Below are 288,358 nucleotides of genomic sequence, written 5' to 3'. Positions count from 1 at the left end.
AAGTAGTAAGTACACCGGGTGCAATGCACTTGAAGTAACGTGTATAAATACATTTCAAGGTAAAGTGCAAGCACCTTTAGCACTACGTTGCATGGTGCCCTTTCATTCCCTATACGCTCCGTGCGGGCACTATAGGGGGCGCTTTGAGAAACGCGCGCAGCGCCACTAGCGGAGGAGCTGGCGTTCGACAGTGAGGCGCGTTCAGCAGCCTGCGGCGCATTTTCGCATCCCAAGGCATGTAGCTGTTCTCCACTTCTTATATATTGAGTTTGAGTCGTTATTAGGGGTAATGTTTCTTGATGCGGCCGAAAAAGGAGTTGGAGCAATTTTCCGAAAAGCAAGACGGCCGCCACCTTAATTGCTCTGAGTAGGAAATTTATTTCGCTCGTCGCTGTAAACGTAGAACTGCTGTAACGATGATATTTGGAGGCGAGTGAGATGTTCACTAAGTTTGTGCACGAAGAGTGCCAAGTTTCATTAAGACAGACGGTGTGAAAGTTGTTTCTAACGAATAAAGAAATAAAGCTGTATGAGATATCCATTATTGGACCCGAAGTGTTGTGTTATAGCGGGCTGTGCAAAGTGCAGACTTGGGGACACATTTGGGAGGTTTCGGACTCTCCAAACCATTTTCTACTCCCCCTCCCCTCCTTTCCTACGCCACGTGCTTCCCCCTCTTTGAAAATGTCACCTGATCTTCGAACATCTTATCTCCTTTGCGCAGGAATATTTGCTGATGGGCAAAACAACCCCTAAAATACGAAAGTAATTTGTAACTTGAGTAGAAGTTACTAAAAAAGTAATTAAAATAAGCTGCTAATTATCGAAATAAAAATTTAATTGAAAGTTACTAAACTACTCAGAAAAGTAGTTAAACTACAGTAACTTGAGTAGAGTAGTTGAACTACGTACAAGTATGTGGCAAACCGAGTCTCTCGGCGCATTTTTAACTCAGTGATGGCCTTCTTATTATACAAACGTCTGGGTCGACTCGTCTGTTTGGTTAACAATTAAAGCTTAGTGCTTAGGCCTATGTTCGTACATATACGTCACTGTATCATTCGCAGAGCACAAAGCTTCACCAATCAGAAATAAAATCAATATATATTTGAGAAATTATCTAAAAAAATATACACTACGAAATCTCACTGTAAAAGTTTTATTATTGTTTAAGTTCCTTTCTGAGGCTTACCAATCTGAAATAATACTGAAATTGTAAAACAAAAGTTACGTTCTTTTTTTTTAGTAACAGTAACATCGTTACCTCTCCAGGACTGTAACAAATCTCAGTATCTCATTAATGTTAACGCAGAACTGTTAATTTTCTGGCACCTAACCATCTCCAGTCGCCAACCAGGTTCGAAGTATACAGTGGTATAGCTCGCTTACGCTTACGTTTCAGAGTCATAGACGAACTTACGCTCCTCTTTGCCTCCGAGCCGGACGCAGACGCAGCTGTCCTGCGGCCTGCGTGTCCACCCACAACGGACGTCGACGGGCAGCTGTGGAGTGCCATGAAGACAACAGCGACGCTTTTGGCCGCGCACATCACTAATACCCAGCCGGCAAGCTGAGTCATAATCCGCTGCAGCACGAGCCTGGCGGTGCTTTAATTGAAATAGTAGGATGACTCACTCAGTGAAGTTAAACACATATGCGAATGCGTCTGCGCCCATAACATTGCACGGCTCAAGGGCACGTCATCAGTCGACGTGAACGTGACCCGCTGATCGGGTCACGTTCACGTGTTCTTTAGCGGCTCTTATAGGGAACTAAAATAGCGTCTGAGAACAAAGGGGGGTTTCAGGTATGCCTCTGTCAGGATATTTTATAATACATGCTAATATGTAGTAAACATCAAGTTTAGGACCAAACGAGCCCTGTGGCAGCAGCTGGCCGACACCGTCGTCGGAGAGTTCGGCGGTGTTGTCACAGCTGACCAGGCCGAGAACAAATGGAAGTCTTTAGAAAGAGCGTACAAGAACGCCAAATAAAAAAGACAACAAGTCAGGCCACTCTAGGGTGCATTTCAAATACGAGGAGTACGTACGTTCACTAATTCTTAATATAGGTCATCACTTGTAAACGTGCTGTTTCTGTGGCTTAATGAGCTTCGTGACATCCTCGAGAAGGAGCACCACATTGCACCAACCGTGTTGTTGGCGCCGGGAAGAGTCGTTGAGAAAGAAGGAGAGACCAAGTAAGTACTTAAAAGAAAAAAAAGAAAAAAAAAGTTTAATAAACGTAACATTAAAAAAAATGTTTCAGCACCGAGGTTGAAACCTGCCGAGGGACCAGAGGCAGGACCCTCCTCCCTTGCCTCAGGGCTGGCTCCGCCCTCCAACCAGCGTGCTCCGGCCGGCACACCGAGCGAGAAAAAGAGAAACCGCCATGGGCTCGCTGTTCAAGGTGTTCGCCGACGTGGAGGCCAGTCGCAAGCAGCGACACAAGGACCGGATGGCTCTTCACGAGCGCCTCGTGACTGCCATCGAAAAGAGCGCGCCGGCAGAGTAGACCTGGGGTGCTATGTTGCGCTTTTTGCACTCCCAGGAGACTTAGAAGAGGGAAGTGACGTCAACGACTAGAGCAAATGCAGATTGGATGTTGACAGAAGAAAACAAAATCAACATCCAATCTGCATTTGCTGCGTTGTTGACGTCACTTCCCTCTCCCTAGTCTTCTGGGAGTGCAAAAAGCGCAACATAGCCCCCCAGCTTCATGCACTTCACTGAACTTGACTACAGTTTGACTGTTTCGCAGGCTGTTTTATTTTTTAGTTTTAATATTTCGACATGTGCACACTTGTGCCGTACGAATAAATTCGTTGAAATTGTCTTCCTGATTTTGTTTGCCTCTCCTCTGTAGTTCCCTGATTCATTCTTAGTTCTTAAAATTATTTTCGAGTTTTCTAGGATGTATTTGTTTTACCGCCATATCTAGTTTGTTGTTTTGCTGATTGTTAGTTTTGATGATTGTTAGCCTGAAAATAGCTTGGGGAACAATGTAAGGTTAAGGAGTCAATGGCACTGACTACCTGAGCATGCCCACATATATGTCTTCTGCGATACGAATGTAGTAGGATATTGGATCAAAATAATGCTGTACGCAGAAATGAAGGAACGAAGTAACCCGTTACTTTGTTTAATCGTGTATTCGTGAAGTCAGTACGTTTGATTTTCCAAAGCTGAAGTACCATCTGCGTATGTTCATAGACACACACACATACACAAAAAAGACGAATACTATTTTTGGAAGAGCAGGTGTAGATGTCGCTTCCTGATATTGGGTCTTAGCAATGGCCTCTCGGATCCGCTCGGAGAGACTCCTTGTGGCGTCGTCCGGTTGGATCGCGTGGGCGTCATCGTTGGTGACTTGGTCAGGCGGGCGGGCGTTGTTCAGATCATCGAAAAAGTATCACTCTGCATTACAGAGGTTGTGGAGCACGCAGGCACCCATAACGACAACCCAGCACTGTCTGATGCTGGCACTGTCGACCAAGTACATTCTCGGAAATCGCTGCTTGAGCAGCCCGAAAGTGTTTACGATTGTCACTCTCTGTTGACAGTGCTTCATGTTATACGCAGCCTTCCAGGTCGGCAGGTCCGCTTTTGAAGACTTGAAGGGAATCGTGACGTATGGCAGCAGGGGATAAGCCGAATCCCCCAGCAGGTACCCACCCGCACACTTGGCTTCCGCGTCCTCCAAGACGGGGCTCTTCTTGAGGACGCGGGCGTCGTGCGCTGAACCGGGAAACTCGATGTAGACGTCGATGAATCGATTTTGATCATCGCAGATACCCTGCAGAACAATGGAATGAAGCTTGCTCCGATTGTATTAGGAGTTCGGAGACTCCGTTGGTCGCAGAATTTCTACATGGCAACCATCAATCGCCCCGATCGTTTTGTGGGGCCCTTTCCCCTTAGTCTTCCTCAGGAAGCCGGCTTGGCTCCTCTGGCGTGTTTCCTGGTCAGGCCAGGTGATTATTTGAGCGCTGATATCGTTCATAAAGTTCAGCACTCTTTCAATGCAGAGGTGAACGGACGACTCCGTTATGTCAAAGCGATCCGAAATCTGGTACATTGTGGCTCTCGTGCCTAAGTAACTAAGCACAATCAGCAACGTCTTCTCCGCCGAAATCTGCGGTAGTCGACCAACGGAATGCGGGTAAAACGCCGGAGCTTCATGTCGACCAGCCAACCCCGCGTGTGTCTCTCTCGAAAGCCTGAACAAGCGCATAAATTCGAAATCGAAGTAGATGTCGATCACCTTTTCGTAGTATAGGGGAACCCTGTTCCCGTCAGTCCGTGCCGAAACAATCGAGGCAAGGGCGATGATGTCGTCGAGCTCATCGTCGCTCTCGTATTCGATGAGCGCTACTGCAGCCGCCGGTAGCTTTTTGCGGGACATCGTCATCTTGATCTCGCGAACGTATCCAGGTGTACGTGGTCGATTAAATGTCTATGAAAGCGATCGCAGCACGAAATCAGACGATATACAAAGCAGACATGTCTCATTAGTTGCTGCACGCACTTTGTAATAGACCTTTCCAGAAAAGGGCTGCTGGCCGGTTTCATTTTCAGTGTTCGTGCGTATCGCGCGTGATTTGCTCGCTTTCCGAAGCGACGCACACGCGCGTGCTGAGCTGTGGAGATCGCACGCTGAGCTGTAGATTTGTAAACATTGGAAAGGTCTATACAATGTAAAAAAACATACATGTAAAATATTTTTGGAAAAGAAAGAAATATAAAAATAACGCAAATGGTCTTATCCAAGCGCTACAGACAAAATTCCCTGGCGACACAGCCAGGCGGCAAAAGCAGACGACGCCTTGCGCATCCCTTTTATCGGTACTCCGGAAGCAGTGCCGTTTATTGAGAAAGTTTGGCCATGCATTGGTTTGAATAGGCGGGCATCTCGGGGCCAATTACAGGCCGCGAAACAACCCCTAGCTGTGGTCGTGTGCTCTAAGTTTGTGACACGACTAATTTGAGCCGTTTTAGCGTCGCTAGAGTGAAAAGGTTTAGCTCTCGGTGACTGAAAACTTGGTGCATATGAGGTTTTAGTAACGCCAATATTCAAGTGTAGAGTAAACGAACGTGCGTTCCAAACCAGGGCCGACTTGCTAGAAACAGCGTCTCAGCCGAGGCTGGGAAAGAAAGCGCTGCCAAAGCCCGCGCACGAGCCGAGCGGGACTCCGCGTCTCACCACGTCTCACGACGCTGGCGCGCCCCACCACTGTTTTTTTTTTCTTCTTTCAGCCAGCCTCAGCTTAGACGCTGTTCTAGCAAGCCGGCCCAGAGCGAACTTTCACCTATATTCCATCTGCAAAAGCATCAGCAGTGCAGACAAAGGCATGGGCACGAGCGGGTGGCTTTGGAAAGTGCCTGCTCTGCACGAGTTCTAGTACAAACAAAAGCGTTTTGCTGAGCTAGGCTCGCGCGCCTGTGCCTTAGTCTTTACTGCAGACGTTTGTGAGATGGAGTAAAGAGGCCGAGATTGAACGCTTCTATTGCACGCTTTAAATGCCGTTTGCAATATTGTGACGTCGCGGGCTCCTGCTTGGTCGACGCTGTGTCACAAATTTAGTTTACCCTCTAAGCGCGGGGGGAATATTCGGCGCTGGCGGCGGTCTTTGCTCCGCCTATTGGCCAAAATCTCCCGATACACGGCTCTGTCCGGAAGTCGATCACAGCGTCAGTCGTAACGCAGTGGCTGCACTGGTTCTGCGCCGCCGCTGCACGACTCCTGCACTCCTCTGAACTCGGACAGAACTAGTTCAGAACTTTCTAGCCGAATCGAACAGACCTATTTATTATGATAAATTAGGAGAGAAACCGAAATTAACACCTATAGTAACAAGTGAAGTCCAAAATATAAGTTAGTTTCAGTTTCGTTCTTGAATTAAAGCGTGCCTCCTGGCGAACCTATTGCACCCTTTTTGTGTGTTGTTTTCAAGATAAAAAGATGACCTGCGCGCACTACACCCTAGCTTCCTTCTATAAGCGGGAATAATTTGTATCGCCGAGCGAAGCCAGCAGACAAGACAGACTCCGCAACTGGAACACCAGCGCGCATAATCGCCCTCACTATAACTGCCAAATTGTTAAACGAGCCGCGCCACTTATAGAGAGTTGGAGTCGCGAATACTTACGACCTCGTCACACCCGAGTACCACAGTGGCCGCCGACAAAAGTAGTACTGCTTTGCATTTATTTTAGGAGGTTGCGTTTGCTTCTGAACTCTTCCGTTAGAGAGTCTGTATTGGAGAGTTCATAACTGGTCCATCGGGGTAACATTGTTTATGGGCCGCCTTTGCAGTAGAAGCTGCGAGTTGGTGGCGAAAGCCTTGATGATCTGGAAACATCTCCGCCTTTCCTCCTGCTTTCCTCCTCGTCGCGCTAAAACGCAGTGCATGGTGCACTGGCGACAGATCGCAGCCAGTAGGTGCCTGCCTTCAAAGTGCAAGAGCTCCCACCGCTTCAGGTGATTACTCTGTACAATCTAAGCTCTCCATGTTCTGCTCATGGCTCAGGCCAAGCTGCGTTTCCGTGGAAGACAAAGAAGAAGTGAGAGAAGTACAAAGTCTCATACTTAGCTAAATATGTTGAACCATGCGGTGAAGGCGAACCATTCATAATCAATTTCCGACCGCGCCGGGCGTGTACATACATGCACATAGACCAAAGCCTTTCTGGCACGTCTTGAACAACTGACTAATGGCGCCGTCTATTGGGAAGGCGGGAAAATATATCAGCCGCATCGGGGAACAGCGCTCCTCGTACGCGCGCTCAATCTGGGGTAGAAAGAGCGCATTAGGCATGGCCTCTATCTAACCGCGATGCACAACCGGCCTTTCTTTGAAGTGTAATTGAAACAGTCATAAACGTGCCCTCGTCCGCCTGCGGGTCAAGAGATCTCTCCAATTTTTTCACGACTTCACTTCCGTATGAATCAAGGACGTCTGAGCTCCACGGTGTATATCTGGTAATGCACGGTCGAATTGCGCGAGCACCCAAAGCCGTTTCGAGTTTAATCATATTGTCGACGATTGGTTCAGCAATGCGAGTGACCAGCCACGAAGTCAATTAGCCTTTGAAATACACCGAAAGGGAGAAGCTGCCCGGGGGCCGGGACCCATGCTAGGACGACAAAGCGTCGACTTGTACAGGAGCGGACAGAGGCTTGCAAAGCACAAGATGTCGAATAGAACGTCGCAAGCATGGCGCCGTTGGCCACGATTATCCCAGATGTAATAGCATCTAATAAATCTGTAACTACGAGTGTTATGAAGCAGAATTCGGGACATAGCACCGAAAAAATCAGCGACACCTTCGACCCTCGAGGGCATACTTTGGAGCGACTGGAATTGTGCCTGATTCCTTAACGTAGAACGTGAATGTTACGATATTTGTGACTATTGGTAGATTAGAATCTCAAATAAAGCCCCCTTAAGAATTTTTCAGAGAGCATAAAAAAATAAATTTTATTGGCCCGGTAATTGCGCTCACTGTCCCCTGCTGCGAATACTGTCTTTACTAGTGTTGCAATGAGGAGGGTCAGTGCCTCTAGTATTATTTTTCTGCTGTACTAATCGCAAGTAATGAAGCGTTTAGATAAGCTGGGCGACGCCCTGCAGGCTATGTTTACCGGCTTCCCGGAAAACGAATGGAGACTGCGCGGGACACTTTCTCTGGGTGATTTTTTTTAAAGAGTGGTCGGTTTTGTGCAGTTTATAGTCGCGGGACCGATTGGAACCCACACTAATGGTTTCCATTTCAGATTTCTGGAATGCGCCGAAGCAACGCAACAAAGCCTCATGTGGTGACTAGTAAACACGCAAGGAGAACGTAGGCATGTCTCTCGAAATGTCGGATCACCAGCCATATTGATGCCTACCAAAACCTGTAGTGTTTGGGAACCGGTTCGATGCAGGCTTCTTGCGTTCCTCGATGACGGTACATCATAAAAAGGGTCCGAAATTCGTATAGAGCGTTCTCTGCAAGCAGGGTCTTTAGTTTGCTCCAATGCCCACTCCACCGTGTCCCTTTCACATCGAGGCTCTTCTGCCATTGAATATCTTGAGAGTCCCAAGATGCTAAGCAGCAGACGAAAGTGGCATCGTGGTCCGAGCGAATCCATTTGTTAAGGAATAAATTAAATTCTTGAGTTGATTCACTGGAGCAGATCGCCCCTGACATATAGATGGTGTTAGTCACGGCAAGCAGAGAGAGCATAAGATTGGAGCACCATATCGGCACCAGCATCACCTACATTTTACTGAGCTTGATACTAAATAACCATGAATTAGTTGTAATATATTGAGAATGCCCGCCAGCGCGCGGATTTTATACTGGGGTGTGCTTGCCTTCAACGCGGACCTTATTGATTCAACTCCTTGTTTTTGAACACACGAAAAACAAAATGCTGTTCCCGCAGAAAAATGCGGACGCAGGTTGTGTGTGCGAGTAGCTTCTGATGTGGCCCGTTGATATTGTAATCTGAAGAACCCGGAATCAGTTGGTTGATGCCAAATGACGTTATAGCGTGACATGCTTCAGTGTTTATCTTTCTGGCAGTCCGAAGTAATTTGTCCAAAAATATTAAGACACACTCATTGAGTGCACCCCAATCTTTTGGTAAATAATATTTTTATGCTCATTTCTAAGGCAAGATGAGAATGTATGATGTGGCACTTTACTTATTTTCTCTGCTGCTTTATAAAGAAGGCTCTAGTAGATTTCATACTTCAGCACACAGGTGAAAAAGATGCCGAAAATACAGTAAAGACGGCCGTGTTGCATTTTATATTAAATAAATGTAATGCTATAAGCCGTTACATTGAAAGGTTTTCCATAAGGTATGTGCTATGCTTAATGCATCCTTGTCAAAACGAACGCTTCGCATCGACTGGAAAAATGCGCGTGTCATTAAAATATTCTGGTCCGACAATATTTCCAGCGTGTCTATCCACCGAGCGATCTCCCGTCCATTAACAAGTTGCAAATGTTTAGAAGACGTGGCGTACCAAAGGGTAGGTTTTCTATATATAGGAACCTACTCTAGAGGCACCCACGACGAGACTGGAAGATTGATGGCGGAGTGAATATCACTTGAGAAAAAAGGAACTCGGTTCTCTAATAAATAATAATCAGTCAGTCAAGTGTTCGAAAATTCTAATTGCTTAAAGATTCGGTTGAATTCTGTTGAGCAAACTTTGCGAAACGTTTTGGCGAAGCCCAAGAATACTGCATCGATCTGTTTCTTGTTAGTTACTGCAATCGCAAAATCATGATACGTCGGAAGCAGAAGCGTTGACACACCGTGCAGAAAGCTGTGCTGTAGGTTTGACAATCTTTTTTTCTTATCAAAACTATGTGACACTTTTGCGCTCCACGTGTTTTAAACATTTGCAACTTATCAGTGGACGGGACATCGGTCGGTGGATAGACACGCGGGAAAAGATATCTGACTAGAATATTTTAATGACACGCGCTTTTCTCTAGTTGATGAGGCGCGTGCATTTTGACAATGATTCATTAAGTATAAGACATACTTAATTGGGAACATTTCAATGTAACGCCTTATTGCATGACATTTATATAATATATATTGCAACCCGGCCCTGTTTAGTGTAATTTTCGCATCTTCCCGCACCTGTGTGCTGAGGTCTGATATCTACTACAGCCTTCTTCATAAAACAGCAGAAAAAAATTATTAGAGAAGAGCCACATTATACATTGTAATCGTTCCTTAGAAATGAGCATAAAAATATTTTTTACCAAAAGATTGGGGTACGCTCAATGATTGTGACTCAATATTCTTGGACAAATTACATCGGTCAGCAACAACATCAACACAGAAATATATCACGCTAAAACATCATCTGGCATCAATAAACCGATTCCGGGTTCTTCTAATTTCCATACCAACGGGCCACATCAAAAGGTACTCGCACACACAACGTGCGTGTGATATTTTCTGCAGGGAACAGCATTTTGTTTTCTGTGCGTTCAAAAACAAGGAGTTGAATCAATAAGGTCCGCGTTGAAGGCAAGCACACCCCAGTGTAAAAGCCGCGCGCTGGCTGGCATTCTCAACATATAAAAGTTGGTTCATGATTATTTAGTATCAAGCTCAGCGAGAAGTAGATGACGCCAGTGCCGATATGGTGCTCCAATCTTTGAGAAGTATGCTCTGTCTGCTTGCCGTGTTTAAGGCCATCTATATGTCAGGGGCAATCTGCTCCAGCGAATCAACTGAAGAATTTAATTAATTTCTTCACAACAGGACTCGCTCGGACCAGGATGCCTCTTTCGTCTGCTGCGGCGGATCTTGGGAAGCTCAAGATATTCAATGGCAGAAGAGCCTAGATGGGAAAGGGACACGGTGGTGCGGACATTGGGACAAGCTAAGGACACTGATTGCAGAGAACGCTCTGTACGGGTTTCGGACCCTTCTTATGATGTACCGTCATCAAGGAACGGCAGAAGCCTGCATCGACCCGGTGCCCAAACACCAGAGGTTTTGGTATGCAGCGAAATGGCTGGTGATCGGACATTTCGAGACATGCCTACGTTCTCCTTACGAGTTTAGTAGTCACGAGATGAGGCTTTGTTGTTGCGTTGCTTCGGCGCAATTCCAGAAATCTGAAATGGTAACCATTGATACGGGTTTCAATCGGTCCCGCGACTATAAACTGCACGAAACCGATCACTCTTAAAAAAAATCACCTAGGGAGAAGTGTTCCACGTAGTCTCCATTCGTTTTCCGGGAAACCGGTAAGCATAGCCTGCACGGCGTCGCCCAGCATATCTAAACGCTTCACCACTTGCGATGCGTACAGCAACAAAATAATACTAGAGGCACTGACCCTCCTCAATGCAGCACTAGGAAGGACAGTATTCGCAGCAGGGGATAGTGAGCGCAATTACCGGGCCAAGAAATTTGATATTTTTATGCACTCTTAAAAAGTCTCTATGGGGTAAACATAGAAATAAAACAGCGCAAACGAACACAAGGACAAGTAGAAGAAGGGACACAGACACAACCCTGACTCACGACTTACTTTCTTTCTCATCTTTCTAAAACATATCAACATAAGAAAACAAGAGATGAAAAATAAAAGAAGAATCCAGCATGTAGGACATCCTCTCTGTCATATGCCATCTGAAGAATTTTTTACAGAAACTATACATTATATACCATTACAAAAAAAAAACAAATTAAAAAAGAAGGAAGTAAATAGTAGGAAAAGATATAACTATACATCATTCCACCTCAGGTCTGAGCAAAGCCAAAAACCACAGCGCGAGCCGTAATTCTCTGTGCGTACCTGTCTTGCACGCGGCCTCTTGGTATGTCGGCACCCTTTTCTGGTTGCATGTAGGCACGCCCCTGTGGTTATAGGGTCACTCCCATGGAAGCAGAAAGAAAGTATTGAACAAACGTGCCCAAACTCCGAAGAAACTCGAACTCTTCACTGTTTAACGTCACTGACTTTGAACTGACGGATAGATCGGGACCGTGTTGTCGAATGTAAAACGAATTTCCCTTGCCATTTTTTGTGAATGTTTAGCCAAAATTTCAATGTCACTTAACCGAGGGGAACAACCACACCTATCACAATGAATGGCTAGGTTACCCGAAGGTGAAGACCTCAAAGACAGATAATGCTCCCGAGCTCGAATATTAATACATCTGCCCGTCTGCCCAATATACACTTTAGCACTTGAAAAGGGTATTTTATAAACGACCCCCACAGCACAAGCTACATATTTGATGCGATGGTTTATTACACACCCTACACGCTGAAGTCCTGCTTTCTCAATGGACGCACACAAACGAGATATCTTGGAAGGTGCTGAAAAGTCTATGGGAACTTCGTATTTAACAGCCACTTTTTTGTTCCTGTGGGAAAAACTGTGCAAATATGGTATTACCACCGGTCGAGAGGCAGGCTTTTGTCTAACATTGTCAAGTATGTTAAGCGGAATCTTGAATAATTTTAAAAGTGATTCCGCTACCCCCACTATGACAAGTTTTGGGAAACCCGCTTTTAATAACCTATCGACTTGAGCCAGAAAGCTGTTGAAACTTCTGTGAACACAGGATTTCAATAAAGAAGCTCTCAAACATGATTTTTCAATAGCTCTTTTTACAACTTTTGAGTGCGTAAATTCATAGCTAAGGAGGGACTTTTTTGTTCTAGGCTCATGAGCCCAGCACAAGTGACTCGTTTCAAGACGAATGTTGAGGTCCAAAAATTGCAAAGCTTTTTTAGTTGGAACCTAAACCGCAGACCACCAGAGTACTCCCGAAAGGTGTCTAATAACTCTGAGACGAAGTCAGCACTTCGTGAGCCCTGCTTAGGTTTAAACACCACCAGGTAATCGTCAACATACCTGAAGACTTTCAAAAAACGATCATCTAACCTTTCTGCAATAGCACAATCACAACCTGCTAGGTAGATGTCACTCAATATGGGAGCAACACTGGACCCAATGCAGATCCCGGATTTTTGCAGAAACATGTTGCCCTCAAAAGAAATAAAAGTAGAATTTAAGTAAAAGCGGAGAAGATCCAAAAACTTTTCCACAGCAATACCAGTCGAATTCTGGAAGGCAACAGAACCGTTTAAGTCAATGCAAAGTTGAACCGCTTTAATGAGACCTCCATGAGGAATAGAGTAGAAAAGGTCTTCCACGTCAATCGAAACCAGATCACAAGTTCCAGGGTTGTCATTGCTTAGATAATCTACCAATTCTTCAGAGTTTCGAATTAAAAAAGGATCAGTTAACTTCAAAAAAGAAAGGTGATGCTAGAGATACTTCGAGACATGCAGCTGCCTTGACTCTCTCTGTGTAACGATCGCCCTGAACGGCACAGTGTCCTTATGAATCTTCACAGAGAAGAAAACCTCCAGATTGAGACCACGAGCCGCCTGGACAGACTTCCAGAGCCTTTCTAAACCAAGCGCCTTACAAAGTTGCTCAGCACGCGTCTTCACCTTGCCCAGGACCACATCTGGAACAGGTTAGAAATTTTCGACACGGCTTGTGTAGACTTTTCCTTAAATATATGTTCTGGCACAACTACAAATCCTCCCTCCTTATCTGAAACCAGCAGCTTTGACCTACAGTCTTTGAAAAGAGGAACAATAGGGCCGAAATGAAATCGATGTACAGATTAACTGGTGTCCCTACGTAAGCTTTCTACACAGTCTAGGATACACATGTCTTTTTTCTCAGCAACAGTCTTCTCAGCTAGCCGTCTCACAAGGGAGAGCATTTCCGGGGGCTTCACTAGGGGCTCAGTAGCATACTTTTGGCCCTTATTCAATATGTGTGTGATAGAAGCAGGTGCAGTTGCATCACCTAAAAACACAACGCTATTCCCTGCACGAGGCGGGTCTTTGTGTTTCTTACGGAATGTGGAACGTAGATGCAGCCATAATAACTCAGTAATACGTGAAGACTCCAATTGACACGCACGGAGTTTTCTCCTGGCGCTCTGTTCGTTAGTACACGTGTTATAACACCACACTTTTAAGCAGCGATGCAGAAGTCTGACTTGGCTCCGATGTTCCGAGCGGAAAATCTTGCATACGCGCTTGAAATGTCCAGATGACGGAGACGTCAATCCAAAAAGTCTTAATACCTCAGGGGGGTAATTGCCTTTCTTTGCAGCGTACCCATATAGCCTTGCTTTGCACGTAGAAACAGCGATGGCATTGACATAGAAGATGTCTTGATGTGGAAGATTGAAGGAACACATAAAAGGGCCCGATGTAAAAGAAAGGAACTGCAGTAATATTTGGAGGTGGGCTAGTCGGTGATGCATTGAAAACATAGAAATAAAACAGCGCAAACGAACAAAAGGACAAGTAGAAGAAGGGACACAGACACAGCGCTGACTCACGACTTACTTTCTTTCTCATCTTTTTAAAACATATCAACATAAGAAAACAAGAAATGAAAAATAAAAGAAGAATTCAGCATGTAGGACATCCTCTCTTTCATATGCCATCTGAGGAATTTTTTACAGAAACTATACATTATATACCATTACAAAAAAAAAAAATAAAAAAGAAGGAAGTAATTAGTAGGAAAAGATATAACTATACATCATTCCACCTCAGGTCTGAGCAAAGCCAAAAACCACAGCGCGAGCCCTAATGCTCTGTGCGTACCTGTCTTGCACGCGGCCTCTTGGTATGTCGGCACCCTTTTCTGGCTGCATGTAGGCACGCGCCTGTGGTTATACACTTAGAAAAAAGGGGCAGTATAGTCCCCCTAAAGGGAGGAACGCTCTTGGCACATATGATCCTTCAGAAAGGGAGAAACTTTCGTCCCTTAAGCAGGGGAGGAAAAGTTCCTCCGTCGACTGCATCTCATTATGGCGGCCACGAATCGAGCAAATTGAGCTCGATAAGGCTTAACGAGAACACTAAGTCTATTGTACGAAGCGAGAGGAGCAGCAAATAAAAACGTAACACGAGCTTTCCGCGAATTGTATTTATTTCCGAAGTTTCTTTACCCCTGCAGGTAAAGAAACTTACGTTTCGAAAGCATGCAGTCATTCAGTCTTCTCATTGTCAGCACTGCGATGTTGAACGGAGACAACCGGCACCCAGTTCGCGCACTTTATGTCTTACCTTTGCTATTCCTCGAGCCACAATTCCTTCGTCAACCGCACATCACGGAGGAGTGAAAATCAGTCAGTCAATCAGTCAGAAAACGTTTAATGCCATAGAAAAGGAAAAAAAAAAGGAAGAAAAGAGGGAAGGGGGTATGAGGGAGTGCGCCGGTGATATCAAGATCTGGACGCTGGCACTAAGGAAAGGTAACTAAATCTAAATGAATATGTCCAGCTTGGCCTCATAGATGAAATTCAGGAGACCTTTCAAGACTCTTCGTCTGTCACTTTCGGAGCCTGGTGGATGTGTCCACCCCTCCATAGATGCGATGTCTGTTGGTCGATGTCTTGCCCCTATGTCTTTGTACTCTGGACACTCCCACTGCAAGTGAAAAATGTCTACCTTGACGCCCATATTGCACTTGGAGCAAGTTCCGGATCTTTTTCCTTGGCTCCAAGATGCGATGCGCGCTGATGTTAGTGCGGTGTCCGTCCTCACTCGAGTCAGGAGAACTCTCGCCCGTCTTCCAAAACCCGTACAAGGGAGCGGATCTGGGTTTTTGGGGAGCTTCTCTTGGAGTTTTGTTAGATAGTCTTCTCTGATCTTGGCCCGAACCTCGCCTGGATCATATTCTTGTGGCTCCCAGTTGGCCTGTGCCCGATCGCGAGCGTGGCCGTACCCGTGGTCATGTTGTGATGCAGGTATGTTGTCCGAACCGCGGGGAAGAATAAGCGACGCGCGGGCCAGGCGATGTACCTGTTCGTTGCCGGGTATGCCCGCGTGACCGGGAACCCATGCAATTCTTGTGGTGGTGCCTCGTGAAGCTAGTTGAGATGCAAGTTTCTTTATCGAGCGGACTATCCGGCTTGGACTGTTCCTTGTTCTACATTCCTTCACCGCCTCTTGCGAATCTGTAAATATCCGGAGATTCGCTGTTAGCGGGTCGGGGAGTGCGAGGACCGTCTCGAGGGCGAGGCGGATTGCTGTGAGTTCTCCTCCTTTGGTCGAGGCGCCTTCGGGGAGCTGCTTGGTAACGCTGATTTTTAGGGCAGGGATGGCTGCAGCTGCTGTCTTCAGGGTGACGGGGCCGTCTAGCGATGCGGTATCCGTGTAGGCAGTCGTGATGCAACTCGGATCCCATGCTTCTACCATCTTAGTGTGCGCCTTGGCTTTACGTGTCAGCTGCTTGGTGTCCCCCTTGCGTGCACTAGGCTTGTTGTCGGTGAACTCCGCAAGGTCTTCCCATGGTGGAAGTTGCTCGGGTAGTTCTGGGAGGTTCTCCGTGGGTCTGTGGAGGAGCTTCATAATCTCTCTGCCTGGTCCAGTAAGCTTGAGGCGCTCACTGTGGGCAACCGTGCGGGCCGTCACTACGTCATGGAGTTTGTTGATACCGGCTTGTTCCCGCAGTTTGCCGAGGGGGGTAAACTTAGGAAGGCCGGTAATTACACGCATTGCTTGATTGTTTAAGGTTTCCAGTTTCTGCCACTGTCCCTTGTTAAGCCAGTAGTGGCGGGCTCCGTAGACTACGCGCGAGACTACGAGGGCTTTGACCATCCGTTTGGCTACGTTTTCAGTCGCGCCTCCTCTTGCGATGCATATACGCCTGATTGCGTTGAGCGCGGAGTTACAGTACTTGATTGTGCCTTGTAACCAGATGTCTCCCTTGTCCGTTTCTTCGATCATAATCCCTAGGATCCTGACTGAAGGGGAGGGTTTGATTCTTTTACCCGCGAGTACGAGATTAAATCGTTCTGCGATCTTGGCATTTCTGTGTTTTCTTGGTGCCACCACGGTGTAGTGGGTCTTTTCTGCAGATGCTTGCATTCCTACCCTGGCTAGGTGAGTGTCGATTGTGTCGAGGCCTGCTTGAAGTGTGTCTTGCTGCTTTGCAATCTCTTCTCCTTTCGTCCACATTGTGATGTCATCCGCATACACGGTAAAACCGAGTTCAGATATTTTGGCGAGCTCATGCGGCAGGGCTACCATTGCGAGGTTAAATAGTGTTGGTGAGAGGACGGAACCCTGAGGGACCCCAACTCGGTTCATCTTCGGGTCACTGTCGTGCGTGCCGCAGCGGACCGAAAACGTCCTTCCTTCTAGAAAGCTCTTGACGAAGTTCAGCGGCCTTCCAACTATGCCAAATTGTCTGGCTTCGCTGATGATTGAGGTGTGGGGTACAGAGTCGAACGCTTTTTTGATGTTTACCGCCACGACTGTTTTTATCGCCGCGCGGTTCAGTCCAATATTTCTTATGACTTCTGCCGAGATGAGGGCGAGGCTTTCCTGTGTTCCGAGGCAGGATCGGAAACCAGTCTGGGAGGGATGGAAGGTGCCAGAGGATTCTAGGTGCCAGTCAATTCGTGCCAATACCATCCGCTCCATGACCTTACAGGTACATGAAGTTAGCGAGATGGGTCTGTAGTTACTGAGTGATCCCTTGTCTTTTCCGGGTTTTGGAATGGGAACGACAAGTGAATGCTTCCACTGCTCAGGGAGCTTTCCGGTGACCCAGATGTGGTTCACCCATTCGAGGAGCTGTTCTTTTGTGTTTTCTGGAAGGGTCTTAAGCATGGTCATGGTGATTTTATCCGGCCCGGGCGACGATCGGGATTTTCCTTTGTGTAGCGCCCACTCGAGTTCTCCCCTCGTAAACGGTCGGTCCATGCCGTCGTCCGGGGCCAAGATTTCTACATCGTACAGAGAAGGGCAGTCGTTCACGTCTGGCTGTGGGAAAAAGAGATCCCCCGCCATTCCTGCGAGCTGTTCTTCCGTCTTATTCATCTTGAGAGCAAGCGTGAGCGTCGCTCCTTTTACCTTCTTTCCAAGCAGAGCCCGATTTGTAGCACATAGCTTCGTAATCGAGGTTTTGTCGGAGGGCGAAGAGCTGTAGTCTAGCCATCGGCGTGTATCTAATTGTTGGGCGTATTCCTTAGCCTCTACCGTAGCTCTTGTTATGGCGTGTCTGCCTTGCGGAGTTTTGCGACCCTTTCGGTACTTTAGTACCACCTGCAGCCGTTTAGCCCAGAGCCGTTAAAGGTGGAGGTCGGGATTTGGAGCGTCTTCATCGACGTTCGTATTAATCGTAGCTCCTTGCAGGGCACTGTTTAGGAGGCTCTCGAAACTGGACCCTTCAAAGTTACCTTCTTCCAGCGTTGCCCTGAACTTGTCCCAGTGAATGGTTTTAGCCGCTCTCCGCTTGGATTTGTCTTTGATCTTCTTTGTAGGCGAGAATTCAAAGAAGATTGGGAAGTGGTCGCTGTCCCAAGAGTCCGGAAGGCACTTCCACTTGTGGTGATATGTGTAGATGTTTGAGGTCCATGTAAGGTCTGGGGTGGTGTCCTTCTGCCTGGCGTCTCCCAGCCTTGTCTTGGTCCCGTGGTTATTGACTAGGTTGATTCTGAAGATCTGCATCTCACTAAGCAGCTCTTCCGCTCCTGTCGATACGAGGTTGTATCCCCGAGCATGATGTTGGAGGTTGAAGTCTCCACAATAGAACTTTTGTTCTCTTGGGTACAGATCGTGCAGATGAGCGATCCAACCGTGGTTTCTTTTTGGTGTCTTGCTTTTAAGAGGCCTGTAGTATGCGGATGTGAATACGATGTTCTGCTGCCGGACCGTGGCTCTCACTGCAACGATTTCTTGATTTTCATTACAATAGGGGGTTAGATCTACTTGGTGCTGGGGCCAGTCGCACCTTACATAGACGAGCGCTTTCCCTGGCGGGGAGGCAGATTGCCCCGGCCGTTTACTAGTTATGGACAGGCTTGAGTAGGTAGTGTAACCATTGAAGTCGATGCTTGTAGTATTAGTCTCTTGAAGCAGTAATACATCAGGACGCTCGTCAGGCTTGTCCAACAGACGTACTCGGAGCTCGGCCGCCCGCTTGCGGAGCGCCTGGCAGTTCCATTGGAGCACCCTTATCATTAGAGTTAAAAAATATTCGCTGTAAGTGCCCTCATCTGACTGAGGGTGGACTTGTGGTGGTTGTTCTCTTCTTGCTGGGCTTGGACAATGGACTTGAGCCTGTCCAGCTCGGCTTTGAAGTAGTTGCAGGTGTTGCGTAGTTCTTGGATCTCCGCCTGTGACGACGGTGATGGTGGTGGAGCGGCGATGCCATGTTTGACTCTGTCAGCCCACAAGGTGCCGCTGGAAGGGACCGGGGTCTTGACAGCCCCGGTCACAGTCTCCTGCTGCTGCTGCTGTTTTTGTTGCTTATGTTGTTCTCGGAATTTATTTACGTCTTCCCGCATTCGCTTGTTGGTCTCTTGCCATGTGGGGCATTTGCGGTCCGTTCCCAGGTGGCCCTTCTTTCTGCACCCTTGGCAGTAGGGTGTGGAGTCGGGGCATCCAGGTCCCTGGGCAGGATCCGTAGAGGCTGGATGTTGAGTTCCGCAGGTGGGGCACACGGCAGCATTTGGGCAGATGTCCGGTTTGTGTCCCAATCGGTGGCAGTTACCGCACGTAACCGCTTTCGGCTTGAACGGGAAGACCCGCATATATCTATTGCCGTACAAGACGGACCTCGGCGTCTTTTCTCCATCAAATGTGAGCATTGCCGTGTTAGACTTTCCCAGTCTACGAGCAGCGATCACCTGGATCTTCTCAGATTCCAATTCAAGGTTCAAGACGTTGTCTTGGGATCCTCTTCTCTTGAGTAAATGTCGTAGATGACCCCTTTGCAATAGGCGGTTCCGTACGTTCTAAAGACTTGTACAGAAACTGCTTGTCCGCCAATGTCAACCTCGGTTATCTTCTCGAGGGTTTCGGCCAGCTGTTTCGAGACCGTGCGGACTGAAATAGTGTTGGCCTTGTCTAGTGGATGCATTGTGAATGCTGTTGAAACGCTCGAGAGGTGCGTTTTCAGTCTTGGTAGTAGTGGTTTTATCGAGACTTGGGATCGTGTTAGGCGGATCTTGTACTCGAATTGCCAACGCCGGGAGGGCTTGGCCTTCTCATTATTTTATTGTGTCGGGTCCTCGCGAGCCCGTTTCCTTTTCTTCCTGCTCGTGACGGTGGTAAAGTCGTCCTCTTCCTCCGTTTGTTCTGTAGTAGGTAGCGCGGCGGCCGCAAGCTTTTGTTCCGGTAGTGTCTTAGCAGGCACTGAGCTGTCGCCCTGACTCCCTGCTGGTTGTGGCGTCTTGCCAGATATAGGTGCAGCACCGGCTGGCGCTGGCAGAATTGTTGTTGTGCTGCTTTTCAAGGCTTTCTTAGAACTCGCAGACTTGTTCTTCTTCTTCCCCTTGGTAGTTGGCACAATTTCGTGAGATTCTCCAATGACACTTTTGAAAATATCGATAAGGCTCTCTTTCGATAGGCTCGAAAGGAGAGCCCTTAAGACTAGCTCGACAGATTGGGCTGTGCTTGGAACTGTGGAGGGCTCACCAAACTGGAAGACTGTTGAGCACCCCATTGTCGATTTGTTTAGTATCGAGGCTGGAGCAGGTCCTGCTCCCATCGTGGTAGCGGCGGGACCGGCGTTACTCGCATTCCTCGTGTCCATGGCCTCTGGTTGACCGTGGCTGGTCGATGCGTTGCTCGAAGTCCTGGCCGCATCTTCCGGTTTTACCGAGGGGCAATCCCCCGAAGATCCAAAAGGGGGGCCCGAACTTGGCAGCTCGGGGCTGGGCTTAGCGCCGAGCATTTTCGAAAAAGTCGAGAGCTTAAGCAAACACGTCCGATCACATCGGTGGCTTCTTCTTTCTCGAGTGAAAATCATTCGCCCGCAAAACAAAAGCCGCTCTCAAAAAAAAAAAAGCAAATCCGAAGCAACCTCTTGGCTTATCTCAGCACGGTAACACGAAATTATGGCGTAGCCGCGTAGCTAAAATGATGTTTAATCGCTTGCCACCAGATGGCAGGGTCAAGCAGAGTAATCGCAAGTAGGTAGGCTAGGTGGCGCTAGGTACCACCCAATTCATGTTTTACAAAAAAAATATTTTTATTTTCTTACACCACAATTGCGTTTCTTTTTCTTCGGGAATCTCTAACACATGTTGACACGTTACGCACACTACAAGTACAGTGTTCTAGAGGGTGTAGTGGCAAGAGCGGCGCCCGCTTACAAAGAAGCGCGTGAAGACGGTCGACGTAGATACCGCGAGTGGCGCTTAAGTTTTTTGCCCTAGGAGAATTAATGGCACGTGTGCGATCAACGAAGAAGACGACGAGGGTGACGCGGTACGCTTCTCCAGAATGTAGCACCGTAGAACTTCTTTCGCAGCTATTAAGCCTGCAGCCCAAGTGATAGCGTTGCCGAACGATGCGTCAGTATTGGGAGGGGGGGGGGGGGAGTCGATATTGATTAAATAATCTCCCTCAAAACACGCCAATATCTCAAGTAGAGGATAGCACACACTCTAGAGGCATTAGCTGAAAGGCAGAACTACAATTTACTATACTTCGTTTCACCTTATGTTGTACCGCAGCGAAGGCTAGAAGCACGAGCTCATAGCGTTGGCAGCTGCTCTTAATTCACCAGAGCTTGTGCCGCCGAGATGTGTCCCAGAGAAAAGAGCTCGCGCTTGTAGCCTTTCCTGCGGTACATCATAAGGTGAAACAGAGTATACAGAACAACATTAGCAGTTGTTTCGCACCGCGAAAAGCTTCAGTCAAACCACAGTAGTAAGCGCCGAACAGCGCTGATGATGGGGCTGACGGGGGCGCGCTCCTAGGGCACAGAACAGCAGCGCCATGGTGTCGTCTACGCGCAAAATCTTCACAAAGCGGCCGCCGCTCTTGCCCCTAAAACTCCCTCTAGAACACTGTGCTACAAGCATCAGGTGAACATATATTGAGCGCATACACAGGCATCGCACATACAAACATCAATACAACAGCACACTCCCGAACCCTGCGTTTCCGTCTTTTATACTGGTCGTTTTGAACGTACGGAATTTTTCGGTGACTCCCTAAGCAATAAAAAATACTCCGAACATGTTCATTTTTTTCCAGCAATGTCATACATCTGAGACTATTTTTAATGGCTCAGGGGATGAATCTCTTATTAAAAAGAAAACGCTCGATCATGCCGTAATTATTTGAAAGCCAATAAATGGAGCCGCTCCAATGTGGTTCCAAGCCATAAGTTTGTTTTCCCGCACGGCCCTTCGTAGGCAGTATTTATACTGTAGTGTTTGTTTTTCTATTTGCGCTGTTCGCGCGCGGCTGCAATTGCCGTCTTGGATTAATCTTTGTAGAGCGGATATGCACACAGCTGGAAGTGATGCTTCACGGGCAGAGAAATCGCGTTTCCATCAACTTGAATGCAGTCAAAGCCGCGACTTGCGGCAACTGTTAAGTGTACGGAGCTACGCCGTTGCGAGCTTGGAGGGCAGTTTCTACAAGAACCGTAATATATTTAAACAGTAAAATCAAGGATAGCGTTTTTTTTCGATTTTACCTGTTTTTTTATGCTAAACTTCCATTGTAAATATACGTACTTTCCGTACGTACTTTCGTACTCTTCAGTCTTTCCTTCAGAGCGCAATCGCTCTCGGCGACCGACGGTCACATTGGCCACTGTACGATAGGAGCTTACCGTTCAAACCAGCGTTCCAACATGACTATCCACACGTCGATCGACTGCACCTAATCCCTCAAGTGGTTTTAAACTCTTTAATGTAAAGCGGTATGTCATCCTGCGACACCCCGCCCCCTCCGATCACGGCCCGACCAGCGGCGCCATTGCCCGACAGTTTACGTCATCATGTCGTATTACACCTGAGACTGCGGTGGAAGAAATCAGAACTTTCAGTAGAAGGAACAGACACAGAGAACGTTCTCTGTGTCTGTTCCCTCTACTGAAAGTTCTTCCGATTTCTTCCACCGCAGTCTCAGGTGTAATACGACATGATTAGCTACCACCAGCTCGCCTGCACTCTCACCGTCTTTTCACTAATAGTTTACGTCATCTCATCTTGTTGTTACACCACTGATACGCGAACACACGGTCACAACGGCGATAATTCCAGTCTTCTGTTCACAACCCACAACACTGCCATCGCGATGTCGCTGACACGCAGAAATACAGAATCACGTTGACGATGTTGCTGACAGGCAGAAATACGGAATCACGTTGAACGCCGGTTGGCACTCGGCATGGGACAACAGAACCGAACTCAGCACGGAAGGCACCCGGGCAGCCGGCAGGAAAACCTGCCTGCCTTGGACGCAGTTCCCGCGATTTCCATAACGTTGAAAACGTCGACACAGTTCCTCGTGGTTTCGCTACTGTAGTTCCGCGTGTGTCCCGCAAATCGGAGACGGCCGTCCACTCTTACCCAGTGTATGTAGCGCTGCTGGCACTGCTCCGGAACTTCGCTGTTTCTAGCTGCTTCGTTAGCTCGTTTATAAAATTAGTGGTAAAAACGTCAATGCAACCGAAATGTTCTGCACGTTTGGACTAGAAGACGGAATTACAGGCGGCCTTCGCTGCCGCTGAAGCTCAATCAACTCAACATTAATTTATTAAACAAAGTGCGCAATATGCTCGAAAACGAAACCGAAAGAAGATGAGTCGGGAGGGCGAAAGCTTTCTCCGGTTTGCCTGGAGGAGGAAAACGACTCGGTGAATAATAAGAACTTTAATATTCCTTTCATCGGTCTGGGTTTGTCTATGTGTGTTTTGATAAATAAAAAAATAAAAAACTTTACGAAAAAAAAAAAAAAAAAAAAAACCGCTCGTCCGGGGAGCGAACTTCTGATCACTTGGTCAGTAGCGCGATGGTTTACCCCTGCGCCAACTGAACAAGGAGGAACTCGCCATCCTCCTTTCATCTAAACTGCCGTTCCTCCCTTCTCTGGGCAACTTGTCCGCAACAAGGAGGAACAGTCGCTGTTGCTACCTTTCTCCTCCTTTTTTTTCTTAGAGTGTAGGATCACTCCCATGGAAGCATAAAGAAAGTATTAAACAAACGTGCCCAAACTCCGAAGAAATTCGAACTCTTCACTGTATAACGTCACTGACTCTGAACTGACGCATAGATTGGGACCGTGTTGTCGAATGTAAAACGCTTCATGAATTTCCCTTGCCATTTTTTGTGAATGTTTAGCCAAAATTTCAATGTCACTTAACCGAGGGGAGCAACCACACCTATCACAATGAATGGCTAGGTGACCCGAAGGTGATTGTTCCCCTCGTTTAAGTGACATTAAAATTTTGGCTAAACATTCACAAAAAAAAAAAAGGCAAGGGAAATTCATGAAGCGTTTTACATTCGACAACACGGTCCCGATCTATGCGTCAGTTCAGAGTCAGTGACGTCATACAGTGAAGAGTTCGAGTTTCTTCGGAGTTTTGGCACGTTTGTTTAATACTTCCTTTCTGCTTCCATGGGAGTGATCCTATAACCACAGGCGCGTGCCTACATGCAGCCAGAAAAGGGTGCCGACATACCAAGAGGCCGCGCGCAAGACAGGTACGCACAGAGCATTAGGGCTCGCGCTGTGGTTTTTGGCTTTGCTCAGACATGAGGTGGAATGATGTATACACCTTTGCAAGTGGGATCCCGGCTTAACCTCGAACCGCGCGCCAAGGTGAGATGGACCTACTCTCCAGCCAGGACGTCCGCTGGTTGTCGTACAATGTTGCCAAGCGTCTCTCGCCGAAGCATACACCACTGAGCGCAGAAAGAAATGGAAAAAATAACTGTAAAACGTACACGTGTCGTCTTCGACCGCGAAAGAGCACGGACAATTAAATAAAATGCCTTAACCGGTAACAAATCGAAAAATTTCAAAAATATCTAAAGTCTCAAGGCGCTCTTCAGAATGCGCCACAAGTCACATGGCCTTTGCATCAACGATGGCTGCGCTCGCGGCAGCTCTGGCTTCCACAACATGCAGGAACAGAGGCTGCGATCGTTATAGAGTCAGCTCCAACCCTTAAAGATGCCCCGTCCTACAATATGTGATGCTACGATTCTGTGTGGATACCTCCTCCCGCGTTCCGAGACAGTAAGTGTGCCGCTAACGTTAGCCATCGGCGATGCAGCAAACGGCACCATCTTGTCATCGCGCACCCCACTGACGTGCCCCTAGCGCGCCCCAGCATGGCGAAAACGGTACGGGGCGCCAGCATCGCTCAAAATGGCAGCGCACAGGAGCCTTTCTTGCAAAATTGTATAGTTATATCTTTTCCTACTTTTTGCTTCCTTCTTTTTTAAATTTTTTTTTAATGGTATATAATGTATAGTTTTTGTAAACAATTCCTCAGATGGCATATGACAAAGAGGATGTCCTACATGCTGGATTCTTCTTTTATTTTTCATCTCTTGTTTTCTTATGTTGATATGTTTTAAAATGATGAGAAAGAAAGTAAGTCGTGAGTCAGCGCTGTGTCTGTGTCCCTTCTTCTACTTGTCCTTGTGTTCGTTTGTGCTGTTTTATTTCTATGTTTACAATGCATCACCGACTAGCCCACCTCCAAACATTACTGCAGTTCCTTTCTTTTACATCGGGCCCTTTTATGTGTTCCTTCAATCTTCAACATCAAGACATCTTCTATGTCAATGCCATCGCTGTTTCTACGTGCAAAGCAAGGCAATATGAGTACGCTGCAAAGAAAGGCAATTACCCCCCTGAGGTATTAAGCCTTTTTGGATTGACGTCTCTGTCATCTGGACATGCCAAGCGCGTATGCAAGATTCTCCGCTCGGAACATTGGAGGCAAGTCAGACTTCTGCATGACTGCTTGAAAGTGTGGTGTTATAACACGTGTACTAACGAAGACAGCGCCAGGAGAAAACTCCGTGCGTGTCAATTGGAGTCTTCACGTATTACTGAGTTCTTATGGCTGCATCTACGTTCCACGTTCCCTAAGAAACACAAAGACCCGCCTCGTGCAGGGAATAGCGTTGTGTTCTTAGGTGATGCAACTGCGCCTGCTGCTATCACACACATATTGAGTAAGGGCCCAAAGTATGCTACTGAGCCCCTAGTGAAGCCCCCGGAAATGCTCTCCCTTGTGAGACGGCTAGCTGAGAAGACTTGCTGAGAAAAAAGACATGTGTATCCTAGACTGTGTAGAAAGCTTACGTAGGGACACCAGGAAATCTGTACATCGATTTCATTTCGGCCCTATTGTTTCTTTTTTCAAAGACTGTAGGTTAAAGCTGCTGGTTTCAGATAAGGAGGGAGGATTTGTAGTTGTGCCAGGACATATAGACCTTTCCAGAAAAGGGCTGCTGGCCGGTTTCATTTTCAGTGTTCGTGCGTATGGCGCGTGCTTTGCTCGCTTTCCGAAGCGACGCACACGCGCGTGCTGAGCTGTGGAGATCGCACGCTGAGCTGTGGATTTGTAAACATTGGAAAGGTCTATATTTAAGGAAAAGTCTACTCAAGCCGTGTCGAAAAATTTCTAACCTGTTCCAGATGTGGTTCTGGGCAAGGTGAAGACGCGTTCTGAGCAACTTTGTAAGCAGCTTGGTTTAGAAAGGCTCTGGAAGTCTGTCCAGGCGGCTCGTGGTCTCAATCTGGAGGTTTTCTTCTCTGTGAAGACCCATTAGGACGCTATGCCGTTCAGGGCGATCGTTACACAGAGAGAGTCATGGCAGCTGCATGTCTCGAAGTATCTCCAGCATCACCTATCTTCTTTGAAGTTAACTGATCCTTTTTTACTTCAAAACTCTGAAGAACTGGTAGATTATCTAAGCATTGACAACCCTGGAACTTGTGATCTGGTTTCGATTGACGTGGACGACCTTTTCTACTCTATTCCTCATGGAGGTCTCATTGAAGAGGTTCAGCTTTGCATTGACTTAAACGGTTCTGTAGCCTTCCAGAATTCGACTGGTATTGCTATGGAAAAGTTTTTGGATCTTCTCCGCTCTTACTTAAATTCTAATTTTATTTCTTTTGAGGGCAACACGTTTCTGCAAAAATCCGGGATCTGCATTGGGTCCAGTGTTGCTCCCATATTGAGTGACATCTACCTAGCAGGTTGTGATTGTGCTATTGCAGAAAGGTTAGATGATCGTTTTTTGAAAGTCTTCAGGTATGTTGACGATTACCTGGTGGTGTTTAAACCTAAGCAGGGCTCACGAAGTTTTGACTTGGTCTCAGAGTTATTAGACACCTTTCGGGAGTGCTCTGGAGGTCTGCGGTTTACGAATGAGGTTCCAATCAAAAAAGCTTTGCAATTTTTGGACCTCAACATTCGTCTTGAAACGAGTCACCTGTGCTGGGCTTATGAGCCTAGAACAAAAAAGTCCCTCCTTAGCTATGAATTTACGCACTCAAAAGTTGTAAAAAGAGCTATTGCAAAATCATGTTTGAGAGCTTCTTTATTGAAATCTTGTGTTCACAGAGGTTTCAACAGCTTTCTGGCTCAAGCCGATAGGTTAACAAAAGCGGGTTTCCCGAAACATGTCATAGTGGGGGTAGCGGAGTCACTTTTAAAATTATTCAGGAATCCCCTTAACATACTTGACAATGTTAGACAAAAGTCTGCCTCTCGACCGGTGGTAATACCATATTTGCACAGTTTTTCCCACAGGATCAAAAAAGTGGCTGTTAAATACGAAGTTCCCATAGTCTTTTCAGCACCTTCCAAGATATCTCGTTTGTGTGCGTCCATTGAGAAAGCAGGACTTCAGCGTGTAGGGTGTGTAATAAACCATCGCATCAAATATGTAGCTTGTGCTATGGGGGTCGTTTATAAAATACCCTTTTCAAGTGCTATAGTGTATATTGGGCAGACGGGCAGATGTATTAATATTCGAGCTCGGGAGCATTATCTGTCTTTGAGGTCTTCACCTTCGGGTAACCTAGCCATTCATTGTGATAGGTGTGGTTGTTCCCCTCGGTTAAGTGACATTGAAATTTTGGCTAAACATTCACAAAAAATGGCAAGGGAAATTCGTTTTACATTCGACAACACGGTCCCGATCTATCCGTCAGTTCAAAGTCAGTGACGTTAAACAGTGAAGAGTTCGAGTTTCTTCGGAGTTTGGGCACGTTTGTTCAATACTTTATTTCTGCTTCCATGGGAGTGATCCTATAACCACAGGGGCGTGCCTACATGCAGCCAGAAAAGGGTGCCGACATACCAAGAGGCCGCGTGCAAGACAGGTACGCACAGAGAATTACGGCTCGCGCTGTGGTTTTTGGCTTTGCTCAGACCTGAGGTGGAATGATGTATTCGCTCTTTCTCGCGTGAGTTGAGACGTGGGGGCGCCACCTGCTCCGGCAACCGGAAAGCGCCCTTTCGGACTTCCGGTACGGGTGGGCGTAGGCACTTCGGAAGGCTTGTTTGGCTGCCCTGTCGATCCCGTTCGCAGAGTTTTATCTTCGATTGCGTTGGTTTAAACGAATGTATGGGTGATCCAGAGCAACTACCGCGTCTGGGCCCCTGCTGTGTAGTTCCTGGATGCAGCAAGCGTTCAGGGGCGAACTTGCTGTCCGCAATTCGGTCTTTTCGGTTTCCGAAGGATCCTTCACGAAGAGCAGCTTGGGTACAGGCCGTTCGACGGGACAAGTGGCTGCCGAACGACAGGAGTGTAATATGTTCGACACATTTTATTAACGGTAAGGCACACGGATTTGTTGTACCTATGTTTAGGATATTAAAAACAAAATGCTGTCCCGATAACTCTCGAGGGTTGCGCAGACAGGCTGCCCCGAAAACTTTTGTGGGTTACGCGAGATATTAGGTCCGGTCGAAGCGGTGTTGGGCATTTTAGAACTGTTTCACGCGCCGATTGGTGTTTCTTTGAGGGTTTAGGTTTCATGTGTAGCGAGACGCGACAGTGAACGATGAAACGAAGCCGGTGGTCACGAAAATCGAACGTTGCGCGCGCGAGCTACAGATTGCCGGGCGATTGGCAAACCAGTCCCGCGTTCTACGATAGCACCTTGCTCTACTTTTTTTTAGGCAGTGTAATAAGAAAATTAAAAAGTAGAACTCCCTCATTCCTACATATATATCCGCCCAAAGCAAGTTCGCGGATATGACTCAATAAACAACTTGCAGCTGTCTGACCGTTAGAAAACTAGTAAGATCAGATTTCCCATTTCTAAAACAAGTGAGCCGGGTAATATTGAATGTGTCATTTTTATTTACCTACTGCATAGTGAAGTGTTGGCAGCTGCGAATTGACTCATGAAAGCATGTATTCATTTTTCATCATCTGACACTCAAAAACCACTGTTACACAGGTTTTGTTTTCTTCTATTGCAGGCTGTCCGTCTCAAGACCCAACACATCCCGACTATGTGCCCTCGATTTTCGCCTTCAAGGCTCAGACAGATGTGTCGAGGAAGATAGCTCGTCACGGTCGACTCCAGGAGCGAGTGAAACGACAAAATGAGCAAGCCCAGTCAAGAGACGACGCTGCTACTGCCAAGGGATTGGAACTTAGCCATGAGGAACTTCCCTGCACCGAAGATGCAGCAACAGCTGATGCAGGTGCCAACACCGAAATGACAGGAGGCCAAGTTGAGGTTCTGCTGCAAGAAAATGAGAGCCTCAAGAAGCAAGTGTGCGACCTTAAAAATGAGCTCGCGAAGACAACTGAAACATTGAGGGGCTTCAAAGCATCCAATGAGAACCTCAAAAGAAGCCTTGAGAGCAACACCCCCACGAAAGATGCTCTTAAAGATGACCTTCGTGTAAAGTTCTACACTGGTCTCATGTCGCGGAATATGTTCCATGCTCTTCTAAGCTTTATCTTATCGTTTTGGAAACCCGACACACAGACCTTCCTCGAGCCAGAGGAGCAACTTGTGATGGTTTTAATGAGGTTAAGACTTGGGCTGCTGACCGAGGACCTGGCATGCCGTTTCCGGATTTCAGCATCTAGTGTGAGTGTAATTTTTCACAGGTGGTTCGACGTGCTCGCGTGCAATTTGGGGAACCTCTTGATTTGGCCATCACGAAGAGCTATCCGCTGCAACCTTCCAGAGGTCTTCAGTGACCCCATTTTTAAGGACGTCAGGTGCACAGTGGACTGTTCAGAAAGCTTTATTCACAAGCCATCTTTCATGTCTGCCAGGAGCCAGACATTCTCCCAGTACAAGCACCATAACACTGTTAAGTTCTTAGTAGCTGTCTCTCCAGCAGGTTCCATAACGTTCATCTCAAAGGCTTGGGGTGGGCGTGTATCCGACAAGGAACTCACTTCAAAATGCGGACTTCTGGACAAGATTGAGGAGGGCGACGTCATCTTGGCTGACAGAGGCTTCAAGTGTGAGGAACTCTTCGCAGCCTAGGGTGCCTCAGTGCTGATGCCGTCTTTCACTAAGGGGAAGAAGCAGCTGTCGGGCGAGGAAGTGGCCCTGTCAAGGAAGCTTTCCCGGGCCCGCATTCATGTCGAACGTACCATTCAGAGACTGAAGACATTTCGCATCTTTCAAATGGTCCTCCCCATCTCGTACGTAAAGAAGGTTGGGGACGTAGGGCTGAGCACCATTGACAAGACCCTGATTGTGTGCTCCGCACTGGTGAACCTGCAAAGCCCCCTCATCGCAGGAGTGGGCCAGAATGACCGATAAATCTGGCATAACGTGGTTTGCAGTGGTGTGTATCGCATTTTCCGGGCTATAGTCCATGGAATATACGTGTTCAAAAGTTAAGGCTGTGCGGACTGTCTACGCCTCCAGACTACACAGGAATTTTGTTTTTCAAGATTGTTTATTATGATGAGACGCAACGGATTTTGTGAATGAGATTATGTTGATGATGTATGTATAATACAAGGTTGTTTGTGAGCTAAGAAAGGTTCGGGGTACACCTAAGCACTCCTTACGAGTTTTGAATGCGAAAGCGAGAGTGCCGTTCCTCCGCTCTTTTATTTCATGTACAGCATACTTGCGTCGACGGTTGAATGCGCACGCTTCGCTTGCCACGCTGACTTTGGGCGTGGAGCGGTGGAGGTGCTAATTGAAAGTGACGCGCGGCGGCTTTGTATCACTGCCATTTTGCGTGGTTTCAAAACTGGGATGCCTCAGATCGCGGCTTCGAGAATTTATCTGAAGTTTGGCGCGGCTGATGACGTCGGGTCGCTCCATGGGACAGTTATTGCTTTCGCATTAAAAGCAGACATCTGTCAGTGTGCGCCGTGTACGAGATGTTTGTGTCGACTAAGCACCAGGTGCGTATTATGCACGGCGTGCGGACTATCTAAGCAAAAACTTTTATTTTTGAACCCAAATTTGCCCCTTGTGTTATGTACTGTGGTCTGGAGCCTGAAGATAAAAGTCATGCAGCATATCTAGTAATTCCCGGTGTGTCTTGCATTGTTCAAATTTGGTATTTGCACACTGAAAGAGTATGGACGTGAATAATCATTCATAAAAAAACTAATTCATGTGATCAGGAAAACTACCTGTCATATGTTCCTACATTCCTGGCATGCAAACAAATCTTGATGCGCACACGGCTTTAGCAGCATGTGCCGAGTGGCTGAGAAATTTGTGCGCAAGCTGCTTTCGAGCGAGGAAAAAAAGCTTCGCTGTATTGTCTTGCGTAACATGCTGTAGTAAAAGATTTCTTAAAAGCATGGCATTTATCAGGTTTGCCATGCTTTTCTGTTACTGAAATGGTCCTGATTCATCGGTCCAGAGGACACTAGGAAGAAGAAATATTTGTAGCAGTGCACGAACAGCTGGAATAAGTGTGATGAGTCCCAAGGGACATAATTCGAAGGAGATTAGAGTTAAGATGCGAAATACAAGCTAATGGGTTTTTATTGCCCTCTGGTATGATATTAGACTATTATGACTTAGAACTAGCAATGAGTGCCAAGGCATTGAGTCAGGTTTCTGCAAGCATTTGTTTGTATTTTTTACTTCCTTGGCGATTGGTCTGCTTGTGCCTTGTAATCGGGTCGATCTACAGAACTGCTGGCGAAAAAGAAATCTCGTTTGGTCGGGTCAAGAGCACTCCCAATGTCACTATTCGCTTGTGCCGTATTCTTCAATATTTACAAAGATCAGATTTCAGATTGTAGTGAATGCTGGAAAGGCTAGTATTAGACAAAAGCAAACAAGATGGCATAATGTCATATGTGAAATGCGTAAATGAAAGGTTTACATATCATTGGGGTGAATAAAGCTCACAAACAAATGTTGCAAGGGGAAGGTCTCGGATCCTCCTTTATTACATTGAACAAATAAAGCATCACTGCAGTTTAGAGGTGTGGATTTAAATGACACACAGTTGGAATTGACTCTTTCACGCTTGAATTTCGCTTTAGTTAAAGATATCTATTGTAGCTTCGAAAAAAAAATTTAATGCAAAAATCCACAATTCAATATATTATCTTTTACAACAAACAAAAACAGCACAAGAACATTAAAACTGGCAAAGCAGCATTTTTAAGCATTCTGAAGTGTCCATGGTCATGTTAGAATGCTCCGGTACTACTACTTGCCAGGCCCTAGCCAACTTCATCCATGGGTTGTCTCGAACAGTCAAAATTCTTAAAACCTGCAGTTCACAATGTTTCTGTAATTTTTCATTTGAGGCGCGAGATGGTAGGTACCCCATGCTTGCAACAAGCACAGTCGTGGAGGCACTAAATAGCTCCACGCAAGTAGGCATTCATTTCTGAGGAGTGCCGTCTCCTGGCTTACTTTCGATTTACTGGTGATGCCAAAACTCGTCGTAAAGCAGACGGGGAGCCCACCAATGCAAACAAACTGCTGTTATCACCTGTGTCTTTGCCGCTGTTGTCTGAGCAAAGGGAAGAGGAGCATTTAGGAAAGAGTCAAGCTTGGAGGTCACTCGTGATAGGAGAGGATGGTAGAAATTATAATAGTTATGAGCCATTCTTACCATGCTTTGAAATATTGTATTGCTACATTCCTTTTTATACTTACTCTTTGTGACAAGGTCGCACATGATAACGGCAGTTTGTTTGCATTGATGGGCTCACTCTGTCTGCTTCACGTGGACGAGACCCGATGTCAGCACCAATTCAGATGTAAGCCACCAGTCAAGCACTCCTCAGAAAAGAAAGGCCGGCTGGCATGGAGCTGTCTAGTATCTGCATGACTGTGCATGTGTCTTTCAAAGGATCAAACATTTGCATTCTCATCCAACAGACAAGATAAGAAATCTTTAAATAAATTGTGACAAAGTGTGCACTAAATATAAACATTTTCGGGTAGGCTGCCAGCAGTCTAGGACAAAAAAAAAAAAAAAACATTCAGCGCATTACATCTTTTGGGCATAACAGTGAAAAGAGTTCACTTAAAATGAGGCGAGATTCAACAAGTGTTGCTTCATCGGTAGTGAAAATGTTAGCCTAAATACTTCATTCAAAATGAGATCACTGCAGTGTATAAAGATAAATCCCTAAACTTCCTCAATGCAGTCTTGACAATCTGAGCAGATCCAGATCTTGGGCCTCCGTTTCAGCCCCAGGCACTTTAAATGAGCTAATGCTCCACATGCACTGCACTGCACTACAGCGCCAGTTTTCGCTCCTTTGCAGATGCAGGACTTCTTGGCCCTTTCAAGTTTGTTTTGCAAGTCCCTGGAGCGAAACTCTAAAAACACATGGCTAAAAAAAAATAGCTCTGCCTTTCCAACTGCTGTATCCCAGAAAATATTGTTGAAATGTATCATCTCAACGCTAATGTCGACTCCGGTGTACACCACAAAAAAAAGCTCTCTCTACACCACTCAGCGCCATCTGCGCCTGCACCTGCGCATAATGGTCGTGAGTGGCTTCAAGCTGCAGATCCTTTGTCAAATAAGACGGCAGCTTAGTGTCAGGGTCTCGCAGCTTCTTGCCCTTGCACGTAGAGGGGCACTTGATCTCTAAGACTGCTTTAGTGCAGCACGAGCAGGTGACTAGACCGTCAGGCGAAGCTCCCAGGAACGGCTTCTCGGGACAGACAAAGAGGCCTGTGTTCTCAACTTTAAAGTCCCTGTGATTTCGTTCCTCGGATAAGACGAACGCCCTCCGAGCATCACCCTCACTCGCCTTTCGATGTCTTAGACTTGGTACATCGGGAGCCTTGACATACCCCATGATCTCGGACACAATACCTTCCTGTCCATTGCGGCACGAAAGAACCCTCCCAAGGATTGATGCAGTTATCCTTCCCTGCCTTTGCTCAAACCAGGTTCCAGAATGGGCCTGACCACGCGTGCCCACCTCGATTTGCCCACATTGCAGGGTAGTCAGTTTCAAACCCTGGGCTGCCACTTGATCATTAGGGGTGTACATCTGTACAACGGAGTCCGGAAACATGACACTGGGAGCTGCAAGGTCTTGTCCCTCCGAGTCGCTGCAAGTATCTGTATCCTCGCTGTCTGTCAGTGAAGAAAGCAGCAGGGTGCTAGGAGCTATTTCCTAAAAAAAGAAAAAAACATCCTTAATGCACACTGCTGGCCACTAGAAACATGATGAACACTAGTGGCGTAAAACAACAGCACCGGCCAGGGACCTCGGGACCGGGGGAAGGGGGGGGGGGGGGCAGTGGGGGCCATGCCCCCCCCCCCCCCCCCACTCCAAACTGTTCCGACCGCCCCCCCCCCCCTTTCTTGTCCCCTCCCACCACCCGTGAGGCTGTTGCATGTTGAAGCTGCACTCCATAGGCGACGAGGCCCCACAGACTAATCCAACATGAAAGACAAAACATGTGCCAACACCAGGCTAAACCGCGTTGGAGCATCTGCTGTGTTGCGACTACCGAAGCACTCCCTGTCGGCGCTCGTTAGTGTCATGATGCAGTACTTCGCCTCACCGCTCCTATATATGTATATATATATAAAGAAAGAGAGAGACAGAGATGCAGGGTAACGGTGGAAAACAAACCAGGATTTATTCAATGTTTCGACCTGGAAACGTCTTCGTCAGGAAAATGATGAAAATTTGCCTCAGGTCGAAACGTCGAATAAACCTTCCTGGTTTGTTTTCCACCGTTACCCTGCATCTCTGTCTTCTACGCCTTTGGCCTCCAAGTCAACATGCCCCTATATATATATATATGTATATACACAAAGAGAGAGAGAGGTGAACCACATGATGCGACATGAACCCCCACATGTCGCCTGCACACATCAGATATATTTCCAGAGCCCCTGGTACTGGCGTAAAATCACACCAGGAAGGTCACATAAGTGCTTGTTATGGCTGCGAGTGTCAATTATAAGCCTCAAGGATTCAAAAACGTGCTTAGATGGGCCAGTTGACACATTGCAAAGGGTATAAAGCGCAGAAAAGACATGGACCGAGACACGAAGACAACGACACAAGGCGCTATCTCATATGAAGTTTATTTGAGCACGCAGCTTCCACTAGGACGACACCGTCAGGGCGTCTCGTCGTTCATTTCAGCAGATTCCTTAGTACCTTCATCATTCAACAGCACAAAAGTTTTGGCAATATACAAAAACAAGGCGTCACACGGGCTACATGAGGCTTTTGAGATTAGGGCTAGGGGAAACAAGTGCGTCAGCGAAAGGTCACTGGCCCTATCTACGGACGAGTATGAGTACTTAAAGGAATAATGAAGCCAATTTCGGATATATTTTTGGCGATTGAACTGGGTTCCAGGCACGTCTCGGGCCACGTTGCCCAAATTTCAGCCGAAACCGGCGCTTGTGTGCCGCGCAAATCAACTAAACAGTCGAGGTAATAATCGTACCAGGATCGACTGCGGCGACGCCCCGAGAGTTGCGGGAGAAGCGAAGCTCACGTGACCGTTGCAGGGCAAAGAAGCACGACGTCACAAGAGACACGTCAGCGATTGGTCGAAACAAGAGACCTGCCTTCGGTCACGTTTTGGTTCGTGATTTTTATGGATACTGTTCTCATTTTTGCTTAAATAACCATGAAAAGTATAAATCGGCCGGAAATAATTACTGAACCGTAAATAAAACAGCATAATTGTTTTTCTCTTTGCTACGCTGGACGCGAAACGGGCAACGAGCAACTATGGGCAAAAACAAAAAAAGGAAACACGCGGGAGACGTTTGGTTTTGGTTTCAGATGTCGGTGTCGTGTTTACTTTGGGAACACGGTACACGAAGGATTCTGCAAAATGGTAGTCATGCCAAATTTGTGGGCTGTAGATGGGTGTTCTAACGGTCGACTAAAGACCAGTATTCTTTCAGGCGATGCTAGTTTTCATGAGTGGGTTGCTGATCGTGTTCTTTGACGACGAAAAGAGAGGACGTCCGACTTTGGTGAAAACCAAAAATGGTGCTGTTTATTTTCTCCTTCTTGGGGAGCGTCCCCCGCAGAGTAACCGGTTTCCAGAACGGCTGAGACGCTGCCGCTTTCCCCTCGGCATCTCCCCCGTGTCCCTACCCTTCGGCAACGCGCTGCTCTCATCTCGCCCGCACGAATGTTGCTCACTGCTTTCCTGCTCCAGAGCCTGTGGGCCGCTCGTTGCCGGCTGGGCGGTCTCCGTCGGGTGATGGTGGAGGCCGCCACACACAAACTCCCAATCCGTTGGTGTTAGGTTAGTAGAGGGAAGCCTGAACTCGCTCGCGAGAGCGGCAATGTCGTCCATGTTGACAGATTCGACGAATTGACTGCGCCACCGCGCTGCTATAACACAACCGCAGTAACCAGAGTCTCGATCTCCTAAATACTACCGATACCGACTATTCACACTTGACGTCACTCCCTACGTCACCTCCGTTTTCGGAGGCCCAGAAATGAGAACGGAGATAGTTCAGTTTCGGTTTCTTCAGTTCTTTCGTAGGCATAGAAATGCACGTCACAAATGTCTACAAAAAATTAGGCAGCGTGCTAGGTTCCCAAGAAGCCTAAAAACACCATTTAAAAAAATTAAAGAAAATTGTTTTCATTGTCTCTTTAAAACATGAGCTGGGCAGGGATTGATTGATGACTGTGCGTTCCCGTTGGGAATAATAGTGTGTACTTTTTCGAATAAACTTCAGTTGAGAGTGCGCTTTGTGTCGTTGTCTTCGTGTCTCGGACCATGTTTGTTCGACGCTTTATACCCTCCCCAAGGATTCATTCTATTGTAACCAGGATTTGGTTACAAGGGGCCCGCCCATGAGAAAATGCAATGGACGGGGCAGCAGTGGGGGAGGTCTCAGCAAAATTGAATATTTCAGGCATCGCTATATGCTTGCCCGGAATACTCTCGCTAACATTCTGCATGAGCTCTATTGTTGCTTTCGGTGCAATGCTGACCTCGACAGGCTACAAAATTGATGCCCTCTGACCAGCATGACTCGTGATCACTGAAAATCGTCATCAAATAAAAGCTTATTGCTACGAATGCTGTAAGGTTCCGGAACCCCTTTTGTTATCTTACTTTTTGCACGTCTAGAGGCCCTGCGCTAACAGTTTTGGGGGAGACATGTGGGTGTTCGCTCGGGCATGGAGTCGCAGATGACCCCCCGGCGAGGGGGCCATTGTATGTCGCGGATGGCAGTCTGTGCAACCACCCGAGAGCCGCTTTTCTTTGCTGGCCATGGCTGGAGCGTTGTGTTCGACGGTGGTAGCCCCTTGTTTTCTGTCGGTGAAAGTGTGTTGTTTTCTTTGTGCTGAAGTCGGACCTCCCCCATTGACGGGTTTGTTTTGCCCTCCCGTGAGTGTCGGGGTGACCGATGTTAACTGTATCCGCGCTTCCAATCAGTGTCAGGATGGCCTCTGTGAGTTAACGCAGCTGGGTGTGGCGTGCCAGGCCTGTGCGGGAAGGCAGAGAGAGGGTGACGCGCTGAAGCTGTAAGAGTACAGCCGAGACAAGGAGAGGGGTCTTCTGGTTTGGCGCCGCTGGAGAGAAAGGAACCGATCTCTAATGGCGGCCAAGTGCAGGGCTCGGGTTGCCAATGTTCATATTTGTATAACTCGTGAGCTAAATTGTCCTTTATTAAACTGTTGCAAAGAAATACCTGCGTAAACAGTTGTCTGGCCCGACCCGCTACACCACCGCCACCATCCAACGCAAAGCATGCTCCTCCCCACCATAGAGGAGGAACCACAGTTTACAACCTAGCAAGAACCTTATTAATTCCGTCATCCACAGCCCCTTCGTTTGTGGATTGGCAAAGGGGGCTGCAAATGGTGCCGTAACATGCAGAAGAAGTTTTTAATTGACAGCATAGGTCTCTTCGGTCTACATTGCTAAATGATGAAAGCTGCGATCGCTGATAGCCGACTAAATCACTGGAATGAGGCAAACATGATAATCCACCGTAGGAACGCCTGCCTCCTGTGGAGTGCGCCCACGAGTTTTGTTCAGTGGAATCCGAGCTTAAAGCGGCCGTACAGTTTGTTTGTTGCGAAGTTATGCCAAAACGAGTGGCGTATTCAGAGGGGGAAGATTAGAACGCTGAAGCCCCCCCCCCCCCCCCCCCATTTCCGCATCCCTAGTCATAGATATCCCAGCCCCCGCCCCCCCCCCCCCCCCCACCCGCCCCCCCGTTCTGCGACAAAAATTCCTGGCTACACCACTAACCTGATTCTGCTCCCAGTCAACCGAAACTTTGTGAATATGCCCTTTGCCTGAGAAAGTTTTGATATTGAAATGCATAATATGCAGACGTAGAAATATTGATCAGATGGCTAATTGAGCCAACTTTAAAACAACGGCGCTTCATTTCATACGACAAGTTATTCACACATGTCTGAAACACCCAATTTTTCTTTCTCTCTGCTTGTAAATCTTTGAGGAATGTTGATTTGTTTGATTACTAGCAGTGATAATAACATACAAATATACGGCCCTTTTGCTGCCTTTACTTTATCAAGTGTCGGTTTCAGCACACCAGTAAGCCGAAATATACATGTGTCAAGACAGCATACCTTCACTCTCTTCAGGAATGTTTGCACCTGGTCATCTGTTGCAATGGCCAGCTGACGCTGCTTTGGGGCTTCCGAGGCTGAATCCCCAGGACGCTTCTTTTTTCTCGCTGTCTCTGGCTTGACGAACCGAATGTCAACGACTTCAGCAGCCTGCATGAGAAATCCATAATTAAGTTATGCTTCCTTCTGGAATAACACCTTTCTAATACTTTTTTAAAGATAACGAGACAAGCAACTGGCCGTATCACTTCTGCGCGCGTTGCAACGTTTCTCTTTTTTTTCTTTTAACAGTAACATGGTAATGACCACGTCATACCTGTGCCGACGTGGACGGGGAAATCCACCGGCACTCCATTGAGGTGGACGATGGGTCGTTGAGTCCGTGTTTGACCTCCGCTTCCACGCGAAAGAGCAGCGCCGACACATGACTGCACGCCTCGCCTAGGCTGTAGCAAAACACACAGATTAGATCACGCACACAGCGCGTTAACTCAACTCCTGAATGCCAGTTGAGAAAAAACGCTTACCCGGCCATGCAAGTACAATGGGCGCTGACTATGGTGCCATCTTTTCCCACAAGAGTCCGGGGCTGGTGCACTTTCTTTACGGTCTGGCTGGCCTCAACGTCGGCAGCGACGAGCACTACCGCGCTATCTCCGACGACTGCACTGAAGCAGCGCAGTCGCCGAACCTTGCCGCTGATAAAACTATTGTATCCATCTGACAGTTTGAAGCTTTTAAACTGCTCTCTCGAGTAGAAACACGTACCTTCTACGAGGTACGCGTAAATGTCGCCGACGTGCACCAAAGGTAACCGCCTCGAGCCGGTTGAGCCTGTCACGAATGCGTGCTGGCGTAGCGACGGATCAAGTGGGTCCGGCAGCTCTTCCCCGCGGAAAGTCAATTTTTGTCGATACCGCTCTCTGGGTGTGACGTCCAACGCTCGGTAGTAGTCACTGCTCATGATTTAACTATCGTGCGGATAAATTTACGGCACAGCGACTTCGTAGAAACTTAACACGTCCACAGCAAACTCGGTCACTGCCCGCGGGAAAACCAGGAAAACCACAGAGGCGGGCGGACCGGAAGTACCAAACCGGAAGGCTGGTTGGGCTAACCAATCACAGCGCAGGACAAGTTTGTTGCCAAACAAAAAAGGGCGAATAGTTATATCTTTTCATACTATTTACTTTCTTCTTTTTTTAATTTGTTTTTTTTTTTTTGTAATGGTATATAATGTATAGTTTCTGTAAAAAATTCCTCAGATGGCATATGACAGAGAGGATGTCCTACATGCTGGATTGTTCTCCTTTTATTTTTGATCTCTTGTTTTCTAATGTTGATATATTTTAAAAAGATGAGAATGAAAGTAAGTCGTGAGTCAGCGCTGTGTCTGTGTCCCTTCTTCTACTTGTCCTTGTGTTCGTTTGCGCTGTTTTATTTCTATGTTTACAATGCATCACGGACTAGCCCACCTCCAAACATTACTGCAGTCTCTAGGGGGCTTGTTAGAGATTTTGATCTACCAATAGTCAACAATATCGTAACATTCACGTTCAACGTTAAGGAATCAAGCACAATCCCAGTCACTCCAGAGTATGTAATCGTAGGGTCGAAGCTGTCGCTGATTTGTTTGGTGCTATGTCTCGCACTCTGCTTCATCGCACTCGTTGTTAAAGATTTATTAGATGCTACTTAATCTCGGATAACCGTGGCCAACGATACCATGCTTTTTCTTGTTGCCACGATCTATTCGACATCTTGTGCTTTGCAAGCCTCTGCCCGCTTCTGTACAAGTCGTCGCTTTGTCGTCCTTGCATGGGTCCCGGGTGGCTTTTCTCTTTCGGTGTACTTCAAAGGCCAATTGACTTCCTGGCTGGTCGCTTGCATTCCAGAACCAATCGTGGACGATCTGATTAAACTCGAAACAGCTTTGGATAATAATAATAATAATCTTTATTTCATCTTTTCCACATACAATTTTACAGAGATTCATACCCCACATAAGCCTAAGCGGCTTGTGCGTAGGGCAGCGACAGAGCTCTAGTCACTTATAACAAACCCTTTTTTACACTTGTTCAGTTCCTTGCAAACAAAAAAAAAAAAAATGAGAACAAGACATATATACACGTTTACTCCATAATTCTCTACAAAATAACACACACAATACTACACAATTTAGATTCCAACCCCTGGTAGACTTCTCTTCTGCTTATTGCAGCTCTTTTCTGTTAATAAACCATTGTTTTAACTCACGTTTTAACTCGCTTATTTTTGTAATTTCTATTATTCTTGGTGGTAGCTTATTGAACACTCTAGGCACATATGATGCTCTGACTGCTTTTCCATATTTCGTCTTAACCTTTGGTTCTTGGAATAAATTTTTAGGCCTTAGGTTTCTTATCGGGATATACTTTCTTTTATATTTATCGCTGAACTGATGTTGAAATATAATATTTAATTCTAGTAAGTCACTAATGTTGATACATGTAATGTAAAGGTCTATTTTCATCTACATACAAGTTGTTTACTACTTTATTTAAGATAGAATTTATTTTATCTTGTAAATACTTTGCACAGTGCCCGTATATAGTAATTCCATATACTAAGACTGATTTTCCTAAGCTATGATATATCATCTTTAATATTGGTTGAGGTAAACACGATCTTAGGTGGTATAATTGGGCTGCAACTGATCTAAGTTGTTTACAGATATGTTCCACATGTTGGTTCCATTTGAGATGCTCGTCAATGTATAGTCCTAGGTATTTCACACTATGTATCTTTATATTCCCTTCCATTTGAGTTCGTCTTTGTGGACTTCTAAAACACATCAACTCTGTTTTCTTAGTGTTAATTATAATTTGATTTTCTTTGTACACTTAACCAATTTGTAAACATCCTCTTGAATTTTATTTTCGGCTGTCGTATAATCTTTATCTGCTTACAGAATAACGGTGTCATCTGCAAACTGAAACAACACGCTATTTAAATGAACATTCACAATATCGTTAATATATATATTAAACAATATAGGTCCCAATACAGTCCCTTGAGGTACTCCCTGTTTTACTAGTCTCTTTTCACTGAAGCTACTTGCTATCTTGACAACCTGAGTCCGACCAGAATGGTAGTTCTTGAACCAGTCTAATAGTTTGCCTCTCACACCTAAAGAGAATAGTCTGTCTATTATTGTTTCATGCCTTACTGTTTCAAATGCCCGAGAAAAATCTATAAACAATGCTAGCACATAATTCCCTTCGTCTAGTTTCTTATTTACGAAATCACTAAAGTCTTCTAGTAGAGTAATTGTACTTGAATTTGTCTTGAAACCATATTGCGTTTTTGTTAATAGTTTAAATTTATTAATGAAGCCATTTAACGCTTTATGGACATATTTTTCCATTATGTAATGAAGGACTGGAAGAATACAGACAGGCCTATAGTTAAGAAGAGTTTTTTTATCCCCTTTCTTGTGAATCGGTCTTACCACAGCTGTTTTTAAACCACTTGGTACCTTCCCGATGGCCAAGCTCTTATTATACAATGCTAGCAATACTGTCTTAATTATATTTACATTTTCTTTGATGTCGCGCGGTCTGATCGAGTCGATTCCAACTGCTTTGTTTGTTTTCATGTTACTTACTATTTCTACTAGATCTTCCTCGGTCATTTCAGGGAGATACATTGAGTTTCCAATTCTAGCTCTAGTTTCTGTTTCATTTTGGTATCCATGATTGCAAAGTAATTCTATTGATTGTATAAATTCGTTATTAAAATCATTTGCTATTTTCCCATCATTGCAGTATGTCCCAAAGTTATTTTTGATTGTTTGATCTATTGACGGTCTAGTGTTTCTACCCAGTACTTGGTTAATTACAGACCAACATTGAGATGGATCCTTGGTGTCTTCAAACTTTTTGCAGAAATAATTTCTTTTCTCCTTTTTTATTATTGATGTCACTTTATTTCTTATGGATCTGTACTCTTCCTTGCGTTGGCTGCTTTCTGGACTGCTTTTAAGTAGTCGCCACGCTTTGTTTTTTTTCCTGATTAGTTGATCTATTTCTTCTGTCACCCATTGGTTCCCTGTTTTCCTTTTCTTTACGGTGACCTGTTCAGACGACTTTTCATATATATCCGTAAACGCATTTTTTATTTTATTGTATATAATTTCGGGGTCTTCTTCATTGGCTATGCTTTCCCAGTTTATCTCTCTCACGTATTTATCTACTTTTGCGTTGTTGATATATGTAGTTACTTGGTCCCTTTCGCTTTCAGGAATACCCAATTCTGGAATCGCTATTCCCACAAAGTAGTGGTCGGCTAATTTTTCAGCAATGACGTGAGCTTTACAGTATTTTTTGCTCCTAATGCAAATATGGTCAATACATGATCTTGTCAATTGCAAACCCGAAATTTCTTTTCTCGTAATATCTTTAATCATTGATTGAAGTCCATGTTCAGCCAAACAATTTAGGTACTTGTCTACTAGATTACTGTGTTTAGTTATATCAATATTTATATCTCCAGTAATTATTAAATTTTTTGAATTCTCTACCTTTATCCAGTTATCAATATCGTCAATGAATTCTGCTATATTTCCTTGAGGTGCCCTATATACTGCCAGAATTGGTATCTGTTCCTTTTCATTCTCAATATCTATTTGTACTGCTTCTGCCCTCGAAAAAGTTATTTTTTTACTATTCTTTATATTCCACTTTTTATTGACCATAACCATGATTCCACCTCCTCGCTTGTTCTTCCTGTTATTTGTAATCGTTTCAAAACTTTTATTTTGTAATAATGCTTCGTCGCAGTCCTTTATGTTCGTTTCAGATATGACTAAGCAATCAATAGAGTTCATGAATGGATCAAGAAGTAGGTTCAATTCACTGTAGTGTTTCTTCAAGCTCCGTAAATTTACATGTAACAAAATGAAACTGGTTTCGTTTGCTCCTGGTGAAATCTCTTTCCACCATTCCTGGAGTGATGAAATCGTTTGTTTTCTTTCCATGTCACCCATCGACTGTAGCGGCTGCATTTACATTGCACTTCCTTTATTTTTACCTGGTCCCCTTCGTTCTCAATCCGGATAGTTGGTGCGCCTTCTTCTTTTCGCACATACGTACAACCTTCTTTGTGCCAAATAAACCTGTACCCCATGCTTTTTGCCTTCGCTCTTGCGTCAAAAAACGTCTTTCTGTTTTGTGCAGTCATGTTTTCTTGGATACAAATAGTGCCGGTATCATCGCCGCCCCTCAACTTGCTCTTGTTTCGTAGCCACACGTTCCTATCGTTACGATTGATAAATCGCACTATCACCATGGGCGTTTTGCTGCCTTTGTTTAGAACCCGGTGCACCGCTTCGACGCTATCAACTTTTAATCTAGGCACCTCTATTTTGTCAGCAATTTGATTCAGCTTTTCGAGCAAGTTTCCATCCTGGGTTTGCACTAACCCAAGTACTTCTAGATTGTTCATTCTTCCGTACTGCTCCAGCCTGTTTAAATCTTTCCTTAGTTGTGACGTTTCGTCAGTTGCCTTCTCCTTTTCGAGCACGGTGATTCTTTTCTTCAGCTCTTTAATTTCGGTGTCTTGTTCCGTCATTTTCTTTAACACCTCGTCGTACTTGTCCGACATAGTCTGCATAGATTTTTCAATGTCTAGCACTGTTTGTTTTACAGTCATCAACTCGTCTACTTGTTGTTTCAGCGGCGTGAGTACTGCCAACATCCTTGTCATTTCTGTCAGTTGTTTTTGTATGTTTGTGGTATCATCCGTAGTGCTCCTAGTTCTCACTTTCGCTCCCGACAAGCTTGACATTTCCAGGTTTCTTTACATCCCGTTTTTTTCCGCGAAAGGTGCGCGCCAAGGTGATAACAAAAGTGACACTCGCAACATTTTAACACACTCTCTTTCTCGTTATCTTCAATACTTTTTTTACAGCTTAAACACCTTTCATCAAGATCGTTTGCTCTAGCCATATTCGTGAACACTCGCAACGGTCAGTCGGGAGTAACTATGACTCTTGGGATGGGAGTATCTTGTGTGATCGGCTGAGTTTTGCTCGGACTCATAGTTGCTGGGGGGTCGGTGCGTGATTCTAAAATCCAGGCAGGAAAATTTTCCAGAATCATGGGAAACACTCCGATCCCTCACGGTTCGTGCGCCTCCTCGCGGCGCCCGCTGGAAACGTGTCGGCCTGGAACCGGCTAAGTCATGAACCGAATCGATCGTAATGGATCGCCAGTTGGTGAAAGCGAAAACACTAGCTGTGTCAACCCTGCTACCGCTGTGGCGGGGGGTCTGACTGGACAATGCCGCGGAGCAATGCCGCGGGTAACACACGGTCGAATTGCTCGCGCAATTCGACCGTGTGTTACCCGAAATACACCGTGGAACTCAGACGTCCTTAATTCACACGGAAGTGTAGTCCTTAAAAAATTCGAGAGATCTCTTGACCCGCAGGTGGACGAGGGCACGTTTTATGACTGCTTCGAATGCGCTTCAAAGAAAGTCCGGCTTTGCATCACGGTCAGACCGTTGCCCTGCTACATGCGCTCTTTCTACCCCAGATTGACTGAGTCAAAGGATTGCTGGCACTATTCTATGTGGGGGTACCTGCGCGGAAGCACTACCGTCTGTCGATGGCCTTTCGATCTCTCGTTCAAAGAGTCGACGAGACGGATTGGTTTCACATGACCATCATACGCTGCAGGGTATCTCAACCAAAAGAAAAAAATACAGTCGTCGCCGGAGTCGCTGAATATTGTTGGTGTGGCGCAGTTTGTATTGCCGTGTTTTGGTGTGTCGGTTTTCGTGTTCTTTTTTGAAACGCTCTTTGGACGCTATTTTGTTCTGCGTGCTGCGAGATCAACAAGAATACGGGCAGTGTAAGCATTATGTAACAAATGCGAGAACCGGCTCTTTGATTCGTTTTTCCAATTGAATTACAGCTGTACTTTTTTCTTTCCAACACCTTTCAGTTATTGCAGATAAAGAGTATTCGCTCAGCAGAAGCTCAACCGCGGATCAATGTTTTGTGCGCTGGAGCATTTATGCAAAATATGTAATTTGTTAAGGACAACACAGATGGGTGGTGCATTGAAAGTCCACATACAGATCGATATATAATATAAAGGCACTCAACACTGCGAATCGATTGATTCACTTCATCGTTGCAAGAAATTGTGTTTTTTGCATAGTTTGTGATTTAGCCTCAAGTATGGGGCCTCAAGTGGCCGTGTGAAGCACGCTTCGACATTCAGATTTTTATGTTGTTGTTTTGTTCGAATTCTAATAAACGAATTAGGAATTCATTGCGTCCTCTTTTTATATGCATGCTCATTGCTACAAGGTTTTATGGGTTGCTCCATATTCTGCATTTCTTTCATGTTCTAACCGGGAAAGTAAAAAAGGACGCTTTGTTAGAAGAAAAAGCTGAAAAAAAGGACTTCCGTAGTAGGCTTCAAATAAGCCCGTAAAATTTTGGCTTGAAGCGGTGGGGTCTCAATACCGCGACCCCGCCTATATTTGTGCCCGAGTCACCCGAAGCACGCGTAAGGGAAGCGCTGGTACCCGATGCGGCTCCAATAGATGGCGCGATTACTCAGTTGTTCAAGACGTGCTAGAAATGCCTTGGTTTATGTGCACGTACGCGGCCGGCGCGCTCCGAAATTGATTATGAATGGTTGGCCTTCCCCGCACTGTTCAACATATTTAGCTAAGTATGAGACTTTGTACTTCTCTCACTTCTTTGTCTTCCACGGAAATGCAGCTCGGCCTGAAGCATGAGCAAAACATGGAGAGCTTAGATCGTACAGAAGGTTCATCTCAAGCGGTGGGGAGCTTTTGCAATTTGAAGGCGGGCACCTACTGGCGGCGATCTGTCGCCAGTGCACCATGCACTGCGTTTTCGCACGGCGAGGAGGAAAGCAGGAGGAAAGGCGGAGAAGTTTGCAGATCATCAAGCCTTTCGTCACCTCCTCGCAGCTCCTCCTGCAAAGGCGGCTCATAAACGACGTTACCCCCGTTTGACCAGTTATAAACTCTCTAATGCAGGCTATCAAACGAAAGAGTTCAGAAGCAAACGCAACCTTGTAGAATAAATGCAAAACAATACTACCTTTGTCAGCGGCCACTATGGTACTCGAGTGTGACGAAGTCGTAAGCCTTCGCGACTCCAACTCTCTAAAGGTGGCGCCTCTCGTTTAATAAGATGGCAGTTATAGTGAGGGCGGATATGCGTGCTGGTGTTCCAGTTGCGGAGCCGATCTTGTCTGCTGGCTTCGCTCAGCGAAGCAAATGATTCCCGCTTATAGAAGGAAGCTAGGGTGTAGTGCCCGCTGGTCATCTCTTTATCCCGAAAACAACACACAAAAGGGTGTAATAGTTTCCCCAGGATCCAGGCATGTTTGAATTCAGGAACGAAACTGGAACTAACCTATATTTTGGTCCTCACTTGTTACTACAGGTGTTAATTTCGGTTTCTATCCTAACGCACGATGTCTCACAGCGTAAGTATTGAGCTGTATATATACGTATATATTTGGTGCTTTTTATTTTTCAAAGATTTGTTTGTTTTTCTAAAAGCATGAAAGCTATACTTATGCGGTTTGTGCCAGTTAGTTATGAGGTCAGAAGGACATTATGTGGGTGGCTACTTTTTCCGGTTAGTGGGATAATTAATTAAGCATCCATTATTATATTTTAATTAATACAATGGTGTTATGGTTCCAATTAGAAACTGGCTCAGCGTCATCGAAAACAACTTAATGAGTAATTTTATTAAAGAGTTTCTGCGCGTGAGAAGCGTAGCAGTGCACTAAAGTTACCACTCGTGGAACAGGCAGAAGGCTGGGACTAGACAAGAGTCGTAAAAATCAAGCTTGCGCCTTACCGCAGCCGCTAGCCTTGCACGTGCTCCAAGAGTGGAAACTTTAGTGCACTACTATCCTTCTCACGTGCTCAATGTCTTTCTGGAAATTACTGATTTAGTGGTTTTCGATGACGCTCAGCAAGTTTCTAACTGGAAGCATATATGCACTTTCACAAATTAAAAAGTATAGTAACAAATTCTAGTAATTAGCCGATTCATCGAAAAGATTAGTCACCTACATAATGTCCCCTTTGCGGTATAACTGACTCGAACGAAACACACAAGTATAGCCTTTAAGGTTCTTTTAAAAGCAAACCTGTTAAAAAACACTATATATATAATGGGCATGGTGGCGGGAGGCCGAAGGTGTGGGTATAAAACTGAGAAGAAAAAAACCCTTAGTGAAAAACAGCAACAACGGACGATTTAATCTTGACTGGAAGGAAGCGCCGAAAGACAGGGACACAAGAAGTAGGTAACGACGACACGTGGCGCACTCGCAACTGAAGGTTTATTGGAAAATACAAAGACTTAAATACTATAACAAACCACTTCATTTCCTGCCACCCCACTCTCTCTCTAAAAATAGAATCTCCTTATCTAACAATGCCACAGACGGCTCGCTGACGCACTTGTCAACGCCCCTTGTTTTGATAATGAATGCTTCGTGTACTTCCCTCGTGGTTTTATCGCTGTGTCGTCCCAGGATGGCGGTGTTAGTAAACAAAGGTGTGCACGGGCATCTAGCGCAATGTACTGCCAGATGCCCTGACGGCGTCTGTTTGACAGCTGACGCATGTTCTCTTGCACGTTCATTGACGCAGCGGCCAGTTTGTCCTACGTAGGAACGCCCACATGATAATGGAATGTCGTAAACGACACAGGATGAACATTCCAAAAACTTATTTTTGTGTTTTTTTGTGCATTCTTCCCTGTCCCTGTGTGGGTAGTTAATTCGCTTGCACAAAGACGAAAGTTTGCTAGGTGCCGTGAGAACCACCGGAACGTTGAAGCGCCCCGCCACTTTTTTCAGGTTGTGGGATACGGCATGAAGGTAGGGTATGATTGCTGGTCTACCTTTTGGTCGTTCATGAGCTTTCTGTGGAAGGCCTCTAAACTTCCTCTTCAATCCATCTGCTACATCGGCAAGTGTTTTTCCCGGGAAACCCGCAGCTAATAGGCGATCAACCTGCAACAGAAAACTCCTGCCCATTTCATGTTCACATGATTTCTTCAACGCTGCTTCAAGGCAGGACGTGGCGATACCTTTTTTTTATAAGTTTAGAATGGGCAGAGTCGTACCGTAGCACGTTTTTCTTAGACCGGGGCTCATAGGCTCAGCATGTGTGATCTTGAAGAGACGTGAGCTTAAGATCTAGAAACTGTAGATGCCCCCCCGATGTTCTCTCATGGGTAAACTTCAAGCCATGGGACCAGGCCGCAAAAACACCCAACAATTCTGCTACATCATTGTCAATGCACTCTTTCGGTTGGAGGACAATAACCAGGTAATCATCCACGTATCGGAAAATCCTAAAGCGGCCTTCATTTCCGAGTCTTTCAAGTATGGCTTGATCACAATGCGCTAAGAAAATGTCGCACAGTACTGGAGCTACTCTCGAACCTATACAGATGCCCTGCCTTTGAACGTACACTTCATCATTGAACGCTACGAAAGTATTTTCAAGATAGAAAGACAAAAGTTCTATAAAGCTTTCTACACTCATGCCACAGGCGCTCCGGAAGGCTGTTTCCCCACTGCTTTCGATACATTTTGTTACTGCACTAAAGAGAGGCTGGTGCGGAACAGAGTAAAAAAGGTCTTCGACATCAATTGAGAAGGCATCATAAAGGCGACTCTGGAAAAGGGACCCAAGTTCGCCGTCGAGCCTACGGAGTTCCTGTGGCGCCGGCAGCTGACGATGCTGCCAAAAAAGCGCTCTACCAGCAAGATGAAGCAAGGAGGGGTCACATTCCTCGGTGGAGCAACGTTGCCTGAAGACATCAAGGCGACTCTGGAAAAGGGACCCAAGTTCGCCGTCGAGCCTACGGAGTTCCTGTGGCGCCGGCAGCTGACGATGCTGCCAAAAAAGCGCTCTACCAGCAAGATGAAGCAAGGAGGGGTCACATTCCTCGGTGGAGCAACGTTGCCTGAAGACATCGAGGCGACTCTGGAATAGGGACCCAAGTTCGCCGTCGAGCCTAAGCTACTGCCCCCTGCAAAGCTGTCAATGGTCAGAGCCATGGCAGATAGGGCGCTCCCCCAGGACAGGGAAAAGTTCATTTCGGATGGAGTTGATGTGCTCTGCCGTACCGCCGGCCACCGCCCAAAAAGCCTGAAGATGGGAGCTGCTGTTGAGCACTTCAGAAACAACAGCCTCAAGCTACTGACGTCCGACAAGGAAGGGGGATTCGTCGTCCTGCCTCATGACTTGTACGCCGCAAAAGCAAGGGAGGCGGTCGCCAAGAACTTCAAGGTGGTGAAGCCGGGATCTCTGAATAAGGTGAAGTGTAAGGCCATGGAAATGTGCAGTGAAATGAACCTCTCTGTTCTGGCTAAGAAGGTGAACACAAGTAAGAAACTGTCTCTGGAAATCTTCTTCGCGGCCAAAACCCACAAAAAGGACGTTCCCTTTAGGGCGATTGTGACGGAAAGAGATTCGTGGCAATCCCAGATCTCTACTTTTCTTAAAACCCACCTGTCGTCACTAAAACTGCAGGATGCTTTTTTGGTTCGTAGCTCAGAGGAGGTTATAGAATGTTTGAAGAATGGGACGCGAAAAATTTATGATGCCTTCTCAATTGATGTCGAAGACCTTTTTTACTCTGTTCCGCACCAGCCTCTCTTTAGTGCAGTAACAAAATGTATCGAAAGCAGTGGGGAAACAGCCTTCCGGAGCGCCTGTGGCATGAGTGTAGAAAGCTTTATAGAACTTTTGTCTTTCTATCTTGAAAATACTTTCGTAGCGTTCAATGATGAAGTGTACGTTCAAAGGCAGGGCATCTGTATAGGTTCGAGAGTAGCTCCAGTACTGTGCGACATTTTCTTAGCGCATTGTGATCAAGCCATACTTGAAAGACTCGGAAATGAAGGCCGCTTGAGGATTTTCCGATACGTGGATGATTACCTGGTTATTGTCCTCCAACCGAAAGAGTGCATTGACAATGATGTAGCAGAATTGTTGGGTGTTTTTGCGGCCTGCTCCCATGGCTTGAAGTTTACCCATGAGAGAACATCGGGGGGGCATCTACAGTTTCTAGATCTTAAGCTCACGTCTCTTCAAGATCACACATGCTGGGCCTATGAGCCCCGGTCTAAGAAAAACGTGCTACGGTACAACTCTGCCCATTCTAAACTTATAAAAAAAGGTATCGCCACGTCCTGCCTTGAAGCAGCGTTGAAGAAATCATGTGAACATGAAATGGGCAGGAGTTTTCTGTTGCAGGTTGATCGCCTATTAGCTGCGGGTTTCCCGGGAAAAACACTTGCTGATGTAGCAGATGGATTGAAGAGGAAGTTTAGAGGCCTTCCACAGAAAGCTCATGAACGACCAAAAGGTAGACCAGCAATCATACCCTACCTTCATGCCGTATCCCACAACCTGAAAAAGTGGCGGGGCGCTTCAACGTTCCGGTGGTTCTCACGGCCCCTAGCAAACTTTCGTCTTTGTGCAAGCGAATTAACTACCCACACAGGGACAGGGAAGAATGCACAAAAAAAAACACAAAAATAAGTTTTTGGAATGTTCATCCTGTGTCGTTTACGACATTCCATTATCATGTGGGCGTTCCTACGTAGGACAAACTGGCCGCTGCGTCAATGAACGTGCAAGAGAACATGCGTCAGCTGTCAAACAGACGCCGTCAGGGCATCTGGCAGTACATTGCGCTAGATGCCCGTGCACACCTTTGTTTACTAACACCGCCATCCTGGGACGACACAGCGATAAAACCACAAGGGAAGTACACGAAGCATTCATTATCAAAAGAAGGGGCGTTGACAAGTGCGTCAGCGAGCCGTCTGTGGCATTGTTAGATAAGGAGATTCTATTTTTAGAGAGAGAGTGGGGTGGCAGGAAATGAAGTGGTTTGTTATAGTATTTAAGTCTTTGTATTTTCCAATAAACCTTCAGTTGCGAGTGCGCCACGTGTCGTCGTTACTTACTTCTTTTGTCCCTGTCTTTCGGCGCTTCCTTCCAGTCATGAACAACCAACTAGCACATTCTGTTACGATTTAATCTTCGACGTTTCGGCCGGAGTCCGGCCTTCGTCAGGAAGAACTTTTACAGATGAACGCGGGTGGCATTTATACAATGCTACGGTCGAGTCCAAATTTCGGAGGGGTGACGGTTGAAGCTTTCGAGAGAGGGAAGCGTAGGGCAGTTCTTATCCGGGTGAAGAAGCTTGACGTCGGTGCCAAGTTTCAAGGACGGCGGGATGACGGTTGTAGCTTCTTGAGAGGGGGCGCAGGGTGACTTTGTGTCCGGGCCGGCAGCGGTGATCTATATAGACGATAGCATACAATAGACAAAAGTTACACGCGCAAACTAAAGTGCTGTCTCAAAAAAAAAAAAAAAGGTCGGCACGGTCACTTGTGTGCATGCAGGCATGCATGAGTCAAACCTGGAAGGGAACAATGTTAAACCTAGAAGTAAAAAGAAATACAATGGATATCAGAACCTGGAAATAAAAGAAAAGTTGATGGTCCAGTTCCGGCCCCAAACACAGTACCACTGTTAACAACAAAATCTACAAAAAAAAAAAATTGTTTTTGGATTGCTTTTGTTCTTCGTCTGTTAGCATTTTAATCGATGCCAGAGTACCGGGGCTTTCATTTATTCCTTGTTTAATAGTGTTAAATCGGTAAATTAGGTAGGATTCACGCTGTTCACGTTCGCGATTTGATTTAAATCCAGATTCCCCGTATAATCGACGATGCAATCAGAAAAGCCAAACAACTGAACCGCGCAGACCTCATCAGCCCGCGCTTCACGCAAAGCGCCACACAACGCACAAATCTATGTCTAACTTATAGCATAAACCATCCTAATGTAAATTACTGATTAGGCGTCTTTATACTGGTTAGGCGTCTTTATACTGGTTCATGATTCCTTGAAAAGCTGCCAGCTAGACGTGCCAGGCAATACTGTCGAATCAGTGTGGTGTAGTGTTGGGCTGCCTGATAACAAGAAATTCACTGCTGGAGTGTTCTATAGACCCCCTAACTCTGACTCAGCTGTCATAGAGGTACTTCACGACCTAGTATCCAGTGTTTCGAATGACTGTGTAATGCTTGGAGGCGATTTTAATCTACCAGATATGATATGGGGCGAGGAATTTTGTGCATGTGGAACCATGGGCCAGTTGAATCTCGATCTCAAATGCATGGTAGACAGCTTAGCACTTAAACAACATGTTCTTGTACCTACACGGAATCAAAACACACTTGACTGGTTTCTCTGCAACTACCCTACCATTGTTAAGCAAACTGATGTCATACCCGGTATCAGCGACCACAGTGCTGTTGTCTCAACTCTTGACTTTCGGGTTTCGCGCAAAAAAGTGAGTACGGGTAGAAAGGTGCTGTTATATGAAAAAGGTGACTATGAAGGGATCAGTTCTGAACTTTCGAACAATTTCCTTTCCTTCGAATGCCTTGCTGAGGAGATGAGTGTTCATGACATATGGGTAGTCTTTAAACAAAGAATTATCAGTTTAACTGAAAAATACGTTCCAAGTATAGACTTGTCGAAGTTAAAAAAGAGAGAAAAACCATGGATTACCGGTTGCCTACTGCGGCTGATAAAGAGGCGCAAGCGTGTGTTTGCACGGTATAAAAAAAAAGAGCTCGGTGCGAAATCTAAATAAGCTAAAAGAACTTACGTCATTGTATAAAATAAAGGCGAAGGAAGCTAAAGAAAATTATCTGCAACGGCTGGAGGACGGGATGAAAGCAAACAACAAACAGTTCTGGAAGTACATGAGGCGCTGTGGTAATGATCAGATTGGGATAGGAGACGTGATGGTCAACAACGAAAACATTACCGATGACCGGCAAAAAGCTGAAGCCTTCAATCAATATTTTCAATCAGTTTTCTTGCCTCCTGAGAACATCGACTACGATAGATGCCAGGGCACGTTTAGTGCAATGCCACCAGTTGAACTTGCTATAGGAGGTGTGTTTGAACTTCTAAAGCATATAGATGAAGCTAAGGCAGTAGGCCCAGATGGGATCTCTCCGAGAATTTTAAAACGCTGTGCAGATGCGATCGCTCCATACCTTTTTGTAATATATAACAAATCGTTGAATGATGGTTCATTGCCAGACGACTGGAAAGTGGCACACGTGGTGCCTGTGCACAAAAAAAGGCCCAAAAAAGAAATTACGAATTACAGACCGATCTCACTGACATCTATATGTTGTAAATTACTGGAGCATGTTTTATATTGTCACATTATGAAGCATTTAAACTGTCATAATTTTTTCTTTGACTCGCAACATGGGTTCCGAAAGGCGTACTCATGTACTACACAACTAATTGAGCTTTATCATGATTTAATGACGAGGGTTGACGGAGGCGGACAGATTGATTGTGTTTTCTTAGATTATAAAAAAGCGTTCGATACGGTGTCACACGAACTATTATTATACAAATTGGAGCGCATAAATTTTGACACGACTATCCTAAATTGGATAAAAGCATATTTGTCATCACGTCTTCAGCGTGTTGTTTTAAATGGTAAAACTTCAAATACTGTTATGGTAACATCTGGTGTACCGCAGGGGTCCGTTTTGGGTCCATTGTTGTTTCTGATATTTGTTAATGATATTAATGACGGTGTTAATTCACAGGTACGATTGTTTGCCGATGATTGTGTTGTTTATACATGCATAACAGACGAGGGGAGTTCCACGCGGCTGCAGTGTGATCTGAATCGAATAGAGCAATGGTGTAAAAAGGGGAAGATGGAGTTAAACGTTAAAAAATGTGCCCATGTTAGTTTTACCCGAAAAACCAAAACAAAAGTTGAAACATGTTACCAACTGAATAATGAAACCGTAACAAAACAGCAAACAGTTGAATATCTTGGCGTCACTCTGTCAGCTGACTGCACCTGGAACTCACACATTAACGACGTTGTTATGAGGGCTGGCAGAACGCTTGGATTTTTAAAACGAAATTTAAGAAAATCAACTAAATCTATCAAAGAGCTCGCCTATCTATCTTATGTGCGCCCAGTGCTAGAGTACGCCTGCACCGTTTGGGATCCTTCTCAGCAAAACCACATTGTTGCTTTAGAAAGAATTCAGAGTTGTGCCGCTCGTTTCGATTTGGTGCGGTACGGCCGCTTTGAGAGTGTAACCGACACGATAAAAGAACTGGGAGGGTCTACATTGGCATTAAGACGAAGAAATTTGCGCTTGGAGTTGTTATACAACATTTATAACAATAAAACTGGCATTAATAGCTCATTTTACTTATTACCACCAAATTATATCTCAAAAAGAAAAGACCACATTCATAAAATTAGAGAATACCGCACCAGGACGGAATTGGGCAAAAATTCTTTTTTTGTTAAAACAATTAAGGAGTGGAATGCCTTGCCCAGTGCGATTGTGTGTGCCGCGAATTCAGAAATGTTTTTTCAGAGTTTATTCGCCCCCTGCGATAATGCCTGATGGCGCTGCAGGACAATGATGAATAAAGAATAAAGAATAATGTCTTGAGACGACATTATAACATTCTCGAACAAAGCGAGCGCCTTAAACGCGCGTTTCCATCCGCCCCGGGGGTAGTCCACAGACGATCGCGTAACCTCAAAGACGCGCTAGTAAACTCTCGGATAAATTCATCGCCACCACCTAACGAATGTAGGCCTTGCAGGCACCCAAGATGTCTAATCTGTAAACAGATGCAGCACACAAGCACGGCCAGCAGCACGCACTCGCAGTTCTCGATCAAAATTAAAGGGAACTTAAGATGTGCCTCGTCGAATGTCATTTACTTATTCGAATGTACGGTATGCAAAATGCAATACATAGGGCGGACTAGAACGGCATTTAGACTGCGCTTTAATCATCACAAATCTCACGCCATAAATCTTCCGGCACTGCCTTTATCCAAACATCTCGCTCTCCCAAAACATTCTTTTGATAAATTGTCAGTGACGCTCCTAGAATCTGGATTTAAATCAAATCGCGAACGTGAACAGCGTGAATCCTACCTAATTTACCGATTTAACACTATTAAACAAGGAATAAATGAAAGCCCCGGTACTCTGGCATCGATTAAAATGCTAACAGACGAATAGCAACAGCAATCCAAAAACAATTTTTTTTTTTAGATTTTGTTGTTAACAGTGGTACTGTGTTTGGGGCCGGAACTGGACCATCAACTTTTCTTTTATTTCCAGGTTCTGATATCCATTGTATTTCTTTTTACTTCTAGGTTTAACATTGTTCCCTTCCAGGTTTGACTCATGCATGCCTGCATGCACACAAGTGACCGTGCCGCCCTTTTTTTTTTGAGACAGCACTTTATTTTGCGCGTGTAACTTTTGTCTATTGTATGCTATCGTCTATATAGGTCACCGCTGCCGGCCCGGACACAAAGTCACCCTGCGCCCCCTCTCAAGAAGCTACAACCGTCATCCCGCCGTCCTTGAAACTTGGCACCGACCGTCAAGCTACTTCACGAAGAAAGGGTAAAAGCACAGGCGAGCTGGTGAAGAACTTCCATCGTAAACCGGAGACACGGAAAAATAAAAAAACGGACAAAACAACAACAAGTCTCAAACACAGCTTCTAGTTTATTTGAACACCTCCGCTCTTATATATACACCACAACCCTCCTCTCCAAAGGTCGACACACCTCCTCTCCACTCCATCAACGACATCTCAAACAGAACCAATGACACATGCTACCTCCCTTGCTTTCATACCAACCAAAAACTGACCCCTTTCCAATCCTTGAAACAGGCACTCAAACCCTGCTAACAATGAAAACACCCCCCCCCCCCCCCCCACAAAAAAAAAAAAAAAGATAGATTTTTTGGAACCGACCAGCCACAACTGATAACAGGCCTATCGAACAGACACGGTGTTAGCATTCAACCACCCCTCAAAAAAAAAAAAAAATTAAAGACATAGAAAGCGTTTCAGTTCACTTCCGAAACCCAAGGACGGTGTGCTGACACAATTGCCACGCTCCAAAATACATAAAGTCTCCCTCACTACTCTCCTACCATTTTCTTTCTCTTTATGCAATACCTGGGTATCCCCCCACACAGGCTGACAGTGATTGCAGTCTACAACATGTTTAGCTATTTCTGAATACTGCGCATTGTCTTTTACCGCCCTTTTATGTTCCAGCAACCTATCATTCAAACAGCGACCAGTTTGGCCTACATAAGACAATCCACACCGCAACGGGATGTCGTATACGACTCCTACTTGACAAGTTAAATCAGGGTTTTGGTGTTTTTTTAGGCAACCCTGACGACCACCCGAAAAGGGGGTTAAGCTTTCCAATTTATGTTGTGCCTTGAAAACTAAATTTACTCCGAACCTCTTGGCCACTGACTTCAAATTGTGAGATATTCCATGATAATAAGGCACACAGACCACATTTTTCACAACCGGAGCCGAACTGAACTTTCTTAACACCTTGAGCATAACGCTAGAAATCACATCCTGGTGATGGCCCGCTTCCACAAGACGCAACTTCTGCAACCCTATTGCCTCTCCAACGTGATGTACACATGACTTGTTACACGCGTTATCTACCACAGATGCGATTACACCCCTCTTGACTAACTTCGAGTGGCAGCTGTCAGCAGCCAACAAGGGTTTTGCCAATTCCTTACCAAACCTCCAACACAAGCCCTTTTGTGTGTGTAGTAGGAGGTCTAGATACTGAATCTTGCCCTGAAGAGTGCTTCCTTCCGTGAACGTCAAATCGTGGCACTTTTCTATTATACACTTCTTAACCGTCCCTGCTAACCCTTCCTCAAAAGAACAAATCAAAATGTCGTCTACATAGCGACGAACTACAACAGCTCCACTCGGCAAAGACCGCACAAACGCGTCGATATAAACATCCATTTCATTTAAAAAAATCTCTGATAACACTGGCGCAATTGAAGACCCAATACACACTCCCTCTTTTTGGATAAAAAGAGCACCTTCAAAGTCTATAACAGTGGACCCCAAATAAAACTCCAGAATGCTCATAAAGCTATCCACATCAATTCCAGAGGAAGACTGAAATTTTACTAGATGGTCATCACACCACCTCCTGACCCTCCTCAAAAGCTCCGACTTATTCATAGAATAATAAAGATCCTTGATGTCTAAAGTTATTATTTCGCAGCTTCTCCCGTGATGGGGATTCAGTATTTCTATTAATTGCTCAGAGTTTCTCAATGATAACGGGCTATCGACCTCCACTCCGGTTAGACACTTTTGTATAAAAACCGACAACACCCTCTGCCAAGCACCATTTTCGTTCACAACTACTCTCAACGGGAAGCCAGGCTTGTGGTCCTTCAACAAAAATTTCAGTCTTAAGGTAGCCTGTGAAACCTCCCCTAGCCTCTTTACCACCGTCTGAAAGTCACACTCCTTAAGGACAGCTACCACATTCCTTTTCGCTTTCTTGAGGTCCCCAACATACGGTTTAAAAAGTTTATCAACCGCTTCAGCTGCCTTTGCTCTAAACATGTCATTTCCTAAGACAGCAAACCTCCCTGATTTGTCCGTCTGAAGTTTTTCTTTTTTTTTTTTTTTTTTTTTGTGGGGGGGGGGGGGGGGTGTTTTCATTGTTAGCAGGGTTTGAGTGCCTGTTTCAAGGATTGGAAAGGGGTCAGTTTTTGGTTGGTATGAAAGGAAGGGAGGTAGCATGTGTCATTGGTTCTGTTTGAGATGTCGTTGATGGAGTGGAGAGGAGGTGTGTCGACCTTTGGAGAGGAGGGTTGTGGTGTATATATAAGAGCGGAGGTGTTCAAATAAACTAGAAGCTGTGTTTGAGACTTGTTGTTGTTTTGTCCGTTTTTTTATTTTTCCGTGTCTCCGGTTTACGATGGAAGCTACTTCACCCGGATAAGAACTGCCCTACGCTTCCCTCTCTCGAAAGCTTCAACCGTCACCCCTCCGAAATTTGGACAGGACCGTAGCATTGTATAAATGCCACCCGCGTTCATCTGTAAAAGTTCTTCCTGACGAAGGCCGGACTCCGGCCGAAACGTCGAAGATTAAATCGTCCGTTGTTGCTGTTTTTCACTAAGGGTTTTTTTCTTCTCAGTTTTATATATATATATATATATACATATTTATTCATTTATTACAAGCGTTGTTTACTCCGAATTTACTCCTAAAATGTTTTTTGCGGATGACTGTGTTTTGTACAACCTCGTAAAATAAGTAGCTGACCAAAAATAGATTGAATAATAACCTAAAAACACAGCTGGTGTAGGAACTGGAAAATGACTCTGAACATGAAAATGTTGTCTCTTCCGCAAAAGTGTAGTAATGAATAGATTTCCAAATCTTCATACTTTCTTATAGTGGAAGTTATTAAAAAACTATCGGCAGTTTGATATCCAAAGTTATAATCAGTGAAAACTTGTATATATTCAACACATAGATAACGTTTGTTCTAGAGCCTTTAAGGTCCTTAGGGGCATCTGACGTAAGCTTCCAAGAGCCTCGATTCGACTGAAGCTCGCAACTTGCAGGCCTTGGTCATAATTTGCCTAGAATGTGCACCTTGCCTAATGGACCCCCATATTCTCAATACCATATCTAACCTCGAAAACTTCTGGTGGAATACAGCTAAGCTCATTTGCAAACTGTATTAAAGAGAACTGATAGCGTGGCTGAAATCATAAGATTATTAGGTCTTGAAATGCTTCAAGCTAGGCGCTTTGAAAAGAGGCAAAATTTGTTGTGCCCAATACGAGGGTAGATTGAAAACTTTGCGGAATAAAAATGAGAACAATACATATCTGATTTAGGTTATGCTCTAAGTTTTTCGACATAATCCCCGCGAAGCTCGACACGCTTGGTCAGGCGTTTCTCTAGCCTTACTATCCCTTCCGGGAAGTGACGTTCTTTGAAATCCCCTAAATAACTGTTCACAGCTTTCTTCCCCTCTTCATTCGACAGACATCTCTTTCCATCCAGGAAGGTCTTGAGTTTCGTGGATATGCGGCAGTAAGAGGGAGGCAGATGAGGTGAATATAGTTTATTCGGAAGGGGTATGAACTTTAATCCTGTCAGTTTTTCCCGTGCGACTGCACTTAAATGGGCGGGCGCTTCTTCGTGGTGAAACAACATCTGTTTCTTCACCATTCCCGGGCGTTTTTCTTAAATTACTTGTTTCAGCTTGTCCCGAAGTGTTATGCAGTATTGGCCAGTAACAATTGTTTCCCTTTTCAAGATATTCAATTAGCAAAGTTTATTTGGCGTGCCAAGAAACTGATGCCATTACCTTGCCCGGCGACTGAATGGCCTTTGCATTCTTCGGAGCCGATCCACCGGGCCCAGTCTAATGTTCCCATTTACTTGTTGTTTCTGCCGTGTAATGGTGGGTAAGGTCTCGTCCATAGTTACAAATTGGCGGTATAAATTCGTTCAATCTGCTTAAAACACTTGCAAACTGTCGGCTGACGTTCGGATTCGAATGAGTTTTTGCTCCGAATTGAGCAAGTGAGGCATCCATCTTGCAAAAAAGTTTCTGTAATCCTAAATTATTGCGTACAATAAGAAAACCTCGTTCAGAAGAGATGCCCACCTCTTCCTTAATTTCACGGTTTTTCAAAAACAGTCATGGATTTTTTCGCAATTTCTGGTGTGGCAGCTGCTTTTGGACGTCCTTTTATATGGTTCATCTTGTGTGTCCGTACGACCACGGTTGAATTCGGAAACCCAAAAACCCATGGTGGAAAAACGAAGGTGATGAGTCACCAAGAACAGCATTCAACCTTGATTTAATTTCCGTCACAGTTATTCCCTCCAAATAAAAACATCTGATAACCACTCGAGTTTCCTTTTTATCTATCATTGAAAATGCCCATGGTTGTTCCACTACAATGCTTCTCAAAGCCAGAATGTTGTATATATAAATCTGGCATATGTGGTCATTTCATACCTAAGAGTGGCCAACCTAGCGACATAATACTATTTTAAAAAAATGGGGCCCTACCGGTGATTTCGGAACCTTTTCACTCTAACATCGCCTATCGAGCTTTAACTCAACTAAATCTCTCGTTTTGCATAAATTAATTGTCGCGAAAAAACACTCCTTCAAACAGCACAAAAATGGTCAAAGAGTGTCGCGCACAGAAGGATGCATTAAAATTTTTTTTTAGTTTTCCAGGTAAATTACTGCATGAAACAAGTTTCCCAAATTACTGTTGACAGTACACAAGTGTAAATATTCATTGCGAGTTTAGGATTTGCGCCAGTTAGAAAACATTTTGTAAATAATGACCTTGATCCCTTCTATGTTACATTTTGTTTTTTGCTTAGTTAAATTGCTGTTTCTAATAGCTTTCATTTGGCCTTTTGCACTGTACACTCTTTCTCAGGCTCCGAAGAGTCTGCAATACTCTACAGGAAGCAATAAAAAAATATCGTTAAATTCGAAATCTACGAATGGCTCCAAGGAATTTTGGAAAATAGCTTCAGGAGTTACAACTCGGTGTCACTAAGCTAAATGTTTATATTCATAGGCAGAAAACTGTTTGACATTTATCACGGGTTTTATAATATCGTACGAAAAATTCCACGACACGATAAAAAGTCCAACAAAGCAAAGTCTGAAGAGAGAGCTGAAACTTCGTTTCACAAACGAAGGTAGCGTAAAATATAATGTCAAGTAAAGGAACACACACACGGACAAGCGCTGATTCGCAACTGAGGTTTAATGAAAAAAAACAAACAAACAAAGAAAAATAAAGCAGAAGTTCAAGTAAGTATATAAAACTAAAACGCGGCTGAAAAAGGCGAAAACTGGGTTTGATTTAAAATTAGGAAACATGAAAATCGGTATGAAAATTAAGTTACACTTATATACGCATTTTCTACTTATCCTCGTATATGCGTTACCTTTATTTGTGTAATGTATAACCAACAAGCCCGTCATATGATCCTGGAAAAAAGTTATTGCCACTGAGCCATTTTTATATAAAACGGAATCACTTCCCTGGCCCTCCCCGTCACCAGAGCATACGCCCGTCAATCACAACATCTTCAAAGTGGAACAAATTTACCAGCTCTGCTAATATTAAGGTCGGTAGTTGAAGCATCTGATTATTAGGGAGGGGGAGGGGCGGTTAAAGTAAAGCGTGTTTTTCGGCATCGAAGGTGGCTGAAGCTTCCTGAAGATGTTACGCTGGCGTTCGGGGTGAAACAAAAAAGTTGGAGAACAGGATGTTTGCTAAAATAAAATAAGACAAAGAAAGTCAAAATTTATCTACGAGTCCACGTCTGCCAAAGCCAAATTTCGTCAGAACAACACCTGACGTTGTGGACGCATGTAGAATTTATATAAGCGAATAACACACTGCAGCTATAAAGAGACTAGGGATTTTTTTTCTGGCTGCAAACATTTAGACTGAAATGAATCGTGCTGCTGCCCGCAATACGCCCTATTTTTCGACAATATTAGGCTTAGGTTGATGTTGGCTCATACAGAAATTTGATGTTTCTCTGTTATGTCTTGACAAAGACAAATCGGCGCACTTTCTACACTCTACTGCAAGAGCCGGTGGATGAGCACGCAGAGAAAGATGGCCATCACGTTGTGCTTTCGGGGTTGCTTAAAGGGCCGCTCGGCTGGGAACCTCGGACTCACTAGGGCTTACGATGAAAGGAATCGTAGCAGCCGCAGAATAAACTAAAGATATCTGAGCAGTGCTCAACCCCTCAGATTGCAGACAGCGCAATCGGGCAGTCGATTAAATGGCAGTTATTTGCCTTAGTTACTTGCCTCCATCTCGCATCCCTAGGCAGTGCACACGTGGTCTTCTATACTCCGTTTCATACATAGCGTGCAACACTGGGAAAGGTACTGAAGTAATGCGCATGGAAGAACACAAAAAATACGTTACTCCGCGCGTTTCGTGGAGGAGCGGCACAAGGCGCTGCTCTGGGGATAACGACGTCTCGGTAGTGGTGGTTCGAATCCACCTAAAGCGCAAAGTTTTTTTTTTTTCACAGAAGTATTTTTTGTGCAAGATTGTCTGCATTGCGGAAGTGCATACTTCAATTCCTCTTGTTGTTTTTTTATTTATAAGTGGGTAGACCAGGGGCTGGTCCTCCTCTTGAACCTCGCGCCGGCCTCGTCAGAACGGAAAAACGGTCGAGATACAGGGCGTCTCTGCTTAATGCCGTTTATTTACATGGTAGCGTGAAAATCAGAGCGTACCTTAAGAGTGCGGTGGACGGTCTTTTATATAACGAATACTGGGATTAGGGCACCGCACTGCCATTGGTCAGACAGCTTGGCATTTCTTCGCGTGATGTGACTTCATGAAAGTTTCCTTCAGAGTCGGAATACTCGCCGGTGTGTGGAAGTCATCAAGACGGCAGTATCTCGCTGCTCTGGTGACGGCGCCCCTATGAATTGAGAGTGATTCACAATAGACGCGTGCACAACACACGGCGCTCGAGGTGAGGTTCGAGTGTTGTTTCCTTTTCGAGGAAAGCAGGGTCCTCGGAATACAGCCACGGGCATGTGCGCCGTCCACTTAGCCGACCAAGCTTAAGGTGCCTCAGGCAGACGGAGCCGACCAAGGTTGCGGTCCCCCAGGCAGAAGAACCCAGACGCGTCGGAATGCAGCTCCGGGCATCGTCCGCCTAGCCGACCAAGGTTAACGTCCCGCAAGCAGACGAAGCCGTAGACACGATTCATCACCGGCACGGTTGCTTCTTGAGGCTTGTTTCACTTCGAAGCCATAAGGCCCGATTTTAACATCAGACATAATAGAAGGCAGCTCACCAACACAGTCCGCATTCTCAAAACTTTTACGTTGCGAGGTCTTCGTTTTGGGCACGCCACACACTTAACTTTTTTACACCCTTTAGGGGTGCTGCAGGGGGTTTGCACCCTTCACTTAGCCGTCCAGCACCCTTTTTCTTGCAGGGTTAGCACCCCTCACGACGAGCGCGAGGGTGCTTGAGCGCGAGCACCCTTCCGATTTATTGTGAGGGGTGCTGAGTGCTGGAAGGGTGTTGGAAGGGTGCTCAGTTATTCGGTCAAGGGTGTTGTTTATTTTTAACAGCATAATTTAGAAAAAAAAAGAAGCGATGGATATCTGTATGTCGTCTTCAGTTTATATAACTGGGCTCAGCGTACATTAGATGAATTGATGAACCACAGCATATTTTTTATTCATTTTATTTTTATTTATGACTAATCAACCAAAATCTGTTACTCCAAAAACCCGATTGGCATCTGTTTCAAATTACGACCAGCACAAATAAAGCTCAATCAATCAATCAATCAATCAACTAGTATTTACTGCAGAGTTAAGGAAGAACCACTGAACCTCACGCTGGCATAGTTCAATAATAACAATAAAAATAAAATCATTTATTGTTTTTTGCAGTGCCCAGGGACATCCAATAGACCAATCCCACAGCTAGTTTGAGTACGCCACCGCTGCCGACATGCATCGTGGGAGCTGTAGTCTTTCTGCACACGCGACAACCCTGTAGAGGTCTGCGCGAGCAGAGCACGAGGCGGCATGAGCTATCTCGTGAATTGGCGTCTGCCTCCTACGAACTACAGCTATGGCGGCGTCACGCATGCGTGGAACGCTTGGTGAGGTCGGTCTATTGGTCTTCTTGCTAGCGTAGTTCAATATAATGCATCAACAGATATGCTTGCGCGCGCACACACACATACACGCGCGTACGCAAGTATGTACACGCGCAAACGCACGCAGACGCACGCACAAACAACCACGCGGACGTATCCACACACGCACACGAACACGGGCGCACGCACGCACACACGCACGCACGGAAATGAATACGACGAACGAAACGTGCTTGAGCTACAGTTTCGGTTTCGTGTTGAAAAAGAAAACCTAAAGTTTAGATAAAACCTGAGATAGACTAAATTTTTGTTCACTTTCTACAACATTATAATGACACTATTAATAGTAATATAATACTTATTTGCTTAATTTCGTTTTCAAAAAAGAAAAAAAAAAGAAGGGCCTTTTGAAGACTGCGCAAGGACCATCGCTATTGCAATCAGCTGCCGTTGGCAGTGACCGTTGGGGGTTACGCAGGCTTTGAGAATCGCTTCCTTTTTACGTTTTCGCCGTTTTCGCAGATATTTTAGATATCTTCCTTACGAATAACGTGTTCAAGAATAGCAAGCGATGACTGAGAGCTGGGAGGCGCTGCGTCTTACCAACGCAAGTTGCGGACAGTCCATCAACACTGCTGCGAACGCCGGTGAGCAATTTTGTTTCTGCGAACTGCGTCGCTGTTTCAAACTTTGTCGTGTACCATGGGCTTGCTAAGCTATGCTTGATTCTAACGATGCTTTTGGCCGGTGTTATTTCGTTATTTGAAAAGAACGTACGTTGTTCAAAACCTATGGCTCTCTTCGCAGGGTGAGAAAGATTCGTGTGCGGCGGAGCCGAGAGGCTGTTCTGGGCGCCGTTCTACGACGCTCGTCCGACGACGCTTTTGCGGAGCGTTCAAGTGCAGTCTGACGGCATTTCAAGCAATCACTGGACATGCTAGTTCTGCCGTGTGGTCTCAACAGCCGCTCGCCACCGATTCGCTTCGCAAAAGCGGGAGCGAAAAAAAAAAAAAAAAAAAAAACGTTACAAGAGCGAGCAGCATGATTTCTTGCCTATGCTTATGCCTGTGCCGCAGAGACGCGCGGTCTCTTCGCGTATGCCGAAGCGGCACGCTTTCAAAGTTTACGATTGTGCGATGTAAATAAAGTGAGTTTGGATGTCACGTTTTTACGGGGCAGCGAAAGCCTCTACAAAAAACAGAGCAGCTAGAAACAGCAAAAGAATAACCGACTCGCCCATTTATTTTTCCGTCAAAAATAATAGCCAATAGTAATAAATGAAATAAATGCCAACTTTTAATTGGTTATACATCATGTGTAATTCATGCAGTACAGCCTTCCCTGCTCTGTTGCTTTCATGATGTCCGGTAATGTGTAAATGTATAGGATAGTTCACAGGAACAATTTATGTCCGACCCATTATATTGTATGTTTTCTCTAAATGCTTGAAGTTATATAAAAATGCTCATCATAAATTAAGCCGCACCACTGAATGTGCAATAGCTTGTGACTTTTATGTATGTTCCCAGCAAAAGAAAAAGATGCATTCAAAAAGGGCCAATTATTGCGTTTTCTCTATGTTAAAGCTTTTTCAGTTACACTCAAAACGTGGGTGTATACGTCTAAAAGAGTGGAATTGACATTTCCCGCAGGGCTGGCAGGCCTGGCTCAGTTTGGCTGGCAGCTTGCAACCTATGGGAACCTGGAGAACTGCACCACAAGAGTGAGAGTGACGCCCATTCTGCACTTCCTTTACGATGGCACATAAGGAAGGGGGAGGTGCCCTCAAAGTGAATGCAATGGCAGGTGGGTCGTTACAGTGAACCCCCATACAGATGATACCAAACAGAAAATCATTAAAAGTGAATTATTATTAGAAACAAAGAATGGGAGTCGCACAGACAAGGAGGAGGAGGGGATGAAAACAGTGCTGTGTCATGTCCGTATGCTCTGTTCCCATATTCTTCACAATTTATTTTTAATAATTGTCTACCAACTGGTCCAATCATCAGCACTAGCCAACAAGGGTATGCTGCTATTTCTTACTCTGCATTAACACTGTGCTTACAGTTAAATCCTACAGTAATGAACAAACAAAAAAATGGGTGCAAGCCAGACACGTAGCCAAAATCTTGATTCGGCGGCGCCCATGACAAAATAATGCTGTATGAGGGGGATGGGGGAGAAGAGGCCCCAGCAAAATGGAAGATTTAGGGGGAAGGAGAGGGAGGAGAGAGCGGAGAGGGGGATGGGCTTTCGTTATCTTTTGAGTAGGACGGGCGCTGGCAATGCCTCTGTGCCACTGGGAAAGCTGAGGTTCATATCCTTCAAATTAATTGGATCCAGAAAGTTATAATATGTACTAGCGGCTGAGAAACTGCCCTGGCAGCGCCCCCGTGCCAGAAAAAGCACCAGACCAATTATGTAGCCTGCTGCAAAGAGTGCGTGTATTCGATTCCCATGTCCTGCGGTGCTAAATACATCGGACAGACGGGCCGATGCCTAAACGATCGGGTGAGGGAACATGCAAACGAGAACATGCAAACGAGATCAAGAAAGCCGCCTCCGACACTTCGGAGATTTGTTACCACCCGATTGCCAAACACACCTGTGAGTGCAGCGAACCCTGTTCGGACGATCTTCCCTCGACCACCAGGATTGGAGGTCACGCCTCAAGATACGGACGAGAAATCATGGAGGCCTTCGCCATGCACCACAGTCACAACAATTTCAGATCCCCGTCCATAGGCTTATCCAGGAGGGAGATAAACTTCCCGGGGCCAGAGCTGACGTCCCTCGTTTCAGCGGCTCCGAGCGATTAGATATCTACCCCACGGGATCGTCCCTCATTTCCCTGGCTCTACACCCTCTCCCATTGCTTTCCCACTTTCCAGTGTAGCGTCTTTCACCCTCCCCTCCTTCACCTATATATGCAAACTTCAGGTCAATAAATGTTGTTGCTAGTTGGAAGTCTTCGTTGTCCGTCCCCCTTTCTATGTATCTTCCTCGTGTCTAATTGCCCTGGAGGAGTGCAGGCAGAGGATAACAAAATTGAATGCACACACGACAGAACAATAATACAGAAAAACAAGACGGACAGAATAATCCACTACAGATGGAGTTGCCATGCAGTTGCTTTCATTTTGTGCGTTGTGAAGTCGTTGGGCTCCCTGAAGCAATTAGCTAGACATGTCAGTTTGTACTGGGCAAAAGACGATGAAGGAGCATTTGTTCTGTTGCATTTTATGACCTTCCATTTTAGCTTCTTCAGATAAAAGGAATCCTTAGAATCCCTGTATTAGTGGTTTGGGCAACCTAGGCAATAAGGAGAGAATTATGTTACTAGTGCATTATGTTTTAATTGCAGAAGGCAGAACCAGCTTGTGCTGCAGTGGCGTCACATAATGCCGAATGCATGTGACTTGCGACGCATTGGCGATGCCTCATGAAGCAACTACGATAGGTCAGTCCCGCTATGTCTTTTTTTAAAGCAAAATGAATGTTATAATCTGTGAGCTGCACCATTTATTTATTAAGGTACTTTTTATTTAATATTGCAGATAAACAAGGAACATCTGAAGTTATAATTATAAAGTATGGAATCATTAAGCAACAAAAACATCAAATCATCAACACACCCGCCATGAAACGGTGGAATAGGGGGCGCACCACAGTAGCTCTCAGCAGTAAAAGCAAACTTGAGCAGTTGTCACAGCTGTGCAGTGGCTGCAATTACACCTGTGTGATTGCAGGAAACTTTGCTTAGAACCAAGCTTCTTAATTTTGTGCAACAGGTGGTTATGGGACTAATGCAACAAATGCTCGCCAATCTGTGCTTTCGACTCGCCGGGCGCTGTAAGTAGGCATGCTCGGAACATTAGCGTGGTCTTGGTCGTCTTCTGCTGCCCATGATACCGGCTGGAGCCAAGTGTCTTCGCCAGTGCGCTTTAGACGCTTACAAGAAGTATGCTTGTACAGCACTACATCCAGCTCCACACTCCTTTTAGTACCCGAAGCTCCAACTTCGATGAACCTTGCAAATCATGTAGGCAAGTGCCGTGGAAGGAGAGCCCTCCACGGCGCCAAGGGCATGAAAACTGTAGAGAATTTCTACTAACCTTATACTGGAACGGTGCTACTATTTTTCAGACGTCTTGGCAGTAGCGGCTACGATGATCGTGGTTTACAATGTCAAGACCATGCCACTGTCACATCTGTTTGTTGGAGAGGAGGTAAGCTCTCAACTATCTTTTCTAGCATAAGTTGCAATATGTAACCTAGCGCTTTTATGAACTCCCTTGTGCACAATCTTTCTAAGCAAATGTTTAGGCAACATTGGGGCACATACGCAATTGTGAATGTATCCATCTTATTAAAGTTTCCATTTTATTTTTTTTAATGGCAGCCAAGCATGCGGTACATTACAAACTAGCACCTTTTTTGCACAACAGATAGAGCCATGTTCCATGCTTGTACCTAGTTTAGCCTTCATCTCGATCAGAGTTTAGCAAAGTTATGCAGTTGGAGGTGATGTTTAGGAGTCGCATGGTCTCAGGGGAGCCAATACGATGCTGATGGCAGTGCTTCATATGTTTGACTACAACTTCGACAAACAAGCTTTCTAATCATTGCACGGCACACTCTTCTAGAAAGGTACAAAAGATCCAGTGGCTGTCTTTCCTGACACACTGATGGTTGGAAATATCATGGCCAAAAGTAGTTTCCACAAGATTTCTAAACATCTAAAGCAAAATATTTTGGCCCAAATGTACATGGGAGGTGAAGTAATTGCAGATCAGGAGGTCACACAAGGAGAATGTGGGCTCCTGTTGACTGATTCAGGCTTTTTTGCAATGAGCAAGCTAAAGCAACGTTTACGTCTCTATGTGGAATCAGACTTCTGGCTAGCATTGCCAAAATTTTACTAATCGCAGAGATAATGCAGGTGTCCCTGTTGCACTGATGATCTTGCATATGTTTCAGTGCTGGGAAAGCATGATTTACCGCCACTTGTCTAAGTTGCATTCTGTACAAGTGTAATCAGGTCTGCAGGGGGGGGGGGGGGTATTACATATTTAACATAGATCAAGTAACTATAGCAAATAACACTGGACCAGCTCGCTGGTAGATAATGATATCTTAACTGTGATGATTTAGAGAAGACTATCACGCATGGTTCCTGCCTTACATTACATTGATTTTGTTTGCTAACACAGGAGCAAGACATACCGGCAATGCCGTGCGTCGTGTACTCTGGCAATGACGCCGAGGGGGCTGACTTTTTGTACCTCGCTGTCGATAGGCAGCGATTTTTGTCTGTGAAGAATGCAGAGGACAACATCGCTGCCATCATGGTGGCTTACTGGCTTTTTAATATGAGTACTCGAAAAGGGCAGCAAACACAGTTGCTGTACTAGAACGGTTGTTTGTCGGCCTCAGCAGCACTACTCCGAGGCCAGTTGTGATGAAATTTCTGAACAAGGTCGCTAGAGCGTAAAATCAGTGAGGCCGACAAACAACCGTTCTAGTACCAAAGGGATGCTGAACCGAGATTCGGATGGCACGAAACCAGGCAAGAGCACTAGGTGGGATGCTGCAAACCTTAGAACATAACTCATATGTCGGTATCTTGTACGGATGGCAGTACTTTTTGGAAAATATGAGCATGATTGAACAAAGCTTGCGACATCTGTATTCTCCTCTTCCCTTTCTCGAAAATATGCCCATCCAGTTGAGATACTACTGCATGAGTGATGTTTTGGGGTCTGTAGCATCCCACCGTGTGCTTCTGATGCCTTGTTTTGTGAAGTCAAATTTCAGTACAGCACCCATTTAACTTTTAACATTCTAACTCTAAACCAAAATAAATGTACCATGCTTTCCACACCCTAGTGCACAAACTATACATGTCTAAAAGTTGATATTTTACACCGTACAGTCTATCTACAGGTGTGGACTCTACAATTTTTGTTTTAAGATTGTTTATTATTACAAAACTGGTTAGGCCAGATTGCCGTGTTTTGGATATTTTACGCTGGGATAAAGTAATCAAGACAACCTTTTACCGTCAGTCTGTTTCCCAGGCTTTCGATACCTCTCATCTGACATGTTCGCTTGGGAGCCCGCAAGCAACCAACTTAGGTCAAGCTTAATCTTGAGGATCTCTGCGATTGGCTGACGAGCGGATCACAGAAAGCCCCTTGACATTCATCCGCAGATATCCCTTTTGTGGAGTTCTCCAGCCTGAAGTTTTCCCCGAGGACTATGCACCGAGTGCGGACTATCTAAGAAAATACTTTTTCTTTTTACCCAAAATTTACCCTTGCGCATTATACACCGGATTGTGGACTATAGTCTGGAAAATATGGTAGATTGTTTTAATGTTTTAAGCCCTGAACTAAAAGAAGTGTAGCTTGATTTTTATGCAACTTTAGGGTCCTAAATGGAAGTCGCATGTGCAGTGGAACAAAAAGTATACACTCGAAACGGAAGGCATCTAAATTGTTCTTCTGTTCTAGTCATTTTTATCAAGAACCATTGTGATGTACTGAGGTAATCTGTATTGATTTTTTTTTCTTATTTTTGCTAGCATCCTAAGCCTACGCTGTGATATTTAAAGAAAATATATTTGGTTATTTGTATAGAGTACATAGCTGGTTATTTTGTTGTGCTCACATAATAGTTCAATAAATGAGTATTCATTTAGTTTGGCTTTTATTGACTCAAACCACCCAATTTTGTCTCAATTTTTACTAGCATCTAGGCCTATATATGCTGTGATATTTGATAGAATGCCCCAAGTATTGCATTTTGATATGTGTGTGGAGGACATACCTCATTATTTGTTTTGCGGTCACATAATAGTTTAATAGTTTAGTTTTCCTTCCAGTTTTTTTTTCTCGTTTTATAACAAATTTTATTTACTTGCAGCTTAATCCCATGCTGTTTGTATGCAGCTGATGCCACTCGCCATGCCTTGGGCGAAAGTGTAAAGGTACTACGGCATACCAAGTATGACAACTCGTAACCACCTCATATGCAAGGCAAATGCCCGACGAGCCAGAGCAGGATGCAAGGACCAAGTATCGGGATTGAACAAGCTAAGCTCCTTGTTGTTTATATTTGTACCATACACTTTCTCACATTGCATAGTTTGCATGAGCAAGTGCTGATTGTGCATGTGATGCATATCACACTTCAGTGTTGGCAGTTTGACAATTGGACACTTCATGACACATTGAGATTGGTGGCAGACTCCTTCTTTAAAATGATGTTTGAGAATGTCTCCCACTGATCTATTCTAGTATACGAGTATTAAGACCATCGAGGAATTAATAAATTAAGAAGCTTTAGGCATGGAAAAAATTCTGTGGTATTTTCTTATTTTCCTTCCAAAATTTGTCGGAAGTAAGACTTAGATTACTCAAGATTTTCCTGTAACTTCCGTTTGCACATAAGCTTCACATTGAAATATTACCTTTTCTGCCATGCACATCTTGCCTTCATTATGGGACAGTGCATCTATGCACAGCTGCTTCAAGTAGCATGTGTGCCGATGCATTGCACACATATCAAATCAGGAATCCAGTTTTTGTAACAAGGTCCTGTGCTGGCACTGCACTTTTGCATCTCCTTATTTCTTCACTTATATGGTCTGCATACTTCGTGGTTTTCTGGTTGCCATGCCTGGTAGGCTGAACCGGGGTTGACAGGTGCTGAGTTACAGGGTGATTCATTCTCATCAGAACAGATTCTTGTAAAATAAAACTTTTGTTTTATGCAAATTATCTTTTTACATTTGAGTTATAGTTGTCCTGGCAGGCACTTTATACAGGCAAGATGACAGCTAAAAGTGGACTTATTGCATAAATTAGCTTTTTAGTTACTGGTTTGATGGCACCAGCACATATTGTCAAAATGGAGGCAGTCACCTTCTTAGACCAGCTTATTTTTTGTGAAATGAGCACAAACCTCAGAAGAAAAAAAAAAACGATTGAGAAAGATTGTTGCACACAAAACGGGTTGTGGGATACAATACTTTCTGGACCGCTACAATACCGCTGCCTTTGGTGAAATGATATTTTCTTTTTTTTTGGTCTATGTGCTCATTTCAGGATTTATAAAAAATTGACTGGTTTAAGGCGGTGATTGTCTTCAATTTCGTAACAGCTGTCGAACCAGTAATTGAAAAAGTTAATCAACTAATTTTAGATAATAGTCCACTTTTAGTGCCAGCCTGCCTGTACAAAGTGTCGGCTTGGCTAAGTGCTCATCTGTAACGATATCATCTGTGTAAATAAGAAAAGTTTTGTTTTACAAAAGTTTATTTCGATTGGAATGAATCATCCTCGAGCACCCATTAAAATCAGCATCAGCACCCTTGGATTGGGGTGCATTGCACCGTGCACCCTATACTTCTTCACACCCCTATATGGTGCTTTAGCACAGGGGTGCTCGTTTGCACCCTCAAAGGGTGCTCGTCCTGGGACAAGTGCTTTACACCCCTAAGGGATGTAAAACAGTTTAGTGTGCACCTTGCCAGATAGACACTGCGCTTTGTACTTCGCGACAGTTCGGGCCCACAGTCCGCCCAAGCAGCACATAATGAACGGCTCAAGCTTGAACCAGACTGGGCAGCCGGGGAAGTTTCACTGGGCCTAGAATGTTTTGCCCCATGGTGCTAGGCAGCCCCATCCTGGTATGCCAGTCTGGCGACCACCGGCAGTTCCCTGTATAGCCATGGAGTGGCTCACGGCTAGAATAATAACCTGGGCCAGGCAGGAAGCTCAGTGCTACCCCAAGCTTGGCTTTTTTATTGTATATACAGCATAGGCCAGGTTAGTGGCCGAGTGGTCAGCCAAGCTTGGATAGACGATAAAAATTCAACCCGGACCAGTACGGCAGTTACCGACCCTACTGGAAAAGTTTGATAATTGGGCCAGTTCAAACAGGATTATTCCCTCTGGTTTAATTGGTTGAACTGGACAAACTGAACCTGTGCATTCTGGTCTTACTATAACTCTGTGCATACCGGTCTTACTTTTAAAATGTGTATACTGGTAATACTGTACAACTCTGTGTACTGGTCCACTTCATGCAGTTAAACCAGTTTAACTGGTCATATTGACAACACAGGTTGCAAACTAATAAAATTTACTTTATTGCAAAAGAAAAAAATGCGTACTGTAGACCGGAAAAATTAACATAAAGACGTATTCACAATGCAAACAAAAAATTGTCATGATAATATTTATGTGTCCCAGCCGGTTGGCAATATTCTCCACATCTTCTGGAGTGTCGGGGTTCCGGTTGTGGCTAACATAGTAAGCCAAGGCATTTGAAATAAAATTAGATATCAGGTTTTAGAACCATGGCAGATTTATTTGCACACGTCTGTTCTAAATTAGTATTTAACTTATGCCACGAATAAAAAAAATATGCAGTATCATAAACGGTATGAGCGGGAATATGAAAGCATGCGCCAATCGTACATGTGGTGCCAGTCTACCGGCAATAAACGATAAACCGCACGTGAGCGACCTGTCGAGCGACGAGACAAGCGACGACGATCCGCTTCGCTGTCGTTCGGTCAGTCACGCGACGCGGCAAACCGCCTAAAAGTGACGGGAGCAAGCGACCAAGGCAAAGAGCGACGATTTCTAGAAATCCAAAAACTGAGCGACGCGACAAGCGAGTCGGAAATCTCCGCCGCTCGTCGGTGACTCCCGTCGTTCGCTGAATCGCTTACATGCGGTTCAGCCCTTATGTAAAGCAACGCCTAGGAATGAAAATATCCTGCTGTTGTTACCCCCTTCCTGCCTCCCCAGTTTGTCGTCAGCTATACAACTCGCAACCACTGTGGTAGAGGATCTCCGAAGCTGCATGTACGCTGGCGGTTGTATTACTAGCATAGCTGTTCCAAATCGGGTTGTAGAAAAGTTCTGTTTCACATGCACCTGCACTGTTAGAAAAAAGGGTCAGTATAGTTCACCTAAATGGAGGAACGCTCTTGACACATACGTTCCTTCAGAAAGGGAGAAACTTTCGTCCCTAAACCAGGGGAGCAAAAGTTCCTCCGTTTCCTGCATTTCATTATGGCAGCCACGACTCGAGCAAATCGAGCTCAATAAGGCTTAGCGAGAACACTAAGTCTATTGTACGGAGGGAGAAGAGCAGCAAATGAAAACGTAACACGAGCTTTCCGCGAACTGTATTTACTTCCGAAGCCGGCTTCCCCCTGGAGGTAAAGAAACTTGCGTTTCGAAAGCATGCAATCGCTCAGTCTTCTCATCGTCAGCACTGAGATATTAAACGGAGACAACCGGCACCCAGTTCGCGCACTTCATGTCTTACCTGTGCTATTCCTCGAGCCACAATTCCTTCGTCAACCGTTGCGTCAACCGCACATCACGGAGGAGTGGTAAACCATTCGCCCGCAAAACCAAAAGCCGCTTTCAAAAAAGCAAATCCGAAGCAGCCTCTTGGCTCATTTCAGCACGGTAACATAGAGTAATATACACAAGGTAAAGAGTGGACACTGCCATAGACCCCAGCGGCCCAGATAGACCAGTGACAGCTAGCGCTCCTAGCGGGCTTCATTAAACAGAGTCTGATTCCGGTTGCGGTCAGGTTAGTTTCGGTTTCGATTTGAGCGTTTCTGCTCCGGGTTCTCGGTACCCTTCACTCTCTCTTTCCTCCCCGCCTCGCTCCTCGCTCAACTCTCGGGAGCTCCTGGACCCTCAAAGCCGCTGTTTTTTTTTTTTTTTTTTTATTAAATATTGACGCACTTTTACTGTAATTTTTACGATAGAGTCCATGGAAAATGCTCGAACATGATTTTCACGTACTTCACAAAGCAGAGGTGTATTTCTTTTTGTTTTTTCATTGTAAAGCATTGAAGTTACACAATCGCCACACTGACTCCTGGCTGGTGGAGCATTTTGGGGTCAACAACAGTAAGTGGTTCGAAAACATTTTTTTGGACCACATTCACGTATACATGATTTACTTCAGAAGCTCTGTATGTTTTTTTACGAAACAGACACTCACAACAATAAACGAATATGAGGGAGTTCGGTATATCGTACACTTTCTAATAGATTCTTAGCGGAACCAAGTTAGCAAAGACTTTTTACAGAGAACCTGCTGAATAATCCCTTCCCTTTCACGCCGACTTCGCTACAGGAAATAAGTGTAGAAAGGAATAAGACATCGCTATCATTACCAGTAATAATAGTATATTAAGGGTGCGAATCGGACACATCGGATAGTACAAATTCCCGATTTCCGGCTAATTTAAAGAAACACCAACTCGCATAGCCTCAAAATCACTGCGGGCGACCCATTACCAAACAATAAGAACTCTATTCGAAATCTGACAAGATTCAACGTCCCGAAAGATTCCCCAAAATTGACCAGGGAAAAAGTATGGCTTAAAAAAAAAAAAAAAAACAACTATGAACAATGAGTACATTTTCTTTCGAGTATTTTTAGCCTCTATACACTATTTTTTATAGAAATTCTGTAGAAAGTGGATAAATATTTTTGTTAGGGAGCCATGATACACATTTGCTAGAAAAAGATGAAACAAGTGTTTGGAGAGCAAGCTGCACCGCCCAATTAATAAGCACTTCTTGTGTTTAGTTTGGCAACCGCCTCCGTTAATACACTATTAACAATTAAACCGGTCTAGTTGCTTACTAGCCACTGAAGAGTGCAACCGAACTTTGTCCGAATTCCGGTTAAGAAATCAAACATGCCAACACAAGCGTATTCTGCAAAACAATTTTAAAAACCTTTTGTGGCACTCCTCTGAGCAAAGGCTAAAACCGCCCAGACCTCAAAGTGTGCGATACAAGGTGACACACACTCCTGGAACATGCGCCACACTCTCTATTATAGGAAGAAAGTGATTTCCTAGCTACTGAATGAAATTAAAGGCAGCCTGTGATGGTACTACTAAGTTACCGAAGAGTTTTCTAGGCACGTGGTATGCTTTGAGAACAAGAAAGTACTGGTGAGGCTTGGTCAAGTTATTAGGCTCATCCGATAGCAGCTGAGAACAGCCACATCTGTAAGTTTTCTGTTAAAGCAAAAGCTTGATCAAATAGCCCCAAATGTAATAAGTGCACGAGTCATCAATTGTGTTAGACCTGATGTATGATGCCAGCTCAGAAATATCCTCTAGTGGCAGGAAGTGATCAATTGGAAGACATTCCACATTGCCTGAAAGTGAACTTTCATGGAGCAAAGATATTGGCCATTCCATGCGATAGTCAGCCTTGACATCCTCTACGTTTCCATTGTCCGACAGTTTGAACAGTTTCTTTATCCCTAGGTGTTTCAGTCCTGAGGTGAACTGATGCACATTTGGGTTTTGTGTCGCAGCACAGTATCTGCCGTATATAGCCCCAAAACGTTTTTCAATTGTGTCTTGATGCACGCGTTGTGTAAGTAAGAATTTGAAAGTCATGGCTGTTTGAAAGCTCATCCCAGAGCATGAGGACACTTTTTATAGTAACTTGCCATCCTATGATAGCTTGTGGCTGCCTCCTACTTTGGAACTGCCATCCTGAAAGCCATCCGAGTTGCTGGTAGAAGAAATCAAGTGTTTCAGATACTCCCTTCAGAATGGCATGACGCAACTTCTTCCCTGTCTTCTTGAATTTTGAGCTATTTAGACAATCAAAAAGTATATACATCCTATCACAGAAATAGGCTGTAGCAATGGTTGCCTCAGGAAGCTCTTTGGCATACACAAGGGATATGATTGCAAGAAAGAGTGAGGCACTCAGTACCGGTGCGGCACGATTTACTTCCATGTTACAGAAAGGTTTTTGAAAAATGAGTCTCTCAGTAAGTTAAGGAGTCAATAGCAAGCTCATATTAATTAGCTCATGGGTAGAACGATAAAGTTCAACAATATGGGACCACTCAATGACCTCTTTTCAAATGCAAAGTCTGTGGGCTTCGAGATTGCTCTTGGTTGGTTTGGAAAGGTGCGGAACATCAAATACACAGTAAACGTGTTCGTTGTCAACTTCAAAGAATGGCTTATCAACACACACACCAAGCTTACGTTTGAAGCCCCCTAATCACAGCATTTACTGTGAAACCAACAGTCTTAAGCTCCCGGATGAGAGATATTAGGAGACTGCGTTTAACAGAAGACGTTGTTGGAGTGTGCCCAATTCAGTGTATGCAATGGGCTAAACCCACCTCCTGGAAATTCCTGAGAGCACAACCAAGGCTCTATCTGCAACGTTAGAGGTTCGTTCAACACCGCCATCTGTAAATCCATAGACAATGTCGTGTGCAGTGTCGCAAGTTTAATTCGTTTTTACAAAAAATTCATCGAAAATCAACATACACACACGTTCAAGTGCAGCCAGACAACCGAGCGGAAACAACAGCGCGAACAGCTCAAACCAATCGGCTGCACAAATTCACGCCGAACGTGCGAACACGCGGGCGGTCATGCGTCACCTTGATTGATGCAAAGTCGACCGAACATGGTGCAGCAGAAAGCACAGACGGCCGGCACGCAGGGCAGAGACGAACGACGCATGGACGAGCAGAGGGCCGAGGCCATGCAGACCGATGCAGGAGGCGACGGCGTGCAGACAGGCAGGCCATGGCAGGCTCCATTTATCAAGTGGTTTTTGTGACGTATTATATTGAACTATTTAGTCGTTATAAATACTTTAAATATTTCTAAAGCATAACAACTTAAAAAAGAAATATCTCTGACAGAGAAAGTTCTAATTAATTTTCACCAAATTACAGAAAAGCGCAACGTAGCGGAGGGCATTAAACGCACTACCTGGGCCGCGAATCTGCTTCTGTGTCCTCTCTTTACGTTTACTATATTACTCTATGACGGTAACACGGAATTATGGTGTAGCCACGCAGAGTAAAAGGAGGTTAAATCGCTTGTCACCAGATGGCAGGGTCAAGCAGAGTAATCGTAAGTAGCTAGGCTAGGCGGCGCTAGGTACCGCCCAGTTCATGTTCTACAAAAAACATTTTTATTTTCTCAGGCCACCATTCCGCTTCGGGATCTTTGGGAACCTCTATTATGAACACATGTAGACACATTACGCATACTAAAAATATCAGTTTTACATGCATTGAGCGCATATACGCCTGCATCGCACAAACAAACATCAATACAACAGCACAATAACCCGATCACTACTCCCTAGCTCTGAATTTCCGTCTTTTATACCGGTCGTTTTAAACATACGGAATTTCTCGGTGACTCCATAGGCAATAAAAAATATTCCCAGCATGTAGATTTGTTTCCAGCAATGTCATACATCTGAGAGTAATTATATTGGCTCAGGGGATGAATCTCTTATTAAAACGAAAACGCTCGATCATGCCGTAATTATTTGAAAGCCAATAAATCGAGCCGCTCCAATGCGGTTCCAAGCCATGAGTTTGTTTCCCCGCACGGCACTTCGTGGCCAGCATTTCTATTGTAGTGTTTGTTTTTCTATTTGTGCTGTTCGCGCACGGTTGCAATTGCCGTCTTGAATTAATCTCTGTAGAGCGGATATTCACTCAGCTGGAAGTGATGCTTTAGGCGCAGAGAAATCGCTTTTCGATCAACTTGAATAAAGTCAAAGCCACGACTTGCGGCAGGCGTTAAAGGGGTTATGACACGCCAAAAATAAAATATGAGATTACTATACTGCTAGGGCCCATTGTATGTTCCTATAATCCATTTAAATTTGTTTTGAAAATGGCGCGATAGTTTTGTGGATAAATCGATCACTATGCGTGTCCCTCGGAGGGGCGGATCCGGGCGGAGCTGGAGGTTGGCTACGTAGTCAGCCTTCAGCGCGGTGTCTCCTTGCACGCACTCACAGACTTGGCTCTCTTGGCGTCTCGAGCCTCAGCTTCTTCGTTTACCTTCCACGTTGCGAGCATGCGGTCCGCGACGATTACGTCTACGGCATCGCTCGCATTGCCAAAGTGTTCGACATTGATCGCCGCAGCAATTAGAGTGATTGCTATCAAGAGATGTTGGAAGCTGTTCATTTTGACTGCGACCCGCTGGCGACCAGCTCCAGCGACGACGAGTTACGGACGAGCTCCTCGTGGTCACCGTCGTCCGGGAATATCTCGCAGGCGCATGCAGGGTGAAAGGTCAACGGGCCGGGGGTGAGAGCGAGGGTCGCGTTCGGGTTACCGAGTTCCGTGAGCCGTTTTGATCGTACCGCGGCGAGGAGAGCTTGGGCGATCATGAGGGCGCCTAGAATGAGAGAGCGCTCATGGTCACGTGGTTTATGGACACCATGGTGTGACTAACTTGGGCAGTGTTGCCTGGTCGCCAGATAAAAATGACAAAAATTCGTAAATAGAATATTGCAATTACCAGAGCTCTAAAAATTGCGTAACTTGGTGTATATACTAAGTAGCCTATGAGCATTCCATTTCAAGAATAATCTATCAGTTTAATTTTCGTGTCATAACCCATTTAAGTGTACGGATCTACGCCGTGGCGAGCTCGAAAACTTCTTGCGCTCATCCCAGCGCGCCACTTGGAGGGCAGTTTCTCCAGGAGCCGTAGTATATTTAAACAGCAGAATAAAGGATAGCTTCTTTTTCGATTTTACCTGTTTTTTTTTTAATGCTAAAATTACACTGTAAAAATACGTACTTTCCGTCATAATTTCGTACTGTTCAGTCTTTTCCCCAAAGCGCAATCGCTCTCGGGAACCGACAGTCACAGTGGCCACTGTACGATAGGAGCTTACCGTTCAGACCAGCGTTCCAACATGACTATCCGCACGTCGATCGACTGCACCTAATCCCTCAAGTAGTGTTAAACTCTTTAATGCAAAGCAGAATGGCAACCTGCGACACCCCGCCCACTCCGATTACGGCCCGACCAGCGGCATCAATGCCCGACTCTTTACGTCATCTCATCCTGTTCTTACACCACTGATACGCGAACACGCGGTCACATCGGCGATCATTCCAGTCTTCTGTTCACTACGCACAACACTGCCATAACGATGTTGCTGCTATGTTGCTGACACGCAGAAATACAGAACCACGTTAAACGCCGGTTGGCACTCGGCACGGGAAAACAGAACCGAACTCGGCACGGAAGGCACCCAGGCAGCCGGCAGGAAAACCTGCCTGCCTTGGACGCAGTTCCTGCGATTTCCGTAACATCGAAAACGTCGACACAGTTCCGCGTGGTTCTGTTACTGTAGTTCCGCGTGGGTCCCGCAATCCAGAGACGGCCGTCTTCCCCTGTGTACGTAGCGCTGCTGGCACTGCTCCGGAACTTCACTGTTTCTAGCGGCTTCGTTTGCTTGTTCGATAAAATTAGTGCTAAAAACGTCAATGCAACTGAAATGTTCTGCACGTTTGGACTAGAAGACGGAATTACAGACGGCCATCGCTGCCGCTGAAGCTCAGTCAACTCAACCACATTTATTTAACAACATGCGCGATGTGCTCGAAAAACGAAACCGAAAGAAGATGAGTCGGGAGGGCGAAAGCTTTCTCCCGTCTGCCTGGAGCAGGAGGAAAACATCTCGTTCCTCCCTTCTTCTCGTGCGAAATCATTGCGAGGTGGTTGTACCCACGGTGGAAGAAATACATTTAGGTGGTGACTCTGGCCACTCTCCCCGCGGGGAGCGAGCGACCAGATCGTGTTCGGAACTAGGAGTATACTGTGTTTCACCTTATGATGTCCCGCAGGAAAGGCTACAAGCGCGAGCTCCTGACTCTGGGGCACATCCCGGCGGCACAAGCTCTGGTGACTAAAGAGCAGCTGCCAACGCTATGCGCTCGCGCTTTTAGCCTTCGCTGCCGTACGACGTAGGGTGAAACGAAGTGTAGTTGTTCCGTGCCGCCGCGGAGGGCGCTGAGGTGTGATCACCGTGGGCATGAGGTCTCTCTTCGGCGGCCACGAAGTCGGGGGCGTAGCTTGCTCGTCTTTTTCGCGGTGTGGTGGTGGTGTGCGGTCAGTGGCTGACCTCATGTTTTGCTTTGGTGCTGTGTCAATCACCGGTGACACCATCATGCATGAAAATGAGCATTAACCCGAAGAAGAAGTTATGCTATAAGGATAGGAAAGACGCGCTTCGTTCCTCACTACAATTCGGGGTACCGGAACTGCGCAGAGCCAGTGTCCTTGTTTAAAGCTCCATCGAATGACGCTCGCCTGGAGCAGCGGCTTCGTACAACCCCGAGGGCCGATCGCGAGTTACTACCTATAGTCTCCTCATCTCGTTGACCAAGTGAAGACCGAGCTTGACAGTCTAATTTCTGTCGAAGACTGGGAATACGAAGATGTCTGGACAGAAACGGCTTATGAAAGCAAGGCTGTGGACTGCATGCTATATTATGTAACTGGGTTTTTGAGCGTGAAAATAAAAAAAAAGCTACACGCTGCCCTGCATGCCGATCCGCTTTCAGCATCGACAAGAACACTTCTACTGAAGCAGCACTGACAAACGTGAAGAACAGAGGAGGCCTTACACACCCCAACAAGAGCCTTTTCCAGCTACTGAAGAAAGCGGAACAGTTCTTCGTGCAAAATAAAAGCCACAAGACTGTCTACTGGAACACAATCGACAGTGTTCTTGGCACATGCACAATAACGTTTCCATGCGCTGAACACAAAGAAGAAACGCCTAGTCGCTCCACCACTACTTCAGCATGCGAATGTGACAACACTGTAAGCATATTACGATGGGGAGGAACAAACAAGTTTAAGAGATAAGAAATCACCAGGAACACAGGAGGCACGAGATGGCGCTCTATGGTAGTATGCAGTGAATTCAGCTTTTATGTACATTTTAAAGGGCCCATGAAACGATTTTTGGGTTGGGATAAATCATTTTAGATTGGGATTTTACTAATACCACATCATTCAGTGGACCAAAAGAAAAAAGGCAGAAAGTCAAAAGCCCGACTTTCAATGCGTAAATTTGAAAACAGAGCGGACTATTTCGTACCTCCTCCCCTTCGCAACCTCTCTGCCTTCTCACTGTGATACATCCGCGGTTCCAGAAGCGCGTCATCGGGTCCAAACTGACGTCACACGCAACCGGACCCCACTTATTCCCTTCACCCCTAAGCTGACATTGTGCTGGAAGCTACGCGCTTACCGGACCAATCAGCCGCCTCTCTTTCATCACCTGACTTCATTCTCTGCAGCCACATTTGCCACGCTCACGTGGCAAGTGTCGCTGGCCCAACGAGCACAAACCTTCAACAGCACTGTCAGCTTCGGGATGAACGGGGTGGGGAAAGCAACTTTTGTCTGAATTTTGAACGACGGGCTAATCTTCTAGGGGGACAATGGCTCTCTCCGGCTACACAAACCAGATTCCGAGCGAGAGGGGCCTTTCTTCTTTTCGTCGTCTTTAACTGTTTGGTGGAATGGGCGATTTATAAGTTGAGGAGGAAAGCTAAACAGGAAAAAGTTGGAAAAGCGTTTCGTGACCCCTTTAAAGCAAAAATATTTGTCAGCTATTTTTTTACCTGTAATACGGAATGACACCATATTGTGCCAGTATAGATGAAAAGTGATTTATGTCTTATAACCGCTAAAATTGTTTGACTTTCAGTCATTGTGTCATCATGTCAGGCAGTACGTCATCATAGTGTCATCGTTTCAGTCACTATGTCATCATGAATAGGAATTTTTTCTGCTCACAAGGTTTGTATGTTCCACAGTACAAATTGACATTGTATGTATAAACCATTTGTAATGCTAAAAACTTTATGCGCATTTAAAGAAATATTGAGGCCCAACTATGTAACATTAGTAGAATTTATCTGTTTTAATAGGGCAGGAGCAGGGTGGAAAAAATCACCCGACCTCACAGAGAGCCACGCATGTGTGAAAACAATTTATGGAACTGTTACCAAACATGTAGTTTGACAAAACATTCGAGCATGACCCAGGTGTTTACTCTAAATTACTCTAAATCATTGAAGGCCCAGTAGATTATGCCGAAAAGTTTTATATCTATACGAGTATTTTTGTCACGTTGAGTCATCATCAAAATGATCTCGCTTGGAAAAAATAAAAAAAACAAAAACCGCATGGGGGAAAAGGCAATCAGTGCTAGTGCGCCAACATAAATTCATCATTTCACAACACAGTACACAGGGACCGAGTAAAGAATGCATAATTTCCTTCACAAGCCCTATAAACAAGCCTTCACAAGCCCCTCTATACGTGGGCGCCATCTATCCCCGTGCGAGTGAAGCGCGCTCGGTGCGCCGAACATAATGTGGTCGCCGCGCGAGACAGAGAGTCATCACCTAAATGTATTTCTTCCACCGTGGTTGTACCTCACCGCCATAGGTTTTTCCCCAAAGCCGGGGTCACGCTGCTTGTACATCATACAAAAGACGGTCTGCAAAGAGATTCAAACTCGAGTCACCACGAGATCTGGGTCGCTAAACTCGTCAAACACAAAGTTGAGCACGAAGTTCGCAGAGCGTGCCGATGGGACTCTCGCGACGTTGGCGTCACGCGGGACGAGATGTCAATCATCCAAGCTCTCTCGGTGCTGAAATTCCAGCGAGAATGTTAGGCACAAAGCTGTAGCGAGCTTCATCGGAGCGCGCGCGAGCGACACAGTGAGGCCAGCCGATTGAACGGCCGCACTGATGACGTCGCGCCTGCGTGTCCCTACATCCCTACGCCGCGATAGAGTCAATGAAACGTAGATTGTCCCTAGGCGGGTTGTAAATACTCTGAACTTCCTCGTCGCAAGATCGTCTATGGTGGAAGTTATTGCTGACGACAAAGTGACGTTTCACAACTTTGGAAAGGAGTTCTTTGAGGCCAAAATCTTCGCTTCGGAATCGAGGCGAAGATTTAGCTTTGTGAGAGAGAGAGAGAGGGATATCCCCCTCATCTCTCGGGAGAGAGAGAGAGAGAGATGAGGGGGGGGGGGTGATAGTAGTGAAGAAGGGGGATATCGCTTCCCCCGAATTTTTAGAGCGCAACTCTTATGCGCCCGTTTCGAGCTTGAGCGTTGTCGCCGTGGGCGTAACCTCGCGCGCGTTGCATTATGGGACGTTTTTTTCGCTAAATTTAGCGGGGAAATTGACGCCACGTGATTTTAACACCAATTAGGTTTCCCCGCTAAATGAGAGGGGAGCAGGATAGGAGGAGGACGGGGTGAAGGGGCATACCCTCCCCTCCTCCTCCTTAAGAGCTGCGCCTTAATTTGACATTACAGAGAACTGTAAAGTCTGTCATTTTTTTTATTATAACGCTCTAAATAGCTATATAGTCCGAGGCTGGGGCGATATCCCCCCCCCCCCCTCCCCGCCCCTTACACCCTTATGCGCTTTGCGCCCCTTTTTTCGACGCCACTTGGGGGGGGGGGGGGGGGGGGGGGGGGGAGGTGAATCGCCCCCCTCCCCGTTCTTCTGTTTCGACGACCCTGCTGCAATTTTCGAAATCATGGTTCTAGAGATTCGGGAATTAAAACGGGGCGCGTTCCATGAACTTACGAGCGGCCATGACAGACTTTCAATCGAGAGGCTCGTGCCAGGGCTCGTTGTGTGCAGGCGCGTTCAGTGACGTCCTTTTATAGTTCATAACCTTGACTGTCAGGGTCAGGATGATCAGTTGTGAATGACAAACTTGATGGTGCGTGTTCGAGTCGACGGTGAAACGTTTGGTTGTGTACGATGAAATCTTGGTGTCCTCGCATTCTCGAAACATCACCGTCAATATTGACAAACTGACATTACTCTTGTTTCAGTTGATGAACGCAGGATTAATCCCAGTTTGACAAATCTTTGAAAGTCTATCATAAAATGATGTTATCTCCCGCTGATGGGGGACAACTGCTCGGAAGCGAAATACGTCCAAAGGTGGACAATGCTACTCGGCTGGTTCTGACCTAGCCACCTCGGGCTACACTCTGATCAAATTCAAAAGGCCGAGATAAATAAAAGGGACGACAGAGATGTTTTTTTAGTAAATTCTGCTTTATCGGCGGAAATAAGAACGATATCAGACTGTTAACTTTGAGTTTAGAAGGCAATTACCCAATCCTCCGCTGTGCTCTTTAGAGACCATCAAGGTCGCAGCTGATAATCTTCATCGTGACATTATACGTATACGAACCACGTTCGTCTCCGCGTGCTTTCTCGTGCTGCTCTATCTCGGCGCCTAGGGAGTAGTAGGGATTTTTCGCCCTTTCAATGAAAAACTTCAGGAAGATATACGGGTTTGTGAGAAAAGAAAACTTCGCTGCAATTTTTCGGCTCCTCCCCCTGCTATGTCATAACACAAAGAAAGTTGTGTCTGACGAGTTTAGCGGCCAAGAGCTTCGAATGCCGCAAGGCAACGAGTTCAAGGAGACACTTGGCACGCGGCATTTGAACTATGGATATCGTGGTGAATAATATCTTCAGACTGTCTTTTGTATAATGTATAAGCAGTGTGACCTCCGCTTAAAGGTACTTCTAGTTAAGCAAACACCGCAATACGACCCGCAAAAATTGCGTAATGAATATAAAAAATATTAAAAGAAGGACAACACGGACTTCACTATATAGTATCGAACCTCGTGCTCAGGCTGACAAAGCTACGCCAAACAACGTGCGAAGATAAAAAGAAGAAAAAAAAAATTGCAGCATGATTTTTTTTTGATTGAGGGAAATCCGAAGTTTCTATGTACGTAGCTAATTTGTTTCTGGATTTTATACGTGCTACAGATTGCAATCAAATATATCAAAAGGCGCGCTGGTAGCACTAGCCGCAACATATTCAGATGAATATCTCAAATTAAGTAATTAAATAAGCATCACCTATTGTCTATCTACATCCCCGAAGCAGCCGTTCACCGTCCTACCACTATACACAAAACTTTGTAAGTATAAGTTGCAGTAACTCGACGAAACAAGGCTTTTTCTTGAACTCTTCTGCCTCGCGCCATGCTGCCGATGACTGGGTAGGGAGCGTCTCCCCGCGGATATACACCGCCTCCTTCTCTTTTTCCCATTACGCCCTCTCCGCACGAATGGGACGGCCGGAGAAGCGTTCGTGCGCTTCGGGATCTCGGAGCGCGCTTGGGGGGTTAATTCAAGAAGAATATTTTTGAAGGAATTCAGCGTACTCACCGTAGTGTTGCTTAGTTGCCATTAATAATTGACTGTGGGCTCGTCAAGTTGCTACGCGCAGCTTTTTTTCCACAGCCCCTCCACCTGTATTTTTACAAGGTGGAAATACACACATTTGTATTTGTTCTGTATAATTTGTATAAGTGTAAATATCGGTGGTGATCTCGATTAGTGCAATAGGCTTATTTATGTGATAGGTTTATCGTGCTCTACTTTGGATACTAACTGAAGAAGCAAACACGCAGGGAAGAAGTTTACACTTAAACACCATTGGTAATATATTCACACCATACAGAATAATTACAATCCATTATATTTCATACATAATTACAATACATTACAATTAAGCATAATTACAATACGTGTAACGTATTTCAATATGCCGATGACACTCTTTTTTCTTGTCAACTGATAACGAACATGCTATCCTGGACCTGCAGAAAAATGTCATTACTGTTATGAATTGGTTTCGAAATAACATAATAAATATAAGCGCCTCTAAGACAAAGCTGGTATGTTGCCGCACCCCGTGGAAAAAAACGTCAAATCGTTTCCGCCTTTGTTTTTGCACAATTCCCATTGCGTATCATGTTGCTGCAACCCTGTTCAATATGTCTCTCCTGTCAAGTATGTAGGAATATACTTTGATTCTGACCTGTCTTGGACTACGCACCTCTCTTTTGTGTCAAAACGACCAAGAAGTGTATCTTGTCAGCTCTATAATCTTAAAGTGTTCCTTCCGTTTGCAAGTAAAAAAAATGCTCACAGACTCTTTGGCATATAGCGTCCTTAGGTACGGTGTCACTTTATGTTTTAACTGCTCTCGACAATGGCATGCCAGAATTGATAGCATTCTGAGGGGGATGTTAAAAGGCGTTGCTTATGGCCCAACACCTTCTTCAACTGATAACTTATTTAGTTTACTCAAATTAACTTGTTTCTACTCGTTGTTTATTCAAGTGGTCGTTTTTCGTCACTTTCGGTGCAGTGAATTTAAAACTGAGAGGGTGGTCCCACGTACATTTAGGAATACTACTCGCTATGAAATTCCTCGTACCTATACTCATTATGGAGAAAGCCTTAGGTCCTTTTACGTACCAAAGATTTTTAATTAGCTACCAGACAACTTATTCTTAACTAATTCTAACCATGGGCTCAAAAAGAACCTGAAAAAGTTATTTCATGATACCACCAAGTGATAGATCTACAGTTGACATATAGTGAGTGTTGTTGCCTACTTCGTTTTATTTTGTCGTGACCTGCTGTTTCTGTTAGAATTGGACTGTACTGCCAGGGTCATGCCACAGAAGACTTCCTTGGCTTAGGCAGGCCAGTATATGTATTTGCCTATTCCAATGAATGAAAGTTTATTATTAAATTATTCTTAATATTAGCCGTTTGTCCTTTCCAGTATTTTCTTACATCGTGTTCAAGTATAATCCTAAAGTTCAAGCTGATATATTTACAAGTTTGTACCAAGAAGCTCAACTCTTAACTGTTATTTAGTGGAGTACGCGGCTTCACTTTGATGTAATATTTCGGCTTTGATCATATTTTGTGCCACTAAAGCGATACCAGTCATATAGTTTGATTGCGTTTTCGGCCGCAGTTCCCTTTTAATTGAAATCGATTTGATATTCATAAAATGAACAATTAAATATATCCCATCTAAATAGAATAGATCGGAGTTATTTGATTACAAAAATAAACACTTTGTTTTCACCTCCTGGGATACGACAGAAGCGCTTGAAGCCATTCCTAGCCAGCCACGTCGGCTCGGAAGAATGTTTTTCCCATTATCAGAAGTCACGGCATCCTCGCGCTGCCCATGTGCACGCTGCCCAGTGGAAAGATGCTACAAGATAGATGCGTGCAGAGAAATCGTTTCTTCTTGTCAATACACGCCATGAATTGCGCCCACGTGAACAGAAGACGAGGCTAAACAACACCTCGAATTCTCGCAAACAAACAAACAATGACTATGAAAAGGCACGACAGCCAAGTGGGGTGGTCGTGCGAAAAGTAGTAGGAAAATAAGTCCCAAATATTTACCGTTAGGAGCATTGTCTGACCATTCTAAGGTTCTATTCGTATCGTACCAAAAAGCAAAAACAATGATTTTGTTTGTTGTTGCCGCCGCAAGTTGGTTTTATACGAATAGCAGTTGTCGACGTCGACGAAAACCCGCGACCGGACACTTAGGACGCTCATCATAACGTCAGTCGAAAGTAGAAAATCAGGGTTACGCGTAAGGGCGGGCATCTGTCAAGTGAGTAACATGAAATATCTCCGAGCGCGGACATATTTGAAGACAAAAACCGGTGCAAGCAGAAAAAAAAAAAACTTCCAGTAAAATTTGTATCCAAGCGAGCAAAAAAAAAAACGCGTTGAGTAAGTTAACTTTTTGCTTGAAAGCGTAAAAACGCGCGCTACCTCGTCGAAGGGAACACGCGAGCGATTCGCGCGATTGGCGATCGTGAAACGGGAAAGAACCAGGGACTCAAACCGAGCAATCAAACGTTTCGGTTACAGTTACGGTTACCATTTCGTGTTGATATGGCTTTCGTTTCGGTTATTTACGGTTTTAATTTTTACGGTTTCAACTACCGTTCCTAAAAACAATTTTTTTTGTATAGCGAAGTTGTTCAGGGCTAGTTTCTCCAGGATCGTGTCCCCAAGCAAACAAAAGATGGCATAAAACTCTGGACAGCTACCGCCATCTATGACCGACGGTGGCAACCTTTCCAGCCTTTTCACTTTGGCTTGCCGACTTGCGGCCGGCCATTACTTTCTTCTTCGTCCTCCTCTTTTTTTCGCGTCGTTTCCTACGTCCTTATCAGCTGCCGTTTGGAGTTGCGATGGGTCGGCCGCGTGCCCTTTCTTCGGAAAAAGAAGAGCGGGAGCGGAGGGAGCGGCGACGTGCGCAGCAGCGCGAATGCCTTTGCAACCACCGCGAAGCCGCTACCGCCTCAATTTCACTGCGTCGAGCGCTTCCCTTGCGAAAGAAGGGCAGATCGCTTGCCTGAAAAGCCACCCCAGAGAGCAGAAGCTACAAACCCGCTATTCTCCCTTCTTCACCAGTGTGGAATATTTTGTTCTATATAAATGTCAGGCAGCCGTTTTATAATAAACGGTTCAAAGTGGTAACAGATCTTCAAGAACGGGACATTCCCAATAACCAAGGCACTCAAAAACATCTTAGTTTTTCTAATTGGTCCAAAGTAGCACACGTTTTCTAAATCCAACGCTTGGTCCCATCACATCTATTTTCATTAAAGAGTTTGATACACAAGGATACATGTCACCCCCGCTACTCGACAATCATCGCATTCTATATAATAAAAATAAACACCGGTACTTTGTTGTTCAGCAGCGTTTGTAAACAACCCTCAAAAAGTTGCCACTGCGTGCTGGAAGAGCTGCTATTCGTAGCTTCTCGACGCTATAGTTTGTTGCAACCTAACATATGCAGAAGAGGTTTCGCCCATTCTGAAGGAAGAAGCAGAACTATAGTCGTCCTCTAGTAAAGTACTTCCAAGTTGAATAAAGGAATAAAATTAAGAACTGGGCTAGTTGACGAAAGTCAAACATAATGTAAATGAAATACCGCAAAACAAGAAAGAAAACGGAGAGAAACAAAAATATGTAAAAATATGTCCTGTTTTAGTTGGACGTGAGCGCGTTGGTGAAGTTAAATAAAAACAAAGAGTGGAGCATAGGGACGGACAAAACAGCACCCTATGTTTATTCTTTCTGTTTTTATATATGTCCTGCGTTGTTCATTCAATTTTCTAGTCTTCGTTGTTGTGCGCTGTTACACCTACCTCACGTTTTCTATTTCTAAGCAAATGCATGTGGTTATGGAAGCGCACGTTTCCCGCTGTTGGATTCTGTGACGCTAGAAAAAGGTACAGGTTCCCTCAAAGTAAAACGGAGCGCCGGAGCGGTGACCGAACTGCATCACCGCGCTATCTAGCAGCGCCGACTGCAACTGATAGGTGCCCTCTGCGCATGCGCGCGTGCTGTTCGCGCTGTCCTCCGTCGTTCTTATTTTTGATCCTCGCATTATCGGCGTCTCGAGCTGCCAAACGCTGTTCCGTTAAGCACCGCCAGGTGTTCGGCTCGCACGGGGAGATAACGCGAGGGAAAGTGGGAAAGAGCCGGTGTTGTCGATGAGCACCGCCCCCTGTGCTATCAGGCGTCGATTTTAGGAAGATCGTTGCGCAGCTCCAACCTCCGATAACGTGTGGGTTGGAACAAGGAAACGGAGGCCCCAGCGGAAGGAACGTTCGCATGGGCAGATGCAGCCTATCAGTTCCAGTTGGCGCTGCTAGATAGCGCGGCGATGCCGCTCGGTCGCCGCTCCGGTACTCCGTTTTACTTTGAGGGGACATGTACATTTTGTCTTGTCGTTTTGTTTAAAGTCGCGTCGACTTTTGAATTTTGATTAAAAAAATACATGTTTCGGCCGCATTCCGGAAATTACAAAGAGTGTAAACGGCAACCTTGGTGAATGTTTTTGTTTTCAAGTTATTGGCCATCGAAGCGGCCGAGGCTAAAACTGGCGTTTCTTTAGCCTGTCGGAATAGCACGTTTGACCACTCGTTATTTTGTTACTTATGAAACTACTGCACTAGGACTCTTTGGTGACACTTTCGAAGCAGTTTTTATTGAGCTAATGAAGTAGGATTTCTTTTATACTTTAGAAATTTAAAACAAAAATGCTAAACTGTCTATCTTTGATCATTTCTGGCAAAGTTTAACAATATTTTACGTATTACCTGTCCGCGATATTTTAAGCAAGTTGATATGATAAAAAGGCTCAAATTTATTTCTTTCGATTAAATACAACTTCGATATTATGTGTGAAAAAGACAATGTTCGACATATGTTTGAATTAACGGATGTTTCGAAATTCTTGTGAATTCGGGATCGGTTTTATTTAAAATACCAATTTTTAATTCCTTTCAAATTTATCATCAGTAAGTTATGACAGCGGTTTATTATTACTTACAAATAGCAAGTGTAGCATATTGCTTCTGTGTCCTCAATGAAAGTGTGGCGGTGCGTCTCTGTACGATCACCAGAGCCTACCAAGACACGATTTTCTGAAGTGGCTGCATGCTTCCAGAGGAAGAGACGGACGATGACGGACCCCAGCTCGAGGCGGCGCTGGGCGAGGATACAGAAGAACGACCGGCCTGACGGAGGAGAGACCGCACTGCGAGTTCCGGCTGACTGGCCCATGCCCAAGCTGCGGTTCCTTTCAGAGGAAAACATTTTACCCTGAAAGTAAAAACCCAAAATACAACACCCCGGCTGACGGCATCAAGCGCGGAGGCATTGCGAAGCTGCCCGAGTTTTTGTCGTAAAAGCACATTTTGGACTTAAAACGAACGCAACATAACTTGTCTCGTCGGTACTGCTATTAAAAATCAATACGCTATTATTTGTGCGCGATTCTTCGTGAAAAATCTAAACGTAAAACTAGAAGGTCGCGTGTCTAGTGGTCAAAAATGTGCCACACGGCGGCGACCCATTGGGGTTCTCGTTCCGCTGCCAGTTTATCGCTCTGAGGCCCTCTGCCTCGCTGGGTGTTATCGACACAAATCACGCTACACCATCCGGGTTCAAGTTCTTAGGTGTCTATCTAAGTTCGTGTTCAAGGGCGTTCTTGAGAGACCACAAATGGGGCAGAACGCAAGCGGTACAGTGCACGGGACTGGAGCTTCTCTCTAACACGAAAAGATGTGTAAAGAAACAATCAGAAACAGCAAAAATATTGATAGCAGATTATTAGAAGAAAGCGTGTTTTTAGATAGTAGTTCACTGCGATACTGAATTCACGTTCGCACTGGTCACTATTCAGGCCAATCACTGTTCAATACTTGAACGCAGCCGTCTCACTGTCGTGGGCCTAGTCCCAGAAGGGTAAAATGAATTCATTGTTCAAGCAAGCTTCTCGGTCCACTTTCTCGACCCAGCATGAGTCCTACTATTCTGGAGTTCTACAAACTTTTTCTAATATGACGGCATTGCCCCTTCGGTCTTTTGCTTTTCCCCACACGTGACAGGACTGATTGTGTTTTGACGCCTTAACCTTCTCCCAGCTCTTCTTGGAGTCCCGAAAACGGGATGTCCCCTCTCGGGCAGTTCAAACAAGCACTATATCCTTGATTCAATGGTTCAGTTTCTCAACGAAGGGTCGCGCATCGGTTATAGAAGTCAACTTTATGTTGTTTTTTTAATTATGTATTCATGTGTGGTGCTTGAGAACACCGCTTACTCCTTCGCAAGCCCTTTTTCCGCGCCCTGTCATCAGTGGCGTACCAACTTGTTCTTGAGTGGGGGGGCAAACGAGACCCCACTTCCCCCCCCCCCCCCCCTGTCGCATATTTTTACTAGTGATGGGACAAACGTTCAAAAAAAGGTTGATGTTTTTTTTTCTTAACTTTATTACAACATGTAGTGCCTATTGACACAGTTATGACTAGGGTGTGTATTTTCCGGTTTTAACCGAAAAACACCGATAAACATCCGTCGGTGACGAAAATACAAAATCGGCTAAAACCGAAAAACACTGGTGGTTAGATATTTTCGCCCTAGTTAAAACCGAAAAACACCGGTCGTTGCATGTTTCCGACTTAGCGAAACCCTTTCCCCGTAGAGGTTCGTCAAACGTGTTATCTCGTGGATCTTGCATTCTTCCAGTGTCTATACATGGCTTGCACGTGGCGTCAGTCCGCCCTCCTTTCTGGGGGTCAAAAGCGTCTAGTGAACGCAGTGGAAGCGAAGCTCTCATACGCTTTTCCCCCATTGTGTCGCCCATGGCCCCCTTTTGTGGAAAAATTAACGCAGTGGAGAGTACGCTCTCACGTGCCCTTTCCCCATTGTATCTGGCCAAGTAATGTCGGTACAAGCCATGTATTCAGAGGTTGCTGTGGTTCCTGGAAGACACTACCAACATCCGTGTCGTACAGGGCTACTGACCTTTCAGAACTGAGATGCATTCCTTGTTATCTGTTTAGTTTCCATGGGACTTTGGGGAGACGGAAAGAGGGTTTTGTTGGCGAGGGAGTTTTTCGCTCTATATAAAAGGACCGTTCTGTAAAAAAAATTGCAGACGTGTTTGAGAAGGCGCGTCCGTTCCGCGTCTGCGGATTTTCTCAACGTGAGACTTGCTTCCATTCGTCGTCACGCGGAGTAGAAGGCCACCAGGATGGGAAATAAGCGGAAAGCTCAGGATACGCTACAGATTTCATGAATGAATCGTCGTTCTGGTTCCGCGTGCCAATTGTTAATCCGTGCATAAACGTGGAGCCGCCAGAGGGATTTGTGCCTTATGAAAGTATCTATTGGCTGGTCCTCCAAGACGAGAGCTACCTGAGTGACCTAGAATCAGAGTTTCTTTGTTACCGCCAGTATGCTGTGACTAGCACCGTTGATCCAGTGTTATTTTGGAAACTTCATTTACCTGACTGGCCACTACTGTCCCAAGCCTCGCTGGACATTTTGGGATTTCCTGTGTCGGGCGCAAATGTGGAGCGTGCGTTTGCAAACTTGCGGGTTGTGAACCGCAAGGAACGTGCTGCCATGACAGATGCAAGCCTCTCGAAGTATGCTTATTGCATCTACTATAATAACCAAGTGTGAGAATTATATGCTTCCTCGAGAAGTGTATGAAATATGTGAATAAAATTGGGACTGTCTGTGATCCATCGCATTTTTTTTCCCGATAATCACCGATTTTAGCCTCGTCGTGAGACGTTCCACCGAAATACACCGGTGTTTTGAAAATAAATAAACACCGAAAAACATCCGCCGATTTTTATCACAAATAAACACCGTAAAGTACACACCCTAGTTATGACTAAGTAAGGTGATATTCTACAAGATAGTATCGATGTCCCTTTTTTGTGTGTACTGACAATTTTAGTGTTTGCTTGCAGAAAGTGGAGTGACAATGAGGTTGGGTAGTAGCCGCCGCAGTCACGAATCACACTACAAGAGTTTTGAGTTTGAGGCTTCATCAGCGCACGCCTGCAAGTTTGATTGCATTGTTAAAGTAAAGGCAATCCCTGCTGTTTTACTTTCTCTGGGAGTCACTGTTTCGTGCCCGAAAACGAATGCAACGGTTGCTTTGCCTTCACCAGAAGAGATAACAATATTGTAAATATGCATGTTTTTCGATTGGAGTAACTTGACGTCAGCTTAGCATGAAAGTATGCGTTCCATATTCGCAACGTGCCGTTTTTAATCTTTAAAATTCCAGTTTCTGGTGTTAGGACACACACGCACGTTTATGAAGTTGGGGAGAGTTAGGAATGTCTTATGTGCAACGTCGAGCATGATAGTTCTGTGTTTAGTTTTATGCAGATACATGGAAATCGCGAAATAACGCGAACTAAAAAGCAATATTATTCCCTTTTGGCACGAACTACTTGTGAGCTGAAAACAAGATTGTTATAATAATAGTAATAATAATAACAATAATCATAATAATAATTTAATTTCGCATGTTGGAAGGGGCCCATGTGGTGGTGTGCGGGGCTACTTTACTCAAGTTGCTGTAGTTTAACTACTTTTCTGGGTAGTTTAGTAACTTTCGATTACATTTTTATTTTGGTTATTAGTAGTTTATCTACTTTTCCGAGTGATTTCTACTCAAACTACAAATTACGTTCGAATTTCAGTGGTTGTTTTGCCTATCAACCGAGGTGAGATGTTGGAAGATCAGCTGATAGTTGTAGAGGGGGAAGCGTGTGGCGTAGGGGGGGAGGGGGGGAGGAAGAAAGTAATTTGGATAGTTCAAAACCCCCCAAAATTTTAACGAGCCCTCCACTGCAATAACACTGCTACGAGGCGCAGGGAGCGAACAGACACGACGCAAGAGAGGCCGAGTAACTGTGGGATTAGCGCCAAAGACTGGCGTTTTTCTGTGTCTCGAAGCTCAAGGAGACTTGACGCATTTGAAGAAAGGGCTTGTCCCCGCTTCTCCCCCATGTAGAAATGCTTGCCCACTACAGGAGGGAGGTATACACACTACATCCTCACTCAAAAGAGGTAACAAAGTGCAGCACCCGCTCTGAAGTTAATCTGGTGCTCCTGTATAACTTGTGCTGTCTTTCGAGACGTCATCTGGTCATTTCTCTGAGTGAAGTAATGGCGGCTATAAAACCGATACAAATAAGTGCTTTATAAGTTCATTGTGTTAAATGCTTCGGCAGCGAGAATAAAGCCATTACTCTATGGCGTATTAGTTGCCGCCATTTCCCCCAAAAAAAATAACTGGTGCATTTCTGATTTTGCCGTACTTTCGGAAAAAAACTGATGCACCTCCGATTTCCCCTAAAACAATGCATACCGGCCAACTAAAGCGTTGTATAGGGAATGAAGGGCCATTCTGAAAGAGTGTGTTAAAAAGTACTTCAACTTTGCCTTGGAAGTACATTGTATTTATAGTACTTCAAGTACATTGCACCGAGTGTACTTACTACTTTACTTGAAGTACATAACCTCTCTTTCACTTTGTACATCCAAGTAGTTTTAATTGTACTATACGCAACACTGTAAGCAATCAAACACTGACTGCCAAATCAAGCTCAGGCAGTGCTAAACCTCAAAGATGAAATGATACATCCGCAGTACATCCTTGACTAAAAAGAAGTACAGAACAATTAGGCATGCAGAAGCAGAACCAGCTATTAAAGAATTTATGTGAATACACAAGCCGCTTTATATATTCTGCTAGCAGAATTTCGCTCACGCATCAAAACCCTTGTAAGTACTTCCTTGTTAGCGTAGAAAAAATAAAAGTAACTTCAAAAGTGATTCGCTACTTTTTTACGGTATTTAGTAATTTACTCAATTACTTTCTATTTGAGGAATTTCTCCTCTACTCAAATTACTTTTGAGGCTAATACTCAGTACCTTAATTAATTACTTTTTAGGTAGCTTGTACGTGTCTGCTGTCAGCCCGCCACCACATATGACAAAAAACAAAACAGAGAAATAAATGTACAGAATATACACACTACAGAAAGTACGTAAAAAGGAAACAAAAGGAGGGAGACAACATGTATCATATTACGACGAGGATGCCAGCTGCATCCCATACAATCTGGCAAGCTCTCGTGACTCTGCCCCGTTTGACGGCAGTGGGATGTGCACACTGATCGTAATTGTCAGTTGTCAGTCAATGTTTCAACTACCTCGTTGCATCAATGGAAAGGTCAAATGAAAATCACGCTATTCAGAATGCACCGCATCATTTGTCACTTGCGCAGTGGACTGCGTAAATTACTGGTCGATCCTCTGTTCTTGAGGCAAAACGTATTGAAGAGAAGCACAGTGGAAAAAGCTCACAAACGCAAAGTTACCGTGTCGCCCACTCCACACCTCGCCGTAACCGCTTTTTGTACTAAACTGTGCGATGGTAACCGCGCGACTGCGTGGCGTCCATTTGCGATCCATGGCCCCGTCGCATTCGTGCGCGTGCGCAGACATTTGCCAAATTTTTGCCGAATCTTTGCCGAACTTTCTTTCAAAATTTCGGCATGTGCGGAACTTTTCTGAATCTCAACTTCGGCAGATTCGGTCCATCACTAGCGTTTACGGCGTGTGTGCGTGTAGGCGTTGTAAAAGAGGGGGGGGGGGGGGGAGAGGGCCAATTGTGTGTGCGCACTGGGCGCTTTGGTCACTGGCTCTTTTTATGGCGCAGGTGATAGACCCCTTAGCAACGACGCTCACGCCGGATTGGCTGCTCGGCCACGCGCGGGAACTTAAATTTCGGATTCGGACGGCGCGTGTGTCACTCGAAGCGCGTTAACCCGCGCGTTAACCCACTCCCGCCCCTGCGTTCACGCCGCTTCGCGGCGACAGTGTGCGGCTGCTAATTACAAAACGATTAACCCAGCCACCCCCAACCTTCCGTACACGCCGCTTTGCGGCGTCCAGCCGGCAACCCAAGGCCCGCTTTCCCCCATGCACATTCGTAAATAGAGTCCCATACGATTCAGTTCAGCGATGTTTCGTCAACAACGTTCGTTTTTTTTTTTTTTTTTTAGTGTTAATCGTAACTAAGAAATGTCGTAAATATCGCCAAATGCCTCGTCAAAATGAAATGTTCGAGGGAAAAACATGAAAGAAGTAAGCCCACACCATGGATAGAACCCGGGTCTGATACGTATGAGGCAGACATTTTACCATTAAGTTATGCTTGCGCTTCGGAGACTCGCATTGCAACCGCTGCCTATGTTGACCGCGTCAGCACCTATCTCCAGGAACCAGCCAATCCGGCGGGAGCACCGTTGCTAGGCTTTGTATCGCCTGCGCGTTAAAAATATGCCCCCGCGGGTCGGGGGCCGGTGTCCTTGGTATTCCTCGGGCGCCGCCGGCCAGTGTTAGCCCTGCCCAGTGGCGGCTGTTTCAGGGGGGGCAAAACACATGTCTTGCCCCCCCCCCCTCTGAGAACTGGGAGGGGGGGGGGGGGGGGCAAGCGCCCCCCCCCCGGTTGGTACGCCCCTGCCTGTCATTGAGTAGATTCACTTGGTGACATTCGACTTGATTTCGATTTCGTATAACTGGAAACGACACTTGAAGAGCAGAGTCGTGTCAAATGTCCTTACTCGCCACTCCGTTCCCTTCGTGGTCGTCACAATCATTTTTTTTCTTCAAGGAAACGTTGCGCGGCACCATGGATGAAAACACTCCACTTTTCGGAAACGTCGAGTGTAAGATCACGGCATGTGGCTCTCCATTCGCTTTTCCGGAGCAAATGGCACTTTGCTGAGCGTGTCTGATTTCGTCGTCCACTTATTGAACTTGTTAATTAAAGCTGTTGCCTCCAAATGTTTTCTTATTAACTCCTTACCAGGCTCCCACGATGCCCACTCTATCGCATCTTCAGGTTCAATGATTCATTTTTCAAAAATGATACTTTATCTTTTCAAACCTGGCTCACATGTTAACAGTGTGCAGTGTTTTGAAGGATTGTTACAAATAAGAAAAAATCCTGAAAATTTTCAAATGTCCTGGTCTTCTTCTCTGTGGAACTTGACAGAAATGTGAGGGAAAGGGAGAAGTTGGCATAGTAAACTCCTACACATCATTCGTGAAGTGGGCGTTGTTTAGCGCACTTAAATAGGAAAGAGAGTTAACTTTCCTTAGACCTATTTTTGATTCGGTATGGGACACTGATTTTTTTGTAGGCCTCCCTAATTGATCTTGTCATGAACCTCTTCATGACGTAGACTTCCTTTTCGTCAACGGAAGGTTGCACGGCATCTTTCTTATTCGGGCTTTTTCTTGAGCAGACCGTTACGTCTGACGCGCAATTGGCTAGAGCAAGAGCCGCATCATTTTTGCCAATTGGATTTCCTACGCGTGGGTCATCTGTCGCCCAGATCTCCATTTCTCTTCCGAGTCTTTTTGACCTGTCCAGCGTGCTTTGTGGCTTCAATGATTGCTTTCAACATATCTTTTTTTTTAGATCGGGGGACAAAAATGTTAACAAGCGGAAAGCGTTCTGTTTGCGACGTGCTTTTGCGATAGGCCACAGGCAAATAGCTGGTACACTCTGCGGATGAGGAACATGAACCTCAATTGTACATATCTACTGGTGCTCCGTACACATGGATCAGTTTGCAACCAATTTTCTTTTGAGTTTTCTTGGTCACTTTGGATCGTTTCCGTTTGATATAGCTGGCACACATGCGCGGATTTACGCTAGAAGCGGTGTCGCACTTCGACAACGTGGATTGCTTCCGCCATCCCTTGAACCTAAATTTCCTCGTCGACAAATGATGTGTCCGCTGGCGCCAGAGATGGTGACCATGAGCTCGATGGCGATGCTTTCTGCAGTCGCTGCTGTTTTTCGATCTGACTGCAGAACATTGTCTAGCAGTTCTTCCACACGGCACCATTGGGGTTTGCGTGCTCGGCGTCCTCGACCGGGGGAATTTGATTAATGAGACTGAGGGCAGGCTCCAGAACTTTACGGAAATGACGACCGTAATAAACGATTGACTAGTGCCTTCTTGAGTAACCAACGCTCGCTTGTCAGTATGCACCGAACCCGCAAGCCACAGCACACATAAACGCTCCTGGCTTTCCAGAAACCAGAGTGCACTTTTCAAGTGCATCAAACCTAGAACGGCGATAGAGTAAACACCAGCGCTTCAAGATTTCTTCCCCTTTTTATGTAGAGCGTGTTAGAGAGGGTGCAAGGGAGGAGCAGGAAGGGGAAAGGAGGAGCGATGACATCAGAGGTGACCTCCAAATGCCCAGTTTTGCGATAATCAGTGTGTGCCGGCTCCCAAATTTGATCCCTTCGAAACTCGCTGGATGCACTGACGGCAGACGGGCGCAGGTTTGATAGCGTGATCCACCCCGTGGCAATCATAAATTATAGCATCTGTATCTCAGAGATTAAAGACTGAAGGATTGTGGTGTCTACTTCCAAGGAAATGATCCACGAGTTATACAGGAATATGAAGTGTAGCGCGGGCAAACTTACAAATACCGCATTTTTTTACTCCACATTCTGCACAAATCTCCTTATTTATACGCTACGTGTTAAAGCGAGTAATAATGTTAGGTCAGTAATCATGTCCATGCCAGAATATTGTCCAGAGGGCACGGAGGAACAACCACGATGTGCCACACTTACCCGTTCCTTCTTCTCGTTCAGTGTCTGCGGCTGAAATGCGGAAACCTGAGCCAGCCAGCTACCAGGGATCAAGCTCAGCGAAACCCCTTATTGCTTAACGTTATCGGCAACCCCACAAGGGCCAGCGGTGGTGACCATGTGACTTTTCTGGAAAACTTTCTTGTGATCGACGCCCCCATCGGCCACCGTATGCAAGGAACCGTGACGTCACCATGAGTCTGCAAAAGGCGCCGGGTGGCTACAGTCTATCAGAGGACACGGCGGAACAGCCACAATGAGCCATACTTACCCGTTCCTCCTTCTCGCAGAGGTTAGTAAGCGACCATGTTATGCTGTTAAAAGTAGCGATGTGTGTCTCATAATTCTTCCATGCCCCAGTGCTTGCATGCAATCATTTCGCTGTTTACTGATGTTGTTGAGTGGAGACATAGCGATAACCCAGGTCCCATGACAGCTCAACAAGAAGAATTCTTAGCAAGTCTAAACGATGTGGTGAAGAATCTGTCAACTGGCACGAAAAAACTTAACGCAGGCCAGGCAAAAGTGCTAAGAGACATCAAAGAGTTAAAATGAAAAGAACAACAAACTGACTCGGCGATCTCGTCGCTTGAGCAACGCCTACTAGACTTGGAAGGGAAAACAGAAATCACTGACGCAGCTGGACCATCTAAAATAAATGGGCAGTTGTCAGAGATAACTGAAAAAAAAAAATATCTGCTTTGGAATTTAGCTGTGCTGACTCGGAAACACGATCACGTAGGTCTTATTTCCTTTTCTTTGGCATTAAAAATAATGATAGAGAGACGTGCGTGGATTCCGAGCAGCATATTATTAAACTATGCGCTGATTTGCTCCATATGAGTATTGAGCCGACTCAAATTGAGCAAGCACATCGCATGGGCTTTTTGAAACAAGAAACAAAACCGTCCTGTTATTGTTATATATTGTTCTTTAAAAAAAATAAGACGCCGTGATGTCATCTGCGTATAAGCTGAAAGGTTCCCCACAAGCTCATAGTGAAAACTTCGCGCCATAAATTCGGCTTGCTCGCACAAAGCTGTTAGACTTTGGTAAAACTCAGGGGGGTTCTTTTAAACTAGGTAGGATAAGCTGTGCATTGGTGTCCGTACATTCATTTACGACCAAGCCTCGCAATAGGTAAAACAGAAGAGCTGGGACCAAGCACGTTCCTCTGCTGAGAGTACTGCAGAATGAAGTAAGGCATCTGCGCCAGCAGCTAAGAAAGTAAATAACCGTGAAAGGCGAATCTGAATTCTCATTGTAAACTGCTGAATCGTTAAAAATAAAGTCTCTGAATTATGTGGCCTCACTTAAGCAACTGACCCCTCAATCGTTGTGGGAACGGAATCATGGATCGATGATTCTGTGAAAGATTGAGAAATATGCCCCCGTGGATGCGCAGTATATCGCTGTGACCGTCACAGTCACGGCGGAAGTGTATTCTTGTTGATTGGTGATGAGTTGCACAACACTCGGTTTCAAATTCAAGACAGTTGTGTTGAACTTCTTTGGTCTCGCATAAAGTAAACGACTGAATTTTTGCGAGGACCTAATTTGCGCGAATTTCACGAATCGCCACCAATTCACGAAAAACACGTCCTGGGAACAATTCGGGCAATATGTGAACGCTGCAGAAGCTACACTCGATTCGTGAAGAACCCGCGAATAATTTCACATTTTCAGCTTTGGCCCGATTCACGAAAATTTGAGCCCGCGAAAATTAAGTATTTTACAGTGTACATAAAAGGGAAAATAATTTCCGTGTGTTATGTTTATAGACCTCCTGTATCAGATCCCGAAGGAATGACTGGTCTCCAAGAAATTATTAACAATATGACAAATGAGTGTGTTGTTAAAGGTAGTGATCAACCTCCAAAAATAATAATAGACAATAGAAATATTAGCGTGCCAAATACGACCTTATACAATGAATTCGAATACCTTGTAATACATTCGGTTTTAAACAAAATGAATCCAAGCCTACAAAAAAACAGAAAAACATTCTTGACTTGGTAATGTTTAACCTCACGGATTGCATTGAAAACACAACAGTAATCCCTGAAATAAGTGATCACGATGCCGTTACTGCTGAAATATATCTTGTCAGGCCACCCATAATAAAAGGAAAGTGCATTTATATAACAAAGTAAAATATACTGCACTCTCGCAGGACCTACAGTCGTTATAAGCGGTGTTTAATCACAGAGCAGGCTTTACAGACGTTGAAACATCATGGAACATATTCAACGAAAAACTGCACTTACTCATGAACAAACACATATTTTGTGTTTGTTCACTGTTTTATTGTCTATATAATAATAAAACTTGCATCAATAAACCAAATAACATCCGATGTACTTTCTCCGTGTCAGGAACAGTGGACAATCAATACAAAGTTGCAGCTCTAAACTCTTGTTTTAAATCATTTTTTATTCGAACAGCATTAGAATGGAACATGCTTAATAAAAATGTCTTTCCTTCTGTATTTTCGTCTGAAATTTCTTTTGATAACCTCTCTCTGTAATAGCGCCTCCAAGGCGATGAAGGCAATCTCAATAAATAAATAAATAAGTTAATAAAGAAATAACAGCACCATTGCAAAGGCGCATCAGCGACGCTCATTTCACGAGATTCAAGTTTTAATTGCGGACATACAGAACAATATGCACCACTATATGCAATAAACCACCATCGTACTTTTGAAAAATAGGAAATTAAAAATGGGATTTTAAGAAAATTGATTCCGTTTTCGCAAGATACTATTTTTGTTGTTCGGTTAATATCGGTTAATATCGGTTACCGGTAAATAATTAACGGCTACGGTTACGGTTACGGTTTTAATGAATCTCAAATAACGGTTTCATTCCGGTTCCGGTGACTCAAAATCTTTCGTTCCTAAATGGCTTTCGGTTACGGTTATAGTTTGGGTCCCTGGAAAGAACACAAAGTGACGTCACCAGAACGCGTGGCTTACGTCATCTGGGGCAACCCATGACGCGCACACAGGTGGCCCTCTCCAAGGTCGAATCCGCGTTCGGGGCGGGTTAAATGCACGGCGCCTGCCCCCGTCCTCCGAGGGAAAAAAAGAGAAAAAAAAAAAAGTTAACCGGACGCGAACCCGCCGGCCGTGGCGTTACCCGAGGCGCGACGTTTTGATCCCACTTCACGTTAACACGATCCACGCAGCGTACGATTAGATATGTAGCTAAGAAAACAAACACCCCGTTCGAGGGATCAAAGACCGACGGTCCTACAAGCTGCAGCAGACGACGCGAATAAAAAGCGCTAGCAGCGCTTCTCATTCATTCCGCACTTGTTCCGTCGAGCGGGATTGAGGACCGCAGCCACCGTCGCCAAAATTCCAGGGATATTGAAAAGAAAACCCGCACGGCGGCGACGAGGCGGCCTCCATCTTCAGCTATTTCGGACCCAGCACGAGGGAACTACCACGGAACACCGGAAGACGACCAAGTACAGGTGAGCGTGCAAAGAAGCAATCGCTGGGCTGCATCACCGACATTACCTGCGCCCGGCTCTTGCGAGATCGTGGACAAATTAGGAACAAGATAGACGCCGTGACAATCAAAATACAGGATAAAACATACAAGAACAAAACAAACCAGGAGTATTTCTAAAAAAAAAAAAAATTGGTAACTGCTCTAGACAACCAGTCTCTGCAAGTATTTTTCGTCGCTAAAACGCATAAGCCGGACGTCCCTCTCCGCACAATAGTATCTGAAAGAAAATGTTGGCAGAAACACCTAGCCACGTTTCTCCAGAAACAACTTTCCAGCGGACATTCATTAAAGTTTTTTGCATGAAAAACTCTCACGAGCTTATCATTGCTCTAGAACCGTTTCATACTGGTGCTCTTAGCATATTTTCGCTAGATTAGAAGATAAGCATTATGTAACCTGGGCATTTCAATTCTTCTCGAATCCGTAGAAGAAGCCGTCATCGAACAAGGAATCTGAAGCTTCCAAAACTAATCCGGAGTGTAACTTCCCGGCTTCCTCGAGCTTCTACAAATCTACCTAAAATCAACAATGATTGAGCACGAAGAAGAAATCTGGATACAGAAATCCGGGGTTTGTAAAAGATCTGGGCTTGCGCCCATATTATGTAGAATCTACCTTTCTTATGTCGATAGAACCATGCAGGTAAAGCTCAAGAACACTAGCCCGGAATGTACTGTAGTCGGCTACGTTGATGACTACTTGATTATTCACCCTCTAGCCAATAAAGTCGAGGTGATTGTAGCCTCGCTCGAAAGCTCAGGCGGCCAACTAAAATTGAAAAAAAAGAGATATATCCTTAGAAGGGCTATAATTTCTAGACCTGCGATTGAAAAAAAAAAAAAAAAAAAAGAACGAAGGCGTTTGCTGGGCATTCTGGCAGCGTTAAAAAAACCCAGCGCTCCCTTTTGAGAGTGCTGATTAAAAGTCAGTCAAAATCGGTATCATCAAGACGTCAATCACTTCGGCTAAAAGGGAATCCTGTCAGCATTCGGCAGCAGATAGCATGAAGGGCCAAGCTCAACAAACCCTTAGTTCCGTATATCCGGTGGAAAGCCTTGTGTCCGTTTTCCACTACCTTATTTACCCCAAACTAACTAGTAAAACGCCTTTCAGTCGAAGGATAGCCAGCATCATATAAATTCATATTGCGTCCCATCGTTTTCGAGCCATTGCTTCACGCTATCACACAAAAGTTGTCTTCTCCAGTAGATTTAGACTGACAAGCATGTGTAACATGATCAACCGAAAAATATACCAAGACAGCTTGCGAAAAAAAGGACGCCACGCTTTTTCCAGCTTGCTGCGCAGAAAAAGTGTACTCCATCCCCCTGACATGTGGAGCTGAGTACATTGGACAAACCGGCTGATGTATAAACGACCGCTAACGTAAACACGAAATTGGAGTCACTTTAAGAACTGATAACCCGATTCATCCGATCCCAGTTCACGCCAACGAATGCATGGGATGCGCGCCTTACTCCGCGGGAGCTAAAACAAAGGGAGAACACCGCAATCGCTACCGACGTGAGATCATCGAATCCTTCCTCATTCAGAACGCAGAAAACAACGTTGCATCGGCCTCAGTTGCCTTATCAAGACGGGAAATAGAACTCACCAGTCCTGAACTTGAAAACTATGGCAACTCTTCGGTGAGGTTTCCGAGGGCATGAAAGCGCTAAAAGCAACAACAAATAAAAAAAATTGAAAAAAAAACGAACAACACAGAGCGCTACTTGCACCTGAAGTTTATTTTTGGAAAAGATATATATATATATATATATATATATATATATATATATACACACCGTGAACTCACGATATGTACGTCAGAAATGCTACATCGTCCAATCAGTGCTTGTCTATATGCTTCCTACTTTACGAAAACTTTTGAAAACGCGACCTCAGAGCCAAACAGGGCTCTCCATGGAGCGCTAACACACGTGCCTTCAACGCACTCCGTTATAAAGAACGCCTTGGATATCTATCTCCCTTGTCGTTATGTTTCTGTTTCTGGCTAAGATAAGGGTGTTGTGAAACTTCGGGACACACACACACACATCTGTCACAGCACAGTCAGATTTCCCGAGGGTGACAATCTAACTGACAGCGCATGCTCTCTGAGCCTATCATTTATAAAACGTCCCGATTGGCCTATGCATACTTTGCCACATGATAAATGAATCTTGTAAACCACGCCCTCGGTACCCTCCATGAAAAACACCAGGTAATCGTCTACATACCTAAACACGAAGGACTTCTTCATCCAATCGGATTTTTAGGTATGTAGACGATCACCTGCCGTTTTTTCGTTCGTAGAAGGGTCCTGAAAGAGGGTTTTTTTTCCCCAAGAATCTTAGCAGTGTTTAGAAACAGGGTTCAGTTTCACAAGTGAAAGTCCCGGGGTTGATAGCGTACATTTTTTGGGTCTTAATATTTTATTTCGGCATTCACATGCCTCTTGGTTTAAAGTGAGGCAGAACATGGGGTTTTTGTATTACCCTCAGCTCCTCAAAAATTGAGCAGACTTTGTGGATAAGTTGGACGAAGGGAGCCAGGCGTCGGTGTCTGTGAGAAGAAACATAGGACCAGGTATGTGGAGTGTACCGAGGGTTTGGTTTACACGATCTGTTTATCATGTGGTAAAGTACACATTGGCCAATCGAGACATTTTTTAAATGCTAGGCTCAGGGAGCATGCAATCTCAGTCAGATCGTCACCCTCGGGAAATCTGGCTATTCACAGCAGACTTGGACGTAGTTCAACTACTCTACTCAAAGTACTGTAGTTTAACTACTTTTTCGAGTATTTTGGTAACTTCCAATTACAACTTTATTTGGGTAATTAGTAGTTTAATTTAACTACTTTTTTCAGGTAACTTCTACTCAAATTACTAACTACTTTCGAAATTATATAGTGCTAATTTTGCCCATCACGAAAGTTTGAGCGCAGAAATGAATAAGACGCCGGCAGATGAAGTGGCATTCCCGAACAAGGGGCCCACTTGTTCGGGAAGGCGTCCTTGGGCCAAGGTGGCGACGAGCAGCCAAAACATAACACCGGCACGCACGAACGCAGGAAGAGATTCTTAACAAGCCTTGGTCGGGTATTGACTTAATCCTGTAATGCACGCAGGCGCCGCGTTTCCAGCTGCAACCGTGAAAGACGGGGACACTCCGAGAGTTGTTGTTGTTTTCGTGTTGTCTGTCTTTAGTGAGTTCTGACTCAAGCGGTAGGTTCCACGGGAGGCGCCACTGGAATGACCTCGCAGCTGGGCGCCTGTTCCCATGGTCGCCTTGTCGTCAGCGCATACGCCTTTGCAAAGCCGGACTATCCCGCGCACAAACCCTGGCACGGATAATCCGCTCATGGGAGCACGTTCCCGATTCCAGCTCCAACTGTATACGAGCGCCGATGCTTGTTCACGTAATCCTTCGCGTCCTTCCGACCATCCATGCCTGGGAGACCTCCTCTTTGTTAAAAACGATTTACTTGCCAGGCATGTCAGGCGCGTCAGAATATTGTAGTCGCCGGCGAGGATTGGGAGTTACCCTTGGGAGATATTTTTGTTGGACCCGGCGTCAGCGGCGAAGTATACTTCGGTTCATCTTCTGTTAAACAAAAACAATTTTGTTTTTCAGGAGCGTAGCACTAGCACTATAACGGGACGCGCAGTCGTCCGGATGATCTCATCGTCGTGGCGCGAGACATGAACCCTTGACGGTCTGGTGCACTCGCTCAGCGTACTCTCAGAACGACGCCGGAATAAAGGGTCATAACAATCTCAACTTGACGAAGAAAAAAGAAAAAAGGAGGAAAGTTTGTTATAAAAGACGCTCTGCCCGAGGCAAACCTTACATGTTTCTTCATGGATACCTAAGATGCCGACACTCGCTTACCCGACCCTGCACAGCCTGTTTCTCAAATTCAATGCTGCCGTTCAATGAAGACCGTCGGTGGAACATCTTTTTAGCTTGGCTGGGGACGTCTTTAGAAGGAAAAAGGGAAAACTCTCCTATCAAGAACTTTGAAAGTCAATTGCTTCTGCGAGCGAATAAACTATTTTGGCGACAACGCAAGCCATAAATAGACTGCATTAATTTTAGGCTCGCAGGGTTTTTCATTGATCAAAACTGCTTTTAATTTTGCTACCGCAAAAATATAAAAAAGTAACTTCGAAAGTAACTTCAGAGTAACTCGCTAGTTTTTGCTGTAGTTAGTAGTTAATGTTGTAGATTACGGGAATTCAACTACCAGAAGAAGAAAGAGACGACAGGACAATGCACGAGACCACGAACGGCAGGATCGGGGCACGAGAGAATAAAACGGCCACCAACGAAACGGACGCGCTCGGGTTCTTTCCTCAACATAATTTGGTGCCGAAACCCCTTGAGAAGCCATGGACCGCCTCCGCAGAACCCGTGGCGTTGTCCGCTCCGCCGTCTCTCGCACTCTCGCCCAAATCAACGCTCTCCTGGAGAACCCGGATTCCACTGAAGTCCAACTGCGAATCCCACTTGAGTACCTCACGCAAAAGCAAGCCGCACTCAAAGACCTCGACAGCGACATCCTCGCGGCCATCACGGACGACGCTTTGGAGGACGAAGTGGAGGGTGCAGAAGAATACCGGCTACGCATCAGCACCTCTCTCACGCGTCTCCACTACACCCTTGACACTTTCGCCACCAACCCTCAACCTCGGCTCCCGGAGGCACCTCCCGTCAACCCTCCATCAACCGCAACAATAGTAAGGAGCCACCGGACCGTCGCCCTTCCAAAACTGCAAGTCCCCATGTTTGCCGGTAACCTCCGCGATTGGCAGGGATTTTGGGACCATTTTAATGTTACCATCCACGCAAACCCTGATCTCCCACCAATAGAAAAATTCAAATATCTCATGACGTATCTAACAGACCACGCTAAACGCGCCGTCGAGGGAATTCGACTCTCCGACCAAAACTACGAACTCGCAGTACGAACACTTCAGGACCGGTTTGGACGACGTGACATTCTAATCGACGATCACATTGATCAGCTTTTGAACTTACCTGTGATTAACACCTCCAGCGACGTGGCAAAACTTCGTCAGCTTCACGACGCAATACGTTTCCGCACAACATCACTTGAAGGGTTGGAGGTTCCACCTAGCAGCTACGCAGTCGTTCTCCATCGAGTTCTCATGCGCTGCCTTCCCGCTGACCTGGCTATCCTTTACCGTCAGAAGCTGAGAGAATCCACACCATCATCTTCAACGAGTACACCGGACCTGGCTCCAGAAGACCAAGTCAATATTATTATGAAGTTTTTGAGGGTACAAGTCGAAATCAGAGAAGATGGCCAAATAGATCGAGCAAGTTACCATTTTCGACGAGGGCTATCGCCAACGACACATCAAGAATCAGTTTCGGCAAATCACCCTTCAACTCTCGCGCTATCGACGAAATCGGAAGGCTACCGATCAATTGCGTGCCCCTTCTGTGGTTCCCCGGAGCACGAACTCCAAAACTGCCAGGTCCCACTTTCAACACAAGATAAGCGAACCAAGCTTGCACGAGCGCGCTGTTGCTTTAAATGTGGGAAGCGAAATCACATCGCTCGTGTTTGCCGTTCAGGCAGAAGCTTGTCGTGTTCCACATGTGGGGGTCATCACTTGACCATCCTTTGTGAACTATCACGTCCCCTGCCAGCCCCATCGTACACTCCGCAACCTGAAGAGCCCCCTGAACACGCCACATCCATTGTTAGCGCGCCAGCTAGCAACTCCTGTTCTTCTCCTGTCCTCCTCCAAACAGCAAGAGCGTGGGCATCAGGGACACCAAGAAATGTTCTCGTAAGACTCTTGCTAGATACTGGCAGCCAGCGCACGTTTATCAGACGGGATGTTTCTGAAGAACTCGGCTGCGAAGTTGTAGGCCGGGAAGATCTAACCATCTACACATTCGGCAATACAGCTACCAAACACTCCTGTCGGCGCGTGGCTGTGACCCTTCAGGGCCATCGCAGCAATCAGAAGGTGACATTTGAAGCACTGGAAATCCCCGAGCTGCGCACGTTATCGCACCAGCAACTTGATGATCATCTGTTGACGCAACTTCATTCAAACGGATTTCAGGCCGCAGACATTCCTCCAGATTCTGACACAAGAGTGGACAATAACATAAGCGTCCTAATAGGTTCAGATGTCTACTGGCAAGTGGTCAAGGGAAGGATCCAACGCATGAGTCAAACCTTAACCGCCGTTGAAACCATTTTTGGCTGGGTGGTTCAAGGGACCTACTCTGGGAGTATCGGTCACCCTTCAGCCAGAGCGTCGGCCCTTTTTCTCACCTGCCAGCCCACCGACCCTTGCCGCAACGCTTTTGATCCGTCAGAAATGTGGCGTTTGGACGCCATTGGCATCTCGGAATGTACTGGGACGAGTTTCCTTGAACACCCAACGATGTTGGAATTTGAGAACGAGATCATTAAGGTTAACAACCGCTATGAAGTCCCCTTGATGATAAAGTCCCCTGGCCTTGGAACAGACAATGACAACCGATCCATTGCAGAGAATCGACTCTTCGTGCAGCTGCGTCGGTTCCGTACCCACCCAGAAATGCTTGAACAATACGATCGCACCATTCGGGAGTATTTTGATGAAGGTCATGCGGAGAAAGTTGTACCCTCAAAGGAGCAACCAAAAAACGTTTACTATCTGCCACATCATGCCGTCATTCGCAAGGATGCTGTAACAACGAAAATCCGTGTTGTGTTTGATGCATCATCGCATCTGAGCAACAAACCTTCGCTCAACGAAGTGCTTGACAAGGGACCCAACATTGAAAACGACTTGCTTTAGATGCTTCTCAAGTTTCGTTGTAGCCCCGTGGTCCTGATCGCTGACATCCGCAAGGCTTTCTTGCAGATTGGCATTCGACCCTCCGATCGTGATGCACTTCGTTTCCTATGGGTAGACCAACTCCCATGCAAGACAATCAACACGCCCAATGTTGTGGAATGGCGCATGACACGTGTCCCTTTCGGAGCATCCTCAAGCCCGTTCCTGCTTGCAGCAACGTTACGCCATCACATTATGTCCATGAGAGGACGTTATCCTGACATGGCGGATCGGTTGACGCAATCCTTTCATGTTGACGATCTCGTGCTGGGTTGCTCGTCGGAGGACGACGCCTTACAGGCCTACCAGCAGACACGGTCCATAATAACAGAGGCAGGAATGGACCTACGAAAATGGTCGTCCAATCTGTCCTCTTTACAAAACCAGTTCATGCGTGATGAAATTTCGTATGAAAATGCCACTGAAGGTGTGACTGATCAGCTGAAAGTGCTCGGAGTTATGTGGGACCGCACTAAAGACGAGATCATTCTCAGTACACAAAATGTGACGACTTACTTGACAACGCAATCAGCCACAAAGCGAACCATTCTTCAGGCGTTCGCCCGGATCTTCGACCCATTTGGTTACTTGGTACCGTTTACGACTCAAGCCAAGCTCTTGTTTCAAGCACTCTGGGTACGAAAGTGCTCCTGGGACGAAAGCCTTTCCGCTGAAAAGCTTGCGGTATGGAATTCTTGGTGTTCGGATCTAGTTTCACTTTCATCGCTCCGAATTCCTCGGTACGTGATTCCTCCTGAAGCTGATGCAGACCCTTCGATTCAGCTGCATGTGTTTACAGACGCCAGCCCACGTGCCTATGGAACAGCGATATACCTGCGGGCCGTACTTTCGAATGGGTCGTTCACAACACAGATCCTGATCGCTAAAGGTCGAGTTGCCCCTCTGAAACCGCATTCACTACCGCGACTCGAACTCATTGCCTGCCTTCTAGGAGCACGACTACTCAACTATGTGCGCAAAGTTTCTGGACTCGAACACGTTCAAGCGTACTTCTGGACAGACTCTGAGATTGCGCTCCATTGGATTGCCGGCCACCCAAGTCGATGGCAGCCTTTCATCAGCAACAGGATAGTAGAGATCAGGCGTCTAACGGACAGCTTCCAGTGGTATCACTGTCCCAGCCAGGACAATCCAGCGGACCTGTTGACTTGTGCCGTCCCAGCACCGATACTACAACGTAGCGCCTTATGGTGGAATGGGCCTCATTGGCTCGCACAAGGCGAGGGAACGTGGCCCTCCAAACAATTAAAGCGAGATCCAAAAGGTCTCCCTATGGAAGAGTCAAGGCGCCCGACAACCACTTGTCCCGTGGTTACACCGGACCACACCTCACTACTCGACCTAATGAAACACAGTAACCTGACGCGTGTTCTGCGCATTACTGCATGGGTACGAAGATTTCTGCATAACGCCTCACCGCTTCCACCACTATCAGGCCCATTGACAGCTACAGAATTGGTTCAAGCGGAGGTCTACTGGACACGAACGGTACAAACAATGGAATTTCCAGTCGAAGTTGCAGCACTACTGTCGGGAGGAAGGGTGCCTTTCACTTCTAGTATTGCAAGCCTCCATCCATTCCTCGACGACCATGGACTGATACGTGTTGGAGGTCGCTTGCAGCAACTGGACGTTCCGGAGGAGGTTAAACACCCGATTTTACTCCCGAGTGACCACAGATTCACAGAGCTTCTTGTACTGGCCACACATGTCCGACTACTTCACGGAGGAGTCCAAGACACACTCACGGAACTACGACAGAGGTACTGGATTTTAAGAGGGCGCCAGACAGTGAAGAGAGTGCAGCACACCTGTCTCCCATGTCGACGTAGGCGACTCCAACCAGAGGAAGCACCTATGGCTTCCCTACCACGAGAACGCATAACAGAAACGAGCCCTTTTAATGTCGTCGGTATCGACTTCTGTGGACCTCTGTACGTGCGTGCTGCACCGTCAGAAAAGGCTTACATTGTTATTTTTTCTTGTGCTGTAACACGCGCCGTACACCTAGAACTTGCCTCTAACATGTCCGCAGATAGATTTCTTCTCGCCTTACGTCGCTTCGTGTCTCGACGCGGAGTACCATCTGTTGTTTACTCGGACAACGCGCAAACTTTCCATCACGCAGCCAGAGTCTTAAAGATGCTTCACACAGATGGTGTACAGGACTACTCCAGCGGACTCCGTATTCAGTGGCGATTCAATGTGGAGCGAGCACCCTGGTTGGGCGGATGGTGGGAAAGGATAATTCGTACCGTAAAAAACGTGCTGAAGAGAACTCTTGGACGCAGCAGCTTAGCCTTTGAAGAACTTACCACCGTACTTCATGAAGTAGAAGCCACCGTAAACTGCCGTCCACTTACCCACATCAGTAATGATCCGGAAGAACTAGAGCCCTTGACACCATCACATTTTCTCGTAGCCAAGCGACTCCTACGTATATCGCATGGAGCAGAAATCGGACTGCCAACATCGACTGCCGCTGAACTAAGGCGTCGTGCTCTGTATCGCCAGCGGTTAATAATGCAATTCTGGAAACGCTGGAAACACGAGTACATACTGCTTCTGGACTCCGCACATAAGAGTCAGCCACGGTTATTACCACGGGTCACTCCAGGAGATGTTGTCCTCGTAGAGGACAACTCGCCGCCCCTTACATGGAAACTCGGGCGTGTAACAGACACCGTCTCCGGGAGAGATGGAATACCAAGAGCATGCACACTGCGCCTTGCGAACGGGCAAGAAATACACCGTCCCATTCAAGGACTTTACCTCCTTGAAGCAAACTCGCCAAGAGAAGGATCGAAGCCCGCCAATTCGACATAACAGCAAGTTGTGTTCCAAAACAAACGAGACGGAACTCTATTTTCATGAATTGCGATAACGTTTCTTTTCGTTCTGCTTGTGTGTTAACGGCTTCTTTTGATCCCGCCCCTTTTTCTTTTGTGATTTTGTTTTCACATTACTGACACTGACCCCTCGTGTATTGTCTTGTCTCTCTTTTCTTCGGCCGCCGCGGGAAGTTGTAGATTACGGGAATTCAACTACCAGAAGAAGAAAGAGACGACAGGACAATGCACGAGACCACGAACGGCAGGATCGGGGCACGAGAGAATAAAACGGCCACCAACGAAACGGACGCGCTCGGGTTCTTTCCTCAACAGTTAACTCAATTACTATAACAAATGCGTAATTTCTACTCTACTCTAATTACTTTTGGCGTCGATACTCAGTAACTTAACTTAACTACCTTTTTTGAGTAATTTGTACATGTCTGATTCTCAGTGACAGATGTGAGTGTGTCCCGAAGTTTTACAACACCATTATGTCAGCCCGAAACCGAAACAAAATGACAAGGGAGATATCCGAAACGTTTTTCATAACAGAGTGCGTTGAAGGAACGTGTGTACGCGCTCCATGGATAGCCCTGTTTGGCTTTGAGGTGGCGTTTTTAAATTATTTTATAAAGTAGATAGCAGATAGACAAGCACTCATTGGACGATGTCGCATTTCGGTTGTACATGTCGTGATTTCACGGTATATATGTATATATATATATATAGTTTTTCCGTGAATAAACTTTAGTTGCAAGTAGCCGTCTGTGATGTTCGTTTCGTTTACTTGTCCGTTCTTTTTAGCGCTTTCACCCTCAGAAATATGAATCACCAACTAGCGCAAGTGCATACCCTTCCCCGTGAAATAGCCACATCATCACTGTAGTTCTGTCTAGGGATGCCGCGAACTTTTTTCGAATCGAAAGTTCGATGATCGAATCAAGCGGTTCGAAAGGTTGGAAAGATTTCGTATTTTCGAACTTTCTATATCAAGAATTTCGACGGTAGTCGAATTTTCGAACTTGCTAAAGTAAGAAGTTCGACGCTTTTCGAAATTTCGAACATTACGCTGGAAACTTCGATGATTGTCGAACTTTCGACCTTGATAGACTAAAAAATTCGATGATTTTCGAACTTTCGAATTTCTTGCACTAAAAAGTTCGAAGCTTTTCGAACTTTCGACCTTCCTACGCTAAGAAATTCGATAATTTTCCAACTTTCGAACTTATTAATCTAAAGAATTCGAAAATTGTCGAACTTCCGATTTCTGAAAAGTCAAAAGTTCGACGACCTTCGAATTTTCAGGATAAAAGGTCGAAGTCCGTCGAACTTCGAAAGACGGGCGGGCGGTTTCATTTGGATTCAAGCTGTGAGGTACATTCATACTTTTTTTAGAGCGCAGCTCTTAGGGGCCCGTTCCCGGCTTGAGCGGCTACGGCGTCGCCGTCGGCGTCGACGTCGGCGTCGGCGTAACCAAGGTCATCCCAAGGTCACCCCAAGGTCCCCCCAAGGTCACGTGACACCCAAAGTCACGTGACCCCCCTGAAGTCACGTGACCCCCCGAGGTCACGTGACCCCTCTAAGTCACGTGACACCCCCAGGTCACGTGACCACCCCCAGGTCACGTGACCACCCCCAGGGTCACGTGACCTGGGGGTGTCACGTGACCCTGGGGGTGGTCACGTGACCTCCCCCAGGGTCACGTGACCCCCGCGAGGTCACGTGACCTCCCCGATGACGTCATCGATGTCACCGGCATCCGCATCGTCATCGTCACTGATGACGTCATCAGTGACGTCACTGATTACATCATCGGCATGGTCACGTGACTCCCCAAGGTCACGTGACCCCCCCAGGTCCCTTCACCCCCAGTACCCTTCCCTCTTCCTCCTCAAGAGCTGCGTTTTAATTCGGTGTTACAGGGAGTTGTAAACGGCTTTCACTTTTTTCTCGCATTTTTACATGTGGCGCCGGATTACTTGCGAAAGACAATGCCGGTTATTTCAATCGTCTGGCATGCTTGGTTTAAAAAAAAATAGATTCCCGAAGGAGCGAGGGAGGACGACGGGTTTTTGACAATTGTCGTTTCTGCCATATTTGAAGCGCGCTATAGCCGAATATATTTGTGGTAGAGATGTTAAACTTTTTATGAATGATCTATGTATAGCCTAAGTAAGTGTAGTCTTAAGATATGATTACTATTCTGCAAGACGAGTTTCTAAGAGATATCCAAACATGTATCTATGGGCAATTATGCCCTAAGCTTGGTATTTCTTTTCGTCGAAATTGTTTGAGGTATCACATTTAAATTAACACCACGGACAGTACATATCATTAATATGTGCAGAATACAAATTAATGTATATATTGTTATTTTCATGTTGAAAAATAAATTAACTAAGGGAAAAAGATTTCTAATATTGTGCAAACTCGGCACGTCATAAATATATATATATATATATATATATATATATGCGTGTTATTTTTTAATTTTTTTCATTTCACGTTTTGGGGACATGTTTCTTTTAGCCTGTACACATTTTGGTAGAATAAACTCATTTCGTAGTTCTGGGCCTGTGAATATGCGAGAATGCAACACTTCCGGTGGATTCTTGAGTTTTTTTTTCTCCAGCTTTTTATTGTTTGCATTTAACGTTATGTTTATTTATTTATTAGCTTTTACCAATGGCACAGTTATTTAGGTCGAAAAGACATCCCTACTGAAAAAAACCATTTGGCGCCTATATGAAAATAAACGGGTCCATACCGGTAACAGTTTAACCATACTGGTCACCAGTTTGTCAAAGGGGTCGCCCGTATGGCTCAAAGGGGTCCCCCGTATGAGCCATAACGGTCACCTATTTGGACAAACAGGTCACTCCTTTGGCAAACGGGTCGCTCGTCTGGGCAAATGGGCGACTCGTTTGGGCAAATGGGCGACTCGCTTGGGCAAATGGGCGACTCGTTTGGGCAAACTTGTCGCACGTTTGCTCAAACCGGTGACCATGTTGCAAACTGTACCGGTTTAATCAAACGGCTCTCCAAAGCCCGTTTGATATTGAACGTACAGATAAGCGGCGTGGGCACGCCTAGAGTTTCAGCCGTGGCAGCCAATGTTTCCGGAAGGCTGGGAACGCCGGTTCATTGATTTCAGATCGTCCGCGTAATGCAAGTAATTATATTTATATTTCAAATGCGCTGATTTTCGATTATACTGCAACTCAAACTAACACCTTTTTTTTTTTTTTTACGTAAACGCGCGACGTTGGTGAGCCGATATTTTTGACAGAACTTCAAAACTTTGTCTATCTTTGTTGCCTCAGTTTACTTATTCAGCTCGAATCTCTCTCGCAGTAGACGCGACCGTGTGAAAGAATGTACGTCTAGACTCCGATTCACTTTAAGTCAAGACGCTGCGAAGGTAGCACGCGTACACGCGGCTACAAAAACATCGAGCATTGCGAGAGCACGCCCGCCGTTGCAGCACTCAAACTACGAGCTCGTGCTGGGTACTTTCTTCGCTCGGGCGCAAGCCGAGCTTCTGGCCGCCCCGCCGCCATTTCCAAGGTTCAAACGTGCTAAAATGCGCGCGCGCGCGCGCGTTTGTTTTTTCGAGGCTACAAAAACGCATCTCACTGGAATGCCTGGGGAGAGGGAGAGGGGCTGTCCGGTCGTCCCAGCGCCTTGACCTCGCCCCCTCCCTCCTCTCTTGTCACCCCTGTCACGTGACCCACAGCAGCACGCGAGCTACACGCCATAGAGTTATTATAATGTACGCTAGAGGTTCAACTGGCGCTAGTGTCTATGCGACTTCCGGGAGGCAAATTGAAGCAGACAGCAACCAGTCTACTTTTGCGGTGCTCCTGTGCATTCCTATGGGAAAACGCGCGTGAATTTTGTCTCTTCGCCGGAAAATAACATGAATAACTTTTATTACTTCGGTTGTACCGGATAGTATGTACATTTATTAATATTGTAAAAGTGTAATTGCTTTAATTACAGCATTTTTCTTTACTATTGAACGATGTTACGCTTTGCTATATTTCAGGCCCAAACCTCTGTTCCATGGCAGGTATGTAAAAACAAGCTACGCTTCTGAGCTAAATAACGATCGAAAGGAATGTAGAGTGTGTTCAAGGTTCGCTAGCATTCCGGTGGCGCTTATATATTGCTAATATGCCCGTCCTGTCATTCTATGAATATGACTCCGTCGTGCATCTTTACGATCGGTTAAAGACCATGCATTCGAATGTAAAAAATAAAGTACGTGGGCTACGAAAGGTGTGTCTTTTTATTATTTCATATCTCAGGCAGTTTTTATCGGGCACCTGTTCTCTGACTTCTCCCTACTTGTAAAGATTTGAAGCGTGCGGTTGATGATTTGAACCCAGAACGATGCATCTTCGCACATTATCACGAGCAGAAAGAATAACTTATTTATTGCAAATCGAACTATATTACGTGGTTTTCAATTTATTTTTATCGCCTGCATGCACGAGGAGTTACTTATCCAGTGTTACTGCGTAGTTTTTGCCGTCTCTCTTGGTTTTCCACATGTCCTTCGTTCGTTTGACACGTATATCCCCCTTGGGGGAAAGCGCCGACGCCGTGTTCGCGCTAGCAGTGTCCGACAGTGCACACAAATACATGTACGAAACTGTTTTAGCACCGTTTTTCATTCCACGAATTTCAAATAAAAACGCCGTAACTGACTAATTATTTCATCTGTGTGACTGAGAAATGTTCCAATGTGCCTAGTACGTACGGAATATTTGTGATATTTGCTCTTGTAATCGAGCGCAGCGAGAAAATGCACTCGCTTTTTTCCATAGAAAAGCATTACCGGAAGTCAATTTCCGACTGGTTGCTGTCTGCTTCAATTTGCAGCAGCACACTAGCGCCAGTTGAACCTCTAGCGTGCATTATAATAACTCTATGCTACACGCTGATAAGCATCGAGATCCGGAAGGGCGCGCCTTGCAGCCGTTTTTTTCTTTGTCTGCTTGTTGTCAGTTGCTGCTCGAAGTTCGCTCGACCTACCTGCTTCAATCTGTCGCCTAACCCTGCGGTCTTATTAGGATGTCTCTCGACAACGTATTGGATGTGCACCAAAGCTATCAGTGTTCGAAAAGTCCCACGTGTATATCGGCAACGAGCGATTCTTCAAAGAAGTCGCAAATTCTCGCGGTTTGGTTGGGTTCGGCAAATGACAGCTTGTGCGCCGCATCGTGCTGAAACTTCCAAGGAGCCGTTCCCTCTCGTTTGTGTTTCTGTGGTTGTCCTGCTTTGACCGTGTCGACAAATATCACGAATTACATCTTTCAAGTCCGCTATTGTTATGGTAAGTGCACTGCAACCTACGTGTTGGCAGCGATTGACCGTTCTTCTACGCGTACCCTTCCAGATTATCCATAGAAGTATGCAGCGCCTATTCGAGCGGCAGCCGGGAGAATAATTTCCCCGAAAGTCTACCTGTATAGTCTTCACAGATCGCTTGCACGTTTGTACTTGTCTACAGAAGAGGTAATAAACTTCGAGGAGAATCGGAAGCAATCTTTTGTGTCGGTTTTCTGTCCATTTACAAGCACCTAGGTGAGCGCATTTGTTCTACGTGTTTTCTCTATGTTATAAATACGTTTATGAGTTTCGGGACGTCTTAAATATGTTTAAGATAACCAACCTCCCAGACGATACCCATTTAGGGCTAGCGCATAATTTGCCAATTCGAATGGCACGTTCAAACGTGTGGTCACGTGCCAGGTCGAACGGGTACGCGTATCATACGGGCGCCCGTATCAAACGGGTACCATTTCGAACGGGTGCCGTTTCAAACGGGTACCCGTATCCCATAATCACGTTTGATCCAAACGGATCGACAAGTTTGATTCAAACGGGCGACCAGTATGCCACCCGTTTGAATTTCAAATGGTTATTTTCAGTAGGGATGGCTTTGAACTTCCGAACCACCGAGCATATGACGAGTAGCGCCTTCTGACAACGCGTTTCTAACAATGACCATCTACGCGACCTTCTATGCAGTGAAGAGCGACAGTAGCTATACATATGCATAAATAATTTCAGACTAAAATAAGCTCGACCATGCCCTTTTCCCCCGTATTGTTTTCTTTAACAGTCCGAAATATCTGGGGGGAGGGGGGGGGAGGGAGAGAGGCTGGAGCCCCCCCCCCCCCCCCCCCCCACGTCCTTCCCCCCGTTTTTCCTTTACCAACGCTACTGGTGTGGTAGAACGCTCCTCGACCTCAAGTTGTGTCAGCTTCTGTGCTTTTTGCTCGATGTTTCTTCCCTCTCGGAAAATAAACCTCCAAAGCAATCACAAACTAAAGAATTGTCAAGGTGCAGGCGAGCTGGTGTATGTTGATCATGATGCAAACTCCCTCGCAGGCGAGCTGGTGTATGTTGATCATGATGCAAAATCCCGAGACTGGGAATGAAATTCAAAAGAAATAGTCTAAGAAGAAAGAGAAAAGGGGAGAGGACAACGTCTCAAACTCAGCTGAGTTGAGTTTGAGACGCTGTCCTGAGCCGAGTTTTCAGCTGAGTTGAGTTTGAGAGGTTGTCGTGAGCTGAGCTTGAGACGTTGTCCTGTCCCCTTTTTTCTGTCTTCTTACACTTTTTCTTTCAAATTTCATTTCCAGTATCAGGATTTTGAATCATGTACAAACTAAACTTACTATATGCCAGCATCACTCGGGCGGCGTTCGAGCGGATTACTACCGGCGTGCGAGGGGGGGGGGGGGGGGGGGGGGGGGGGTGATGGCAGGGAGGCAGCTTGCCAGATCGCTTCAAGGTTTTTCTGAGCCTGAACCACCTGCCTGCCCCTGGCCATTTCGAACTGATGAGTATACCGTTAAACAGTGCGTTCGTGTGATCACTACTGCGTGGTGCACGTTAACCTCCCCCCCGGGCTGGCGGTCACAATTACTGATCTGCACATGTCACTCTGCACTGGCAAATAATCCAGCACATCCGGGACACTCGTCGTCCCCTTTAATTGCCTGACCAACTTCGCGCAGTCTAAATATCACACCCGAACATTTCTAAACCTCATTTTGTGAAAACCAGTGAGGCGTGAAAACGTTAAGCGCCGTTCACACTCTTGGGACCGAGTAAAACCGAGAGAGAATAGACCGGTTTTTAAGCCTTTGACGATTTCTTGGGATTGGATGCGCTGCAGCGGAGCTGGTCCTATGAGATCGCAAGAGGCTTAAAAACCGGTCTGGTCTCTCTCTGGGTCTTACCAGGTCGCAAGAGTGTGAACGGGTCTTTATTTGAAATTGAAACTGTGGCGGAACATGAAAACCGGACTTCGAACTTTGCTCACTTGGACTCGAAAGAAATTCGAAACCTAAGTTGTTGTTTTTTTTTCATTTTTTTTTCGAATTTAGCGCTAAAAGAGAATCGAAACCTTCGAACTTTTCGAACTTTATGTAGAAAGAAATTTGAAATCTTCGAATTTACCGAACTTTATGTCTATAAGAATTCGAATTTTAGATCCAAAGAAAATCGAAACATTCGTATCTACCGAATTTTAAGTTAGTGAAAGTTCGAAATCTTCGATTTTCTTGAACCTCGAGTTAAAAAATATTCGAAATAATCGAACCCGAACTTTTAGAAACCGTGAAGGCTTCGAACTTTTCGAATTCGAAACTCCACAATTTTTGAAAGTTGCGAATTTTTCGAATTAGAATCTCCGTACGGTCGAAAATATCGAAACCTTTCGAATTCGAACATCAGTTCGGTTCGAAAATATTGAAACCTTTCGAAATCGAACCTCGGATAGAGTTATTATATTATACGCTAAAGGTTCAACTGGCGCTAGTGTGCTGTTGCAAATTGAAGCAGACAGCAAACAGTCCAAAATCGACTTCCGGTAATGCATTTCTACGGAAGAAAGCGAGTCATTTCCTCTCTGCGCTCGATTATAAGAGCAAATATCACGAATAATTCGTACCTACTAGGCACATTGGAACATTTCCCAGACACGCAGATGAAATCATTGGTCAGTTACGGCGTTTTTATATTAAAATCGTGACATGAAAAACGGTGCTAAAACCGCTTCGCACATGTATTTATGTGCACTGTCGGACACTGTTAACGCGAACACGGCGTCGGCGCTTTCCGGCATGGGGGTATACGTGCCAAACGAACGAAGGACATGTGGAAAACCAAGGGAGACGGCAAGAACTATGCAGTAACAGTGGATAAGTAACTCCTTGTGCTTGCAGACCATCAAGATAAAGTGAAAGTCACGTAATATAGTCCGATTTCCAATAAATAAGTACCGCTTTATTCTTTCTGCTCATGAATATATGAGAAGATGCTTGTTCTGTTTTCAAATCATCACCCGCACGCTCCAAATCTTTGCAAATGGGGGGAAGCCAGGGAACAGGTGCGCGATAAAAATTGCCCAAGATAGGAAATAATAAGAAAACTCACCTTTCGTAGCCCACATACTTTATTCTTTACGTTTCGAACGTTTTTTTTAACCACTCGTAAAGATGCACGACGGGGTCATTTTCATATAGTGAGAGGACAGGCATATTAGCAATATATAAGCACCAACGGAATGCTGGCGAACTTTGAACACACTCTACATTCCTTTCGATCGTTATTTTGCTTAGAATCGTCGCTTGTTTCTACATACCTGCCATGGAACAGAAGTTTGGGCCTGAAATAGAGCGAAGTTTATCATCGTTCAGCGGTAAAGGAAAAATGCTGTAACTAAAGCAATTACACTTCCACAATATTAATAAAGGTACATTCTATCCGGTACAACCGAAATAACAAAAGTTATTAATGTTATCTTCCGGCGACGAGACAAAATACACGCGCGTTTTTCCATAGGAATACACAGGAAGACTGGAAAAGTAGACTGCATGCTGTCTGCTTCAATTTGCAACCGGAAGTCCAGTAGACACTAGCGCCAGCTGAGCCTCTAGCGTTTCTTATAATAACTCTATGGTCGGGATCTCGTTCAGGGTCCATTGTTCCTGCCCAAAACAAACGTTGTTGCCGAATGAAAGAAAATGGTTGTCCTGTGCTTGTCCTCCGCGTTGTATTCTTTCGTTGTTAAGAATTTTTGTGATTCGGAAAGTATACTTAGTTGGGGCAGCTAAAAAAAAATCGCCAAAGTATCCCTCTAAAAGAGTATAGCTTGCCTTAAAACTTAGGTTTGGGCTAGTTAGTTCATTACTGAATAAAAGGTTAAAAAATCGCGAACAAATGGGGACAATGAAGAAACACGAACGACAGGACCGGCACTCCAGGAAAAGGGACTCGCAGGAATAGATAAGAACGCCAAAGAAGTTAAGTTTGGACCAATATCTCAAGAGAAGCGCCTGCCCTGTCGTCCGTGTTTCTTCACTGTTCCCGTTTGTTCGCGCTCTTTTGTCCTTTTATTCTCTAACTTGCCGCTGTTTAAAAAACAACAACGTCACTTTAATAGCCCGGCATCGGAGGCGTTCAAGATGTGGCCCTGCGCCGAGCGCGGTTCAACCAGCCCAACTTTGCGACCCCGCACTGCGCAGCTCGTTTCTGCCTGAGATGCCGATAGAGCGCCGCGAGTCGGTAGAGGCGTGTCGCCAGGGCCGGTTAAGAAATTCGGGGGCCCTGGGCTAAGGCTGTTCATGAGGCCCCTAATGATGATGATAATGCTGACTATGATGACGATGGTGGTGGTGGTAACAACAATGACGGCAATATGTATACACACCGACTCATGTTTACAAACAAACCGGAGCGCCCCAGCGGACGCCACCGGCGCCACGCATGCGCGATGGAATGTGGGCGAGAAGCTCGCGGACGCCCATAAACAAACCATTAAAATGCGGAGTTGTCGGCGTCAGTGTGAGTCCCCCCGCCACTTTTTGCGTTCGAATTGTTCATGCTGCGTCTTCTTGCAACGTCTGACTACTTGAGCGGCCTCAGCGATATTACCGAGGCTCGTTACACCGCAAAACTTCGCGTGAATAACGTGACTTGCTAAAGCCTGATTCGCGTGATGAGGTTTTGCTCGCACTGTTCAGTCGCGACGTTGCTCGGGCTGCAAGAGCGTGAACCGTAGCTGAGATTTCAACTTGAACATGCTTCTAGACACTCCAAGCAAAAGGCAGATGGATTTGTTAATTAATATTAGTGGTTGTACAAATGTCATAAAATCACCCCCAAGAATTACGGTTGACTCTTCAACACTCCTCGATCTGTTTATTACAAATGTTGACTTAAAGTTCATAAAATCGGGGATATTAAGCACAGATCTAAGTGACCATCTGGCCGTGTTCATTTGCATAAAAAAAGAAATAACTAAAACTATAAAGAAGCGGTTAGGTGCACTTTTTCAAAATATTACATCGAATAGCCTTTCTGAATTCAGAAATAAACTTTTGGAGATGGACTGGAGCCAAGTTTATGAGGAAGTAGAGGCGAACGAAGCATAACGTGTTCTTGAACGTATAACGTGTTCTTGAACAATTTTAAGGAAATTTACAAAACGTGCTTTCCATATAAATCAATTAAATTGTCGAAAAGAAATCGTAAACCATGGAGAACCCCAGAACTTTTGTTTAAAATAAATAGGAAAAATGTTTTGTACAAGATATTCGTAAACACTAAGGACTCTGAACATCTTAAAGCATTTAAATCATACCGTAACATACAAGGGAATTAAGAAATGCTAGAGCAAGGTACTTTAATAACTACTTTGTGTCCACAGCAATGCAGACAGACGTCACGTGGAAAAAGCTTAACAATGTTCTGAATCGTTCGCACGAAATGAAGCTAATTGAGAAAATCCTCCTGTATAATATAGAACTTACAGAAACATTGCTAGCAAATGCTTTTAATGACCACTTTGTAAATTCGGCAAAAGGTAATCCAGGCGAAACCGCTTGCGCGTATATTGAACGCAAAAATGGAAGTACGATCTTTCTTGAGCCAGTTTTGATTATAGAGGTGATGCACTCATTTTTATCTTTTAAAAATAGTACATGCTGTGACGCTGATGATATGCAGATAGGTCCGATAAGACATGTAATAGATATCATATCACCCTGTCTAACATTCATTTTTAATCTCTGCTTGCAGCTGGGGGCGTTTCCAAAAAATACGCAGATAGCTAAGGTCAGTGTACTGTATAAAAAGGGTGACAAGAACGACATGGCAAACTACAGGCCTATTTCTATCTCACCGGTGTTTTCGAAAGCCTTTGAAAAATTATTGCTTTCACGCGTGGTGAAGTTTTCAGACAAGCACATTATAATCAATCCTTCGCAGTTTGGTTTCCGTAACGGCCGGTCTACAGAGCTCGCTGTTTTACAGCAAAAATAATATATTCTGGGCAACTTTGAGCAGAAAAAATTACCCTTGGAATATTTATTGATTTTAGTAAAGCGTTCGATCATCTAAATCATAACCCGTTAATAAAAAAACTAGAAAGATATGGTTTTCGTGGACAGTTATCAGCTTTAATTGCGTCATATCTTTCACATCGTAAGCAATACGTCCATACAAATGGCTATTCTTCTAATATAAAACCAATTTAATCTCGAGTTCCCCAAGAAAGTGTTCTAGGTCCTTTTTTGTTTAAGTCAATGATATCGTGAACTTAAACAAAAATATCAAATATGTAATTTACGCGGACGATACTAGTTTACTATTGCAGGTAATAACTGTAATAAACTAGTAAATAGCGCAAAGGAAACTTCTAAAGACCTTTTTAAGGGGTGTATCTCTAATGTTCTAAAAATCAATGGAAATAAACCAAAAGCGGTTGTATTTCACCCAAAAAACAAGAATGTTCATTTTACTTGTGATATCGTTTTAAATTCGACTAAAATTGAAGTGCTCACTAGATTTAACACTCTTGGTGTTGTATTCACGGATCAAATGCGATGGGACGATCATGTTAGTTATATTTTGCTTAAATTATCGCGTGTTGTTCGCTTGATGTATCGACACCGCCATCCTTTGCCAAGAAGTGTGATACTTTTAATTTATAACTCCTAACTTTTCTCTTATATAAACTACTGCCACCTAGTTTGGGGTAATAGTACAAGTACAAACTTAAATAAACTACTTCTGTTGCGGAAAAAAGATGCTAAGAAACATTTCCAATGTCCCATGCGACCACCCTAGTGAACACGTATTTAAAAGTTTGAAATTGATTAATGTTAATAGTATATATAAATATCGTTTGTGTGTGTGTTATAAATATGAGGTACCAAAAAATCATGTTAATCTGATTGACCTGGCTTTTCTTGCTCCAAAAGTACCAACTTACCCCACTCGAAGTTTGCAAAACTGGAAGTTACCCCATATTAAAACGATCTATGCTAAGCAAACGTTATCTTATACGCTTCCAAGCCTACTTAATTTTCTTAGCTCCGAAATTATTGATCCCATTAATCATCGAGAAAAGATGTTCGAGAATTTTTTTCCAGTGTGTTTTTTTAGTAGTCCTTTCTAGAGCTTTGTGATGTATAATACTTTGTGTTTTCTGTGTATATATCTAAATGTATTCATATATGCAATTTTCATGATACTACGAAATGCGTTAATTATGCCGCCCGATTACTTTTTGAATAAAATTGTGTCTTGTCTATTTTTTCAATGCCACTGCTGTTTGTGTCAGAGGGGGGCCGGGGACTCGTCAAGCTGCATGATTCAGCTTTATTTCCTAGGCCTCCCTCCATCATTTGTTTGATGGAAAAATAAACATTATTATTATTATTAGAGATGGTCGACGTCGATAATGAAAATCGCAAGCAAAATCGAACCTGGTGAACCAGGGAGCACCGAGCTGGTTCACTTGGCCACTTTTACCGTAAATTTTTAATTTATTGGTAAACTGTATATATATATTTATTTATCTATTTATGTGTGTCCATCGTGCACAAAAAAACAAGTCGCGCCTATTTTTTCATTTAAAATTGTAATGTGGGTTATACGGCGTAAAGCATAGTATCTCCAAACTCGCATTGTTTTGGGTCACTTCCGGACTGGACAGCTTCTTTGGAAGTTGAAAAGCTGGACTTCATAGAGCTGTCCTGTTCACTCGGTAATGACAGCAGGGTAGACGCTATGCATGTTTTATGCCAATCGTGTCTCCGGTAAGAATCACGTAACTATAGTCTAGAAGCTGGTGATAGGGCAGAACACGGCACCTGCCTGGAGCCCAAGGCCACACACAGCATTCACTGCACTATAAACCTTGGGTACAAGTGACCAATTCGCTCGTTGTGGTCAAAGATGCCCCAGACGATAAGCCTTTTTTGTGTGCAATTCCGTTTTGGCCTTTGCTTCTCTTCTTTTTTCTCTCTCCCTAAACTGAACGCGTGGTAGAAGATGATTACTTGCCGAACCAATCAGCCGTATACTTTTTATCGCTTGACTCCGCTCTCTGTGGGCAGGGAATGGCAGAAGCGTGGTCACGTGGTGTGACTGATTTCGCATTAGTCGTTGGCAATCTCGCTGCTTGCAGATGCGGACCTAGTTTGGCGTATGGCGCGCCCTGCGTGGCTGCTGTGGAATCTGCTTGTGTAGCACATGGTATATCTCGTAGACAACAAGCGATTTCTTCAAAGAAGCCCAAGAAATTTTTGTGATGTGTTTAGTGTTGGGTTCTACAAATGACAGGTTGTGCTGCATCGTGTTCCATCTACACGGATACCTTCCTTCTCGTTATTGTGTTTGAGTGGATCTACCGTTCCCGTATCGACATCTATCTCGGATTCCACCTTTCAAGTCAGGCATCGTCAACATAAGTGCGCTGCCACCTGCTTCGCGACAGTTAATCGTCTTCCTACAGGTACTCTTCCAGATTACCTATAGAATTAGGCCGCGTTGATCTCCTGGCAGCGGGAAGAATAATTTCCTCGAAATTCTGCCAGCAGTCACCAGCCATTGGCCGACTGAAATCATGTCACAACTTCAGGTAGAATACAGATTTTTTTTATTCTCCCTGCGTTTCGTGATAACACGTTCCGCCGCTACCTTCTCGTGGATACACGTTTTATGGACACAGGTTTCGTCGACATTAATGTTTCATCAACATTCGTTACGCGAATGTCGATAATCCTGCTTTCCCTGGGAAACAAGTTGACCCAAATCAGGAGTGGAGTAAAGTGCAGCTCATGTAAAAATTAATAAAAGTTGGTACATTCTCAATATCCAATTGGTATTTTTCTTATACAGATGAGCAGTCCCTTTTGGTAGATTTTTGTAGAAGTTAACAGTATATATAAATGTTGCCTTATTCGATTGGGACATATCTGAGTTTTATAGGGGAAGCAGATAGGGGGGAGGGCCCGATTTGGCAGACCCAGATCTGGATATATAAAACATTGCGCATATGGCCGGGTACGTCTTATATAAACTGATATCCTTTATAAGACCAGATATGCCCAATTCTTTTTATAACCATATTTGTTTTTTGTATAAGTCCAGATATGCCATTTTTCGAAAGGACGAAAGGCTAAAAAACTTTTTCAGGACCAAATAAGCTTCTCAGCCTGTGCAGGGAAGTCAATGGGTCGACACACCGGGAAGTTGGTTGTGAAAAAAAGCACTAAAAGAGCTTTGTAAACTGCACTGAATGAGCCTTGTATTCTATCTCAATCTCATGTTATAGGCAGTATGTAGGCGAGAGTGGCGGGTGTTTGAATGATCGTTTAAGGGGGAATTTTTATAACACCCACCGAGTCGTCGCTGCACATTTGGGAATCCAGTGTGGGGATTTGGTTGTGTAGCACATTTTGAAAAACTGTTCCGTAATAAGTAGGAGTTGAGACCCACTGACAAGAGAAATAATGGAAGCGCTAAAAATAAAGCATCTGAAGGACAAGTGTGTAAATAGTCCTTCTATACCGCTGTTGACCAAAGAGGTCCCATTTCTATCTAAATGAGAGCGGTGAGGGAAAATAATAACTTGTAAAAAATGGTTTTTTATTTGTTTAATATTTTTTATATTATATTTTTCGCCTTTTTTTCCTCGTATTTTGGGCTGTTTCTGCTGCTTATCACGTCCTGAAAAGTCAATCCAGACGTTGAAGAGAAGAACGAAGTAGTCGAACATACAAAAGTTGTAAGTTCAGCGCGTGTGCTTGTATTTTTGATTATCTGGTGTGTGATTATTTCTCTGCGCTCTCAGCGTACAATACGTCGCACGAGCGTGACTTTTCAATTTTTTGGCTGCTAAGATACTGTAGAATAAGTTACCGCCAATAACAGACAATCTTGAAAACGCCTTTAGTGCAGCTTAAGATGGTGTTGCTTCGTTATATTGTAAACTTATGTTACGACACTCCAAAGTCGTATAAAAATGACACTATTTGAATAGAAAGTAGAATATTTGAGCGCACTAATTAAGGAAGAAACATAAGTAGGAAGCCACACGAGTTCTTCATCTATTTATTAAAAAATAAAAGCGCGACTAGGATGCATCACAAGTCTGAAAACTTGGAATGTGTAGAGCCACGCCTTTGAAAATATAAAAACTTGCGCTTTTTGTCTTGTTATTGTGCGTTAAGTTGTTTTTATAAACGTACGTTACATTCTGTGCTAAGACACTGATGATTAATTAGCTATTTATTGGCAAAAAAGAAGAAAATACGTGGCAGACGCAAAGACGCGACTTTTGCACCGCAAACAGGAGCGGTAGCACCGCTGCCACCGGTATTAAGGTTGGGCCCTACGCGGGACCGCCGCCTTAACTACATGAGCCGGTATAGTACACTCCTACCGGTGTGTGAGTATGATGGCTGATGTTGCCGTGCGCATATACGTGCGCAAAACGTCTTTTGCCGTGCATGTAGGGTCGCTATGCAGCCCGGCAATTTGGTTGGTGGAGCGAACAACCGAATAAGCATTCGCGAGCATTCTGACGTGTCGCAGGGAGCAACGTGGTTGCAGCTGATTGCTCGCAGAAACAATGGCCTACTTTTTCTCTTCTATTTACGCGCAGTTTTTGTCCCCATTCCTTCCGGTAGCTGCACCGGTTTGGAAATTTCGCGAAGGCTTAGGGACGAAGGATGACATTTTTAAAAAAAATATTGCGGATGCGGCATTTTTTATTTAAAGCGAAATGCCGAACTAATCTTTATCAGAACCTCGATAATTTATTAACGAAGGTAAATAAAGAAGAAGAATTTCGTCCCTTTTGTTTTTTTGCTGAACGTTGGACATTTAATTGATCAGAATAGGTGATTGGGCAAGTGCGTAAGTAAGTATCCACAATGAAGGCGGTGCGACTCGACACAGACGAGGCGAGAAACTGAGGCCCGTATTTGAACACTTGGCGAAAACATTGGCGAGAAATCTGTCGCCACACTTCACCTCGGCGACGGCCAATCACACGCAGCTGCCGGATTTCTTGTCGACTTCTTCACCAAGTGAACAGATTAGGGCCCCTTTGGACGAGACGATCGGATTTGATAGATACTCGCACCGCAGCCGACCCTCCGCGGAGCCAGAAAAGCCAAAAGCCTATGGTCACGGCGCTCTTGTGCCTTTGCTCTCACCGACGAGACCAGCCATTCAAAGTGAATGCACCGCCATCCTGCGCTTTTGTCTGTGCCTCATTGACTTAGCAGATGGTAGGAAAGGCTCAAGAGCGACGAGCGTCGCTACCATGCTCGATTGGCACCATCGGAGCGCCACTCGCGGTCGGAGTTGACGTGAAACGGAGTACGGTACAACCACTATTAAGGCGAAAGCCTGATATGATGTTCATCGTTCAGTCGACCTTCAAAGCCCTGGAACGAAAACACGTCGGCGACACGAAGGGTGCCAAAACGTCTACGTGACCACTCAGGCGAGTTCGAGGCAATGAAATTACGGAGGGTGACAAAGCGAATTTAGAGAAATCAAAGTAAAGTAAAAGGAATTATATTGAATTAAGAGTAATTGAAGAGAAGTAAGAGTAATCAATGGGAATTCAGAAGGACTATAAAGCGAATTAAGAGGAATCAAGGTGAATGAAGAGGATTCAAAGAGAATTAAGAGGAATTACAGTCAATTAAGAGGAATTAAAGAGAAGTGAGTGTAATCGAGGCTAATTAAGAAGGACGACAAAGTTAATTAAGAGGAATGAAAGTGAATTAAGTTTAATTAAAGTGCAGTAGGAGTAATTAAAATGAGATAAGAGGACAACTAAACGAATTAAGTGGATGACAATGCAAATTACGATGATGACTTAGCACATTGAGAAGGATGACTCAGCAGATTAAGAGGGATGACTCAACGAATGAAGCTGGCTAATTAAAGTGCCTATGTGAAGAAAGGGAACTTGAAACGAAGTAAATCATATCTCTGTCTTTAATGCGTTGACGCTTGGGCTTTCGGCTTCAAGTCGTCTTAGGGTTAACATAACAGACCCTGTGAATTTTTTCCACCCTTTGGGAACTGCTCGAGACGCGTAGGAAATGTCGCAAACACCCGAGCAGGTAAAACCCTTTTCGTCTTCACCACGCGCTCGAAGTATTCTCTCGATGTTCGGGATCATCGCAGGTGCTGACTGCTTGGTCTTGCATTCGGTCTAAAGCAGGGGTCCACATCAACGGCCCGCGGGCCGCATGCGGCCCGCGACTCGCCGGGACGCGGCTTGCCGGCAACCGGCGTCGCGTCCCGGTTTCAATGTCTCGTGCGCCAGAAGTGGCATGCGCCTTCGTGATCTCATCTCGCCGATTAATTTTCACTCGAAAAATTGCTCCGCTCTTTTAACGTATTCACAAAGTATTCACAAAGTTTTTACCTTTAGGTAATGTACAATATTTCCGATACAAAACTACAAGCGCCAGTTGTTTGTTGAAGGATGTATCTCGCCTGCGCGAAGTCTGAATCAGCTGCATGGAGCACCGGCCGAAGAAAAAGCGACAAGCTCGGGATTCTCGCCTTTAAAAAAAATAACACCATCAAAAGACAAGTTTGGGTGTTGTCATAAAATCGTCACAAAAGCAAGAATTGTCACATAATTGATTGTTGTTTAGAGACATGTTGATTTTTGTTAATTTCTGAGTGAATTGAGCAAAAAGAACGACAGTGTACTTGCTCTTTCGTTCTATCAAAAGTGTGAGCAGTTTGGCGGGGCGGCTTTATTTTTATTATTCTTATCCCATCAGGTCAGGGCCAAAAGAGTGCTATAAACAAATCTAATCTAAAGATGTTACTTTAAAAACGGAGTTCACAATGAAAAAACACTGAGTGCGCAGGCGAGCTGGTGGATGTTCATCATGATGTAGAATACCCGAGACTGTAGTAAAAGCTGGGAAATTTGGTCGAAGAAAAAGGACAGGGGAAAATAACGTCTCAACGTTCTTTTCCCCTGTCTTTTTCCTTCGACCAAGTTTCCCACCTTTTACCACAGTCTCAGGTATTCTACATCATGAGTTCACAAAATGCATAAAGCATGAGGTCTCTTCTCTTTTAAATCTTTCAAATCCCCCCCCCCCCCCCTGTCTAATGTTGGCCCTCGGCCTTCCCAGTATCAGCTATCTGGCCCCCCCCACTCAAATGAGTTTGTGACCACTGGTCTAGAGGCTGGTTCACACGTTCGGGTTCTCTCGTGACCGCACATAAGCAAACGGACGTCATCTGTTGGCGAGGAATACTTCTGTCAACCCTCGGTAAAGTGGAAGCTTCTCCCACCTCTTTAAGCGTTAGCAGAGCGAATACTGCAAAGAAGGCCCGACCCCTCTTCAGCGTTTTTTCTGCCAAAGTGGAAAGGGGTAGGGGAGTTTCCCTCCCGAATCGTGCATATATCCCGAACTATAACATGTAACCAAACTGAAGGGTTTCTCGTTGTTTTCGAGATATCTTCGCACTATCTATGAGAATTAGTCGCTCGCTATGTAATTATTTCGAGCCCACGGCAAACGAATGATACGTAGAAAGCCATATCTACACAGGCTGAAATTGTTCCGAGGATGGCCGATAGATGGCGCCACTGTATTAAGCTGTTACGCTACTGTGTGAAGCGGCCTGCGGCCGTCATGCCGGGAACGATGCGCGAGTTCGTCAGCCCTTCGCGCACCTCTTGCGTTTGTTTACCATACAAATGCGGCCACGTGCTTTTCTTTTCCGCGATCTCGAGTAATAAAAGCGAGCACAGGGCTGCTTCGTCATCGTGCGTCGCGCTCTCCGTGTCGGTTGGCGTGTCCCTCCTTGCCTTCTGACGCGCTTAGGACGAGAGGTTTGGGCCACTTGCTCTCCATGTGGTCTGCTCACTGGTGGGTCTTTCCTCTTTGCAGAACACAATGGCGGACGAAGACGTGGTGATCACGGGCTTCTCGGCCTACTTTCCCCAGGCCAACCACCTGGCCGAGTTTCGGAAGAAGCTCTACGATGGCGTCGACATGGTCACCGACGACGAGGCCCGCTGGCCCAGAGGTACGTCGCGACGAACTAACCACCCGTTCTCCGTGCTCATCTCTGAACAGTGTCTCCCTGGCAAAACTGCTTCAAGGGCCACTGCCAGGCGTCAACGGCATGATAGCGCCAATGCATAAATTGGTGAAAACTAATCCGTACTTATTCTGAGAAGAAAAAAAAAAACTGCTACGCAATATACTTGTGCGATTGAAAAATTATTCGAGCTCTGCCTGTATGATTTATTTTGATCAAAATCTTTACAAACTTAAACATCTCGCAAATTATTGACACCTCGGCCGATTTTCAAACCTAAAATCCACTGCCACTCGTCTATGAGACAGAATCATGCACGATCAACGTCAGCATTATTCGTGAACGCGAACGGCGTCCTTCTTTGTGACTGATATTGCGCGTCCTTCCTTCCGTAATCATTTAAACACATCTGTGCTTTTTTGCGACAAAACATTTTTTTTTGTGCTGTGCACAACCTCTTCGATAAATATTGGCACCAAAGACACGCTCAGACCTGAAGAAACAGTGGCTTGCGCAGGTCTTGTGCTCTGTTGCCAATCGCAAGCGGGGCAGCTATTCGCAATCATCAGCGCGACACTCACACCGCGGTGGTACCGCGGTGTCAGAATCGCGCTTCCTAGCTCCTGGATAATCGGCTTCAGAATAAAACTGCTTGCCTATGCCTTCCCAACATGAAAAACTAAAAGCTCTAATACTGCTCTTATGCAGCAAAACAAGATTTGCATACGGGTCGCAGATCCAGTCTCGCACTGCTGTTCTGCGACGATCATCCAGATCTGGCCCCCACGTTCAAATGAGTCTGAGACCGCTGGTTTAGAGGCTGGTTCACGCATTCGGGTTCTGTCGTGACTGCACAGAAGCACACAGAAGCCATCTCTCGCGAAGGAATCTCCGAACTTTTTGTCTTTGGGGGCCAAATGGGGGATCTTTGTGCAAATCTGTGCAGACGCTGAGCCGCAGCATGCCGAACCATTCGTTCGTTTTCATCAATGTCACGCTGCAGTCGAATGCTCAAATGCGTATATAACCACGTTCCATACCACACATTCTCTTTCTGACATGGATGAAAACAAACGAAAGGCTCGGCATGCTGCGGCTCACCGTCTACGCAGACAAGCACAACCCGAGTTTCGCCCCAATCAACATCATTCACCACGTGGAGATGCGGCTTTTTTTTGCCCTACACTTCCACAGGAGCACGTGCTCACACGCTCATGAGCACGTGAGCGCGTGAGCTCACAAGCAGGAGCACGTGCACCTGACAACGGACGGACATATGGACATGGCTAGCCCCAAAGGAGCTTCGATCGCCCTTAAAAAAATACCCTCACGAAAGTTTTGTACATTTCCCTGTAGACGGGGGTTCCCTGAAGTCAGTTTTTCTGGCGATTGAAGCGTAACACGACCACTGTTCGTTTCTTCGGGTGAGGCGAGGGTGGTAAAACTTCAGAATATCCTTACAATAAAGGACTATAACAACGAAAGGATAGCTTCAATCACGTGAAGGGACGTTGACGCCGTTGGGATCGTTTTCAATATTTGAAGAAGAGCGGTGAATACCAGTGGTATTATGGTTTTTAATAAAGATATAGTACCTGTTCCCCCAGCCTGGTTTGGTGCAGAGGTACGGGAATCGGAAGGCGTTCGTGCAGTGACGTCTTTGATGATTTGTTTTTCCCTAAAAGATAGTTTTGGTGATTCTTTAAGTGCAGCTGTTGTAGCACTCACTGCGGCTCCAGGATCGTCACTTTTGTTCTCTAGGTTCTTAAGAGAAGGGTAGTCCTGAGCATATAGTGCCGGCACAGTATTGGTGGTGATTCTGCACGTTGCTTTGCCACCTTCAGCCGTTTTGTTTTTTGCGTGATGTTTTGCGTGAACGGCATATGTAGCCTCGCGAAAAGTGGCGTTGTGTTCTAGCCGATACCTTGTAAATTCAGTCTCTCTTACCCTGACTAAGCACTCGGCTAAGTTGGAAGCGTGTTGTCCTTGACAGTTAACACAGCAAGGATTGGCTTCACACTTGCCTTCGTGACGCAGTCCACATCGATAACATAATCAAAACTATGATCTGCACGCAGCTGCAATATGGCCGACCTTGTTACATTTGTAGCACTGCAAGGAGCGTGCTCGGTAAGGAATCACCTCACTTCTTACAAGCCCCACTTTGACGTGTTGAGGAGATACCTTCCCTGTGAAGGCGACTCGCACTACGGGTGAGGTCTTCCCAAGTCGCTTCACCTCTGCTACGCCAACGGAGGACTGCAGATGAGTTTTAATGCCGTCTTCTGTGCAGTCAGGGTCAATTTCTCCCAGAACGTCAAAAGAGTTTGAGCGATCTCTCGGCAGAAAAGCTCTGACCGGTACTGTGCAGAGCTTAGACAACTTGAGAAGCTCTCCTTTAAGGAGAGGTCGTTTCATATCAACTGCGACAACGTTCCGAGCTTTGTTAATCCGGACCACACTCACCATGCCTGTAGCAACGTTGTTCAGGCAGTCAGTAAGCTTGAGTTTGCTGAGCGACTCACCCTTGTGATCCTCAGTCGAGATGTACAATACAGTGCACCCAACTTGTAGGTTGCCTTCACCTGTGAGAGATGAAGCATGACACCGTGAGTCCGTTTTACGCCTCTTCTTTCCCTGAGCAGTCTCGAAATCATCGTCGTCGGGCAGCATGTCGTCGTCATCGCAGGCAGACACGATCGTAGAGGAAATGCAAGTTATTGCATCCGTGGTTCGTTCTTTGGGCGGAATTTTATAGCCGTCTGTGAAAGGCGTCCCCGAATCTGCTATGTCTTGCAGGGCGGCGAGCATCAGTTGGTTCGTTGATTCAGTGTTAATTTTTGCAGGAAACTTGGCATCCCTGGAGGAGGCCCTTCTCATAGAAAGGTCCGATACTTCTCTGCTGTTGCGTAATCGGGGGATACGGAGTGCAGGCTCGCTATTTAGCAAATATTTGGTTATATCTCAGGAGACACAGATAGAATCACCAAACGTAGTGTCGTCGTCGTCGTCTTTTTCGCATACAGATACACGGCACAACAAACATGAACGCAACATCACACCCGATAACAACCTCTGAGTTGTGCGTTTCTGCCTTTTATACAGGTCGCATATATTATATTTTCTCAGTGAAAGCCCATGCAATAAATAATATTCCCAGCATGTTAATGTTTTGTCAGTAATGTCGTACTTCTGAGAGTATTTTGAACGGCTCAGAGGATAAATATCTTAATAAAAAGTAAACGCGCATGAGATAATTATTTGGATAAGCATGGCTAGTTGGGCTAGTTCAGGGGTGGCCAGGGTGACCTGGCCTAAGAGCCGCAAACAAAACCTGTGGGGATTGTGATCCCTCAACATTCTGTCGCGTCAGCGTTTTGGCGCGCCGTGGCGGCCGCGCTGGCGTAGCGAGAGGTGGCGCTGCTTACCACTGTGAGTGGCTTCCTCCTCTCCCCCCTTGGGGCGATTTCCGTAACAGACCCCCGCACAAAGGAGATCGACGTGTCGCTCCTTGATTGGCCACTCCGCCCCCGCCGTTATCTTAAAACCAGCGGACAGCAGTCTCGCTGGTCTCTTCTTCCTGGGATTCGGCGGCGGCGACAACGGGGACCCTTCCGGCGCACCGGTGAGCGTTTACCCCGTACTTTGTACCTTTGTGGACGACCGTTCGGCCGTGGGCGATCTCCACACCGACGGCGTTCACCAGCTTATAGCCGCTGTGTTGTTGTTATTTTGTTTCATTGTAAATAAACAGTTTATCACCGTTACCAACGTGACTGGTGTCTGTTTGCGCTCAACGAGCAGCATGCCACGCGAGTACGAACCCGCTTTGTGGTAGAGCGTCTCGCCGCGAACGTGGTACTCCCAAAGGCAGTGGCCCTAAGGAGAACCACAATTTGGCTCCCAACAAAAGGGCTGACGACCAGAACCCTGGTACGTCTGTGTGTGGCGACTGCTGCCGAGTGACGAGTCCTCGCGCAACCAGCGCTTACCGTGACGATGCAGACCGACTTCTCGGATTTGCTCACGCTGGCGACCGCGGCCCCCACTTCAACGGGAAGCCGAAATGCCAACCCTCCAACGAGAAGCGTCCTACGGCGCACCCCTGGAGCCGAGCGTGGTTCCGACGCCATTGCGGACGGGCGCCATCGCTCCCGGATCTTCCCTGAACGCACGTGCTCCGCTGCCGGCACAAAGCGAAGCCTACCGGTCTCCCAACGGAGAAACCGCTGCGGCGCCTCATCACACCTTGCTCGAAAACGCGGCACGTGTGATTGAGAGTCTGACAGGTGCGTTGCGAACGACAACACTCGCACCACAGGCCCAACGACCTCCGGTCCGAATTCCCGTCCCGACTTATCGGGGTTACGCAGACAGAGCGAGCGCTACGGACTTCCTTGACGATTTACGGAAGTACCAACGCGCGATGGGAATGTCCGATCGTGAAATACTTGAGCGCATTCTGCCAATCGCGCTCGTCGACGAAGCCGCACGCTGGTTCCGACTTGTCGGTGACCGACCCGGAACGCTCGATCAGTTCCGAGAGGCGTTCCGCCGCGAATTCCTTCCCGCCGACTACGAGAGAAGGATGCGGCGGGAGCTCGAACAACGAACCCAGCATCCGGACCAGTCCCTGCTGGAGTTCGTACGAGCCATGAAAGAGCTCTTCGAGCTCGCAGAACCCTCAGCTCCCAATGCAGAGCGAGTGGAACGCGTCATACGCCAAAGCCACCCGACTTTCGCTGCGTATCTTCGAGGCAGCCGTTTCCGCGACCTGAACGAGCTCGCCTCCGAGGCCCGGCGCCTTCAGGGAGACATTCTCGCTGCCCGTGCGTACCGGCCTCCGCCTCCAGCGTCAGCGGCCCTCGAACCGCGCTGCGCGTGGAGCGGTGACACGCCATCTCGAACACCGAGGCGCTACGATTCCGCAAACTATGCGGAAGATCGGGGCCGAGACACGTACGCAATCTCAGATCGTGCGCTCGACCCGTACTCCTACGGTAGACGAACAAGCCGGCCGACGCCGCAGTTCAGAACCACCGACTCGCGCCCCAACGAGGCAGCGAGGCAGGAGCAAACGAGGCTCCCTCAAGGTCAGCGAGCCGATGCACGCTACGACAGAGCCGGCGAAAACCGAAATGCACGGCGGAACCCCCAGCGAGGCGACGACAGAAGATGTTTTCGGTGCAATCGCCCCGGTCATCTCGCTCGCCAGTGCCCGGAGCGGCCGAACACGGAATCGCACCGTGCGGGAAACGAGCAAAGCCACCGGTAAACGGCCCTTGGACGGACGGACCGGTGGCTAACAAAGAATCGGAGGGTCCCATGGCCACTCTTTTGCCGACCGCCTACAGAATAGGCTTCCCAGCCGGCACCGTTCATTTCTGTAACGATCGCCGGCAAGCCATTCAAGGCACTCCTCGACACCGGAGCAAGCGCTTCGATGTTCGGCGACGAAGTGTTGACTCACCTCCGACAGAATTCTGTCCGACTCCGAGAATGCAACACTGCCTTTCGCCTAGCCTGCGGAACCGCCCTTTCGGCTGGTACCGCGCGGCTGGTCGCGAGATGGGAGAATCGAGTAAGACGACAACGCTTCGTTCATCTCCCTGGCCTATCGGTGCCCATTATTTTGGGCAGAGACTTCCTTGCCAAAACAGGCATTGTAATCGACGTCAGCAGCGCAGGCTATCGGGAGGGCACGTTTGCACCCCTGAAACCCTTCTGCGAACCCCCGGCCGTACCGCCAACGCCACCATTGGCGCACGCGACGAGCCGTCGAGAGGAAGCGAGGGACTCCCTAAACCGGGTCATTGACCCCAAGACACCGAGTCCAGCGCCGATGGCAGCGAGCGCCGCCCCCATCGGGGAAATGACGCACCCACTGCTCACGCAATCATGCAGCGTGTCAGGGCGAGAAAAAGCCCGACTGTCGTCGTTGTTGCGCCGCTATGACGCAATGTTCACGGACCGACCGGGCTGCACAAACGAAGTGCGACATCGCATTGACACGGGCGACGAACTGCCAAGAAGGCAGAACGCGCGACCCGTAAGCTTGGCTAAACGAAAAGCCATCGACCGTGCCCTGGACGAAAGGATCGACACCGGAGTTGTCAGGCGATCTAACAGCCCCTGGGCATTCCCCGTGGTGTTGGTCCCGAAGAAAGACGGCAGCTCACGTCTTTGCGTGGACTACCGCCGTCTGAACGACGTCACACGAAAGGACGCCTACCCGCTACCGAGCATCGACTCGATTCTGTCCAATTTGGGCAGTGCGCGGTACTTCACCACCCTGGACGCTAGCCGAGGCTACCTCCAGGTTCGGATGGAGCCAGGTGACGAGGCAAAAACAGCCTTCTGTTGTCACCGCGGGCTTTTCGAATTCACACGAATGCCCTTCGGTCTGTGCGGAGCGCCAATGACGTTCCAGCGATTGATCGACCGAGTACTGGGAGAAGCCAAATGGAAACACGCAATGGCCTATCTCGACGACATTGTCGTCTACTCCAACACCTACGAAGATCACTTACGTCATCTCGAGGACGTACTCGACCGGCTAAAAGCCGCGGGAATGACCCTGAACCCCGAAAAGGCTCAAATACCCGCATCGCCTTGCTCGGGTTCGAACTGGATCGCGGGCGCCTTGCGCCACATCCCGACAAACTACAGGCAATCCTGGAGTTTCCTGCGCCAACCGACGTGAGCTCTCTCCGTCGCTACCTGGGAATGGTGAACTTCTATCGCCAATTCATCCCAAACTGCGCGATGCTTCAATCACCACTGACACGCCTATTGCGAAAGTCCGTGAGTTGGAGCTGGGGTCCCGAGCAGGAAGCGGCCTTTCGCCGCACCTACCGAGCGCTCGCGGACACAGCTGAACTCAAGCTACCCGACTTGAACAAGCCCTTTCTGATCCAAACAGATGCCAGCAATCTTGGCTTGGGCGCGGTCCTGCTCCAACAGCACGAAGGTGTGCTCCGACCGGTGGCCTTCGCCAGCCGCTCGTTGACGCCAGCTGAAAGGAACTACAGCACATGCGAACAAGAGTGCTTGGCCATCGTCTTTGCACTCCGGCGTTTCGACATTTATGTCGACGGGACCACTTTCGTGATCGAAACAGATCACCAAAGCCTAATATGGCTCTCCCGACTTCGCGAACCCGCTGGTCGCTTGGCAAGATGGGCTTTGATGCTGCAAAAATACGACTACGTCGTGCGGTACCGGAAAGGCAGCACAAACGTGGTGGCGGACACATTGTCACGAGCCCCCGTAGACTGCACACAGATTTCCGCAAAGACCCAGGTCGAGCCAACGACACTCACAGTGTCAGGCGAAGCCGTGACTCAGTCCCAAATGGAGGCAGCAGATCTGACCACCCCGGACGAGACGATCAACCACCTAGACGCAGTGAGCGCAGTGGGAATCGTGTTCAGCAAAGAAGAGCTTCTGAAAGCCCAGCAGAATGATCCGTTTTGTCGAAAGGTGATCGACGGACTCGCGGAAGAGTCGGACGCCGTGGAGGCGGGCGGTGCGACCGCCGGGCGCAACACTACTGGTATTGTAGTAGGCGCCGAGTGCCGGGACGTATCTGGTATTGGTGCGGGCACCGAGGATTCATATCTGCTGAGCAAGGACGGGCTCTTGCTGAGGTACATACCCTCCGAGAACGACTCCGACGAGGCGTTCAAGGTAGTGGTACCCCGCAGTCTGAGAAACGGAATTTTGCGCTACTATCACGACTCGCACTTGGCCGGACACGCGAGCGGCTCCAAGACTTACTCAAAGTTATGTCGCATCGCCACCTGGCCGGGCATGAAACGGGACGTTTTCCCTTATGCCCGCACCTGCCACTCTTGCCAAAGCTTCAAACCAAGAGGCGGCAAACCGCCGGGCCTAATGCAACCGATTCCGAGCCAGCAATCATGGTCTCTGGCAGCCTGCGACGTGGTCGGCCCCCTACCGAGGAGCCCTAAAGGACACCAGTATTTGCTGGTTGTAACTGACCACTTCAGCAAATGGACGGAACTTTTTCCACTCCGCAAGCTGACAGCCCGAGCGATCACGGAGAAGCTCATGGAGGTTTTCACCCGTTTTGGGTTCCCCGAAGCTCTTTTGACTGATCGAGCGAGCTACTTCGTCGGGAAGGTATTCGTGGACGCGTGCAAGGCCCTTGGCATAAAGCACAAAACAACCACGCCGTACCACCCGCAGTCGAACATCACGGAGCGATGTAACAGAAACATCAAACCAATGCTGGCCGCCTTCGCGGAAAGGCACCGTGACTGGGACGCATATATCCCCGAGATCGGGTTCGCACTTCGGACCACACTCAACCGTTCGACGGGTTTCACCCCCGCTTTCCTCACATTCGGGAGAGAGCTTCCGAACCCCATGGACCGTGTCCTAGGGGGGAGCGCCGGGGTGGACAACGCGCAGCCGACGCAAACGGACCACGCGCGGCAGCTACAAACTCGGATGACGGAAGCCTTCTCGGAGGCGCGTCGCAATCTCGGGGTAGCGCGAGCGAAACAAAAAGCTCAGTACGACCGCTCGCATCGAGATCTCCGCTACAAAGTGGGCGATCTCGTCCTCAGACGCAACCATGTTCTGAGTGATGCCAGCAAAGGCTTCTCGGCCGCTTTGGCTCCGAAGTGGTGCGGCCCGTACCGAGTGCAGGAACTTCTCTCCCCACTCGTGTACAAGCTGACAAACTTGCAATAAAAAAAAGTCGGTGGGCCGGTACATGTGTGCGATCTGAAACCCTACCATGAGAGGGAAAACGGGGCCAACGAGCAAACTCAGCCCCCGCAGAAACATGCACACGCAGCGCGAGACGACGCCAGCAGCGAACAACAGTCGTCTCGCTACAATCTGCGGAGACGGAGGAACTATTATCCGAAGTTTTCGTAGAGGCAGCCCCTGTAAGTGGCGAAATGTCACATTAAGGGAAGTGCAACACACAATTCACCTGCTGCCTTCGCGAACGCGCCAGACACCATTGTTTACTGGCAAGCAGTGACCTAGATACGTCACCTCAGCGTTCGCTCCCGGATGAACCCGTAGGGGAATCCCCCAAACACGGCTTCCGAGGGAAAGGGTACGCGTAACCGCCATTGGTCAGTTATTGCCACCTACGCTCACGTGGGCCACATGTCAACGCAAGAGCGCGGTGCGAGCGTCGTCACAAGCGGTCGGAGACCAAGTGGTCATTCTACCGCAGTACGTTCCGCACCTACGAAGAGGACCTCCAGCCTTTGCTTCGCGTCGTTCGGGAGCTGCTGTCTCCTGGCTACGGCAGTTCAGCGGTGTCCAGGGACCACGGCTGGGCGTGACTCGTCAGGCAGCCCCTCTACCCCAGCCGGCCGCGGGCCAAACCAGTAACCCGTCGTTTTCGTGGGCCGTCGGGATCGTCATCCGGTCAGGGACTGCCGGCTCATCATCTTCGGGACCCGCGCCGCGGTCGGAAAGCTCGCCAGCCAGGGACCAGCTGTTCCCGTTCGTCCCGTGACAAGTCCAAGGGCCCCAGGGGCCTGGCACAGTTCGCCCAGCAGGGCTCGTAGGGCACGCACTACTTCGGCAGCCGAGGAACAATCTACCGGGACCTGGCCGTCCGGAACGTGCTCGTCGATGAACACGGCTGCTACAAGGTCGCCGACTTCGGCCTCTCCAGGAGCACTATGGACCCCGAGACGGACGTGTACCACCAGAAATCCAAGGGCGACCTCCCAGTGCGGTGGATGGCTCCGGAGTGCTCGCATCTTCAGGTGTTCCCTTTCAAGTCCGACGTCTGGGCTGTCGGAATGGTGCTGTGGGACAATCGTCACCTTGGGCTCGACGCCCTACCCCGGCCTGTGCGCTCAGGAGGTGATCCGCCACGTGCGCGACGGTCAAGGGTTGACGCAGCCGACCGACTGCCGCTGGGAGCTGTCCCGCCTGATGAGGGCCTGCGGGACGACTTCTTGAACCATGGACGTATGAGCCGGGCTGTTTTTCCCGTGTAGTTGCAGCCGCTGGCGGCCTTTTTTTTATTTTAGTCTTGTTGTGTGTTTGTGTTGGTCCACCCGTTTGCGGGTGACTGTTGGCTAAGGAGGGGGGAGTGTGGGGATTGTGATCCCTCAACATTCTGTCGCGTCAGCGTTTTGGCGCGCCGTGGCGGCCGCGCTGGCGTAGCGAGAGGGGGCGCTGCTTACCACTGTGAGTGGCTTCCTCCTCTCCCTCCTTGGGGCGATTTCCGTAACGGACCCCCGCACAAAGGAGATCGACGTGTCGCTCCTTGATTGGCCACTCCGCCCCCGCCGTTATCTTAAAACCAGCGGACAGCAGTCTCGCTGGTCTCTTCTTCCTGGGATTCGGCGGCGGCGACAACGGGGACCCTTCCGGCGCACCGGTGAGCGTTTACCCCGTACTTTGTACCTTTGTGGACGACCGTTCGGCCGTGGGCGATCTCCACACCGACGGCGTTCACCAGCTTTAGTCGCTGTTTTGTTGTTATTTTGTTTCATTGTAAATAAACAGTTTATCACCGTTACCAACGTGACTGGTGTCTGTTTGCGCTCAACGAGCAGCATGCCACGCGAGTACGAACCCGCTTTGCGGTAGAGCGTCTCGCCGCGAACGTGGTACTCCCAAAGGCAGTGGCCCTAAGGAGAACCACAAACCACGAAACCTCTTACATCCGCCCGGGGGGGGGGGGGGGGGGGGAAGGAAGGGAGGGAGGGAGGGGGAGGGGGGCACAGTTGTCTAGAGAAGTAAACGTAACTCGAACTTCTCTCAATCTATCCGAGTCAAAAACAGTCCAACTGTACGTAAGGTAGTAGTAGCACAAGACTACCAAACCGCAACCTGACTTTCAATTTAAAACCCGTTCCATTTCTCTTTTTGGAGAAGTGCTCGTGTGACCGGGAGCGTGCCGGGTAGAGGGAGGGGGGGGGGGGTGTAGGGGAGGGAGCCGCGAGTCACACTTTAACACGCGGAGAGCCGCATGCGGCTCGCGAGCCGCAGCTTGGCCACCTCTGGGCTAGTTGGTTCTTCGTTTTTCGTTCTGTTGTTTTGGCTTATTGCACCATGATAATTATTTGAAAGCCAATAAATCAAGCCTCTCCACTGTAGTTCCAAGCCTCGTGTTTGCTTTCCCGCGCGGCACCCCCGTCGCACACAGAAAAAACAAATTATATGAATTTATTCCAGATATGTTCATTGGACGCGTTTTCATATCAGTTGGCATATGTTGCATATCAGTTCTTATATGTTGCATATAAGTTTTTAGGGTATTTCATATCAGATTCATATATCGAATATAATTTTTTAAATATTTCATACCAGTTTCAAATGTCCCAATAAAAGCTTTTTGATATTTCATATCAGTTCTTATATAGATTCATATTTTTTTTTTATTTAGTAGGGTTGATACGTATACATAACCAAATTAAGGAACAGCGTTGAATCTATTCACTTCTTCCCTCAATTCTGAGCGAGATTGCGTATAAGAATCGATGTGAAACTTAACTGCATTGTTTAGTACACTGCAGTTACTGATGTTACTCACTGTTTAACTTAATTTGTTGTATGACGCTTCCCCGTTTACGTGCGTTCGGAATGGTCGCTGTGCCGATGCAAGACCTGTGATGAAAAGTCTTTAAGTGACCGTAATTAGTTCGTTTCAGTACTGCACTTTACGTTATATAGTCCGTAACCGACGAATAGTCCGTAAAAGCGAATTTCATCTCAAAATTTGTTTTCTTGGATAGTCTGCGCTCTGTGCATAGTCCTCGCCTGGTGGGGACTATGCAAAATTACTTACAGAACACTTTGAAATAATCCTACTTGTATAAAGCACACAGAAAATTATCATTAAAAATCATCACTCAGAAACTCTGTCAAATTTCATCATAATGAACGATGTTCAAAAACGAAATGATTGTATAGTCTGCACTTGCTCCACGTGAAAATCCAGCTCTACGTAAAAATCCCACTTTTAGGCATGCACAGTCCACACCCGCTGCATTATTATTTGAGGGGCTACGGTGGAATTTCGTTAAATTCATTTGTAACTCGCATGTTGGAAGTACGTTCAGTTAGTTACCTGTATTTGTTCAAATAGTGATGACGAATGCGCAAAGGTGCGTATGCATTTCGTCTCACCACCGATATCTCAAGTTGTCACCACCTCAAACATTCTTCTCGTGAGCAGATCAATCAAAGCTTTTAATCGTGTCGTTCAGATCTATCGAAACTGTGTCAATATCTTTTCCGCGTTTGCAAAGGACCTGTCTTTAAGAATTCACAACTTCTGTCCTTATCTGGCTAAATAAAAATATAAAAAATGACGCATTTTAGTTATTTTGTAAAATAGTAGAAAACTGGTTATACAGCGAATATAAGTGCGCGCACGAGCTGGTGTGAGTTGAACATAACGTAAACCCTGATACTGCAAATAAAAAAAACTAAAAACGTCATATAGACTGAAAGATTTCGAGACCTTCCAGTGAATGCGTCGTTTTTTTCTTTACCTGCAGTCTCGGGGTTTATGTGTGTTGATTAGACTCGCCTGCAGAAACGTAGCTGTGTTTTTAGCTGCTCAGAATATACATTCTCCGCGTTTCTTTCAGTGATTTAAGCGACTACTTGTACTAAATATTGCGTAGATTTTATCGCAAAAATACAGCCAGACTTCCACTCTAGTTACACACAGTTTGGAGGCGTGCCAGAACTACACGCCAGTGTGTCTTGTAGTTCTGTGCCGTATGGATGGATGCATGAATGGTTGTTAATTGTTATACCTTTTGTAACGGGCGGTAACTTGCGCCACCTAGCCTATGTCTAAAAAAAAGAAACATATCAGTCTTCCCGCCCTTCTAAGTCACTTTTTTCGCCCTAGTTATCGCAAGGCAGTGTGAGATATCACCAGGATGACCTTTAAGGGATCGCGCAAAAAAAAGTAAAATAAAAAAACATGACCACCCGCCTCTTCTTCCCGGCGTTATAGTCGCCTATTTTTTTCTGGTCAAACCTTGTTGGTGTTACCCCGGCATCGGACCCACTGAGGGACAGGGTTTAGGGACATTGGGCAGGAGCCACGCAAGAGGGAGTCTGAATTTTCCTGCGTCCCGCCTGTTTCCAGCTGTGCTAGCTTGTTGTGCTTCATTCAATTTTCCCTACATATTTTCCACCAATCTTCTAATCGCCTCTTTGTAACTGTAGTCCTTTTCTCTTTCGTCCTTCCATCGTCGCCAGCAAAACCCCAGGGCCTCCGTCAAATCTGTACCCCTTCAGGGAAGTCAGGGCAAAGCCCCGTGCGCTTCAAAACTAAGTGGTCTAGTGTCTCGTTTTTATTACGGCAGGTAGCACATAATGGGTGTCCGTCTCCTGAAATTTAGCCCTATACGTCCCCGTTCTCAAATCTCCCTTTCTCGTTCTGTTTTGAATCCTGTAGATTGTTAGAGCTGATTTTTCCTGCATTCTTATTTCCCGCATCTACTTTACTGCCTCTTTGACTCCCTGTTCCACTAAAGTAGTCTGCTCAGCCCCATCACCAGTGCGTATGTATTTAAATGTAGCTTTCGGGTTCGGTTTGTTCATTTTGTGTTGAAACTTTTCATGTATAAATACCTAGATACCTTCCGTGCCCACCGTGTATCATCCAGTTTGGTCAACCTTTAGGTCAATGTTTCAACTTAATAACATGCCTCCCTGCTTTCAAAAGACGACCTGCCGTGTCTCCTTGTACTCCCTCATTTAGTGTCCTTCCACGTGTTCGCGGTGTCAATCTGGTGCCAATTTGCTCATGCTTTTTTGTCAAATCTCTTATCCTGATTGAATCTCTGATTTCATGCACGGTACTTCAATGCCAAAAGACAGCCCTGGTACTATCACTCATTCCCATTTACCTTTGACCAATTCAAATCTATTATAATTTCATAGTGGCTTGAGCTTTATAACAGATGAATTTATTTTACCTTTTCTAATTATATTGTTCTCCTCTTCTTCTAGATATTACCTTCCGTCATTGAGCCAGACTCCCAGATATTTGTACTTTCCTAGATGATCTACTACAATATCTTGTATTCTCAAGGGCTTCCTCTTTTCGTCGTTAAACACAATTACTCCAGACTTTACACCACTAGAACTCATGCCCAAGATGTACCCTTCCTCTGTACATGTTCTAACTAATACTTATAACGTAGCCTGGTCAACCGCCATAAGTACTAAGTCGCATAGAACCTAGATCAGTGTTGCCGATAATCGGGTCACGTGGTACATGTACGCAATACAAGTTGCGAGGAGGTGGTAGTCTGCGAGGGCCTGCTTTTCTTTTCGCCACTCGACAGCGGGACACATGCGCACTTGTGATTAGCAGGAGGCGTCCGCCATTGATTTGCCAACTCTCTCCACGATTTCCGTTGGTTCCGCTCTTAGATCTATGTTCTAGCTGTTGACGAGGGACCACAATCAAACGCGCTTTATCTTCCAGCTGGCCGAGAAGGATTAGCCACGTGTCTTTGCAAGCGGAAGTCGCATCGAAGATAAATAGAAGACAAGCGGAAGTCGCATCGAAGACGACGAGAATAAAGCTTGCCAGCTTTATTCTCGTCGTCCGATTCCTCCTCGTCGCTTGCCAAGTTTCACATGATCCGTCAACGGATGCGCCTACACTCTAAGAAAAAAGGGAGCGCGACTTAGTCCCTCGGGGGACCAAATGCGCTGCCTCCACCATTAGTCCCCTAGGGGAGCAACTGTAACGGGAGCGACTGTTGTGCCCCGTCAGTTAGTCCCTCGCACTAGCACCGTTGGGACTAACTGTTGCACCCTTTCAGTTACACCTCGAAGACTATACTTCGTTTCAGCTTCCGTCCGAGCGCAGACAAAGCTACGTGTGGCCGGAGCCGATCAGACGCCGGCAATAGGCCACGCGATCTCGCCTGCACCTTTGTATCACTCCGCTGCGCCGCCCGCGCTTGCCGAGTATTTCGTCTGCTACGGGTGTATCAACGGTATCGTCTGCTACGGGTGTATCAACGGTATCGTCTGCTACAGGTTTAAAAAATGCCCTTTCGCGTTCTGAAATTTAGTCACGGGGGATTTCAATAAGTAGGCTGGCCGCTGCCGTCTGTGCCCGAGCTTTCCATCTGTCGGCATAGTTTCGTTATGTAAGTACACGTTGCAAGGTGCCCGATGACCCGGCCGTTGGTGTTTTCTTGTATTGTCTAAATATACCAGGGCTCGAGGCGCAGTCATTTTCACCAGCTTTTCGGCGTTCAATGTGATCGGCAGGTAAAGGAGTGCCCTGAGTTCGCCGCGTATCAGTGAATTGGAGTGGCCCTTACGCTTTTCTTGTTTACAACGCATTCGCGATACGACGCGGCCGGAGTCTCCTGCCGAATTTCAAAGCAGGCAGTCATCACGACCTCTCGTGCCTGACGCCCAAACGTGCCTTTGCGAAAGGACGTTTTGAACCGACTCGAAGAGGAAAGCAGCAAGCACATGATTCGGCCATTACGGGAACGAAATCCCACAGAAAAACTGAGCGCAACAGCCGTGTTGCCAGCGGATGTACTTGTTTTCACCAAACCACATGCATTCACTTATATTAATAAAACCATAAACTTCATATATTTAATTCCTTTAGTTGCAAATTATTCTCAGCAATACATATCGATATATTGTGCAATGTTTACGCACAAAAGTTATTTAAAAGAAAAATACTTTTGCGGACTACTTTGTGGTGCGTAGCACTGCTCTTCTCGAAGTTGCGAGCCGTCCCTCAGCCTTTGGCTGCACTCGGACGGAAGCTGAAACGAAGTATAGCTGTTAGGCCCTTACACTTGGTCCTTTGGGACCAACTGTTACACCGTTTCAATTGAACCTCGAAGACGAACTGTTAGACCCTTGCGCTTGGAACCCTGGGACTAACTGTTACACCGTTTCAAATAAACCCCGAGGACTAACTGTTAGGCCCTTGCACTTGGACCCCTGGGTCTAAACGTTGCGCCCTTAAATTTAAGCTTCTGGGACTAAAGGTTTATCCTTTACATTTGGTCCCGAGCCAAAAATCTCCGAAACGAAATTGTGGAGTTCATGTTAAACGTAGTTTATTGCCTCCTAGATACACATCGTATTCAAGGATGACTGAAGTCGAAGTTCCTGGGCGGTAGAATTGATAAGGCCCAATTCCGAAGAGTGCACTTGCGTCGACGATGGCTTGGACACTGGGACGTCTGTCCAAGCCGATCGTGGTCCCAGCACCGTTTATTGGGGCACCGGCAGCTTCTTGCCTGTTTGCGAGGAATTTGGATTATTACACACTAAACTTTTTACACCCCTTAGGGGTGTAAAGCACTTGTCCCAGGACGAGCACCCTTTGAGGGTGCAAACGAGCACCCCTGTGCCAAAGCAGCCTATAGGGGTGTGGAGTAGCATAGGGTGCACGGTGCAATGCACCCCAATCCAAGGGTGCTGATGCTGATTTTAATGCGTGCTCGAGGATGATTCATTCTAATCGAAATAGGCTCTTATAAAACAAAACTTATCTTATTTACACAGATGATCTCGTTACAGTGAGCACTTAGCCAAGCCGAACTTTGTACAGGCAGGCTGGCACCAAAAGTGGGCTATTATCTAAAATTAGTTGATTGACTTTTTCAATTGGTGGTTCGACAGTTGTTGCGATTTGAAGACAATCACCTCCTTAAACCAGTCAAATTTAATAAATCTTGAAATGAGCACACAGACCCAAAAAAAGGAGAAAATAAAATTTCACCAAAGGCAGCGGTATTGCAGCGATCCAGAAAGTATTGTATCCCACAACCCGTTTTGTGTGCACAAATCTTTCTCAAACGTTTTTTCTTAGGTTAGTGCTCATTTCACGAAAAATAAGCTGGTCTAAGAAGGTGACTGCCTCCATTTTCACAATATGTGCGGGTGCCATCAAACCAGTAAATAAAAAGCTAATTCATGGCTTTTAAACAATAAGGCCACTTTTAGCTGCCATCTTGCCTGCATAAAGTGTCTGCCTGGACAACTATAACTCAACTATAAAAAGATAATTTGCATAAAACAGAAGTTTTATTTTACAAGAATCTGTTCCGATGAGAATGAATCACACCGGTATCTCAGCGCTTGTCAAAGCGGGTTCAGTATACCAGGTATGGCAACCAGAAAACCACGAAGTATGCAGACCAATTAAGTGAAGAGATAAGGAGATGCAAAAGTAAAGTACCAGCATAGGACCTCGTTACAGAAACTGGATTCATTATTTGATATGTGTGCAATGCATCGGCACACATGCTACTTGAAGCAGCTGTGCATAGATGCATCGTCCGATAATGAAGGCAAGATGTGCCTGGCAGAAAAGGTAATATTTCAATGTGAAGCTTAACTTGTGTGCAAGCAGAAGTTACAGAAAAATCTTGCGTGATTTAAGTTTTACTTCCCACAAAATTTGGAAGGAAAAGAAAAAAATATCACAGAATTTGTTCCATGCCTAAAGCTTCTGAATCTATTAATTGCTTGATGGTCTTAATACTCGTATACTAGAATAGATCAGTGGGAGACATTCTCAAACATCATTTTAAAGAAGAAGTCTGCCACCACTCTCAATGTGTCATTAAAAGTGTCCAATTGTCAAACTACCAACACTGAAGTGTGATATGCATCACATGCATAATGAGCACTTGCTTATGCAAACTATGCAATGTGAGAAAGTGTATGGTACAAAGATAAACAACGAGGAGCTTAGCTTGTTCAATCCCGATACTTGGTCCTTGCATCCTGCTCTGGCTCGTCGGTCATTTGCCTTGCATATGAAGTGGTTACGAGTCGTCATACTTGGTATGCCGTAGTACCTTTACACTTTGGCCCAAGGCGTGGCGAGTGGCATCAGCTGCATACAAACAGCATGTGATTGAGCTGCAAGTAAATAAAAGTTGTTATAAAATTAGAAAAAAAACTGAAAGGAAAACTAAATAACTATTCATTGAGCTATTATGTGACCACCCCTCCCCCACCCTCTTCCCGCCCATCTCGACGCGGCCCTAAGAAACCTACTATTTGCGGTTAAAACAGAATTTTAGAAAATGGATTCGAGGTATTTTATTGCTTTTTATCCATTTAAACCGAAAACGCTGAACCTAAAAACTGATTTTTTCGGTTTAAACGGAATTTCCGAATATGAATTCAGCGTACTTTTATCGGTTTAAACCGAAAACTCCGATCCCTAAATACAAGTACTCATCATTCGAGCTTTCATTGGTCCACAGTAAACCGACGTGGACAAAACCACCTAAAATCACATAATAAAAAAAAAACACTAACATAGGCAACTATAATGTAAGTTAATGCAGCGTAATGAGTATATATCACTTCTTATGAGCGTTTAAATAGCTCAGAATGTAGTTTACAACGTTAAATTATCGCTGTTTATTTTGCTGAGAGTTTTCAGTCTTTGCAATTACCTACCGTTGCGACTGTTGTTCTTCAGCTGGCAACATTGGTTTCTTTTTCTCGTGTTCTGTTTCGCTACCTTTCACTCGGGACTCGAGGATTTGCCACTCCTTCTCAGCCACCGTTTCCCTTGGGGAGAACAAATGGAGATCGACAGAACATAGCTGATTAAAAAACAAACGCAAAGTTCACACTTTTTAAAACTAGTCTGTCGTGAAGTTGGTAAAGCACTAAACAGTTTACCAAAGATTTCATTATATTGGATGCATGTGAAAATTTTCAGAAGGCAATTTTTAAGGCAATGTCGTTTGAAGCAGACAATTTTTTTACGCAGCGGAGATGGACTTTTCGGGTTGGCCGGAGCGGGTCATGTGAACTTTGTGACGTCACCGCATTGTCTGCTGTATGATGCCGTTCGGGCAATTTTTTTAAATATTTACGTTCCTATGTGGCACATATTTAATGCAAATTAATGTAAAATGTTCCTTTATTACGTCAAAAACTATTGTCGTACCATACATCTCCAAAATATTGAAGAAAAACGATTTTCTGACATTCCCTAGACATTTGTGATCGGAGTTGGACCCTCCGGCCATTCGTCCCTAGTCGCCGAGAGATGGCATTCTAGATTGCGCTACTCCAGAGACGTATATGGGGAGTGTTTAATCAGTCTATGATCTCGCCGCCGTAACGCTCTCCTCCCGAGCGAGCCAATCAGCACGCGGCCCAGAGCGAGAGGCATGAGCGCATGCGCGTGAACTCCCGGCTGCTCGCAGCTGAGTGGGGAGGGCCGCCATTTTCGTTCATTCTCCCGGCGGAATGCATGGGATCGGCATCTAAATCTCGATTATTTCCTTTTATATCGCTGGCTCTGACAAGAGAAGGATATACTGTTATTCCTCGGTGGGTTAAAAAGCTAATAAATGAAGTTTTCACGACGTATGGCCACAAACTTTTATTTAGGCGAAAAAGAAGTCGGCCTGTAGCAGACGACGCGTAGCCTCAGCAGTGCTCTTCTCCGACCAGTCTCCGACAGCGTTGCGAAAAAATGGCGGTCGTCTCCTCTCTGCTCCCTTCTTTCTCTTTCGCTCCTTCGGCGCTCTCCTCCCTTTCATTTACCTTTCTCCTCTCCGGCGCCTTCGTCGCCACACCCCATAGAGATCATACATACTAACTCTAGAGGAAAAGGTCCGCCATTTTCCCATACATTCTGGCTGCCGCAAGCAGCGGATCATGCAGGCAGACCTTCTGGGTCCCAAACACGGTTACATCATCAGAGCACTTTCGTGAACTTCAACAATTCACGAACTTACCGATGGAAAGATATTCACGTTCCTTTCGAAGCTTTCTTTTTGAAAAGCGCGCAGATGTACGGCCTCGCGTTAACGCTAAACTAAACCATATACCCGGCTTCGCCAGTGGGGCGCGGCTGGGCGCGGTTGAGGAATACGAAACTGCGCAACCACCAGATTTCCGAGATTTCGACAGAAGGGAAGTTAATGCAGCGTAATGAGTTTATTGCTTTTTATAAGCGTTAGAATAGCTCATAATTTAGTTTACAACATTAAATTATCACTGTTTATATTGCTAAGAGTTTTCACTCTTCGCGTTACCATGGCAACGTTGCTTTCTTTCTCTCGTGTTCTGTCGCTCTCTTTTGCGTTCGTTCACTCGGGACCCAGGATGTCGGCGCACGGTATTTGCCACTCCTCCTCACCCACCTTTACCCCCCTGCCACACCCACTGGCCAAACTCTCCCAATATACGGCTCTGCGCTACTCCAGAGCCGTGAATTGGGAGAGTTTGGCCATACATTGGTTTGAATAGGCGAGCATCTCGGGGCCAACCACACGCCGAGAAACAGCCCCTAGCGGTGATCATGAGGTCTAAAAATGTGACTCGACTAATTTAAGCCGCTTTAGCGACGCTCGAGTAAAGATGTAGAACTCTTGTTGACTCAAAACTTGGCGCATCTGAGGTTTTCGTCACGTCCATATTGAACAGTAGAATAAACGAACGTGCGCTCCTAACCAGGCCCGACTTGCTACACTCTAAAAAAAAAGCGTGCCAACTAGCACCTTTTAGGGTTCTTTCGCTTGTCCCATGGGCGGCACCCTTAAAGGTGCAGAAAAGAACCCACAAAAAGGGTTCTTTCTAATGAACCCTATTTCGGGGTTCTTTTCAGATCGTTTATTGGTTCTTCTTAATGAACCCTATTTTTGGTTCTTTTCAGAACGCTTCTAGGTTCTATTTAACGAACCCTATTTAGGGGTTCTTCTAGGATCTTTTTTTGGTTCTTCCTAATCAACCCTATTTCGGGTTCTTTCCCGAACCCTTTTTGGTGCTCTTGATGAACCCCATTTCGGGTTCTTTCCAGAACCCTTTCTGGTGCTCTTAATGAACCCTATTTCAGGTTCGTTCCAGAACCCTTTTTGGTGCTTTCAATATACCCTATTTCAGGGTTCTTTCCGTATCCTTTATTGGTTCTTCTTAATGAACCCCATTTGGGTTCTTTCCAGAACCCTTCTTCGTGCTTTTAATGAACCTTATTTCGAGGTTCTTTACGAATCCTTCTTTGGTTTTTCTTTATGAACCCTATTTCATGTTTTATTCGGAATCCTCCTTGGTTCTTTCAATAAATCCCGAGTTCTTTAGATTATGTTGGCGTTATTTTAGTAAACCATATTTTGTACTTCTAACCCTCTTTTATGACAAATGAGTTTTGTTTACATTCCTAGTTAGTTTTTAGCAAATCGTATTTTGTATTTCTTGCTCCACAAGGTGCATTTTTTTCTACCAGCCAAAGTGTCTTTAGATTGTTCATTAATCGCTAGCACTGGGCCTTTTCGACAGGTTGACAAACATCAGTCTGGCCAGAGTCAACACACTTCATTCATGTACGTAATTAACTAGGTGACAGGCAGAACAGTAAACATCATGTCCAATCATATACTTTATTGGAGTAGCAAAAATTGATTCTTCTGTTCGCAGTAAAAAAGCTAACGAAATTCGAAACAGTTTCAAGACGAGACGGGTATCACTGCCAGCAATGTGCACACAGCTTCTACTGTCGTTCTGATGTCGCTCACTGTCAGGACACCGTCCAAAAAGATGTCAAATTCATTTTCCTGGAGATGGATGAGTGGCATCAGTGTCCGGACTTCCTACAACAAGAAAGCAAGAATATGAACACGTATTTTCCTCTGTATTATTATGCTGCGAGTTGCTCATTCGCCGCGCTTTCAGACAATTATAATTGTATAGGTTTCACTGAGCATTTTATTTCTCGTTTAGCCTTACGCTCTAAAACATACCCACAGATATGATTTCCTTCAAAACATTTAGTGGGTCAATCAGTGCGATCTAGAGAGCGCGACCAGCGGATGACAAAGCGTCCCCTTCGAAGCCCCCAAAGCGAAAAATGGTACGCAGCATCAAGCGTTCCCTTTCCATCCAAGAAGTAGTAAAGGAAGAAAATCGGAAGTCAGTGAATTACAATATATGTGCAGTACACACGTAAAACAATGCCCAACGTGCCACAGCATTTTCTCTGCTTTTAAAAATGCCCGTGCGTCCACTTCCCTTGAGAATACTCGAGGGGCCGATCAATGCAATCTACGAAGAAAACTCGGCCAATGGAGAAGCTGAAAATATGTTCGACTTAAAAATGAAGTCTGTAACGTGACACTGAGCATGAAGTCAGTACGTGAACCGTCATGCTCAGTGACATCTCTCGCTTCATTAATATGTCTAAACATGCTTTGGCCTTTTTATTCGCCGAGCTCTCTTCGTGGATTGGTGTGATTGGCTTCTCGAGTGTTCTGCGGGAAGTAGATGCACAGGAATTTTAAGCATGTTTCAAGAAACGTTGGTTCTACCCATATTTAATCCTTCTTGCCCTACAGTCAGTAACAGGTTAAGAAAAAATCTACGAGCTGGAGAGGAGGAAGCGGACAGAAGCTTGTAGGGGAGAGGAGAAACCTTCTCTCCATTTCAAGCGTCCATCGGCTTTCTTCTTTTAGATTTTTCTTAACCTGTCATTGACTTTAGTCGCTTATATTTCCTCTATATTATTTTTAGAAAATAAAGCAAGGATATGTTTTATATTACTAGCTCGTATATTGAAGATATAACCCTGACAAGTTTGCATTACCATCTGTGACGATGCACTATACTCGGGGGTGACTTGGGCAACTTTTTTGGCAATGTAGTCGAAGTTAAAAACGCCCGCGCATCTTAAGCGCCAATCAAGGCTACGCACACGCACTCTTCACTCCAGAAACGCCACAGAAAGTTGTTTCTGAGTATAAGTTAACCCTGTCTTAAACGAATGGCCCCGATAAGCGGTCATCAGTTCGTAATGAGGTAGTAAGTTAACCCAGCATATTTATGGTGGACGAAGGTAAACCTCTGCGTCGTCGCAGTCTGAAACGTGTGATAGATTACAAAAACACCAACTAAAGTATACCTTCAAGCAGCTCTTCGAGGTTCAGAGTGACGTTCTTTTCCTTTGAGGAACACCTGTGTAGAAGCTGTAAATGCCTCAATCTTGGCTCCCATGTCCTCCGGATGTCTTTGCCGAACGGCAGTTTAACGTCTTGTAGTAACTGAAAAATAAACAATGAATGGACAGTGTTGCTGGTTTACAAAAGTACATTTATGCGCTATGAATTTGTACACACGGATTGTTTACACACACACACACACACACACACACACACATATATATATATATATATACATATATTAACTAAATGACCACTTACTGTCACTATAGTGGAGTAGGGCTTGGCGTCAATTAAAATAATTTCGATTTACGTTTTCTCTTATATTGACTAGTTAATCAATTTATAGGTCGCGCTGATCTCGAGGCAAGATATTGTGTCCAGAAAAGGCCTAGAACAACCGATTTTTTCTTTGACAAGTTTTTACTACGTCTTATAAGGCTTAGTACATAACAACTTGTCATTGTGACTCATACAGAAGTAAGGCATGGCTAGCATTTAAAATAAAATATATGTACATATTTGTACAATTACAAGTTCAAATATCAACTTGCCGTTGTGCTCATACACAAGAAAAGCATGGAAAACATTTAAAATAAAATATTTGTACGTTATTATTTAAACTTCAAAACCACTCTAGATAATAATCATATAAAACACTTAAGTAGCCATGAGAGACAATTGTGTTATAAACACACAAAAAGAATTAAATGAATATTCTTTTTACTTTTTTGTTTATAAGACTTTTCGTAACTCTAAATCCAACCAATATGCCAGTTAAACTCACTTGATTCAGAGTAAAACAATAGTTAATTAATCGGAATGCTAACTAATTGATTGCCTAGCCTTATTACGAGGTAAAATTATTTAATTTAGCACGTATCAAAAGCCCCTATCTCATTCACAGGCGATAAAACGGGTAGTAAGAAACTTTTGAAGTCCTGATGACCTGTAGAAATCTCGAAACTTTAAGACTAAATATAAAGAAGATAATATTGAGTTACCATTCCGGGAATCGTCATTGCCGGAAATTCCTCAAGGACTGTGAGGGCTCCAGCATCGCTGAGGATCCATTCTTGGCAAGACTGAAACGTCCGCATCATGCGGTCTTGTATCAAGTCGACGTTCAGGGGCGCTTTAGTTATCTCTTCGTTCATGAGCAAAACATGACGGCGAGCACTCACGGCGTCTTCACATTTGTGAGTATCAACGAATCCCTAAAACAAAAACAATTTGTTACGTTGATGCGCCGTTTACGCATGTAAGCTGTTTACATAATAGTTGCAGCACTGAATATAGGACCAAGTAAAACAGTTATTTTTATCAAACGTACATCCACATTTGTGCAAACACAAAATGCACAAAAAGTTCGCGCCTGTCGATTTCCGCACAACACTTCGAGAGCCAATCGTTGCAACCTGCATGCGAAGTCCGCTCAGCGAATGACGACGCGGAACATACGTTTAGACCAAGAAATGCAATCTGCGCTGTTACATTAAGCAAAGCAAGCGGGACGTTTTGCATTCCCTGATGTCGCAGACAGCATCTTTGGGTCTAACCATATGTTCGGCATCCTCATTAGTTGAGCGGTGCCGTAAATTGCAGTGATTGACTCTCAGAGTACCATGTCCCTGGCCGGTCAAAAAACAAAAACGTTTCCAGCACCTATTCGCTCACGTTTATTGGGGCCATAAATACGGATACATTAGCTAATTAAAGCCCGGTAACATACGTTTTTACATTTACGAAGAGATATCATTGCTCATTTCATTCGCGCTGTAAATTCGAAGTTCTGTTCTTGAGATCTTTCTGGCGGAAAGCTTGAACTCAGTATTTTGTCATATTATATATAGTCAGTATTGTAGTAATGAAATCAGTGTTCGCATCAAAAACGTTTTTTCTTGTGTAGTTCAACATACAAGACTAAAATAATGTTTTTTTTTGGTTTTTTTTTGCAACGTGCTTGTTTGGACAACTCCAAGTTAAAATAGCATAAAAACAAATTTCAAACGACAAGTAGCTTAATTAATAAGAAGCCGCCCCCTGTCCTACTTATTCTGCCTATGCATCAAACAATTTCCGGCCATATTGAGCACTACTGTACTTATAGCAATTTTCAAGATAAATTATAAATATTGCCTGATTAGAAGAAGTTTTACCTTGAAATGATGAACAGGCCGATTGCAGTTCGTTTTCAAAAAGCCACCAGCAGACGTCTCCAATCGTCCATCTGCTCACGTCCGCTGACATGTTGCAAGTGATGGCTAAGAAGGAAAGGGAGGAAGGTACTTCCTTCTAGAGCTTCAAACCCAAAGGGAGAGGAGGTCAAACATTGTTCCGATCCGCCACTCGTACGAGCGAGTGTGGCACTCCCTCGAGCAACGAAACTAGATCCTGTTGGCTCTAGTGACCTTCAGCGACCCATTCCTGTTCACCGCTAAGCTGACAGCGCGGTGGAAGCTACGTGCTTGCCGGACCAATTAGTCGCCTGGTTTTTATCACCTGACACCTTTCTCTGCGGTTGTGATCACATGGTGCAAGGCAGAAGGTTCACTGGTCAAACGAGCATGACGTTCCCAACGAACTGTCAGCCTAGTGGTGAGCAGATTAGCCCCCGAAACGTCGCTTTTGAACACATTACGGCTTATCTTCTGGTGTGCCGTTGAGCTGCCTGAACCATGGTTCGCTGGCGAAGATAATATGCAGATGTCATCGCTTTTCCGTCCTTGTCTGCCAGGAAACACGGCGATCACGTCACCAAGCATGTCCGTCAGCCGCCGGTAAAATTGTTGGCAGTTCACTCTCTTGCCAAAAATAAACACAAAATAAACAAGAGCGAAATTCTCGATTCGGCGTGACACCTTCCGGCAACGGAAACAATCAACACACTGTGTTGAGCAACGCGTGTTGGCCTATTTGGTGGCTGAGCGACTTTTGTGCCGGCAGTACGACAACGCACCTAGATTCGATGATTCAGTGTCCGGTCAGTGACGTGTTTTTGATAGGAATTTATCAAAATAGAGGGCCTGGAAACAAGATTGAATGATAATCGAGCCTATTTTGGAACTCGAAGGAGAAGTGATAATAAATCAATCAGAGAGAGAGCGAATTGATGTCGTTGACAAAGAATTTTTCTTCCAATCGGAGCCACCTCCGAACCGTCGATTGCCATTTCTGAACAAATATTAGCTCAGTTAAGCGCCACGTCACGCAAATGCTGGGCGTGCAGGCGGCGCTTATCCCTTTTACACTAGAAATGGGAATCGAAAACATAGAACCAGCCCAAAAACCGGAAAAATGGCCCCGGACAAAATTGTTCGAATAGTAAACTGGGACAAAATGGTTCAAATAAATTTTTTTCGTATTTTTTCTTGCTCCTTATTTTTATTAGCTTTAATTGGTACAATCCCAACATATAAAAAGATAAATATTCGTATAATGCAATACATTTTTTTGTGAAATAAACATTTCATTACACAAAGAAACTAGAAAGAAACTAGTTGTAAATGTGTGCTACGTTTGGCTTCACTCAAAACGTCTTCTTGTAGCTCTGTTCAACAGAGCTACAAGAGGGAACTCCTTTAAAGTAAAACATTAAGCTCACAAAATGTAACTGTACCGCATCAATTTAAAGCTTCGAGCGGGAGATCGGAAAGAGTTGTATCAAGCAGTAAAATAGATTGTTGGGTTAGTTGGTTGATCGGCATAATGAAAAAGAGTGCAAAATAAACGGTACAAAGTCGAAGAAAAACACACATGAGACAGGTGCCTGCCCTGTGTGTGTTTCTCCAACATTGTCGCGTCTATATTGAGCTTCTTTTTTTTTTTTTATAGTCTCTACAAAAGTTGCATTATAAGAGCATTGAATATACTTAACAGAACTTCAGAGTAGCACCTTATTAAAAGATGAGTGTCTAAAAATCACTTGGGACCATTCTCTCCGGGATTGCACTTTTGACCATTTTGTCCGGGGCCGTTTCGTCCAGGACCATTTCGTCCGAGGCCATTTGTTCTGCATCCTATCATGCCATATTGCTCGCGAAAACTACGAGAACAGCAACGACCACGTTTCTGTGTTGTTTTTTTTTTTTCTCATGCCATACCATTCTCCTAACTCTTGGTGGGCGACCTCAAAGTAGCGAGCGGGGATCAACGGCGGATGGAGCACTAATTTCTTGCACTGCACATAAATTTGAACGCACAACATATCGAAGTTTAGTTTCGCTTCACTCAAAACGCACTTATAGAATATGCCTATGGGATTATTTCGGGGTATCCTTCTAGACATAACTGCTCCTTGAAATCGAAAAACCACCATTTACAGACTGATTTATTTTTGAAGATAAAGATAACTGCAACACATCACTTGAACCTTCCGCGCAGCAGGATTTTTGATGCCCCTCGCGGATGGGTCCCAACTCTATTTTTGCGGCTTGACGCGTGCCGCGAAACAATAGGGAATTGTAGTAGACCGTTTTTCTCCTCCGCTACGGTATCCCCGAAGAAAACGACGCAGCTGCGCATGCGCGCCCCCAGCCTTGTCTGCATAGTTCAAGGTCTTGTGGCGGATTACGGAGCGCTATCCGGGTACTTAGCGGGCTGCGGAAACGGTCTACTACAATTCCCCAATCAGAGGCGCCGTATTGGGAGACGGGTGGTGTCATGACTCATGACCACAAGCTAGGACAACTGCATTCTATACTAAAACAAAAAAACAAAAAACGTTCCTCTGTTCTATTTTCTTTTCATTCATACGCGCAGTTATGCGTATATTGTTTAAACACGAAAGCAAGTTAAAAAATACCATTTCGTCGTTTACCCTGAGACTGGGTTTTTTTTTGAAGAGCAGAAGTAACAGAAAAAATAGACAGGTCTCAATTCTCGTTAAAAAATAGCTTTTGTTACTAAAAAAACACGACGCCGCTTAATCACCGTATCACTCATTCATCGCAACATGCACTTTTTTGTGTGTGTTGCTCATTCATCGAAGTCTTGCACCTTTGAAAATTTGTATGCATTTTTTGGGGGTTGGGGGGAAATAAACTACACAATCGATTTCCGGAGGTACAGATTTCTTCAAATAAACTTTAATTCAATGACCCGTTTGGTTTATACAAATGAGTACCTAAGAGTAGCTTTATACTAACATTTCTTACTAAATAAAACACGGCGAGCAGTTACGCTTGCAAACGAACGCCAGTGTTCAAACCGCTGAAGCAGGTGGCCCGGGAGTCAAAGGCATCGAAGCCTGTTTCATCTGTGGTCCGAGGCGAAGATTATCTCGGTTTGGTAAATAACACAACGCGACTTGGTAAATAACTACGACATTCCACCTCTCTAAGCTTTCAAGGACTTGACAGCTCGCACGGGCAGCTTTGTTTCCACAGAATGGCGCACCCAATTTCTCGCGTGCAAAGCCTTTCGAGCCTGGTCATTGTGTCCCTCTATCCGGTAGAAGACTTAAGTGACCTCCTTTTTCCAAATCGCTTTATCTCTTTCCTGGCTGCAACAAGAACCCTTTTCGCTCTCTCCAGGCCGGAAACTAGCTCTGCATTTCTTTTTTTATTTTGCGAGGGGTGTTTTTGGTTGAGAAAGCACGCTTCTAAAGGATCTTCCCCGAAATCGGTTCTTGTTTAGCGAAAAGAACCCTTTTTTGCTCATTTGGCTCCTTTTTTTCTGAGAGTGTAGAAACAGCGTCTCAGCTGAGTCTGGGGGAAAGAAAGCACTGCCAAAGCCAGCGCACGAGCCGAGCGGGACTCAATCAAGATGCTAGTGCGTCCCACCCTTTGCACTGTTTTCTTTCAGCCGGTCTCAGCTGAGACGCTGTTCTAGCAAGTGGGCCCAGAGCAAACTGTCACCGAGACGCCGAGATTGAACGCTTCTATTTCATGCTTTAAATGTCGTTTCCAATATTGTGACGTCGCGGTCTGCTGTTTGGTCGACGCTGTGTCGCACATTTAGTTTATGCCCTAACCACGGGGGGAGTATTCGGCGCTGGCGGTGGCCTTTGCTCCGCCCATTGGCCAAACTCTCCCAATATACGGCTCTGCGCTACTCTATGTTTACAAACAAACCGGAGCGCACCCAGCGGACGCCACCGGCGCGCCATTGCGCGATGGGGGTGTGGGCAAGAAGCTCGTCGTCGCCCATAAACAAGCCATTGAAATGCGATGTTGTCGGCGTCGCTGTGAGTCCCCCTGCCCTTCTTTGCGTTCGAATTGTTAATTCTACGTCTTCCTGGCTTTGTCTGACTACCTTGAGTGGCGTCAGCGAAATTACCAAGGCTCGTTACACCGCAAAACATCGCGTGAATAATGTGACATGCGGAGATTCATTCCGCGTGGACGCCGCAGTATGTACGCTAAAGCCTGATTCGCATGATGCAATTTCGCTCGCAATTTTCAGTCGCGACGCCACTCGGGCTGCAAAAGCGTGAACCGTAGCTGAGATAGTCGACGTCGATACTCAAAGTCGCACGCAGAATCGGACCAAGTGAATTAGGGATAACAAGTCGGTGATGGCCACTGGTAACAATGATCAACATCTTTTTGTATCTACTGTTTTCATCGAGCCTGCTTACCAACCTTCGAATTTAAGTATTTTAAGGCCTGCACTTACTTCTTATCACAAGCACCGGGCCAACAATTGGTCTACGGGCCGGCGTCGTTTAAGAGAGCAGACGTCAAGCAGAAACGTTTGAAAGAGCAGACGACAGTTCGAACGATCAGGCGGCCGTTTGAACTTGAAGGCGCACTGAACGTAGTCCACAGGTGGTCCGCACAACTTGACGGTTTTCTCGAATTCATGTTGAAAGAAGACAAATAAATCTGATGACCACAAGTATCCGTGAATTCAACCCAAGGTGCTTCCCACCCAAGCAATCGTTGTCCGACGGTGTCTGCTTTTCCCTTTTCACGGCACATATCAAGATTCTCGGAAGAAGCGAGCACGTGAAAACTGACCTTCAAACCTTTCTCGACACTATGGTTCGGCCCCAGTCGCGGCGTGGTGACGAGAAGGCAGGTTTTTGTCTGTTTACTTTCAAAACAACGCAGGAATACACGTCTGGCATAGGGACCTCTGCCCACAGCCCCAGACGGAAGTGCGACCGACGCGCCACCACCGCGCCGTGACGTAACCAACGAGGTAGAGGGGCTTAGAGCGATAAACCGGGGTTCCGGTCTGCACTCGAAAGTGACCCCCATAAGGCGGCTGCCATTGTACGCAAATTTGACTACACGTCACATGACCAAACCAAATACTTGACCTCACAGGAAAGCTGGCAGCGCCCATGCAGCGGCTGGCCCCAGCTGGGCCGGAGCTTGTCGGATGCTTTGTTGATTGTCGTTCGCCTCGGCGAGTTGATTTCACACGCGGAAGCCGTCATATGAGGGCCTGAGGCCGGTCGAAAGCGAGTTCAGAGTTCAGCGTGGTGTCTGACGTAGGTATAACGTGAAAATACGGAGGAACGGTGTGCATTTCGCTGGTGACCGACCGGGATATTGCCACGGAAGAGACAATCTGACCTACGTTGCTCGGACCTCGGATTGATTCGGATACCGCTAGGATAAAATTTAAGGCGACGTTTCTGTGCTCTCGTTGACCATCGGAATCTTCGAGGTTTGCAGTGAAGCGTGTGCAATATATTTGGATACACAGTTTAGCGACGGAAATTGCGTGAGTCGTGCTTGGCGGTGTGCAATCGCGGTGCAGCTTCGATCAAATGACCGAGGGCTCACTTCGGTTGTGCGGCGCACCGGAAGGCTGCCTTGAAGCTGGTAGTTCCCGTGCCGTGCTGAATGGTGCTGTGCTGCTTACAAAATGTTCCGGCGTAGAAGTGCACTTTCACGGAGCACAGGAGTGCGGCGCACCGAAGAGCTGCCTTCAAGCTGGTAGTTCCTGTGCCATGCTTTAGGGGATGCTGTGCTGCTTCCGAAATTGTTCCGGCGTAGACGTGCACTTTCACGGAGCACAGGTGTTGCAGTTGGTATTGATCCCGCTGGTCTGTCGCACGTTTCGTCAACACAAACGTTTCATCCACACTCGTTACGCGAATTGCAAGCTGTCCGGACATTTCATCGAGCGTGTTACGTACCCAGCTCACGCCGCTTTGTGGCAACAGTCTGCAGTGGCTCATTACCAGAAAAGTGGTCCCACATCCATTTCAGTTCAGTTTGTCCACGGCAGTCGACAAACCCCGAAGGAGAGGATTTATTCGGACAGAATGCCACTAAAGCAATGCAGCTTCTTTAGTGGTCAGGATAGATTCCCCTCTGCGAGTTTTGTTATACTGTCACGGATCCTTGTTCCAGTCCTATCTTCTATCAATATTCACTATTCTGGGACACTGCAGGTCATGCTCAGCTGTAATCGTATGTTCAGGTGGAGGTGCTGGGCACTTTACCCATAGCCCTTCACTCTGTGTGAACCCGGCGGCTCTTCAGCCGAGTTACCCGATAATGGGACACGGCTGGCGGACTATCCTGCGTCTTATACCCCTGTCGAGCCGTAAGCAAAGTCCTGACCCGAGCCTGGCAGAACAACCGCAAGACGACCGAGTAACCTCGGAAATACACCACGAAGCACCTGAAATCCGAGCCAGTTGCTGCTACCAGGAAAAACCACCGGAGTTCGGTCTCCTGTCAGAAAATCTGAAGCTGACTAAGCCAACAATGACAAACCTGTAGCAGCAAACCGTGTCCCCTTCCAACATTGTTTGCATGCCCGTCGCAAGTCACACTCCGACGCTTTTTCAAGCAAGCTGTATGAAGACCTCAAGGACTGGATTGAACAATATGAGAGTGTCGTCCGCCACATTGGGTTTACAGACAACCAGCTCCTGCAGAACCTATACTTCTCGTGGAAGAAACTGCCGGCGCTGGTCTGAGAACCATGGATCCTCCTTAACGTCATGGGAAGTTTGCAAGATCGAGCTGAAGCGCGCATTCGTCAGCCAACATCAACGAGAGAGAGCCGCATTCTTGATTCTGTCCAGGACACTGCCCCAACGAGAGCGCCACCGCACTCGTGGAGGATGTTTTGCGCTTGATCGAACGCCCACGCCGACCTTGATGCTACAGAAGACAAGAACCTAAGAATCCCATGCCCCTCACGTGAGGGACAACACCTTCGGCAGCCTTGTCTGCAACCCCAACAACAGTCGAAGTGTTCATATCACCGAGGCTTCCAACGTGGAATGTGCACTGCATGCCCCAGCCTGCCACTATGAACAACTTCCCGCGTCTCGACACTCGAGTTGTCCAGCTACTACTTCGACGCCAGCCTCCCAGGCATCCACGACATTGTCTGGGAGGAGATCAGGAAGCTACTTCCTGCCATCAGTTGCGCGGCTTTTATTTTGATTGCCGAGATTGTTTCGGAACAAGTTTGACAGGTATTTCAACCGAGACTTCTGCGAGCGAAGCGGCATCTGACAAACCAAGGGCAACTTACGCCACAGTGGCACGACGACCGCCACCGGCTGCCCCTTAGTATTCAATGAATATTCAATGAGACACTCTAACGTCGAAGCATTCCCGACATCGTGTGTAGGTCTGTGCTCAACAAAGTACACCGAGGAAAGCGTAGGTGATGCGAATGTGCGACCGAAAACCACTTTGCTACCACTGCATGAAGCCGACCATGTCTACCAAAGCAGCTTGTACCAATGAATTGGTCTGCGAGAGTTCGTGCCAAACGACCCTCGATTACGTCTCGAGGAGCGACCACGGGAGATTAAGGATTACCTTCGGCAACCTTTGTCTCTGATGCCGAAGGTGCTGAATCGAAGATTCTGAATCCCTGATTACCCCGAAGCTCCTCATGTCCATCACCTCAACAAGAGTCAAGCACGACTAAGCAGGTGAGCGGCGATGCAGTGACAGTGGATTTGGTGTCAGTTGTCGTCCAAGGACAATACCTAAAAATTTGCTGACACCAATTTTCTGTGTCCACTCCACGAAGCACACAATTTCCAACTTTGAGGGAGAATGCCCCTGAGTGACTTGAAGGAATAGAATGGTTGGTTGCTCTCAGAAGTGAACTGCAAGCATCACCAGACTTGAATAGCAAACAAAAATTGTTGCCAGCTATAAAGTCAACGGTACAGCAAAAGGCACAGCCACGTAAGCAATACATGCCCGAGCTTGCTGCATTGATGCCGAAAACTACCAGGTAAATTTTCAGATTAGAAGACAGCCCTGCAGCTTCAGTGCATCAGATGTCAGTAACCACACATGACGTACGATTACAAGACAGCATCAGTCGGTCAAAGTTGCCACTCGACCAAACTGAACACCGACGTGCCAGGAGCGTCATCCGACAAGAAGGTCTACAGGTACTACGACTGAACGCCTGACTCGAGACTGTCACAGAAAGAACTCGTTATGGAACTATTTACTAAGAATCAATAATTATGTAATCAAGTGGAAATAAACATATTTGATACACTAACCAGATAAACATATTTCCGCTTGCCTTCACGCCTTGAGAGTCTATACACCAAAAATTCTGCTCACTGCACGCTCTGGACCTTACGAGGACACTCCCATCTCTGACCCTTCAATATTAATTAAGGGGTCATACCAGACTGGCAGACTTCTTGCAAGGGGCTGCACTCGTTCAATCTTTCCTGAACATGTGGTGCATCCGAAAACCAACTCCAGTGATGTGAAAATGTTATTAATTTATTCCTTCCAGGGGCCTTCGTAGGCATTGCAGAGAGGATACTTAAAACTACACACATGATAATAGCATTAAAGCACACTGCTGTAACTTGTTAATTGGAAAAACAAACACACTTCTGAGCATATAGTTTAATAATATGTGTTGATGCATTGTTATATAGCATGACACTTCCTATATGTATGACAAAATAGACCCTTTGCAGAACCTTATCAAGCAACAGAACTGTCACCATTTTTTTTCGGCGTAAAGCACACGAATGGGCCCCAGTTCACGTCGAACGCTAATGCAGCATTCGAGTCCAGTAGGTGCTGAGCCGAATTCACAGGGATGGCGGACATAACATTCTTGTCGAACAAATGCCCAAAGTCTGAAAGCCTGGGGTAATTACAGTAGTAGCTACTGTAATTGGTTTCATCAGAATTTGGCAGACGGCAAAGGCTACGGTCTCGGTGAGTCAATACACACATTGGAGAGAGGCACATGACAACATATCACCAGAGTGCTCGTCTGCACGGATTTGTCACACACCTTCGCTCTGTCTCTCTGATTGGCTCGAGGGGGCTGTGGCGGTTGGCCTTTTCCAAGTTACGATGATGCGAAGTATAGACAGCCCACACTTTTAAAAAGAGTATATTGAAGAGACCGAAAGGAATGGTAGTCAACATTTTTCAACAAGACTGCTCTCCAGGCAAGGGATGAACACAAATATGAATCATCTTATCCAGGTAATTAGAACAATTAAATAATTGACCGTCTAATACAATGCACTCTTGATGGAAAAGAGTATAGCTGCAATAAATCCTACTAAACAGAAAAAAATGCGCAGTTAATCTATGCATGCACCAAAACAGTTGTTCTTATAGCAAGTCGAATAGCTTTGAAGCAGGTGGCTGCAACGATTTATTCTTCCCCATACTCAATAAAACGCCATCCTCGTAGCTGAAAATAAGGGTGCACTTCGCACTCACACACACACACACACAAAAAAGGAAGAAAAGCGATCGAATGTAGAATCGTGGATTAGCACAAAAGAATCGCAGGAGCTTCCTCGCTAAAAGTTGCTATGGTTGTTCGGTGACGGAGGGCTGAAACAACTTCCCTTAGGCCCTAACGCGACGTATACATTTCGCGTAGATTCTCAGATATTTCAACGTTGAAACAAAGCTAAGAGAATGCGAAAATTTCATGTTAAAAGCAGTCAAAGTTCTATCGGTCCTCGGACTCATCCCGGAATCCGAGCACCGGTACGGCGATGCAGAGCTGATGCTGTCTCACAGGCGTTAATATCCAAATGATCCAGAGCGATCTTGCGAAAAAACGGTATAAAGTCTCATTCCTTCATATTTTCACATTATACCTGCGTCAGCGAGCACGAAGAAGCCCGAAGTCGTCGGAAAGCAGCTGCACATCAGGGCTACCGCGCACCGAACAAACTCGCATCCGCCAGCTCTGGGCGCTGCCATCTTACCTGTGACGTCACCGCTTTTGGGAGGTCACGTGACGAGTGGTCACATTTGCGTAAAATATGGCGGCAACCGGGGGGGTGCCACTTCCGAACTTCCGGTTTATCACTCTAAGCCCCTCTACCTCGTTGGGCCAACGGTAGCTGATTTCAATAGCGAGGGTCCTTGCGCAGTCTTCAAAAGGCTCTTCCTTTTTTGTTTTTGAAAACAAAACTAAGCAAATTAGTATTATATTACTACTAATAGTGTCACTATAATGTTGTAGAAAGTTGACAAAAATTTAGTCTATCTTAGATGTTATCTAAACTTTAGGTTTTCTTTTTCAATACGAAACCGAAACTATAGCTCAAGCACGTTTCGTTCGTCGTATTCGTTTCCGTGCGTGCGTGCGTGTAGGCGCCCTGTTCGTATGCGCGTGTGGATACGTCCGTGTGGTTGTTTATGCGTGCATCTGCGTCTGCGTGCGTTTTCGCGTGTGCATGCTTGCGTGCGCGCGTGTATGTGCGTGTCTGCGCGCGCGCAAGCATATCTGTTTATGCGTTCTATTGAACTACTCCAGCGAGAAAGCCAATTGGATGTCCCTGGACACTGTAAAAAACACTAAATGATTTTATTATTATTGTTATTGTTGTAATATGCCAACGTGAAGTCCAGTGTTTCTTCCTTAACTCTGCGGTAAACACTAGTTGATTGATTGATTGAGCTTTATTTTTGCTGGTTGTAATTTGAGACAGATGCCAATCGGCCACTTCCGCGAATGGGGCGAACATCCGTGGCCCTTCTAAATATCGCGCTTTGAACGTACCTCGAGGAGTCCGACGCCTTGATTGTCGCCATTTCAGCAGTTCTATAAACCACTTCTATAATCCTAAATAATACTAATGGCGCGCCTAAATTACACTTAATTATGCTTAGAGCGTACTTCGAGTAGGCTAGTAGTTACACAATCTAAACATACTTGGCAATTATACTTGGATCATGGAACGGCTCCCGCATGCCACATACTACTACTCTACTTTTTGTAATATTCTATTACACTCCCTGCCATACAGTGCACTACAAGTGTATGTCGAGTATACTTTTATTCCGCCCTTTTTCACTAGGGGATGACGGTTAGACAGAAAACGACTACGTCACATACGTATATCAGCACAACATCAGACGCTCCAGTTTTTGAATTGTGATGGAAAGGACGATGGCTATTTCAAAACTTGTTGCATTTTCACGCATTGTTTCAAATGAATTAGACTTTAAGAATGGCTTCATTTGAAGCTGCAATTGCAATATCGGCCATTAAACTAATAAAAAATATCAAATTTTGGTTAATTAGTCATAAATAAAAATAAAATAAAATAAAAATAAACTAAATAAAAAATATACTGTGGCGTTTATCAATTCATCTGATGTACGCTGACCCCACTTATATACACTGAAGACGACATACAGATATCTATCGCTTCCCTTTTTTCCAAGTTATTCTGTTAAAAATAAAGATCTTCACTCTTGTCCGAATAATTGAGCACCCTTCCAATACCCTTCCAGCACTCAGCACCCCTCACAATGTATCGGAAGGGTGCTCGCGCCCAAGCACCCTCGCGCTCGTCATGAGGGGTGCTAACCCTACGAAAAAAAGGGTGCTGGACGGCTAAGTGAAGGGTGCAAACCCCTTGCAGCACCCCTAAAGGGTGCTGTAGCACCCTTAAAGGGTGTAAAAAAGCAAAGTGTGTAGTAACAGGGCAGCGTAAATACCCAATCGCTTGACAAATATATGAGATATAAGTTATAACACACGCATAATAAATTAACAAATAGGCTGCATAACTGATACAATGGTTCGCATCCAACATGCGATCTGTGGACAACAGACCAGCACAATATTAGACTTTAGTAGACCGTTCGCTGCGAATTACAAACTCAGCGCGTGCGTGCTCAAACTGTGCTTCAAAGTGACGGCACGATCTCCCGCCATCAACGCGAAAGTCTAGTGTACAATCGAATAAATGTCTCCACTAATGCCGGTTCTCACACGCAGCGAAGCGCTGATGTAGCGCTGCTCACGTGTCATGAGGTACTTTTCGTCTGCCATGAGCAAGAGTTTTGTCGGTGCGATACAAAGTTGGTGACCGATCCCATCAGCACGCGCTTAGCTCAAGGTCAGCGCTATGCCCGTAGCGCTCCCCTGCATCTGTGGACAGGCGTTCATGGTCAAGCGATCCTGCCAGCGTCTGCAAAACAAACACACAAAAAAAATAAGCCATAGGTAGAAATGGCGTTTCGCTCGATACGATTGAATATGAGGTCCCTGTGCTGCATAACAAAATCAGCAACCATGGTGCCAAAAAGAATAGAACATGGCGCGCGCTTTGCAAGCTAGAGAACGCGCTCAAAATAAAACACTTTCTCAAGCCGCAGTTAATAAATACACCATAAACAGAAGCACTTCGACATACCTTAATCGAGTTCCCTTGACTTGTGACTTCAGAACAGATCAAGTGCAGTCCTTCAGTACCGCGAATCCAAACCGGATTCCGCCATGATCGGAGACGACACAAGGCGACCAGCCACCGACGAAGGCTGTATTTCGACTTTCAAGTTACTAAAAACAGGTTCTTTTCAAACAAAGACACTTCCCATTTTCCCGACGGACCCCATCTGCCCAACCAACGCCCAACCCCCCGCGTGAACAAGGAGCAAAGAATGCGGGGTAGGGGATTGGGGGGAGGGGGCAGTGCGCGCATAAGTTAATCTCTTTTCCCGCTCCCACTACACACGACACAAAGACACCGAAGAGCTCCAAGGACGGGAGAAGGTCGCCACTTTCAACACGACGGTCGAGTGACGTACAAGCAAACACTTTTTTTTTCTTTCTTTTCTCTCTCTCTCTCTCTTGAGCATTTTCAGCTTTCTCGAGTGGCTTTTTTTTTTTTTTAGTTTGCATTTGTTTTGTATTAGTAGGGTGATGCCAGGTGTGACGTTCCGGACGTGGTTCGTTCTTCGTTGTTTATCTGGATTGTTTTGGAAACAGCGACGACGATGGCATGAAGGCGTCTGGTTACTGCCCCTGAATGTGCTCTTTAAGTGGAACGTGCCGTGCATCAAGTACATCAAGTGTGTCGTTGCGGATTTTGAGGTCGACATTGGACTACCCAGAAAGGTTTGTCACGCAGAGACGGAAACGCGTTCCCACCGGCGATGCGATCTAGTCGCGCGATAACTTCCATCGCAAAAGCGACCATCGCGGGCAAAAAGCGACGCGATTTGAGCAGTCGCTTCTCGACCCGACTTTTTTGCGATGCGATCTAGTCGCGGAGCGGCTGAGCCAATCAACGGTGTTCGCAGCGAGAGTTTTCGAGAAACCACTCGCCAACGAAGGCGTTGGACTCGCTTATCGCACACGCCGGTGTGACCATCTAATTTTTTTTTTTTTTTGCGATGCGATCTAGACGCATTGCGCGACTGCTTATGTTGCCGGTGGGAATGCTCAGTTTTAGCGATTGAAGTGACCATTTATTCTGACTGCGAGACTCCGGAGTTAAAAGCGTGGCTTCTAGGAACTGTTAAGTTTAATTTTAAAAAGAAAAAAAGTGTTAGTATTTGGAGGTGTTGCGTTTGGATAAATGCAAATTTTTTGCGCGAAGGCTAATACGAAAATGGAACTTGTGGAATGTCAACAGATCATTTTTGACGAGATAGTTCGGTGAAGTCGAGTCAACACATTCGTTCACTCGCATTCACACAACGTGTGAAGCTCTACCATGTAATGTCTTAACGTTCGTGGCACATTAAACGAATTCGCCAGTTTCGTCCGAGTTTTGTCAAAACCTTTAGCCGTGCTGGGTTGAGTCTTACGATCCCCAAGACAAGCGAAATAGCATCCGTCCTCCTGGCGAACAATCCGTTTGCCTTCGGGGACTAAATCATACAGATGCACCCTCTCTGAGGGGGACTAATGGATGCTTTTGCTCGCGCACGCCTATCGGTTGGTCCCAGTCGAGCGCAGTTAGTCCCTAGCTTGAGCGAGATGGTCCTTTCGGGGAGCAACTGGGAGTTCAGAGGACCAAATGCTGCCGTTAGTCCCTTGAGAACAACGTTACTAAAACACTCAGTTGGGAAACTCCCATAGAGACAGCTTTGAAAAAGTGGCCCCAATCTGTCTCCGAGCACCGAGTTAATGACGAACACAACGCCACCATTTCTCCCGCAGCGCCCGCTCGAGGAACTGCACGTGAATTCTATTTTGGCTTTAAGAACAGATACAGCGGAAGAGGTTACAGGGGTGCCACCCCTACCTCCCCGGCGGGCGCGCCGCGTCTAACGACCGAAGTTAAAATGCGCCTAGGTCGGGACGCGCTACCTCAAAGGACCGCTAAGGCATGGTTGTATAAAAACAATATTAATTGTGCCGCAAAATCCTGCAAACTAAAGATTTTAAAAACATAACGCGACCCTCTTTTTGTACTAAACTCCAATAAATTTCATACAAAAAGAGTCTTTTGCGTTTGTTTTTACGCAAAAACATGCTTTCTAAAAGCTCAAGGTGACCACAGTACAGACAAATGATAAAGAGTGGCGCTGTTGTCGTATTTAGCTCGGTCTCGGTGGACGCAAGCGGCCCAGGTTTCGACGGCGAGTTTCCCAACTGAGTGTTTTAGTAACGTTGCTTGAGGCCAAATTTTTTCTTAGGGTGCAGATTCGTCGCGCCTGCTTTCGCTCCACAGCGATGTCACCGATACGCCACGATGGCCGGCTTCTCCAGGCGCTAATTGATGGGCACTTTTCATACTTTTTTTGTTCTAACCATGCCGCATAATAGTGAGTTTTAGTATGGCGTATACCATCGAACGCAAGCACTCTGCGTTTGCGTGTATCACACCGCGCCTGCGCGGAGGCCCGGCGACCTCGTTTCTTTTGGGGCAATACACGTTTCCGGAAAGTTCCACAAGGCCCCTTGCCGACCCTGCTCCACGGGCAGATTCACGTGCTTCTGTAGAAGCTTGTTCATGATGGCATACTATTTGTTGGCAATTAGTCAATAAAAAAGACCAGTTCTATATGGCAAGACGTCCTAGTACACTCTAAGCAATCAAAAAACAAGGGCACTATGTTCTGTTGGGGAAGAGGTGCGAGGACGGCCGGGGCATCCTCGGGCATTTGTCCAATACAAACCGCTAATTTCGTGGACATTTAGAACATCAGTATTGGTTGTCTTTATTGTCTCCTTGATCATTATATGTTGGCAAACCGTAAATCTTTGGGTGTATAAGACGTAATACGACGATTATTTTTTGAAAATGCCATCTGACGGCACACCCGGCCTAGTGTCTGCTTTAGGTTGCGGAAAGAGGAGCGTGTCCTCATTTTTAATTATCGCCCACTTTGAGGAAGAAATGTTTAGCTTTTGGTGACATGGAGAATATTAGGTCAATCAGACAGATTCGGAAGATTGTGGAGCCATTCGAATGTAAACTTTGCGTACACTTCGGAAGTGGCTCCATTCCTTCTGTCTTGCCACTCCGAGTTTGAACACGAAAGAAACATAGCGAACATATCACAGCGTACCCCGTTTTGCTATCGTCTTGCATTCTTTGCCTTCTGAAACCCCCAGACGCAAAAAAAAAAAACATGAATAGCTCCTAATTATGAACACTTCTTCCCGGGCCGCTCATAGGAGTGCCATAGTGCGTGGAAAGGGCGATGATACGCCGCTGTTTTTTTCCAGAATAAATGATTAGGTTGGACTAGCTTGCATTGGCCTATATACACATTAGCCTGTGCTCGCACTGGGCTATGCTCACGTTAATTTGTGTTCATATTTGTCTGTAGGCACATTTGGCTGTACTCACATTGGGCTATGCTCATATGTTCGCATTGTGCACAAAATCATCAGAAAATCCGGACGGTTACTTTGCTGATCCTTTATAAACTCACTAATCACCTACAAAGTGGATATTCACAATTAAACTAAAACATAACGCACGATATAACCAACCAGGTGATTGACCTGGAGAGTGCCAAAACACGTTCGAAAACAGCTACGGGCAAAGCTTGCTCTTTCTTCCCTCTTAAGGTACCGAGCGTCGAGAGAAGAAATGCGCTGACCCTTTTGGTATAACGAGCTGTTCCATAGCATTATAGGGCCAGCCTCAAGAAAGTTTGTGTCCCTGGCATGTATCTTCAGTGACGTCACATGACACTGTGACGTCACATGACACTGTGGCGTCACGTGACTCCATAGCGTCCAGTGACAGATACATAATCCTCTCAGTGCTTCCTCTGTCGCAAAAGAGAGCAGCGCGAAGAGGGTTGCGCTACACTTCGAAGCCCTTTGGGAAAGAAACATACATTTTTTTTCTTTCTTCTTGCAGGGCTGCTGGGCCTTCCCGAACGGTCCGGCAAGATCCGGGACCTGTCCCAGTTCGACGCGCAGTTCTTTGGCGTGCAGACAAAGCAAGCGCACGTCATGGACCCGCAGCTGCGAATGCTCCTCGAGACGTCATACGAGGCGATCGTGGACGCCGGCTACGACCCGGGCACGCTGCGGGGACGCAAGATAGGCGTCTTCATGGGCTGCAGCGATTCCGAGACCTACGAGGCCTTCATCGAGGACACAGACAAGATCGACGGCCACGCCCTGGTTGGCTGCAGCCGGGCCATGTTCTCCAACCGCGTCTCCTACTGCCTCGACTTCAACGGTGAGCGATTTCCTTATGGACTGGAACCACGCTCGAATCCCCGGCTGTAGTTGGCTTATTTGAATGTCCCGCTAATTATTGCCCTATCGGATGGACGCCAAGATTGAGGGTGGGTCCCTCGGCTGCCTTTCGAGCCAATAGAAGTTTCTCAAGGTCGAAAAGCTTAACTATTATGGCCTTTCGTCAAGCACAAAGTTGGTGGTGAAGTCCAACCGGCGGGCTCCGTTAACGTTCGGCTTCAACGAGTCTAGAGAGACTCCGTAGATTTGCGGTCTCCCGCGTGGAAGGAGGCTTGACAGGTGGCGTTCTCTGCATGATTTCCCAGGGCCATGCTTCACTGTGGACACGGGCAGTTCGTCGGCCATGATAGCGCTCAACCAGGCCATGCTGGCGTTGCGCTCGGGACAGTGCGAGGCGGCCCTGGTCGGGGGCTGCGCGCTTGCGCTTAAGCCCGCCAGGGCACTCAACTTTTACCGTCTCGGCACGCTGTCACCAGATGGCAAGTGCAAGGCATTCGACGCCGACGGTGAGACCACTTTCTCTCGGGACTTGCCTTCGGAAGCCCGTTCTTCCTCTGCCGCTCTTTGGAGGCGAACGGCGTGTCTTTCGAACAGCCGGCCCCCAATGCACGTGCTCTGGCTGCACGTGCGCGATCGAGATGCGCGATACGCGCCGTAGCCTTGTCGAAGGTCGCGCTAGAAAGCAGTGAAAGCTACACTAATGCGGTCAGTGGAAATGAGTGGTACGACCAGGGGAACACAATACAGGTGGATAATTGTCACGATAACTCAAATATTTAACCAAATGTCGTATTAGTGAAAATAGACAAAATAGAATTTAGTTGAAAACAAGTAAATTGACAATTTCTATAAAAACGTGGCACGCGTGGGAAGCGCAGCAGTGCACTAAAGTTACCACCCGTGCAACAGGCGCGAAGCGAGGGTGAAAAAAATGCGGATAAGAGACGAAAATACTGAGCGTGTAGATTATCACGTCGGTCGCCCTGCTCCTGCTTCACGAGTGGTAACTTTAGCGCTCCTCCGTGCCTCTCCCCTATGCTCCTCAATCTTTCTAAAATTGACTGACTTGGTTTTTGGCAGTGTTGGCGGTAACGCGTTACAAGTAACGGCGTTACCGGTAACGCGTTACTTTTTTTGGTAACGTAGTAACGTACTCGTTACTTATTGAAAGAAGTAACGGGTAACGTACTTACGTTACTTATTTTGAGTAACGTGTAACGAAATTACGTTACGTTACTTTACGTCCTAAAACTTGAAAAAAAAAATAATTATTTTTTTGTGTTTTTAAGTGCCCAGTCATAAATTCCTTAGTCAAAAAATGCCACTGTCCTTCACAATTCTTTGACGTCGGTGCTCGTCAGATTTGACGTCACAGGCCATCTGCCACTGGTTTTCTCCCGCGGCTCGTTGACCTCGCTACCGCCGTCGCCTCGGCTGGAAGGCCAAGGAGGTCCGGCTTCGGGTGGATCTGGGAGATTCCTGCGTCGAAGCCTGCGTTTCGCTTCCCGCTGGGAAAGAGAATGACACCTGCGTGTCATTCTCTTTCCCGTTTTCGGGACTTCAAAAAAGGAGGAGGCCTTGAGCAATTGACCGACAGCCAACAGAGCGTGTGAGTGGCTCCCCGGACCCACGTGATGAGCAGATCAAGGCCGCCGTGGAGGGCCCGGGCACAGAAGGAACTTTCCCCCGGCAAAAAAAGAAAATAACAATACGCCCGGAAGCAGAGCACCGAACGATTCGTCGAAGTCTTGTTGCCTGACGATTCTTGTAGTGTCCTGTTTGGACAGGCAAACATTCCTGCTTTGCGGAAACCCCAACGCCACGCACATCGACCCGCTTCGACGAACGCTGTCGCGGGCAGTGGCAGGCACAATGATAGAAGTCCTCCGAGGCCCACTTCTAATCGTCCGAGGAGAGAGGGTTCAGTTTTTTCTACTATCCTAATCTAACCCTTCGTGGAATCCCAGTGGCTATTCTTTGTGCGAGAGAGAACCCGCAATCCTACTGCGCTAGAAAGACGCTTCCCGGCGATTTCTCCTGAACCGTGCTGGACGCGGATCTTCAAGGTCGCGCACCGGTTGTCAGAGCTGAAGACGATAAAACCCCCACGAAAGCAATTCGCAAGCAGTTGTCGTCACCTGTAGGATGGCTACGGCAAGCGCAGCTTCATCGCCTTGGCCAGGACTCAATAAATATTTCGAACTGACAGAAACTAAAGATGACAATTTAATTTTTAAGTGCCTTTTGTGTCAGCCACAGCTGAAACTCTTAAGTTGTGCCAAGTCCTCAAGCTCCAACCTGAAGAAGCATGTAAAGAGAGGGTAATTAAGTTTCCGCATAGACATATTTTAGCTGTGGAGCTTATGCACTTATCAGACGTCGAAACAGCAAATGTTATAGTTAGTGAATACTAAGTAACGCAACAGTAACGTGCGTTACTTTTTATCAGTAACGGTAACGGTAACGCGTTCCTTTTATTTTGAGGTAACGTAGCTCGGTAACGCGTTACTTTTATTTGCAAGTAACGAGTAACGTATTTAGTTACTTTTTTTCGGTAACGCATACAACACTGGTTTTTGGTGACGCTCGGCAAGTCTCTAATTTTAACCATGCGTTTTTCAATCATTGAACTAGTAATTGGCATATTTTAGTGTACTGATCCTGACGCCGCCTACACTATTTCGCCCTGGCCGATTGACTCGACCGCATGAACCGCATTAGTGGTGGGATAACTAAAGATCCTCCCTGTCGTTCTCAAATTTCACCTTGTCAGTGATCGGTTGGGAGCTCTTGCCTCTACGCTGTGTTCGTAATGGACCGTTCTTCACTAACTACTGCTTCGATTATCCGATCGATTATCCGACTATATTTGGAGCGTGGACTTTGAGCCTGCATTGGTTTCACGAGCGATGCCGCAGGCGCTCGGCGTCAGCTCGGACCCAATCGCACGCTTCACGCAGGTAGCCATGCCCCGAAAAATATGGCGGCCGTCGGTGTTCCCAACTTTCGGTAAGGGTTGATACAGAGAGACATCTGAGCATAAAGGTAGACCTAGAGGGGGAGACATTAGAGAGCTTGCGAGAGTTTAAAACATTTTCACCAGATTCGATATAGTTGTCGCTCAGTTGTGGACCTCTTAATAATACTAATAATAAAACTAATAATAAATAGCTTTAATTTTCGTGGAGTATGATGGTGGGCTCAAGGAAAGAAGCTGTAGTGTACAGTTTGACAATCCGTGGACCCCTACAAAGGTCAACAGCGATCGGAGAAAACGCAGAAACAGCCACTTACGCACTAGAACGAGCTAAAGTTAAAAAAAAAATCTGAATCATACCCCAAGAAAAATGTACAAACGTTAGCAAGATCGGATGCCTCGAAAACAAAATTTACGCAAAAGCAACAGTAGAGATCACCTCCCTAAAAGTAAGCTTGTTTTGTCCCGGTCCTTCCAAGAAGGTGTAGGTCAGGGCCGGGCAAACGTGAGCTGCCGCGCTGGGTTTTCCCTTCGATGCTCGTTGGTGGTGGCGGAGCCTCAAGGAAAAACGCTCAAAGTCAAGAGCACGATCGATAAAAATAAATATAATGAAACGACGACAGCAAACTTGGTGACAAGACTCTTCGGTTCGCTCATGGCAGTAGTAAAACGAAAAACGCGCCTTTGCGCAAAGTGCCCACATCGCACGGTAAGGCTCAAAGTAACTGCTTGCCGCTCGCGTCAAAGTTACACGGACCGACGGACCGCGGCAGATAACTTGCACCGCGCGCGGGCTTGTTCAAACTCAACGCGCCAGCGCGGTGGAGAAAGCTCCCCGCTGACACAGGACCTGTTCAATCAGAACAATTACACAATTCTATCGACCGCAGTTCCAGCGGGTCCTCCCCCAATCACAGGGAAGCCACGGAACTTGTTCTTTCTCTTTCCTACAAAACAAAAAACGCTGGACCCCTTCGGGAACTATCCCATCTGGGCGATACTTTAAGGGGAAATCACTCCCACCTCGCGACGTCAAAGCTAATGGGCGCCTTGTCCTTCGTAGCCAGCCAGTGAAGCAACATCGAGTCAAAGCGGACTCAGACCGGCGGCTCGCATCACCAAAACCTCATTGTAGCAGTCTCCCAGCTGGACAAGCCGTCCCTGAGAACGTGTCGGGACGACAAAGCCGGAGAGGACGCCGCCATCTCGCGACGGCAAAGGAGAATGTCTCTGTCTCCATCCCGGGTCAAATACTAAAGGGGCTTAAGCTGCTATCCCCCTATACTCAGGGCGAGCGTTCGGGGCTCCCCCATTCGAACGGTTAAAGGTTGACCACACCGTTCTCCAGGAAACGATAAACTCCTTAACGTTAAGTCTTTAAGTGTTTATACTGTCCAGAACCACACTTTTTATCCGGAGACTATTGATTAAATGCTGTGGAACTTTGCATTTGCTTTTCATGGCTTTCCGAGTGTTTAGCGGGACTCTAAACGGCCCTTTGGGAAGCGAGAGGAAACCTTTCGGTAGATGTTCAGCCGAGCCTCGGAAGAGTCGTGTTGGAGCCCCTTGCGTCGTGTTCTCCTCCCAGGCAAAGGCTACGTGAGGAGCGAGGCCGTGGGCATGTTCTTCCTCCAGCGGGTCTCGGAGGCACGCCGCATCTACGCCAAGCTCGTGCACCTCAAGGCCAACGCCGACGGCTTCAAGCCCGAAGGTGAGCGCGGACCCCGAAGGGACTCTGGTTGTGTTGAAGACCCACTGGCCACTACTTCATGTCGGTCGTGTACTCGGCTAATACCGCCCAGAAGACGCTGTCCCCCTCAAACGTCGTCATATCCACGCTGCGCTGTCCAGCTTGCGTCGGCGTCGCCTTTCAACGAGTCTCGGTGGACCGAGCGCGACTTTAGCCCTCGACCGAGGCCAATGTGGACGCGCGTGCCGCTTTGCGGCGATTCTCATCGCGGTTCGGCGTGCTTGCCGCTTAGGGCAAGTCCACTAACAGTGACGTCATGCACGGGCCTTTTCTTACAGCTGGTGTTGACTCCCAGCTTGCTCCAACACCCGACTGCATGCGCTCCCTACCATGTGTGGTGCTTGTGTAGGCGAGTGGACGAAGATGTCCAGGAGACATCTTCTTTCAGACATCGCGGGTGCTCCTTCACCTGTAACAGGTGAAGTAGCCTCTAACAAGATGGGCCATTTAAGATATTAACAAAACTTTTTTTTTCTGCAACAATCAATTGGGCATCGCCGAACGCTTGTTCTCCGCCCAAATGTAGCACTAGCGATTTGAACGAGGTGGAAACGTTTCAGAACAAACTGCTGTCTCGTTACTAAATTGTGATTCTCTGAATATTTTTTTCATAGGAATATCGCGCTCGTTTTTGCTAATTATTAGTAACTGACATTGTGCGGCTTGCATTCAAGAGTTTCATCCGTCGGTCGCCCACTCTTCTTTGTGAAATAAAGAAAATCGCCGTTGAATAAGATAACTTTTTGGTTGTAAAACTTCGCCATCTGGTCCGGGCCGCTAGAGCTACATTTGGGTAGAGAAGTACTTGAGGCTCCTTCACGCGCTCGCCACTGCGTACGAACGAGTGCGTTACATCTTGTGATCTCTTACGATGAAAGAAAACCCTGACTCCATCTATCGAATAGCCGTGGAAAACTCGTGATTACCGTATATTTCTGTATTTTTTTCGCGGATCGTTCTCTCGCTGTCGGCACGTTAAAACTTTACACAATAAATGACCATTTCTCATAGGCAGTACGTATATTTGACCTCGCCAATGCGGCGAAACCCTCGCTCTGTAGGAATGCAGTTCAAGGGCCGCCCCCTGACAAGAACTATGATAACGATGATTATGGACTCGGACCTTGACTACGTCAGGTCAGCGAACCTGGCATAACACGCGATGTCACACCACCACCCGATTTTACCTCCCATCTTCCCTCCACGTTAGGTGACTCAATAGTGGAGCTATTTTGGTGTTTATTTCCTCTTAATAAACATATTCTACTACTACTACATATCAGAAAATATCGTAAAAGAATCGGTCGCCGGCAGTCGCGTGAACCAGCCTTGAGCGTTTGGCAATGCGTAATTTGTTTTTGGAGTGGAAATAAAAGGAAAGCTGTCTACAAGATTGAATATGCTTTCAAAAACTGGTAAGCACAGAATATGATAAACCACCCATCGGCTGAGAGGCCACTGATGAAAACTTTTTCTTCTACTTTCGTTGCCGTCTCTTGCGTTCCAGATAAGCTCGCATACGCCCTGCGGCATTCTGATTTTTAGGACGGCCACCGTGTCAGAAGAGGTACCCGAAGGCGCCTCTCACCACGGAGCAAGTGTGTCTAAGATTCGGTCTTAATTTTGACATACGCCCTGAGACGGCGCACCACTACAGGAGCTGGAGGAACCGTTGTTACTCGCCAAGGTGTTGGCTTTCGCGTGCGAGAGGAAGTGCCGTCTTGTTGTACCTCAACCAAATCTGTTGTTGACGTATTTTTATGCTGCGACGGTTGTGTTTTCTGCTGAAGAAATTATCGTGCAATAAAACGAAAAAGGCTTTCGGTAGTTTCAAATCCTGCCGGAGATTTCTTTCGGGTCTATTCTATAGTTAGGTTAAGGCGTAGTAGCGCCTTTGGGAGTCAGGTTTTTGTTAAGGTCCGTTCACACATTTGCAACGAAGTAGGATTGACTGAGACAAGAATGGTTTTTAAGCCTCTTGCGACGACTTAGGACCGGATGTGTGACTGCTGGGAAGGCCGAAAGCCGTCGCAAGAGGCTTAAAACCGGTCTTGTCTCAGCCGGTCCTACTTGGTTTCAAGTGTGTGAACGGGCCTTTGCAATCAAAAGTTACAAAGTTCCATGGAAATCGGCCGATAAAGCAGATTTCGTGTCAAAGCTAGAGACAGTAAGTGCGCGGGCGAGCTGGTGGAAAGTGATCATGATGTAGAATACCCGAGACTTGGCTGAAAGCTGGGAAACTTGGTCGAAGAAAAAGGACAGGGGAAAAAAACGTCTCAAACTCAGCTACTGCGTTTATTTCCTCAGAGCCTTATATACCCACAACCTAACCACCGACCACCGACGTCACAAGGTCAACTTTTGTTACATATACAATCCTACTCCCACTGGCCTTCACCTCAACCGTAAACGGTGATCTCAATCCCAAACTGAAAACCTGTGACCTTGAACAAAACAAGCACAACAAAACAAACACCCGGGCCCAATTCCTTTCCAGCAGAAGTCTGAAAGTGCTGTACTTTATCTAAGCGAGAACTGATATGTCCTCTTCTGAACCCTTGCCCGCAAAATGACCAATTGCAGTTGAGGACACTACAGTTCTCGTTTAGATAAAGCACAGCCCTTTCAGACTCCGGCTGGAAAGGAAGTGGGTCGGTGTGTTTGTTTTGTTGTGTTTGTTTTGTTCAAGGTCACATGTTTTCAGTTTAGGATTGAGGTCACCATTTACGGTTGACCTGAAGGCCAGTGTGGGTAGGATTTTATAACAAAGATTGACTTTGTGACGTCGGTGGTCGGTGATTAGGTTGTGGGTAGACAACTCTCTGAGGAAATGAACGCAGTAGCTGAGTTTGAGACGTTCCTTTCCCCTGTCCTTTTTCTTCGACCAAGTTCTCTAGCTTTTACCACAGTCTCAGGTATTGTGCATCAAGATAAAAAAGAGCTGTTCTTTTGTTTTTTTTTTGGTGGGAAGGGGGGGACGCTTTGTACTCGGGGTGCAGTGCGGGGATCCTTCCCGTGTTGCAGGCGTCACCTTTCCCTCGGCCCGTGCCCAAGAGGCGCTCATGCGGGACGTGTACGAGGAGGCCCGGGTGGACCCCCGCTCGGTGTCGTACGTCGAGGCGCACGGCACGGGCACCAAGGTGGGCGACCCCCAGGAGTTGAGTGCCATCAGCAACGTCTACTGCGGCGAGGGACGCAAGGAGCCGCTCCTCATTGGCTCCGCCAAGTCCAACATGGGCCACTCCGAGGCCGCCTCCAGTGAGCACCCCTCCCGCCCCTGGACGGGCTGTCCGACCGGGAACAAAGTTTTTAGATCAGTTGACAAGCTGCACGGAAAAGTGGCGTTCGCAAACGGTGATTCTATGTCGCCTGCATGCGAGCAGATACGGGCGTACAGTGATCCCATCGCTACCGCTCCTACGGGTGAATACCGGAAAAGAACGTTTTTCATGCGACCCTCAATTTGCGTAAAATATGTTCGTCACAAAAAAAAAAACAGGCAAATTGTATTAGCCTGTGTTTTTTGTGCATTTAACGCTGCACCGCTTCCGTTATGCGTCTGTCTATGTTCTGTTGCTGATAGCTCAGCGAGAGCCGAGCGCAAGCGCCACAAAAAGGCGCCCGGCTGTCCAGGGAGCTTGCCAAATGACCGTGATCTGCTAACGTTGACCTGGAACGCGTCTTCGACTGCCGTCTTTAGCGACCTACCTCGGTCGTAGAATGAAAGCGATCCCAAAGTGGCTGCAAGTGACGTTACAGGACCTGGTGTGTCATGTTGGTGGAAGTAGCGATCCTGACGGCTGGTGCTGGAGGTCCAGGCGAAAAGTACGAGCGAACGCGAGTGTCACTGCCGTCACGGGGTCCCTGAGGTCCCTCCTCCTGGCTCAAGCTTCCGTGAACTTTTGTCTACCGTGTAGTTCAGATCATAGAACTGGTCAGCTTCTTGCCATCGGCAGGAGTGGATGACAATGATTTCAAGTAATTTTAGAGCGCAGCCATTAGCCGCCCGTTTCCGTGCTCAGCGGCGTCTCCGTCCGCGCCGGAGTGACCGCACTATATTTAGCGGGATTATTGTCCTCACGTGACTTTCAACACCAATTTAGTTTTTCAGCCAAATTTAGCGAGCAAATCGGCGTCACATGACTTGGTGTCACGTCACCTATGAACAAATTCAGTTTTTCTGCCATGTTTAGCGGAAAAATTGACGTAACCTGAGCTTAACACCAATTCGCCCTTAAAATTTAACGGGCAAACTGACGTCACGTGACCTCTACACCAATTCAGTTTCCCAGCTAAATTTAGCGGGGATAATAACGTCACAAGACTCGGTGCCGCGTCACCTACGAACATATTTAGTTGCTTTTCTAGATTTGGCGGGAAAATTGATGTCACGTGACCTCAACAACAGTTTGATTCCACGCTAAATTTAGCGGAACAATAGACGTCACGTGACCTCTACACCAATTCAGCTTCCAAGCTGAACACACCCTTCAAATTCCACCGAATTAATGAATGGATAGCCACAAGTACGCCCACTTTTATGTCCTCTCTTGTCATTTTTTTTACGTTTTCTTTAAAAGGCACATCGCGCTTGGAGCTCGTAGAGTGCTATTAACGTCATCCTGAGTTTACACCCAAACCCCTCCTTTGTATGGAGCTAGAGGGGTTCTGTCGGCGGAAAAGTTTGACGCCAATGACCAATGGACTATTTCTGGAAATCGCCGGTTCAGAAAGTTGTGGTATGAAAATGCGCGAGCATGTTTTCAAGCGACATTTTTTATCAGTTTCTTATATCTATTTATCTAATCCTGTATTGTTCTTGTAAGTACTTATAAGGTACTTGTATATTCCTTTATGATCTTATTTGATTATATGCGTATAATGGCCAAAGAATTGTTTTATACATATAAGATTTTTCATATCGTGAGAGGATACTCATTCTTTGTTGCTGATCAGCGACAGAGGCTGCTGTCCTCGAGTCAACCCAAGCAGCACGGATTTTGGCCAAGCACTGGCCAAGGCTGGCAATGATCTTTTGGCCAATGGCGGAAGAGTAGCCATTCATCGGCCAATGGTTCACCGATGGCTGACGGCAGTGGCCAATGGCCAGAGAAAGGCCAGTCATCAACCAATGGCTAGCCACTATCTGGCCACTGGCTAAAGGACCATTTCCGGCCATTGGCCAAAGATTGACCAAATCTCTACTGCTATGATATGTTTCTCTTGAGCAGTGTTGCCAGGTGGAAAACATCGAAGTCAGTAGATGGACCCCCACTGACCTCTATGTCTATTTGCTGGATCGTGTTTGACCAGCTCCGCCTATGGAGGAGAATGCGGCCACGGTCGGCCATATTTTTGGTAGAGTTATAATATTTCTAGCGATGATAGTAATTTGGCGGACAGCGCTATGGCGGCAGGCTGCCATTAAAATAGCCACGGGTCTAGTACACTGTACCGTCTGTGACATTTCGAGCTTGACTGGAGTCGTTCGACGAAGCAGATTCTTGAAACCCAGCGTGAACGGTACCCCTTTCTGTGAGGACCCGGCGAGAGCTCTACGAAAGTGCAGCACTGGGAGGAAAGTAGTGCAGCTCGCATCGAAAGCAAACTCCATACCGGCGTCCACTTTCGATGCTTCTTTCGATGCGACTTTTGATGCGTGCTGTGCTGCTATACGCCGATGCTGCAAAGGAGGAACAAGAAGTGCCTAAAATTGACGACATAAAAGTTTCGTTCCGTCAATTCGACAGCCATTTCGGTAGCCTATAGCCTGCTGTGACCTTCAAAGAACAACCATAAGAAGCTTCAGAACTACCGGCGACGTCCGAGCAGTCGCCAGTGAGAAGCCACTTGAAAGGGTGGTCTTTTTTAGACCCCAACCATGATGCCCGGCTCCACGTTCGAACTTCCACAGCAGAGCATTTAAAGCGCCGCCACGAGCGTTACACCTTCAGTATGGACGGACCACATCACTCCTGGGCAACACTGCTTGCCGAATGACTCAACGCGCGATGCTCAGGACACCGCGTCAAAATTCTGGACGTCTGAGTCAGTATACGAACTCGTCCGAGACCGGGGTCGAAATAATGGATGAAAGCAACATCAACAACGAACGGTGGAGCAAGGCACAATCACGTAAGCGATCACACAAAATACTACCTGATTCTGCTTCGAGTTCGGGAACAGTTCCCAAACACCCGAACGTCTGTGAATGACTCGCAGTAATCTTTGACGCTACAAAGCCTCACCAAAAGCTGGTAACTTTAAGCAGCTTGAGGCTTTCCAACGCCTTAGAGAAGCCCTGTCCAGAGTGCATCCTTCGGATCCGTTCCAACGAGCGCCTCAAAGTCGTCACCGTTGATGTGCGCAACGGACAAACAGGGACTCTGCTGAGATGTCCTGAACTTACTGATGTCTCTGTCAGGGCCTACCAATCCCTCGAAGGGCCCACATTGATTGGTGTCATAAAAAATGTCGATGCTGAACTGTCAGATCCTGAAATTCTAGAAGACCTACGATCGGATGGCCCCATAGCCAGAGTACGTCGTCTTGGGGTGACAGGTGTCGTAAAGTTCACATTCAACAGTTCACTTTTACCAAGTTTCACGCTGCTAGGACGAGTACGACACCAAGTGACGGAATTCAAGCCTCGTCCAATACAGTGTCGCAACTGTGGTGGTTTTGGACACTTTGCAGTCTCATGCACACGTTCTTCCGCATGCTCTCGTTGTGCAGAGCCGCATCCTAGAACTAACACCACGAGCAACACCAAGTGTAAATCCCCTGTGATTAAGTGCATGAACTGTGGAGAAGTTCATGAAGCTACATCTCTAGCCTGTTCAAAATGGAGAAAAGAGCGAGATGTCGTCACGCACACAAAGAGAAACGCCGTTGACTACCGCTCTGCAAGAATGATTGTAAGGCAGGATTCGGGAGCTATACCAGAACCCATTCACAATGTGGCGGCCAACAGCACCTCCAAGAAAAGTGGAGAAGCCTCACTGCAGGACACACAACCCCCAGCCCTTGACGATAAGGGCTTAAGCTATGTCGCAGCACTCAAGACCCATCCTCAAAAAGATATCGAAAGACCACCTAATAATTTTGCAACAACATCCAATAAGCCAAAACTTGGTGTCACCATTCCGATGGGCACTGAAATTCGACGTGCGACGGAGCATCTATCAAAGAATCGGAACACTCGATGGGAGTCAACATTATTGAACAAACATCAACGGCTGACTCTTCAAAACCATTACCCCGAGAAGCTCTGGAGACACCTACGGCGAACTGGATAAAATTATTGAGAATAGCAGCAGAAATTGCGCGCGCTTAACTCGATGGCATTGATGCCTCGTGGACACACATCCTATGCGTTTCATTCAGGCAGTACTCCCACTGAAGAATATAGCATAATGCTACAACCTAAGGTGCCTTCATGTGCGCTTCGCTTAGGGTGGTCGCATTTGGCCATTTTGTTCCTCGCGTTTATTTTTTTTTCTTTACAGAAGCTCGTGAAAGAGCGTGTTCCTGCTCACGTTTGAGGCGCTGACTGCTATGCCGATATTTTGTTTTCGCGGATTTCGTTGTATTTTTCCCGTGCGCGCGTGCTGTCGGCTTTGGGTCGCGGTGTAAGATACACTTTTTAGGTGAGGACACGGGGGGGGCTAAATGCGCGACGCGAGAAATCAGATAGTGTTCGTTCGACGTGCATCCGAAAGGCTGCATTATTCCGCTGGCACCCTGCCCACGGCTGACAATGTCGCCGGCGGCCAAGCGGTGAAACTGTATGAGAGCGAAAAAAATATCTCGTTGCCATGACACTCCCATACACTGTTGTCTTTCTGCACGTGCCACAACCTCGCTGGAGCTCTGCACGGGTGGTACATGAGGCAGCAGGAGCCGTCTTGTGCACAGCTGCCTGCCTCCTGCATCTTACAGCGTGTCCACGGGTCGACAAGTTATCTGCCGGCGCAGCTTGAAATCATAGTAAGAGCGAGAAAGAGAGAGAGAGAGAGTGAAAAGCGAACTTTATCGACACGTCGCGAGGAGCGCCCTGTCCTCACCTGAAGAGTATTCCCTAGTGAAAAATACACCAGCCCGAGGGCTGGTGTCACTTGATGTTACACCAGACTTTTTCACAGATGTGATTTGGGACATTTCCACACCAGAAATCTGGTGTTCTGGTGTAACACCAGAAATATAGTGTGCTGGTGTGACACCAGCAATCTGGTGTTCTGGTGTGACGTCAGGTTTGGTTGTAGTGCGATAACAGAGCACGCGTTGAATGGGTGTTGCTTTACTCACAAAGACGAGTACAATGATAAGTTTGACGATAGCACTGATGTCATAATTACTTTATTCAAAAAGCAAAAAAGGACAACCGTAAACATTCGGAAGCTTTACTCATGTAGGGAGTTGTCCCTGATCAACTGGAGCTTGTTCGGAGCCAGTGCCCTGCGTCGAAGAACCGGAGAGCCCTGTTGTTCCGCAATTCTTGGCCTTTCAGCTTGCGGTTCGGTCGTGTCTTAGTTACGCTGACCCGTTCCACGTACCCCTCCGCGCCAGTTATCTCCTCTTCTAAAACATCATATTCCACATATTGCTCAATTTCCTTGTCCAGCTCTTTCGGGAAAGCCTTATTAAATAGAAGAATATCAAATCTTCGAGCTCACCGATGTCGGTTGGATCCGTGGCCAGCAGCACGCCAATCTCGTCGATGATCATTGTTGTGGCGCCTCGCAGGGTAATCCTCCTTCGCTTTAGGAGGTCGACGCCCTCCTGGCTCGTAGTAGGCATGATCTGCCTGCTAATTCCCGGCTTTCAGTACCAAAAACTGGAATTATTACTAGCTTTCTTGTTGTTTTGCTACGAGACCACGTCTCGTAGCAAAACCTTTAGCTCGTCGGAAGTCAGGAAAGTGCACCAACACACATCTTTTCGACTTCGACTTACAATGAAGACTTCTTTATTTTCTCAAACTTCCACAAGAGTGCTGGCAGAGGGGAAAGGGAACCTTCCGAAGAGGCGAGTACCCCAAGCTGCTCAAGGCCGCCCGGGAAAGTGCTGGGGACGAGGGGGACATTTCTTGAGCACAAAGGAGCCCGCCGCGTGGTCTCCGGCGACCACCAGGACGGGAGGAAACGATGCACCATGTCGGGGGAAGGGGCATCACAAAAACTTATCAAAAACACGCTCGCGGACGGGAGAAAAGTCAATGAAAATACAACAGTGTAGTGGTGTCACATCAAACCGCGTGGTGTGCACACCAGGTTGCCTGTTGGGCACATGAGCCAGTGTGGTGTGACACCAGCCTCTCTGGTGTGCCCATCAGGCTGGTATGTAGGTACACCAGCATTTCTGGTGGGCACACCAGGCTGGTGTGCTAGATATTCCAGCATTGCTGGTGTGCCCACCAGGCTGGTGTGCTCGATACACCACAATTGCTGGTGGGCACACCAGATCTGGTGTCACAAAAGGATTCTCTGATATCACACCAAAATTGCCTGGTCTATTTTTCATTACGGTTATTTTACACCGTGCATTGGGTACCACAAAGGGTGGCATCACCAAAAACAGAAGGACATTGAGGCACCCTACTACAACCCAACATCCACCGAAAGAGACGCACCCGAAATATTGCATGTCCTACAGTGCTTCAATGGAATACTAACGGCATAGAACAACGCCTCTCTGGTCTACGCCTACATTTAAGACCAACCAATAGGACGTCCTAGCCCTTCAAAATCTCGTGTAAAATACGGCAAATTCAGACTTTCTCCATACGTTGTTTATCAAACCTAATGCCAGTCAATGGAAACACAAAAAACGAAGTGCCGAAAGCCACGGTACTTGTCCAAAGAGAACTGGATCAGGATCAAATAGATTTGACAGACTTTTGTGACGATGCTGCTGAGTTTACCGCTGCAACTATACGTAAAGAGGACTGCGACAGCACTATAGTTTCTGTGTACGTCCGCCCGGTAACCGAATGGGCCCCTACGATTATTACGAAAATTATGCGGCGCTGCTCAGCAAACATACTATTTCTGAGAGACTTTTCTAGTGAAAAATACACCAGGGTGAGGGCTGGTGTGGCTTGATGTTACACCAGACATTTTCACAGATATGGTTTGGTACATTTTCACACCAGCAATCTGGTGTTCTGTTGTGACACCAGAAATCTGGTGTGTTGCTGTGACACCAGCAATCAGGTGTTCTGGTGTGACACCAGCAATCTGGTGTTCTGGTGCGACATCAGGTTTTGTTTTGGTGTGATACCAGAGCACCTGTTGACTGGGTGCTGCTTTACTCACACAAAGGGTAAAATGATAAGTTTGACAACAACGCTGCTGTCATAATTACTTTATTCAAAAAAGCAAAAAAACACCATAGTAAAGCCTCGGAAGCTTTACTGTTGTAGAAAGTTGGCCGTGATCAACTGGAGCTTGTCCGGAGCCACTACCCTGCGTCGAAGAAGCGGATGCTCTGGAGTTCCTCAGTTCTTGGCCTTTTAACTTGCGGTTAACTCATGTCTTAGTTTCGTTGATCCGTCCCGCATACACCTCTGCGCCAGTTATCTCCTCTTTTAAGGCATCATATTCTAGAGATGGCCGAATTTCCTTGTCCAGTATTTTCAGGGAAGCCTCCTTAAAGGCCGACTACCAGACTGGAGATTCTGCAAGGCAGATCCTCCTCACCATGGGGGAGGAGGAAACAGGCAACGGTGGACAGTCTAGAAGGGGGGAGGAGGAAGCGGGGGAAAGTGGAAAGCGCGAAGTGTACGTCGGCCTTTAAGCAGAAGAATTTTAAATCTTTCTTTGAGCTCACCGATGTCGTTGGATTTGTGGCCGGCAGGACGCCAATCTCGTTGATGATTGTTTTGTGGAGGCTCGGAGGAGTCCTCGTTCGGCTCAGGTGGTTGACGCCCTCCTGGGTCGTAGTAGGCATGATCCGGCCGTTAATTCCCAGGTTTTGGTACCAAAAGCTGTAATAATTACTAGCTTTATTGTTTTCCTAACAGATCAAACTCGTCGGAAGTCAGGAAAGCGCACCAACACACACCATTTCGGCTTGGACTCGCACAGAAGATTCCTTTATTTTTTCAAACTTCAAGAAGAATACTGGCGGAAAGATAAAGAGAAACCCCCAAAGAGGCGAGCGCCACAAGCTGCTTAATGCCCCCCGGGAAAGGGCGGGATGTGGGGGACACTTCTTGAGCATAAAGGAGCCTGCCACGGGATCTCCGGAGACCACCAAGACAGAAGGAAACGAGACACCGCGTCGGGGGAAGGGGCGTCACACAGATTAATCAAAAACACGATCGCGGACGGCGGGAAAGTCAACAAAAACACAACACTGGCGTCACATCAAACTGCGTGGTGTGCACATCAGGCTGCCTGATGGGCACATTAGCCCGTGTGGTGTGACACCATACTCACTTTGTATGCCCACAGGCTGGTGTGCGGATACACCAGCATTTTTTTATGGGCACACCAGGCTGGTGTAATCGATACACTAGCATTGCCGGTGGGCACACCAGGCTGGTGTGCTCGATACACTAGCATTGCTGATGGGCACTTCAGATCTTCTGGTGTCACACCAGAATTTTTTGATGCCACACCAGGATTACCTGGTCTATTTTACATTAGAGTGTAACGCCGATAATCGCACCCGGGGAGATTCGCATACAACGACATCGGATCTGCTCTTGAGGCCACAATAGATTCGCTAGGGCTTGTTTTACTGAATGATGTAACAGCAGCATTTGTCAGACCGGGGGTCGCCAAGAGTGTCCTGGACATCCCCTAATGAAAAATACACCAGGCAATCCTGGCTTGACATCAGAGAATTATTTTGTGACAGCAGAATATCTGGTGTGCCCACCAGCTATGCTGGTGTATCGAGCACACCAGCCTGGTGTGCCTACCAGCTATGCTGGTGTATCGAGCAGACCAGCCTGGTGTGGCTACCAGAGATGCTAGCGTACCAGCCTGATGGGTACACCAAGAGAGTCTGGTGTCACACCACAAAAGCTCATGTGCCAACCAGGCAGCCTGGTGTGCACACCATGCAGTTTGATGTGACAGCAAAGTTGTGTTTTTGTTGACTTTTCCCCCCGGTCTGCGAGCGTATTCTCTATCAGTTCGTGTACCGCCCCGTCCCCCGCCGTGGTGCCTTGTTTCCTCCCGTCTTGGTGGTCGCCAGGGACCACGCAGTGGGCTGCTTTGTGCTCAAGAAGTGTACCCCTCGTCCCGAGCACTTTCCGGGGCGGCCTTCAGCAGCTTGGGGCACTCTGCAAATCGCCTCTTAGGGGGTTTCGCTTTACGCCAGTATTGTTGTTCAAATTTGAGAAAATAAAGGAGTCTTTATGATTCGAACCCGAAAAGATGTGTGTTGGTGTGCTTTCCTGACTTCCGACGAGCTTGGTCTGGTAGCAAAACAGCAAAGAAACCTTGAAATTATTACTCTTTCTGGTGCCAAAAACCGGGAATTAACGGCTAGATTATGCCGACTACGAGTGAGGAGGGCGTCGACCTCCTGAAGCGAAAAATGACTACCTTGCGAGCCGCCACAGCAAAGATCATCAACGAGATTGGCATCCTGCTGGCCACGGATTCAACTGACATCGGAGAGTTCGAAGAAACATTTGATATTCTTCTACTTAAAGATGCTTCCCTGAAAGAGCTGGACAAGGAAATTGAGCCATCTCTCGAATATGATGCGCTTGAAGAACGGGTCAGCGTAACTAAAACACGAGTCAACCGCAAGGCCAAGAATTGCGGAACGACAGGGCCTCCGGTTCTTCAACGCTGGGCAGTGGCTCCGGGCAGACTCCAGTTGATCATAGCCAACTCCCTACAACAGTAAAGCTTCCGAACCTTTGTTATTGTGCTTTGCTTTCTTGAATAAAGTAATTATGACAGCAGCGTTGTTGTCAAACTTATTATTGTACACTTTTTGTGAGTAAGGCAACACTCAGTCAACAGGTGCTCTGTTATCAAACCACAACAAAACTTGATGTCTCACCAGAACACCAGATTGCTGGTGTCACATCAGAACACCAGCATTCTGGTGTCACACCAACACACCAGGTTTCTGGTGTCACACCAGATTGCTGGTGTGGAAATGTACGAAATCATATCTGTGAAAATGTCTGGTGTAATATCAAGTCACGCCATCCCTCGGCCTGGTGTATTTTTCACAAGGGTCAGCTTCGCCACACCACAACTCAGCACACCATGGCAATCTCAACATGACAGCTAGTGTAGTGATCATAACCCCATCATTATCTCCTTTCCAAGCTCTAGAAGCGCTACACATAGGACCTGCAGAATCTTCGATTGGGACCAATATCGCTTGCACCTCCAAGACCATCTCTCAGAAGGAAGCGTCGATCTCACAACGGCTATTTCACAGGCCCTACACAACGCCACGAGGCTGGTCCACGTTTCGATCTCCCGTCCGAATCCTGACCTCTTCTACCTCAAGCTGAGGACCTACCGACGACAAGCTCAAAATCATTCGCTACGTTCAAGAAGAATGAAGGATATTCAGCGCTGTAGGAGAATCTACGCAGCGTTCCGCCGCCATATTAACCGACTTCAGTGAAAATTAGGGATGCCGCGAACTTTTTTGAATCGAAGTTTCGATGATCGAATCAAGCGGTTCCAAAGGTTCGAAAGATTTCGAATTTTCGAACTTTCAAAATCGAGAAAATCGACGGGTCGAATTTTTGAACTTATTAACTTAAGAAGTTCGACGCTTTTCGAATTTTCGAACTTATTACGCTGCAAAATTCGATGTTCGTCGAACTTTCGAACTTAATAAACTACAAAAATAGTTGATTTTCGAACTTTCGAACTTCTTGCACTAAAAAGTTCGAAGCTTTTCGAACTTTCGACCTTCCTACGCTAAGAAATTCGATAATTTTCGAAGTTTCGAACTTATGAATCTAAAAAAATCGAAAATTGTCCAACTCTCGATTCCTGAAACGTGAAAAGTTCGACGAACTTTGAAGTTTTAGGGTAAAAGTTCGAAGTCGTCGAACTTCGAAAGACCGGCGGGCGGTTTCATTTGGATTCAAGCAGTGAGGTACACTCGTAATTTTTTTTTTGTCGCAATTTTACATGGGGTGCCGGATTCCTTGCGAAAGACAATGCCGTTTATTTCAATCATTTGGCTTGCTTGGTTTTAGAAAAATAGATTCCCGAATTAGCAAGGAAGGACGGTGGGTTTTTAACAATTGTCGTTTGTGCCATATTTGAAGCGCTCTATAACCGAAGCTATTCATGGTACAGATGTTAAACTTTTTAAGCATTACCTATATATAGCCTAGGTGAGTGTCGTCTTAAGATATCATTATTGTTGCTCAAAACGAGTTTCGAATAAATATCCGAACATGTACCTACAGACAATTATGCCCTAAACTTAGTAATTTTTTTCGCTTACATTGTTTGGGTGTCGCATTTAAATTAACACCAGAGACAGTACATATCATTACCATCTGCAGAATACAAAATAATGTATTCATTGTTTTTTTCACGTTGAGGAATAAATTAACTCATAAAGGAAGATTTCTAAAATTGTTCAAATTCTGCGCGTCATTAAAAAAATTTTGTTTTCTTATTTTACGTTTTTGGGACGTGTTTCTTTTGGCCTGTACACATTTTGATAGGAGAAACTTGTTTCATAGTTCTGGGCCTCTGAATATGCAAGAGTACAACAGTTCCGGCGGGTCCTAGATATATTTTTTTCTCTCCAGCTATTTATTTTTGCATTTATTGTTATGTTTATTTATTGAATATTTTTTACCCATGGCACAGTTATTTAGGTCGAAAAGACATAGCTTTTAACTTTCGAGCCACCGAGCATGTGACGAGTAGAGTAGTGCCTCCTGGCAACGAGTTTCTAAAGGCTTGTTCACCCTAGTTCACACATGCAGCGTAACGCTACAAGCATAGCGCTGACCTCGTGCTAAGCACGTGCTGACGGGGGCGTTCACCAGCTTTGCATCGCACTGCCAAAACTGTTGCTTACGGCATACGATAAGTACCTGACGCCACGTGAGCAGCATTACGTCAGCGCTTCGCTGCATGTGAGAACCGGCCTTAACAATCACCATCCACGCGATCTTTTATGCAGTGAAGAGCGCCAGTCTATACATATGCATAAATAATTTCAGATTAAAATAAGCTCTTTCCCCGTATTGTTTTTTTAAAAGTCCGAAATATCTGGGAGGAGGGGCAGGGGAGAGAGTGGAGCTCCCTCCCCCCTCTCCGCTTTTCCTCTTCCGACGCTACTGGTATGGTAGAACGCTCCTCGACCTCAAGTTGTGTCAGCTTCTGTGCTTTTTGCTCGACGTTTCTTCCGCCCCAGAAAATAAATTTCCAAAGCAATTACAAACAAAAAGATTGTCAAGGTGCAGGCGAGTTGGTGTATGTTGATCATGATGCAAAATCCCGAGACTGGGAATGAAATTCGAAAGAAATAGTGTAAGAAGAAAGAAAAAAGGGGACAGGACAAAGTCTCAAACTCAGTTGAGTTAAGTTTGAGACGTTATTCCTGAGCTGAGTTATCACCTGAGTTGAGTTTGAGATGTTGTCCTGAGCTGAGTTTGAGACGTTGTCCGGTCCCCTATTTTCTGTCTTCTTACACTTTTTCTGTCAAATTTCATTCCCAGTCTCAGGATTTTGCATCATGTACAAACTAAACTTAATATATACCAGCATCACTTGGGCGACGTTCGATCGGATTACTACCAGCGTGCAAGGGGGTAGGGGGGCAGTTTGCCAGATCACTTCAAGGTTTTCCTGAACCTCAACCACTTGCCTGCCCCTTGCCGTTTCGAACTGGATGAGTATCGTTAAACAGTGCGTTCGTAGGATCACTATTTCGTAATGCACGTTAATGACCACCCCTGGCTGGCGGTCACAATCACTGATCTATGGTCACAAGTCATTCTTCACTGGCAAATATTTCAGCACATCCGGGGCACTCGTCGTCTCATTTAATTGCCTGACCAACTTTGCGCAGTCTAAGTATCACACCCGAACTTTTCTAAGCCTGAGTTCGTGAAAACCAGTGAGGCGTGAAAACGTTATTTGAAACTGAAACTCTGGCGGAACATGAAACCTGAACTTCGAACATTGCGCACTTGGACATAAAAAAAATCGAAAACCTTCGAAGTTTTATTTTTTTTCCGAATTTAGCATTAAAAGAGAATCGAAACCTTCGAACTTTTCAAACTTTATGTAGAAAGAAATTCAAAATCTTCGAATTTATCGAACTGTATGTTTTTAAAAATTCGAAACGTTCGAAGTTTTCGAATTTGAGATCCAAGGAAATTCGAAACTTTCGATTCTCTCGAATTCGAAATTAGGGAAGTTCGAAATCTTCGAATTTATCAAACCTCAAGTAAACAAATATTCGAAATATTCGAACCCAAACTTTTAGAAACCGTGAAAGTTTCGAACTTCTCGAATTCGGAACCCCACGATTTGGGAAGGTTGCGAATTTTTCGAATTCGAACCTCCCTCAGGTCGAAAATATAGAAACTTTTCGAAATCGAACATGAGTTCGGTTCGAAAATATCGAAACCTTTCGAATTCGAACCTAGGGTGGTTTGCGGCATCCCTAGTGAAAATAGTGGCGACAAAAATGTGCATCTCTTGGTGCTCCCGGTGGCGCAAGACAGGCTTGGAGGATGGCACGTGCTCTCGCATTAGAGGTAGTTCTTCGGCTTCAGATCTCGGCATTTGCTATATCGCAAAATATTACATTAGCAAGAACTGCCGAGCATTTGGTCGATGAATTCTCTCGTCCAAACTCTCCCCTTCAGACTTTCAAATTAGCTCATGAGTAACCCTCCTTCAACAACTGCTCAACATAGTCTCCAACTTCACGCTTAAAGAACTTCAGGACGCACTTGGAATATCCACCTATCGTATAAGCACTTCAGGGCGAGACATGATAACGTATCAGGCTTTAAACACAATAGACCCCATCATGCTGCCTAAACTGTTGGAGGAGCTAAACTCAGTCTGGAGCACGGCGGCACTGCCGGATGCTTGGTTCAACTTCGAAGTTATACCAACCCATCAACCAGGCAAATCGGAAGAAGATTTGTCATCATACAGACCAATCTCACTCACCTCCTGCCTTGGAAAGGTTTTTGAACGCATGATACTTAGAAGACTATACTGGGCACTTGAAACAGTTGGCGCGATCCCTGAACAACTCTCTGGTTTCCGCCGTCGACGTTGCACGGCAGATGCTATTGGGGATATAGTCTCAGGGTTGGAGCAGGCCAAACAAGCTAATCATGGTTACGCCGTCATTTTCTTTGATATTAGCAAAGCATTTGATGCGATTCCTCACGCTTCTGTTATCAACCAGCATCAAGGCCTTGGCGTCACGGAAAGTACTTCGGCACTTTTCAAGGCCTTGTTCACGGACCGGACTGTGAGAGTTCGCATCGCAAATGATTTCAGCGCGATCAGACACACCACTCAAGGAGTTTCCAAGGAAGCGTACTAAGCCCACTTCTTTTTAATGTTGCGATGGCCGCTCATCCCCGAACTCTCACTCCTGATGACCAATCTCTAAGAATTCAAATTTACGCGGATGATGTGACCCTTTGGGCAACGTCACCAACAGCCATTCATGCCAAAATGCAACGTCTTCTACAACTGATTTTTGACGGTATTTCGAAGGAAATAACTCGGCTGGGTTTCACTATCTCGCCATCTAAATCCGCAGTACTTGCTCACCATCCTCGTGGCCTTAAGGCCAGTTCTTTCACGTACTCTGTAAACGTTACTCCCATAACAAGGCTGCGCAACCACATGTACCTAGGACTGGTTATTGATGACTGCCTTTCCTGGCGTCCAGCAGTGAAACAAACAATATCTCGTTGCGCCCTGCACCTCAACGTACTTCGCAGGATCCGAGGGCGAACGTGGGGAACCTCGCAGTCTATGGCTCTGCAACTGTACAGGGGCTGATACAAACAAGGTTACTTTATGCGCTCCCATTTGTACTCGTACGGGACGCTCAGGCGACGAAGATGGAGATCATTCAAAGGAAATCCATCAGAATCTGCCTCGGTCTTCCCCCGTCCGCGCCGAATGTTCCTATTTTGGTCGAAGCTAGACAAAACACAAGAGCGAATATAGCGTTATTGTAGACACAACGATATCTCGCCTGGCAGACCCTCACAAGGTCTACCTCAAGCCTCTTGCAACGCTTCGATACACGTCCCAGTTTCCGCCCAGAAAAAGTCTACGCAGAGTTTAAGGAGTCGGTCGGTACATTGGATGACGACCCTCCTCCACCACCCCCTCATGCAACAGTGTCTCTCAACATATCGGAAGAAATTCCGATATATTGAATTCTCATACAGCAAAAAGTTCGTCTCGGATGTGTTTTCCCGTAATCTTGAGGAAGAACACCTTGACAGCTTTTTTGAGGGTTGGATAAAAGTTTTCACCGATGGCTCAGTCTGTCATCAAAAGAAATTTTCAACTGCTGCTGTAATTATCCCTGAACTCGCCATTATCAAGTCCGGTCACCTCAAATTCCCCACATCATCCACCATCGCAGAATTAAAAGCACTAGAACTTGCTCTCGGTACCCTCTACGACCTTCAGAGCCCAGAAAAGACGGCTTTGCTCACATATTCCAGAGCGGAACTACAAATGCTCAGCAAACTGGAAGACGCACATCCGATCGCTCTCATCATCGCTTTCAGTCGAATCCTTAGAAAAGAAATGCTGGACTATAGCATTCCAGTGGCTGCCATCTCATTGTGCGATCGACGACAACGAAAGGGCCGACCGACTCGCGGCTGAGGCGCAAGAACTCACCAACAGCACCCTCCACGAGCTGAAGATCAACGAGGCCAAGCTTCTTCATTGCACGTTAGACGCAAAAAAAGACACCCGCACCTAGGCGTAGCTGGAGGAGCCCCACCACCACCGGTTCCCACCAAACTCGACCGCCCAGAAGCAGCCCTTCCTCACCGACTCAGAAGACGTTCGGCTTTTACGACCTCTTAGCTTTACCGCATCAAATGCGTGGACAGCCCAGACTGTCAGACATGCCGAATTCCCGAGGATATAGAATATCTGCCTTGCGAGCGCCAAATCTTCAACGTTCAGCGTTCTAAGCTCCATGTTAGCTTCGTCAAACAGGCGCAGCAAGGCAGAGCTGCTTTTTCCTCCAGGTCCCAGGAGCATCGCTACGAAAACATTCGCGCTACTCCTGACATTCCTGGGAGACATCGGCCTGGCTGACCATCTTTAATGCTTGGTGTTCCTTCTAGTTTCCAGTACGGCGGGCCCGGCTTGGCGCAAGGCCTGTGACTGTGACAGGTAGCATGGACTTCCGCCACTGAGGTGGCAAAACAGACTGCTGGACTAGACAACGGTTAATATCTTTTGATCAGTGTGTGTCTTGTTTGAAACTTCTTCTCTTTCTTCCTTCTCTTGCTCTCTTTTTCTTTCATTGCTCAGACCGCGACTGACACGCTTCAATTACAAGGAATGGCCCACACTATTCCGGTTTTCCTCCCCCTCCCCTTCTTGGTTTTAAATTCAAAGCTTACACGCACACACTCCCCGGTGCTACGATTTCGTGAAACTTTCACCGGGTTTCAAAAATATGTTTCGTCGAACAATTTTGAACAGGCACGAAAAATGACCCACGCTATTTCGATGGCAGCCTGCCACCACAACTGCCACAACGGTGTCTGCCATGGATGGACGATAGTGGCTTCACCAGCTTTACATTGGCTAGAGGTAATTTAACTCTACCAAAAAGATGGCCGGCAGTGGCCGCATTCGCGGAGCGGGAGAACGCGGTCCAGCAATTGAGAGATTAAGTCAGTAGATCACCCAAACAATCAGTAGATACTAAAAAATAACCTTTTTGTATTCCTTACCGCTCTTAATACGTAATCTAACATAAACATTATACTAATAAGCACACATAGAAATTATTTGCGTTTTTTGCTTGCTGTATGTCTTTTTTTTTTTTAATGCGAAAGAGTTCACTGTCTTATGGAGGGAGCTGACGTCATCAATTTGAAGCGCGAGAGCGGCTCCTGGTTTCCGGCGCCTTCGGTTCCAGTGGCTGGCGCGCGTCGATGGGGGTCCGATTGGCTGCTGCGCCATGGCCTCCAAGATCCCGAGGCGCGCGCCCGCTAGTACGCAGCAGATGACTAAGGGAGCGGGCGAGCGGTTTGCATACTTTCGCATTCACAGCTCATAAGAAATGCTGAGGTACACCTCGAGCTTTTTATTTTCTAATTCGCATTTTCCAGTGGCCAGGTGTGCGTTACATCTCTTTGCAAAAAGCAAAATGATTACCCTTGCTACTTTCCGATGCGCTGTTATACTTTCGTATATACTTTTTTTTCCTTTTAGAGGTGCCGGAGTGGTACGGTTGCCGCTATCTGGCTGACAGGGGCATTAGCGTACGGGCTCTCGCCTTTCTGTCTTTGCCTCGCAAGCCACTCGAGGCAGCATTACTCTAGCAAATAAAAATTATTATTTTAATTACTGTATTCGCCGTTCATTATCGTACGTGGGTAAAACCAGGCAAAACCAGACTCTTGATTTTATAAGTTCGCACGTACGCGGCTGCATCGGCTGTGTACAGATTTGGGCGGTTAGCTGAATGAATCGAGGGATACGTGGACGGCATATCTATATTTCGTTTCTAATAATTTTACATGCGTTTGGTGGATAGTATGAGACCAGCGCTTCAAGCTGCGTATTGCTATGCCCTTAAAATGGTTTTTGAATCTGTTGAAAAAAATTCAGTCGATTTTTTTTTATCAGGGATTCAGCAGACAGCGTGAAATATCGGTAGATCCACCGAGAAATCGGTAGACCTGGCAACACTGCTCTTGAGCGTGCACGTTTGTTGTTCGCTAGCGTACTCATCTACACGTCTGACTGTCGATCAACTTATAGTTTGGTTGTTAAACATATACAGGGTCGTCGAAATGAATCCGGAGAATATTTACCATATTCCAGAGATAACAAACAGGCAGAGATCAACTCAACATTGACCGTTTCCTGAGCTTTGCTCGGTCTGCCGTAACGTCTTCCTGGCTGACAGATTTTGCGATCATCTTGGTAATGCCCCTAAATCCGTGTCTTCTTCTAGCCATGCAACACCATCATTTGCTAAAGTGGCTTTCCGGCTTGAAGCGATTCGAGTATCGCTGCCTGCCAGTCATATTTCGTGCTCAATGTTTGAGCAAGTTGCGAATTGTTGATCATGCGATGGTCCGCTATCGAATTACGTGGCCGAAGAAGCGCAATACGGCAGGGTAGCTTTACGGTATTGTTGAGAGATGTAATCTGGAAGAAATCCGTGTTTATCTCAACGGAAGCACGCATTTATCCCTGTGCAATGCCGCACTACGTGTGGAATCTCCCAAAACACGGCGAGGTATATTATGGAACTTACTGCGGAATGCGTCGTGTCATGTCTACAATATGTGAGTCCCTTTTGTTTCTCAAATCTTTCTGCACCCCTTATATTGCATATCCCGAATTATTTGAAAGTAAACTTAGATTTCAGCAGCTAAGGCACTTCATGAAATGCATAAATATCGCAAGAAATTGTGATTTTTAGCGAGGTCATCCCAAGTAGAGCATCCTCTTTTGCCTTCATATTCTAATATCTCTAGCTTTCAACATACTTGCCAAGTATCTTCGTATGTCTCCATGTATTTGCACTCTACTCAATATGGTTTGTAGGGAAAGTAACTTCAATAAAAGATTTTAAAATTAATATTCAGTATGGTATCTTAAGTAACTTTTCATTATTTTGCACAAGCTCACGATTAATTTAAAAAGTCCATTGAGGAGAAGCTAAAACAGGATGACTGGAAAAGACTACTTCTCCCTCGTGTCTTCGTAGTCCTGTTTTCTCTGGCACGTCAGGAGCACCCCTTCCTTTCCCCGCCAAAAAGAGAAGAAAAGTGCTCCAACATTTGGTTTATATAGGTAGGCAACACCTACAGTATTTTAAATTTAGGGAAAGTCAGATATTCAAAAATGCACGTATAATATTTGGCTGTAACATGGATGTGGTGAACTGAGATTGGCAAGTAATAACCGAAACTGTGACCAAGTGGTTACCAAGATTCTTTGCGCGGCACTACGCGGTTAGTATATCGCTTCGATTTCGCGAGAGATTTATTTACCGCAAGCCCCATCTGAGGAGAAAGGCTGTTGTCTTATTTCGACGTGACCTATCTATGGTCTAACTAAAATAATCAGTACTCTTCGCCTAGAGATCGAACAGAGAAGCCACCGTGCGGCCGATGTTGGAAACATTACGAGTGTGGCGTCCAAGATCCCGAAAGGGTGCACGTTGAAGCATGGATCCTCACTACGATGAAGGCTTGTTTTCGGTTAAACTGGGCTATTTACGTTGTAAATGCTTCTTTCTTCGAAAATATTGTATCGTCCCACGATCGTGGAAACACGCGAAGGCAAGGAATGCCAAGCCAGATACTTACATAACGCTGCGACTGGGGTTGGTGTAGTTATGCAGTTCGTTGTTTCAGTTTCAGTGCCATTGCGTACTAGTACATTGCCCCCGGAAGTCGGTGCCTTGTCGAAGGCGAACAACGTGTGAATGCCGGGCACAATATTGAGTGCAGCGCTGTAGCCCCAACGACCAAGTCGACGAGCGTACACGTACGGAGTTTTGTGCTGCGGTCGTCGCCTCTGCGCAGAGTACCCCCCAATGTGGATCTGAAACTCATAAAAGGTGACGCGATTGCTGAACTTTCGTGCGCTTGCCCTGCCGGATACCTATTGTTTGTAACTCAACCCGCCGGAAACGATGTTAGAGGTCAGGTAGACACATCTGGTCAAGCGGTGTGAGCGAAGGGGAACATGAGGGAAGAAAAAAAAGTCGCACACTCTCCGAACTTCTTTTTGCAATGGCACTAGAACAGTGTAATTACCCTCCTCGTCTCCTAAGCACTTCTGACACCACTAATGTGGTCAATTACCACAGAGGCCTTGACGTTACATCACTTAACCTAACTTATCTCTTGCAAACACTCATTGCATGTGACTGGAATGACTGGTCAAATAATCTCTTCAATTGATGCGGTACCTTTTATGCTTCTTGCATGTGGTGCTGTGGCGCTTGCTTTCTTTATATTTCAACACACACTGGTAAAAGAAAGGGGATCGATTCCCTCAAGTCAACGACTGACTGAACGTTTTAAAAGCCGAGATGTAATCATGCCGTCTGCATGTACCGGGTTTTTTTTGTTGAAAATTTGTTTTTACGAGTCCAGTGGCACGGAACCTTCGCCACAGGGAGGGTAAGCAAATTTCATGGGGCGCGAACAAGCGATTGGTTGGGTTCAATAGTCCGTCTTGCTCCTTCGGTAAATTGACGAGTTGCCATCAGTCCTATTTGCCGCGTATTTCCAGCCTAACTTCAAGAAAATAGATCAGGTGCGTCCGACGCACACCCAGGCACTGAGCGAGCCGCTTCCGCTCAGTGTTGAAAGTAACGCGTTAAAAGTAACGGCGTTACCGCTAGCGTGTTAGTTTTTGGTAACGTAATAACCTACTTTTTCAAGACTAAGAAATAACGTAAGACGTTCTCCTGTGAGACACAACTCATTTCATTTACATATGAAGTTTTTGCTGCTTTAGATAATGCATCTCATGTTGACTGCATATTTCTGGACTTTTCTAAAGCTTTCGACCTCGTATCTCATCAGCTACTCTGTTTGAAATTAAGCAAATTAAATATTGACCCTAACATTCTCGCATGGATTGAAAGTTTCTTGTCTAACAGAACCCAATTTGTAGTTGCTAACGACTTCAAATCATCCTCGTCCCCCGTCACTTCAGGTGTGCCGCAAGGGTCTGTGCTTAGCCCTCTTCTCTTTCTCATCTACATTAATGACCTTCCTAACTCTATCAACTCCTCCATCAAGTTGTTTGCTGACGACTGCGTTATTTTTCGAGTCATTTCTACTAGTTCCGATTCCTATGTGCTTCAGTCTGACCTTAACAAAATCTCTAATTGGTGTGATATCTGGAAAATGCGTCTAAATACTAACAAGTGCAAAGTAATGAAGATTACGCGACAGACCGTTTGTGGCAACATTTACGATTATCAACTTTCAGGCGGTGCACTTGAACAAGTAGCGTCATACAAATACCTAGGGGTTCACATAACAGCTAATCTGTCTTGGCAAATGCATGTTAAACATATAGCTAATAACGCTAACCGCATGCTTGGATATTTGCGTCGTAATTTTTCTATGGCACCATCATCTTTAAAACTTCTCTACAAAACTCTCGTCCACTCTAAACTGGAGTACGCATCTTCGGTGTGGGACCCAGGCCTGGAATTTCTTACTAATAACTTAGAATCGATACAGAATCGCAGCGCGCGTTTTGTCTTGTCGAACTACTCCCGTTCATCTAGTGTATCCTCTATGAAGGCAACCTTGAACCTTCCGAACCTCTCTCTGCGCAGAAAAATATCGCAACTCACGCTATTTCATAAAATATATCATTATAACCCCCACCTCAAAACTGAACTTTTTTCACAGCCATCATACGTCTCATCTCGTTCGGACCACCATAACAAAGTAGACGTGCCACTTTGTCGCACTAACTTGTTTTTCGATTCATTTATCCCAAGGAATAGTAACGAATGGAACCACCTGCCCGCCTCCATCGCAATGATTAACGACGATTTCACTTTCAGATCCGCCATTGAGTGTTTGTACTTTCTTAATAACCGGCGTTGTCTGCATTTTTCATTCTCTGTTTCAATTTCTGCATTTACTACCTGTTGTTTGTTTTTATGTTTTCCACCACTCCCTTCTGTAACGCCCCCTGGGCATTGAAGGTACTGAAATAAATAAATAAATAAAACGTGCTTACGTTACTCGGTACTTCTTATCCCAAAAGAGTTAAAAAATTACTTAACTTGTTTTTTTATGTTTTTATGCGCCAATTCGTCTGAATGTTTGCGTTTTCTCTATTTGTTTGCGTTTTTCTTGTGAGTATTTAGCTGTTATAGTAAAAGGATAAAGTTGTTGAGCTTATGCATGAGCATAATGTTTCTCAAATATGGCGCTTACGTATAGATGTACAGTGAAAACAGTAATACGCCTTAATTTATAGTTTAAAAAAATGTAACACAAAATTAACTTGCGTTGATTTCTATCGCTAACGGCGACGGTAACGCGTTCCTCTTATTCTGACGTAACGTAGGTTGGTAACGCGTTTCTTTTATTTACAAGTAACGAGGAACGTATTTCGTTACTATACTTTTTTTTTCGATAACGCCTACAACACTGCTGCCGCTTTAGTCGATGCCACTTTTACTGTATCATAGTGTAGGTGGGTTCGTAGGACTGACACCTCTGCAACATTTCAAAAGTCGGATTCTCGTGCAGTAATATGTTTGTGGCATTCGCCTCCTCTTCAAAAACACACTGCCGAGCAGGGAGCATCAACCCACACGCTTTACCCGTACTCTATTTTGGTTCACTCATTACACTTATGTAAACCGTTTCCTTTTCCACTTACTTCGGTTGTTGTGCATCGTTGAGTTGAAGCCTTCGGCGGTTAAATGTTTAGGGCAAGTCACCCCGTGAATCGGCGGCTCCTTCGTAAATCTTAACTGCGAAAGCCACTCTTTCTCTAGCGCGCCGGCCGCCGGATATCGGTTAACTGACCCCCACCTTTGTGCACCAGGTATTGCACTGAGGCACAGAACAGTATCGGACCATTTTTCGTTAAAATTGCTTTCACATTGGTACCGTGCGAGGAAATAAACGCGATATTCTGCAGGTTCTTGGTCGCAACCACAGATAGCCTATAAGGCAGCCGTCTTCCTATCCACATATTGGTGATGATGGTAGCGCGAGAGTAGCCCCACCTGTAGTTTGATCTCGAGGCGTTACGGTCGTGGCGGTATTCTTCGCGAGGAAGAGACGGAAAACATACATCGCTTCCATCAGTTATAAGCGGGTACAAATAAGGGTCTCGCTGGTTAGTGTTACGTATTAGCGGGTGGTTGGACATGCCATGATGGTAACACTGGCGTCCCCTCGCAGGCATCTGCTCGTTGGCCAAGGTGATCCTTTCCATGGAGACCGGCACCATTCCGGGCAACCTGCACTTCAACGAACCAAACCCGGGCATCCCGTCGCTGAACGACGGCAGCATTCGGGTGGTGGACCGCCACACACCCTTCCCGGGGGGCCTGGTTGGGATCAACTGCGTCGGCCTTGGAGGCGCCAACGTGCACACCATCCTGGAGGCAAACCCGGGCCCCCACGTGGACTCCCTCCCCCGGGAGAAGCCCCAGCTGCCCCGGCTGGTGCTGCTCGCAGGCAGGACCCAGGAGTCGCTCATGGTGAGGTTTTCCGGAGCTTTCTCTTTGGGGGAGAAATTTGGTGACCGTCTTGGGCTGGGACGCGGGGTGTCCACCGATGTGAGTAACCTGGGAAAATTGAAATCAGAGGCGTTGCCAGGGAGTGTTTTCGGCGCCGCCTCGACCGCCTCGGCCAGGGGACTAAGGACGAGAACAGAATACGGCAAGCCGTAAGCAATGATATTGGTAAACCCAACAGAGAATGAGAAAGAGAGCGGAATAAAAACTAAGAAAGAACTTTGAAAGAAAGCTTGAGACTGGAACAGACAAAAGAAGCAGCTGAGTTTATGCACAGGATCACGCAAATAAATACCTGTCCCCACTAAATTAAATCAGGAAGAAAGAAAGGAGGAAAGAAGCATCCCCCACAGACCAAGACAGACAGGCAGCATCATTACGCCGCCGCCCGAAAACAGCACCGGCTGCCAAGGGCCTGAACGATAAGTTTCCTCAGGACCGCGCGAGCCAGCCCACATATGAAATAAGCCTTCACCCTTCCCTCGCTCGCCGGAAACCCCCAAAGTACCGAAACAACAACTAAGCAACACAAAATCACCAAAGCAAGAAAAAGCCTTTGACCCGTTCTCCCAGCACCAAAGACGGTTGACGCACACAGTTACCGTGGTCACCTATACTGAAGTTCTTTTGTTTTTCTAATAATTTTATACGTGTCTCTTTAAACAAAAGTGAGACCTCTTTCCTCAAGGGGGAATACAAACTACAATCACCAATGTGTTTAGCCAGTTCTGAATTTGGGCACTTATTTCTCACATTTCTCGTATGTTCAAGCAGACGGTCGTTTATGCAGGCATGTCTGGCCCACATAGCACAAACCACTTTCATAGGAGATTTTGTGCGCAACCTCCTTTTTACAGCCAATCGACGGATCTGTATGCTCCTTTGCATACACTTCTTCCCTGTCCTGGCTGAAAGGTGGGAGTTTGCCAAGTCAAAACTTTGCCTAAAAAAACACGTACATCAAACCTCTCCGATGAAGATTTTAACTTATGCGGGAACCCATGAAAATTCGGAATTGCGACTACTTGTTTCCTAAAGCCAATGCCGGACCTGTGATGTGTGCCCCCTATCAGCCTGAGCAATACTGACCCAACGTAATCACGACTTTAGCCCGCTGCGGTCAACCGCTCCAGCTCTAATAGGTAATACCCTAAAAAAGGCGTGCATTCATCGTGTTGGGATCGCATTTGGAAGACAGCGGGAGCGGTTGAGAGCAGAGGGCTATGGTCATGACAACATTGGGTCAGTTGTGCGCAGGCTGAGGGGGCGAAGGCACATCTAATTCTGACAGTGGTTCTGGAGACAGGTAGCCAAATTAAGGGTTACAGTTGATGAGCTGAAGGAGTCGGATACATTACTAAAGAAGACAACGAACAACGAGACTTGGGTCAAATATCTTACGGTTGAGGTGTCCCTACTTACAACTACCGTGTCGGAGAATGCTGCCCGTATCGTGTAACTGCAAGCGGAGCTAAACGAGACCGAACAGCACACTCGCCTTCCTAACCCTGAAATTCACGGAAGGCCTGTAATTCCCAACGAAAACATGATGCATAACGTAACTGATCTCGCTAAGGAATTAGAATTGTCCTTCCTTCACCCTTCCCAAATCATCACTTTCATAAATTACACGGTCTGGAAGGCAAAACGTCTGCGGTCCTAATAAAATTTGTATCAGCTGAAGTTCGCGAATCCTGGTTGAATGCACGAGGTAAACTGCGTACGCTAGTGCTTAAAAAGTCTGTTCCGCAGATATAATTTAGTGATAACCTAACAAAGTTGAAACCTAATCTCTTCTGGAAAGCCAGAACTCGTGGCAAGATCAATCATTGTAAATATGCCTGGGTTTGCAATGGAAAGATCTTTGCTAAGCGAGCAGGTGAGGCCACGTCTGTCCGTATCAGATAGGAACAGGACCTTAAAAGGATAAACTAGAGCCATGACAGTAGAGTTCCTTGAGTGCCCCGTATTCTGTTTGTTCAAAGGGGAATTGCAGTTATCTTATACTAGTGTCGTTACAGTTGTTGCTGTGAATATACGTAGCGTAAGAAAACACTGGGATCAACTTTTGCTTATTGTCGAGAACCTGGATGACTGTGTGGATGTCTATATTTTAACGGAAACTAATATTCCTGAAGCAGAGTTGCAACTGTTCTCTATTAATGGCTTTAATGAATTCTTTTTTACGCGCCCCACGGGTCTTGGGGGTGGCATTGGCGTTTTCATAAGGAACTCCCCGATAACGACAAAAGTGCCTGTACACTTCAGTCACGCTGAGTCAATAGCGTTTGACATTAATAAATCTGATGTTATAGTGTCCTTATTGCCAGTGCATAGACCGCCGCCGGGAAATATTTCTGCTTTTCTAGGTGAACTTAAAAGCTATTTGAATACGTCATCGGCTATAAAACATATTTGTATCATTGGTGATTTGAATATCGACACCCTAAAAAGCAATGTTCCTTTAGTATGTGACTATGTCATACTATACATACTCCTACCCGTGTAGAATTCTTGAGGGACAAGCTGGTGACGTCTTGTATTGACCACATAAACGTTAGGGCACCTAGTTAAATTGTTTGTTATCACCAAAATTTAGCTAACCGCTATATTTCATTGGTATTCAGATTAATCCTAGTGAACATGGGCAAACACCTATTCGAATGTCAAAAACACTTAACTTCCTTAAACGCTCCACTTTTAACACTCTTGTTTCTTCCTATGATTGGAAGTCTCTTCTACGTGAAGAAGACCGATCTCAACTCTATCCGAAAATAGTCTCGCTTATTAAAAAATTTAATGAATCTAGCACAGTAACTGTTAATGTAAAAACGCTTAGATCCAAAGAAGTATGGCTTAACGAAAACATTCTTCAGCCTATCAAAAATAAAGAACCTCTATGGATGTGTAGCCGCGCGCACCCAGAGCTGAGGAGTTGCGAGCGAAATTCAAGGTATCTGGGAACCATGTAAATGCACTAATGCGCTCTGTTAGACCTAATCATTACACAGGAAAACTTTAAATCGCGCGTTTCAACTCTAGGGAAACGTGGTTTATAATTAACGAGCTTTGCGGTGTATCTCGAAAAGGTGCCTCTGACCTGTTGGAAAAGAGCTTCGGAACCAATTTAGTCACCACAGCTACTTCTTTTGATCAATATTTTGCCTCATCCATTTGTAATAGCACAGGGGACGATGTGCCCAGCACCTATGATATAAATATAGCCTCGTCATCTGCGTTTCTTCCTGCAATTTCAGGGGCCGAGTTACGTTCCATTATATTTTCCTTCAAAAGAAATAAATCACAAAAAATTATGGTATATCTATCATAGACCTCTGTGACAATTGTGATGTCATTGCAGAAGTTCTAGTAGCCATGATGAATAGGTTTATATGTTGTGGCTCTTTGCCTGTAGATCTAAAAACAGCAATCGTAGTACCTATCCACAAAGGTAACCCTCGTAAATTTCTGCCATCGTATCGGCCCATTTCAACACTGCCGTGGATATCGCAAATTTTAGAAAAACACGTATTAGTTTCTGTGAATGGGTTTCTTGATAAGCATTGTGAAACCTCATCTTCACAGCACGGCTTTGTCACGGGGTGTGGTACGTCATGCTTACTAGACGTGTTCTCTGACATCCTTCATTTGTCGTTCGATAACAACTCTTGTGTTTTTGCTCTATTCCTCGATGTTAAAAAAGCATTTCATTTTGTTAATCATACAAGTTTACTTAAAAAATTGTACCTCGCAGGATTCAGGGGTCCTTTATTTGCTCTCCTGCAAGGTTGGTCTCCTTGGGTAATGTTCGAAGTGTCAAAGTTCTTCTCCTCTCAGGAGCGCCGAAGGGTTCCATACTATCTCCTTTATTATTCAATATCTGTGTAAACAATCTTCCGGCTGTTGTCACTAGTAACATGCTACAATATGCGGATGACACTCTGTTATTTACCAGTCACACCGATATTAAACCCGCCATGCGTATGCTACAAACGCACGGTGTCGCAGTTATGGATTGGTTCAAAGAAAATAGAATAACTGTGAATTCTTCAAAAACTAAGCTCGTCTGTTTTTGGAGCCCTTAAAAAAACCTCACTGTCTTCCCGAAATTATTTTTGCATGGCTCTAATTGTGTTCCTTGTTGCTGCACTTCTGTCCAGTATGTTAATTTTGTTCGGTATCTTGGTTTTTTTTTTTTTTGATTTATCATGGAATACGCATATGGCTTTTGTTGCGAAGCGTCTCCGAAGTGTTTCATGCCAGCTTTGCATGAAAAATGTTTCTACAATTTGCAGTGAGGAAGTTGATAATGCAAACGCAATTGCTTTCTTTTTTAATTGTTCCCTGCAATGACATGATAAAATCGATGGTATTTTGAAGGAGATGTTGAAAAGTCTGTCTTACGATTTATCGCTATGTTCAAGTGACAATATCTTCGCCTCGCTTCAGTTCTCTTGTTTTCATGAATTTTTTTGCAAACTGTCGTTCAGCACTACTTTTGAAGCTGGGATTTTATAATTCAAATAATTCCACCACGTATAACATGGTGTAATACTCGCTTTGAAGTCCCACGTATACATAGTCGCTGGGGGTAAAGCATTAGGGCATGTTATGTTCCCAAAGTAGTCAACGCATTACCTGACTTTATATTTCCTTCCAAATCGAATCATCACCTTAAAAATAATGCTAAGAGACTGTTTAATGATAGCAATAAGCATTTTAAATTTTGAATACTAGTCGTTGATTTCTGTGTTGGATTTTATATTGTGAAGAATGTACCTCAATTGCCAGGTCGCGCCACACAAGCCCTAATGGGGTTCGGCAGACCTGACATTTTGTAGTGTTGATTTTGATTAATAAAGACTATATTAATATTATTATTATTGCTATTGATCTGTTGGATTGGTTTGCGTCAAACCTGATTAATATCAATTGCTCAAAAACAAAACTTGTCTGTTTTTCAAACCCGCTGAGGAGTGCTTGCCTATAGATAGGCACTTGATTTTGCATACGTCATGTTGTGCCGATTGTACATGTGTTCCTGTTGAATATGTTTGTGACGTTAAGTACATGGGAATTTTGTTCGATTGTGATTTATCCTGGAACACGCAGATGGCAAATATTTGCAAAAGAGTGAGAAGAGTATCCTGTTCATTGTATTCTATTAAAGTGTTTGTCCCGATGTCAATTCAGATACTTTTTATGCAGACACTGGGATACAGTATATTAAGGTATGGCATTACTTTATTTGGAAGCTGTCCGAGGCGATGGTGTACCAGGATTGATGGTATCTTGAAAGCTATGTTGAGAAGTGTAGCTTACAACTCGGTGTTTCTCGCAAAGGACTTGTTTAAATCGTTTCAGTTGCCTAATTTTGAGACCCTGTTCAAGCACACCATTATCAGCAGGCACTACTGGGACAGTTCCTTTAAGAATCCCAAGTATGTGTATAGGTCTTTCAGGAGCAATCAACGGTTTGAAATGCCCAGAAGAGGAACGCATTATGGAGAAAGCGTAAAATATGTTTATGTACCAAAGATATTTAATGAGCTTTAATGAGCTTAAAATGTATTTTAAGACCGATCAAGAAAAACAAATTCTGATGTTTTTGTGTAGCCCTGCATTAAGTTTGATGGTAATGCTGTGTCACATACCGTGAGCAATCATATTAAAGCACTTTTTTTTTCTAAGTAAGTGACTTTGGAAACAAATTTTGTTAGTATTTATGTTTGTCTGTTTCACTTCACGAGCAGCATGCTCATCAAAGCCGTGTTAATCATACAAGCCCTAGATGGCTTTGATGAATCCGTATCTGTACCTGATTCTGTGTTCGTGCAAGAAACAACTATTATTACTATTATTATTATTATTATCATTATTATTATTGCCTTGTGTTTTTGTCTTTTTGTCTATTACTTTCTGAAACTCTCCTGTGAATCACGATAACCTTTAGGTTCAGTCCCACAAGCCCTTGTTGGCTTAGACGAACCTGCCTTCTGCTCTTTTGAACTAACACAGCGTAAATAAATTTACTATTAATATTACTATTACTATTACTATTATTATTATTATAGGCGCCATGTCTCGCATAACAAAGGAATTCAAAAGCCCGTCCGCGTTTTTTACGCTGTATTGTTCCTTAGTTAGATCCCAGCTAGAGTACGCCTCGGTTGTTTGGAACGGCATTTCCAAAACTAACAGTTTATCTGTCAAGCGAGTCCAAAACAAATTTATTTATATCTTTAAATATCGTTACCTTGAGAAAGGTGATCCTTGTCTGAACGGTGTGTGTAACTCGCAACTTGTCAACTTGTTGAGCCTGCAGCAGCGTCGGGTGAAGGCAGATTTGTTGTTTTTGTTTAAGACCCTGCACGGCTCGATTAACTCTCCCAGCCTTCTGTCCGAAGTGAGCGTCAGAGTTCCACGTGTGCCTACACGGCTACAATCATATTTTTATATAGCTCGACATTTTAGCCACTTAAACCCGATCCAAAGATCGGCTGAGTGTTATAATCGCTACTCTGACACAATTGATATTTTTAACTCATGCGGGAGCAAGTTCGGAAATGCTGTTCGAATCTTCCTCTTGCAGGAAAAATGCTGATCAGTTGAAGCGTTGATGTAGTATTTGCTTTTTGCTCTCACACCTGGTGATGTCTCTGTTTTGTGCTTTTGATTTCCCTTGTTGATTTGAGTGTCTTTCATACTTGTTAATATTTTTATCCTCAGACTAGAGAACTACGTCCTCCTTCTGCACTCGTGTGTATGCGTGTTTGCATCTGTGTGTTTTCGCTCATTTTTTTTAGTGTGCCAGCACTAAGACCGATTGGTTGATCCTGGACACTTTAATAAACATTGATTGATTGATTACTATTGTTATTACTAATATTATTATTATAATTAATATTATTATTTTTATTGTCATCCACTTTCGAGTTGCTGGAATGTTTCTGTAAATATTGGTTTCTATCGCTCTCTCAATCAAAATTCATCCGAAGTTTCATCCCTGGAGAAACCTAACCCACGGTATTCCAACTCCAATTCTGTGCAACACGACGATTGACCTAGTTTTCGAATGATCCATCGCCCGCTACCGGCGAGGACCTCCATCTTGAATCATCCATCTCTGCACCTTTGAGTGACGACTCCGGTAACTCAAGACACCTTCTGCCGGCGACCCGAAACACCCGCTGGAAGTCCTCACCCAGGCCGTGCGAAGCTTCTCTTACAAGCCTCCTATTTTGCGGTCAGAATTGGCACCATCAACTCGGTATCTCTACCGGATCGTCCGTGCAAGCCCAATCAGCACCATCTGATGCAGTGTTTCCCGGCACCCGGTTGAGCTCGCAGTTGTAGCTTTTAGTCTTTGCGGGTGAGCCTGGAGCTATTTCTTTATCTTGTCTTCTGGCTTATTATAAACTGCTGCCTGTATTAACAACAACGTCGATCTCTACAGCATTCCACCATGTCATCAGACGATACTTGTCTTGTATGTTCTGAATCTCTACCAAACAACGACCGCGTCATGAAATGTGCTGATTGTGCATGATCGAGTCACCTTGGAAAAGAATGTTCGGGGGGCTCTGAAAACACCTTTAAAGGGGTTATGACACAAAAATTAAACGGATAGATTATTCTTGAAATGGAATGCTCATAGGCTAGTTGGTGTATACACCAAGTTACGCGATTTTTAGAGCTCTGGTAATTGCAATATTCAATTTACGAATTTTCAACATTCTCATTTGGCGACCAGGCAACACTGCCTAAGGTAGTCACACCAGGGTGTCCATAAACCACCTGACCATGAACGCTCTCTCATTCTAGGCGCCCCATGATCGCACAAGCTCTCCTCGCCGCGATACGTTCAAAACCGCTCACGCAACTCGGTAACCCGAAGCTATTCTTGCTCTCGCCCCCGGCCCGTTGACCTACCACTCGGCATGCGCGCCTGCGAGAAATTCCCGGACGACGGCCGGAGAGCCAAGTCTGTGAGGGCGTGCAAGGAGACACCGCGGTGGAGGCTGGCTACGCAGCTGGCCTCCAGCTCCGCCCGGTCCGCCCCTCCGAGGGACCCGCATATAAATCGTTTTATCCACGAAACTACGGCCCCATTTTCAAAACAAATTTAGAGGGATTATAGGAACATACAATGGGTCCTAGCAGTATTGTTATCTCATATTTTATTTTTGGCGTGTCATAACCCCTTTAAAGGCATGAGCGCCTCCAACGATGAGAAAGGGTTTTGCCTTGAATGACGAGGAGGACTCGGGAAGTACAACTTAGACTCCAATCCCACAGCGTCATCTCAATAGGACCCAAGTTCTTTTTTGTCAAAGCTAGCTAAAATAAACAAAAAGCTAGACCTCCTACTCTCCCCGAAAGACACCGCCGATATCCTTCATGATATACACCCAAAGGTCGACGCCCTGTTGTCAATGAAACGGGTGGTCGACACTATGCAAGACTCATTGAGTGCGTTGCAGGATTCCGTGAATTTTATCTCCGCTCAATACGATTTACTCGTGACAACAGCGAAATCCCAAAACCACACAATCAAATCCCTGCAATTAGAACTGAGTGCCCTGCGATCTTCTACAGCGGAGCAGGCACTCGAGATGCACTGGCTGAAATCATACAAAAACGACACGGAGCAAGTCGATCGTCTTTCCAACATGGAGATACATGGTATTTCGTTGAGGCCACAAAAATGTTCGTGATATCATGTCATACCTCGAGCAGGAAATTGAAGTTGAGGATTTTCAGGCTGGACATGTAATGTCCGCCCATCGCCTGCCTGCTAGGCCTGCTAGACCGTCCGCTATACCTCCGATCATGGTTAGGTTCTCGTCAGTTGCTCTGAAAGACCGTTGGATGTCACGCCGTGGGAAGCTTGGCTCCCTACCTCGTGACGGTACTCATCCTCGAATACATTTCAATGATAAGCTCACAGATTCCAACAGGAAAATATTCTGGATGGCCCGAACTAGAGGAAAAGAGAATAACTTTAAGTTTAGCTGGGTATTACACGGCAAAAGTTTCGCAAAACAAAGCCAGGGATCCATGACAATTCATATCACTGATACTGAAGCATTGGAGCTAATCACCTAGAAACAAATTGCTAGCTTTTTTCGTTTTAACAACCTTCAATCTTTTCAGAAATCTTCACAACAAGCGCATGTTCCTTCACTTTATATTATGTTAATATCCGTAGCCTCCGGAAGCACCGGGACGAATTCCAATTGGCTATTAAATCTGTCCTCCCAATAACTGATGCATTTGTTCTAACAGAAATCCATATTTCTAATAAAAGTACAGACCAATTTTTTTGCCCGGATTCAAAAGCATTTTCTACACTCGCGACAAGAGGCGCGGCGCTGGAATCGCAGAATATTTTTTTAAACAAGAGCTAATTTTTTCGTATATACAAGTAGCGTTTTGGTCATCTGAATCAATAGCACTGCGCATACTTACACCAATTTCCGATCTATGCTTGCTGGCTTTTGATCGACTCCCTCTGAAAAAGTTTCCGAATTTTTAGCCGAGCTTCGAGAGTGTCTGTCAGCTTTGCCAGATAAAGCAGCCCTTTGTCTAGTAGGAGATTTTAACGTCGATCTACTGAAGTTTTCGAAGCCTCTAGTGTGCGAATATCTTACTCTCTTGTCAGATCTTGCCAGATCATGGCAACGAGCCGACGAGCCGGCGAATTTTGGTCCTACAAGAGAGGAACTCTTCAGAGGCATTTCGGTTACCTCCTCGATAGATCACATTAATTTAGGTTCGCCATTATCAAACGCAAAGCTCTAGTCATACCTTAAAAACTATCGGACCATTACTTCGTAGCATGCCAAAAAAACATTTCCTGGCGTTACATAGAAAATAAAGCAGAATAAAATGCGTCAAGTGGAAATTACTGACCATCAAAAACTTGAGAAATATATATCCACCTACGATCGGCAAGCTTTCACACAAACACACTTGGACATATATCCTTCGTTTCCTCAACTATTCAGGCAGTTCTGTGAGAACTCAAAAATGTTCATTTCATAAAACAAAGAAAAGCAAGCCTATTATGATTAAATAAGGATATACTATCTGCTAACAAGCTTAAAGAAATTGTTTGAAAAAAATGCCGTCGATCACCACAAAGCTCAAACTTTCTATGTGAGTTCAAAACTATTCTCAACAAAGTAAGCGCCCCGATTCGTTCAGCAAAGCGTCTTTACTTTAATAAACAAATGCTAGAATCTCAAAACAATCCTGCAAAATCCTGGGCATTGATAAATGAATTACCGGGAAATCCTTCCAAACGACTCCAAGGTAATGCATTGAACGCTTTTTTTTTTGGACCTGATCTACTGGATACGGCTCATGCCTTCAACAATGCTTTCGCAATATTTTCAGGTAAAGCCTGAGAAAATGACTCATCAGCTTCTCATCTCCCTAAGTCAAATAGGGTATCGGCATTTCTTCCACAAATGACGCTTTCCGACCTTGGGTCAATAACTTTTAGTCTGAAACCGAACAGGTCCCCAGGATGAGATGGCATGCGCCTCAGCGATCTTCGTAGAAATTTTAACTATATAAAATACATACTTCTTACTCTTTTCGACAAAATGTTCTTGCTGGTTTAATTCTTACCAAACTCAAAACCGCCATTGTTAAACCTCTTTTTAAAGAAGGACAACGAGTGGGAGTAGAAAACTATAGGCCAGTATCTATTCTGCCATGTTTGCTTAACAATATTAGAAAATTTATTTACATAACAATGGTTTTCTTTTTGGATAAATACAACATCACATCTCCCACCCAGTACAGATTTATTCCGGGGCGTGGTACTCGACATCTTCTCGAAGCTTTCTCAGACAACATAAATTTAGGTTTTGCATCTAACCTGTTTACATGGGCATATTTTATCGTCGTCTGCAAGGCGTTCGGCACTGTAAACCAGTCCATTTTAATACAAACGCTCTCCGCTGTTGATTTCCGATGGCCTTTCTTGGCCCTGTTAAAAAATTTTCTACAAGGTCGAGCACAAATGGTTTCAATAGAAGGAATATATAGCAACAAAAGTTTCCTAGAAGCAGGTGTGCCACAGGGCTCGATTCTATCACCCCTGGTCTTTAATACATACGTCAACGATATTTATACCTCCATCGCAAACTGTACCATCTATCAATGTGCTGATGACACTTTTCTGCTAACGAGTCTCCTTTTTTTTCCCATAGCGATGAAAATGCTACAGAAATGCTCCATCGAATTAATGAACTGGTTTGGCAAAATCGAATCGACGTAAACGTCTCAAAAACAAAATTAGTTTGTTTTCACAATCCACTTAAGACTATCGTTTTAGACATTCCTCTTCTGCTCAACACATCACAATGCGTCGCCTGCCACTGCGCTACCATTTCTTATTCAAACACCGCAAAATACTTTGGTATTATTTTTGACTCAGACCTTTCATGGAACTCATTTCCTAAAAATATGTTAAACATTAAGGAGTGTTTCCTGCTTATTATACAACATCAAGCCCTTCCTGCCATTTGGTATACGAAAACTTGTAGCTAACTAGTTATCGTATAGCATACTCCGCTATGGCATAACAGTTTTTGGCAACTGCTCCGGGTTATGGCACAAAAAGGTCAACAATATCTTAAAAGGAATCCTGCATCATGTACTTTACAAACCCACGACATCTTGTCCCGATTCTTTTCAGGCCCTCTTCATGCCTAATTTTTAGTCTCTTTTGTTTGAAACGATCGTCCTCACCCCCTACTGGAATGACGAATACGACTAGACACTCGGTTTATTGTTCCCACGCGTTATACACGTTATGGAAAACATGCGATGTTACAATGTTCCTCAAATTTTTAAGGCGTTAATCCAACTTTGAAGACCTGCTTTCGAAAAAGAAACTAAGGAAAGCTCTACGTCATTCTACCTCCTTTAGTGAAAACCCCTTAAAAGGCCTGTGTTTTTTTTTTCTTTGTTGGTTGCTTTCTTTTGTCGGGTTTAAAAGAACAAGCATCCCTGTTTTTTCTTATGCAACATTTTTTTTAATCTTTATTTTTGGTGCGCATTGTTTTCTTTTCTACTTTTTTCTAACTTTGTAAAGTTATTGGGGTTCGAAAGGGCTGAAGACTGGTAGGTATGCATATACTAGAGCTAATTGATCATACTGATTGGTGCTCCAGAGTACACATCGCGACTCTGTTAGCGCGAACACGACATCGGCGCATTTCCGCATTTTACTTCTAAATAGTATTAGCGAGCACGAAATTTCATCGCTTAGATAGAACTAAATGAGCTCTTTCCGTAGCAATACTAACTTAGATGACATCTCTTGGTTTCAAAGAGAAAAACTGAAAAAACCGGCGATCGCTTGTACGCGCTCTGTAGATACTCTTGATATGTAAAACATAGGACATTCTGGTGTCGCATGACCAACCTCTGAAACTTCACGAACGTTTCTCAAGACTGTGACAAAGCTGACATTTTTTTTTCATTTGTACACTGACTGTTACTGCGACGCTAAAGCTTTTCTTTTTTTTTTCTTCACTTAATACCGATGCGATGCTCCGGCTTTTTTTCTAATAAGTTTCTTGAGGCTACTGCGCTGCTTAACTTTTATTTTCTTAATACTTCACTCGATGTCACTTCAACTTAGGTTCTGTCCCAGAAGCCCTCGATGGCTTTGACGAACCTGCATTAATTTCGACTAGTCTCAAAGAGCAGCAATAAAGCTATCAATATCGTTATTATTATTATTATTATTATTATTATTATATTTTAATAATAATATTTGCATGGGTTCTCGAAGAGTTTAAATGCTTTGGCGGGATGATTCGAGGTATGGGTTGTTTTCAAGGCAGATTTTCGGCCTGGCAAACTCACACCGTTTAGCCAGAACAGGGAGCAGGAGTCTGCAAAGGGGCATATAGATCCGTCGATTGGTTTTAAAAAGGAGGCTGTGTACAAAATTTCATTTTATTGTGATTTATGCTATGGTGGGCCAGACATTCCGCTGCATAAACGACGGCCTGTTTGAACATACGAGAGATGTGAGACATAAGTGCCCAAATTCAGAACTGGTCAAACACATTGGTGAATGCAGTTCGTGTTCCCATTTTTGAAAGAGACCTTAATTTTGTTTAAAAAAAGAGACTCGGATAAAAAATTATAAAAGAAACCTTGAGTATAGGCGACCACGGTAGTTGGCTGAGTCAAACGCGCCAGAGGCCTGTTCTTGCTTTGAGTGCTTGCTGTTGCCTTGCTGTTGTTGCTTCGGTACCTTGGGGGTTTCCGGCGAGTGAGGGAAGGGTGGGGGGCCTATTTCATGAGTGGGCTGGCTCGCGCAGCCTAGAGGAAGCTTATCGTTGAGGTCCTAAAGAACCGGTGGTGTTTCCGGGCGACGGTTCTATCTGGGAGGGGGGGGGGGGGTGGTATCTACATGTCGTGCTCCGTCAAAAGGGCCATGAAACCATATTTCAACTTTTTCCTTCTTAGCTTCCCTCCTCAACTGCTAAGTACCAAACAGTCCAAGAAGACGGAACGGAACGACTCCCCTCATGCTCGGACCCTCGTTTGTGTACACGGACACGGCCATGCTTTTCCTAAATTATCCCGTCACTCAAAACTCGAACAAAAGTTGCTTTCCCTCCTCCATCACCCCGAAGCTGACAGTGCTGTGGAAGCTACGTGCTCGTTGGGCCAGCGACACCTTTGCCACGTAGTCACGCTCCCTCGCGTATACCCTCGCACAGAGAATGAGGTCAGGGTATGAAAGGGAGGCGGCTGATTGGCCCGGCAAGTGCATAGCGTCCACCGCACTGTCAGCTTAGGAGTGAAGGAAATAAGTTAGGTCCGGTGTCTTGTGACGTGCATTTGGGCCCGGTGACGCGCTTTGCGTACCGCGGATGTATCACAATGAAAAACCAGAGAGCTTACGAAGGGAACGATGCACGAAATACTCCGCTGTGTTTTCAAATTTTGGTACTGAAAATCAGTCTTTTGACATACTATCCACTAAACAATAAGCTAATGTAAAATGCCAATCTAAATTCAATTATTCCAGACAAAATTCGTTTCATTGGCGTTTAAACGTTTCATGTGACCAATAGTTTAATAAACATTTACCCGACGTTCCGAGACCAGTCCGATCTCTTGTTCACGGGTGAGTAACGGAAAGAACAGGCGTGGCTTAAATGCACATACCGTTGTATGGGGCTTTGCTGACGTCAAGCAGTCCCGAGACGTAGCTGCTGGGCAGGGAGCCCGAAGAACGAAACCCGTTCCCCTTTCAGCGTTGGATGAACCAAGACCCAGCGAAGAGGCGCTTTCGCCGAATCCTCTCCAAGGCCAGCACGGTGCTTCTCTCGAAGTCGACTGTATGGCCGGCTGCTTTCGCGTGCTCCGCGAGAGCGCTTACCTCCACATCCTTTTTCCGGACATCGTATTTCTGTCGCGTAAGCCTCTGTGCGAAGTTCTTACTTTTGCAAGCGTAGGAGGCCGGGCAACCTTTATATGGGATGCCATAGACCAAACCTTGGACCTTTTCTTTAGGGGGCCGATCCTTCGGGAGGGGGGTGGCAATGACCAAGTGTTGACACGGGCCTGAGTCTGGACCCCGTAGCGACCGAGGACGGCGGAAAGGGCCTCGATGGTGCGGCTAATGTAGGGCACACAGACGCGATGGGAGGGGGGAACACGGCGCCCTACGTTTAGATGCCATGAACTTTCGAGAATCCGAACAATGAACCGTCGAGGGTAGCCGTTCTTACGAAATTCGATGTTATGACCTTGATTTCCTAATGGAGACTTCTTTGAACAGCAGGTGACGAAGGCGCGCCTGAACAGCTCAGAGGCCGCCGACGCTTTATGAAACCGGGAATGGTGGGAATGAAAACCAAAATATCTGCCAGGCTAGGTTGGCTTCATGGAAACAAAGAGGTTTAGCTGACTGCCAATCCTGGTTACCAGTACAACCAGAAAAGGAAGCGAACCTTTCTAATCGCGGCTGGGGGGGGGGGGGGGGGGGGGGAATGTCTCCTTCCTTCTTCTTTTATTTCTGCTTTCGTGTGAACTTGTATTTATTGACGTCCTCCTGTGAATAATCATTGCTGCGTTTGAAATTTTGTGTTGTTTTCTCCGTTTTTTTGTTTGTACCGGTCTCACATTTTCATTTAATAATGTTTGCTATCCGGCTCGCCTGTGTATTGTATATGTAAAGCGTACGATAGCTTAGGTGCATTCGTTTTGCCACGATGGATTGAAGTTATTCGAGCGCTCGTCAGCTTCATTTATTTTGATAGAATGCACAATGTTTTATGCAAAATAAAGCTAGGAAATAGCTAGGTGCAGGCCTTGGAAGAGAGGTTGTGCTGCTTCCTTGTGTATTTAGAAGTGTTGTCAGTGATATGGTCCTATAGGGACCGCCAATGTCCACGTCGGTCATTCCGATAGACGAAATGCCTGGGACCTTTTCCTTCATATTATAGTCAACTCTGGTGTCGGTGGTCTTGCATGGATGAGAATGCTCACGGCAGACCCGTGTCCCCTCGCAGGCCACCCTGGACCGGCTGGAGGCGGACGGACCCCTGCCGGACCCTGCCTACGCTTTGTTGAACCGGGTCGGGCAGCCCAGCGTCAACCAGTTCCCGTTCCGCGGCTACTCCGTGGTGGCCGTGGACGGTTCCCGCGAGCCCATCAAAGGGGTCGAGGTGAATCCCAGCCTTCCTCTAGTCTCGGTGCCCCAGGCAGCACAGGCCCTGCGCTTGTTGCGTCGGGGGAGGTGTTCTTCAACGGACGTGTCTCTCGCACTTTCCTCGAGATCGGGGCTAGCCCCGAATGTGCGGTCCAGTACCAGTGGATTTTGTGCGAATAGAGCCAAATATTGAGCTGCCATTCTTTCTCCCAGAAATTGTGTCATCGTAGCTAGCGTTTTTTTAAAAATAGAGGCACGCATGAGGCCTGTGCACAAGGCGTGTTCTGCAGGGCATGTGCAAGCCACGTGAAGGACTTGTATAATACTTGTCCAAGGCATGTGCATGGAATGCACAAGGCATATGCCGGGAATGCCACAGGACATGAACCGGGAATGACACAAGGCATGTGAAAGGCATATGCAAGAGAATCGTCAGAGCCTTCCGTTTTACAGTGGTAGCTGTTGGTCCTCCTTTCCGGCAAAAAGTGTTTATATGTGAACGCAAAAAGCCACTCTACAGCAGAGTCACTGCTCTTCATCTCCTCGTCATTCCTCACAAAAGGGAAGGCTCTCTCTCGCCCCCCTTTCCCTCCCACCTCCCTTCCCCTTTGTGGACCCCGCTGTTTCGAAAAACCCACGTCACCATGGGGAGAGCGCTCTTCACCACCCCATCATTCTGCTACATCCACATCCTTTCTCGCAACGACCTCTCTTCCTCCCCCCCCCCCCTCCCCCCCGCCATCCGGCAGCTCCTGTTGCATAAAGGCCCACAAGGTCGCGCTGTCCGGACACGCTCCCTCGCCTCCCCACTGCCGCCGCCCAGGTTCCGTTCTCGTGTCTCTCCGCCCCTCTACGGAACAGTGTGCATACATTCTTCCACCGCAGGTGCAGTCACGGGCGCTCCCGTTTTAAAAGAACGTTTCAGCAAAAAATGAGCACGTCTGTGTTTTTAACACCTGCAACATCTCGCGCAATCGTCCCATTAAAGTGTACATTGTTTCACACACGCCTCCTACATCACTTCCACTGAAAGCAAAGACATATAGTACTGCGCACCGGCTGAAAGCGAATCTCCTTGAACGTGCCTTTTCACAATGCTGGGCTGTCAATCGCATAGCAGACTTTCTGGGGTCGTTTGCCATTTTTTTTGTCCCCTACCGCACCCGAGCTGAGTGTGCGTCCTGACCGTTGCCCCTTTTCCCCACGCTATAGCATGCCCCATCTGAGAAGCGGCCGCTGTGGTTCGTCTTCACGGGGATGGGCTGCCAGTGGAACGGCATGGCCCGCCAGATGATGCAGTTCGACGTGTTTGCCGACTCCATCCGGCGGTCCCACGAGCTCCTGGTGCCCTTCGGCATTGACCTTGTAGATCTGATCACCAGCGATAACGCCAGCAACCAGACAATGATGCCTCTCTTAGTCTCCATCGCTGCCGTGCAGGTAAGCAGAACCCAAGCTCCCTTTCTAAATTGGGGCTCTCTATAGAGAGCCGCGATTTAGAAAGGGAGCTTGGGCTGTTTTTTTATAGCGAACAAAGAAAAAAAAACATTTTCGGAGGATTCGGGTTTTACTCTTTCCGGCGTGTTATTTAATATCTCGTAATTCGGAACAGCTAATCGGAAAACGGCAAATGGAGCTGATGTTAAATCCATAATTCTACACTTTTCCGTCTCCAGTGGGGCGACGTCGTTTCCGTTCGATTTTCAATTTACAATTTTCTACACCGATGCAGGCTGGCGCAGGCAAATCGAACGAGCCCATCACATATTCCAGTGCTTTACGCATGTTTTTTCGTCTTGATGGAATGAGCTTATAAGCAGCATTCGTTTCATATCACCAAACTTCTTGTAACATGTTAGGAACAATTACTCTGCTGCACTCATACGGTCCCGTTTTATAACATCTAACATTTTTTGAGTCATGCTTTTTGTAGCAAAAACAACAGGCACCAACTTTTTAGAGAAGAAATATCTTGTTTCGCTTAAAATGGAGAATATTAGGTGAACCAAATAGACCCGGGCAACGGCTTGCCCGTAACGACACATCCGTCCGCGATGTCAAAATGCCCCCCGAGCACGACCCGTAAATTCACTCCTGGCCGGAGTGCAGCTGCACCGGGGAGGTAAAGACGAGAGCAGAACATCACTAAGCGCCGACATCTGTGGTCCCGAGAGGAAGAGAGAGAAAGAAAGACAGAAATTTAAAGAAAGGAAGGAGACAATAATTTGGAGGCGTGTTCGTTTCGCCACGACGAGTTGTTAGAGTGCTTGTCATCTCTGTTTAATTTTGTGCAATACACGATGCCAGTGTTATCATAGAAAATAAAGCTAGAACACTAGGTACAGAGCTTGCAAGTGACGTTTTGCCGCCAATTTGTGTACACTAAAACATCGCCAGCAATATGGACCCACTGCGACCACCGACGTCTGTGTCTGTGCCCCTCCGTTCCGAAGCGACCGAAATACCTGGGACTTTGCCTTCTACATAATTATACAGTACCTCTATAAGCCACGCGCGTCTGTTTTCCGTCTTCTTGGGCGTAATTAGCAAGACGGGACACGTTGCGCTTTCCCGCAGGTGGCGCTGGTATATATGCTGCAGGCGGCGGGGGTGGAGCCGGACGGCATTGTGGGTCACTCGTTGGGCGAGATCGGCTGCGGCTTTGCCGACGGTGGCTTCACGGCCGAGCAGACGGTCCTGTGCGCCTATTGGACCGGGCGCTGCGCCGAGCTGTGCATCCTGCCCAAGGGAGCCATGGCTGCCGTCGGTCAGTCTTTTCTTCTCTGAACGGGTTGTTGTCTTCAGGTTGTCAGGTCTGGACATGAGGTTTATGTGTGTTGTCGAGGCTGTTGGCAACTCCCTTAAGTCCAAATACACCGATGTCTCGTTAGTATTGTGCAAAAAGTGGATTTTGTTGTTTGAAGCGAATTCGAAACAAAAAGTGGCTTTGGCCTATTATTTTCTAGTGGAATGTCGTCGAATAGTTTCTCCGAGGCATACACTACCGTTCACCGTGCCTAAACGAAAAGGCAGCTTCAATGGGACTCTCAGAAATCTCTCAAACAAAAAGAAAAGACTGTTCCGGGCCGCAAAACTTTCTGTGCATTCCATTGCTGAACATGACTGGGCAGCGTATCTTTCAATCGCTGCTGAATACAAGGCAGCTATTAAAGAGGCTAAACTTTGTTTCTTCAACAGTACCTTGCCCTCCATGTTAATAATAATAATAATAGGCTTATTTTCTAACAAAAGGTACAGTGTTGGTGGGGGCTTTGGGAAAAAGTTGTTCATAAAGCTTAACTAGTCCTAAGCCCCCATAACTTCAGCAGCTACAAGCAGCGTGCATGGAAAAAAGGAAATACACTGAGAACACTAAACAAAAAAGAGATTTAACAGTCGGCAATGAGATATATGAAACTAAAGAAAATAAGCAGACACTATAGCAAAACGCCACTTGCATGCATCGTTCAAGGCACTGTAACAAAATATTCTGGCATACAATATTTAAGAGCAGACAAAACGAGCACCGCCCCACATCATTGAAGAAAAAACGAGAAAAAATGGTCTACGTTAATTAATTGTACAATATACAAAACACAAGCATATTCCCCTTTACAAAATATAGTAGAAAAAATACACACAAAGGCACCGTTCAATCGTGGCCGATTTGCCCAGAGAGTATCACGTCCCGCAAGGTACGTACCGATAGCTTGTCAAGTTCTATGTTGTGCATATGAAGGTGGTTAAGGATGGTCGGTAGTGTGTATGCTATGTGTAATTGCCGTAATTTGTTCTAAAAAGAGGCACTTGCCAGGGTGGCAGAATACGCTTTTGGTACGAGTGTACTCTTTGTGTTAGATTCGCTAAATATTCAAGATGATGTACATGGATGTTTTTTCAACCATATATTTTGCGCAAAGGCGATATCTATGCAAATCAATAATTTTCATCACCCACTGAAGTGAAAAGTGAATGCATTGTATATTCGAGTGCGAATTTGCAAATACTTCTTAATATCTTTTTTTTGCATTATGAAATTTTTTTTTACAGCTTGTAAAGGTAGGTGTGCCCCATACTAGATGATCATAGTTTATATGGAAATAAAATAATGAACTATATATTAGCAACTTTACCTTAAGTGAAAATATGTGTTTATTACGATATATCAAGCCAACAGCGCTAGACAATTTGGATATACTGTAATTAACGTGATCATCTCATGACATTGTCTCTAAGAAAAAATACCCAATGTTTTAAAAGAAGCGACTAACTGAATTCTAAAAGAGTTTAAACTTATGGTCTTGTTTATGTCAACTGGTTCATTCTTTGGGCGAAATATCACTGCCTTAGTCTTATTTATGTTTATTTTTAAAGCGTTACATTTGCTCCAATTCGCTAGTGTTTCTAGCGCATCATTCACGGTATCTATGAGATCTGAGGTGGTATCACCTGTAAAAAATAAACTAGGGTCGTCAGCATAAATAATTAACTTCGTTGATCGGCTGATATTTACAATGTCATTTACGTAAAGGTTGAATAAAAAAGGGCCAAAGATGCTTCCCTGGTGAACGCCTGACCGTATAGATTTTATTGCTGACGAATAGCCATCAATATGTACGTATTGCTGACGAGAAGACAAATATGAATTTATAAGTAGTAACAATTGACCACGGAAGCTATACATTTCTAATTTTTAAATAGCAAATCACGATCAAGATAGTCAAAGGCTTTCATAAAGTCAATGATTACACCGAGAGTTTGTTCTTTATTTTCAAAGTTCTTGAGAATATATTCTTTCTGTGCAAGAAGAGCAAATTTAGTGGACCGCTGTCTGCGGTAGCCAAGTTGAGGTGGACTTACTAGGTTATGATTATCTGCAAATGAAGTCATTTGTAGTAGTAAAATTTGTTCTAAGCCCTTCGAAAACACCGGCAAAATTGAAACCGGTCTATAATTACCTAGTTCACCTTTATTGCCTTTCTTATTTAAAACCTTTACTTTTGCCTGTTGCATTCGCTTGGAGAACACGCCATTTTGCAAGGAGAGGTTACTTATATGAGTCAGACAAGGGGAAATAATATATATTACATTCTTTAGAGGCTTATTTGTAAGCCGCCGGCGTCACAACTTGCACTGTTTTTAAGTGCACTGAAGACAGATATTACCTTTATATCAGTAACGGGACTATGGAAAATGAATGCACAATATCGACATTCTATAAACTTGCAAAAATCTGGGTCTGGGGTGTCTTTAACTAAATACACAAAATAATCATCGAATACATTCTCTAGTGCTTTTGCTGTTACTTCTTCATCATATTTTATCGTTTCTACTTGTTTCGGGGTACATGTACGATTTAGGGCAGAGTTTAGTTTTTTTTATACAATATCAATTCTATTATCACACGTCAAAACGAAATGAACAGAATATGGTTCTCGAGCGTTTCCAAGTTCTCTGTTTAACTGGGTGCGCAGCAATCTTCAGCAATTTTAGAATACTGTAAACCCCTCGAAGAAAATCTTCCTACAGCTAAGAAACATTGACGGTGAAATGATAGAAACAAGCGACTGTGCAGCTTTATTTTAAAAAAAAATTCACTGAGCCCTTCTCTAGTGTAGATGACTTTGACTATCCTGATTTAAGCCGGCCGAGTATTGGTATCATGGACCCCATTGACGTTGAATGTATCGGAGTTCTGAGAATTATTGATGATTTAAAAATGTCGTCATCAAGTGGTGTGGATAATATTCATTCAAGTTTCTAAAAAATACTTCAATGTACCCCTCTATTGTTTTGACTAAACTTTTTCGTCAATCACTTGAACTCGGCACCATCCCGGAAGACTAGAAAACGGGGAAAGTGATCCCTATCCATAAAAGGGGCGATAAATCCTGCTCTAATAGTTACCGTCCAATCTCGTTAACAAGCATTCCTTGCAAAATTTTAGAACACATAACACATTCCCACCTCGTCAAATTTCCTAACGCGCATAGATTTTTCACCCCTGCTCAACACGGCTTCAGGAAACAGTTTTCACGTGAATCTCAACTTTTAACTTATTCACAATAGCCATACCTCACTGGGTTGTTCAGCTTAGGTTGATTGCATATTCTTGGACTTGGCTAAAGCATTCCACAGCGTTTCACTTAAGCTCCTTTTGTATAAACTAAGTGCAATCAACATTGATAGTCAATTATTGGCTTGGATTAAATCCTTTCTATCTAATCGCTTCCAATTTGTTTATGTCAACGACAATAACTTGCACCCCTGCCCCGTAACTTCTGGTGTCCCACAAAGCTCTGTTTTAGGTTCTCTTTTGTTCCTAATCTTCATTATTGACCTTCCAGCACATGTCTCATGAACCATTGGTCTTTTAGCTAACGATTGCTTCATTTACTCTGAAATAACTAATTATTCTGATGTTCAATCATTACAGACGGACCTTAACAGTATTTCGCGCTGGTGTGCTGAATGGAAAATGAAACTCAATATCAATAAGTACAAATCCATGAGAGCCTCACGTCAAAATAACACCTGTCCGTCTTACCACATTCACCATGTTTTACTGGAACCCGTAACATCATATAAATATCTTGGCGTATACATAAATAGCAAACTTTCTTATAACACTCACATTGAATATGTAACTAAGACAGCTAACTGCATGCTATGCTTTCTTAAACGAAATTTCTCTTTGGCTCCCCTGTCCTCAAAACTGACTTTTTATAAATCGCTGCTTTCCAGTAACCTAGAGTACGCTGCTGCCCTTCGGGATCCGCCCAAATCACTTACGTTAACGCTTGAAGCCGTTCAAAACCACGTCCGATTCATTTTACATAACTATCATCGCACATTCTGCGTGACTGAAATGAAAAACACTTTGGGCCTGCCTATCCTCTCTCTCCGCAGAAAAGTATCCAGGCTATGCTTGTTTCATAATGTTTATCATTATAACCCGGAATTACGAAAACGTTTGATAACTGAACCCTCTTATGTTTCTTCGCGTATCGATCATCGAAATAAACTAGCAATACTTCCCTGTCGCACATCAAGTTTTTACCATTCTTTCATACCAATGACATCTTTGACCATTCTGATGTTAGCCTGAGACTGAGGCAGGAAAAGAGGAAGTTTCAAAGTAGAAGAAAAAAAAGGAACAGTCGAGGATACGTCTCTATAACGCTTGATTATGAAACAAAGATACATCTTTGAATCGGAATCGCCTTCCCGCTCACATCGTCGACATAGTGGAAAGTGTCGAGTTTAAAGATGCCGTTTGTAACTACACTGTTAGCAAGTACCGTGTATTTAGCAACTATTTGGGGTGAAAAACACGCTACTTAAGCAAATTACCATAAATTTATACCTTGAGTAATGTATAATTCATTCAAAAATCATGCGAGGTTGTAAAAAACGTGTTTTGGTTCGGTCATACACGCAACGCCGTGTAGCCGATTTCGAAAACACGCATCACCCCCGACGACGACCGCAGCACTGCCGGCTATCGAAGCACCGGAATGCTTGGGGACACACTTAAAAAGCACCGTTGAGACAAATGCCGCGGAAAGAAACATGTCTCGGAGACAGATATGCACCAAAAGTAATTACGCCATGTCGCGGGACGTGGCGAACCCCGCGCTTACCGCGCTCGCTGCCATTCCTGCCATTGAGTCTGGTCGATGGCAATGCGGCTTCTCTCATGTCGCCCATTTTTGTATTTATTTTAGGGTTCTTGATAATAGTTGCATACATACCACAAATAAAATTATGGGCCTAACTACTCGTTCTAAACAGTTAAAATGAATCTAAAAAGCGTGCCCTAGATCTGAACACGTGATATTGCAGTCGGTTTCGTTTTGGCTTCAACCCTTCAACTGCAAGCGAAGGCGCCGCCGCTTCTTATGCAGCCTTCTCAGAATTTACGTCGCTCCGTGGTGGCCGCCGTATTAAAAATGTACACCAGTTGCTGCATCTGTAGGTCATCTTTAAGTTAGAGCTGACAGAGAAAACCTGGCCACGGCGCAACGCCGATGTACGCTGGAAGCTAGAGCCGGTTTGCTTTCGTTACTTTCGTTTGGTCGGTAAAAATCTGGCAACAACGCACGTTTAGCATGGCTCCGGTATTGTTTCGGTTTGTCGGGACGCTAGAAGCTCGTAGGTCTGCAAGCACATGTTGCGAAGACGTGACCGGTGAAGTGCCCCTGTGATGTTTCCGGAAGACGGAAAGTATCAATCGTAATCGTTGTGTGTGCTTTGAAAGCGAAGGGAGCCACAGGGTCCACAAGTGCGCAACCACCAGCCAAGGTTCGCGACAGTGCGGCGTTGACTTCGGTTCTGTTTGGTGCAACACCGCGATGCGAAAAAGAGCTGAAACGTTCATCGTGTGTGGTGCGGCGCTTTGTATTCCGGGTATGTTTGAACCGCGCTTTCAACACGGAGCGCAAATTGTTTGTTGCGGGGTGGAGGTTCAACGGGTTCGGTCCCATCGTCTTCAGCTCATCCGGTCCAGCTGGTCCGGGAGGACGCAGTGAGCGTTTTTAAAAGTAAATCGTCCTTCGTTCCGTTTCAAACTGTGGAAGTATCCCGACACATACCGTGAGTAAGAAGCAGCGGGCGTTTTCAACAAAATTACGTCATTTTAATTCAATAATGAACTCCAAAAAAACGAAGGAGTGCGAGATCTGTTAAAATGTTTCGAGGTACCTGTAAAGCGACTCGCCTCTTCTAGGATGTAATATTATACAGCCGAAGGCACTCGTTAAATCTCCAACTTTATTGTCCGTGTAGCATTTATGCTTCTAAGCACTGGTGACATAAACAAGCTCAAGAGGCCTGCAAAAACGGTGCGACCGGAAGTCACTTGGGACGCGAGCGGAAGTTCTTTTTTTTTTAACAGGAGAAGGGTCTATATCAAAAGATTCGCTAAAGAAAATTCGGCAGAGACACTTAAGACTGCTTACGTGTGGAAATCCGAAAGTATTACAGTCCCTTTGGTGTGATGTTCTTTTATCAAAGTTTTCGACACCTATCAAAGTTTTTTCTGCCGATTCGGTGTGTGACGCGCAGGAGGCAGCGCGCTATTATTATGCATTCATGAAGTGGCACCAATTCTTCCCCATTGGCTGCGCTATCACGTGCCCAATGACGCAAGCACTAGTACCAGCTTCAATCATTCCAAAAACACGGGGGTTGCCATGGCATGGAGAAGCGTGCTTTTCTCGCACTCCGGAGGGCCGGGTTCGATTCCCACCTAGACTGACATGCAGAGAATTTTCTCTTCAAAGCTATTAACTTTCTTTGTTTACGCGAACGTCCCTGAGAAATTTGACGTTAATCCGAGCATTTGTTTACATGTTTTCCCTCTTTGCGCGGTTGGACATTTTTAGTATCATTGCTTGGTCACGCCGCCGACGATGCCGGGTTTTTCCGTAATCGAGCATATCATCCTTTCGCATTAAAAGGAAATTCACTGTCCCAAATATTTTTATAAATGAAAGGCTTGTGGCATCACTTCCCACGCCGCAAGCTGTCGTCGCGACGACAGCTTGCGCAACATTAATCTTTACCGCGAAACGTATGCAATGAGAGCTGCACGCTTGGCATTGTTGTCAGGAGCGCCTTATTATCAATTATCTGGTTCGGATGCCTATTTTATGCTTCTTTTTTATTGAAACGAATGATGTGCTGTATGTGGTATGTGTGATATGCACTTTTCACTTCATTCGCTGAAAGACATTTTCCGTGAGAACGGCGACACGCAAAATTTTCAGAAATCCGAACTGCGTGTGCTGTACAGCTTGGCTGTAGCAAGCACGAATGAGGAGCTTCGGTTATCAAGACATAGCTGCCCATATTTTTCTCTCGCATAATCGGAGAGGGATAGCCCCGTCGAGTGCGCTTCTCACTGAGCACCTGTGCACTGCGGAGATACAACGGGTGTTGCTTCCCCGCAGTGCACAAGTGCTCGGTGTGAAGCGCACTCAACGGAAGTTAACTCGCCGCGATCACCCCCTCGATAAGCATGAATATCACAGTTCATATCGAAGCGAATATGGAATAGTGTATAATTTGAAACTGCTATTAGAATGTTTGAATATTTGCGCAACACTGCTTGTTAGTGGTTACAATAGATGGCTCCATTTCCTTAAAGAAGCATCCCTAATGTGAGTGGTCCATAAAAACAAGACATAATTGCACACATTTATCCAGTTCGTCCCAGAGAATGTTGTCTATATTTAGGAACTTTCGTCTTTGGATAAACCCCACATATTCTGATATTTTCACCCCAAACATGTCGTATAAAATGCAAGTTGAATCCAATTTTTCCCGAATTCAAAAATTGCAATATTTTCACATTGGTTGACCTAGGAGTATGAAGCTCCAAATTGAACAGTGGGGCTAGTTGATAGCGTTTATTTGTGTATTACGCGTAATTTTTCTCGTGTCAGTGTCTTTAATTGTAATCCTTCAAAAAATAATATAATAAAATCATTAATGGAACCTGTTTAAAACGTGCACGACAGTAGCAAAGCAAAAGCTTTCAAATTACATTTTCTGAAGAAAAAAAATTTGCTTTGCAAAGGCAGTTTTAGTGAGAAATCGCTCGAGCCACTCTTAAGAACCCAATAAATCACATGAAAGCGGAGCCCTTCTGATGCCATCAATTCATTAACGTTGAGATACTGCAGACTGGTGGCGATGGTCGATAAAGGCAATAGGAAATTACTTGGGAGCTGTTTTGTCAATGTTACCAAAGAAAACCGTAATGTTAGTAAAAACCTGCTTGTTGTACAATCTTTTAATCGAAAATCACTAAAAGATGGTACTTTTCCCTGGCGATGCAACGTCTCTGAAAAAGACGACATTTTGGAAATTGGGAGCAATTCAAACGATAGTAACTGCTAGAAGTGAGCTGCCCTAAAACAACCATTGACTTCGTGGTCTATTGGTGTTACGCTATTGCGCGTTACCTCAGACTTCGGAATTTCGACTGATATTGTTGTGTTTTGCAAACGGAGGTTGTGATGTTTAGGTAACGTTGTGTCAATGAACATTTTTTGTCCTCAACCAACCAATGATCGGGAAATTTCTACGGAGCCGTACTGGGCACGGTCAGCGATCTCTTGCCCTAAACGGAGGGACCTCTGTCCGGCCTCACCCAGGCCTGACCTGGGAGCAGGCGAAGCAGCGTTGCCGCAACGGAGTGATCCCGGCCTGCCACAACGCTGAGGACTCGGTGACGGTATCCGGCCCAGCTGAAGCGGTGACCCAGCTGGTGGTACAGCTCAAGGCGGAGAATGTGTTTGTACGGGAGGTGAGGAACGTGGACGTGGCCTTCCACAGTCACTACGTGCAACCCGTTGGGCCGGCCCTGCAGGAGGCCCTCGAGAAGGTAAGGCCCGCTCTCCTTTGCTGACTCCAAGGCACACCCACCGCCGTTCTCGAGTATTCTCGTTTCCTGGTTTAATTTATTTGTCTCGCGGTATCCTCACTTTTTGGAAAGTGTTAATCTAGGCAAACTCTGTTTCGGTTTGTTCCGTCGCAATTCCAAAACGGTGAACTTTTCCCGTTCGACTCCGCGCCCCGTTGCAAACAAACGGAAATGTATAACTTAAAAATTAATTCTCAATCCGAAGACTGTGAAAATAGGAAAGTTGCGGTTCGCGGTTCTGAATAAACTACGACTTCCTCCTTAAAGGGTAACTGCAAATGAAAAAAAGCGTTTTTTTTTAACAGTCAAATTGGAACTAGCATGTCACAAAACATTTTTTTCCGCTAAAAAGAAGTTTTGCAGCATTATTTATTGCGCGAGACCAACTTTAGTTTCCGGCTATGTCATCCGCAAAGTTGGTAATTCTGAAATGGCAAAGCCTTCGGACCACTTAACATTACAATGTGCGTTGAACAAGGTCTTAGACTGGTGTAAAGAATGGCAGATACTTATTAAAAGAGACAAAACAGTAGCCATGCCCATAAAAACAAAAAAGAAACACATTATGATTTATTCTGATTACATCAACGGAAACATAATACAAAACGTGCACGAGTGCAGGAATCTAGGGGACATGCACATAAACGCAGTGGTCAAAAAAACGCCAACGAAATTGTGGTGCCTAAGAAGGCCACCTAAATAAGCATTCCTGGATAATAAACTGTTGTCCTACACAACACTTCTCCGGCCTGTGCGTGAATATGCTAGTCGTGCTTGTTTCCCCTTGACAAGCATTAACCTGTTCTTTTTTTTTTTTTTTTGTTCTATGATCTATGTTCTATACAAAACTTGAACGAAGTGCAGAGGCTCGCTGTAAGGTTCAGTACCAACAGGTTCGGCCCGCGTGATTCACCCTCTGAGCTGTGTAGAGGGCTCGGCGTGCAGCCACTAGAAGTTAAGGGCTAAGCTCACGAGATTGAAGCTAATTCGAGGAACAACCCCATACATCACTAAAACAGAAAAATCCAACTACCTCATTCCCGACGATGGAAGAGCAAACTGTTCAAACTTTGGGAAATTATTCGAGGAGTTCCAACCTAAAAATAATTGCTTTCTATTTTCATATTTTCTTCTAGCAGTCCAGGACTAGAACGGTTTGCCCGAACACGTTGTCGACGCTAGCTCACTAACATACTTCATGAATGATGTTGAAGCGCACTTGATGCAAAAATACAGTGTCTCATCCACTCCGTTTATTTCATATATTTCTTACCCTCTGTATAACACTGTTTTCTTCGTACTGTGGTTATCCATGCGTGTTTTTGTACCACCCTACGGAAATCATTCAATGAGGATTAGTGGTATTCATAAATAAATAAATATATAATAGAACGTCATTGATACGTTTCCGATTTTCACGTTTTCCCGACTTTGAGCTTCAAAACTGCCAGTCCCGGCGAGCTTCCAGCACTTAAGGTCCTTCTTCTTGTTCGCTTTTTACGTTTTCCTACACTATACGTTTGTTTTTGTTTTTATATTGCGGTCCTTTCAGGAACGTATCACCGAGGTTCTACTTTATTATCTTAACTCCATGGCCCAAACAGGCTGCCTGCTCTTTAGTTTTGCTGAATTTTTTTTTTTCGATGCGACTACGAACCATTTACTTTATTTCCCAGCCTATAGTCCACGCCCGGTGTATAGATCAACGTGCCTTTTACATATAAGCCCACGTTTGCCCACGCCAAATGTGGGCACTACACGTGGGCAGAAACCAGATTAGCAGGACATGTAATGTCTTCACCTGCACCGTGCCGACATTGGCGGCACCTCAGCGGCACGACGTCGAAGCCGTGCACTGGTGTATATTCTGAAGAGACAAAGTTCGGTCGAAAAAGAAAATATTTTTTCTTAGATCGTCTGTACCCAGACTAACAATTCCTATGCAAAGCACATCTTGGAAAATACCTGCTTCATTAGCTCACAAAAAATCTTTGTATAGAGTCCCCCTGTAGATAGTGTGCACTCCATAAGACTTTTAAACATGTACAGTTTATTCGTCATAATGCAACACCCAAGACTATGGTGCGGAAAAATTAAGAAACTCAAGTCGAAGAAAAAAGACAACAGTAGGAGAACGTCTCAAACGCAGCTAAAATTGTTTATCTTTCTCACTCCTTATACGTATACACCCGGTGATGATATCACCGACTTTTTGACAGATACACTCTTAGTAGACACAACAACCGAATGGCCTTTTAATATTAGAACCCATTCAACTAAACTGTACAACCTTTTTTTCTCAATGGCTGTGACTAGAAGACGCTCTTTTACATTCAGCTAAAGTATGCAACTTTTATTCAGAACGGCTATGACTAGAAGACACTTTCTTTTTTAACTAAAGACTAAAAATCTATCTAAAAACATATTTGGAGGAGACACAGAAAAACATTGACCTTGTACACTGAAGATTAAAAAAAAGCGAAATTTGCCCTCCTCATAAAAAATGATAATGTATAATTTGTTTATTTTTGCATTTTATTCGACTTAAAAGTTTCTTAACTTTTCCCGCATCACATTCTTAGCTGTTAGATTAGGATTAATTAGTGCCAGCTCGCCAGCACACTCAGTTATTTCGTTAAGGTATTGCACTGACTATAGTTTGAGAAATATAGTAAGAGCCATTTAATGCCCCTGGACGCCGTCCGCTTTGTACTGGAGGGGGTACGAAAACAAGACCCGTGGGGTTAACAAAAGTGTCAATCCCTGTCATCCATACTGCTCACGCTGTCCGCTCGGCGTTGCCTGCAGGTTCCCAGGAGAAGCGGGAGTTCCTGAAGCGGCGCTTCCCACAACTGCAGGACCGCAACTTCGCAAACTCTCGGGACCTTTCCTTCGAAGAGCACATCCTCAGCGAGACCGAGGGCAGGGGTGAGTCGGTGTTTGGCGTTTGCCCCGCACCGAGACCCCGGGCCTCGACGGCCGTCCTACTTCCCGCGTTTACCAGACGAAAGGACTGTGCGAGAAAAACGGCTAGCTCTGGGAGCTTGTGGGAGTGGGCCATGAACCCTCTCGTGCACCCCCAGGGGTGGACCTGGTGCTGAACTCGCTGGCAGAGGAGAAGCTGCAGGCGAGCGTGCGCTGCCTGGCCACCCACGGCCGCTTCCTGGAGATCGGCAAGTTCGACCTGTCCCAGAACAACGCCCTGGGCATGGCGGTGTTCCTCAAGAACGTCAGCTTCCAGGGCATCATGCTGGACGCCCTGTTCGGGGACGACCCCCGGGTGGCGGTGGACAAGCGCCGGGTGATCCAGCTGGTGCGCGAGGGCATCGCCTCAGGCGCCGTGCGGCCCCTGGACGCCGTCCGCTTCACCCGGGACCGCGTCGAGGAGGCCTTCCGCTTCATGGCCTCCGGCAAGCACATGGGCAAGGTGGTGCTCGAGGTGGGTGTCCCACGCCGCTCGTCCTGACCGTGGCGTTGCCTTTCTCGTACACCGTCCTCTTTGTCACACGAAGACTGTCTTCGGACACGGACAGACAGAGTTGCAACATACTTGAGGCATGTCTTCAGGTAATACTGTTGTGTCCGCAGCGAGTGTCTGTTTGCACTGGGTCGCAGCAATCACAGTTGTGACTGCTTGCAATCGAGTGCATAATGACCTATCGCAATATCTTACGAGGTGACACGCTGGCGCCATCTAAGAGGTAAGCGTTGAACTGCGTTTTATTAGAGTGAAGGTATCGCAGGATTTTGAGGTCAAATGTATATATATATGTATATATAACGGGCATGGTGGCGGGAGGCCGAAGGCGTGGGTATATAACTCAGAAGAAAAAACCCTTAGTGAAAACAACAACAACGGACGATTTAATCTTCGACGTTTCGGCCGGAGTCCGGCCTTTGTCAGGAAGTTCTTCCTGACGAAGGCCGGACTCCGGCCGAAACGTCGAAGATTAAATCGTCCGTTGTTGCTGTTTTCACTAAGGGTTTTTTCTTCTGAGTGATATATATATATATATATTGTCAGGAAGGTGAAGACGGCGACGGGGCAGTGGCGCGCTCGTCCATCTCGCGCCAGGCCCCACGGGCCGGCTCGGCCTCCATAAATCCTTCGTGTGTTCTATCATCGTGTACTGTCCTGTCCTTTCTGCTGCCGACAGCATCACCCTAACAGTATGGTGGAGGTGCGGAGCCATCCTCATCTCCTTCATTGAACATCGGCGTCGCTGTGATCCTATGAACCCGCCTCGTTGAGGCAGTCATCCGCAGCAGCAGACCAAGCACCAGCCCATGGCTCCGTCGCCCAGCCCCCGCCCAGACGCCATGACAAGCCGAATCGGACGAAGCCGCATCAGACGAGGCCGACAGACGATCCCCCGCCCCTATCCCCAGCCCCCGACGCTCCGACGCTTCTGAGTGACGTGAGTCCCCCAGCCCGGGCCGTGCCGTCGTGCGGCTGGTGCAGAGGTCGGTGACGCTGCGGAAGAGGCCGAAATTCAACGTTTCCATCTTCATCGCCACCCTCGCTGTCGGCAGCCGTCCTTTGTCCTTCTGTGTGTGTGGCGTTGTAAGTGTGCTTTATGTGTTCATTTATTCACCGGCCGGGTCGGCCCTTTTCGTCGGAGGGAGTACTGTCAGGAAGGTGAAGACGACGACGGGGCAGTGGCGCGCTCGTCCATCTCGCGCCAGGCCCCACGGGCCGGCTCGGCCTCCATAAATCCTTTGTGTGTTCTATGATCGTGTACTCTCCTGTCCTTTCTGCTGCGGACAGCATCACCCTAACAATATATATATATATATACTATGTACGTGAAATGGTTGTTTATAACTAGGGATGTCGTGACCCTGTCCAGGTTCGAGTTCAATCAAGTTCGACTTTTTCGAACTTTCAACGTGATGTTCGCAAAAAAGTCGAACTAAAGTTCGATTTTTTTGCGCATGCGCGAAAATGGATGGATGGATGGATGGATGGATGACTCCGGCTGAGCCCTTTGGATCGGGCGGTAGCTTACGCCACCTAGCCATTTTGTTTTACCATTTAAGCTTAGAATATTTAAACGTGGAATCTATATTCACTCCGCACTGCAAAGAAAGAGAGGCTATAAAACCTCCTTGGCATCAGTTAATAAGAAAATGCCTAGTTTTCCCTCGCTTTCTGCCACCATTCACTTAATCTTTGCTTCGTAATCTCTACAGTCTTGAAATCCACTCTTCCTTCGCTGTCTCTAAAACCCAATGACTTGATTGAATCTATGTTGCCTTCGGTAGGCACAGGGTGAAGCCCTTTACAGTAGAATATCAAGTGCTCAGTCGCCTCGTCCTCCTCTCCACAAGCCGTGCACACTGTATCCATTTTCTGGTACTTCGCTCTGTATGTTCTGGTTCACAGAACAGCCGTCCTCGCCTCAAACAACAATGAGCTTCCCCTAGAATGGTCATAAATGTTTTCTTTTGCAGTAACTGTTTTGTTTAATCTATAGCTTTCCAGAGCCGTCTTTGTCTGCATTCCGTCTAGTCACCGATCCCTTCCTGTCGCCTTAACTTTCTTCTTAACTGACAGCAGCTCTTCCGTATCTCCACCATAGCCTAAAAACTTTCCTCTTAATTTTCTAGTGCGCTGTCTCCACTTTGTGTCTATACTCCTCATGTACAAATAGCTGAAAACCTTTCGTGCCCATTGGTTCCCATCCATTTGCCTCAACCGATCCTCAAACGCTCTCTTGCTCACCGGTTCCGTGCTCTCAAAAGTCGCCCATCCCATGTCTCCTCGTACTCCCTGGTTTGGTGTTTTGCGATATGCCCCCAAAGCCAGCCTACCTACTCCGCGCTGTTTTAGTTCTAGTCTTGCATGCACTTCGGATTTCATGCATGGCACTGCGTTTCCAAAAGTCAAGCCAGGCACCATGACCCCTTTCCAAATCTCTCTCATTACCTCATACCTGTTGTAATTTCAAAGTGCTCTATTTTTTATTACAGCTGCATTTCTGTTGCCCTTACCTATTATATACTTTTCATGCTCACTGAGACATTCTGCACCATCACATATCCATACTCCTAGATACTTGTATGTACTAGCTCTCTCAACTGTAATATTCTGTATCTTCAGCCTCTCAACTTCATCATCCTTAAAAATCATGACTGTTGATTTGTCATTACTAAATTCTAAACCTAATTCCTCTCCTTCCTTACCACAGATGCTCATTAATTCCTGCAACTCTGTTAGCCATTAGTACGATATCATCCGCGTACATCAATCCCGGTAAGGATTGCTGAATTTTTGGCCTAGCTTACTGTACGAAAGGTCGAATCCAAGCCCACTCTTCTCTAATCTATCCTTCAATCCTCTAAGATACAACATAAACAGCAAAGGCGATAACGGGCACTCCTGCCTAAGGCCTCGTCTTATCTCTGTCTTCCCCGTCGCCTTTCCTTCCCATGTTATAATTACCTTATTATCTTTGTAAATGTTCCTTAATAGGGCTGTTAGTTCTTCATCTAGGTTTAAGCTCTCCAGTATGTCCCACAGGTTCCTTTGGTTCACATTGTCATAGGCACCCTTGATATCCAAGAATGCCAGCCAGAGCGGTCTGTTTTGTTTTTGCGCTATTTCTATACACTGTGTTAGAGAAAATATATTGTCCTCCAACCTTCTTTGTTTCCGAAACTTGTTCTGTAACTCGCCTAGTATGCCCTCGCAATCTACCCATTCCTCCAGTCTGTTCTTTACAATCTGCGTTACCAACCTGTAAATAACTGGTGTCACGGTTATGAGACGATAATTCCTAATATCGGACTTACCTCCCTTTCCCTTATATATCATACTCATCCTACTAAGCCCCCATTCATCTGGGATATTTCCTTATGTTATCATAGTGCTCACTACCTGCCTTAGTTTTGCCTTAGATTTAGGACCCAAATTTTTCACCAGCTTGATTGGGATCCCATCTGTGCCTGTCGACTTGCCAATAGGGACTCTTCACTCCGCCTTTTCCCATTCTCTTTGTCCAAAATCTGCGATGTCACAAGCTGGACTGCTACTTCCTTCGGTTCTCCTATCTTCCACATGTACCCGTTCTCGAAATTTCTCCTCCATCACTGCTCCTATATATCGTATCGCATCATCCCCGTGTAATTGATCTCCCTGGTGCGAGAGTATGAACCACTGTCTAGCTTGCGTCGTTTCACCGAGTGAGTTCAAGTGCTCCCAAAACTTCTTGGCTGCTTACATTACTGATCCATTCCTCACCCTTCCTCTGAATTTTCGCATTGATCAAACTGGATGCCACTTGGCGACATGTTATAAAAGTGTCCCATTTTCTTTTTACTTCCGTTTCTGAATCCCCACTGCGCTTGGAATGCCTGTGTTCTCTAGAGGCTTCCTGACGTTCTTGTATCGCTTGCTTCACTTCTTTCTCCCACCAGCTTTTTGGTCTATGTCCTTGCTTCCCCTTATGTTTACTCTGAACTTTGTATAGTTCCAAAGCAAAGAGCCTGGTTAGGCTCTCATAGGTCCAATTCATATACCGTTACCCTAAAACTGCTTCCTCTATTCTTTCAGCAACTACTTCCAACTCTTTGTCGCTGCAGAAAGTTTGCTTTGAATTATGTTGTCTAGTTTCAACATTTACTTCTCTGGCAAAATTCAGCATAATACGTTTGTGACCACTACCAAGACTTTTGGAACCTTCTTAATCTATTTTAATTACTTGTAACTTACCATATACTTTGTGTGACATGAGTGCGTAATCCATAGTTGAATGTAGATTGCCAGTTTCCCACGTTATGTGCCCGTCACACTTCTGACTGGTATTGAATAAAACTAAGTCAAGTTTTTTCACCAGTTCTAGTAATATGCTTCCAGTTGAGTCCGTGTACTCATCCAGACCTTCGATATGGGCATTCATGTCTCCCATAATAATTATTTCAGAGCCTTCCCCTAGCTCACTAATGTCTCTTGATATACAATCAATCATTTTTCTGTTTTCCTCTTTAGTACCTGTCCCTTTCCATACGTAAACAACCCCAAGGACTGTTGATTCCCCAGCGACTTTTCATTTCAGCCACAAATGTTCAACGCACTGCTTTCTGATCCTTTGAAAGTTCATTTTCTTCTTAATAAATGCTCCAATTCCACCCCCTTTCCTCGTTCCCTCCATTCTGTTGCGTTCTTCCCACACATAGTCAGGGTTGCAAGGTGGCTGCTCCATGTCTCTGAGATGTGTTTCCACGAACCCATACAACATGAAATCCTCCTTTCTTAGTTGCTCCCCTACCTCTTCCCATTTTAACCTATTTCTGCCACTCTGCATGTTAATATATCCAATGTCTGACTGTGCTGTTTCTTTATACCTGTTCTTACGTTTTCTCCTTTTTTTAACCCTGGGTGCCTGTCCTGGCTTTGTTGGGTTTTCAGTTACTTCAGTGCCCGCAGGGCACTGAAGTAACTGAAAACCCAAAAAAGCGGTCACCGTGCGGCCCATCCTATCCCCCACCCTGTAACTCGTGGCCTCACTGTAGTGAATGCCATCTGCAAAAGGGCGGGAGCCAGCCTCGTACACTTCTCTGCTTACTTCCATTACGTCGTACCGAAGCTGTCGACTCATACCCTTAATTACACTGTTGGCTTCGACAACCCTCCTCTCCGTTACCCCGGACTGCCCCCGAACATATGGAATGGTGCACACAACCACGTGCACATTCTCAGAGACGTCCCTCAGCTTACGTATTCCCACGTTTAGCTGCTTTCCAAGGTTCTGGCTCCTACCCTTGAGCGCGTCATTAAGCCCCGCATGAACTATTACTAGGTTCCTTCCCTCTCTGTTATCCTACACCGCCTCACGTGCTGTGGTCATAGCATCCACCATACACTTCCCTGGCTGAACCTCTACGGTTACCCTCTGGTCTCCCTTCACCCTGTTATGTACACCCCTCTTAACCCGTGCTACGTTAAAGCTCACCAGTACCAGTACCCTAGATTCCCCTGGTACCTGCGCGCCTTTGTCCTGCGACTTGTCTCCTGTCACCTGACTGCCCGACGCCTGCTGCTCGAAGGCGCCATTGAGCTGAGTGTCACTCAGCTCTCCAGCGTCGTCGAGCCCGCCAGCCAACGCTGGACTCCCGACCACCAGTCACCCCAGCCTGCAGACTGGTGGTTCGTCCCGCTAGAACTGACACTTCCTCCTTTCTTCCCTCGCTACTCCCACTCGCTCGAATTACCCTTTCCAGGTGCTCTACCCTGCTGTCACACGCCCTCTTACGCTCCTCTAAACCCGCCTTCCATATTTCCCCCAGCTCTTCCACCTGCTTCTTGAGGCCGACCCGCTGCTCCCTCTCATGAGTAAGCTGCCTAGTCAGCTCCTCAACCTGGGCCTCGAGACCCACCCGCTTCTCCACTTCTGCCTTAAGCTGGGCCTCAATCTCCCGAACTCTACCCTCCCATTCCCCAGTTACCTGCTGAAGCTTCACACAAAGCCGACACTCGAAACTCATCCCCGCCGCCTCCTGAAGACTCCCGAAACCCGTCTCCTCTAACTAACACCACCTCCCACCCCCCTCGCACTGCACCAACCCGTCCCCATTCTTGTCATGCCGACCCAAATCTAGACCCATGTCCAGACCGGGAACAAACCGTCGCTTCCCGTCAAAAGTTCAAACAGAGCCTACTTTGCGAAACTAACTTCAACTGCTACTGTCCAAATCTAATACTGCTACCGCATAGTCACTTCCAATAAACTTTTAAAAACGAGAGAGAGAGAGAGAGAGAGAGAGAGAAACGAAGAAAAACTGGCACTTAGCTTCGGATGCTCAAGGAGAACCAGGAAACACGTCCGCTCACCGCAACCGCTGCCTGAGGGAGTCTGGCGAAATGATGAAAACAACATTTGACTCCACCTGGCGGAGGAAACGTGCAATATTTGTTGGGTGTATTGGCACCACTGGTTCGCATTGCTAACTCACGAAAGCATTAAAAACACATATTTTCGCTTTTGTATAAAGTAAACATTGGTAACTCTTTGATAAAGTATAAAAGAAACTACTTTCTAAAGTGTTTGTTTCCCAATGTTCGAAATATTCATGTTAAAGCGGGGAACCACTGTCCATAAGTCGAACTTCTTCGAACTTTAGTTAAAAGTCGAAAATTCGGCGAACCAGGCGAACCTTTGAGGTTCGGCAAAAGTTTGCGACATCCCTATTTATAACATTGCAAAAGTTCTTCGAATTAATGCGGAGAGCAAGTCCGTCTGCTTCTATTACAGGGATTGCAGTGACGTCAGAACGCCGAGCTCTGATTTGCTCCGAATGGGAGTATAGTTTGGCAGACCTAAATGCTAGCTACCTTCAGGTCTACGCACTATCCTTTGATCAGAGCAAATGAGAGCTCGGCGTTCTGACGTCACAACAAGTCTCGCAAAAATATACACGAACTCAACTCTGTTACGTCACGGAGCGGTGGTCGCGCGTCGGGTGCACTTCCGGTCTGGGGGTGTGGGCGGAAATCCCAATGTGAGATGTTTAGTTTTGCGTTCTTTTCAAAGCAACCAGACAAAAACCTGCTTTCTCGCCAAAACGCCGCGACCGGGGGCTGTACCAAAATAGTCAAGAATGACATGACGGTCATTTTTCATATGCTCGGTTTCTCCGAGAGCGGGGACATGTGCCGTAAAAAGGGAAAACCAGGCGCCGTCGGACCATGATTGCTTAGGCGGGACGCACTTAGTGTCGAATTCACGGATACTTGAGGTCATCAGATTTATTTCTTTTGTTCCACCATGAACGCGGGGAAACGTCAAGTTGTACGGACCACCTACGGTCTACATTCAGTGCGTCTTCAAGTTCAAACGGCCGCCTGATCGTTCGAACTGTCGTCTGCTCTTTCAAACGTTTCTGCTTGTCGTCTGCTTTTTAGACGACACCGGCTCATACACCAATCGTTGGCCGGTACTTGCGATACGAAGTAAGTGCAGGCCTCAAAAGACTTAAGTTTTGAGGTTGGTAAGCAGGCTCCTTGTAGATACAAGGAAAAGTTGATTATTGTTACCACTGGCCATCAACGACTTGCTATGCCTGATTCACTTGGCCCGATTCTGCTTGCGATTTTCAGTATCGTCGTCGACCATCTGATCTACGGTTGACGCTTTTGCAGCCCGAGCGACGTCGTGACTGAACACTGCGAGCGAAATCTCATCATGCAAATCAGGCTTTAGCGTACATTCAGCGGCGTCCTCGCGGAATGAACGGCGCATGTGACGTTATTCAAGCGAGATTTTGCGGTGTAACGAGCCTTGGTAACTTCGCTGGGGCCACTCAAGTAGTCAGACATTGCCAGGAAGGCGTAGCATCAACAATCGGAACGCTAAAAGGGCAGGGGGACCCACACCGACGCCGACAACATCGCATTTCAGTGATTTCTTTATGGGCGACGGCGAGGTTCTTGCCCACACTCCATCGCACATGCGCGGCGCCGGTGGCGTCCACTAGGGGCGCTTAGGTTTGCTTGTAAAAACAACGGCGCCGCCATCTTGAATTATCGTCACTTCCAGTATGGGCGAAAACACTGTTTTGCCGTCGCCACGCCAATAGAATGCATTTAGGATTTAAGCGTAAGCGTTACTCATTTTAGTTTTGCCTCCCTTCTCTTCTTTTACTATTTGCAGATTGAAACGTTTTATTATTTTTTCGTCGCCCATACCAGATATGCCTATCAGGTGCCTGTGGACGAGAGTACAGGAGAAAAGGTCATGAAGCGGAAAAAAAAGGAAATATATTGCAATCGCGTGTGTTTTACGGCTAGCCGATAGATGGCACCATTGTGCTCCCTCGTCGCTAGACAGCCTACATTGCAAAGAATTTCCCATTGGTTTATCGGGGTCGCGTGGTTTCTATTTGCAATACGAGCTGCGCGGAGGTGGCGCAAGCGTAAGTCATCTGCGAGCACCTCTGTTTTTCCAGCCGCTTTCCTCCTTTTTACGGGAAACCACCGCGCATGCGCACTCGCGGTAAATCTCCGCCATTAACCTGGAAACGCTCCCCCTGGCTTGAAATGGATTCTCTCTAGTTCTAGGCTCTATTTCCATCGTAAGAGATCACGAGAGGTGATAATGCACTCGATCCTAAAAAGTGCAAGTATGTGAAACGACTTTTAGACTGCACAATAGCGCACAGTGCGCTGGGATGCAAGCAAACTTAAGTGTGTGAACCAGCCTATACGCTGAATTCGGAAGATCGCCATTGTGTCGCGTTTTGATCCGCCCTGGAGCGGCGCTGTTTCCCTCGTCGCCCGACTTGTTTCCGCGGCGTTCCGCAAACGGTGGGAGGCACTTCTGACTGCAACTAAGTACAGCTCCTCGATGCGTCAAAAGCTTTTTGAGCGTCGAATTTGCCAGTGCACGCGGCCCGTAGCTCGTTCTGCAAAAGGAAATTACGGTGCACTTCTGAAATGAGCCACCCTTGGATGCGAATGGCGACCGAGCATTCGTTGGTGCCGCGCGTTTAGAGCAACAATAACAATAATAATTCTTTACTTTCGTCCTGCCCCGGAACAGCCTCGCAGTTTTCGGTACTTGAAAAGAATTGTTTTAGGTACTCGAAACAAACGAGAAGCGTGAATTTGGCCGATGGGCCTAACGACCGAACGCGTCCTCTCCCAGGTGCGGCCCGAGGAACCCCTGCGGCAGACGATGGCGGCCACGCCCCTCTTGGTGGAGGCCCACGCGCGCACCTACTTCTTCGAGGACAAGAGCTACGTGGTGGCCGGGGGCCTGGGCGGCTTCGGCCTGGAGCTGGCCGACTGGATGGTGGCCCGGGGCTGCCGCAGGCTGCTGCTCACGGCTCGCTCGGGCGTCCGGACGGGCTACCAGCGCCTCTGCCTGCACCGCTGGCGGATGGCCGGCGCCAAGGTGGCCGTGAGCCGGGCGGACGCGGCCACCGAGGAGGGCGCCAGGGCGCTGCTGCGGGAGGCAGCCGTCCTCGGCCCCGTGGGCGGCATCTTCAACCTCGCCCTGCACTCTTAGAAAAAAGGGTAGGGATAGTCCTCCCTTACGGGAGGAACGGTCTTGTAACCTATGTTCCTTTAGAAAGGGAGAAACCTTCGTCCCTGAAGCAGGGGAGCAAAGTTCCACCGTCGCTTGCATCTCAATATGGCGGCCCCGAATCGAGAAAATCGAGCCCAATAAGGCTTAACGAGGACGCTACGTCTCTTGTACGGGACGAGAGGAGCACCAAATTAAAGCGTAACACGAGCTTTCCGCAAACTGTGTTTATTTCCGAAGCCAGACTCCCCCCACAGGTACAGACACCTGCGTTTCGAAAGCAGTTACTCAGTCTTCTCGTCGACAACACTGCGATGCTAAACGGAGACAACCGATACCCAGTTACTTCGCGCACTTTGCGTCTTACCTTTGGTGTTCCTCGAGTCACAATTCCTTCGTCAACCGCACATCACGGAGAAGGGCAAACTCACTCCGCGAAATCAAAAGCCGCTCTCGAAAGAACGAACTCGAAGCCGCTGTTTATCGCGTAGCGTGATAGAAGGTTAAATCGCTAGCCACCAGATGGCGGGGTCAAGCAGAGTAATTGCAAGTAGCTAGGCTAGATGGCGCTAGGTACCGCCCAATTCATGTTCTACAAAAAATAATTTGCTTCTCTCAGGCCACTACTGTAGTGCTTGAGGACCCCCTACTATACACACATGACACCCATACACTTATTACAAGCATCAGGTGAACATACATTAAGCACATGCACTGCACACACAAATATCAATACAACGGAACACCACACTATCCCGAACACTACACCCGTGCTCTGCGTTTCCGTCTTTTATACTGGTCGTTTTGAACGTGCGGAACTTTTCGGTGACTCCCTAAGCAATAAAAAATATTCCCAGCATGTTGATTTTTTCCCTGCAATGTCATACCTTTGAGAGTATTTTGAATGGCTCAGGAATCTCTTATTAAAAAGTAAACGCTAAATCATACCGTAATTATTTGAAAGCCAATAAATCAAGCCGCTCCAATGCGGTTCGAAGCCATGAGTTTGTTTCCCCACACGGCAAGTCGTACCTTGTATTTCTATTTGTTTTTCTATTTGTGCTGTTCGCGCGAAGCTGCAATTGCCGTTTGAAATAATCTCTGTAGAGTGGATATTCAGTCAGCTGGAAGTGATGTTTCACGGACTGAGAAATTGCTTTTCGATCAACTTGAATGCAGTCAAAGCCGCGACTTGCGGCAGGTGTTAAGTGTACGGAACTACGCCGTGGCGAGCCCGAAAACTTCTAGCGCTCATCCCACCGCGCCACGGAGGGCAGTTTCTCCAGCAACCGTAGTATAATTAAACAGCAAAATAAAGGGTAGCTTTTTTTTTCGATTTTACCTACTATTGTTTTTAATGCCGAAATTCCATACTGTAAATATACGCACTTTACGTCACGCTTTCGTACTGTTCAGTCCTTGCCCCTGAGCGCAATCGCTGTCGTGGACGAGACAATTCCGACAGTCACATTGGCCACTGTACGGTAGGAGCTTCTACTGTTCAGACCAGCGTTCCAACATGACTATCCGCACGTTGATCGATTGCACGTAATCCCTCAAGTGGTATTAAACTTTTTAATGTAAAGCGGAATGTCAACCTGCGACACAACGCCCCCTCCGATCACAACCCGACCAGCGCATCAATGCCCAACAGTTTACAATCTCATCTTCTTGTTACACCACTGATACGCGAACACATGGTCACATCGGCGATAATTCCAGTCTTCTGTTCACAGCCCAACACTGTCATCACGATGTTGCAGCTATGTTGCTGACACGCACAAACACAAAACCACGTTGAACGCCGGTTGCACTCGGCATCGGAAAACAGAACCGAACTCAGGGGGGAAGGCACCCAGGCAGCCGGCAGCAAAGCCTGCCTGTCTTGGACGCAGTTCCTGCAGTTTCCATAACGTCGAAAACGTCGACACAGTTCCGCGTGCTTTCGCTACTGTAGTCTGTAGTGCTGCAGCCTGCAGTGGCTGTAGTGGCTGTAGTTCCGTCGTTCCGTGCCGCGTGAGTCACGCAATCCGGCATGGAGAATAGACGGCCATCCCCCAGTGTACGTGGCGCTGCTGGCACTGCTCCGAACTTCGCTGTTTCTAGCGGCTTCGTTTGCTCGTTTGATAAAATTAGTGATAAAAACGTCAATGCAACCGAAATGTTCTGGACGTTTAAACTAGAAGATGGAATTACAGGCGGCCTTCGCTGCTGCTGGAGCTCAATCAACTCAACAGCTATTTATTAAACAACGCGCGCGACCTGCTCGAAAAACGAAACCGAAAGACGATGAGTCGGGAGGGCGAAAGCTTTCTCCCGTCTGCCTGGAGAAGGAGAAAAACGTTTCGTTCCTCCCCTTTTCTCGTGTCCGCTTGGGGGCGCGTCGGTAGAAGGGAGGAAGGCGCGCCGTTGCTACTTTTTTCCTCCATTTTTTCTTAGAGTGTGGTGGGTGGCGCCTGGAGGCGGCAAACGCGTCGGACTCTTTTTGAAATCTGGTGCCATCTGGTGGCTCAAAAAGCAGTTTCACTTTTTGGCAAACTAATGGCAGTCGCGAAGCTGTATTTGGTCGAGCATCGTCACTTTCGCGTGTCCGTGGGCGCGTTAAGTCGGCGCTCCTTTACTCCTACTCCAACGCTTCGAGTTTTATACCCCGAGCGCAGCAACTAAACGGCGCTTAGCGTACAGGAGCGCGACACACCGAGGCTGCGTTCTAAACCTACTCGAATAGATCCAACTCCCAAATTACCCTGGCGGATTACGTCACGTGACTACAAAAATAGAGAAACGTTGGACGCGGGTCGGTTTTCGATAACCACCTTTACCCTAGAGTCAGATCGAGTAAGTCATGGAAAACGGCCAGAAACTATCGACGGGCAACAGACGGGCCACACGAGCTCCTTCCGGCCGAGGATACGGGTGGCAGAAGCCGAACATATTTCGAAGATAAATAGTTAGGCCCGTGTGGAGCGGTAGCTTATGAAGCAAAAGAGACGGCAACGTCATGAAGTTTCTCCGAACGTTTTAATATTCATGAAAGGTTTGAAGACTCGCTTCGCGCACATATGTGGAAGCTGGAAGGTTACCTTGGCCAATATATTTATTGACCACCCATGCTGCTTTGATTGAAATTAAAGACAACATTCTTGAACCTGTACGTCGACCCAGGAAACCTTCAAATTTGTCAGAGATTCCCAGGTTGCGTCTTGCAGCGAGACGGAAGCTACGCCGATACCGGCACGCCGTCGTTCGAGAGTACATAAATTCATTTTTAGGCGGTATGCATGAACAAACCTTTCCCGCAACACTAACTGGTGTTTCGGCTTTCCAATATAAGTATCTTTATTCGCTGCGGCTGGGCTAAGCATTCTAAGCAGGGCAGCAGTCTGCCTTTCATCACAACTTTTCTGTCGCCCAGCTATCGGCACGCTCGTTCGATAGGTGAACTCGTTTTCAGGCAAGACGCACGAACAAATCTTTTCCTCAACGCGCACTGAATTTTGCCTTTCAAATCAAAGTATCTTTATTCGCTGGACTAAGCATTATGGAAGGAACAGAGCGGTCCGAATGTCTCCTCATTTCGAAAATTTTTCTGTCGCTGTGCAATCGACGCGCTACCGTTTGATAGATGAATTCCTTTTTCCGGCGAGATCCACGAACACACCTTTTCGGAACGCTAATCGACGTCTTGGCTTTCAAACCAAATCGTTTTTATCCGCTGGATTAAGCACTAATCAACTGAAAGGGGGCAGCGGTCCGGCTACGCCTTTTCGTCTCGACGGTCTCAACAGCAGCGCAGCCATCTTTTTTGTTTACGGGACGTCACAAAGCGCGGAGAAGTCAATTTTCGGTGCACAAAGAGGGCGCTCGAGTGTCAGTCTCCGGTGGCACTCCTCTCCGTTTAGTGACAGGAACGCCAAACTCTCGCGCTTCGGAGCACGGACTTAACTCGCCCAGTGGCAGACGGGAATTGGCCCTTTGATCGATTGACTTTTTTTGAGGGCGAGTGCTTTCGGGGGTGTCGTTTGCGAACTACAATTGAAGGGCAGCCCAACCTCGTCCCAGCGTTATTCCCTCCGTCAGGAGATACACTATAAGAAAAAGAGAATGGAGGAATAAAGTAGCAATGGCACGTTCACCTCCCTTATGGTGACGCGCCCCCACGCGGACATGAGAAGGGGGGAACGAGCAACACCTCCTAGAAAACAAGGCCGTAGCGCTCTCCTCGTGACGTCGCAAAGGAAGGCCATTCCGGGCGCGCGTCAAAACGCCGAAGCGAAGGCAACGCACGTGGATCCACAGTCTCAGCTGCGCCTTTAATAGTCGCACAAGCGTGTTTAATTAGCTATATTGCCACTGCGCTAACTGTGTTAACTCGGAAGCTGTTTTTAGTACTCGGTAAAGTATTGGGGCGTCGAAGTTTCGACGTTAAATGGAAGAATGCTGTACGTTTTTAACATTGTCACAAGAAATGCTGACTTCATTTTTAAGCGAAAATATCCTGGATGGTGTAATTATTTGTTGAAGATAAATTATTTTATAAAAATTGATTATCATTAAATGACTACATGCAGTGATCACGAATTAGAAACATCCTTGCGTGTAATTAAAACTTCTGAAGTCAGTACTGAAGACGAGTGGTCTAATTCCTTAAATCTCAAACTGTTTCCTTTTCCTTTCTTTTTTCATGCGTAAATGCAAACGTACAGCACCAAATTATTGCGAATACAATGTTTACAAAAGCAGTGAAAATTTTTTGAGAAAAACTGCATGATACTTGTCAGCTAGAATATAACTAAAATATGACTTATATTCCAGTAAGTTATTAAGGTAAACAGTCACCTCGCCCTGCAACAAAAACTTGAATAGGAGAAAGCTTGTGTGCTTCATCACATGCTTGCGACAAATTATGAAGATTTCTAAAAAGTCAGGAATGTTGTCATAAGAACCTAGTTGTAACTAGTTTAGTGCTGCACGTGTATTGCTGCTGTCTGCTTTAATATATTAGTCGCGCATTACACCAATATAGTCGTGCTTGGCAGCAATGACAAGGCCCAACCCAGTTTCTTAGGCAAATTACAGTGTTTTATAAAAACTCTGAAATATATATCTCTTCAGGTACAAAGAACAGTACTCCAACGTCACCTGACAAGCCTACGAACTTCAACAAACTGAATCTGGACAGCATCACAATCGCATAAGTAGGTTTTCAGTTTAAATGTAAATGGCTGAAGGATCTTTATGCACGTGACTTGCATTCAGCGTTATAAAAGGAAATTGTAAATACTGCAATTCTCACCTGAAAGAGTTGAGGAAGAAAACTTTCTGGCTATCCAATGGTTTTCATACAGCCGGGCGTGCGCATATCGCATGCCGTTTTGTAGGTCTCCCGACAATGTGACACGCACCGCTCATACTGCATGTCGACTTCAATGCCGTATCACGACCAGAATACTCGAGGAACAGCAGATATAACACATAATATTGTGGCATAAACCTGCACCACATATAATTTATATGCACACCAATATTCTCTCTTCGCTTCGTACAATGAAGGATTGAGTTCTTTGGTTGGGTGACTATCATAATAAACAATTATAATGTTCACATCAAAATTGATCATCAGCAAAATATCACTAACTCACTAACATAGCATCGCTTCCAGCCGAGTGAGCACTCCTCTACAGAGATTAATTCAAGACAACAATTGCAGCCGCACGCGAACAGCGCAAAGAGAAAAAACAAATACTACAACAAAAAACAAAACAAAACAAAAAAACTGGCTACGACTTGCCGTGCGGGGAAGCAAACAGATTGCTTGGAACCGCAGTGGAGGGGCTTGTTTTATTTGTTTTCAAATATTTTCGGCATCAGAGTTTACTTTCTAGTGAGAGATTCGTCTTCTGAGCTGTTCCAAATAATCTGAGATATATGATATTACTGGAAAATCAACTTACTGGGATTATTATTTATGGCATAGGTGGTCACCGAGAAAATTCCTACTTTCAAAATGACGAGTATAAAAGGCTGAAACACAGAGCTCGCAACTAGTGATCAAATTAGTGTCATGTTGTATTGATGTTTGTATGTGCCGTGTGTGTGTATGGGGTCAATGCATACATGGTATACACACGCGTCAAATTACGGCCGCAGTTGCTGATCTAGCGTGTCTTACCGAAATACCGGGCTGCTAAAACTGTCTTTTACGAGCTTCTACAAAAGCCACTGCTGAGGAGAAGGACACAGTGTAATCTAAAGCGACATTAACCTGGCCGGCTATGGTAACAATGAAGTTGAGCAAACGGAATTAGAGGACACAAAAACTAAAGGTCGCTTATGGTGCCCATGCACAGCTAATGCAAAGCGTGTATATGTTCAGCTGATGCTTGTAGTATGCGTACTCCAAGCAAGTATAAAAACGTGCCCAAAGGGCCCGAAGCGCAATGGTGGAGTGAGCAAATAAAACTTTTTTTGTAGAACATAATCTAGACGGTACGTAGCGCCACAAAGCCTAGACACTTGCAATTACTCTGCTTCACCCTGCCACCTGGTGGCAAGTGATTGAACCGTTTCCTTGCTTCGCGTTCATTTCGTGCAACAAAGCCAAGTAGGCCGCTTCGAATTGGTTCGTTTGAAAGCGGCTTTTGGTTACGCGTACGCTTTACCCCACCTCCGGGATGTGCGGTTGACGAAGGAATTGTGGCTCGAGGAAGAGCGAAGTAAAGACGTAAAGTGTGCGAAGTAACTGGGTATTGGTTGCCTCCTCTGATCTCCATGAGAATTGCTGGATCGCGCTTCACACTCCCGCGACTGAAGCCACCAGACGGCCATCTTGCTCGTAAACGAATTGCTGTTTTGCCAGCGTTACAGAAGCCGCGGCAGCGTGCTGAAGACGCGTCTTCTACTCGTGTGTCATCATTCGGCGAAGAAGTTTTTTGAGACCTTGCGTAAGCGTTGAGACTTGCCGTTGAGAACACGTGAAAACATTTACGAAAGCGCAGTGCCGCAGGAAAAATTCAGAGCTCGTGGAAAGGAGGGTTTGCCGGTCCCGCGGAATGATCAAAACTTCCTTGGCACACCGAAATGCTGCGTCTCTGTGCCTTCACATCCGTGTATACCGATCAAGAATCCGCGCCGCAGCAAAGTTTTGAAGGCGTGCGGCGCGTAGATGTCTGTGCATCATATATCGGCTAAAGAGTTCTACATCGACCAGCTGTTCCGGCGATTTGTTATCCATAAAAGAAAAAAACAATCTGTACTGTTGCTCTCATGCATTATTAGCCATGGCCACAGTGTAAGATACACCTTTTAGGTGAGGACACGGCGGGGCTGAATGCGCGGCGCGATGAATCAGATAGCGTTCGTTCGACGGGCATCCGAAAGGCTGCATCATTCTGCGGCCACAGTGCCCGCGGCTGACAGTGTCGCCGGCGGCCAAACGGCGAAACCGTGTGATCGAAAGAAAGTATCTCGTTGCCATGACACCCCGGTACACCGTGGTCTTTCTGCACGTGCGACAGCCTCGCTGGAGCTCTGCGCGTGTGGAGCATGAGGCGGCACGACCAGTCTTGTACACTGCTGCCTGCCTTCTGCGTCTTCCACCGTGCCCACGGGTCGACGAGTCATCTGCCGGCGCCACTTGAAACCATAATGAGAGAGAGAAAGAGAGAGAGTGAAAAACGAACTTTATCGGCACGTCGCGAGGAGCGCGCTGTCATCACCTGAAGAGTATTATCTTACACCGTGGCCATGGCTTTGTTCCAAATCTACTCTAATGGATCCCATGGCCATAGACTTATTATAATGTACGTTAGAGGTTCAACCGGCGCTAGTGTCTATGCGACTTCCGTGACGCAAATTGAAGCAGACAGCAGCCAGTGTACATTTGCGGTGCTCCTGTGCATTCCTATGAAAAAACGCGCGTGCATTTTGTCTCTTCGCCGAAAAACAACACTGAACGCTTTGGTTATTTGGGTCGTACCGAATAGTATGTACTTTGATTAATGTTCTAAAAGTGTAATTGCTTTAGTTAGCGCACTTTTCTTCATCGGTGAGCGATGTTTAACTTCGCTACATTTCAGTCCGAAACATGTATTCCGCAGCAGGTGCGTAAAAGAAGCGACGATTCAAAGCAAAATAACAACCGAAAGGAATATGGAGTGTGTTCAAGGCTCGCCAGCATTCCGGTGAAGCTTATATATTGCTAATGTATGCCAGTCTTCTAACTATATGAAAATGACCCCTTCGTGCATGAGCGGATAAAGACATTAAAAACGTGAACAATAAAGTACGTGGGCCGTGAAAAGTGTCTCTTCGTATTGTTTTATCTGCCGGGCACCTTTAAGCATGCATGCAGACACTTGTTCTCAAAGATTTCGAGCGTGCGGGTGATATTTTAAACGTAGAACAAGCATCTTCGCGCAGAGCATAAAGAATAAAGCGGTACTTCCTTACTTAAAATCGGAATATATTACGTGGCCTTCAATTTATTTTGATCGTGCATGCACTGGTAGTTACTGATCCTGTGTTACTAGTTCTTGCCGTCTCTCTTGGCTTTCCAGATGTCCTTCGTTCGTTTGGCACGTATAGCCCTCATGCTGAAAAGCGCCGACGTCGTGTTCGCGCTAACAGTGTCCGACAGTGCACATAAATACACGTACGAAGCCGTTTTAGCACCGTTTTAATGCAACGAATTTGAAAGAAAAACGCAGTAACTGACCAATTATTTCATCTGCGTGACTGAAAAATGTTCCAATGCAGCAAAGTAGAAATTTGGGCTAGTTGGTTCATGATCAGTATATACAGCGCCAAAAAACGACAGGACAAAGACGAGAGTAAACAGGACGAGGCGCACTCGCAACTAAAGTTTATTTAGGAAAAAACACATAATATATAGGCCGTTAAAAATGCCTATTCATCCCATCAATTCAGAAGACCTCTTGATAAAATCAAACTCTTTCCCTGAGAGGGCAAGGGAAGGCTCGCTAACGCATTCATCTCCCTTTGCTCTAATCTCAAACGCCTCGTGCACTTCTCGGCATATTTTATCTTTGTATTTCGCCAGAACCTTCACATCATGCAGAACTGGTGAGCACGGGCAGCGACTACAATGAACAGCTAGATTGCCAGACGGGCTTGCTCTCATAGCTGACGCATGTTCCCGTGCACGATCGTTGACACATCTGCCAGTCTGGCCGATGTACACGGAACCGCAAGTCAGCGGAATTTCGTAAACCACTCCGACGGCACACTCAGCATATTTGGTTTTATGTTTTGTGCCGCACTGCTCCATGTCTGTCTGGGGATTATTGATTCTACGGCACAAGCGTGCCATCTTTTCCGGAGCTGAAAATACTACGGGTACTCTAAACCGCTGTGCAACTTTCTTTAAATTATGGGACATGGCATGCAAGTACGGAATAATTACCGGTCTCGTTTTTGGCTTCTCTCTTGCCCGATTAGTTGCCCCTTTGAATTTTTTTAACAAACCTTCCGCAACCTCAGTCAGGCATCCTTGTGGGAAACCTGCCTTCTGCAGGCGTGAAATCTGTAGATTAAAGCTGTCTTGCACAGAATGTTCACAAGATCGTTTTAGGGCCATCTCCAAACACGTGCTAGCAATGCCCCTTTTTACTAATTTTGAATGGGCAGACTCGTACGGCAGGATGCATTTCTTAGATCTTGGCTCGTACGCCCAACATATGTGACCCTCCAGAAAGCGTAGTTTTAAGTCAAGGAACTGCAGTGTCCCTTCTACCGGCTTCTCGTGCGTAAACCTCAGACCTCCAGAACACGAGGAAAACACATCGAGCATCTGGGTTACAACGCCATCCAGCGATTGCTCTGCCAATTCGCTGAACACAAGGTAATCATCAACGTACCTATAAATCTTTATGCTGTTGTCGTGCCCCAGCTTCTCGGCAATGGTGTTGTCACATTGGCTTAAAAAAAATATCGGATAGCACCGGCGCGACACACGACCCGATACAGATGCCCTTCTTTTGGACGTACATATCACCTTGAAAGGAAACATACGTGTGCGACAGATAAAACAAGAACAGTTCCAAAAAACTCTCCGCACTGATGCCACTTGAATTGGCAAATGACACCTCACCGTTCCGTTCTATGCATTTTCTAACCCCCGAAAAGAGATGGTCGTGCGGGATAGAATAAAAAAGGTCTTCCACATCTAAAGAAAAAGCACTACGCATCCCATTAGCGTCTCCCTTCAAAAATTCAATAATCGTTTCCGAATTTCTAACCAAGAAAGGGTCGTGTAGTTCCAAGCACGACAGGTGTTTGGCGAGAAAGCCGGACAGCTGGGATTGCCAAGATCCCCTCTCTGTAACAATCGCTCTAAAAGGAATACCTATCTTATGCGTCTTGGCAGAAAAGAAAATGTCTAAATGGAGTCCCTTGCTAGATTGCACTCTTTTCAGAAGTCCAGGAAGGTTCATTTCACTGCAAAGTTCCTTAGCGCGCGTCTTGAGTTTTGTCAAAGCTCCCGGACTCACTTTCTTGAAGTTCTTGAGAACAGCCTGCTGAGCCTTCTCATGGTACAAGTCCCGCGGCGCCACTACAAAGCCACCCTCCTTATCTGACGTAAGCAGTTTTAAGTCTTGGTCTTTAAAGTAGTCTACGATGTGCGACGTTTTCTTGCACCTCACAGCTTGTCCCGAAGTACGCAAGAGCACATCAACACCGTCCGCCACGCACCTTTCCTTGTCTTCAGGGCTTGTTTTCTCCGCTATGCCTCTCAAGAGAGCCAGTTTGGCAACAGGTCGCAGCTTGGGCTCCTGGCTGAACTTGGGTCCCTTGTCCAGTGCTGACTTGATGTTGGGGGGAAGTACAACATCCCCGAGTGTAGCAACTAGTTGTTGCCGTGGTTCCCCTCGTTTTTGCGCCTAGTACGCACGATTTATTTGTGATATTTGCTCTTATAATCGAGCGCAGAGAGAAAATGCACTCGTTTTTTCCCATAGAAATGCATTACCGGAAGTCAATTTTGGATTGGTTGCTGTCTGCTTCAATTTGCGTCAGCACACTAGCGCCACTTGAACCTCTAGCGTACATTATAATAACTCTATGCCCATGGCAGCACAAATAGAGCAACGCTGTGGAGCAAGAATCGTTTTCGAAAACAAAAGTACAAGACAGCAAGATTGAAAACTTTGGAGGCGCGGACCATTTGGTCTTATGTAATTGGTTGACCAATCCCAATTAGGCGAGCCGCGCTAAAACTTGATGTCACGTGCAATTATTGATAATGAGCCAGACCACTGATCAGTGATGAGCACTGTGAAAAAGGCCCGTGCGTCTACTTTCCTGCACAACACTCGAAAACCCAATCACCGGAACTTACGGAGGCAGCTCAGCGAATGACGATGCCGAAACATATATTTCAACCAAAAAAGGCAGTCTGAGTTGTGACATTAAGCAGAGCAAGCTTGGCTTTTTGCGTTGCTAAATCTCACAACTCAGACTGCGTTTTTTCGTCTTAACTTATGTATCGGTATCGTCATTCGTTGAGCGGCCTCCGTAAGTTGCGGTGATTGGCTGTCCGAGTGTTGTGCAAAAAAGTCGACGCACGGGTGGTTTTAGAGTGGGGACCTGTGTGCGTGGTATTCTGTAAACCGTCTAACAACTTACAAAATGGTGTACCTCCCCTCCTTACCTCCCACCTGCTCCGTCGCGACTGGACGCTGCATCATGCTCGTTCCTGGACTGCGAGAGCCGCAAGTTACAAATACCGTCGTCACAGTAAAGTAAAGCGCTGCTTTAGAGGCACATACGGCCTCACGCACATTGCACTCGCAAAACACATCCACACAGTGTCGAATTTTGATCGGTATCGAAGCGTGCGAAGGCACAGAGATGCAGCAATTCTGCGTGCCAAGGAAGCTTTGATGACGCCGTGAGACCGGCGAAACTTGCTTTCGCGAGTTGTGGCTTTTACCTGAGGCACTGTGCTTTCGTAAAAAGTTCCACGTGTTCTCAACGCCAAGTCTCAAGAATTACGCAGGGTCTTAAGAAACTTCTTCGGCGAATGACGACGAACGAGTAGAAAACGTGTCTTCAGCACGCTTCCGCCAGTCTCTGCAACGCTAGCAAAACCGCAATTTGCCTATGAGAAAGATAGCCCCGTCCGGGGGCTTCACTCCCGCTGCAGCAACCAAGAGAGGAAGTGCGATCCAGCAGTTGTCGAAAAAAGATCAGTGGTTGCCTCCGTTTAACATTTGCTGACGACGAGAAAACTGAGTGACTGCTTTTGAAACGCAAGTTTCTTTGCTTGCAGGAGGAAGCTGTCTTCGGAAATAAATACAGTTCGCGGAACGCTCACGTTACGCTTTTATTTGCTGCTCCTCTAGATCCGTACAATAGACGTTGCGTCTTCGTTAAGGCATAATTGAGCTCGATTTGGTCGATTCGGGTTCGCCATTACAAGATGCAGGCGACGGAGGAACTTTGCTCCCCTGCTTTCATGACGAGAGTTTCTCCCTTTCAAAGGAACATAGGTCACAAGAGCGTTCCCCTCTTTAGGGAGGACTATAAAGACACTTTTTTCTAAGAGTGTATTGGCATCGTATCATTGTATCGCTTTCTGTCGCCTTTTTATGCTCCTTTTTAATTATTCTCGAAAATGAATCGCCAAAAAAGACAAAATATGCCCAAATAGATGTCGGCAATGTTTGTCGTCCTAAACAGCACCCTCTATAAGTGACGGCAGCAGAAAGAAAAGGCCAGGTGTGAAAGCGTATGAATGCGCACAGGCTTACTCGGTAGATGTGACCTCGCGGGTAAAGCACTGACCAGATCTATCTTGTTGACCTAATAATTGTAATTTCTTCCTAAGAAACTGGTGTATGTCGTTCTTTCGTAAAAAAAAACTTGCCCTCTGGAGACTTAGAGGCGAAGGGTCGACTCCGAGGGACGAACGACAACAGCTTTGGGAGACACACAACAGCGCATGCGCGGGTAATCGCCGCCTCGTGTCATTTCACCCGCTGCGTCTCCTGCAAGGGCGACGGTCTCTTCTCCCGCAATACTTGCAGTAAAAACTTTGGGTCCGCCGCGATACTCTGCCCTGCAAGCGGAGCGTATACAGTTACTCTAGTCGCAGTGAAACGCGAGTGTGTGAGCCGTTCTCGAGAGGGGCGTTTGTGGAGCGCAGGTGCTGAGGGACGCCCTGCTGGAGAACCAGACGGCGGAGGCGTTCGAGGCGGTGTGCCGCCCCAAGGTGGCCGGCACCCTGCACCTGGATGCGGCGTCCCGGGAGCTGTGTCCCCAGCTGGACCACTTCGTAGCCTTTTCGTCGGTGTCGTGCGGTCGGGGCAACAGGGGCCAGACCAACTACGGCTACGCCAACTCGGTCATGGAGCGCGTCTGCGAGAAAAGGGTGGCCGACGGACTGCCCGGTGGGTGTCCCTTGCTCCGGTCCACGGGTTCTCGGACTTTGCAATCCTGAGGAACTTGGGTTCCTCGAATATTCCATTAGTTGTTTTAATTAAAACATGGTTTCAGATTCACCTCGAGGTGAACCGTAATATTTTACTCGTTGAAATATTGATTGCGGCGACTCCGCTGGTATTGCTTCACCGCAGTGCACAGATGCTCCTTGAGAAGTGCACACAACGGGCCTAACCCGCCGCATTGAACGCTTCATCAACAAGTACAAATATCGCATTTCACTTCGAGGCGAATGTCGAATAGCCTGTCATTCGAAACTTCTGTTAGGAAATTTGAACATTCGCACAACAGTACTTGAATGACAGCTGACGAACTCCTCCTAAACTCGGGACTGATGCCATAAAGTGGTTGAGTAGCCTACAAATAATAACGTAAACAGTAACATATAAACAGTAGGGACTGTCTGGCTGATAGGTTTGCATCATTGGATGATTTAAATTTTCCGTAGTGATTACCGGCTGAAGTTCAGCTAGTTGGTACATAATTTAGGTAAATGGACAGCTAGAACGATAGGGACAAAACACAGACAGGGAGAAACTTTGGGTCCGTCGCGGTGTGTATGTCTCTGTTTCCCCCTGTCTGTGTTTTGTCCCTATCGTTCTAGCAGACCATTTACCTAAATAGTGATTATATTTGTGCAAAACTGTGGCTTAGGGGCAGGAGGAATCAGGGAAATGGTTTGGGAAACTAGGGTTGTGTTACGGGTTTTAGTTGAGCTAGTTGGTGCATACTGTTGGCAATCAGGTCAGCTGAACACGGGAAAAACAAGAACACGAAAGAAAGGACTGGACATTCACACCACTGACTAACAACTGACTTTATTTTTTCCTTGTCCCAGCCTAGGCCTTTTCTTCTTTGTCCTACGGCTTATTAAACACGTTTAAAAACAACCCTTTATCCTACTACTCAACGGGGTGTGCCAAACCGCAAATATTGGCGTTCTTTTTCGTGAACTCTAATGGACGAGGTGCACGCGCAATCTTCTCCTTTTTCTGCAATGGCCAAGGCCTCCAGCACTTCACGCTCGAAGGAGTTCTTGTTTCTATGAAGGACGGTTATGTTGGTGAGCTCTGCGTCACATCCACAGGTCCGGCAATGCGCTGACAAGTGTCCCGCTGATGTATTTTTGACCAACGCTGCGTGCTCTCTTGCTCTATCATTTATACATCGGCCAGTTTGGCAGATGTAGATCTTTCCGCAAGAAAGGGGAGTCCGATAAACGACCCCGGTTTCGTATTGGGCATACCGTGTTCTATGGGCTGTGTCACATATCGGCTGTTGATCACGTCCCTTGTTGACCCTGCGGAAAATGGCGTACGCCTTGTTCGGTGCCGAACAAACAACCTTAATCTCTTGCCTGCCAGCGATCTTTTTTAGTCTGTGGGTCACTCTATGGATGCAGGGCACAGCCGCGGTTTTGCATCGCGTTGATGGATTCGCCGCTTTCTCGCCGCTTGCTGCTCTGCTTGAGTTTCTTGGAGAGGCTCTCACAGACGCTACCTAACAGAGCGCTTGTGTAACCCGAAGCGCGTAGTCGAGCGATCTGTTTTTTAAAGCTTGTCTCACCTTCATGATGGCAGGACTTGCTTAGCGCAGAGAAAAAATCAGTACTGGCTACACTTGTTTTGATTGTCTTCGAATGGCGTGACTCGTAGAGAAGAAACTCCTTGCACGAGCGGGGTTCATAGCGCCAACAGTTTTGAACTCCAAAAGAAGGTCCAGGAACTTGATTGACTTCTCCAGTGGTAGTTCGTAATTAAGCACTCATTCCGGGCGACTTTTTTGGAAACAGATCAAAACCTTTTCTTTACATCCGTTCCCCGGATCTTCCACCTCAGTGTTGCATAGCACCAAATAATCATCAACATATCTAAAGATGAGTTTTACTCGCGCGTAATTCAGGTTCTCTTGAATGTTCCTGCCGGATGCTGCAAGGAACACATTGCAAAGATAAGGAGCGATCCGAGAGCCAATACACACGCCGCTTTTTTGTACGGAGTGTTGCCCTTGATGGGCCACCACTGTCGCTGCCAAGTACAGACTGAGTAGTTCCAGGAAGGTGTCCACGGTGATTCCAGCCAAGTTTTGGAATGTTGTCGTTCCTTGCTCATCAATGGCTGCTCGAAGGATCAACAAAAGGCCTCTGTGTGGTATTGAGTAATACATATCCTAGATGTCGACTGACAGGGCAGAGACGACATTACATCAGTGCTCTTCTAGATAACCAATAAATTGTTCTGAACTTCGTATCCTGTAAGGATCTTTGCGCTCAACCAGGGACAGCTTTTTATCCAGGACGGACGACAAGTGGGTTTGCCATGTTTCCCTTTCCGATGCAATGGCCCTAAAAGGTGCGCCATCCTTGTACGTCTTCACCTAGAAAAACACCTCAAGGTGCCCCATGTTCGTCTTTTTGATTTTTGTACAAAGACTTTGCACTTGTCCGCACCATCGCATACAAAGCTCATGATGAAAAGGCATCACAAATAATCAGTGAAGGAATGAACTGCATAGCAGGCCAAAGAAGCCAAAGGAGTCCAATATCTCTAGGTATTAATTTTGGCTCCGCGGTAAATGAGCTTCGAAACAAAGATCTCAAGCTCTGCGTGTCAGACAAAGAGGGTGGTTTTGTTGTTCTAGATTTTGGGAGCTATAGAGACAAGGCTGCCGCAGCCATGGCCAAAGACTTCATTAGTGTCGAAGCAAAACAAAGCAAGGGATCTAAACAGGACAATGTGCAGCTACTTGAGAGAGACCACCTGAGCAGTCTTTGTACAAAAATCGAAAAGACGAAGACGGGACACTATGAGGTGTTTTTCTCAGTGAAGACGCACAAAGATGGCGCACCTTTTAGGGCCATAGTATTGGAAATGGTAACAAGGCAAGCCCACGCGTCGTCCTTGCTGGCGAAATAGCTGTCCCGGGTTCAGTGCAACGATCCTTACAGGATACAAAGTTCAGAACAACTTATTGGTTATCTAGAACAACATGGATCTGGTGTCGTCTCTGCCCTGTCAGTCGACATCCAGGATATGTATAACTTAATACCACGTAAAGGCCTTTTGTTGATTCTTTGAGCAGCCATTGAAGAGCAAGGAACAACAACACTCCAAAACTCGGCTGGAATCACCATGGAAACCTTCCTGGGACTACTCAGTGTGTACTTGGCAGCGGCAGTGGTAGCCCATCAAGGGCAACACTTCGTACAAAAAAGCGGCGTGTGTATTTCCTCTCGGGTCGCTCCTTATCTTTTCATTGTGGTCCTTGCAGCATCCGGCAGGAACATTCAAGAAAACCTGAATGACGCGCGAGTAAAACCCATCTTTAAGTATGTTAATGATTATTTGGTGCTATGCAACACTGAGGTGGAAGATCCGGGGAACTGATGCAAAGAAAAGGTTCTGACCTGTTTCCAAAAAAGTTGCCCGAAATCGGTGCTTACTTGCGAACTACCACAGGAGAAGTCAATCAAGTTCCTGGAACTTCTTTTGGAGTTCAAAGCAAGCCAGGTCTGTTGGCGCTACGAATCCCGCTCGTGCAAGGGGTTTCTTCCCTTCGAGTCAGGCCATTCGAAGATCATCAAAAAAAGTGTAGTCAGTACTGCTCTTTTCTCTGCGCTAAACAAGCCCTGCCATCATCAAGGCAAAAAAAAAAAAAAAGCTTTAAGAAACAGATCCCTCGACTACGCGATTTAAGTTACTCGAGCGCTCTGTTAGGTAGTGCATGTGAGAGCCTCTTTAAGAAACTCAAGCAGAGAGCAGCAAGCGGCGAGAAAGAGGCGAATCCACCAACGCGATGCGAAATCGCGGTTGTGCCCTACATCCATGGAGTGACCCACAGACTAAAAAAGATCGCAGGCAGGCAAGGCATTCAGGTTGTTTGTTCGGCACCGAACAAAGCGTACGCCGCGTGCTGCAGAGTCAACAAGGGACGTGATCAACAGCCAATATGTGACACAGCTTATAGAACACTGTGTGGCCAATGCGAAACCGGGGTCGTTCATCGTATTCCGCTCTCTTGAAGGAAGAGCTATATCGGCCAAACTGGCCGATGTTAAACGATAGAGCAAGAGAGCACGCAGCGTCGGTGAAGACTACATCAGCGGGATACTTGTCAGCGCATTGCCGGACCTGTGAATGTGACGCAGAGCTCACCAGCATAACCCTCCTTCATAGAAATAAGAACACCTTCGCCCTTCGTGGAGTGCTGTAGGCCTTGGTCATTGAAGAAAAATAAGAAGATTGCGTGAGCACCTCGTCGATTCGAGTTCACGAAAGAAAACACCAATATTTGCGGTTTGCCACACCCCGTTGAGTGTTAGGCTAAAGGGTTGTTTTTAAACGTGTTTAATGAGCCGTAGAACGAAGAAGAAAAGACCTAGGCTGGGATGAGGAAAAAGTAAAAGTCAGTTGTTAGTCAGCGGTGTGAATGTCCAGTCATTTCCTTCGTGTTCTTGTTTTTTGTTTTTAGAGCGCAGCTCTTAGGGGCCCGTTTCCAGCCTGAGCGGCGTCGGCGTCGACGCAACCGGGGAGGGTCACGTGATCCCCGAGGTCACGTGACCCCCCCCCCCCGAGGTCACGTGACCCCCCCCCCCCCCCCGAGGTCACGCGACCCCCCCCCCCCCCCCCGAGGTCACGTGACCACCCCCCCCCGAAGTCACGTGACCGCTCCGAGGTCGCGTGACCCCCCTAGGTCACGTGACCCCCCCCCCCCCCCCCCGAGATCACGTGACCCCCCCGGGGTCACGTGACTACCCGCATGTGACGTGACCTCCCTCAGTACCCTTCCCTACTCCTCCTCAAGAGCTGCGCTCCAATTCGGCGTTGCAGGGATTTGTAAACGGCTTTCATTTTTTTTTCGTTTTCAGCTGACCTGATTGCCAAAAATAGGGTTGTGTGATTATTCTTTTAGGGGTTTCAATTAAAATGCCTCTGGGGAGCCCCTGAGTTCCTATGAACCAATAGGCTCTGGCACATGGTGTAAGATACTCTTCTCTGCATATATGGGAGATAACATGTTATGTTTGCAATCTTCTCGAAATTGCAGCTAGTTTAACCGTCTTTTTTAAAAAAAAATTCGCGCACTCCGCCCCAAAGAGTGACCCATGTCGCTCGTCACAACGATGGCCAGAACTGCCGGAATCGCACAAAACGTGTGTTTCCTGGCACGAAGCATTATGTTAATGTCGTTTGTAAATTTCATAGTGCTACACTTGTTCAGAGATATCTCAGTGACAAAAGTGCCATCCACGGTGTAAAACACTACTTCCGCCGGGCTGCGTGAGAACACACTGCACGGCGAATGATTCGACGTGATCGACTGCATAGAGTCCTGTTGCCGTGTGCCCAAATAGCCAATACCAAGAGCGTCACCGTTGGGCGAACGGCGCAACTGAGTAAAAGAAAGTGTTGTGTTGCCATAGCACCCGGGTGCAAGCACTTTCTGCTTGGTGCATCTGCTCTGATCTCAAAAAACACTGGCTCAAACGTTGCGTCAAAAATCTCTGCACTTCAATGCGTTGCTCTGCCAACCGCTAATCGAGGCACAAAACTGGGGTCAATAGAGATATTTAGAATGATGTACAGAAATATAGGGCACACTTGTCCTAAATGTATTACTTTTTGCGTCCACACGCGTGATACCCAGACCTCTATATCTGGCCCCCTGGTCCCGGCAAATCGTGAACGATTCTTGTACATACCTGAAACGCAAGATGCGCGAAGCTCGAAATCTCTGTCGATAGAGAGGAATATTCTAGTGCGCTGAAGGGGTAACTCGCGCAAACTGGACGCGAGGCGGGACAGCCCCTGTTGACTTCCCTCGTCCCCCCAGGCCTGGCCATCCAGTGGGGCGCCATCGGCGACGTGGGCGTCCTGCGGGAGACGATGGGTGCGGACGTGGGGGTGGGCGGCACGGTGCCCCAGCGCATCGGCTCGTGCCTGAAGGTGCTGGACCGCTTCCTGCGTCAGGGCCACCCGGTAGTCTCGAGCCTCATCAAGGCCGACTTGTCCGGGGCCACGACCAAGGACAAGCACGACCTCGTCCAGTCCGTGGCACACATCTTCGGTAAGTCCTCCCCCTCGTGCTCATCGTGGGAGGTACCGAGACTGGTTCTCGCACTTGCGCCTACAGAAAGGAGCGGTGCAACAATGTTTCTACTCTGAAAAAATGTCATTTAGAATTAATAGCTTACGGTTACGACATATGAAACAAGCGTTCGCTTTTAATGCGGAAGCATTATATGCGCTATTACGTTAAAAGGTGGCGGAGGCGTTGTGCCCGAAATATGCCCATAAAATACGTCATCAAGCACGTGCCGCTCCAGGTCAAAGCGGACGCACCTCAGAAATAAAACATACCAGAAAAAAAAAAAGAGACGTTTACAACTCCCTGTAATTCCGAATTAAAACGCAGCTCTTGAGGAGGACGAGCGGAGAGTACGGAGGAGACAGCATGCCCCTCCTCCTCATCCGTTAACGCTCCTCCTCCCTCCTCATCAACTCCTCCCGTGCTCCTCACCTCCTCCCCCTCTTTCACCTCATCCTCTCCTCCTCCCTCCTCTTCCTCCCACATCCTCCATTCTCCACCTCGCTCCTTCTCCTCCTCCCCCTCCTCCTCCCTCCCGTACGATGCATTATGGAAAATGTTCAATAATGTAACGCGCGCGTCACCGCGGTGCACTATGGGACGTTTTTCATAATGCACCGCACAAGTACGCCAACGGTGACGGCGATGCCGACGCCGACGCCGCTCAAGCCGGAGACGGGCGCCTGAACGCGTGACCGCACTAGCGTGAACGGCGCCGCCAATCGGCGCCGTTAGGTGGTGCCGCAGTCCCGCGTCCCCACGCAAGGAGTCCACATTGGCCTCCGTTTTGCTGGCGTCACGTGACAACACTGGCTTTCGCGATCGCGCGCGCGCTTCCCGTCAGGTTTCCCGCTCTTTCGTCGTCTGGTCTTTGTTACAAACTTCCATTTCGGCTCTCATCTTTCGGATATATCAGCATCAAAACCGCACTCGCTGCCTACATGGCAGGTGCCCAGGATGCCCTGGTGACCAGCGTGAATGTGGTTATCCTAGCCTGCTCGTTGACCTTGCGACGTTGCCGCGCTCTGAAGGGAAGGGGGCACAGGTTTTGGGTCCGGCGGAGTTGGTTCTACCAAAACACCGAAAGACAGATAAGTGTTTTGCTGGCCCGGCGCCGCGCCAGAGCTGAGGGCTACTTTCGAAAGTGACACCAAATCAACATGACATCCGTCACAACACAGACGACATGAAACAAGCGCCACGGAGAAAGTCACTCGTAATTCCGAATTCCTCTCCTATAATTTCGCAGCGGTTGTTCTTAGCGGAATTATCTAGGTAGTGTGGCTGTGTCTTGTCATATAAAAAGGGAGACCGCCGCGCAGTTTCAAGGAACCGCTCCGTTGGGGAAGGCATCGGGGGAAAATATGGATAGCGGACGACACGAAACAACGCTACGGTCTTCGAAACGCGAAACACGCGCGGAGCACCAGCTGGAGCGTTGCCATGGCATCGCAACGTCACCATCTACGCCACCTCCCATTGGCTGCTCTCTTCTGCGGCGTGGAGCGGCGAGCTCTGTACCGCGCAAGGAGCGGTTGGCTCTGTGGCGCTGTACGTCACGCCGCTGAAGCCCAAATCTGGTTTTGGTCGGCAGCCGGCCGCGCCGACAGTCGCGCCGCAGGCCTCCTCGACGCCAATATGGTCGTGCCTTAAAGGGGTTATGACACGTCAAAAATAAAATATTACATAACTATACTGCTAGGACCCATTGTATGTTCCTATAATCCTGCTAAATTTGTTTTGAAAAAGGCGCGATAATTTCGTGGATAAATCGATTTATATGCGGGCCCCTCGGAGGGGCAGATCCGGGCGGACCTGGAGGCTGATGACGTAGCCAGCCTCCAGCGTGGTGTCTACTTGCACGCACTCACAGACTCGGCTCTCTTGGCGTATCGAGCCTCAGCTTCCTCGTTTACCTTCCACGTTTCCAGCATCCGGTCTGTGACGATTACGTCTACGGCATCGATCGCCTTGTCGAAGTGTCCGGCATTGATCGCAGCAGTGATGAGAGTGATTGCTATCAAGAGATGTTGGAAGCTGTTCATTTTGACTGTGACCCGCTGGCGACGAGCTCCAGCGACGACGAGTTCGCCGTGGTCACCGTCGTCCGGGAATGTCTCGCAGGCGCAGGCAGGGTCGAAGGTCAACCGGCCGGGGGGCGAGAGCGAGAATAGCTTTCAGTTTACCAAGCTGTTTGAGCGGTTTTGTTCGTACCGCGACGGAGAAGAGCCTGGGCGATCATGGGGGCGCCTAGAATGAGAGAGTGTTCATGGTCACGTGGTTTATGGACACCATGGTGTGGCTAACTTGAGCAGTGTTGCCTGGTCGCCAGATGAAAATTATAAAAATTCGTAAATTGAATATTGCAATTATCAGAGCTCTAAAAATTGCGTAACTTGGTGTATATACTAAGTAGCCTATGGGCATTCCATTTCAAGAATAATCTACCCGTTTAGTTTTCGTGTCATAACCCCTTTAAGAGCTGCAATCTAAAAAATGCAGAGCACCGCAGGTGCTTCGTCGGGGAAGCCATGAAGCTGGCGGGGTTAGCCGCGACTGCGCAGTGGGGGAGCGTGATGTCAAAACCAGAGCGCGGTTTGCAGAAGGAAGACATGGCGCCCTCCCTCGGGCGCCTCAGTTGCGCTTCGGACTTGATCCGGGTTCAATGTGTGCTTCGTGCGAAGGACCGTGATGCGACCGCGTCTACGGCCTCGACATCGGCAGAAGCATCTACATCTACGGGGGCTTACGCAGGCATGCCCTCCCCTCCTCCTTCTCAAGAGCATAGCTCTTGAGAAGGAGGAGGGGAGGGAACGGAGGGAAGGGTATGTCGGTCCTCTTCCTCCGTACCATCCGCCTCCCCTCTTTCTTCCCTCCCTTCTCCTCCTCCTTCGCTCGTCCTCATCTTCCCTCCTTCCCTCCTCTACCCTCCTTCTCTCCTCCCACTGCCCTCCTCCTCCTCTTTTCCTAGTCTTTTGTACCTTTTCTTCCCTCTCCACCTCCTCCCCATACCTCCCCCTCCTTCTGCGTACCCTCCCATCCTTCTCCTCCGTACCCTAACCTTCTCTTCCTCCATACCCTGCACTCCTCCCACACTTTACCCGCTAAATTTAGCTGAAATATTAGGAAGGTTTAGGAGACCGTTTTCGCAGCCCGCTAAGCACCCGGATAGCGCTCCGTAATCCTCTACAAGACCTTGAACTGTGCACATGGCGCGCATGCGCAGCTGCGGCGTTTTCTTTACGGATACCGTAGCGGAGGAGAAAAACGATCCACTACAACTCCCTATTGACGCCACCTGACCTGAACGCGAATTCAGTTTCCCCGCTAAATTTAGTGGGAAAATACGTCACGTGACTTGGTGTCACGTCACCTAGGCACAAACTCAGTTTCTCCGCTAGATTTAGCAAGAAAATTGACGTTACGTGATATCAACAGCTATTCAATTCCTTGATAAATTTAGCGATAAATTGAAAGGGTATTGAGGCCACGTAGCGTCAGTTTTCCTCCTAAATTTAGCGCGGTTACGCCGACACCGCGAGACTCGGAAACGGGTGCCTGAGAGCAGCGCTCTAAAACAATTAGAAGAAACACGAGCAGCATGTTTTCTCTCAACTCGCAGCCAGAACAAGCGGCCACGTGATCTGGAACCGATTATATGCCGCAAATGTTTATCATAGACCGACGTTGTTAGGGGTTCGGCTAGTGTCGTCATTGCAGCGATTGGATAATAATAATAATAATAATAATAATAATAATAATAATAATAATGTTTATTTTTTGCATGTATCATACTATGTAGAAATACGGGTCTGTCAAAGCCAGTTGAATGACTTGTGGGACAGCACCCTTCACTTCATGAGTACAAAATGTCCCTCTGATTTGTAGTTCCCGACTCAGGCACTGTTACCACGCTATGGTACTGACGATGATAATTAAAGAAAGAAAAGAGAGAAAAAGATCACGTTTGTTAGCGTTCACGCAAAACACACACAGGGTCACGCACACACACAGACACACAAATTCATGATGTTTTGCTGAGATCTTGGAGTGCTCGTTTTAGTTTCTTCAGGGAGTCCGCATCATAAACGTCGTCTGGTAGGCTGTTGAAAATCGCTGGTACATAGAAGGCCCGAACCTTCTTCCCATATTTTGTTGTGACAAAAGGTACCTTAAATCGTTCTGTGTGTCTAAGTGATCTAGTAGCCACATGGGGTATCTTATATATATCGTTCCAAAAGTACTTGAGGACTACAGTCTGAACCAAAAAAGCCCTGAAGAAGGGCAAACCTAAGTTGGCGAGTTTTTCCTCTTCGGTTTGCAACGCTGGTCCATAGACAATGCTTTTAAAAATGCCTTTTAAAATTGTATCTAATTTTTTGTACCAGACTTCAGAGCTATGTCCAAATATTGTTATACCATACCGCAAAATTCCGTATACTAATGCTTGAGCTATTGATTTTTTTGTCGAACTAGGTATTAAGGATCGTGTATTGTACAGCAAACAGGACACACTCCGCAGTCTTCTGCAAAGCTGTGAGAGATGACTGTTCCATGACAAATTACTATCAAATTCTATCCCAAGATATTTAACCCTATCAACGTAAGTTACAGGACTGCAGTTGCAAGAAATACACCCAGACGTGTGCATGAAAAGCGGATGGTTGGACGTTAGAATTTTAAGGGGATTATGAAAACAGGCAAGCTTGGTTTTTGATACATTTATCGTTAGACAATTTGCTTCAAACCAGTCGTGTAAACGGCAAGTGTCGTTTTGCAGCGAAGTGATTGCAGTAGCCGGATTAAGGTGGACCGAGAGCAAAACCGTGTCATCCGCGTATTGGAAAAGGCTACAACCGGAGATTGCTCTGGATATGTCATTAACAAAGATGTTGAAAAGGAGAGGCGATAAAACAGATCCTTGGGGAACCCCGGCCTTTAAGTCAATTTTGGAGCTTTGGTTATTGGCTATAGAAACTACTTGTGTCCGACCAGTTAAAAAATTTTGTAGTAAAGAAAAGAAAGGACCGCGGAATCCAAGGTTGGATAATTTTTTCAGCAGAATGCTATGACTTACAGTATCAAATGCCTTGGAAACATCAATAAAGAGCGCGCAGGCGACTTGATTCTTCTCGAAAGCGAGATGCAATTCATCTGTGAAGTTCTCTAACAGCGGTTGGGTGCCACGCCCACTAACGAAGCCATATTGTCTAGGCGAAATATTGTCAAACCTATCAAGGAATGCCGTCATAGTTTCGAGAATATGTTTTTCCAATATTTGTATTATGCAAGGTAAAATTGAAATTGGGCGATAGTTGTCAAGTTTGTTGCGTTCTCCTCCTTTAAATAGAGGCTTCACTAGTGCGCTCTTCAAAGTGTCGGGGATTGATCCGGAAGAAATAAAACCATTTAGCATATAGAGGACCACATGTTTTATGGAATCATAATTCCTCTTTAGATCCTCCGCACTGATGCGATCTACACCAGGCGCCTTGTTTGCCTTGAAGCTGAAAAGCTGGGATCGAAGGTCAGGCTCGGTCATTTGGGGAAGGAAAGCTGAGGCGGAGCTTGAATCTGAAACACATGTTGCAAATAGAGAAGTGTCACGGGCTACTCCAGAGAACGTAGCAAAGAATTTATTAAAATCTTCTACCAATTTCTTAGTATCGTGGCCAAAAACTGTTTCAAGTGTGTCATCAATCGACCTCTTCACACCTTTGCCTCGCAACTGGTTTACCAAACACCATGTCTGTGAAATATTTGATCGGGCTTTAAAAAACGCTTTACGGAAGTATATTCTTTTCGCTGAACGAATAAGCGCGTTTACGCGGTTTCGCATAATGCGGAATTCTTCCTTCAACTGGGCATTTTTTGGAGACCGGCGACAACGAGCCCAAAGAGCATCTTTCAATTTTATAGATGACAGAATATCATCCGTTAACCAATCATGGTCGTTTCGACGCCGCCTCACAGTAATATTTTTTGTAGCTTGCCACCTAAAAAGGCGGAACTGCTCACTAAACCTAGTGCAGACGTCGTTGAAGTCTTGAATATGCAATAGATTATTCCAATCGTATTTTTGTACCAACTTATCAAATCGTGCGCGATCAATTATTTCTATATTTTGTGTTACAGCCGTCGGCGGCAGCTGTGTTACAAGTTGGCAAGCCACATAGTAATGGTCAGCAAGCTTCTGCTCTATTATGGCCGATTTTGTTGCTATGTTCTGAGCGCGTACATTGATATGGTCTAGGCATGATTTGACAATATGATCACCTAAATGTTCTTCTCGTGTGGGGCCAAGAATCAAACACTCCAGACCGAAATATGCCAATAAATTCAGATAGTCAAACACGAGAGACTTGACTGGCTTAAGCGTGTCGATGTTGAAGTCGCCTACCAAACAGATGTCATTCATGGATTGAAAAGTTTGAAGCTTATTCCTGAGCTCTTCCAAAAACTTCAAAGGATGAGCCGAAGGAGGTCTGTAGAAGGCTAGCAAAAGTAAAGACCATTTAGAATTCCATATCCTTATAAAGAGTGTCTCACAATTAACGAAATCGACATCAAGCTTTTCAGTACCCCACGATTCTCTCACAAAGATAGCAATTCCTCCTCCAAACCGAACGCGTGAAAAAGTGTGCATTATACCCTGGTATTTGGAATTCATTACAGGAAACGTCTTTAACATTAATTTCTGTAAGGACAAAAACATCAAATAGTGACGTTGCATTTTTGACAGTTAGTGTAAACTCATCCCAATATTTTCGAATACTCCTGATGTTAACATGTAACAAACCAAAAGTGCTATCACTGACTGTGTCAAAGAAACGTTGAAGAGATAAAAAGTCTGAGCAGTTAGAAAACTGTACCTCCATAATTCGATGTTGTCATTCGATACCTTGTTATCTGTCGGTTTGGCAAGAGAAGAGCTATACAATCTTCTCCAGGTCAGCAAACCGATGGATGCGTACTGCAGGAGAGGATTCTGTTTTCTTTGCAAACAGTTTACCATTCTTCACCCATGTGAATTTGTAATGCATGTCTCTTACTTTCTCACGTAACTTCCAAAAGAGCTCCTTGTTCCTGCGGGTGAGGTTTTCGTTGAAGAAGAATTTGGGTAAAGACCCGTTTTCTGAAAGAGGCCGCAGCTTTTTTCTTGTGGAAAGCCACTGATCTCTAAGCGCTGCCGTAGAGAATATGTCACGTCGAGATGGTAGGCGGTGCATGGTCACTATGTCACTTCGTTGGAAGTCAGCTAGGCCGAGCTTACTGGCCAGCTCATTGACGACGGTGATCAAGTTCTCATTTGAGGAACAAGGCAGCCCATGTATTTCGAGATTTGAATGTCGGCTATACTGATCACTGTCATTTAACTCGTCCTGGAGGTGTTCAATGGTCTTGGACTGCTCCGTAACTATCTCTCTCAGTGATGTGGTCTCGTTCCGGAGTTCTGTCACTGATGATGCGTTAGCGGTGGCTGTCAAGAGCAGAGAGTCGTAGCTCTCCGACAGGAAGTCAACCGACTTTTGAATCTCTGTTAGTGCAGATTTTAGGTTCTCGACTACAGGTTTTAATGTCAAGAGCTGGTCTATTTTGGCTGGTAAAGAAAGGAGGCTGTCGACGTTGGCCTTGAGGGACGTTAGGCAATCTAGTTTCGACTCCAGTGATCGAAAGTGCTCGCCAGTCACGGGAGATTCCCATTGTGACAAGCCCGTCTCAGATTGAGAACCGGGCTCTCTACTCTGCTCTCGGCACCGACGGCAGCGCCAAATCTCCCGCTTTGCAGCCCCCATGGTTTTAAAGGTGCTGTCTGCAATTCCAGAGCAAAGCTTTCCTACATGGTACGAGTTCTTGCAATCGACGCAGGACATGTGTCGGCCATCATTGATGATCTTTTCTCGGCAATTAGCACACTTAGATGGAGAAGACATGGCAGTAGAAACTAGAACAAGCGGTGAGAAATACCGTGCCGTCTTGTCACGCCGACTGTCCTGATGTGTGCACTCGGCTCGAGAAAAGCGTCGGGCTGAGAAAGCTGGTGTAAAGCAGCCGATGCAATCCAGTCAGGTCGACGCTTGGAAGGCTTGCGCTCCGAGTCAACAACCGATTGAAACGATGGAACCCTGGTGCAGATCAGGGAGCGTGTCAGTGAAGACTCCAGGATTTGGCGTTCGTAGTGGACTGGTTGCCGGGGTTAGCTGAGCTTGGAATATTTGATTAGTACTGGAAATATGAAGAGCAATCGAGAAGAACGATTGCTCTCGGGGACTTCTTCTTCTTCTCTTTCTCTTAATAATAATAATAATAATAATAATAATAATAATAATAATAATAATAATAATAATAATACATTTATTGCATGGAGCACAGCACTGTTTGCGTGACGGGCGCATCAAAGCCAAAACAAGGCTTGTGGGATGCTACCCTAAAATTAACGCTTTAAACATTGCTGCCCGGTATACAAAAAGGAAATAAGACAGATTGACATACACACGTCCTTAGAATGTCCCGAAGTCAAAGTCAGCAGATGGGTGCATGCAACACACAGAATCACACCTCCAAATACTGATGCAAGTACATAGATAAGGTTTAAAAAAACTTAATATAAAAAAGAACCACTACCCGAATTCTCGTCGAGCTTTTGATTATCGTGAGCCCAAATCGAGCGCTCGTGCAATGATTGGGTTTAATCTACGAGCCGCGCTAAAATTTTGCCACTGGGGGCTATGACAACACTGCGACCTCTAAACCACGTCATGAAGTTTTGCCAACAGGATGAAAGAAAAAAGCTCGTTTTAGAACATAGTGTAATACGCCAAAACAACAGGGACAGACAAAACGAAGGTAGAACTAGACAGGACGCGGCGTACGCCGCGTCCTGTCTAGTTCTACCTTCGTTTTGTCTGTCCCTGTTGTTTTGGCGTATTACACCATGATGCAAAACCAACTAGCCCAACTAGCCATCCTCGTTTTAGAACGCAGCATTAGGCGCTCGTTTCCGCGTTGAGCGGCTTCGGCGTCGCCGTCGGTGTCGGCGTAACCGCGCCCGTTGAGTTATGGGACGTCACATACTCCCCTAAATTTAGCGGGGAAACTGAATGCGCAGTGTTGCATTATGGAACGTCGCAGACCTACACACCAATTCAGTTTCCCCGCTAAGTTTAGCGCGGAATTGGATTGGAGTTGAGGTCACGGGACGTCAATTTTCTCGCTAGATCTAGCGGAGAAACTTAATTGGTTCATCGGAGACGTGACGCGATGTCATGTGATGTCTTTTTCCACGCTAAATTAAGCGGGGAAATAAAATTGGTGAGGTCCCGTGGCGTCAATTTTCCAGCTGAATTTAGCAGGGAAGCTGTGAGAGGAGGGTAGGGTAGGGAGGAGGACATGAGGGTACGCAGGAGGAGGAGGGGAGGGTACGGAGGGGGAGGAGTGGGTATGGAGGAGGAGAGGAGGAAGAGGGGAGGGTATGGAGGAGGTGGAGGGAAGAGTATGGGGAGTGAGAGGACAGTGTGAATGAGGAGGGGAGGGTACGGAAGAGGAGGAGGGGGATACAGGAAGGAGAGTCCTAAGGAGGAGGAGGACACGGAAGACGAGGAGGGTACAGAACCTCTATGTGAGGAGAGTGATCTATATCTGTATATATAGGTACGTATGTTTCTTTCTCAAATTGTTTAGCACAGTCTATTGCCGAAGGCAAAATACCTCAAGAGCTGCGCTATAATTTCGCATTACAGATATTTAAAAACGTCTTTCGTTTTTTATTCTCGAAATTACACCCTAAAAAAGAGGTTTCTTGGTCAACGGTGTTGCGCGCGATCACATACTTGAGTATTTTTAGTGCAAGTAAGCTCGCGTAAAGTGAAACACATTCCAATCGAATATCATTGCAGGGCTTCCTTAAGGCCGACTGCATTACGACCTGTCGCGTTATCTTACGAGAGAATGCACTGCCACACTGGTGCCGTCAATAGGGGTCCCTGGAACTGCGTTTCACCGGAGCGAAGGTTTTCCGCTATTTGAAATGAAATGTACATACAATCCATAAGAACTGCTAGTTTATCTCATTGTCGAAAATTTATCGAGCCAAGAAAGAAAGAATGATGCGTGAAAAGGAAGCTCTTCACTTGCTCGTAATCAGTTCCAAGTGCGTGAACCAGCCAAGCGTCGAGGCTGTGCAGTGGGGCTTCGGGAACACGTTCCGCCGGGTGGCTCGCGGGGTTGTCATGGCGGCGAACTGAGGTGGCGCTCCCTGGCTGCAGGTGTAAAGGACCCCTTGAGCCTGAACCCTTCTCTGACCCTGGGGGAGCTGGGAATGGACTCCCTGATGGGCGTCGAGGTGATGCAGACCATCGAGAGGGACTACGGCCTCAGCCTGTCCATGCAGGAGATTCGGGAGCTCAGCATCGGTCGACTCAAGGAGATCGGCGGAGGGGCCGTGGCCGGAGGATCCGTCGCGCCCCGGGGTGCACGCGGGCCTTCCCCTCTTTCGCGGCAGGCGGAGGCGTTTAGGGCGGCGAGACGGCCCGCTCGGCGGAAGCGGAGGAACGTCCGATTAGAGGGGCACTCCGGAAATTTTAACGCGGAATATGTTTAAAGGCTGCGATCACTGAAGAAAGTGCGACGGAACGCCACAGAAACCGTTGCGAAACGTGTTACACATACCTCGAAGGACGATCTTTACGGACTAACATATTGTGAAGGGTTGGGACCAAAAGAACAATAAATAAACAGGAAGGAATAAACGTTTAATCAAGCGAACTTATGCCCGAAACAAAAAGGAAACTGAAGATAACAACGGAGGGTACCGGGTGTCAAAGTCGGCGTAGCAGCAAGATCGACCACTGGCGAAAAACTGACTGCGGCTCGCAAATCGGAGCCCCTTAAGTACACGCGAAAGCTTCAGGAACAATCAGCGTAGAAGGTTCTGTGCGTAGAACATTCGTACCTCGAATAAAGAACAATGTTCTCAAATTCACTAGTCCGCGACATTCCAAAATAAAAAAGGCGCATCAGCTCAGAGGCTTCGAACCTCGAGCCATTTGCGTACGAGCTAAGGACAATAACCATTCGGCCACGGGTGCGCTTGGTCAAAGACGCGCGTGACATTACTCCCCCTTTAAAAAAAAAAAAAAGCATCGTCTCAATGCAGTGTAGTACAAGGCCACAAAATGGAGCAAAACAAACAAAAGAATGACAAAATACGGAGGATGGTAAAACAGTCCTATCAAGCCTAGCACGGGATCAGAGTCCACAGTTTTATCGTGCGCAGTGCGGCTTGAGGCACACGACGTGCACAATTTCAGGTCGTGATGGGCAACGTCATAACGTTCTTGTCCCGTCGGGCACCACCTCGTAGTTCAGGTCTTTGAACCAACAAAGCTCCTTGGAGGGTCAGAAGAGCGCTTCAGGAGTTTCTCGCTTAGTCCGCGTCGTCGTATCGGGGTAGAGACCCACACACGGTCTCCGGGTTTGAGGCGAACGTCGATCCGACGAAGGTTGTACCGGGTAGCGTCGACACGTTGTTGATCTTGAATCCGGAGTCGGGGGAGCTGGCGAACTCCTTCGGTGCGTTGAGCAATCAACTAGGCGTCGTGGCTTCCATCGGCCTGCGGTTCGTGGGGCAGCATCGCGTCGAGCATGGTCGTTACTTTTCGGCCATGCACCAGGTAAAACGGTGCTACTTCTGTGGTCTCTTGCACGGCAGTGTTGTAAGCAAATGTGACATAGGGTAACAGCTCGTCACACGTCTTGTGCTCTACGTCGACATACATGGAGATCACGTCTCGGATAGTTTTGTTTAGCCGTTCAGTTGATTAATTTGTGTGCGGATGATATGCAGTTGTTTAACGGTGGCTGGTGCAATTGGGACGAAGGATCTCTTGCGTCAGCTGAGCCATAAACGATGATCCCCGGTCTCTGATAAGGACTTCAGGGGCGCCGTGCCAGAGGACGATGGACTCGATGGAAAACTTGTCGACTTCAAATGCCGTACCTGATGAAAGAACTTTTTCCTCGGCGTACCGTGTGAGATAATCGATCGCCATGATTACCCATCGGTTTCTTTGCGTCGATGGTGGGAATGGTCCAAATAAATCCATTTCGATCTGCTGTAATGGGGCAGATGGTGGCGCAATAGCCTAAAGGAGTCCTGCCGGTCTCGTAGGTGGTCTCGTCCGTCATTGACACTCGTGGCAAAATCTGGTGTAGCGATGGACTGTTTTCGCAAGCCTCGGCAAGTGGTACTTCTCGCGTATCCTGACAGAGTCCTGTTGTAGCCAAGGTGTCCCGCCGTCGGATCATATTGCCTGGCTTTAAATATTTATGCTCGAATAATAGCCACCGCCTATTGTTTTTACTGAAGTTTTTTGTTGTACAGCGCGCCTTCTCGGATGGAGAATGTTGGCAGTGTTCGAATGAAAACGTGGAGAACAGTGCTTTCTTGTCCCTCTAGGTTCTCGATGAGCCCTCGCAGTTGAGGATAATCTCTTTGGAGTGCTGCCATGTCACTGACATCCACTGCGCCGAGGAAACACTCGTCGTCGTTGTCCTCCATGCAGGGAAGACCAGCCTCGATCGATCCTCAACAAACAATCGACATTAGTGTGCCTTCGGCCGAACTTGTACACCACGGTCATGTTATACTCCTGCAGTCGTACACTCCACCGGGCGAGGCGTCTTGAGGGGTCGTTCAGATTCGCGAGCGAGCAGAGCGAGTGGTGGTCCGTAACCACCCGGAACGGACTTTCGCACAACTGCGGGCAAAACTTGGTGATGGCCCGGACGACGGAGAGGCATTCTTTCTCCGCCGTAGAGCAATTACCCTCCGCCTTGGACAGCGTCCGGCTAGCATAGGCAATTGCCAACTCTGTTCCCTTCAGTATTTGGAGCAGCTGCGCGCCAAGCCCCGTGTTACTTGCGCCCGTGTGAATTTCTGTTTGTGCATGCTAGTCGAAATAGCCAAAGACGGGAGGTGTTTGATGTCTTCGTTTAAGCTCGTCGAACGCTCTCTGGTGTTCTTTTGTTCACTGAAACCTGACGGTGTCTTTTTTAAGGTATGTCGCTAGCACAAAACGTTTCTCGAAATCTCGATCGAAACGCCTGTAGTAGGCACAAAGGCCTAGGAATCTTCTTACGGCCTTTTTGGGGTCAGGAAAATGTGGGTACGGCGCGCACCTTCTCGGGGTCAGGACGGAGACCCTCGCTGCTGCCGACGGGGCCTAGATACTTGAGCTCACCATAAGCGAACCAACATCTCGTTGGCTTGAGTTAGTTCAGTGGCATTGATGGCTTGAGGTACGGCACGGAGTCGTCGTAAGTGCTCGTCGAAGTTGCCGGAAAACACTACAACGTCGTCGAGGTATACAAGACAGCTCTGCCATTTCGAGCCTCCTAGCACGGTGTTTATGAAACGCTGAAGTCTCCGGCGCTGTACATAGCCCGTAGGACATCACTTTAAATTAGTGCAGTCTGTGCGACGTAACGAAGGCAGTTTTCTCCCGGTCCTGTTCGTCAACTTCGATCTGCCAGTAGCCACCCTTCAAGTCCATCGAAGAAAAGTATCATGAGCGACGAAGACTGTCTAGAGTATCGTCGATGCGGTGCAGCGGGTACACGTCTTTTTGTCACAGCATTGAGTCGAGGATAGTTAACACAGGACCTCAGCGTTCCATCCCTCTTCACGAACACAACAGGTGAAGCCCGTGAAGTGCTTGACGGCTGAATTATGTCATCGTCAAGCATTTCCCGAACCTGTTTTTGGATGACTTCCTGTTCTTTCAAAAAGACGCGGTACTGTGACTGCTAGAATGCGTGCACGTCGTCGTCGGTGCAAATGCGATGTTTCGCCACTGGTGTTTGGTGAAATTTCGACGACGTGGCAAAACAGTCACTGTTTTCAGCGAGGAAATCAACCAGTTGCCGGCGCTTTAGAGCTGGGAGCTTGGCGTTCGATCTCGAGATGCGTCGGCGACGTGCTCTTGTGCTGTGACGACGAGGTTTTCTCAGAGATTGCAGTGACCACGGCTGGCGCTTGCAGCCACTCGACGTGGTCCACAATACTACCCTTCGTTAGGTGCTGCGGCCAGTGGCGTCACTGCCCCGGGTGCCGCTGACCCTAGTGACGCCCCCCCCCCCCCCCTCCGCCCCCCATCTCGCTGAGCCTAGCGAGATGGGGGGGGGGGGGGGGGGGGCTGCCGAGAGACCCCCTTCCCCATCTCGCTCTCGTGGTCCGCCGCGGCACACCCCTGAGCGCTGCACCCGGGGCAATCCGCCCCTCTCCCCCGCTCCCTCCTCCTTGTGACGCCACTGGTTGCGGCTCCTCTCAAAAGTTCGTCACGAGAACAGGTGTACGTCCTGCTTGGAGATCCGTTACGCCTCGTGCGACTCCAATTCCGTTTTCAATGGGCAGTTGGACGCTGCCTTCCAGGAGAGCTTCACTGCACATAGCTGCGTCGGTTATGACGGTTACGAAAACACTCGACCGCGGCGGCAGGTTGACATGGTCGGCAATAACTCGGACCCCAGTTGACGTCATATTGGGCCCCACCGGCGGCAGAACAGGGTTTTGCAGCGGCAAATGGTTTGCCCCGGGGTCGATGACAGCGCCATATTTGCCGAGAAACTTCATTCCGAGCTTAACGTCCCTCGCACAGTCTTGCAGAACGACGAAATTCATAGGGCGCGTGTCACTGTGGATCTTGACGCGAGGAGTGCATCTTCCGACTGGTGTAATGAGCTGATCTCCGGCGGTTTGTATTTCAGGTCCATCGGCGTCGTCACTCTCCGCAGGCGGCGAGAGAGCCTCCCACTCAAGATTGAGTAGTCTGCCCCGGTATCCACGAGTGCTGACGCGTCGTGGTCTTCGATAACAAAGTTTAGGTCGTTACGCACCGTTGCAAGAGCATCGCTGCGATGCGTGGCGACGGGAGAGTGGGGGCGCTCCGGTGTTCTTATAGCTGTTTACTTCGGTCGTGTTTGGCAACGCCACCTCCAGGCGGGGCCGCACTTAGTTTTCTGGACGAGATAGAGGGGACAGGCTGTCAAGGCGCGACTGACGAAAAGGCGATGCGGAACGTCGGGGGGACGGAAGACGGGAACCTTGTGGGGCTCTCGGCTCTGCACTGTTAGCAAGTGCCGTGTATTTGGTGAATATTTGGGGTGAAAAACACGCTATTTACACAAATTACCATAAATTTACACGATGAGTAACGGATAATACGTTCAGATATCATGCGAGGTTGTAAAAAACGTGTTTTGGTTCGGTCATACACGCATAACCGTGTAGCCGACCTCGATAACACGCATCGCCTCCGGCGACGACCGCGGCATTGCCGGCTATCGAAGCACCGGAATGCTTGGGGACACACTTAGAAAGGACCGTCGAGACAAATGCCGCGGAAAGAAACATGTCTCGGAAACAGATAAGCACCAAAAGCAATTACGCCATGTCGCGGGACGTTGGCGAAACCCGCGCTTACCGTGGCTCGCCGCCATTTTCTGGTCGATGGCAATGCGGCTTCCCTCATGTCGCCCATGTTTGCATTTAGTTTAGGGCTCTTGATAATAGTTTCTTACACACCACAAATAAAGTCATGGGTCCAATTATTCGTTCAAAACAGTTAAAATGGATATAAAAAGCGTGTCTTCGATGTGAACACGTGACATTGCAGTTGGTTTCGTTTTTGCTTCAACCTTCAACTGCTTCAACTGCAAGCGATCTGGCCGATCTGGCCATGACGCAAGCAACGCAAGCGCAACGTCGATGTACGGAGGAAGGAAGAGCCGGTTGGCTTTCGTTCTTTTTGTTTGACCGGAGAAATTTCTGGCAGCCGCTATAGTTTTGGTTTGACGGGACGCGAGAAGCTTCGCATAGAGCTTCGCACTTTGCGAGCATATAGTGAAGACGTGACCGGAGAAGTGCCCCTGTGATGTTCCCGGAAGACGGAAAGTACCATTCGTCGTGTGTGCTTTGAAAGCGAGGGGAGTCACAGGGTCCACGAGTGCGCAACCACAAGCCAAGGTTCACGACAGCGCTGCGTTTTCGGCGATCTCGTTCTGTTTGGGGCAACACGGCGATGCGAGAAAGGGCCGAAACGTTCGTGGTGTGTGGTGCGGTGCTTGTAGGTAGAAACCCGCACTAACGCGGAGCTCATATTGGTTGTTGTGGGGTTGCGTTTGACGGGTTTAGCCCCGTCATCGTCAGCTGATCCGGTCCAGCTGGTCGGGGAGGACGCAGCGAGCGTTCTTAGAAGTAAATCTTCCTTCGTTCCGTTTCAAAATGTGGAAGATTCCCGACGCATACCGTGAGTAAAATGCTGCGGACGTTTTCAACAAAATTACGTCGTTTTAATTGAACAAGGGACTTCGGATAGTTTCCCTAAATCTGCCGTTTCTATGCTTCGTGTCGTTCGACTGCATTTGCACAGCGACGTGTTCGCACAGCGACGCACACCGCTCGAGTATATGATTCGGTCCCGCAAACGACCGGTTATACATAATTTCAGGGAAACTTAAGTCACCACCGATGTTTTCCTGTAAATCTCGTGTGACTCGTGTGAGTTTGTTGCGCTCATCATGCGGTGTGAATAAACTAGGGCAAGATTTTCTACCTGCCCACAGATGCATGAACTGAGACCAATTTTTTACGTAGAGAACATAGTGGTTTTTCTTTACATTGGGAAGAGGCCCGAATTTGTCTCTTTTCCCTCTGGCACTGCCCCAAGTTTCAAGTTGCAGTTTCAGTAGACATACCTACTAACAGGTACAAACTGTTCTAAAGCAGGTAAAAGACTAGGAAGTCAGGACGGTGCGGACACCGTGTTTTGCGCTTCTCGCAAGGTGACTGATGCTTTTGCGAGGTATGCGGAATATGCAAACGATTTTGTTATGCCCTTCGTTTGCGTCTCCAGAAAAAAGAATAAGATTATTTACAAATTTTGGCGCAATCACAAGCCAAGATTTACGATAACAGTGCGTTCGCTTCGGTGGTCCGTGTAGTGGTATTATACGCTGCTTTCTGCCACACCGCGTCATGACGAAGAGCTGGAACGGTCACGGTCTGTGCTGGGCTAGCGGTTGACAGAAACCCGCATCGCCCGCATCGGCACCGAGTGCACTTGGGCTGTTGATGCTCGAGCCTTTCATACGCGGCTTGTCGCCAGCTGATCCTGCTGCTCGACGGTGACGAAGCGGCGAGTGTGACCTCTGAAGTAAATGTAAATCCTCGTTCATCCAGTTATCCAGTGTCAAAGTGTGGAAGATGTCCAACGTGTACTGAGGGCGGGAACTACGAGCGTTTTGCCTTGCTTTTATAACCGAAACCAGAGCAGCGAGATAATTGCCTTGCGTACTCCAAAATGACGCAGGCAATAAGTTTCAACAGGTCGATTACGTCACCGCGGATGTAGGCGAGACTGTGCACTGTTTAAACGCTTGCAGTATCCACGAGTGCTACCAGAAAAACGACGTCAACAGAGAAGGAGCTCGCGATTTTAGCATAATGCAGTGCCACGGGCTCGTGAATTTTCAATGTGGCTATATAGAAATATTTAAAAAAAAACTAAAAAAAAACGCATCAGCGCCACATTAATGATCACGAATAACACCGGTCACAAACTCCCAATCCTCACCGCTTCGCTCGACACCAACACGACATACGACAACAATCTGCATCAAAACGCCCCAAAAGTGAAGGCGTCTGCTCCCGTACGCGTACTGCGCGTACTACAACTAGCGGAAGTGAAGTGTTGGGCGGATGTCCTTCACAATAATATATATAAAAAGTGCCTTGCGCAAGTATAATTTCCATTGATTATTGAATACGTACTGATAAAATCCCAATCATTTCTTTTTCTATCTGATTCAAGCGAGTCGGACTGCTCATAACACTGGTCGAGCATGAAAATAACAAAAAATTGAACTTTTTCATGGCTGGTTTAAGATTTATTGTTAGTACATCGTTGTTTTTCGCAAAGGACTAATTTTACAGATTTTGCCTCCATACTTTTTAAATGCAAACAGTTCTTACATACGGCTGTCCATTGTGCCGTGTTTTGTGTCTTCTTCTATAAATCAGTAACGATCAGCGACCAAAGAGCTCACCCGTACATGTCAAGCATATATACGCCGCGGGGAGAGTCCGTTGTTAGTAGGAAGTGTCGGGCGTAGTGTCGGTGTTGTGTTTGTGTATGTGTCGCTGCTGTGTTCTGCGTGGTGCTCGTGTTGTCTGTGATGTAGCAGTCTACTCGTAATAGTTCCCAGCGTATTAACCCGTATTAACCCGTATTTACCGACTCCTGCTTTTTTTTTTCATTGGTTGCTAAAAATCGCACTAGGTGGCGCAAGTTACCGCCCGATTACAAGAGTTTGTTTGAGCTATTTATCCATGTAAGTTCAATATTCGTTTTTTGTTTTTTTTTTTGTTTTTGTTTTTGTCTAGCGGTTTTGTCGTAGCTGCCGACGCCACCGACCGCCGACGATGCACGTAGGTACCTTTGCACGTAGCTACGTCCGCCGCTCGGAGACTGTTTACTGTGCATAAAAGACATCGAACGAGAACGAACGCGTCCTGTCTGCCTATGCTAGATCGCAAACTCAACGATGAAGTTAACTCAATCGGTCGCTGATTGGCTGCCCTTTTGGTCACGTGATGTGACGTTGCGATTGAGTTTTTCCCTACGGATTCCGATGAAGTTCGAGCTATGCTGTTGAAATAATGAAGTTCGCGGTGACGTCAAAATGTCGTCACGATTGAGTTTGGCGATGAAGATAACTTTGTAGTAGTCGGGCAGCAAAAGTTGCCAAAGTCAATGAAGATGGCGACGTTCAAGCTCGCGGACGGGGCGGACCAAAGCGGACTATCGCTACGTTTTTATGTGTTCGCCGTTCAAGGTTTGTCAGGGACGTAATCGGGGAATACTGCCTGACACTCGCTGGTGCTGACATTTGCCGTGGAAGCTTTGGCGGCGTTGCGAGGGGCCCCATATGGTGACCGCCGAGCAGCAAGTGCTCTCTTTGAGCGTTGCTGGCGGCACATTTTGCTGCGACGAAGACGTCACCATGCGTCCGTGTGCTGCGAGTCGTATTCTTTGGATGCTACAGAGTCGATAATCGATAACCCGGGGCTGAAGGTGGGTGGGCTTCCCGCGCCAAGTGAAGACGGAAAGACGACGACCAAGAAGTTCAGCGATGCGAATTCAGCGGTGTTGTCGGTAAGTGCTCAATACACATTTTCTCAATGCGCTTGCACGAGAGCTCTCGGTAGAAAACGGGTGCCTCGGCCCTCGTTCACCGTCATGAGTGTCGTATGAGATAGTCGCACGGATTCAAGCTTACTCGTGATTGCATGTGTATCATCCAAATGTCTCGGGCCTCAACATCTGGAAATTGTTCTGCTGCAGCACGTTGTGTACGTTTTCATTTTACGATTGCAGGTTCAAACTGGTACAGTATCTTGTTCTTTGCTTGTGTTGTCTGAAACGTTTCTGCTGCTTTCCTGCCACACCGGGTAAGGCGCCTCGTCAAGCTGCAAGCCATGCAGCTTGACGTTTGACATTATATGCCCCATCTCCCACCTTTGTATCTAAAGGAAAATAAAGAGATTATAAACTCAATTGACACCTCTTTGCTCTGAAGGCATAATTTTGGGTATTGATTGTGCAAGACAAGTGGAATATCTCCACTTTTTTTTTTCAACTTTTTTATTATTACATTTTCAGCCTTTTGGTATGCTATGCAACTACTATCTCCAAGTAGAGGCTGCATTAGCATATAGAATTTCTATCTAGTCTTGATGTGCTTTTGAACAACTGAAAAGGTTATAAAACATTCATGTCAGATACCGCCTCACTGTTAATTGTGTGCAGGTGACAGCGACAAAACCCTGAAGCCATGCTTGCACACCAATTCCTCGCAACCCCAATGGATGCTCTGCTGTTCTGAGGCCAAGCTTAACAAAAAGCATTCCTTAGGATTCTGTCATAGAGCAGTGAATAGGATGCTGAAAAGCAGGTTCCGGTGGTTGCAAAGGTGCTAGGCACAGCAACATCATTTGACTTTCTGCAGAATGCGGGCTTGTATAGCTCTATTTTGGGGCCTCTCCCTTGAGCCCCAAGAGTCCGACCCCGAGGACGGTGTAAGCTTTGACAGCAGAGGACACGCTGTGCAGTGCTGAAAATCTGAGAGGTGGCCACCTCTGCAAGTATGTGCTGCCTACCAGGGTCTCCCGGCTCAAACTTGAAGCCTGGCAGCTGTTGAGGCTACTACGAGCTTTGTCTCTCGTCACATCTGCGAAATATACTTATGTGTATCCGCTTGCAATGTTTTGTCATACTTTGTAACTTGCCAAATCAAGTAGACATGGTAAGTCCCTTTGGCTGCAGAGTGGTCTACCTAAAAGACAGTTCAAGTGGAGTTTTGGTATGGCACCTAAGAATGGAAGTCTGTAATAAGGTGATGTTTTTGAAAAAGCTTTTTAACACAATGTTTTTGGCAGGTTAACCTTGCAAAAATGCAAACCGCATAAGTGAAACGTCGAGGCATTTGAATAGAGAATAAAAGAGGGCCTCCTCATGGGTGGCATCTTGTTTCCCGTTGACTGCATAAGCATTCTGGCTCTAACAGTACATTGTTCCAAGCATAGAGGAAGAAAAGGTGAAGAATTAACTGTGGTTGCTGGTATCTGGACGATTGAACTTGCACTGCCGTGTCACCGTTAATTGTGAAATTTCAGGTTCCCTGTACATGAAATATACATCGACATCTGAAGTCGGGATACGAGTCCCGGCACATAAACAATTGCACCGAGATTTCCTGACCCAAAGTTTGTATTCGATGTATGACAATTTTGTCGGGTATGACCAAGGTAGTGCTGCAAACCTTTTCTCCATGCTATACTGAAATCATGACAGACGGAAAATGGTGCCTAGGGAGCATGTTTTATTGTGCATGGAAATTCTGCACCCCCATGAGGGGCAGCACGAGTGTGGTCAGTGAAGACGACTGCTGGCTATCTGCAACTGCTTGTCCCTCCACAGCCTGCAAACAAAGTACACGAAAAGGGTGAATGTTTATAAAAACAAGCATTTTTAAAGACTATGTTACAGAAATTACATAGAACAAGAGAATCCCAGGGGTGTGGTGAGCAGTAGTGTATGGCATACCACTGCTTTTATCTTCTTTTAGAACTCTTATGCAGTGCTGGAAATATCAAGAATGCGAGGCTCCTGAAAGACATTTTGTTTATGCGGGCACCTTTCTAACCAAGGAACTGCTCAGACCAGCAAGCTCATGCTGTGGGTCTTCCAGTAAAACACGCAACCTAAGAAGCAAGCAGCATTGAGCAATGTGCACCTAGCATGATCGAATTACTTTGCAGCAGACAGGCCTGCTCTGTCCATCACATGAAAAATGGAAAGCGAAAAGTTGGAAATCACTCACTTTGAAACACAACACAAGGTTAGAAAATGAAAAGGAGCGAAAACAGAAGAGTCCTGCATTCACTTTCCTTTATGCTATAACTGTTTGTCATAACAGATTCCCAATGACAAGTTAACTGTTGTTCCCGTCAATGTTTTTGGTGCTGTGAAAGTCCAGCTCTTCCACATTGCATTGAGCAAACAACAAAGACTGTGAGCCCAAGCTACTCTGGGTGTAACTCAATAAAGCAAGGACGAAGAAACTTGGCCTGGAATAATTCATTAGTGCCATATGACACAGGTTTTCTTTCGTCAGTTCTCCAAACAATGCTTGCCAGCCAATTTTAGACCTTGACTGCACTTCTCTACATCTAGGGCACTCGTGCTGTAATGTTAGGTGCCCAGCAGCCTGTGCAATGCAACCAGCTGCTCCCGCTGAGTGGGCGAGAGGTCCTAAACAGTGCAGCTGGGGGCAGTTAGGCCCTCACCATCCAGGGTGGCAGTGTACAGCTGCAGCTGAACAAGATTAGAACAAGTGACCGATGACCGGAGTAGCAAAATTGCGACAGGCAGCGCTATTGTTCCCGAGCGCGCCGATAGCAAGTGCCAGTCATGTTCCATGTCTCAACATTGGTGGCTGCCAGAAAATTGAGGGATAAGATAGCTTTCGGAATGCAAGCTTTAGGATGGGCTGCCTTGTGCCGGCCACCACCGTGTGTCGCGATTTTGCTGCTCCGGTCGTTGGTCGCTTGTGCTTATCTTTTTCCGCTGCAGCTCTACCTGATGACTGGTGCACAGCTGACATGACACAGTTTCAGTAGCATACATACATGGTTTGCAGGTAATGTCATGTCAGTATAAAAGACAAGACCTTTGAGTACTTCCAAGGGCACCGTGTTGGTGACCACCACTTGGTACATGTCAGATGTGGTTAATGGCAGAGGCTGCTCATATTGCCATGCACGTCTCCGAGCAAGCTTGCCCGTGGCCGAATGGTTATTGTGCTTAGCTTGCACACAAAGGGCTGAGGTATGATGCGTGGCCGCACATGCACCTTTTTGTTATTTCTGTAAATGTTGCATTCTGGTTTAATTCAAGAATCCCATTGCTTGTTCAAAGTCAGAATGTTCTACTCACCGAACTTTCTATGCAGATTGTTCCAGAAGTCCACGCATATACATGAGGGGCTCTGCGTGGCGATACAGAGAGAGTCTCGCTCTTGCGCTCGATCGTGCTACTCCGCCGACCTTCGATGCCTGTGATGCTACCTCTTTGTATTTCTGTTTTCGGCACAAGTTTGCCAAATTAAACGTTTAGTTTCTGTTCATTCGTCACCTGACCATCTGTCATTCGCGAAATTTTGGTGGATGTACGGGACATTAATGAAAAGGTACATGCGCGGCCAGAAATCGAACCTTGGCCCTTTGTGTGGGAACCAAGTACGAGAACCATTCGGCCACGGGCGCGCTTGCTCGGAGACGTGCGGGGAAATATGTGCAAGTGCAGGCGATTGGGCTAAGCCTAGGCAGAAGTTTAAACCGTCAAGTGATGATGACAAAGTTTGTCCATTTTTGTCCAGTTCAGTACGCAGAAACTATTGCTCTGTGTGGTGGCGAGAACCATCTGCTACTTACTCTCAACTGTGACAGATTGTGATATCTAGCCAAAGGT

The 288,358-nt window shown here is 46.3% G+C and overlaps 2 protein-coding genes across 2 annotated transcripts; both read left to right on the top strand.

The window, feature by feature from the left end:
- The first annotated feature begins 19,465 nt into the window (after positions 1 to 19,465).
- On the top strand, positions 19,466 to 29,842 carry LOC120850738. The gene is made up of 3 exons (XM_040223366.1): positions 19,466 to 19,487; positions 28,812 to 29,373; positions 29,455 to 29,842. Exons 1-3 carry the CDS (start codon positions 19,466 to 19,468, stop codon positions 29,840 to 29,842), a joined length of 972 nt encoding a protein of 323 aa, XP_040079300.1.
- Positions 29,843 to 132,410: 102,568 nt separating this feature from the next.
- Positions 132,411 to 276,245, top strand: LOC8027869 (fatty acid synthase-like). Its single transcript, XM_042294558.1, has 16 exons — positions 132,411 to 132,546; positions 174,019 to 174,345; positions 174,671 to 174,871; positions 178,931 to 179,053; positions 182,117 to 182,350; positions 205,224 to 205,525; positions 221,122 to 221,277; positions 222,474 to 222,701; positions 223,839 to 224,028; positions 232,424 to 232,653; positions 235,371 to 235,620; positions 235,776 to 236,131; positions 245,337 to 245,683; positions 258,879 to 259,129; positions 265,014 to 265,247; positions 275,534 to 276,245. Exons 1-16 carry the CDS (start codon positions 132,414 to 132,416, stop codon positions 275,866 to 275,868), a joined length of 3,897 nt encoding a protein of 1,298 aa, XP_042150492.1. The 5' UTR covers positions 132,411 to 132,413; the 3' UTR covers positions 275,869 to 276,245.
- Positions 276,246 to 288,358: the final 12,113 nt, after the last annotated feature.

Source organism: Ixodes scapularis, unplaced genomic scaffold (genome assembly GCF_016920785.2).
Source record: "Ixodes scapularis isolate PalLabHiFi unplaced genomic scaffold, ASM1692078v2 PGA_scaffold6__148_contigs__length_123643588, whole genome shotgun sequence".
Taxonomy (NCBI): domain Eukaryota; kingdom Metazoa; phylum Arthropoda; class Arachnida; order Ixodida; family Ixodidae; genus Ixodes; species Ixodes scapularis.
Note: the sequence above shows the minus strand (reverse complement) of the source record. Positions and strands in the feature narration are given on the sequence as shown.

What these genes read in the sequence shown, in the direction of transcription:
- LOC120850738 (XM_040223366.1), top strand. Translation starts at nt 19,466, where the DNA reads ATGCTGTTGAAACGCTCGAGAG. An exon ending in GCTGTTGAAACGCTCGAGAG is followed by an intron (nt 19,488 to 28,811) that starts GTGCGTTTTCAG and finishes CTTCTATTGCAG; the next exon opens with GCTGTCCGTCTCAAGACCCA. An exon ending in CTTGTGATGGTTTTAATGAG is followed by an intron (nt 29,374 to 29,454) that starts GTTAAGACTTGG and finishes AATTTTTCACAG; the next exon opens with GTGGTTCGACGTGCTCGCGT.
- LOC8027869 (XM_042294558.1), top strand. Translation starts at nt 132,414, where the DNA reads ATGGCGGACGAAGACGTGGTGATCACGGGCTTCTCGGCCTACTTTCCC. An exon ending in CTACTGCCTCGACTTCAACG is followed by an intron (nt 174,346 to 174,670) that starts GTGAGCGATTTC and finishes ATGATTTCCCAG; the next exon opens with GGCCATGCTTCACTGTGGAC. An exon ending in CGACGGCTTCAAGCCCGAAG is followed by an intron (nt 179,054 to 182,116) that starts GTGAGCGCGGAC and finishes CCCGTGTTGCAG; the next exon opens with GCGTCACCTTTCCCTCGGCC.